The sequence below is a fragment of the Bufo gargarizans genome, chromosome 6 (assembly GCF_014858855.1).
Source record: "Bufo gargarizans isolate SCDJY-AF-19 chromosome 6, ASM1485885v1, whole genome shotgun sequence".
Lineage (NCBI taxonomy): Eukaryota > Metazoa > Chordata > Amphibia > Anura > Bufonidae > Bufo > Bufo gargarizans.
This window is the reverse complement of record NC_058085.1, coordinates 352,578,054-352,866,411: the sequence shown is the minus strand read 5'-3', so window position 1 is coordinate 352,866,411 and position 288,358 is coordinate 352,578,054. Positions and strand designations below refer to the sequence as shown.

The following is a 288,358-nucleotide window of genomic DNA, read 5'->3' as shown; positions in this document are numbered from 1 at the left end:
CTCTGCAGCCAGGAAATAGATGTTTTTTTTAAAGCAATTCATCATAAATAAATAGGGATCAAATCAATTTTTTGGGGAAATTTGGCGAACTGTTCGAATCGAATATTTGAGAAATTCGCTCATCTCTAGGGATGACGTTTACAATGCAAGGCCGTCAATCAAAGTGCAGAGGGCTCGGCAGTGTCAGAGAAAGCAGAGCCTCTAGGTGTAACGGTAACGCCCCCGTTGCTCCTAGAGGCTCATTTGCATATATTAACACATAATTTTTGTTAATGCAGACACATATGAACATAGAACCAACACAGATGCCGTCAGCTGGCAAGCGCACACATAACAGGTCAGCCAGTTGCATAGGTAAAAATCTGCTGACAGAGGATATGGACACCTTCAGGGCACTGTTTTCTATGATTGCATTTTACTCATTTTGAACCCCAAATTTTTTTTTCAACTTCATTATTAACAATTTTTTGCTGTATTTAAGTTACAGTGGTTACAAATTGTTTTGTTTGCAGAGTATCACTTCTCAGTCCCAAAAACTGATGGCTCATGTGAAGCATTATCTCTGATCTCCTGACCTCATAAACACTCATTATAGCTAAACTCTTCCTGGGCTGGAAGTGACGTCCCCATTCACAGACCAAACACCTGATAAAGGACACAATATCGACCATTGTAGGATTTTCCAAAGGGGGGCATCATATGACTGGGTTCCAGAGAGGCCGATCCAGTAAACTTTGAGACAGTATATAGTAAACTTACTTTCTTTTGCAGGCAAGATATTAATCAAGGTAGATCTTGGAAAACCCCTTTAAGGCCAGTGCCTTTTGCTTACCTGTATATATGCACAGCCTGTCCCTGTAGCTGTCAGCGTATACTCTCCAGGTATATCTGGTAATATCTCTCTTTGGGTGAGGAGGCTGTTCGATTTATCCACATGGAACTGCCTATGGAACCCAGACAGTGACTTGACCGACACCATTACATCAGGATTTTCTATGTAAGTTGCTTTTGCATATTTAGTCAATGCTTGAAGAGCAACCGCTGTATCCTGGAATACAGAGAACATCTATAGTAACCACTAGACCTACTACATACTATATAATACAAATTTATATTATAAAGGTTAAAGGTCTATGGGCACCTTCAAGTTTTATGATTGCATTTTACTAGTTTCGGGCTAAAAATAATTTTTTTAGTTGACCTTTATTAAAATTTTTATCAGTTTTTATAGTACATGCAGTTAAAAATCAGTCTATTTGTAAACTGACCCTCCTAAGTTCCATCACCTGACGGCTCATATGAAGCCTTATCTCTGATCTCCTGATCTCTGGTTTCCGATTTCTTAGATGGAAAAAAAGTTCTGTTGACAGGACCTTTTTCCCGTCCGAGATAATGGAAACCAGACCAAACATTTATCTTTTGCTATAGAATGACTGATTAAAATGGAAGTGTTCCATTTTGAATTCCGTCATTAAAGTGCATTATTTTCAGTTTTAATCCCTTTTGAACGAATGGGTAAAAGGGAAAATAGAACACTACTGGTGTGAAACCAAACTTAAATGTGTGTTTCTGAGGTCAGGAGATCAGAGATAAGGTTTCACATGAGCCATTGGCTGACGACACTCAGGGAGGAATGTCTGCAAATAGACTGACTTTAAACCGCATGTATCATAAAAAAAGCTGAAACTTAAAAAAAAAAAGACCAATTGAAAAATGATTTTTAGCCTACAATGAGTAAAATGCAATCTTAAAAAAAAATTGCCTCGACGGTTTCCATAGCCTTTAAATATTGCAATTAATGTCTTCTTGGTTCAACCTGAGTGGCATAGAAACCGCCTTGTGACCTCTGCCGCTTGATAATCCAGTTGACTACAGGAGAAGCCTCCTCAACATCTTTTTGCGAAGCTGCTTCATCTGAGAGTTTTGCAAGGAGAACATAGGAGGAAATCTCAACGTCTCCATTATCTCTTTCATCTGCTGCCCAGTGCTTGCTCCCATCTATGAAAAGGAAGAAAAAACAAACCATAGGACACCAGCCATCTAATACATTCTATAATTACAGTATATGGTGAGGCTGGCATACAATACCATTACGGTACCTTTCCTTATAGCAGCCTTGTCCCAGGATCTCCAGCATACGTTTTCTCAGATCACCGTCTCTCGACAAAGTGAATACGTAGGCGAGGAGAGCCTGAGTGTAGGTAGTTCTCACATCCTCGACTGCGTTCTTCAGACATCTCAGTGCATTCTCAACAACCGAAACCTAAAAACATTCCATATCTTTAAACAGGACCTGTCACATCTCCTAAAATGTCTTAGTAGATAATTAAATTCCCCATGTAGTAACAATTCTGGAGCATCTATTCTTATGACTTCTATGTTGCATCATTCCTTTATTATCTCCACTAAATTTTTAGGAATTATTATAAAACGTATTATGTATTCCAGGTCATTGTACAGATTAGAATGAGCAAGATGAGTTACATTTGTATTTGAATGTAATTCAAAATTTAGTGTAGCGCCACCTGCTGTTTGTTTTCCTTATTTCTCTGTGAATATCTACAGTCGTGGCCAAAAGTTTTGAGAATGACACAAATATTAGTTTTCACAAAGTTTGCTGCTAAGTAGCAGTTTCAGTTGTTTCTGTGATGTAGTGAAATATAATTACACACACTTCCTACGTTTCAAAGGCTTTTATCGACAATTACATGACATTTATGCAAAGAGTCAGTATTTGCAGTGTTGGCCCTTCTTTTTCAGGACCTCTGCAATTCGACTGGGCATGCTCTCAATCAACTTCTGGGCCAATTCCTGACTGATAGCAACCCATTCTTTCATAATCACTTCTTGGAGTTTGTCAGAATTAGTGGGTTTTTGTTTGTCCACCCACCTCTTGAAGATTGACCACAAGTTCTCAATGGGATTAAGATCTGGGGAGTTTCCAGGCCAGGGACCCAAAATGTCAATGTTTTGGTCCCCGAGTCACTTAGTTATCACTTTTGCCTTATGGCATGGTGCTCCATCGTGCTGGAAAATGCATTGTTCTTCACCAAACTGTTGTTGGATTGTTGGAAGAAGTTACTGTTGGAGGGTGTTTTGGTACCATTCTTTATTCATGGCTGTGTTTTTGAGCAAAATTGTGAGTGAGCCCACTCCCTTGTATGAGAAGAAACCCCACACATGAATGGTCTCAGGATGCTTTACTGTTGGCATGACACAGGACTGATGGTAGCGCTCACCTTTTCTTCTCCGGACAAGCCTTTTTCCTGATGCCACAAACAATCGGAAAGAGGCTTCATCGGAGAATATGACTTTGCCCCAGTCCTCAGCAGTCTATTCACCATATTTTCTGCAGAAGATCAATCTGTCCCTGATGTTTTTTTAGGAGAGAAGTGGCTTCTTTGCTGCCCTTCTTGACACCAGGCCATCTTCCAAAAGTCTTCACTGTGCGTGCAGATGCGCTCACACCTGCCTGCTGCCATTCCTGAGCAAGCTCTGCACTGGTGGCACTCCGATCCCGCAGCTGAATCCTCTTTAGGAGACGATCCTGGCGCTTGCTGGACTCTCTTGGTCGCCCTGAAGCCTTCTTAACAAGAATTGAACCTCTTTCCTTGAAGTTCTTGATGATCCTATAAATTGTTGATTGAGGTGCAATGTTAGTAGCCACAATATCCTTGCCTGTGAAGCCATTTTTATGCAATGCAATGATGGCTGCACGCGTTTCTTTGCAGGTCACCATGGTTAACAATGGAAGAACAATGATTTCAAGCTTCACTTTCCTTTTAACAGGTCAAGTCTGCCATTTTAACCCAATCAGCCTGACATAATGATCTCCAGCCTTGTGCTCATCAACATTCTCACCTGAGTTAACAAGACGATTACTGAAATGATCTCAGCAGGTCCTTTAATGACAGCAATGAAATGCAGTGGAAAGTTTTTTTTGGGGGATTAAGTTAATTTTCATGGCAAAGAAGGACTATGCAATTCATCTGATCACTCTTCATAACATTCTGGAGTATATGCAAATTGCTATTATAAAAACTTAAGCAGCAACTTTTCCAATTTCCAATATGTATGTAATTCTCAAAACTTTTGGCCACGACTGTACTGTTGGAAGCTGTGACAGTTATAGGGAGAGAGCTGCAACAGAAAGGACACACCCTAAGGCTGGGTTCACACCTGAGCGTTTTACAGCGCGTTCCTACGCGCTGTAAAACGCTCAACAAGGAGAAACCAATGATTCCCTATGGGAATGGTTCACACTTGGGCGTTTTACAGCGCGTACGATCGCGCTGTAAAACGCCCGACGCTCCAAAAAGTACATGAGCGACTTTTGGGGCGTTTGTGGCCATAGGACACTGTAGTGAATCACACAAACGCGCGTCAAACGCGCGTTTACTATTACAAAAACGCGCATAAAAATGCGCGTCAAAAACGCGCGTAAAACGCGCGTTTGCGCAACGCTCAAGTGTGAACCCAGCCTAAGCTGCGATATGGAGACATGAAGGCCATGTTCCCTTAGCTGCCAGCTTGAAATAAAACTAGCAGAGCAATTGGAGAAATTAATGGGGAGATCTCTGGATCCATGTGAGGTACAGGGCTGGTTTGCTAGAAAGAGACTATCATGTACTATATGATGTCTGATTTTCATTTTTTACATAAATCATGGGGTAACCTCCTATGGTTCAGGACGCAATAAAAAATGGTATAAAATGAAATAAGGATACAGTACTTACATTGTACACCTGGCCATGTTCCAGCAGAGCTATTGTTATGTATGCTGTAAGCGTCACATTGTTATCGGCCTCTCTCTGCAAAGAAAAAAGCACCATGGGGATTATATACCAAAGCTCTACAAACTGAAGTAGAAAAGTCTTGTCGCAAGTGCTGTTTTCCAGCAAAATTTGCAACGTTTTTGCTTTTTCTGACACTCTTGCCACATTTGCAAAAAGTGGGCGGGTGGAGGCTGACTGTAGGGAGGAGCTCCACAGCCCGATTTATTAAAAGGGCATCCGTCAGCAGATTTGTACCTATGAAACTGGCTGACCTGTTCATATGTGCCTGCATTGCTGAGAAAAATGATGTAACAGCAACAGGGGTGTTGCTGTTACACCTAGAGGCTCTGCTCTCTCTGCAACTTCCGTACCCTCTGCACTTTGACAAGGCCATACAGTGAAAACATCATTATGCCTGACCCTGTCAATTAAAGTGGAGAGAGTGCGGCAGTTGCAGAGAGAGCAGAGCCTCCAGGTGTAAAGGCAACTCCCCTGTTGCTCCTAGAGGCTCATTTGCACCTCTTAAACTGGTCAGCTCTTCCTCCGATGTGGTTTTTACTAGGACATGTGAAACTCCGATCCTTAATAAATGACCCCCCCATGTGTCAAAAAGGTATCATCAAAGATGTTCAACTTATTAACACAGTTTTCTGATTTCAGCAACGAATTAACTTCTATGTCCAAGATGAGCTAATAAAGTCCTCCAATAATGTGCCCTCCCTATCAATTAGAGCCAACAGCCGTTTCACCCATGGGTTGTGTCTGGAATTGCAGTTTCACTCAAATTATAGTTCTACGTAATTGAATGGGGTAAGCTGCAGTACCACACATACCCTATAGACAGGTGTGGTGCCTTTTGGAAGACAAAGTGTGAATAGATCCCAGGAGAATTTATTTGCATCCCTTCAGTCAGAATATATTTATTGTATGATATCCCAAAAATATCACAACACAAAATCAGTGATTATAATACCTGCATATCAAGCATTTTTTATAAAACAGTTGTAGGTACCATTAAGTAGTTGTTAAAGATTTCTCCAACTTCTTGAAAGCATCCACTGGGTAACTGCAAACTACTGAGCCATCTCACAGCATCGTCAATATGCTTCTCCTGGATGTAGATAAGGTCTTTAGCGTGACTGAAGGACCTCACTGTGAAGGCGGTGAGCCTGAAATAGGAGACAGTCTTAGGGCGGGTTCACATCACCATTATGGATTCCTTTTTTGTTTTCCGTTATAACATGGTTATAATGGAAATTAACGGAATCCGTACGACGGAAGTCAAACGGAAGCCTTTAAGAGACATTCCATTTTGATCTGTCATAATAGAAGTCTATGGGAATCATAACGGATCCGTCTGTTCCCGTTATGCAAGACGGAAAACAAAGTCCTGTCAACAGGACTTTTTTTTTCCATTTTCCATAACGGAACCCTGACGGATCCGTTATGATTCCCATAGACTTCCATTATGACGGAAAGCAAAAGGCCTTTTAAAGGCTTCCGTTTTGCATTTCATCATAATATAAGTCTATGAGCAGCATAGCGGATCCGTTCTGGTTTCTGTTATGCAGGCTGCCCATAGACTTGTATTATGAAGGATCAAAACGGAATTCCTCTTAAAGGCTTCCGTTTTGACTTCTGTCTTATGGATTCCCCTATTTTGAAAACAAAAACGGAATCTATAACGCTGATGTGAACCTGTCCTTATACAGCTACCAAGTCATAAATAAAATGGTTTGCTGTGGATTAGAGTAGAGAATCAGTACCACTGCTGGTCAAGGGATGTCTCTGGTATTGGAGCTCAGCCCCATTCATGAGAACAAATTTGAATCTATTTAACCACTTCAGCCCCGCTAGCTGAAACCCCCTTCATGACCAGAGCACTTTTTACACTTCGGCACTACACTCCTTTCACCGTTTATCGCTCGGTCATGCAACTTGCCACCCAAATGAATTTTACCTCCTTTTCTTCTCACTAATGGAGCTTTCATTTGGTGGTATTTTATTGCTGCTGACATTTTTACATTTTTTTTTATTAATCAAAATGTAACGATTTTTTTGCAAAAAAATGACATTTTTCACTTTCAGCTGTAAAATTTTGCAAAAAAACCGACATCCATATATAAATTTTTCGCCAAATTTATTGTTCTACATGTCTTTGATAAAAAAAAAATGTTTGGGCAAAAAAAAAAAATGGTTTGGGTAAAAGTTATAGCATTTACAAACTATGGTACAAAAATGTGAATTTCCGCTTTTTGAAGCAGCTCTGACTTTCTGAGCACCTGTCATGATTCCTGAGGTTCTACAATGCCCAGACAGTAGAAAACCCCCACAAATGACCCCATTTCGGAAAGTAGACACCCTAAGGTATTCGCTGATGGGCATAGTGAGTTCATAGAACTTTTTATTTTTTGTCACAAGTTAGCGGAAAATGATGATGATTTTTTTTATTTGTTTTTCTTACAAAGTCTCATATTCCACTAACTTGCGACATAAAATAAAAAATTCTAGGAACTCACCATGCCCCTCACAGAATACCTTGGGGTGTTTTCTTTCCAAAATGGGGTCACTTGTGGGGTAGTTATACTGCCCTGGCAATTTAGGGGCCCAAATGTGTGAGAAGAACTTTGCAATCAAAATGTGTAAAAAATGACCGGTGAAATCCGAAAGGTGCACTTTGGAATATGTGCCCCTTTGCCCACCTTGGCAGCAAAAAAGTGTCACACATCTGGTATTGCCGTACTCAGGAGAAGTTGGGGAATGTGTTTTGGGGTGTCATTTTACATATACCCATGCTGGGTGAGAAAAATATCTTGGTCAAATGCCAACTTTGTATAAAAAAATGGGAAAAGTTGTCTTTTGCCAAGATATTTCTCTCACCCAGCATGGGTATATGTAAAATGACACCCCAAAACACATTCCCCAACTTCTCCTGAGTACGGCGATACCAGATGTGTCACACTTTTTTGCTGCCAAGGTGGGCAAAGGGGCACATATTCCAAAGTGCACCTTTCAGATTTCACAGGCCATTTTTTACACATTTTGATTGCAAGGTACTTCTAACACATTTGGGCCCCTAAATTGCCAGGGCAGTATAACTACGCCACAAGTGACCCCATTTTGGAAAGAAGACACCCCAAGGTATTCCGTGAGGGGCATGGCGAGTTCCTAGAATTTCTTTTTTTTTTGTCACAAGTTAGCGGAAAATGATGAATTTTTTTTTTCTCTTTTTTCCTTACAAAGTCTCATATTCCACTAACTTGCGACAAAAAATAAAAAATTCTAGGAACTCGCCATGCCCCTCACGGAATACCTTGGGGTGTCTTCTTTCCAAAATGGGGTCACTTGTGGCGTAGTTATACTGCCCTGGCAATTTAGGGGCCCATATGTGTGAGAAGTACTTTGCAATCAAAATCTGTAAAAAATGACCGGTGAAATCCGAAAGGTGCACTTTGGAATATGTGCCCCTTTGCCCACCTTGGCATCAAAAAAGTGTCACACATCTGGTATCGCCGTACTCAGGAGAAGTTGGGGAATGTGTTTTGGGGTGTCATTTTACATATACCCATGCTGGGTGAGAGAAATATCTTGGCAAAAGACAACTTTTCCCATTTTTTTATACAAAGTTGGCATTTGACCAAGATATTTTTCTCACCCAGCATGGGTATATGTAAAATGACACCCCAAAACACATTCCCCAACTTCTCCTGAGTACGGCGATACCAGATGTGTCACACTTTTTTGCAGCCTAGATGCGCAAAGGTGCCCAAATTCCTTTTAGGAGGGCATTTTTAGACATTTGGGGCCCCTAAAAAGCCAGGGCAGTATAAATACCCCACATGTGACTCCACTTTGGAAAGAAGACACCCCAAGGTATCCAATGAGGGGCCTGGCAAGTTCATAGAAAAAAAATTTTTTCGCATAAGTTAGCGGAAATAGATTTTTTTTTTTGTTTTTTCTCACAAAGTCTCACTTTCCGCTAATTTAGGACAAAAATTTAAATCTTTCATGGACTCAATATGCCCCTCAGCAAATACCTTGGGGTGTCTTCTTTCCAAAATGGGGTCAGTTGTGGGGTGTTTGTACTGCCCTGGCATTTGAGGGTCTCCGCAATCATTACATGTATGGCCAGCATTAGGAGTTTCTGCTATTCTCCTTATATTGAGCATACAGGTAATGAGATTTTTTTTTCCGTTCAGCCTCTGGGCTGAAAGAAAAAAATGAACGGCACAGATTTCTTCATTCGCATCGATCAATGTGGATGAAAAAATCTCTGCCCAAAAAAAAAAATGGAGGGGAAAGGCGTCTGCCAGGACATAGGAGCTCCGCCCTACATCCATACCCACTTAGCTCGTATGCCCTGGCAAACCAGATTTCTCCATTCACATCAATCGATGTGGATGAATAAATCATTGCCGGGATTTATTATTATTATTTTTTTTATATATATATACAAAGTGTTTGCCAAAGCATAGGAACGCCGCCTCCTCCTCAGCTCGTATGCCTCGGCAAACATATCTGTTACTGCAGAGGAGAAAATCCCGTCTTGCAGCGCCGCATACACCGACTTGCGTGTAATCTGACAGCAGCGCAATGCTTCTGTCAGAAAGCACATCGGTGCTGCAGCTGGTCGATCGGTTGGTCCACCTGGAAGGTAAAAAGACAAAAAGAAAAAACCAGACCGCAACGCAATAATTTTATTAACTTTGCAACAGAACATGTAACTTTAACTTTTTGAACTGAACATTAACCTTTTTGCTTACTGGTGTTTTTTTTTTGTTTTTTTTGTTTTTTTTACCTTTATAGAACAAACCTCTCCTTCCCCATGGGTCAATGTGCAAAGCGCAAATCGCCCAAAGATGTGGCGAAGTGCGTTATGCACTTTGTCCCATGTGAAAGGAGACGTTTGCAGCAGCAGTGAGTGAATGGGCCCTAATAGCCCTGTGTGCCTATCCTGGTGAGATGATCCCTATGCTAATAGTGTACCTGTGAGTGGTACTTCCGGAAACACTCTCCAAAGCATAGGGCAGGGTGGTCAGGACAGTCAGGACAGAAATAGCGGGTGTCACGCCTTATTCCACTCCTGCTACAGACACAACATCTTTTTCGGGGTGACGGTTGGGTTGAGGTACCAGGAACGACATTGGGGAAATGTCGCTCGTGTAGACGGCTAACTACACTGGTGGATGGGGCCACGGAACCTCCTGGGTACAGGAGGTTCTCGATGATCTCTTCCTGAAATTTGAGGAAGGATCTAGTTCTCCCAGCCTTACTGTAGAGAACAAAACTATTGTACAGAGCCAATTGAATTAAATATACAGACACCTTCTTATACCAGCGTCTGGTTCTGCGGGAAACTAAATACGGAGACAACATCTGGTCATTGAAGTCCACCCCTCCCATGTGGAGGTTATAGTCATGGACTGAGAGGGGCTTTTCAATGACACGGGTTGCTCGCTCAATTTGTATTGTCGTGTCTGCGTGAATGGAGGAGAGCATGTAAACGTCACGCTTGTCTCTCCATTTCACCGCGAGCAGTTCTTCATTACACAGTGCGGCCCTCTGCCCCCTTGCAAGACGGGTGGTAACGAGCCGTTGGTGGAAGCCCGCGCGACTAGTTTGCGCGGTACCACAGGCGCCAATCCGTTCTAGAAACAAATGCCTAAAGAGGGCCACACTTGTGTAAAAATTGTCCACATAAAGATGGTACCCCTTGCCGAATAAGGGTGACACCAAGTCCCAAACTGTCTTCCCACTGCTCCCCAGGTAGTCAGGGCAACCGACCGGCTCCAGGGTCTGATCTTTTCCCTCATAGATCCGAAATTTGTGGGTATAGCCTGTGGCCCTTTCACAGAGCTTATACAATTTGACCCCATACCGGGCGCGCTTGCTTGGGATGTATTGTTTGAAGCCAAGGCGCCCGGTAAAATGTATCAGGGACTCGTCTACGCAGATGTTTTGCTCTGGGGTATAAATATCTGCAAATTTCTGGTTGAAATGGTCTATGAGGGGCCGAATTTTGTGGAGCCGGTCAAAAGCTGGGTGGCCCCTGGGACGGGAGGCGGTGTTGTCACTAAAGTGCAGGAAACGCAGGATGGCCTCAAAACGTGCCCTGGACATAGCAGCAGAGAACATGGGCATGTGATGAATCGGGTTCGTGGACCAATATGACCGCAATTCATGCTTTTTTGTCAGGCCCATGTTGAGGAGGAGGCCCAGAAAAGTTTTAATTTCGGAAACTTGGACTGGTTTCCACCGGAAAGGCTGGGCATAAATTGTGTGGCATATCTGTTTGTTTCGGCCACAACTATGTCTAAAAGCTCCGCAGTCAAGAACAGCTCAAAAAATCCCAGGGCCGAACCGATCTGAGCTGTCTCAACCCGAACTCCAGACTGGGCAGTGAAAGGGAAAACTACAGGTGCGGCTGAAGTTGGGGACTGCCAATCAGGGTTTGCCAGCACCTCTGGGATTCTAGGGGCTCTACGGGCACGTCTTTGCGGTGGCTGCGACGGGGTCACTACTGCACGTGCCACCGTACCAGCTTCAACTGCCCTTCTGGTGCTCGCTACTTCACCAGGTTGTACGGCAGTGCTGGTACTAGGTCCAGGGAGGGCTGGGCTGCTGGTGTATGCCTCACCACGTAATCCGACAGCACCAGCCCCACTCTGCTGCTCTTGAAGCGGATCCTGCGCAACCTGTGGTCTAGCGACACGGGGCCGGGTACGCCTGGTGGTATCAGGGACCTCAGCCTCCTCGTCCGAACTTTGGGTCAGAGAGCCACTGCTTTCTACAGGTTCGTATTCTGACCCGCTGGATTCATCAGATGAGGGTTCCCACTCCTCATCCGACTGGGTCAGAAGCCTGTAGGCCTCTTCAGAAGAATACCCCCTGTTAGACATGTGGGCAACTAAATTTAGGGGTATTCCCTGAGACTACCCAAGAAAAAAAAGCAAGCCTGTCTTACAAAGGGGAGACTAGCGAAGTACCGGAGGCCGCTGCGGTTGATAAAAAATATCAAAACTGATTTTTTTATCGCCACAGTGCGTGTAAAGTGATTGTGCAGTGATCCCCCAAAAAATTTTTTTGTCACTGCGGTGGGGCGGGTGTGGGCGAACGCACGTGTGGGCGACCGATCAGGCCTGATCGGGCAAACACTGCGTTTTGGGTGGAGGGCGAACTAAAGTGACACTAGTACTATTATAGATCTGACCGTGATCAGTTTTGATCACTTCCAGATACTATAAAAGTACAAATGCTGATTAGCGATACGCTAATCAGCGAATAACGGACTGCGGTGCGGTGGGCTGGGCGCTAACTGATCGCTAACTACCTAACCAAGGGGCCTAAACTATACCTAAAACCTAACGGTCAATACCAGTGAAAAAAATAAGTGAAAGTTTACACTGATCACTTTTTTCCTTTCACTAGTGATTGACAAAGGGGTGATCAAAGGGTTAATTGGGGTTCAGGGGGGTGATCTGGGGCTAAAGTGTGCTGTTTGGTGTACTCACTGTGAAGCCTGCTCCTCTGCTGGATCCAACCGACGAAAAGAACCAGCAGAGGAGCAGGCAGCCATATAACAGATCATATTTACAAATATGATCTGATATATGGCTCTGTGATTGGCTTTTTTGAAAAATCATCAGCTTGCCAGCCGCGATCATTGGCTGGCAAGCTGATGACGAAATGGTCCCTGACGAAATGCCGGCGCGAACTGCGCATGCGCGGGCCGCATAGCGCGTCATCTCGCGTCTCGCGAGATGACGCGTATATGCGTCGTTGTGCGCAGCGCTGCCGCCTCCGGACCGCACATCTGCGTTAGGCGGTCCGGAGGCGGTTAAGGACTCTAGTATTTCACAGGACAAATTCAATACATTATTGTGACATGCTAGAAAACCAATTCATCACCACTAGATGGCCACAGATGTATGGAGAAAAGTATTAGGACACCCTTCATCATTAAATTCAGGTTGTTCATTCAGCCCCATTGTCACAGGTGTATAAAGTCCAGCACACACAGTCTTCTTTTACAAACATTTGGCAAAGAATGGCTTGTTATAAAGAGCTCACGAAATTTCAAAGTGCTCCTGAAATTGGATGCCACTGCTGCAACAAGACATTTCACCATCAAGTGTCTTATCATTGCAAAATGGAAGCATCTAGGAACCACATCAACTCAGACATAGAGTGGCAGACCACGTAAAGTTACTTAGTGGGACTTACATACATTATAGCACAGAACTTTCAAATATAGGTAAGTGGTTTTTCCAGGATTAGAAAAACGTGGCTGCTTTCTTTTAAAAACAGTACTACGCCTGTCTACAGTTTGTGTGTGGTATTGCAGCTCTTCTCATTCAGGCATAACGCATATGGTGCTGATTCTGGAAAAAAGCAGCCATGCTTTTCTAGTCCTGGATGACCCCTTTAAGTGAAATAGTGGCCTGAACACCAAGTCACAAATTGGCAAGCTTGTATATAAATGTCACTTGTATAAGGCTTGTAATCCAATATCTGGCTTTAGTACCTACCAGGTGCTACCGGGGAGGCCATGGTAAACACTGTAAGAGCCATCGGCCTTTTTAAACATCAGCTGTCTAAGATAACCTGTATAACAAAATAGATTAGAAGTCAGAAAATCTGCACCGGAGGTAAAACCAAACATAAGTTACACATAAGCAGTCAGGTGATGGGATTCAAAGAGACCAGTCACATCTTGCAAGCTGACTTGCAAGCTGAAAGGTTAAGCATTTCTTTAAATAAAGACCAATTATAAATTATTATTTTTTTAGCCCAAAATGAGTAAATGCTATCATAAAAGTATCTCTTCTCTGAAACACAGCAGTATTCCAGTGTAAAACATAGCTCTATATCATGAGAAACCCTGTCGGGAATTCATGATCCGTGGTTCAGGCAGCATGAACCAGATCATGGGTTCTCTTTAAGGTTAAAAATACGAGACCAAGTCACAAAATGGTGAGCTATTTCCGACAGGTGTGACATGGGTGATGAGTGAAGCAGGTTACTGGGGTCACACCAGAGTTGTAGGACTCTCCAACCTCCATTACAATTCCAAATTTGTCACCATGCTAGAGGAATGGTCAGCATTCGTTAGGAAAATTATCCATCATATTGCCAAATTGTTGATTCATCAGACATTTGTTTCTCTCACAATTATCCATATAACTCACCTTTGGTTAGATAGGTGGTAGATCTCTCTTTTATTTTAGGTGTTAGGTTCTTGGTGGTCTCCAAATATTTTACAATGTAAGAAATTGGAATGAAATCCACCAAATTCTGCTCCCCAGATCCAAACGGAAGAGTCAGGGTCTCACCAATGTTAGATATGGAGCTTCCCATTAAGTCACCTGCCGAAACAGCATAGGAAAAACCATGGTGAACCCACTGACTTCCTAGAAATAGTGTGCAATCATTTTAGGCAAGATTTGATTGGCATGTGCTAAGGTTTACAAGACACTAAGATAGTTTATAGCTAGGAATAACCCTGGAGAGTTCTATATACTGTATGTCCAATATGTGTGGCTATTTGTTGACTTACTATACTTACAGTCATAGGTGTGCGCACCCTAATCAAGCCTGCTGGCTGGTGAATACTAATGAAGCGCTTCCATTTTGGAAGCGCTTATTAGAACCGGAGGACTAGGAAGCAGTGAACGCTCTGTACTTATCGCTTCCTGGTCCTCGGCTGTCGGCTGTGCAGGGCTGCGCACAGCGTGAGGCACTCGTGAGGCACTTTGTGACGTCACCCTGTGCCCGCCAGTTCAGAGCACGCAGCCGGGAGCCGACATCAGGAGGAAGAAAATGGCGGGCGGTAAGGAGCATCCAGGAGCAGAGAGGTGTTTTTTTTTTTTAAATGAGGCTGCTGGGGGGCATTAATGGGGGCTAATGAGAGGCATAATGGAGGCTAATAAGAGGCATAATGGGGCCTAATGAGAGGCATAATGGGGGCTAATGAGGCATATGGGGCTAATGAGGCATATGGGGGTAATGAGGCATATGGGGGTAATGAGAGGCATAATGGGGACCAATGAAGCATAAGGGCTGATAATGGGGGCTAATGAGGCATAAGGGCTGATAATGGTGGTTAATGAGGTATAAGGGCTGACAATGGGGGCTAATGAGGCATAAGAGCTGGTGATGGGGGCTAATTAGGCATAAGGGCTGATGATGGGGGCTAATACGACATAAGGGCTGTTGATTGGGGATAATGGGGTATAATTGGGGCTAATGAGGCATAATGGGAGCTAATGAGAGGCATAATAGGGGCTAATGAGGCATAAGGGCTGATAATGGGGGCTAATGGCATAAAGGTTATATATATATACAGTACAGACCAAAAGTTTGGACACACCTTCTCATTCAAAGAGTTTTCTTTATTTTCATGACTATGAAAATTGTAGATTCACACTGAAGGCATCAAAACTATGAATTAACACATGTGTAATTATATACATAACAAAAAAGTGTGAAACAACTGAAAATATGTCATATTCTAGGTTCTTCAAAGTAGCCACCTTTTGCTTTGATTACTGCTTTGCACACTCTTGGCATTCTCTTGATGAGCTTCAAGAGGTAGTCACCTGAAATGGTCTTCCAACAGTCTTGAAGGAGTTCCCAGAGATGCTTAGCACTTGTTGGCCCTTTTGCCTTCACTCTGCGGTCCAGCTCACCCCAAACCATCTCGATTGGGTTCAGGTCCGGTGACTGTGGAGGCCAGGTCATCTGGCGCAGCACCCCATCACTCTCCTTCATGGTCAAATAGCCCTTACACAGCCTGGAGGTGTGTTTGGGCTCATTGTCCTGTTGAAAAATAAATGATGGTCCAACTAAACGCAAACCGGATGGAATAGCATGCCGCTGCAAGATGCTGTGGTAGCCATGCTGATTCAGTATGCCTTTAATTTTGAATAAATCCCCAACAGTGTCACCAGCAAAGCACCCCCACACCATCACACCTCCTCCTCCATGCTTCACGGTGGGAACCAGGCATGTAGAGTCCATCCGGTCACCTTTTCTGCTTCGCACAAAGACATGGTGGTTGGAACCAAAGATCTCAAATTTGGACTCATCAGACCAAAGCACAGATTTCCACTGGTCTAATGTCCATTCCTTGTGTTCTTTAGCCCAAACAAGTCTCTTCTGCTTGTTGCCTGTCCTTAGCAGTGGTTTCTTAGCAGATATTCTACCATGAAGACCTGATTCACACAGTCTCCTCTTAACAGTTGTTCTAGAGATGTGTCTGCTGCTAGAACTCTGTGTGGCATTGACCTGGTCTCTAATCTGAGCTGCTGTTAACCTGCGATTTCTGAGGCTGGTGACTCGGGTGAACTTATCCTCCGCAGCAGAGGTGACTCTTGGTCTTCCTTTCCTGGGGCGGTCCGCATGTGAGCCAGTTTCTTTGTAGCGCTTGATGGTTTTTGTGACTGCACTTGGGGACACTTTCAAAGTTTTCCCAATTTTTCGGACTGACTGACCTTAATTTCTTAAAGTAATGATGGCCACTCATTTTTCTTTACTTAGCTGCTTTTTACTTGCCATAATACAAATTCTAACAGTCTATTCAGTAGGACTATCAGCTGTGTATCCATCTGACTTCTCCACAACCCAACTGATGGTCCCAACCCCATTTATAAGGCAAAAAACCACACTTATTAAACCTGACAGGGCACACCTGTGAAGTGAAAACCATTTCAGGTGACTACCTCTTAAAGCTCATCAAGAGAATGCCAAGAGTGTGCAAAGCAGTAATCAAAGCAAAAGGTGGCTACTTTGAAGAACCTAGAATATGACATATGTTCAGTTGTTTCACACTTTTTTGTTATGTATATAATTCCACATGTGTTAATTCATAGTTTTGATGCCTTCAGTGTGAATCTACAATTTTCATAGTCATGAAAATAAAGAAAACTCTTTGAATGAGAAGGTGTGTCCAAACTTTTGGTCTGTACTGTATATACATACATACATACATACATACATACACACGTGCCCGCAGTGTTTGTGCTTTAGGGTGCATACCCTAATGCAATAGGCTGCGCACACGCCTAGGCTTGCAATACAGAAAATTCTCACCTAAAACAGAGATAAGGGCTTGTTCTGAGCCTGGCACCACCTTCTCTGGAACGTCCAACATAACGGTTCTCCTCACACTGTCTCCTAGAAGAACAGGGAATATCACAAGATGACACCAGTGTAGACTGTGAGAGGACTAATAGACTGTCCTAATAACTTATTCTTTATTCCTATTATATCATTGTTTTAGATTTTGGTTCTTTTTAGTGTTAAAATGCAGTATAATATTGAATAATGAGAGAAAAGAAGAAATGAATCGCACATCCACTGCTAATGCTATGATCTCATCCCTGCGTTCCTGCAGGAGACAGCACTGAATCGCGCATGTGTACTACCTCCATGCTACATGCTAAATGAGGCATTTGTGTACATTTTGATCAAAAGGCATAAGCCTACTCACCACGCCAAGGTTGCCTCTATGAGTGGGTCCTAACCTAAAATTGCCGCGGCACTACACGGTGCAATGCGTTTTGATGAAAAACGCATCAAAACGCATTGCACCCGCGCGGAAAAAACTGAACAACTAAACGCAATTGCAGCCAAAACTGACTGAACTTGCTTGCAAAATGGTGCGAGTTTAACTGAACGCACCCTGAACGCATCCGGACCAAATCTGTCACGCTCGTGTGAACTCAGCCTTAGGCCTCTTTCACACGACCGTTTTTTTTTTCCGTTTTGCGGGCCGTTTTTTGCGGTCCGTATACGGTCCGTACTCAGCCTTATAGTGTTGCAGTGCCGGTCAATGGCAGATGCCCTTTCAGTTCTTAATCTATCATTATGGTGGTTGTGGCTCAGTTTTTCTCATTAACCCCATTATGCTGTAGCCAGTTCTGGCCTCCATCATGTGATTTTATTCGTTTTATTTCATCCCATCTTTCCGAGACTTCTAACATTTAATCTTTCTTTCAATATATCCATAAGTGAGCTTTTTTTTTTTTTACTGGAAGAGTTATATTTTTTATAACAACATTTTAGAGTACATAAAATAAAGTATTTAAAAACTTTTTGGGGGAAAGGGATGAAAAACAAAAACTAATTCTGCAATATTTTTTGGGTGGGTGGGGGTTTGCTGGTAGAGTTAAATTTTTACATCTTTCTCCGTTACTGCAGGTCAGTGCCCTTATGGTGATACAACATTTATATACAGTTGTTGTCCTTATGTACTACTTTTGAACAATAAAAACATCTTTTTGCTCTTTTTTACGATCATTTGCTTTTGCTGTATTCTGAGATCCCAAACTTTTTTTTCTTGTTTTTTGAGGGATCAGTGGAACACTTTTGAATTATTTTTTTTTGTAATTGGTGAAATGCCTGTAATCCGTGACAAGTTCATGTTAGGCTACTTTCACACTTGCGTCCGGGGCTCTGCTTGTAAGTTCCGTTTGAAGGCTCTCACAAGCGGGCCTGAACGGATCCGTCCAGCCCTAATGCATTCTGAGTGGATGCGGATCCGCTCAGAATGCATCAGTCTGGCTCCGTTTGTCCTCCGCTCCGCTCAGCAGGCGGACACCTGAACGCTGCTTGCAGCATTCTGGTGTCCGCCTGGCCGTGCGGAGGCAAACGGATCCGTCCAGACTTACAATGTAAGTCAATGGGGACGGATCCGTTTGAAGTTAACACAGTATGGTTCGATTTTCAAACGGATCCGTCCCCCATTGACTTTCAATGTAAAGTCAAAACGGATCCGTTTGCATTATCATGAACAAAAAAAAATATATATATATATTTTTTTTTGTTCATGGTAATGCAAACGGATCCGTTCTGAACGGATCTAAGCGTTTGCATTATAGGTGCGGATCCGTCTGTGCAGATACCAGACGGATCCGCACCGAACGCAAGTGTGAAAGTAGCCTTACACATGCAGTTATTGCAACAAAATCTCTGTGGAATACCCTGGAAAAGACACTTGCAATACAACAAAAGTACATCTCTTTTATACATAACTCCAACAATGATTTGCTACCTGATGGGCAGAGGAGAAACGTCTGAGTATTTTCTTCTAAAATTCCAGAAGGCTAGTTAGAAAAAAAAAATAAAAATATTGTAAAAACAATGTATTGATACCATGAATTAACATACACATTAATTTTATCTTATGCACTTATATAGCACTGACATATTCCGCTTACAGACATTATTATCGCTTATTGTCCGCAATGGGGCTCACAATCTAAGTTCGCTATCAGTATGTCTTTGGAGTGTGGGAGGAAACCGGAGAACCAGGAGGAAACCCCGGCAGGAGAACATTACAAACTCCACTACGTAATTCCATTACTGCATCTGTGGGCAGGTTTACAACATTGTGGTAGACAAATCGTAGCGTCCCAGAATAACACAAAAAAAAAAATCTTTTATTTTACTTTGTGTTAATGGTTAAAAATGGTTGCAGCTTTGGTTATTGAGTGCTAGGTGTTCACTACTTTTCACTACTTCAAATAATAAGTTATTTGACATTTTTGATATCTTCATATTAGCTCATAGACTGTAAGCCCTTGTGGGCAGGGTGCTCTCTCCTTCTGTACCAGTTTGTAGCTTGTCTTGTTCAAGCTGATTGACCTGATGGCTGTGTGACGCCTGATCTCTCTGTGTTTGTACAAGTACCTAGATGAGGCAAACTTCTGTATAGTTAGAGCCCAGTCAGGCAATGTATTTCATTTTCCGTTTGAGTTCCTGTGAACTGATTCCCAAAGGGAATGTTCACCTTTTGGCTGCCATGGACTGTTTGGAGAAAAATAAAGTTGTTTTGGACTTTTAACCCCAAACTGCACAAAACTGCTCAAATTGGCCGCCCCTTACTATTTACACATTGCTGTAATTTAGTTTTTACACTCAAGCACATTTTGGCCCAAAGTTCTTCATTGGTATTCATTTCTTGGCATACTGAATCCTGTTATGAACCTTGAAATAATATACCTTATCTTTCATAACTCTTCAACAGAAAAAAGTTTGTTGGGATAAAGTCTGGTGAATCGAGGTGGCCTCTTCTACCTATCCACCTACAGTATTGGGTAATTTTTTTAGTCAAGAAAATTACGCAACTCTAAAGCATAGTGAGGATGTCCTCCGTCTTGCTGAAAATAGAAGCCTTGATTTTCACAGCCCAACTGCAATTACATTTTTCTGGGGCATGTTAAGGTACAGGACTGAGTTAACCGTTGTAGAGTAAAAGATGGGTCCAATTACCCCTTTCCATGAAAGTCCTGCCCAAACTGTAACACAGGTTGATTTAATTGTTCTTCAATTGTTGCAGAGGGGGTTTCTGTCTGGTAATAAACATAGTTGTGCCTATTAACAGCACCTGAAAGTTTGGAGTTGGCATCATCAGACCGAATTATTTTTTTCCAATAATGCCATCACCTTGTTTCTTCATTCAAAATTGCCTAAAAAAAATTGTAAATGCTGATCTGGATCATCCACTAATAATCCATGAATTAATCTTGGCCAATACATTTTTAGCTCTAAGCGTTAGACAAGCCAAAGATCTACGGGAAATGTCCAACACTTTAGAACCTCACTTTTTAGGGCTTTGAGTACTTTCCAGTTCCTCTAACATATCATTTTCATCAGTAATAACACTCACAAGTCGACCATTTTCTGGTGCATTACAAATGCATCCGGTCTACTTGGTGGAGCTGTTGTAAAATCTCTCCATTCCTGTTTAATCTTTTTAGCATTCTCGGTCTTTTAATATTGTTTGATTATAAATTTTTGTTGTTCCTTTCAAAAATGAAATATTTTTAGAAAGTTTTAAAAATCTCCTCCTGTATACATTTTGTATGCACCCACTTGTATATTGACTTCTTTAGGGGAAATAATGGAAAAATACACAAGATATTCACGAGACTCTGGAATATCTTATATACTACTTACCTTTACTATGATGGTTTTCTCAATGCTGTCTTCTTTTTGATCCTTTCTGGCAGTTTGGAGCTGGTCTGTGCAGCCGCCTTCAAGCTTTAGAGAAGTACTGCTCACATGGACCTTAACGTTTCCTTACAATTGAAGAACAAATGGTTTAGATGTAAAAACAGCAAGCGGATATATATATATATATATATATATATATAAAACTTCTTTTATGTGAGTAAGGGTGCTGGGTGGTTGGAGAAGGGGGGGATGGAGAAGGGGGAGGGAGGGGTGGATGGAGGGATTAGTAGTACAGTACTATCTGCTCATTGTAAAAATAAAAAAGTAATCTGGGAAATACTATGGGCCAGATTTATCATGACTCTGACAGCTCACTCCACTTTCACATATGGCTAAAGTCAGTTTTAGCCAAGTCAGATTTATGATCGCCCCTTTAAGACTGTAATAAATGTGGTTTGACGGTAGCAGTTTATCCGTCAGTAAGCAGCTTTACAAAAGTCGCACGTTTTTATGAAAAAGTCGCATGTTCTATTAAAAAGTCTCATAAGATAAGCATGGTCCTCACTGGAGTGAAGTTGCGACTTTTTTGCGACTTTTTTGCGACTTTTTAAAAAAGTCCCAATACTAAATCTGTCTTGAGATTCATTTACATACAAAAACACGCCCACTTTCAGAAAACTGGCGAGCATAGTGCAGAGCAGAAAAAAGTCGCAAATTTGTGCGCAGTTTTAGCCTTTGGGACTTTTTTGCGACTTTTCCACTCCACAAAAGTGACTTTGCCTAATGATATATCTGGCCCATATGTATTTATGTCAGAAGTTGTGCTTTTTTTTTTTTTTTTTTTAGAATAATGATACAGCCATTTTATTTGATACTTTTGTGCTGATTCTTCCCCCCCCCCTCTATATTAAGAACACTATAGTCACCAGAACCACAACAGCTAAACGTAGTAGTTCTGGTGTCTATAGCATGTCTCTGCAAGTTTTTTAATGTAAACACTGCCTTTTCAGAAAAAAAGGCAGTATTAGCATTACTGCCAAGGAACACCTCTAGTGTAAGGCTGAGTTCATACTTTAGTTATTTGGTCAGTTTTGGCCCGTAATTTACCAAATAAGTGAAGTGTGCAGTGATTCTAAGAGCGACGCCTGTCATCTGCACGTCATACTGACTCACAGTATTGTTTCACTACCACAGCAGACTCCCTATGTGTGTTACTGCAAGGCACAGTGTTCTACACCACTATACAGGCTCTCTGCAGCCAGGAAATAGCTGTTTTTTAAAGCGATTCGTCACAAATAAATTCGGATCGAATCAAATCTTTGTGGAAAATTCGTCGAACCGACCGAATCGAATTTATGAGAGATTTGCTCATCCTTACAATGGTTTAAAATGAATCAATCAAATAAATCAAATTAATAATAACTGCCATGACAAATAATTACTCACAAACTAAACATATGTCGGCTTGCGTGTACCTACCTGGTTTTGAAGCAGACACGTTCCATGTAAAGCTGGCAGCAAGATCATCACAGATACACCGCGACTGCTCCTTGTTCTCGATTGTTGGGAAATTCATGTCAGAAAGAGACACAAATACCTGTTTCATGTGGAAAAAACAGAGAGTTTTGATCTTTTCACATTACATATGTCCTATTGCTATTATGCTAAGCCATAAGCTCAATACTTTAGTGCACATTGAAAGGTAAACTTAGTCTGTGATTTATGCAGGTGTTTACAGTTAGACTGTTTTATATTGTTGAACTTCATTTTATGTGTTTATTGTTATATATTCTGTTCATTTGCACTGTTAATGGGGTTGTCTCCTTTTTTTAATACTGATGTACATATCAGTATTAGGCTACTTTCACATCAGCGTTTTTTGCGGATCCATCATGGATCTGTCATGAACGGATCCAGTTGTATTACGGTATGTCTTCTATAGCCATGACGGATTCGTCATGAACACCATTGAAGGTCAATGGGGGAAGGATACGTTTTCTATTGTGTCAGAGACAATGGATCCGTCCCAATTGACTTACATTGTATGTCAGGACGGATCCGTCTTGCTCCGCACCACATCGCGGACAGAAAAACACTGGTTACGACGGATCTCAATAGCGGAATTGAAAAAGGCTAATGTGAAAGTAGCCTTAGCTGGCTGTGCATTAGCCCTTTCCACAAAGAAGTGCATATATAGTGCATTTAAGGGGTTTAGTGCAGTAACAAGGGGTTGCCCGCTTTGATAATATTGAGGACCTACGTCCTATTTACTTGAACAGGAAAGATCTGTACCATAGAAGTGAATGGGACAGCTAAGATGTTATTACACCTGCTCACTGCTGCAATGTTGACAGGTAAACAGTGAAGAGAAAGCAGCTCTTGTTCGAGTGCTGCTTTCTCTTCTAACAGCTGATTGGGGGGGTGCCGGGAGTCAGACCCCTGCTAATCAGATATTGATGACCTATTCTGAGGACAGGTCATCAATACTAAAATAGTGGTCAACCCTTTTAATGTTCAATATCTGCACTCGGAAAGGGTTAATGCAAAGGCAACTAATACTGAGTGACTTTCTACCTATGCACTGAGAAGTTATTATGAAAGACAATGAACAGTTTTTTTGGGGGAAAAACAGACACATTGAACTTTTGACTGTCTGATTTAGCTCTTTTCTTTATGTCCGAAGACTTGTTTATGTTTGGAAATACTCCTTAGTCATTCCCATAGACTTGTATTAAAACTCTATACAAGTATATGACAAACTGACATTGCAACATTGTTTCTGTTTAGGCCATACGCCTCAGCTCTACTCGGCTCTACTCCAGCCTCCTGCTCTAGAGTTCTACTGTAGTTACAAACTGTATATAAGAAGATCAGTCAGAGCCCTTACTTATCTGCAGATAGAGATAAATGTTTAGTAGGAGAGGCTCTGCTAGACCGCATGAGTGACCATTGAAGAAGATACTGAAGATAATGAGATGGGTTTACTCTGCCACAGACCCTGGGTCACCAGCCCTGTGACCAGGGGATCAGCTGAAAGACTGAACCACAGACCCTGGGCCACCAACCCTTTGGCCAGGGCACTATCCTTCTGAGAGAAACGGACAGATAGCTCAGACCTTTCCTCAGCACAGAACTCTGACCTGATCCTGACTCTCTAGACTTCTTTCTCATTGGGGTGCAGCACACCTTACCATCCCTTCTGGAGACCAGCAACACCTCAACAGGGTTTAGGGGACTCGGTGTAGTGTTGGGACTATCCCAGACCCTGACACTGCATATGATTATTATTTTAAAGCTCCATTCAATCCATAACACAGTATATATTTAAAAGAACTTCCATACATAAGATGCAATGCAAAAATATTTCAATAAAAATGAGCCGACACTGAGTCATCGACTACAGAGGGAAAACAGGCGAGTGGATCTTGTAGACAAGGGGTTACAACTTCTGTGTAAAATAATTAGAGATGAGAGAATTTATAGAAAATTTGATTTAGCTGCTTTGCCGAATTTTACAAAAAAATTTGTTTCGTGACGAAGTACTTCGTCACGAAGCGCATTTTTTTGTAAGTAGCAGGTGCAATGACAGGAAGCTGCGATAGCGCCGCCCCTGTCATTGTACCCCTCAGATGCCGTTTTCATACATGATCGCAGCATCTGAGTGTAAAATGAACAATAATTCAAACTTACAAACTCAAACTTGCCGCCTCCATTTGCTCGCGACGAGCTGGCCACTGCCATCTTGCTTTAAGCTCTCGAAATCCTGTGCATCGTGAGATTACCTCATCACGCCGGCTGGTCTGGTGATGTTTGGCGTCATCACGTCGGCCGGCGTGATGATGTAATCTCGCGCCGCACAGGATTTCGGCCGAGATCTTCAAGCAAGATGGAGGCTGGAGGCCCATCGCGAGCAAATGGAGGAAGTAAGTTTTAATTTTTTTGTTTTTTTATACTATTTCAGGTTAAATCGATTCGCTGACACGAAGCACGAGGAAATTCGGCTTCTAGGCAAATCGAATTTATCCTGAAATTCGGATCGAATTTCCCTTTGTGGGATTCAATTCGCTCATCTCTAAAATTAATAATTACGTTCATGGACATTTGTACTCAAAGGGGTTGTCCTATGATTAATTAAGACACTTCTCTGTTAACGAGGACCTGTTGCCTCTCCTGACATGTCTGTTTGAGTAACTACTTTCATTCCCCATGTAATACCAATTCTGGATATTCTTTTCTTATGAATCTATGTTGTGTCATTCCTTTATTATTCCTGCTCAAAATTATAATTGAATTACTAGGAGTTTGGAATGAAAGTCCAGATGGGTATTACCAGTTGGGGGTGTGTCCATGCTCATATGGACCTTCATTGCAAACTGTGAGCAATTCAGTCATCATGAAATGGCAACATACAGTCATAGGAATAGATGCCTCCAGAATTGTTATTACAAGGGAGAAGCATGTGTTGCTGTTACATACTTCTTATGGTGCTAACTGGTGTTTTTGTTCACTTTTGCTGCTAGTGAGAATTTGCTTGTAGTTAGCTCACTGATTCTTTTTGGCTAGCTTCACAATAGCAGGAATCATACTACACAAGAGGATCCAGTGGTGGGCATGTGTGACAACCTCAAATAGACACATTAGACATTGGACACTATGGGGGAGATTTACCAAGACTGGCGCTCTGTCTGGATATCATCTGTGCTTCTGGAGGATGCGCCTCATTTATGATGAGGTGCACACCTTGCCATAAATTAGGTGCATCCTCCTACAGTCCATGGACCTGTGCTCCTGTGAGGAGCTTACCTGGGACAGCACTGTATATGGTATAGCAGCTGTGCTTGGTATTGCAGCTCGGCTCACTTGACAGATGAACGTGATGTCACTAGGCTAAGCTATGAGACGGCCGCTGACTTCTCAAATAGCTGATTGGTGGGTGTCCCAGGTGTCAGACCCTCACCTATTAGATACTGATGACCTATCCAGAGGATAGATCATCAGAAAAAAAAGGCTTGGAAAACTACTTGAACATCCTCCTCTCTTTTGATACTTTATCATTTTGAAACAAAAACTTTTAAAAATATTTTCCTAAGCAATTTCCACTTTCTTTCTTTCTTCTAAAAAACCTCAGACCATAAGCGTCTCTGGATGTTAGCCAGAGCCTTCCCCCATTATTTTGTCTTCAATACAACAGTGTGATTAGTTCTGTCCCTCTTGCAACTCCCCCCCCCCCCCCCAGTTATCCACTATGTAATATGGAACAAGCAGGAGAAGGTTAACCCCATGTTTTTGCAAGGTGTCTAAAAGGATTTGTTTTAGAACCATGCAGAAAACCATTCAAACAGAGGGTGTAGGTTTATCTACTCTTTACTTTTTGCATTAATTTCTATTTTTTAAAGCAACATGACCAGCTGATCTTCCATACCATATTGCAGGATTTAAGGTGGCTGAAGACGGAGGCAGTAATGGTGAACGTCTCTCCTTGTACCACAGAGTAAGGTAAAACCAGATCAATGAAGTAAGGCTGGAAGATGGTAAGTCCCACACCACTGATTTCTGCAAAACCAGGACTTGCCCACGCAGAATGCATCAGTTTCCCAGGTAGTGATACTATGTGGAGTCGTCAAGTTTAATACAGCGCGTCCTTCTGGACTACAAAACAAAAAAAATATACCATGTTCAGATTGGTGTGAAAATTTATACATATAACCGGGACCTTAGATTGAAAACATGCAACGTTTAGAAATACAGTATCACTGAGCCTTTACAAGCACTCCGGCTAACAAATCAGCAATATTCTAGTTGTGTAATATTTGAAAGCTTTCATTATGGTTAGCTCATCACATGATACCAATCTGACCATCAGTCGAGAGCAGGAAGATCTTATTTTCTGGATAGAAGGCTTCCTGTTAACTACAGTATTATAGTAATATCCATGAAATCCCTCTCGGCAGCTCTCTGATCCCTCCCTAACAATGTCTGCCCTCTTTGTTCCTCTATATGTTCCCCATATATAGAGTGAAGATCACCTCTTCTAATGTAGCAGGAGTGCTGTGATAGAAGTTTTTTCCCCCTTTAATTATTGTATTACCTTTTATATTCCTTGTAATGTAGTGAATTAGAGATTGTTAGTTAACATATACAAAGCCATTGTCCTGTGTCAGACGACCAGCAGGCCACATTCCAGGGTGGTTAACTCACTGGACATGTATACTGTACCCTGGACATCCTTCGGAGGAGGGCTGAAAGAACTCAACTCTAATGAGAACATCATCCAGGTAGGATGTTGCAGGTCACTATCTTTTATTTGTATTACCATGGGGTGTTGGGTATGTGCTACGTTGGTAGTGTGGCGACGGGAGCTTCCCCATTGTGTTGCAGGCCATGCGATTAATTGTTGTTTACCTTTACTGCTCTGTACGTGATTTGATATTTTTTATCACATCTAGCAAATAAATGTATTCACTTAGCCTGCTTATTCTATTCTCAAAGCTTTAAATTCACAGTAAGGGCCCTTGCACACGACCGTATGCCCTTTGAGACATACGGTCCGTGAGCGGCATTGATCGTGTGCACGGGAACGCACAGCATCATAGGTTACTATGATGCTGAGCGCATCAGGCCGCCCGCGGGGCTATTGTCCTGCACTTATATGATCTTATCAGTGCGGGACAATAGCCCCGCTGGCGGCCCGACGCGCACAGCATCATAGTAACCTATGGTGCTGTGCGGTCCTGTGCGCACGATCAATGCTGCTCACGGACCGTATGTCTCGGAGGGCATACGGTCGTGTGCATGAGACCTAAGACAAGTGCAGTTATCAAATAGGTCTCTATTATATTTGTATGCCACATGTGCAGAATCTCCAGTGTACTCTATGAGAATACATTGGAGATTCTGTTCATCCCTGTCTCCTGCAGGGATGAACAGAGGCAGGAAAGACAAACTGAAGCAACATTACATAGGAATATACCAAGTCTCTGCATCTCTGGAGACTCTATAGTGTGAGTCATGGAAATGTCTAACTAAAGGACAGAAGTTACATGTCACTGAGCTGCATCAATTGCTGATAATAGCAGACCAAGTGCAGTGTGATAATGCCCAAATGTTTCAGGCTACATTAGGAGAACCACATCAAAGGGAAAGTATGATTCAAAATAGCAGATGGGCCATGTATGACACATCAACTAAAATAGGTTTACACACATACATACACAATAGACTTTGCATTAGTTCTATGATAATACCCTATGCTACACTTTTTTGCTATGGGACAAAAAAATGATAGAAGCAGTCTTTAAATTGTTTAATTGTAATTCATCCATTCGGGATCCAGGCTGGCTCTTCTCCTAAGCCTGTCTGCACCAGACTATGTTCTGTCTCTGCTTCACTGCAGTGTTGGGATACCAAGCGAGTTGGCACCCGAAGATGATATCTTGGTCGGCAAGTTTAAAACCTCTTCCTGGTCTGCAAACTTTACCTGAATATGGGGTTATTTCTAGTCTCTTTCTTTTGAGCCCACCTGTGTTCCTGACTGCCTCTTTGTTGCTGATTCTTGGACTTCCCTTTGATCTGTTAATTGTAATTTTTGGATTGCTCATGGCTTTAACTCTGGCTTGTTCAAGACTTTGTTACCCTCTCAGCCCTAGGATTTCTGACGCTTGTGATTCTATGGCTCCCGCCCCAACTTGCTTTGAATCTTTTCTTATCATCACCCCCAATACTTCTGCTGACTTTATGTTGCCAATATTTGCCTGTTACTGGACTATGTTTGTTACTGATACATCGCTGCTGTCAATCCAAGACCAGTACGAATGAGTGTAACCTGGACAATTACTATGGGAAAGTGTATCCCTCCTTTTAGAGGCATAGAGTAAATTAAAAAAGAGGAGAAGTTGTATCTGTCCTTTTATACTTTCTATCCTTTGTATGAACCACTTCTAATTTTGGCTTTCAAAACTGCATTGGGAAAGTTGACCGAGTGGTCATACCGTAAGTCCATGCCCTGGTTTAGCCCATGATAACTAGATTAGGATTTAGAGGTTCCACTGCACCAGCATTGTAAAACTAAAGTCTTATTTCCTACTGAAGTCAATGATGGTAAGCTCCTAAATTCCTCAGAATCTTATCAATTAACACAATGACTGCATGAAAGGAAGAAGGGGACCTGGAGCTCTGTAGTAGTCAAACTGAACGCGGACCCCTAAAAAATAGTGACATTTATCCGCATTCAGGGACACCAAACCGAATTACCGGAACAGTTTTTATTAGTAAGAAATTCCATGTACACAGATTTTCCTGACAGTCGGGCGACACATCACAAAAACATAACATTACAGGCGTCACATCATAGAATCCCTGGTTCCAGTAAGCCTACATTCACATTTCCATTCTGCTTGACCCTGCAGGCTGTTTTGGCAGAGAACAGCCTGCTGGGGGATATCAGATTTGGCATTGCCGGATGTTACCATTCACTGCTGGACCCCTTAGACTATAATGGGATCCAGCAGGCGAAATGCTGGAACAACCTGCTGGATCAGGCAGAACGGAGATGTGAACGAATCCTAAGTGAACATCTCTTTTAAACATCTAGATTATTGTTCATTTATATAGCACCAATCTACCAATGTATACTTCTGATGTGCGGAAGGGAATCTACATCAATATACAGACTCGATGCTGATGTTTCCTTTGGTCAAGTAGAAATCAAGGACCCCAGCTTCGCACAGCAACAGTGCTAACCACTGATCCTCCATACTTCCCATATGAATGCCATCTAATGCTGATAATTAGAGTCAACACTGATTATTTAATAACATAAAGAGCAGAAGCGTTTCTTACAAATTGGTGACTGTGGGCAAGTGTCACTATAACATTGGTGTATCATGATATCCATGAGAGTATTTAAATACGCTGATGCACTGTAATGAATTCATTAAGTACACGTATTGTAGTGACTTCTATGGTTTACTTACTGGACACATCACTAAATTCACTTTAATGTACAGAAAATATAGAAAAGTCCTCCTTACCCGACAGAAACCAAGTCGAATAGCCATGTGTCTGAGAAAAGCGTCCTTTTCAAAGGCTTCTTTGTCTTTTCTTTATTTTTTTGAATATTTTGAGAAGAAATAGAAGATAAGAACAAATAAAAATAGAGCTTCCTCAGTAGTTGATACCTTTTAATGCAGGGCTGGCCAACCCGCGGCCCTCCAGCTGTTGTAAAACTACAATTCCCACCATGCCCTGCTGTAGGCTGATAGTTGTAGTTTTGCAACAGCTGGAGAGCCGCAGGTCGGCCATCCCTGTTTTAAGGCTAACTGAAAAGACGACACAACTGCAAGCTTTTGAGGCCTCTTTGTCAGGTGTCTTTTAAGACAGTATCTGAACATTCACATATTCATACACCAAAGTAGATACAGTAGGAAGAATGAGGTAGAGGAGACAAGTGATGTAAAGCAGATCAATATGAGTGGAGGAGGAAACAAATAGTTGTAGCAGTAAATAGTTTTAGCAATTCTAGATAAGGATATAGAAAAGGAGTGTGAAAGTATTATTGTCCATTCCTTGATGTAGAAGGACATTATTTATTTTTTATTTATGATTTTTTATTTTATTTACTTTTTACTTATCTTCTATTTACTAGCTTAGGCTACTTTCACACTCACATTTGGTGCGGATCCGTCTTGTATCTGCACAGACGGATCCGCACCGATAATTCAAACGCTTGTATCCGTTCATAACGGATCCGTTTGCATTATTCATTTTAAATAAAGTATCCGTCTTGACTTACATTAAAAGTCAATGGGGGAGGGATCCGTTTTCAATTGCATATTGTGTCAGTGAAAAACGGATCCTTCCCCATTGACTTAGGCCTCCTGCACACAACGTCTTTTTCCCCCCGTTTACTGGCCGTTTTTTGCGTTCCGTATACGGTCCGTATACGGAACCATTCATTTCAACGGTTCCGTACTCCGTATGCATTCTGTTTCCGTATTTCCGTTTTTACGTTCCGTTTAAAGATAGAACATGTCCTATTATTGCCCGCAAATCACGTTCCGTGGCTCCATTCAAGCCAATGGGTCCGCAAAAAACGGAACACATACAGAAATGCATCCGTATGTCTTCCGTTTCTGTTCCGTTTTTTGCAGAACCATCTATTGAAAATGTTATGCCCAGCCCAATTTTATCTATGTAATTACTGTATCCTGTATATGCCATACGGAAAAACGGAACAGAAAAACGGAACAGAAGCGGAAACACAATGGAAACAAAAAACGGAACAACGGATCCGTGAAAAACGGACCGCAAAACACTGAAAAAGCCATACGGTCGTGTGCAGGAGGCTTAACATTGTAAGTCAGGACGGATCCGTTTGGCTCTGCATCGTCAGATGGTCACCAAAACGCTGCAAGCTGTGTTTTAGTGACTGTCTAAAAAACGCAACGGAGACCAAACGCAGCCAAATTGATGCATTCTGAACGGATTGTTATCCATTCAGAATGCATTGGGGCTGAACTGATCGGCTTTGGGCCGCTTGTGAGAGCCCTGAAATGGATCTCACAAGCGGACCCAGAAATGCCAGTGTAAAAGTAGCCTAACACAGTACAAATATATATTTTTTTATTTGGCGATTAAAGGAAAGGGGCAATACACCGACAGCAGACAGTAGTAGACAACTTGGCCTGCTAGAATTAAAGAAGCCTTCCAGCATTTTTCTTGCCTTTGCAGTGCAGTAAAGACTATTATTAACAAATCATGTAGAGGCATGTTTTACAGTATTTTTATTAGTTGATATACTATTTATGGGGTTCCGGCATTCATTCTTCCTCTCTCATATGTTCCCCTCAGATATGGTTCCCATACATTCTCCACTGCCTCTGGCTTGCTCCAGACAAATGAAGTGGAGCCTCCTCACACTGCATTTGCTCTGCTCCTATGTAAGGGCAGCAAATGAAGGAACAATCACGTAGGACTGCTGTCCCCTAACTTTAACTGCAGGGGTGCAATGTTTCCCATGTGATGCAGCTTCGGCCTTTATCACAAGCCTCCTTCTTGTGATAGGTTTCTCCCTGTCTGCTCTCACAAGCAGGATGCAGAGGACAGCATTGTGAAGCTAAGTGTTATAGCTCTACAGACAGCAGACACAGATAGTGTTCACACCAGTATCGGACTGGGCTGCTTAGGGCCAATCAGTAAAATAAATTCTGGGGGACCGTTGTAAAGTTACAAGCAAATGTTATCTGCCTGCACATGGTGGATTATGGGAGTCCCTGCAGCAACATTGAGAAGGCATATCCAAGATGAACGAGGTTACTGGCTGGTCTGCACTATACACATACGTCACCTCAGCCACCTAATGCATCCATTATAATAAACTTAGTTTTTTTAAATATAAATATATGTTGGTTGACATGCTGTATTCTACAAACCGGATTCCAAAAAAGTTGGGACACTATACAAATCGTGAATAAATACTGAATGCAATGATGTGGAGGTGCCAACTTCTAATATTTTATTCAGAATAGAACATAAATCACGGAACAAAAGTTTAAACTGAGAAAATGTACCATTTTAAGGGAAAAATATGTTGAATCAGAATTTCATGGTGTCAACAAATCCCCAAAAGTTGGGACAAGGCCATTTTCACCACTGTGTGGCATCTCCCCTTCTTCTTACAACACTCAGACGTCTGGGGACCGAGGAGACCAGTTTCTCAAGTTTAGAAATAGGAATGCTCTCCCATTCTTGTCTAATACAGGCCTCTAACTGTTCAATCGTCTTGGGCCTTCTTTGTTGCACCTTCCTCTTTATGATGCGCCAAATGTTCTCTATAGGTGAAAGATCTGGACTGCAGACTGGCCATTTCAGTACCCGGATCCTTCTCCTACGCAGCCATGATGTTGAGATTGATGCAGAATGTGGTCTGGCATTATCTTGTTGAAAAATGCAGGGTCTTCCCTGAAAGAGATGACGTCTGGATGGGAACATATGTTGTTCTAGAACCTGAATATATTTTTCTGCATTGATGGTGCCTTTCCAGACATGCAAGCTGCCCATGCCACACGCACTCATGCAACCCCATACCATCAGAGATGCAGGCTTCTGAACTGAGCGTTGATAACAACTTGGGCTGTCCTTGTCCTCTTTGGTCCGGATGACATGGCGTCCCAGATTTCCAAAAAGAACTTTGAATCGTGACTCGTCTGACCACAGAACAGTCTTCCATTTTGCCACACTCCATTTTAAATGATCCCTGGCCCAGTGAAAACGCCTGAGCTTGTGGATCTTGCTTAGAAATGGCTTCTTCTTTGCACTGTAGAGTTTCAGCTGGCAACGGCGGATGGCACGGTGGATTGTGTTCACTGACAATGGTTTCTGGAAGTATTCCTGAGCCCATTCTGTGATTTCCTTTACAGTAGCATTCCTGTTTGTGGTGCAGTGTCGTTTAAGGGCCCGGAGATCACGGGCATCCAGTATGGTTTTACGGCCTTGACCCTTACGCACAGAGATTGTTCCAGATTCTCTGAATCTTCGGATGATGTTATGCACAGTTGATGATGATAGATGCAAAGTCTTTGCAATTTTTCGCTGGGTAACACCTTTCTGATATTGCTCCACTATCTTTCTGCGCAACATTGTGGGAATTGGTGATCCTCTACCCATCTTGGCTTCTGAGAGACACTGCCACTCTGAGAAGCTCTTTTTATACCCAATCATGTTGCCAATTGACCTAATTAGTGTTAATTTGTCTTCCAGCTCTTCGTTATGCTCAAATTTACTTTTTCCAGCCTCTTATTGCTACTTTTCCCAACTTTTTGGGGATTTGTTGACACTGTGAAAATTTGAATCAATGTATTTTTCCTTTAAAATGATACATTTACTCGGATTAAACGTTTGATCTGTCATCTACGTTCTATTACAAATAAAATATTGACATTTGCCATCTCCACATCATTGCATTCAGTTTTTATTCACAATTTGTTTAGTGTCCAAACTTTTTTGGATTCCGGTTTGTACAAGTGCAATTCGTGTACTGTGCTATGTGCCACTTGTGCAGAGGTTGGGGGACTAGGGGCCACCATTCTCAGGCCCCCTCGTCAGTGGGTTCACCTGTTCCCCTGTGGGCAGTTTTATCACTCTGCAGCTAATGAATGCAGGACTCATATCTCTGCAGTCCTGGTCTCTTAGACTGGGGAGAAATGATATCTTCAACTATACTATACTATAGAAAGTAACAAGGAGGGTGGAAGGAGATATTTAATAGATGATGATACAATCCTGTAGTTCACAGGAAGTCAGTCACACAGGAGAGACCGACCTTGTTAAATTTAATCTAGTCTGGTCTCTGACTCTCTTAACACCACATGATGTTCATTGAATCTCCTACATGTGCCCTGCCTAGTACCCACTTGGACAATAACACCATGGCACCCCCGAACCACCATCGAGCATGGAGCTCACAGCTACAGGAAGTGTCCCAAGAGAACACAGGGTGCCCCTCCTTCACTGCACCCCCGAGGGAAAGATGCCCTGAGGGAGTAAACCATGATGCATCGTCAGCAGGGCCCCTACCACTACTATCTTCTACTCTGGCTCCTCAGGGGTCACGGCAGATGGTAGAGGCCTTGGGTACAATATACATACCCCTTGTGCTTTCCCTACTATCCCACCCTGTTACTTTGGTTGGGTGACAAATGATCTCAAGATTTAGTTATGTAATGGAGAAGGTGCAAATAAACAGAGGTGAAATCTGAGAAAGGCAAGAAAATAAAACACTTTACATACAAAATAACAACCCCTGCAAGCAGAGGACTTTATGGCACATGGACCTACAATCAGGATATATACATACTGGAAGAAGTCTGCAATTCTACTCTTTTATGTGTTTGCTTGGACATGCGTCTTATGATGGACGGAGCAATGCACGTCACTGGTTTTCTTATCTTAGCATTTGTAAAAATCTTCAGGTTGCTTTGCTGTGAATGATAAAGGATATGTGATGATTCCTTCTTCCAGAGTCCTTTCACCTCACTAGTGACCCTGCTCCTCCCTCCTGTCACCCCACTAGTGACCCTGCTCCTCCTCCTCCTGTCACCTCACTAGTGACCCTGCCCCCCCCTCCTGTCACCCCACTAGTGACAATGCTCCCCCCTCCTCCTGCCACCGCACTAATGACCCTGCTTCCCCTTCCTCCTGTCACCCCACTAGTGACCCTGCTCCCCCCTCCTCCTTTCACCTCACTAGTGACCCTGCTCCTCCTCCTCCTGTCACCTCACTAGTGACCCTGCTCCCCCCTCCTGTCACCTCACTAGTGACCCTGCTCCCCCCTCCTGTCACCTCACTAGTGACCCTGCTCCCCCTCCTCCTGTCACCCCACTAGTGACCCTGCTTCCCCTTCCTCCTAAGTCAGAGACAGGGAAAAGAAAAAAAGAGGGTTAGTCACTGGGCCTTTCAGAATGATGGTCCAGGGATAACTTCGCAGGGCGCCAAAGGTAGGTCAAAGAGTACGTATAGTTCGTTTGTACCAGAATTTTTGGAGAACAAGTATATGTATATATTAAAAATTTAGTGGAACAAAGGAGGGCAGGCTGCCAATGGTCTCGACCCACCCTGATGCCCTCAAGGTGGGTGATTAGGACGAAAACAGTGGGGTTGCGTAAAAAACGCTAGAAAGGACCACAAAGAGGCGCCAAGATCCCTAGTATCTAGGGTTGTGATGGTATATACCCAAAAGGTGTTAGATACACTTAAGTGGGGTGACAGTACTTTCACACTCACCAATTTATTTATTAAGATTCTCACGGTCAACTCGTATATGGTGTGCAAATAGCAAATGTAGTATTAACATGAAACCTTTGACAAATATAAAATCTAGATATAAAATCAAGATATAAAATCAAAATTTTAGTGACTCACTTCACCCAGGAGGGTAGTGTGGGATAAAGCACAAGACACCCACATCACACCTCCTGCGCCTGGATCGCCAGTAGAGTCTCACGGATGAACAAAGATCACTCAGGAGTTCTTGTTCATTCTTTATATTCTTTTATTCCAAAGCCAGGGTGGGGGAGTGAGCAGCAAGAGGCCCCGAAACGCGTTGAGCTGCTCACTCCCCCACCCTGGCTTTGGAATAAAAGAATATAAAGAATGAACAAGAACTCCTGAGTGATCTTTGTTCATCCGTGAGACTCTACTGGCGATCCAGGCGCAGGAGGTGTGATGTGGGTGTCTTGTGCTTTATCCCACACTACCCTCCTGGGTGAAGTGAGTCACTAAAATTTTTATTTTATATCTTGATTTTATATCTAGATTTTATATTTGTCAAAGGTTTCATGTTAATACTACATTTGCTATTTGCACACCATATACGAGTTGACCGTGAGAATCTTAATAAATAAATTGGTGAGTGTGAAAGTACTGTCACCCCACTTAAGTGTATCTAACACCTTTTGGGTATATACCATTACAACCCTAGATACTAGGGATCTTGGCGCCTCTTTGTGGTCCTTTCTAGCGTTTTTTACGCAACCCCACTGTTTTCGTCCCCTTCCTCCTGTCACCTCACTAGTGACAATGCTCCCCCCTCCTCCTGTCACCCCACTAGTGACCCTGCTCCCCCCTCCTGTCACCTTACTAGTGACCCTGCTCCCCCTCCTCCTGTCACCTCACTAGTGACCCTGCTCCCCCCTCCTCCTGTCACCTCACTAGTGACCCTGCTCCCCCCTCCTCCTGTCACCTCACTAGTGACTCTGCTCCCCCCTCCTCCTGTCACCCCACTAGTGACCCTGCTCCCCCCTCCTGTCACCTCACTAGTGACAATGCTCCCCCCTCCTCCTGTCACCCCACTAGTGACCCTGCTCCTCCCTCCTCCTGTCACCTCACTAGTGACCCTGCTCCCCCCTCCTGCCACCGCACTAATGACCCTGCTTCCCCTTCCTCCTGTCACCCCACTAGTGACCCTGCTCCCCCCTCCTCCTGTCACCTCACTAGTGACCCTGCTCCCCCTTCCTCCTGTTACCTCACTAGTGACCCTGCTCCCCCCTCCTGTCACCTCACTAGTGACCCTGCTTCCCCCCACCTGTCACCTCACTAATGACCCTGCTCCCCCCTCCTCCTGTCACCCCACTAGTGACCCTGCTCTCTCCTCCTCCTGTCACCCCACTAGTGACCCTGCTCTCCCCTCCTCCTGTCACCCCAGTTGTGTCCCTGCTCCCCCCTCCTCCTGTCATCTCACTGGTGACCCTGCTTCTCCTCCTCCTGTCACCTCACTAGTGACCCTGCTCCCCCTCCTCCTGTCACCCCACTAGTGACCCTGCTCCCCCTCCTCCTGTCACCTTACTAGTGACCCTGCTCCCCTTCCTCCTGTCACCTCACTAGTGAGACTGCTTCCCCCTCCTCCTGTCACCCCACTAGTGACCCTGCTTCCCATTCCTCCAGTCACCCCACTAGTGACCCTGCTCCCCCCTCTTCCTGTCACCCCACAGGGAAGAAGCTGAACAGACTCCACCGACTTTGATTGGATCCGTTTAGTTTCCGTTCGGATCCTGTCTTTTTACCGGACACAAAAGTGCTGCATATAAGGCTTTTTTGTCTGGTTTTTCGACAGAATCTGCAACAGAGGCTCCAAACGCAGCCTCCAACACAGATTTGAAGGCCTATGTATTATGTATTTTAGTAATGCTTACACTTGCCCCCTCACAGTGTTTGCAATTCTTTCAGGCAAAGCTACCTGGTTCTGGCCCACAAAATTTATGCCATGTCTAGTGCGGCCCTCAGATGAAAAATGGTTGGGCACCACTGAAATAGGGTATAGTTAACTTCTCATCTCCATCTTGTGGTGGCTGTAGGTAGCCAGAATGTTATTTTAATAATCTATGTTTATGCAGGGAATTGGTAATTTTGTATTATAAACACAGAGCACTGACTACTGTAAACATATGTTGAGAAATTATTATTCAGCACAGAATGTTGGTCAGTGATAAGATGATAAAAAATTCCCATTCACTTTAAAGGCTATGAATACCTTTTGGAGGCATTTTTTTGTACATTTGAGCTAAAACTTTTTTTTTTTAATTGGTCTTTATTACAGGTTTTCTCCTACAGGTTTAAATTTCAGTGTAACTAAAGAACATTTTAGTTTGAGTTTTACACTGAGTCGTGTCATGGTGCTGTTTTGATGGCTGGATGCATAACCTTTATCTCTGAACTCCTGACAGCTCATAAACACTCATTATAGCTAAATTATTATTAAGAATAAAACTTCAGTGAGTGTTTATGAGCTGCCAGGAGTTCAGACATAAGGTCTCTACATAGCCCTCAGAACAGCAACATGATGCAAAACTGAAACTAAGATACTCTGCAGCTAGGCTGAAACTGAATCCTGTAGTACAGAAACTGCTGAAAATGTTATCAAAGACCAATTGAAAAAACATTTAGCTCAATGAGAAAAAAATTGCCTCTGAAGGTGATCATAGCCTTGAAGGAAACCAGAACTTGTACTGGAAGCATTGAATATAGTGTTAGAAGTAGTCACTGAAGATGGATTATGTAGATGGGTTGCGGTCAGTTATCAACAGGTTGTTTCGAGGTATAGTCTGTAGATAAATAAGGAGTTTTCATAGTACCTTGAGCATCATATACACATCAGCATCACCATGGTACCACTCTGCCTCTTGCTTTCCGGCCTCTGGGTCCTCATTGTTTTTCAAACAAGGATATTTTTCGAAATCTTCAATTGAATAAGGAATGCCTCGTTTGTTCACTGAAAGTTTCTCCGATAGTATTTGAAGCTTTCGGGAAAAAAAATGTAATAACTCATAAGGTAGATTTATACATCTATAACGTGACTTGCATCAGTTTTCTGGCAGAAAAATATCCACAAATTTTGGTGCATGCTTATTTTGTCTTTTTTTTTACACAGCTCTTTCCACTTTTACAAAATATTGAGCATATACACGTATTTCAAGATTGGCCTTTTAATAAATAGGGTAAATCTTACTTAACTAGAAATATGAAACACCATATTTTGGTCTGGTGTTGGCAGGGAGCAAAAACTTGGCAAATTTCTTGGGCCCTACGTTCAAAAAGGGCCCCACCTACATTGTTCTCTTTAAGCTGTTTAGCAGCTTGGTCACACAGCTTCAAAACTCCCTCTTCCCTAATGGTAAAGCTCTCCCCAGTCATAGAGACAACTGTGGGGCTGTTCAGTTATAGCTGCACAGTCCTCTCTTTCCTATTCCTGCACTCATCTCCTATCAGTGCAAGGAGGAAACATGAAGTAGTCTTGGTGTGAGAGAATGGACACGGGGACCAGTTTATGTAGCAGAGTGGTCACTGGGAACAGTCTATAGGAGAGGGAGTCATGACAGCAGTGTTTGTAATAGACAACATAGGGAGCAGTGCATGGGAAATGAGGGCCATGTGGGAAAGTGTCAGGGAGAGAGAGATGTGGGAATGGGTAGTGTTTCAGACATTGTGGCATGGACAGTAGACTGTTTAACAGAGGCGGCATTGGGAGCAATCTGTATTGTTGAAGGGGGGCCATGCACACTATTACTGTGTGAGTGCAAAAGTTTTTTTGTTTTTTTTTGTGGAGAACAAAGGGGGTTACTTTTAGTATATGGGGTACAAAAGATGGCCGTTTTTCCTCTGTGGTGCACTATTATCAAGTGTGGCACAATTAAAGTATAACTGTCGTATTTATTTATTTTTTGGAGTATTGGATTGTGGTGATTAATATCTCCTTGGTGGCCCTATTTCAACTTTTCACTGTGTACTCAATTACCCCTTAATTCCACCGTTTTGTTCCCTGTACTGCCTACTTTTACCTGTGCTTAAAATCAGGTTGCTAGGCAGGGTCAGTCTATGTGTTGAAGGACGGAGGACGCAGAAGCACGCAGCGTGCAAGGTCAGATTACAGACATCCAGGGACTGTAAGTAAATTATTAAAGCCAGGTCCTCCCCGCAGCTGATAACAGTGCCTGGGCTGTGTGCACTTCTCCCTGTCCCTGCGCTTGGCAGATGCTCCCTCACTTAGCAGACTGGGACAATGCAGAGTTGAAGCAGTGCAGACCAGGGATGGGAGATCTGCTGTCTGCTCAGTGTATAAATGAAAGCAACATGTGGTAAGAGGACCCGTTTGTGCGGCAGGAGATTAACCCTTTAGGGGGAAAGCTGTGGTTACTGACACTTTTGGGGGGCTATTGTTACTGGCTAGTGGGGGCAGGCAGGAATAGCCTCAGGGTGAGGGCAGTGGCGGCCATCTTAACTGAATAGTGAAATTGCAGTTTTATGCAGACTGGTTGCTAAGGGCTGAATCTTATTAAATATGGGGTAAGTCAGTCTAATAGTAACTGATTCTGGAATATCATGTTATTAGTAACTACATATATGAAAATTGAGTTGAAAAAAATGCATAATGGCTGTACTTCTTTGTATAATCAGAACTGGGAAGAAACTGCTCTTTTTAGGATTCCTTAAAGTGGTATTCCGGTTACAATAAATATAACCTATGTTTCAGACTAATTCATCATCAATAATTACCTAATATAATGTACATTTTACTCATTTACCGTTCAGTAGTTATAAAAGTAGTTTTCTTCCTCTGCTACCGACTGCGTTTCCTCATAAATTACCATGGCATCGACCTGTAGTTCTGAGCCTTTGGTAGGTCGCACATGCTCAGTGTGTTGCTATCAATTCTCTAGCTAAATGTCTTGTGAAACAAAGGGCATGTTAGTTGCTAGTGATTACTGAGTAGAGGGGGTGTGACCGGACTGTACATCAGGCAGCCAATCAGTAAACATCAACACTCCCAGCAGTAAAGTTAGGGATTGTGGGGATTGTAGTCTTTGAAGTTTTGTGAGGGAAGATCAGGTGCCATGATACCTAGTGTTTTGCAGGCTCACACAGGAGCCAGACAAATGGATTGCAAGGTAAACTGAAGCTCTGGTTATATGTATAGGTATGGGTTCTGGTTAGGTCACAGCTTGCCGTCTTAATGCAGTTTTTAAACAATTAAGTTACTTTACCAAAATAATGTCTCTTTCAGCCATATTATTTACTGTTTCAGCTCCACAGCTACATGCATTTCTCTCACAAGCAGGGGTGTCTCCCTTTTGTTAAAATCGGGCAGTAATGTGCTGAATTCCTTAACCCCCTACTTCCAACTATGGTTTTTTTTCAGCTCCGAAGCTCACAGGACAGATAAGGAGGGGGAAATCACACTTACAGAAACATAGGAGGCGCCTATAATCTGAAGCAGTTGTTTTCAGACGGTTGGTATCAGACTAAGGATTTTTGCTAGCTCTGACATGCCCCCATTTTCTGTGAGCCATCTTCTGTGTCTCTGTCAATAGGGACGATTGTGACTGATAAGAGACAATGAACTGCAACTTGGGTGGAAATGAGACCCCTAGTGGCCATGACTTTTTTGAATGAAGTGATTTATAAATGTGCTAGTTACACCACTCTTTATTAAATAACATGACATTGTCTGAAAGTATAGTGACTCTTTACTGTCTGGGGCACAATGTTTAAGGCCATTGTCTGGCACTATTGTTTTCAAGAAGGATGTCTGTCGGGGGGGGTGCTAACTATAGTTATAACATTATTCTTTTTGAAGCACAGTTCTTGGGGGCACTTCTCAAAACTGCAGGTACAGCAAAAGAGCAGAGCAGAGAGGACAACAACAGGCACAGAATTTGGGGTAGCAGCTAGATGGGGAGTTTGTGTGGGATGGGAAAATGTAGGTACGTGGGGCTCTGATAAAGGAGCCAAAGATGTCTCGGTAGCAAACATTGCAAACTCCAGCTGGAACAAATATTGAAGATTACCTTGGCCAGATGAGAAATACAGGCCATTAGTGTGGTCTGCAGAGCCCTTGTGTAGAGCTGGTACCTACGTACCACTATATCGTCAATGTATGGTGGTAATTAGAGATGAGCGAATCGAAGTTGACGAAGTGGAATTCGATCCGAATTTCAGGAAAATAAATATTTGCACTGAAGGAGAATTTCCTCACGCTTCGTGGTAACGAATCACATTTTTTCCTAAAATGGCTTCTGCACGTGTGAGGACATGAAGCAAGGAACTTTGGAAATGCGGGATCACCCATAATGCCATGCATGCAGTCAGTCAGCAGCCAGCCCTGTGATGCCACAGCCCTATAAATAGTCTCAGCCATCTTGGATTCTGCCATTTTCCAGTGTACTTAGTGCAGGGAGAGACGTCAGCAGGTGCTACGGACAGTGCTAGGAAAGACATTGTGCAAACAAAACAATTTACAAGTTCAGGGAAAGATTATTCAAGGTGTAGGGAAAGGATAGGGAGGAATCATTCCACAGCATTTATGTTGAACAGGGTTCAGTAGGGGAGGTTACAGCCTGGGTAATAGGAACAATCCTATTCCACCTTGCTGCACTGACTAGGGATCCAAATTGCCAATATACAGCTCTGTAATTCCAGCAAACTGTTCTTGTTATTGGGGTGCAAATGCTGTTTGATACAGCCATTAACAGGGTTTATTACAAGGAAATATTTCTATGTCTTATTTGCCCTTGTGTGGTGCAGTTATAGGTTCTAAAGCATTTTTTGGCTTTTATTAGTGGGAAAAAAGGACTTATGTGTCCACGTTGTGTGGTGAAGATGCGAAAATTAGTGGCACAAAAAAAATGATATTTGCCGTTCAGCGGTGCAGTTATATGTTCTAAAGCCCTTTTTGTCGTGTATTAGTGGCAAAAGAAAAATACTGTATATTTGCCGTTCAGCGGTGCAGTTATATGTTCTAAAGCCCTTTTTGTCGTGTATTAGTGGCAAAAGAAAAATACTGTATATTTGCCGTTCAGCGGGGCAGTTATATGTTTTAAAGCCTTTTATGGAGTGTATAAGTGTCATGGAACCATGAACCAGACGTACAACAAGGAATAAGTGGAAAATAAGAAGGTTTTATTGAAGAGCAAGCCGTAAGCAAAGTCCGAACGGATGGCTAAACCGAAGCAGGGTCTTGCGGAGACAGAGGTCAGGAACCAGAAGGGTAGTCAGACGAAGCCAGGAACAGGAACCAACGGGGTAGTCAGACGAAGCCGGAATCAGGAACCAACGGGGTAGTCAGACGAAGCCGGAATCAGGAACCAACGGGGTAGTCAGACGAAGCCGGAATCAGGAACCAACGGGGTAGTCAGACGAGGCCAGGATCAGGAACCAGAAGCAGCAGCAGTCTTGGAAGCATGTGAACACAGGAGGACCAAGCAAGGAACTGAAGCCACAGACCTCCTATATATATGAGCTAGGCATCCAGCTCCTCCCAGTGGGAAGGAGGAGCCGCAGGGTGGGAGGCTACAAGAAAACCCAGAAACCAAGATGGCCGCCAGCACATGTCAAACGAAAGGAACAGCAAGGAGGTAAGACCATGACAGTACCTCCCCCTCAAGGGCCCCTCCTCCGCGGAGTAAGGAACGGTTTCTGAGGGAAGCGTGCGTGGAAGGCTCGGAGCAAGACAGGAGCATGGACATCTGCGGAGGGAACCCAGGAAGGCTCCTCTGGACCATAACCACGCCAATGGACCAAAAACTGCAGCCGGCCGCGGACCAGGCGTGAGTCCAGGATATTGCTCACCTCATACTCCTCACGATTGCCCACTTGGACCGGACGAGGCCGAGGAATCGAGGAAGTGAAACGATTACACACCAGTGGCTTCAACAGGGAGACATGAAACACGTTGGAGATCCGCATGCCAGGAGGAAGCGCAAGGGCATAGGCTACCGGGTTTACCCTGCGAAGCACTCGGAAGGGACCAACAAAGCGAGGCGCCAGCTTGGGAGTGGGCACTCGAAGGTTGAGGTTGCGGGTGGACAACCATACGCGGTCTCCGACCTGGTAGGAAGGAGCGGGCGCTCGTCTGCGATCAGCCTGGAGTTTCTGGCGCTGCGCAGAGACCTCAAGGGACCTCTGGATCTGTACCCAAGAAGCACGTAGGACGGAAAGGTGATCCTCCACAGCCGGAATATCCTGGGGAGAGAATACCTCCGGTAACACGGCAGGTTGGAACCCATAATTGGCCATGAAGGGAGACGTCCCAGAGGAAGAGTTCACCGCCGTGTTCCTGGCAAACTCAGCCCAAGGCAGGAGGTCAACCCAATTGTCTTGGTGATCGGAGACATAGCAACGAAGGAATTGCTCCAAGGCCTGATTGGATCGTTCTGCGGCCCCATTGGACTGAGGGTGGTAGGCCGAGGAGAAAGAGAGATGAATCCCCAACTGGAAGCAAAAGGCGCGCCAGAACCTGGACACAAACTGACTCCCCCGATCCGACACAATCTCCTTGGGCAAACCGTGCAACCGGAAGACCTTCCCTGGCAAAAATCGAGGCCAACTCTTGTGCAGAGGGTAACTTCTTGAGAGGAACACAGTGGCACATTTTGGAAAACCGATCCACAATCATGAGAATGACCGTATGGCCTCGGGATGCAGGGAGGTCCACAATGAAATCCATCCCCAGGTGTGACCATGGACGCTCCCCGGTGGCTATGGGTTGCAAAAGGCCCAACGGAAGGTGCCGAGGGGACTTACTCTGGGCACAAACGGAGCATGCCGCTACATATGCGGCGATGTCGGAACGTAGAGAAGGCCACCAGAACAGACGTGAAACCGCCCAGGACAGCTGATTCTTTCCAGGGTGCCCCGCGGCCTTGGAGTTATGGTAGGTTCGCAACAACCGAGTGCGCAACTCCTCAGGCACAAAACATCTGCCGTTGGGTCTCCCAGAGGGAGCACCAGATTGAGCCGCCAAAATCTGCTCACCCAGAGGAGAAGTCAGGCTGGTGCGAATAGCGGCCAGGATCTGATTCGGGGGTATGACCGTAGTCGGAATCGACTCCTCCCCGGACAGCTCGGAGTACTGCCGTGATAAGGCATCCGCTCTGATGTTCTTGGAGCCGGGTAGGTAGGAGACCACGTAATTAAAACGTGACAAGAACAGAGCCCATCTGGCCTGACGTGGTGTCAATCTCTTGGCCTCAGAGAGGTAGGTCAGATTCTTGTGGTCCGTCAGGATGAGAACCGGAACCACCGAGCCCTCGAGCAAGTGCCTCCATTCTTTAAGGGCCTGCACGATGGCCAATAACTCCCTGTCACCAATCTGATAGTTGCACTCCGCGGAAGACAGTTTCCGGGAGTAAAACCCACAAGGAAGCAGAGGACCCTCTGGTGTTCTACGCTGAGACAGGAGGGCGCCTACTCCCGTCTCAGACGCGTCCACCTCGAGGACAAAAGGCAACCCAGGGTTGGGATGCGACAGAATCGGAGCCGACACAAAGGCGGACTTTAGAGCCTCAAAAGCTCGGATGGCCTCGAGCGGCCAGACCTGAGGATTACTGCCCTTCCTGGTCAGATCCGTGAGAGGCTTGGCTAGCATGGAAAAGTCCCTGATGAACTTCCGATAATAATTGGCGAAGCCCAAAAAGCGCTGCAGGGCACGAAGCCCACTGGGCTGGGGCCACTGTAAGACAGCCGAAACCTTCTCAGGATCCATGGAGAACCCCTCAGCGGAAATGATGTAACCTAAGAAGGTTACCTGGGATCGGTGAAATTCGCATTTCTCAAGCTTACCGAACAGCTTGTTCTCTCGTAAGCGTTGCAACACTCGTCTGACATCCAGAATGTGGGCCTCCATGGATGCAGAATATACCAAGATGTCATCCAAATAGACCACCACACACTGCTGCAACAGGTCACGGAAAACATCGTTGATGAATTCCTGGAAGACTGCGGGCGCATTGCACAACCCAAAGGGCATAACCAAGGATTCATAATGACCGGTCCTGGTGTTAAACGCGGTCTTCCACTCATCGCCCGCCTTGATCCTTACCAGGTTATATGCCGCCCTCAGGTCGAGTTTGGTAAAGACCGTGGCCCCTTTGAGGCGATCGAACAGCTCGGAAATCAAGGGTATCGGGTAAGCGTTCTTGATCGTGATGCGATTGAGACCCCTGTAATCGATGCAAGGCCTCAACTCGCCGCCCTTCTTTTTCACAAAGAAAAATCCAGCCCCTGCCGGGGACGAGGATTTGCGAATGTGTCCGCGTGAAAGCGCCTCCCTCACGTACTCCTCCATGGCCTCATTCTCCGCTACCGACAGTGGATAGACTTTGCCACGAGGAGGAACGGCACCGGATTGTAACTCTATGGCACAATCGTATGGGCGGTGCGGAGGTAGGGCAACCGCGCGCACCTTATCGAATACATCCCGGTACTCTTCGTATTCAGGAGGCAACAGAGAGTCCGAGGAAGTACACAGCAACTTGACAGGCCCATGGATGCAACTAGCCCCACACTGCGGTGACCACGAGAGGATCTCGACCGATCTCCAATCGAAAGTCGGATTATGCTTCTGGAGCCAGGGGTACCCCAAGACCACCGAGTAGTGTGGAGACGAAATAACCTGGAGACAGACCGACTCTCTGTGAACGGCACCAATGGCTATCCCCACTGGAAGGGTCTCATGAGTCACGTGTGGCGGCAGAAGGGGTCTGCCGTCTATCGCCTCAAGAGCCAGTGGGGAACCTCGAGGCTGCAGAGGAATGGAATTGGCGGCAACGAACACTCTATCAATGAACAAACCACCAGCACCAGAGTCCACCAACGCCTGGGTCGTCACCGAGCCCCCGACCCAGGAGAGGACAACCGTGATCAGTGGTTTGTCAACACGGGAAACCGGGGACGAGGAGACTCCACCCAAGATCTGCCCCCGACAGGACCTCAGGTGCGAGCGTTCTCCCGGACGGTTCGGACATGCCAACCGAAAATGCCCACCGAGACCACAGTACATGCATCGGCCCTCGCGTCTCCGGAGTACCCTCTCCCCCTCAGACAGGCGAGCAAACCCCCGCTGCATGGGTTCACCCCCAGACAAGTCATCCCCAGGAGGCGTGGGAGGAGAGGGAGGCACGGGTGGGACAGCAAACGTAGGCGCCAATCTGTTAGGAGACCTCCGCAGGCTCTCCTTAAAGGAAGGTCTCTCCCTGAGTCTGGTGTCAATCAAAATCAGGAAAGAAATAAGAGACTCGAGCTCCACTGGTAGGTCCTTAGCTGCAACCTCATCCTTCAAGGCATCCGAGAGACCATGAGAGAAAGCAGCGACCAGAGCCTCATTATTCCAGCCCACCTCTGCTGCCAGGGTACGAAACTCAATGGCGTATTCAGCTACGGATCGTGAACCCTGTCTGATGGACATAAGGAGCTTCGCAGCAGAGGCAGCACGAGCCGGTACATCGAATACCTTCCGAAGAGAAGCAACAAAACCGGAAAACTCGGCAACCACCGGATTGTTGTTCTCCCATAAAGGGCTGGCCCAGGCCAAGGCCTTGTCCGAGAGCAGCGAGATCAAGAAGCCCACCCTTGATCTCTCAGTAGGAAAGGCATGTGGCAGCAACTCGAAGTAAATGCCCACCTGGTTAAGGAAACCTCGGCACTGAGTTGGCTCTCCCCCAAAGCGCTGTGGAAGGGGGGCAGAACCGGTCATACCCTGAAACACCACAGGCGCAGCAACAGGTGTCAGGGTAGACTCTGGCGCAACAACCGGAGCGGCAGTAGGAGCGGGCCCAGGAGCGACAACCGACCCATCGGCAACGGAAGCTAAATGAGCCGTGCGTTCAAGCAGGGTTCGCAACGCCACAGCGAACCGACCCAACAGGTGATCCTGCTGATCAAGTCTGGCAACCAGCGTAGGTAGCGAGGGTGGCCCTGTACCGTCAGAATTCATGGCTTGGTCCTAATGTCATGGAACCATGAACCAGACGTACAACAAGAGATAAGTGGAAAATAAGAAGGTTTTATTGAAGAGCAAGCCGTAAGCAAAGTCCGAACGGATGGCTAAACCGAAGCAGGGTCTTGCGGAGACAGAGGTCAGGAACCAGAAGGGTAGTCAGACGAAGCCAGGAACAGGAACCAACGGGGTAGTCAGACGAAGCCGGAATCAGGAACCAACGGGGTAGTCAGACGAAGCCGGAATCAGGAACCAACGGGGTAGTCAGACGAAGCCGGAATCAGGAACCAACGGGGTAGTCAGACGAGGCCAGGATCAGGAACCAGAAGCAGCAGCAGTCTTGGAAGCATGTGAACACAGGAGGACCAAGCAAGGAACTGAAGCCACAGACCTCCTATATATATGAGCTAGGCATCCAGCTCCTCCCAGTGGGAAGGAGGAGCCGCAGGGTGGGAGGCTACAAGAAAACCCAGAAACCAAGATGGCCGCCAGCACATGTCAAACGAAAGGAACAGCAAGGAGGTAAGACCATGACAATAAGTGGAAAAAACAAAAATATATTTGCCGTTCAGCGGTGCAGTTATATATTGTAAAGCCTTTTATGTCGTGTATAAGTGGAAAACAATAAGGACCTATTTGCCGTTCAGCAGTGCAGTTATATGTTCTAAAGCCCTTTTTGTTGTGTATTAGTGGCAAAAGAAAAATATATTTGCATTTCAGCGGTGCAATTATATTCTAAAGCCTTTTGAGTCATGTACAAGTGGAAAAAAATAAGGGCATATTTGCAGTTCAGCAGTGCAGTTATATGTTCTAAAGCCCTTTTTGTTGTGTTTTAGTGGCAAAAGAAAAATATATTTGCTGTTCAGCGGTGCAGTTATATGTTCTAAAGCTTTTTGTAGAGTGTATAAGTGGAAAAATATATATATTTGCCGTTCAGAGGATCAGTTAAATATTCTAAAGCCTTTTGTGTCGTGTATAAGTGGCAAAAAATAAGTGGAAAAATAAGTAGAAAAATATATATTCGCTGTTTAGTAGTGCAGTTATATGTTCTTCAGCCCTTTTTGTCGTGTATTAGTGGCAGAAGAAAAATATATTTGCAGTTCAAAGGTGCAGTTATATATTCTAAAGACTTTTGTAGAGTTTATAAGTGGAAACAATATATATTTGCCGTTCAGCGGTGCAGTTATATGTTCTAAAGTCCTTTTTGTTGTGTATTAGTGGCAAAAGAAAAATATAGTTGCCGTTCAGTGGTGCAGTTATATGTTCTAAAGCCCTTTTTTGCCGTTGTGTGGTGAAGAGAGAAAATACAGACTTTTTTGGGATGTTTTAATTTACTTTTTATTTACAAACCGGATTCCAAAAAAGTTGGGACACTATACAAATCGTGAATAAAAACTGAATGCAATGATGTGGAGGTGCCAACTTCTAATATTTTATTCAGAATAGAACATAAATAACGGAACAAAAGTTTAAACTGAGAAAATGTACCATTTTAAGGGAAAAATATGTTGAATCAGAATTTCATGGTGTCAACAAATCCCCAAAAAGTTGTGACAAGGCCATTTTCACCACTGTGTGGCATCTCCCCTTCTTCTTACAACACTCAACAGACATCTGGGGACCGAGGAGACCAGTTTCTCAAGTTTAGAAATAGGAATGCTCTCCCATTCTTGTCTAATACAGGCCTCTAACTGTTCAATCGTCTTGGGCCTTCTTTGTTGCACCTTCCTCTTTATGATGCGCCAAATGTTCTCTATAGGTGAAAGATCTGGACTGCAGACTGGCCATTTCAGTACCCGGATCCTTCTCCTGATGTTGTGATTGATGCAGAATGTGGTCTGGTATTATCTTGTTGAAAAATGCAGGGTCTTCCCTGAAAGAGATGATGTCTGGATGGGAGCATATGTTGTTCTAGAACCTGAATATATTTTTCTGCATTGATGGTGCCTTTCCAGACATGCAAGCTGCCCATGCCACACGCACTCATGCAACCCCATACCATCAGAGATGCAGGCTTCTGAACTGAGCGTTGATAACAACTTGGGTTGTCCTTGTCCTCTTTGGTCCGGATGATATGGCATCCCAGATTTCCAAAAAGAACTTTGAATTGTGACTCGTCTGACCACAGAACAGTCTTCCATTTTGCCACACTCCATTTTAAATGATCCCTGGCCCAGTGAAAATGCCTGAGCCTGTGGATCTTGCTTAGAAATGGCTTCTTCCTTGTACTGTAGAGTTTCATCTGGCAACGGCGGATGGCACGGTGGATTGTGTTCACTGACAATGGTTTCTGGAAGTATTCCTGAGCCCATTCTGTGATTTCCTTTACAGTAGCATTCCTGTTTGTGGTGCAGTGTCGTTTAAGGGCCCGGAGATCACGGGCATCCAGTATGGTTTTATGGCCTTGACCCTTACGCACAGAGATTGTTCCAGATTCTCTGAATCTTCGGATGATGTTATGCACAGTTGATGATGATAGATGCAAAGTCTTTGCAATTTTTCGCTGGGTAGCACCTTTCTGATATTGCTCCACTATCTTTCTGCGCAACATTGTGGGAATTGGTGATCCTCTACCCATCTTGGCTTCTGAGAGACACTGCCACTCTGAGAAGCTCTTTTTATACCCAATCATGTTGCCAATTGACCTAATTAGTGTTAATTGGTCTTCCAGCTCTTCGTCATGCTCAAATTTACTTTTTCCAGCCTCTTATTGCTACTTTTTGGGGATTTGTTGACACCGTGAAAATTTGAATCAACGTATTTTTCCTTTAAAATGATACATTTACTTGGATTAAACATTTGATCTGTCATCTACGTTCTATTACAAATAAAATATTGCCATTTGCCATCTCCACATCATTGCATTCAGTTTTTATTCACAATTTGTTTAGTGTCCCAACTTTTTTAGAATCCGGTTTGTATTTATCTGATCTAACGGTATGTCAGACAGAGAAGTGCCAGGCCCTGCACAGGGGAATGGCAGAGGCCTAAATGTTTCTGGCACAGGCACAAGTCGCAGCAGTGTAAGGGGGCGTGGCAGCAGGAGTTGCAGCAAGAGGTCTGAACTCCCGGTGTCATCTAGTGGTCGTGTCTTGACCAGCAACCCAGCTGTTCTTGAATGGTTGACGCAGTCATCCACTTCGTCCCAAGTGACATCAGACACCCCCAGCCAAGAGTCGGTGAGTTCGTCAGACACAACCCTTAGTTGGCATGGCACGGGAGCAGGCCCTGTGTCCTCATCTGTCCTCAACCTACCTCTATTCTTTTCTGTTCCTTTAGCCAGAGAAGTATTATATGCTGTGGGCTCAGCCCCACTATACAGCTAGGACAAGCTACTAGAGGACAGTCAGCAGCTACTGGGTAGTCAAGATGTAGAGCAGACATCCGCCGCTTCCTGCGCTAGGTAGGCAAGTAGTGATGAGGAAAGTGACGCGGGAACTGGTGTTGCGAGTGGTCAGGCTCCTGACCAGTGATTGTTGAGCATGACATCAGTGACGTGCAGACAGTAGTGATAAGCGGCAGGGGCAATATTCGAATTTGCGATAGATCACAAATATTTAGGCGAATATTCGCCAAATATTTGTGATTTCGTGATATTCTTTTCGATTGCGGTATTATGCGCGTGCGTACGCACGCACGCATCCACGCACACACTATTAGCTACATAAGTGATGATTGGCAGCAACTTCCGAGATAGTGAGGAAGAACTCCTGATCACGGTAAGTAATTGTACATTACAGCACTGTTTTAGATTAAAATTCCATGCATGTCATAACAATAGCTTTATATGCAGATAGAGTTTTTCAAAGTATTCGAGATCGCTCAAAACGCCACTATTGATTTGAATATTTTAGCGCAATACATACAACTTCAACTTTAATCAGGTCTGACAACATAATACTGATTGTTGAAATAACCTACACTACACCCTGCACTGGACCCTATCAGCCATTCAGCTACACAATTTCCTATTACTATCTAACACTAACTATCAGGATTATCAGGGCCGTCTTTACCAAGGGGCAAAAGGGGCAGCTGCCCCGGGCCCAGTTGCTCCTGGGGGGCCCAAGGCAGCTGCCTCTTGAGCCCTGCTACACTGCCCCGGGTGTCAGGCTGTCAGCTACACAGGGGGTGCTGCCATGCCTGCCGGCACTGAGTCCAGGCATCGTACTGTGTTAGAGCTGTGATCTAGGACCTTAGATGACATCATCATCATGTGAGTAGTAACCTAGCAATATTACTGGTCACATGGCTATGAGGTCATCACAGGTCCTACTAGGAGTGTTGTGGAGCTTTTTTTTTGTCAAGATTACATCAGAAAAAGGTCACAGGGGCTGTTATGCTAATATACTGTAAACTACTGTATAGTGGGGTGCTGTATACTGTGTGGCGGCCTGTATACTGTGGGGGCCTGTATACTGTGGGAGGCCTGTATACTGTGGGGGGCCTGTATACTGTGAGGGGGCCTGTATATTGTGGGGGTCTGTATACTGTGGGGGTCTGTATACTGTGTGGGGGGCCTGTATACTGTGTGGGGACTGTATACTGTGTGGGGGCTGTATACTGTGTGGGGGCTGTATACTGTGTGGGGGCTGTATACTGTGGGGGGGGGAATATACTGTGGGGGGGCTGTATACTGTGGGGGGCCTGTATACTGTGTGGGGGCTGTATACTGTGGGGGGGCTGTATACTGTGGGGGGCCTATATAGTGTGTGTGGGGCCTGTATAGTGTGGGGGTCTGTATAGTGTGGGGGTCTGTATACTGTGGGGGGCCTGTATAGTTTGGGGTCTGTATACTGTGTGGGGGGCCTGTATAGTGCGAGGGGGCTGTATAGTTTGGAGGACCTGTACAGTGTGGGGGGCTTTATACTGTGGGTGCTGTATATTGTGGAGTGCTATACTGCTGTACTGTATACTGTGGGGGCCTGTATACTGTATACTGTGGGTGCTGTATAGTGTGGAGTGCTATACTGCTGTACTGTATAGTGTGGGGGGCTGTATCGTGTATAGTTTGGGGTGCTGTATATGGTGAGGTGCTATACTGCTCTACTGTATACTGTGAGGTGTTGTATACTGTGTGGGGGGCTCTATACTGTGTGGGGGGCTGCATACTGTGGGGGGCCTGTGTAGTGTGGGGGGCCTGTATAGTGTGGGGGGCCTGTATAGTGTGGGGGTCTGTATAGTGTGGGGGTCTGTATACTGTGTGGGGGTATGTATACTGTGGGGGGCCTGTATAGTTTGGGGTCTGTATACTGTGTGGGGGGCCTGTATAGTGTGAGGGGGCTGTATAGTGTGGAGGACCTGTACAGTGTGGGGGGCTGTATACTGTATACTGTGGGTGCTGTATATTGTGGAGTGCTATACTGCTGTACTGTATACTGTGGGGGCCTATATACTGTATACTGTGGGTGCTGTATAGTGTGGAGTGCTATACTGCTGTACTGTATAGTGTGGGGGGCTGTATCGTGTATAGTTTGGGGTGCTGTATATGGTGAGGTGCTATACTGCTCTACTGTATACTGTGAGGTGTTGTATACTGTGTGGGGGGCTCTATACTGTGTGGGGGGCTGCATACTGTGGGGGGGCCTGTATAGTGTGGGGGGCCTGTATAGTGTGGGGGGCTGTATATTGTATACTGTGGGTGCTTTATAGTGCGGAGTGCTATACTGCTGTACTGTACACTGTGGGGGTCTGTATACTGTATACTGTGGGTGCTGTATGGTGTGGAGTACTATACTGCTGTACTGTATAGTGTGGGGGGCTGTATCATGTATAGTATGGGGTGCTGTATAAGGTGAGGTGCTATACTGCTCTACTGTATACTGTAAGGTGTTGTATATTGTGGGGTGCTGTATACTGGGGGCTGCTATACTGCTCTACTATATACTGTGGGGTACTGTATAGTGTGGGGTGCTATACTGCATGCTGTGTGGTGCTGTATACTATAGGGTGCTATACTGCATACTGTGGGGTGCTGGGGTGCACTATAACACTAGGGTGAGCCGAGCCCTGGTCTCCTTACTAAAGAGCGGTGCCCACTTCCAGCCTGAGCCCAGAGCACTGATCCTGAGCCGCTGGAGTCTTTAGAACTGGAAATATTTACAGTCATTCACTGTACTCTATCATATGTGTTTATTTTGTGTGTGTGTTGTGGTGGAGGGCGTGATTGCCTGCTAAAGTGTGGGAAGGCGGGATCCATGGGGCCCAAGTAAATTTTTGCCCAGGGTCCAATCAATATTAAAGGGAACCTGTCACCGGGTTTTTGTGTATAGAGCTGAGGACATGGGTTGCTATATGGCTGCTAGCATATCCGCAATACCCAGTCCCCATAGCTCTGTGTGCTTTTATTGTGTAAAAATAACGATTTGATACATATGCAAATTAACCTGAGATGAGTCCTGTCCCCGACTCATCTCACATACAGGACTCATCTCAGGTTAATTTGCATATGTATCAAATAGTTTTTTTTACACAATAAAAGCACACAGAGCTATGGGGACTGGGTATTGCGGATGTGCTAGCGGCCATCTAGCAACCCATTTCCCCAGCTCTATACACAAAATCCCTGTGACAGGTTCCCTTTAAAGACGGCCCTGAGGATGATTTATATGCGATTTGGAATATAATTAGAAAAAGCACAGCACAGTATTCAAGCTTCTCTCTCTCTCTCAAATGGCTGCTGGGGAGTGTCTTAATTTATATAGTGAAGGGGTAGGCAACTTTTCTATTGGTTGCTAGGGATGTTGCTATGCTGTGACAAAGCCTTTTCATTGGCCCACAAGCTAGAAGAAGGGAGGGATTATCACCTGATGTGTACTGTGTTAAAAAAACAAAACGAATATTCGTCATTACAAATATATAGCACTATGTTCTAAATATTAGCGAATTCTCGAAGTGCCGATATTCACGAAATAATTTTGTAATACGAATATTCACGCAGAAAAGTACTCGTTGATGATGATGTAGCTGATCACACTTGAGAGCTGGGTGATTTAGGGGCTTCATCATCATCGGGAGAAGAGGGTGGCAACTTGCCCGTGAGGCAGCGGCACAGCCAGCAAGTCGCTAGTGTGGTCGGGAGTCAGCAGGGTGGCAGCAGTGGGAGGTCGGTAGCCAAAAATGCCCGAGGTAGACCACCCACTTCGCAGGAGCCTACCTGGCTGGGAAGTAGCGGTGCAGGGGCTCAAGGAGGCAGCGGTGGTAGCAGTTTGTCAGTGCGTAGTGTTGGGAGTAAAATCACCTACTCGGCGGTGTGGCAGTTAATTTTTTAAAGCCGCCGGTGGAGGTAAACGTGGCCATATGAAGAATCTGTGGGAACAGGGTGAATCGTGACCGGGGTGCCAATGTTGACACTATGGCCCTGCATCAACATATGCAGCGTCGCCATAAAGTGTCCTGGGAAAACCGTGGCTTCAATGTGATGGTCCAGCCTGCCGCAGCAACCCCAGTTTCTGTCAGTCAAGGCTCCACCACCTCAGCCGAAGGGAGCTGTCTGTCCTTCCCATCATCTGCCGTCCCTGATGGTCCTCCTCCACCTACTCCTCGTCATGCATTCCGTCAGCAATCGATCACCGAAGCGATTGCCAAGAGACAACAGTATGGATGCACGCATCCAACGGCGCAGAAGTTGAACGTGCTTCTGGCCAAGTTGCTTGTGCTGCAGTCCCTCCCTTTTCAAGTGGTGGACTCTGCACCTTTCAGAGAACTGATGGCTTGTGCCGAGCCGAGGTGGAGAGTCCCAAGCCATCATTTATTTGCCAAAAAGGCAGTACCAGCCCTGCACAAATAGGTAGAACAGAAGGTGGGCCAGTCATTGAGCCTGTCGGTGTCTTCCAAAGTGCACGGCAGTGCCGACGTGTGGAGATGTAACTACGGTCAAAGACAGTACATGTCCTTTACGGCCCACTGGGTGAATGTGGTTCCTGCACAGGCACACCAGCAACTTGGTCAGGCGATGCCGCTTCCGCTTCCACGTTGCCATGCAGTTGGAACAGCGAAAATGTCCGCCTCTGCCTCCTCATCCTCCAGCGTGTCCTCAGCCTCCACTGCAGTTACAATTCACAGTGCCCCTCCAGCATACCACATGTGCAGGGCACAGCAGCGTCATGCTGTTCTGCACCTTGTTTGCCTGTGCAAAAGGAGTCACACAGGGGAGGAACTGCTCCATGTCCTTCAGCAAGAAATCGAATTCCGGCTTTCTCCGCAACAACTCAAAATTGGAACCATGGTGACCAACAACAGGAAGAACATTATGTTGGTGCTGCATCATGGAGGGCTGAGTCATGCACCCTGCATAGCACACGTGTTCAATCTGGTTGTCAAGAGGTTCCAGAAGTCTTCCACCCATCTGCAAGACATCCTAAAAATGGCCAGGAAACTTTGCATGCTCTTCAGCCACTCGTACACCGCAAAGCACACCCTCCTTGAGCTGCAGCTCCAGAACGGCGTCCCCCAACATAGGCTGATATGCGAAGTTTCCACCCGTTGGAATTCTACCCTTCATATGTTGGACTGACTATAGGAACAGAGAAAGGCCATAAACTATTTCTTGATGATCCAAGCGGACAGGAATACTCCCCTGTGTAACTTCGATGTCAGCCAGTGGCAGCTCTTGCTCAGGCTCTTTGAGGAGGCCACGTTATTTGTCAGTCGCCAGGACTACGGGATGAACAACGTCATTCCACTGCTTCATGTCTTGAAACAGATGCTGGTAAATCTGGCTGGTGAGGGGACTGGAGACTAATGTTGGACGCGGATATTCGGAACGCAAATTTTAATCGCTAATATCGCAACTTCGAGAATTCGCAAAAGGTTGAGAATTTAGTGCTACATATTCGTATTCGCAAATATTCTAGATTTTTTTTCATCAGTAACATCCCTTCTTGCTTGTGGGCCAATGAGAAGGCTGCAATGTCTTTGTCTGAGCTTAGCAACATCCCTAGCAACCAATAGGAAAGTTGCCTTCTCCTTACTATTTATAGGGCTTCTGTCACCCCACTAAACTCTTTTTTTGTTTTTTTGTTGGGTACTTATATTCCCTATACTGTGATAAATCTATACATTATGTTATTAATCATTTTCGTTCAGTAGATAATGCAAAAAACTTACTTTTATAATATGCAAATTAGCAGCCGTAAAAAAACACCCCTTCTCCTGTTGATTGACAGGGCCAGCAGCGATCTCCTCCTCCGACTGGCCCTGTCTGCATTTAAAAAATCGCGCACCTATCTTGATTCGGCGCATGCGTCACCGAAAGAGAAGACATCATCGGCACAGGCGCACTGAGGGAGTGCTGAGGAGGCGAGCCTCCTTCTCTCAGAGCGCCTGCGCCGAATCAAGACAGGTGCACGATTTTTGAAATGCAGATAGGGCCAGCCAGAGGAGGAGATCGCTGCTGGCCCTGTCAATCAACAGGAGGAGGGGGCTTTTTTTTGCGGCTGCTACCAGCAAGTAGCCGCCCTACTTGCTGGTAGACAGGTAATTTGCATATTATAAAAGTATGTTTTTTGCATTATCTACTGAACGAAAATGATTAATAACATAATGTATAGATATATTGCAGTATAGGGATTATAAGTACCCCCCAAAAAATGGGGAGTTTAGTGGGGTGACAGAAGCCCTTTAACCACCTCCGGACCGCCTAACGCACATGTGCGTTCCGGAGGTGGCAGCGCTGCGCACAGTCACGCATATACGCGTCATCTCGCGAGACGCGAGATGACGCGAATATGCGCGCGCGCATGCGCAGTTCGCGCCGGCATTTCGCACAGCAGTATTTCGTCAGCAACCTGCCAGCCAATGATCGTGGCTGGTAGGTTGCTGATTTTTAAAAAATCCAATCAAAGTGCCAGATAGCAGATCATATTTGTAAATATGATCTGTTATATGGCTGCCTGCTCCTCTGCTGGTTCTTTTCGTCGGTTGGATCCAGCAGAGGAGCAGGCTTCACAGTGAGTACACCAACACTACACTATAGCCCCTGATCACCCCCCTGAACCCCAATTAACCCTTTGATCACCCCTTTGATCACCCCTGTCAATCACAAGTGAAAAGAAAAAAGTGATCAGTGCAAACTGTCACTTTTTTTTTTCACTGTTATTGACCGTTAGGTTTTAGGTATAGTTTAGGTCCCTTGGTTAGGTAGTTAGCGATCAGTTAGCGCCCAGCCCACCGCACCGCAGTCCGTTATTCGCTGATTAGCGTATCGCTAATCAGCATTTGTACTTTTATAGTATCTGGAAGTGATCAAAACTGATCACAGTCAGATCTATAATTGTATTAGTGTCACTTTAGTTCGCCCTCCACCCAAAACGCAGTGTTTGCCCGATCAGGCCTGATCGGTCGCCCACACGTGCGTTCGCCCACACCCGCCCCACCGCAGTGACAAAAAAAAAATTTTTTTTTGATCACTGCACATTCACTTTACACGCACTGCGGCGATAAAAAAATCAGTTTTGATATTTTTTATCAACCGCAGCGGCCTCCGGTACTTCGCTAGCCTCCCCTTTGTAAGACAGGCTTGCTTTTTTTTTCTTGGGTAGTCTCAGGGAATACCCCTAAATTTAGTTGCCCACATGTCTAACAGGGGGTATTCCTCTGAAGAGGCCTACAGGCTTCTGACCCAGTCGGATGAGGAGTGGGAACCCTCATCTGATGAATCCAGCGGGTCAGAATACGAACCTGTAGAAAGCAGTGGCTCTCTGACCAAAAGTTCGGACGAGGAGGCTGAGGTCCCTGATACCACCAGGCGTACCCGGCCCCGTGTCGCTAGACCGCAGGTTGCGCAGGATCCGCTTCAAGAGCAGCAGAGTGGGGCTGGTGCTGTCGGATTACGTGGTGAGGCATACACCAGCAGCCCAGCCCTCCCTGGACCTAGTACCAGCACTGCCGTACAACCTGGTGAAGTAGCGAGCACCAGAAGGGCAGTTGAAGCTGGTACGGTGGCATGTGCAGTAGTGACCCCGTCGCAGCCAACGCAAAGACGTGCCCGTAGAGCCCCTAGAATCCCAGAGGTGCTGGCAAACCCTGATTGGCAGTCCCCAACTTCAGCCGCACCTGTAGTTTTCCCTTTCACTGCCCAGTCTGGAGTTCGGGTTGAGACGGCTCAGATCGGTTCGGCCCTGGGATTTTTTGAGCTGTTCTTGACTGCGGAGCTTTTAGACATAGTTGTGGCCGAAACAAACAGGTATGCCACACAATTTATCACCGCTAACCCGGGAAGCTTTTATGCCCAGCCTTTCCGGTGGAAACCAGTCCAAGTTTCCGAACTTAAAACTTTTCTGGGCCTCCTCCTCAACATGGGCCTGACAAAAAAGCATGAATTGCGGTCATATTGGTCCATGAACCCGATTCATCACATGCCCATGTTCTCTGCTGCCATGTCCAGGGCACGTTTTGAGGCCATCCTGCGGTTCCTGCACTTTAGTGACAACACCGCCTCCCGTCCCAGGGGCCACCCTGCTTTTGACCGGCTCCACAAAATTCGGCCCCTCATAGACCATTTCAACCAGAAATTTGCAGATATTTATACCCCAGAGCAAAACATCTGCATAGACGAGTCCCTGATACATTTTACCGGGCGCCTTGGCTTCAAACAATACATCCCAAGCAAGCGCGCCCGGTATGGGGTCAAATTGTATAAGCTCTGTGAAAGGGCCACAGGCTATACCCACAAATTTCGGGTCTATGAGGGAAAAGATCAGACCCTAGAGCCGGTCGGTTGCCCTGACTACCTGGGGAGCAGTGGGAAGACAGTTTGGGACTTGGTGTCACCCTTATTCGGCAAGGGGTACCATCTTTATGTGGACAATTTTTACACAAGTGTGGCCCTCTTTAGGCATTTGTTTCTAGAACGGATTGGCGCCTGTGGTACCGCGCAAACTAGTCGCGCGGGCTTCCCCCAACGGCTCGTTACCACCCGTCTTGCAAGGGGGCAGAGGGCCGCACTGTGTAACGAAGAACTGCTCGCGGTGAAATGGAGAGACAAGCGTGACGTTTACATGCTCTCCTCCATTCACGCAGACACGACAATACAAATTGAGCGAGCAACCCGTGTCATTGAAAAGCCCCTCTCAGTCCACGACTATAACCTCCACATGGGAGGGGTCGACTTCAATGACCAGATGTTGTCTCCGTATTTAGTTTCCCGACGCACCAGACGCTGGTATAAGAAGGTGTCTGTATATTTAATTCAATTGGCTCTGTACAATAGTTTTGTTCTCTACAGTAAGGCTGGGAGAACTGGATCCTTCCTCAAATTTCAGGAAGAGATCATCGAGAACCTCCTGTATCCAGGAGGTTCCGTGGCCCCAACCACCAGTGTAGTTAGCCGTCTACACGAGCGACATTTCCCCAATCTCGTTCCTGGTACCTCAACCCAACAGTCACCCCGAAAAAGATGTCGTGTCTGTAGCAGGAGTGGAATAAGGCGTGACACCCGCTATTTCTGTCCTGACTGTCCGGACCACCCTGCCCTATGCTTTGGAGAGTGTTTCCGGAAGTACCACTCACAGGTACACTATTAGCATAGGGATCATCTCACCAGGACAGGCACACAGGGCTATTAGGGCCCATTCACTCACTGCTGCTGCAAACGTCTCCTTTCACATGGGACAAAGTGCATAACGCACTTCGCCACATCTTTGGGCGATTTGCGCTTTGCACATTGACCCATGGGGAAGGAGAGGTTTGTTCTATAAAGGTAAAAAAACAAAACAAAAAACAGGTAAGCAAACAGGTTAATGTTTAGTTCCAAAAGTTAAAGTTACATGTTCTGTTCCAAAGTTAATAAAATTATTGCGCTGTGGCCTGGTTTTTTCTTTTTTTTTTTTTTTTTTTTTTACCTTCCAGGTGGACCAACCGATTGACCAGCTGCAGCACCGATGTGCATTCTGACAGAAGCATTGCGCTGCTGTCAGATTACACGCAAGTCGGTGTATGCGGCGCTGCAAGACGGGATTTTCTCCTCTGCAGTGACAGATACGTTTGCCGAGGCATACGAGCTGAGGAGGAGGCGGCGTTCCTATGCTTTGGCAAACACTTTGTATATATATATATATATATATATATATATAAAAAAAAATCCCGGCAATGATTTATTCATCCACATCGATTGATGCGAATGGAGAAATCTGGTTTGCCAGGGCATACGAGCTAAGTGGGTATGGATGTAGGGCGGAGCTCCTATGTCCTGGCAGACGCCTTTCCCCTCCATTTTTTTTTTGGCAGAGATTTTTTCATCCACATTGATCGATGCGAATGAAGAAATCTGTGCCGTTCATTTTTTTCTTTCAGCCCAGAGGCTGAACGGAAAAAAAAATCTCATTACCTGTATGCTCAATATAAGGAGAATAGCAGAAACTCCTAATGCTGGCCATACATGTAATGATTGCGGAGACCCTCAAATGCCAGGGCAGTACAAACACCCCACAACTGACCCCATTTTGGAAAGAAGACACCCCAAGGTATTTGCTGAGGGGCATATTGAGTCCATGAAAGATTTAAATTTTTGTCCTAAGTTAGCGGAAAGTGAGAATTTGTGAGAAAAAACAAAAAAAAAATCAATTTCCGCTAACTTATGCGAAAAAAAAAAAATTCTATGAACTTGCCAGGCCCCTCATTGGATACCTTGGGGTGTCTTCTTTCCAAAGTGGGGTCACATGTGGGGTATTTATACTGCCCTGGCTTTTTAGGGGCCCTAAAGCGTGAGAAGAAGTCTGGGATCCAAATGTCTAAAAATGCCCTCCTAAAAGGAATTTGGGCACCTTTGCGCATCTAGGCTGCAAAAAAGTGTGACACAACTGGTATCGCCGTACTCAGAAGAAGTTGGGGAATGTGTTTTAGGGTGTCATTTTACATATACCCATGCTGGGTGAGATAAATATCTTGGTCAAATGCCAACTTTGTATAAAAAAATGGGAAAAGTTGTCTTTTGCCAAGATATTTCTCTCACCCAGCATGGGTATATGTAAAATGACACCCCAAAACACATTCCCCAACTTCTCCTGAGTACGGCGATACCAGATGTGTCACACTTTTTTGCTGCCAAGGTGGGCAAAGGGGCACATATTCCAAAGTGCACCTTTCGGATTTTGCAGGCCATTTTTTACACATTTTGATTGCAAAGTACTTCTCACACATATGGGCCCCTAAACTACCCCACAAGTGACCCCATTTTGGAAAGAAGACACCCCAAGGTATTCTGTGAGGGGCATGGCGAGTTCCTAGAATTTTTTATTTTTTGTCGCAAGTTAGTGGAATATGAGACTTTGTAAGAAAAAAAAAAAAAAAAAAAAAACATCATCATTTTCCGCTAACTTGTGACAAAGAAAAAAAAATTCTAGGAACTCGCAGTGCCCCTCACGGAATACCTTAGGGTGTCTTCTTTCCAAAATGGGGTCACTTGTGGCGTAGTTATACTGCCCTGGCAATTTAGGGGCCCAAATGTGTGAGAAGTACCTTGCAATCAAAATGTGTAAAAAATGGCCTGCAAAATCCGAAAGGTGCACTTTGGAATATGTGCCCCTTTGCCCACCTTGGCAGCAAAAAAGTGTGACACATCTGGTATCGCCGTACTCAGGAGACGTTGGGGAATGTGTTTTGGGGTGTCATTTTACATATACCCATGCTGGGTGAGAAAAATATCTTGGTCAAATGCCAACTTTGTATAAAAAAATGGGAAAAGTTGTCTTTTGCCAAGATATTTCTCTCACCCAGCATGGGTATATGTAAAATGACACCCCAAAACACATTCCCCAACTTCTCCTGAGTACGGCGATACCACATGTGTGACACTTTTTTGCTGCCAAGGTGGGCAAAGGGGCGCATATTCCAAAGTGCACCTTTCGGATTTCACCGGTCATTTCTTACACATTTTGATTGCAAAGTTCTTCTCACACATTTGGGCCCCTAAATTGCCAGGGCAGTATAACTACCCCACAAGTGACCCCATTTTGGAAAGAAGACACCCCAAGGTATTCTGTGAGGGGCATGGTGAGTTCCTAGAATTTTTTATTTTTTGTCGCAAGTTAGTGCAATATGAGACTTTGTAAGAAAAAATAAAATAAAAAAAATCATCATCATTTTCCGCTAACTTGTGACAAAAAATAAAAAGTTCTATGAACTCACTATGCCCATCAGCGAATACCTTAGGGTGTCTACTTTCCGAAATGGGGTCATTTGTGGGGGTTTTCTACTGTCTGGGCATTGTAGAACCTCAGGAAACATGACAGGTGCTCAGAAAATCAGAGCCGTTTCAAAAAGCGGAAATTCACATTTTTGTACCATAGTTTGTAAATGCTATAACTTTTACCCAAACCATTTTTTTTTTTTGCCCAAACATTTTTTTTTTATCAAAGACATGTAGAACTATAAATTTAGCGAAAAATTTATATATGGATGTCGTTTTTTTTGCAAAATTTCACAGCTGAAAGTGAAAAATGTCATTTTTTTGCAAAAAAATCGTTACATTTTGATTAATAACAAAAAAAGTAAAAATGTCAGCAGCAATAAAATACCACCAAATGAAAGCTCTATTAGTGAGAAGAAAAGGAGGTAAAATTCATTTGGGTGGTAAGTTGCATGACCGAGCGATAAACGGTGAAAGGAGTGTAGTGCCGAAGTGTAAAAAGTGGCCTGGTCATGAAGGGGGTTTCACCTAGCGGGGCTGAAGTGGTTAAGAACCTCCCCAGCAGCCATTTTCTGTAGTTTTATGGAGTTCTGAGAGAGACAGCAGTGTCATTGCTGTGCTCTGTGCATTACTGTTTAATTCCATTAGTTAGTTAGTTAGTTAGCTTATATATAATACAGATAGTCAGTGTAGGTTAGATTGTGATATAGTGTAGCTGATAGGTTACAGTGCAGGGTGTTAGGTAGTGTGATAGGTTCTGCTGTCCATACATAAAGTACATGCTACAGACATAATGCTGTGATGTCACAAGTTCACAACAATACTTTGTGCCCCAATCAGTAATATGTAGTCAGACCTGCTAAAATGTGAAGTTGCACATATTGCGCAAAAATATGTGCATCATTAATTGCAGGTTTACACAATCGCAAATACAGTGGGATGCGAAAGTTTGGGCAACCTTGTTAATCGTCATGATTTTCCTGTATAAATCGTTGGTTGTTACAATAAAAAATGTCAGTTAAATATATCATATAGGAGACACACACCGTGATATTTGAGAAGTGGAATGAAGTTTATTACATTTACAGAAAGTGTGCTATAATTGTTTAAACAAAATTAGGCAGGTGCATAAATTTGGACAATGTCGTCATTTTATTGATTCCAAAACCTTTAGAACTAATTATTGAAACTCAAATTGGCTTGGTAAGCTTAGTGACCCCTGACCTACATACACAGATGAATCCAATTGTCAGAAAGAGTATTTAAGGGGGTCAATTGTAAGTTTCCCTCCTCTTTTAATTTTCTCTGAAGAGTAGCAACATGGGGGTCTCAAAACAACTCTCAAATGACCTGAAGACAAAGATTGTTCACCATCATGGTTTAGGGGAAGGATACAGAAAGCTGTCTCAGAGATTTTAGCTGTCTGTTTCCACAGTTAGGAACATATTGAGGAAATGGAAGACCACAGGCTCAGTTCAAGTTAAGGCTCGAAGTGGCAGACCAAGAAAAATCTCGGATAGACAGAAGCGACGAATGGTAAGAACAGTCAGACCAGCACCAAAGACCTACAACATCATCTTGCTGCAGATGGAGTCACTGTGCATCGTTCAACCATTCAGCGCACTTTACACAAGGAGATGCTGTATGCGAGAGTGATGCAGAGGAAGCCTTTTCTCCGCCCACAGCACAAACAGTGCCGCTTGAGGTGGGCTAAAGCACATTTGGACAAGCCAGCTTCATTTTGGAATAAGGTGCTGTGGACTGATGAAACTAAAATTGAGTTATTTGGCCATAACAAGGGGCGTTATGCATGGAGGAAAAAGAACACGGCATTCGAAGAAAAACACCTGCTACCTACAGTAAAATATGGTGGTGGTTCCATCATGCTGTGGGGCTGTGTGGCCAGTGCAGGGACTGTGAATCTTGTCAAAGTTGAGAGATGCATGGATTCCACTCAGTATCAGCAGATTCTGGAGACCAATGTCCAGGAATCAGTGACAAAGCTGAAGCTGCGCCGGGGCTGGATCTTTCAACAAGACAACGACCCTAAACACATGCTCAAAATCCACTAAGGCATTTATGCAGAGGAACAAGTACAACGTTCTGGAATGGCCATCTCAGTCCCCAGACCTGAATATAATTGAAAATCTGTGGTGTGACTTAAAGAGGGCTGTCAATGCTCGGAAGCCATCAAACCTGAATGAACTAAATATGTTTTGTAAAGAGGAATGATCCAAAATACCTTCAACCAGAATCCAGACTCTCATTGAAACCTACAGGAAGCGTTTAGAGGCTGTAATTTCTGCAAAAGGAGGATCTACTAAATATTGATTTCATTTATTTTTTTATGGTGCCCAAATTTATGCACCTGCCTAATTTTGTTTAAACAATTATAGCACACTTTCTGTAAATCCAATAAACTTCATTTCACTTCTCAAATATCACTGTGTGTGTCTCCTATATGATATATTTAACTGACATTTTTTATTGTAACAACCAACGATTTATACAGGAAAATCATGATGATTAACAAGGTTGCCCTAACTTTCGCATCCCACTGTATATTGGAGCACTCTTTCTATAAAGCTATTGTGATGTTCTTCTGTGCCAACCATTTTCTCCAGTCTCAGGAAACTTCTAGCAGCTTGAAAAATGTAGCAAAAGTGACCCACGCCTGTATTGCATGCGCAATACGCGCATATTACATTGCCGATTTTCGCAATCAAGAAAATAATCACGAATTCTTGAATTTCACGAATATATGATAAATATTTGCCCAAATGCTCGCAAAATATAGCGAATTCGAATATTGCCCCTGCCGCTCATCACTACTGGAGACGTGGCGCATAGATCTCACGGCCACATGAGCCCTGTGGGGGCTGAACTGGAGGAGGAGGACATTGCAGCACAAGCAATGTGTAGCAAAATTGCTGTTTTTTCTACACAAGTGATAGGAGAGGAGCAGCCAGAGGAGCTACAGGGCGATGAGGAAGATGAGGCAGAGGACCCAGACACACCGTGGCAGTATGCAGTGGAGATGGAGGCAGGGAGTCCCTCCGAGTCACTTGCACAAATGGCCCGATGCATGCTCATTTGCTTGACAGCCAAATTGTCACCATTTGGAGAGGAATGACTTCTGGCTCTCCACCTTGTTGGACCCTCGCTACCGATCCAAAATGGGGGCCTTTTTTACACCCGCTGAGAAAGAGGACAAACTGAACTACTATAGAGACATCCTATGTAGTCAGTTGGCAGCTGCCTATCTGCGCCATCGTCCATCCTCTTGCAGGTCTGACTGGGGGGGCCCTCTGAGCTCACGTTCCTCTGCCATGGCTGCTGTGGCAGGGTGGGGGGTAGGAGCAGTTCCAGCTCCATCAGCAGCAACTTGAGTCTAGAGTCACTGATGAGCAGCTTTCTTCACATGCCTCCTGAAGAAACTACTCACCAGCAGTAGCAGCAGCTAGACCTGGAGCAGGACCTGAATCAGCAGGTGGTGGCATACTTGGACAGTACCCTGCCAACCCACATTGAAGATCTGATGGACTACTGGGCAAGTGGGCAGCCAAACTGGATTTGTGGCAACAACTAGCAGAATTTGCCCTGGAAAAGCTGTCCTGCCCGGCCAGTAGTGTCACATTAGAGTGGGTGTTTAGTGTGTTGGGGGCCATAGTTACCCCAAGAAGAACTGACCTTTGTCAAGATGAATCAGGCATAGATCAGCCAGGATTTCCACTCACCAATGCCTGATGCATCAGACTAGACTAGATCATCCATGGTGCCACACCAACACTTTGACAAAAGAGACCGGTTTCTTTTGGCTACCTGCCTTAGCTACTATTCTGATGCTGCCACCCGCCTGATGCCACACATCTGATGCCAAGTGCTCCTTCTTTCACCCACCATCTTCAGCTGGTACTCGTATTGCCACCCTTCTCCCCACTCTGTCAACGGGTCACTCTGTAGTCTCCTGATGCTGCTGCCACCTCCTCACTATGTCATCTTGCACCTCTGTGGTCTCCTGATGCTGCTGCCACCTCCCCACTGTCACTGGGTAACTCTGTGGTCTCCTGATGCTGCTGCTACCTGTCATCTTGCCACTCTGTGATCTCCTGATGCTGCTGTCAACTCCACAGTATGTCACCTTGCCACTCTGTGGTCTCCTGATTCTGCTGTCACTTCCACACTGTCATTGTGCCACTATGTGGCCTCCTCCTGATGCTGCTGCTGCCACCACCTCCACACTCTGTCTTTGTGCCACTCTGTAGCCTCTTCCTGATGCTGCTGCTGCCACCTCCACGCTCATCATTGTGCCACCCTGTGGCCTCCTCCTGATGCTGCCACCTCCACACTGTAATTTTTCCACCCTGTGGCTTCTTCCTGATGCTGCTGCCACCTCCATGCTCTGGTATTGTGTCAATCTGTGCCCTCCTGATGCTGCCACCACCTCCACACTGTAATTGTGCTACTCTGTGGCCTCCTCCTGATGCTGCCACCTCACCACTATCATAGGGCCACTCTGTGGACTTCTCATGCCTCTCTGTGGAGTCTTGATTCTGCTGCTGCCACCTCCACACTGACATTGTGCTACTCTGTGGCCTCCTCCTGATGCTGCTGCTGCCACCTCCACACTCTGTCATTGTGCCACTCTGTGGCCTCCTGATGATGCTGCTGCTGCCACATCAATGCTCTGGTATTGTGCCACTCTGTGGCCTCCTGATGCTGCCGCCACCTCCACACTGTCATTGGGCCACTCTGTGGCCTCCTCCTGATGCTGCTGCTGGCGCCACCTCCACACTCTGTCATTGTGCCGCTCTATGGCCTCCTCATACTGCTCTGCCACCTCCACACTGTCATTGTGCTACTCTGTGGCCTCCTCCTGATGCTGCCACCTCACCACTATCATAGGGCCACTCTGTGGACTTCTCATGCCTCTCTGTGGAGTCTTGATTCTGCTGCTGCCACCTCCACACTGACATTGTGCTACTCTGTGGCCTCCTCCTGATGCTGCTGCTGCCACCTCCACACTCTGTCATTGTGCCACTCTGTGGTCTCCTAATTCTGCTGTCACCTCCATACTGTCATTGTGCCACCCTGTGGCCTCCTCCTGATGCTGCTGCTGCCACCACCTCCACACTCTGTCATTGTGCTACTCTGTGGCCTCCTGATGCTGCTGCAACCTCCACACTGTCATTGTGCTACTCTGTGGTCTCCTCCTGATGCTTCCACCTCACCACTATATAATGGGGCCACTCTGTGGACTTCTCATGCTGTTCCCACACTCCCCACTTCATGACTGGGCCACTCATTTGCCTTTTGGCCTGGCTAACATTATCATTTATTTGACCCTTCTTCTGATCTGTCAGAAGGAAGGAAAAATGAGACGCACAATGGATCCTGTCTGTGTAGCAGCTGTAAGGCCTGTATGGTCCCATCAGAATTAGGTTGTGATTTGGTAGCCAAAAGCAGAAATGGGTGCAAAACACAGAAGACACGGAAATATTTCATTCACGTGGCATCTCTGTTTTGGATCCACTCCTGTTTTTTTGGGGCATTAGCAATACTGATGGATTACTGACCAAATTCTGACTGAAGGTGGATGCTCAACAGACAGGATCTGTTTTTTGGGGGTTATTGCTCTGACAGATCAGAGCAAGGGCAAAATAATCAGTGACCTCAACACAAACTTATTACTGACACTCTCTCCACTCTGTCAGGGGGCTCTACTTGTATAAGCGTTTAATAGAACAGGTTCTGTAGATATCTATGTGGAATAGCTGATGATGGTGTAAAGGGAGTGCACTTCTTCTTGGCGCTTACATTGACCTGTAAAGCTGAGTTCATACTTGAGTTATTTGGTCAGTTTTGGCCCCGTGACTGCCCAAATAAGTGAAGTGTGCAGTGATTCTCAGAGCGACGCCTGTCATCTGCATGTCATACTGACTCACAGTATTATTTCACTACTACAGCAGACTCCCTATGCGTGTTATTGCAAGGCAGTGTTCTACACCACTATAAAGCCTCTCTGCAGCCAGGAAATATCAATTTTTTTATGCAAACCAAATTTTTTCGAAAAATTCTTCGAACTGGCCGAATCGAATCTTTGAAAAATTCGCTCATTTCTAGTGGTATGACTGGTCCTTGTATAGCTTTATTCAGTATAGTATATTTTAGTTCAGCAACTGTATGGAGGTATCATTTAGTCACTATTAAGTCAGGATATTATGGTCATAGTGTGACACCATCATCTGGACCTTGTGTTGTGATTTTATTGGTTAATATGGGTCTTTGTCTTGTGATATATACTATACTAGTATACTATAGTTACTATGACTGTATACTATATTTCATATTTGGGGACCCCCTTTTAGTTTTGCCCAGGCCCATACTGTGTCTAAAACTGTTCCTGTTGCTACCACTTGGAGCCAACATTTCCAACCAGTACATAAGGGGCTGGTATTTTATATAACTTCATAATATATTTTCTTCTAAAGCTTTGTACAGACCAGCCACAACATGTATGAGAATACATTGGTAAATTAACCTCACCCAATACTTGGCGCCCCCTAATGTGTCATATTTCCCATGTAGTCCATGTCCTTTATCCAATGAACGCACAGAACAAAATGATCCAGAATCTGCTTGAACCTCTAGACTGACTTTTTCTCCTGGATGGACTTCATCTTTGGAGAACGTAAGCTGGATCTGTGAAGAAACAACATCTTGTACAAATTCATTAGGATATGGCCTCATGTTTGACATTTTTTTTCTGCAGTTTTGAAAAGCCAAAATCAGGAATGGATCATAAAAAAGAGAAAGCATAAAGGACAGGTGCAACTTCTCTCTTTAATTTCACTCCTGTTTTTTGAAAGACAATGGTGGATAACTTATAATAGCTAACTGAAAAGATGACAACAAGGCTGCAATCCTTCGAGCAGGGGTGTAACTACCATAGCGGCAGACCATGCGACTGCTATGTGGTCCAGGGCAAAAGGGGGCCCAGTCTTATTCCCTATCATCTCCTCTTCTACTGGAGGTGAAAACTTGGTCAGGACTCTACCCTCTAAAAGAACAACTTTTAGCAAATAAAGCAGTGGAAAAATGGCCCAAGGGCCATTGAAAAGGGTTTAGGGAGGAACCCTTTTGTCCTGTGTTGGGGCCTGGTTTGATCTTTGCTATGGGGCCTTTACTTCTCTATGTATGCCACTGCTTTCGAGACCACTCATGTCTTTTCATTAGACATGGTAACTCCTGTTTTTTGGCTTCCAAAACCACCTGCTGTCACCGCCAGACATCTGAGAATCTCTGACAGACTTTCTTCAGAACCTCCTGCTTGAGGTTCTTTTGTTTTGCTTTCTTTTTGTCATCTTGTTTCCCTCTCTCAGCTGTCATCTAGTTGCACTGATTGCATCCCTTTAAATCCCCTCCCATACTGCATCACTTTGCGGTTTATACAACTTCCTGGAGTGTGTACATGCTGGATGCTACAACTGATGCTTCTACAGATAAGTCTGTGACGAACTGCGACCGCCGCGGCCACAATACGTCACAAAACCGTCACAGCGCCCCTAGTGGTCAATCCGCAAACAGGCCTCCCAGCCACTTTCAGCAAACCGACAGTCTAACTTGAGTCCGTACAGTCGATAGGCTGAAAGCGCAGGGAGTGGACCGCCGACTGACCACAAGTAAGCGTGTGACGAACTGGACCGGAACCACACACAGGGTAGTTTAACTGCCACCACCAATTTATGGGAGCAAGGAACCCACTATCTAGATAACAGAACCGAGTAGCTTTCTCTTCGGAGAGGCTAGGGTAAGTTTTTGCAGTGTTTGAAAACAGGCATATGGCTAGAGAAATGACTTGGAGGTCATTTATTATATATCTATATACAATACAAATTATCACGATGCACAGTAATTATTAACACAATAATAAAGGAAAGTATAGTCCAATAAACAAAAGGGAGAAAAGAAAGAAAATACTTAGTTTCCGCAGAAAAGATGTCCGTTGGTGAAATAGTCCGTTGCAGGGATAAAGTCCAAGAAGCCTTTGTCCAGGGTAATATGCCTACAGCCCACGGGTTCTCTGGCTGAGGCCCTCTTCAGGTGTTGTTAAAAGTGGAGAACTCCTTTAGCAGATTCTAGGTCTTTGTTATAAAGGGTCCCAGAATCAAGGCGGGGAATTGAGAGTCCGCCTGCTGGGCAGGCTGTATTCCTGAGGTGAATGTCAGTTCTGAAATATGGCATGTGCCATATCGCGGGATGTCTCCGCTGTACACAAGTAACAAGCACATATTCACATTCCCCACAAAATATGGAGTTCAGGGATACCAAATATTACTATTATAACTGGTTCTATGATGGGGTAACACCATAACTTTACCTGGACACATCTTAGAGTTATGTTTGTCCTATGTAAACGTCCAGTGAATTCTGAGTGACACGATGATGTAATTTTTACGTCCGTAAGATGCATGGGCTCTCTTAAAAAGGTAAAAATCATATCTCAGATTCATGTTGCAATCTGGGAAACCTTGGTGCCGGCCTGTCTGCAGCAAGCTAGCTTACAGACCCTTATGGCAGCAACACCAAATGGCTCCCCCCAGGTGCAGTCTTCACACCTAGCTGTGATATCTCTTCAGAAAGGGATGCTCTTTTGTCAACCTAAGGAAGCCAGCTGTAATTGCGTTATCTGCTGGGCATCTATTGACTGACTTGAACAAAAGGACTATGTTGTTTTCTGGGTACACAGAAGGAGACGCTCTGAGTAATCAAATTGTAGGTTCTGGGGCCTAGGGAAATAATTACTGTTTAATAGACCTACTGCTCAATAAGGGAGACTAATATTGATAATATTGGGAGGACAGTTCAATATTCTCGCGGATCATCCGTGACAAAGTCTGTTCATTTATTTGTGTTTTCCTGTTTGCTTGATCCTAGGTGACCCTGACTCCCTCAGTATTAAGTGTAGGGAACCGGTGGTCGTGTCCCCTTACTATTATAGGGTGTTCAGGTGTCATACAGTCGAGGCACGAGGGCATGCAATTTTCTATCATAGAGATCTTTGCATGGGCTGAGAAGACAGGGAGAGTTTCAGGGCTTAAATAGGGGTCACCCTTTTGTTCCTTAGTTTCGGATCAAGCCAGTCGGATCCCCTTTTGTAACTTCTTGTTTTCTGTTACACCATCCGTGACATTATAAACCGCCAAAACCGTCTCAAGCATGGATCTGGTTTCACTTTTGACTGAACAAATGCAGGGTCTTTCATTGGAGGTAGCAGATCTCCGTAAAAGTGTATCTCAGTTTCAGGTGACCGGTTCAGCTTGCGTTCATGGAGTTTGTTCTGAGCCTAAGATCTCGCTCCCGGATATGTTCTCCGGGGGTAGTGAGAATTTTGTTCGTTTTAAAGAGGCTTGCAAACTCCATTTTCGCCTACTTCCCCATTCCTCTGGTGATGAGTCTTGGGCCTTTTCGCTGCTGGTGGGGGCATGGCCCCTCCGTTCAGTGGATGAATTTTTTTAGCCCTGGGTCAGATATATGATGATCCGTATCGTATTGTTCTGGCTGAGTCTAGACTACGTCTTTTATGCCAGGGTAAACAGTCCGCAGAGATATACTGTTTAGAATTTCGGAGATGGGCAGCTGATACTGGTTGGAATGATGCTGCACTCCGAAGTCAATTTTGCCATGGTCTTTCAGAGGGATTGAAAGATGCATTTGCCTTTCATGAGAGACCTACCTCCTTGGACTCTGCCATGTCTCGGGCAGTTCGTATTGACAGGCGTCTTAGAGAGAGGAGAGATCACTCCTTCCTGTCATACTCAGTCCAAGGACAGTGCGGCGGTCTCATTCAGTGCGCAGGGGTCTCAGTCTCTCTCAATCCCCTCTGAGAAGGAGCCCATGCAGCTGGGTTTGCTTGCCTCTGACAATAGAAGATTCAGCTCTCAGAGGAGGGTTTGTTTCTGTTGTGGAGGTATAAATAATTTGGCAAATGTTTGTCCCTCTAGGAGATTCAGACAGGTTTTTGAGAGTAATAAAAGAAACAAAAAGAAAAAAATCCTCTAAAAACGTTCCATCTGTTACTATTGGCAAGGTTGATGTGGAAATTGAAGGTTTTCCGTTTGCTTGTAGTTCCCGTTTTGTCTTACCTGCCAGGGCGGCGCTAGAGAGCAAGAACATTTTTTGTGAGATTTTTGTAGATAGTGGAGCAGCTGTCAATCTCATTGATAATCAATTTGCTGTAACACATGGTTTCCAGGTAGGCACTTTGGGAAAGGATATACCTGTTTTTGCTATTAATTCCGCTCCACTTTCTCAGAAATCGTTAAAGGGCATAGTTCACAAGATCCATTTGATTGTGAGTGATACTCATGCTGAGGATGTGTCATGTTTCGTCCTAAGCGGGTTGCCTACTCCTCTACTGTTGGGGTTACCCTGGCTCACTAAACATAACCCCACCATTGATTGGCAAGCGAAGCAAATAAATGGTTGGAGTGACTTTTGCAGAGAGAATTGCCTCACGACACCTGTTTCAGAGGTTTCTACTAAGACTGTACCATCTTTTCTCTCTGAATTTTCGGATGTGTTTTCTGAGAGTGGTGTTCAGGAGTTGCCCCCTCACAGGTAGTACGATTGCCCTATTAATCTCATCCCAGGCGTCAAGCTGCCTAAATCTCATTTATACAATCTCTCCCAACCTGAAGGGGTCGCTATGCATGCTTATATCTCTGAGAGCCTGAGAAAGAGACACATACGACCCTCGAAGTCACCTGTTGCTGATGGTTCTTTAAGACCATGTCTGGATTTCAGGGAGCTGAACAGTATCACAATTCGTGACCCTTATCCGCTTCCTCTGATCCCGGACCTGTTTAACCAGATTGTTGGGGCTAAAGTTTTTTCCAAGTTGGATCTAAGAGGGGCATACAACCTGGTCAGGGTCAGAGAAGGAGACGAATGGAAGACGGCCTTCAATACCCCTAAGGGCCATTTTGAGAATTTGGTTATGCCTTTTGGTTTGATGAATGCTCCAGCCGTCTTTCAGCATTTTGTGAACAGCATTTTTTATCATTTAATGGGGAAAATTGTACTAGTGTATCTAGATGACATTTTTATTTTTTCTCCTGATTTCAAAACTCATAAGGACCACCTACGTCAGGTCTTGCTCATCCTGCGGGAGAATAAATTGTATGCTAAACTGGAAAAATGTGTGTTTGCGGTTCCAGAAATTCAATTTCTGGGGTTTCTTCTCTCCGCTTCTGGTTTTCGCATGGACCCCGAGAAGGTCCGCGCTGTGCTTGAGTGGCAGCTTCCTGAGAATAAGAAGGCGCTGATGCGTTTTTGGGGTTTTGCCAATTATTACAGGAAGTTTATTTTGAATTATTCCTCTGTTGTTAAACCACTCACTGATATGACTAGAAAGGGGGTAGATTTTTCCTCCTGGTTCGTAGAGGCGCGTAAGGCCTTTTCTAGTATCAAGGAGAGTTTTGCTTCCGCTCCCATCTTGGTACAACCTGATATCTCTCTGCCCTTCATAGTTGAGGTGGACTCTTCTGAGGTGGGTGTGGGTGCGGTCTTGTCTCAGGGTCCCTCTCCTGCCAAATGGCGATCTTGTGCCTTTTTTCTCGAAGAAACTCTCCTCCGCAGAGAGAAATTACGATGTGGGAGACAGGCAGTTGTTAACCATCAAGTTAGCTTTTGAGGAATGGTGCCATTGGCTATAGGGAGCCAGACACCCTATTACCGTGTTTACCGACCATAAGAATCTGGCCTACTTGGAGTCAGCCAAGCCTCTGATCCCGAGACAGGCCAGATGGTCTTTGTTCTTTTCAAGGTTTAATTTTGTTGTCACGTTCCGCCATGGGGTTAAGAATGTGAAGGCGGATGCCCTGTCACGTTGTTTTCCGGGAGGTGGGAATTTTGAAGACCCGGGTCCCATTTTGGCTGAAGGTGTGGTGGTCTCTGCTCTTTATCCTGAATTGGAGGCAGAGGTTCAGGCAGCCCAGGCAGAGGCTCCTGATCTTTGTCCTCCTGGGAGGTTGTTTGTGCCTCTCGCTTTAAGACACAAGGTTTTTAAGGAGCACCACGATACTGTCCTTGCTGGGCACCCGGGGGGTAGAGCCACAGTGGATCTCATCGCTCAGAGATTCTGGTGGCCGGCGCTTCGTAAGTCGGTTGAGGGTTTTGTCGCAGCCTGCGAGACCTGCGCTTGTGCCAAAGTCCCTCATTCACGGCCATCAGGTTCTCTTCTTCCGCTACCCATTCCTTCCCATCCTTGGACACATCTGTCCATGGACTTCATTACGGATCTGCCTCGTTCCTCAGGGAAGACTGTGATTCTGGTGGTGGTGGACCGTTTTAGCAAAATGGCGCATTTCATTTCTTTTCCTGGGTTGCCCAATGCTAAGACGCTGGCGCAGGCATTTATTGATCACATTGTCAAATTGCATGGTATTCCTTCAGACATAATCTCTGATAGGGGCACGCAGTTTGTTTCCAGATTCTGGAAGGCTTTCTGCTCTCGCTTGGGGGTTCGGTTGTCATTCTCTTCTGCTTTCCACCCGCAGTCGAATGGCCAGACAGAGCGCGTCAATCAGAATCTGGAGACATATCTGCGCTGTTTTGTGGCAGAGAATCAGGAGGATTGGTGTTCTTTTTTGTCCCTTGCTGAGTTTGCTTTAAATAACCGTCGTCAGGAGTCCTCTGATAAGTCACCATTTTTTGGTGCATATGAGTTTCATCCGCAGTTTGGGACATTTTCTGGAGAGGGGTCTTCTGGTTTACCTGATGAGGAGAGATTCTCCTCGTCTTTGTCATCTATATGGCAAAAGATTCAGGATAATCTAAAGAGCATGAGTGAGAGATATAAGCGTGTGGAGGATAAGAGACGTGTGCCTGGTCTGGACCTGAATGTTGGTGATCTGGTGTGGTTATCTACTAAGAATATCAAATTGAAGGTTCCCTCCTGGAAGTTGGGTCCTAAGTTTATTGGGCCTTACAAAATCTTGTCCGTCATCAATCCTATTGCCTACCGTCTTGATCTTCCTCAGACTTGGAAGATCCATAATGTTTTTCATAAGTCCCTATTAAAACCTTATGTCCAACCCATTGTACCCTCCTCTTTGCCTCCTCCTCTGATTGTGGTTGATGGTAATCTTGAATTTCAGGTCTCTAGGATTGTGGATTCTCATGTTGTCCGCGGTTCTCTCCAGTACCTCGTTCATTGGGAGGGTTATGGTCCTGAGGAGAGGATGTGGGTCCCAGTGACAGACATTAAGGCCATTCGTCTCATCAGGGCTTTCCATAGGTCCCATCCTGAGTAGGTGGGCTCTGAGTGTCCGGAGTCCACTCGTAGAAGGAGGGGTACAGTCACCGCCAGACATCTGAGAAGCTCTGACAGACGTTCTTCAGAACCTCCTGATTGAGGTTCTTTTGTTTTGTCATCTCATTTCCCTCTCTCAGCTCTCATCTAGTTGCACTGATTGCACCCCTTTAAATCCCCTCCCATACTGCATCACTTTGTGGTTTATACAACTTCCTGGAGTGTGTACATGCTGGATGCTACAACTGATGCTTCTACAGATAAGTCTGATCATTTATTTGTGTTTTCCTGTTTGCTTGATCCTAGGTGACCCTGACTCCCTCCGTATTAAGTGTAGGGAGCCGGTGGTCGTGTCCCCTCACTATTATAGGGTGCTCAGGTGTCATACAGTCGAGGCACGAGGGCATGCAATTTTCTATCATAGAGATCTTTGCATGGGCTGAGAAGACAGGGAGAGTTTCAGGGCTTAAATAGGGGTCACCCTTTTGTTCCTTAGTTTCGGATCAAGCCAGTTGGATCCTTATTTGTAACTTCTTGTTTTCTGTTACACCATCCGTGACACATGCAGAAACCTGACAGTGTGGTTGTATCCTTTAACTTTAAGAGATGATCATGTAGTGGAGGACCCAATTTATAATGAGCCTCAGCATAATTTTTTTGCAGAGAGAACACCACTTTATGCATTGTGTCTGGTATTGCAGCTTAGCGCCAGTCGTTTAAATAAGGGTTGAGCTGCCAGACCAGAAACAACCTATGGACAACTGCCCCCCCCCCCCATTGCTGTGCCCCTGCTTGCATATTAGAAATAATACTAGTAATAATAATATCTATAGTCAGCTAGTGGTCTCACCTTATTCTTCAGGCATAGGGGCGTGTTAAACTGTTTCGTATATGTTGGAATATCCCCATTTTTCAATATTGTATAAACAACGAAAATGAAGTCAGGATAAAACTCAGGACCTAATGTGATCATCTGATTAAAACTGCCATGAAGAACTGGAGATAAAAAAATTATAAAACAATATTTACTGATTTATCTGGATAGCACCAACCTATTTCACACTCTCGCCATTGCGGGTTACAATCTAAATTCTCTCTCTTACCATAGGAAACAAATTAAAAGGGTTTTCCAATACATTTTCAATGATAATCTATCTTCTCGATAGGCCATAAGTATCTGATCGGTGGTGGTCCAACGCCTGGGACCCCCATTGATCAGCTGTGGACTTCTCTCTGCTTAGTGTAAGCCATGTGACATCACGTTCCTCTGTCACATGGCCTAGGCACAGCTCAGCTCCATTGAAGTTAATGGGGCTGAGCTGTTATAACAAGCACAGCCGCTATACAATGTACTGCGAGCACCGGTACCTTTTCAAACAGCTGGATAGTTCAGTAGTAAAATCTTGGAAAACTCTTTTAAAATCTCAATATAACTTTGGAGCGTCAAGTAGAAATGAGCAAATCGAAGTTGACAAAGTGGAATTTAATCCGAATTTTAGGAAAAATTTGATTTACAACAAGGTCGAATTTCCTTACGCTTCGTGGTAAAGAATCACATGTTTTCCTAAAATGGCTGCTGCACATGTTAGGACATGGAGCAAAGAACTCTTGGAATGATGGATCACCCACAATGCCATGCATGCAGCCAATCAGCAGCCAGCCAGCCCTGTAATGTCACAGCCCTATAAATAGCCTCAGCCATCTTGGATTCTGCCATTTTTCAGTGTCCTTAATGCAGGGAGAGACGTCAGCAGGCGCTAGGGACAGTGGTAGAAAAGACTTATTCAAGGTTTAGGGAAAGGATAGGGAGGAATTATCCACACTATAAAAGGAGAACAGGGTGCAATTGGAGTGATTCTATTACACCTTGCTGCAGTAATTGGGGATCCAAATTGGTGTTATACTGCTGCTTTTATGTTGTTTGCACTATATGATGGCTCAGCAATTGCAGCTAACCTTGCTTGTTATTGAGGTGCAAGTGTTGTGTGATACAGCCATTTACAGGGTGTATTAATAGGAAATACGTACGTCTTATTAGCCGTTCTGCAGTGATTTTACATTTTTTTATACGTTTAATTGGTTTGTATTAATAGAAAAAAAAATACGTCTTGCTGTTCTGCGGTGAAGTTACATTGCTATACAGACATTTAGGGGGTGTATTAATAGGAAGTATATGTACATCCTATTAGCCGTTCTGCAGTGATTTTACATTGTTTTAAAATTTTTAGGCGGGTGTGTTAATAGGAAAAAAAAATAAGAAAAAGATATGTCTTATTTGCCGTTCAGCGGTGAAGTTACATTGTACTACAGCCATTTATAGGGTGTATTAATAGGAATTATTTGTATGTCTTATAAGCCATTCTGTGGTGAATTTTGATTGTTATATTTTTTTGGGGGGGTTTATTAATAGGAAACAAAATACGCGTTAATTGCTGTCCTGCGGTTTAGATACATTGCACTACAGCCATTTACAGGGTGTATTCTCTCACCCGTTCTGCGGTGAATTTTGATTGTTATACTTTTATTTGGGGGTTTATTAATAGGAAAAAGAATATGTCTTAATTGCCATTCTGCAGTGAAGTTACATTGTACTACAGACATTTACGGATTGTATTAATAGGAAATATATGTACGTCCTATTAGCCATTCTGCGTTAAATTGTGATGGCCATTTTTTTGTGTATTAATAGGAAAAAATATATCTTAATATGTCTTAATTGTCATTCTGCGGTGAATTTACATTGTACTACAGCCTTTTTTGGGGTGTATTATTTTAATTTTAATTAAATTATTTTATTATACAGTATGTCATGCAGACAAGTGACAGGCCTTTCAAAGGGAACGGGCAGTGGCCAAAATGTTTCTGTCGCAGGTAGAAGTAGCAGCAGAAGAAGGGTCGGTGGCAGCAGGAATCGTAGCAAGAGTCCTGAGCTCCCAGTGTCATCTAGCGGTCATGTCTTGACCAGCAACCCAGCTGTGCTTGAATAGTTGACTTGGTCTTCGTCGCAAGTGACATCAGACAACCCCAGCCAAGAGTCGGTGGGTTCCTCTGACTCGACGCTTAGTTGGCATGGCCTGGGAGCAGACCCTGTGCCCCCAACTGTCCTCAACCTGCCTCTGTCATTTTCTGTTCCCTCAGCGTGAGAAGTATTATATGCCGTTGGCATGGCTCCCACCTCACCACTCTGGTCTCCTCATGCTGATGCCAGCTCACCACTATGTCACTGGGCCACTCTGTGGTCTCCTCATGCTGCTGCCACCTCACCACTCTGTGGTCTCCTCATGCTGCTGCCACCTCACCCCTATGTCACTGGCCACTCTGTGGTCTCCTCATGCTGCTGCCACCTCACCACTTTGTGGTCTCCTGATGCTGCTGCCACCTCCCGACTCTGTCATTGGGCCACTCTGTGGTGTCCTCATGCTGCTGCCACCTGAGTGCATCTTTAAAGCAGAGAAAATATAAAGGACAGATACATTGTCTCCTCATTTTAGTATTCACTCCTGGTTTTGGCTTCCAAAACGGCACCAGGAAACCTGAATGTGCAGCCCTATCCTTAACACCTCTCCATAAACTGTTAGAAGGGTTGTCTCACTTCAGCAAGTGGCATTTATCATGTAGACAAAGTTAATACAAGGTGCTTACTAATATATTCTGATTGTCCATATTGCCTTCTTTGCTGGCTTGATTGATTTCTCTATAGCATTATACTTGGCTCATATTCAGGAATTATGACACCTGCTGCAGCACAGATACAAGGTGGTCAGGACTGGAACTGCTGCCCATGTGTGCAATCCCATCCACTGGAGAAGTCAATGCTTTCTCCTATAGTGTGAAAGTGTGACCACCACTGCTGGATTGTAGGGAAGCGAGCAGTGTATAATGTGATGGAAACATTTATCAAGCCAGCAAAGGAGGCAATGGACGATCACAATATATCATTTAGTCTCTTGTATTATCTTTATCTAGCTGATAAATGTGAAGTGAGATTCAGATAACCCCTTTAAGAGTCATTGCTACAATGGTGATCAGATCCCATTTAGCAGAGTTCCACTTCAAAAAAGGGTTTTATATGTATTTCCTATATGTATGCTGCTAAAAGGTCAAACATGATAATTCAGATAATTTCTGTAAACCTAACTTGCAAAAGTTTGCTATCTTTTTCTGCTATTTAAGCCAAAATCTAGGCACACACATTAGTGAATGTGAGCAAATGAATATTCTATATAGACGCTATACATCTTAATCACTAGGATGCAGCGCCATCTGGTGATCATCTGTGTTACTCTTGGTAACAAGTAGGTTTGATAACCCCATTCTGTTTAATTAAGTAAAACACAATCCATTCAGAATGGGAGGTAGGGTACTCACCAGAGCCCAGGTACTCTTCTGTAATATCCAAATCATATACGCCATTTAATAAAATGACGCCTCTAGACACGTACTGTGGAAGCACAGATAAAAGAAAATCAATCTTACTGCATTTAGGGTGAAGCACTGGACAGAAAAGGATCAAGGAAGTAACTGTGTAGTGGTACTTAGTTTTTCTCCTTAATTTTACTTTTCATACTAGAGGATTGCCACTCTCTGTTCACGCTGTGACCACTTACTGCAATGGTCATGTGTTGTACTTATGGTTTTATGATATGGATGACAATGATAGTTTCTTCTCCCATTTAAGTGAATGGATAAAAAGCCATAATTACCCTGTAGATATGTTCAGGTAAACATTAAAGATTAACCCATGTTGATTAACAGGGGTGATGGGAGTTGGACCCCCCCCCCCCACCAACCTAAGATGACCTATCCCGAGGACAGGTCATCAATATCATGAAACCAGACAACCCACTTCTAGATCCAATGATAATGTAAAATTCCTGGGCACTACTACCCATGGGCCATCTGTAACACTGAGGTCTCCTTATTAGGCAGGTGGGCCTTTGGGCTGACTCAAGTACTTATTTTTCTAGAGTGTAACTGAACACAAGTCATCACCTCTCCATCAAATGCTATGGACATCTTTGAGGGCATTTTTTAAATTAATATTATTATTGCATTTTTCTCATTTTGGGCTAAAGATCGCTGTTTTTCATTTGGTCTTTATGAAAAGTTTTTAAAAGCTTTTCCTATACAGCATTCACTTTCTATGCATTTGCAGACCAGCAGGCTCTCTACCTCACAGTGTATCCCGCCAGAGCCCTGCTCTGATGCCTGGAAGTATAAGCCTTATCTCTGAACTTCTGGCAGCTCATAATCACTCATAACTTGATTCTTACCAGTTTGATAAGGACTGAGCAATAACCAGCATATATGAGCAGTTCAGAGATAAGGGCTACACATCCAGATGTCAGAGAAGTTCTCTGAGAGGATTCAGTATAGCAGAAAGTCAGCTAGTCTACAAATGTACTTAAAGTGAAAGCTATATAAGAAATGAAAAATTGTTATGATTAGTTTTAATAAAGATTAATTGGTCTTTTTTTTTTATATTTTCAGCAGTTTTTGTCTTCCAGGGACAAATCTAGTTTCAAAGCATCTTGTTTTTAGTCTTACATTGAGTCCCGTTGTGTTGCTGTTCTTATGGCTGGATGTATAACCTTTATCTCTGTATAACCTTTATCTCTGACGGCTCATAAACACTCATTATACTTAAAATTTGTATCGAACTGATATGAATATAGCTTCAGTGAGAGTTTATGAGCTGCCAGGACTTCAGAAAAAGGGCTATATATAGTTTGCAGAACAACGTGAAGGCTGAAATTTAGTCCTGTAGGGAAAAAAATTGTGAAAATTTCTAATAAGAAAAATAATTATAATTTTTAGGCCAAAATGCGTAAAATGGAATAATAAAAGATGATCCCAAAGGTCTATCCTTTAAGGTTTTGGAGCAGGGTGAATTCACTGTTCTATGTTTTGCAGTGTTGACCCCTAAATACTCACAAGGTAGAAGAAATGGAGTTGGCTATCTGCAGGATCCAGCTCTGATGTGTTGATAAAGTACTCCACAGTCAGATAGTCATAAGAGTCACAAGACAAGTCAGTGGTCTTAGCTTCTACCTTCAGGTAACTGTTGCTTTCAGAGTAGAGAGGATGCAGCCAAACAAAAGCATGAGTAATTATGGAAATATTTTCTTCGTTATCTTCTAGTGACAAAGTTCCCTGGACAGGGGAGAAGGGAGTTTGCAATGATTTTATTAGTTATTAAGAACTTTGATAGAAAAAGTATTTATCTGTCAATACACAAAAGGAGAGAACGGACATGGACCAAGGCGATAGACTGGTTACTGTAGGGGAAAATATGATACTGAGATGATTGGAGATGGACTGCTACAGATGTAGCAGGGGTAACGCACTAAATTTTAACTCAAATTTCTTAACTCATCCCTTTATCTTGAAACAAAAACCGTTGAAAAGCAATTGCTTAACGCATTTAGTTGCATTTATTTTAAATAACATGTCTCATAAAGCATTTGTGTTAACCCTGCTATATCCGTACAAAAATGGAGCATCAGATTCTTTATAAAAAAAAGGCCACATAAAAATGTAAGAGCCATAGAAAAGTGTTGTTTCAGATAAGCATGTAGATAATCATTATTTTCCCATGTATGAGAACAGATAGACATTGCCTATATTTTATATTTCAATATTTTATGTATATGAATTTACTGCTGTGCAATTTTGATGCAGGCTTCTCTCTGGTTACCGATTTTTGCAAATGTGATGGGTGGATTAGACTACTGCTGCAGTGGATTATATAGGTTATTACAAGGGTGGGACATCTGGAAAGAGTGGTACAAAGCATAGGTTACTACAACAGTGAGGGTATAAGGACTTACCACTGTCCCTTCTACAGTTCTCTTCAGCCCCCTGTATTTGATAACTTTGTGAAAAGACCTTACCCCTCGTGACTTCCAGGGGTGTGCGCCGCAACCTCCGGGCTTTGAGCCTCAGTGGAAGCGCACTACCAGGGCACGGGTAAGATAAAATTACACGAATCGCTGACTCACGGACACCGCGCGTGCGCCGTCAGGGGTAAGGAGATCTGACGGTCTTTTCTCCTTACCCTCAACACTGCGCACTCGCGGATTGTGAAATCTCCTTTTGCTCCCAGCAATCCTGAGGGTGGGGGGTGGATGCAGCATATTGGGGGGCATAACCCTAACCCTCGTGAGGGTAAGGAGATTTCACAATCCGCGCGTGCGCAGTCTGAGGGTAAGGAGAAAAGACTGTCAGATCTCCTTACCCCTGACGGCACAGGCGCGGTGTCCGTGAGTCAGCGCTCCATGTAATTTTATCTTACCCGTGCTGTGGTAGTGCGCTTGCGCTGAGGCACACACACCCCGAAGTCACGAGGGGTAAGGTCTTTTCACGAAGTAAGGATTTTTGTTAGAACACCGGCTGCTGCCTTTTGCTCTCTCCCAGGATTCTTAACCCCTTCAGCTGCACAGACTCAGGGCTAAAGTGTTTACTGTGTAGCTGTAGGCAGTGAGGAGACAAATGCTGGGCACAGACCTGAAAGAGAAGTTCTGCAAAGCATTGCAGGTAGGGGGAAGATCCTGTGTGTATTAGCAGTGTCATTGTACAGCTAGGACTTGTAGTCCTACACATACAACATGCTGCTGAGTCTCCCAACAGGCAGACAGGTCACTCAGGGCAGCTCTTGTATTCACTCCCTTAGCAGTGTCATTGTACAGCTAGGACTTGTAGTCCTACACATACAACATGCTGCTGAGTCTCCCAACAGGCAGACAGGTCACTCAGGGCAGCTCTTGTATTCACTCCCTTAGCAGTGTCATTGTACAGCTAGGACTTGTAGTCCTACACATACAACATGCTGCTGAGTCTCCCAACAGGCAGACAGGTCACTCAGGGCAGCTCTTGTATTCACTCCCTTAGCAGTGTCATTATACAGCTGGAACTTGTAGTTCTACACATACAACATGCTGCTGAGTCTCCCAGCAGGCAGACATGTCACCCAGGGAAGCTCTTGTATTCACTGCCTTAGCAGTGTCATTATACAGCTGGAACTTGTAGTTCTACACATGCAACATGCTGCTGAGTCTCCCAGCAGGCAGACAGGTCACTCAGGGCAGCACTTGTATTCACTCCCTTAGCAGTGTCATTATACAGCTGGAACTTGTAGTTCTACACATACAACATGCTGCTGAGTCTCCCAGCAGGCAGACCTGTCACTCAGGGCAGCACTTGTATTCACTCCCTTAGCAGTGTCATTATACAGCTGGGACTTGTAGTCCTACACATACAACATGCTGCAGAGTCTCCCAGCAGGCAGACATGTCACTCAGGGCAGCTCTTGTATTCACTCCCTTAGCAGTGTCATTATACAGCTGGGACTTGTAGTCCTACACATACAACATGCTGCAGAGTCTCCCAGCAGGCAGACATGTCACTCAGGGCAGCTCTTGTATTCACTCCCTTAGCAGTGTCATTATACAGCTGGGACTTGTAGTTCTACACATACAACATGCTGCTGAGTCTCCCAGCAGGCAGACATGTCACTCAGGGCAGCTCTTGTATTCACTCCCTTAGCAGTGTCATTATACAGCTGGGACTTGTAGTTCTACACATACAACATGCTGCTGAGTCTCCCAGCAGGCAGACATGTCACTCAGGGCAGCTCTTGTATTCACTCCCTTAGCAGTGTCATTATACAGCTGGGACTTGTAGTTCTACACATACAACATGCTGCTGAGTCTCCCAGCAGGCAGACATGTCACTCAGGGCAGCTCTTGTATTCACTCCCTTAGCAGAGCAGGGGGAGGGGCAGAGATTGTTTTTATTGCAAGTAAACAAAGGGCCAGAAAAGAACCAGGGAAATGAGGAAATAGATTTTTTTTTGCCTAAAACTTGCTTAGCTTAGCTATATATATCTGACCATCAGACTTACAGTGCTATATCTTTTTTTCCATAACTCGGACAACCCCTTTAAGCCTATAACATAAGTTACAGTATATCACAGTAGGGTGGCTCACCTGTATACTGTATGGAATAGGTGCACTGATCTCAGTGACTCAACCTATCACTACGTAAATTTTTTATGAAAAAGGGAAGAGATCGGCACTCCACTATTTGAATCACTCTGAGAGACAATTTATTCATAAGCTGGGTACATATTAACACATACTGGTAAAAATATATATAAACTTAAAACGTGCTTAAAAACTAAAAGCTAAAAATAGGCACTAAATCCGCAAGAGTCGTAATAAGACGGACACAATTATTAATCAGCAAATTAAAACAGATTCCAAAATATCCCTGCAGTTCATTCAGTATTCAGGAAATATCTTGCATGATGGTAGTTCATATCTTAGGTATCTCTCAATTTATACGGTCATCAGCGGTATCTCCCACATCAAGGTATTGCCACAGCTTTATGTTGACAGGTATCACCTGTTGTATTCTTTTTATGCTGCTTAATGTCTGGTTATTGTGCACACAAATGTTGTCTTTTTGTTTTTATTTTAACGCTGGGTAGACAATAATGCGTCCTTCTATTAAATAGGAGTTAGTTGTACATTAGTTATATCCACTGAGAATATAGGGTTCCCTTATCACGTATTGTGGATTATTCCCATGTATACTCACATATAGAATTCAAATATGTGTCCATTCAAAGGTTAATGGTTACTATCCCACTTCAATAATCTGTTCAAAGATTAAAATAGGTATATTGTTTGCTTCCCTACAGTATGTGCACGAGTTCATTTACATAGTTACATAGTTAATACGGTCGAAAAAAGACAAACGTCCATCAAGTTCAACCAAGGGATAGGAGGGGACGCAAATCCCAGAAGAATTTGATGTCCTTACTCACAGTTCTGTTGTTCAGGGATCGAGGTCTAGTGCCTGCCATGGCGTCCCACATGGTCTTTGGGCACTGCGATCTTACCTCCGAGTCTCCCCACCTGTATGTGATAGACTCTGCTTGTGTTTTTAAAAGAGGCACCTTGTGTGTTTAAGAGAAGCACAGTCAGCGTGCCGCGGGGTATGTGGAAGCCAGAAGTCCGTCTTTCAGCTTCAAATCAGGACAGTCTTGGAGCGCTCCATATGTTGATAGATTTGATTATGGATAGAGATCCATCTTCTGACGTCCATATATAGGGAACAATAAAATGCCAGACGCGTTTCGGAACATTTGCACTGTTCATTCCTCAGTGGTCAAGCCCCTATGTCTTCCATGGCAGCTTTAAATACGATATGGATTCATGGGATATTGGGATTGTAGTAAAACTTGGAATGGAACCCATTCTGGTGTTCACTGTAGGCAAAGGTGTTTTATCCAAAAGTCCAGTATATCGTTCTTCTTATATATATATATATATTGCAATATTAGAGTGGTAACCCTATTTTTCTCCTTATAAGCAGGGGCGTAGCTAAAGGAGAAGCTGGGGAAGCAGCTGCTTTGGGGTCCTGACCCAGAAGGGGCCCATCCAGGAGGAGGACGACTAAAAGATTTTGTCAGGGCCCCCTCAACAGTATTACACAATGAAATGATATACAGTGACAGTATAGACAGTGTAGGAAACAAATGGAACAGCTGCCGGGCCTGGTCCGAGAGAGCGATCTTTACTAGCCACAGGAATGGGGGCGGCATGAAAATTTGCTGTGGGGCCCAGTCATTTCTAGCTACACCACTGCTTAAAAGCATATATTCTGGTACAAGGGTGCAAAAAAGGTGTGTGTGAGATATCACCTTAATGTTTCTTTGTATCCGCATATATATGACTAGCAATAAAAACATAATCCACAATACGTGATAAGGGATCCTATATTCTCAGTGGATATAACTAATGTACAACTAACTCCTATTTAATAGAAGGAATCATTGTCTACCCAGCATTAAAATAAAAACAAAAAAACAACATTTGTGTGCACAATAACGGGACATTAAGCAGCATAAAAAGAATACAACAGGTGATACCTGTCAACATAAAGCTGTGGCAATACCTTGATGTGGGAGATACCGCTGATGACCATATAAATTGAGAGATACCTAAGATATGAACTACCATCATGCAAGATATTTCCTGACTATTGAATGAACTGCAGGGATATTTTGGGATCTGTTTTAATTTACTGATTAATAATTGTGTCCCTCTTATTGCGACTCTTGCGGATTTAGTGGCTATTTTTAGCTTTTAGTTTTTAAGCATGTTTTTAGTTTATATAGATTTTTTACCAGTATGTGTTAATATGTATGCAGCTTATGAATAAATTGTCTCTCAGAGTGATTCCAATAGTGGAGTGTCGATCTATAACATAAGTTACTGATTTAATAAAGAGAGCTTTGGATACTGAAAGCAGTGGAAATCCACCCTATCCTCAGTGGGCAATGGCTTTCCAAATGTGGGGGCTAACATAGGCATTACTTTTGAAATTTGTGCGACTATTAGCAGCTGTAGGCGGGCAAAGTTTCAGTTACTAACTGGAAGCCCAACCCCTTGAATACCGGAGTTTTTTTTTTTCGTTTTTGCGTTTTCATTTTTCTTCCCTATAGTCTTTGAGTTATAACTTTTTTTTTTTTTTCCGTTCACTTATCCATAGGAGGGCTTTTGAGGGACAAGTTGTACTTTCTAATGCCACCATTTAATATGGCATACAGTGGAATTGGGAAAAAACACATTATGGGGGTCATTTATTAAGACAGGCATTTTAATAACCCCTATATCTGGTGGTGGATCCGCCGAAGTTATGAAGAGGCGCCGGCCTTCAGCGCCAGTTTAAATGTAAGCCAGCTTCCTTGCTGTCTTACATTCAGACTATTTTCTACGCCTAAAACTGGCATAGAAAATGATGAATCCGATGGGCCTGCTAGCCCCGCCCCTTCCAAGCACAAGCCATGCCCCTTTTTTTAGACCTGGCGTGAGCGAGGAAAAGTTGCAGATTGCCGCGCAATATAGAGGTGTATTTCAGGATAATAAATGACCCCCTATATCTTCAACACAAAACAAAGATATACAGAGGAACATGAAAACCAACGGACAGTCCCGGCAAATTCAGGATAGTTGGCAGCTATGGGAAGGGCAGCGCCGTAGCATTGTGTGCTGTGCGTATCTGTCTGTGCAGCCTTTGTAAAGAATAAAAAATAGAATATGCTATTCTTGTCCTTTTTGTGGACAAGGGTATGACATTTCTACAGAAAGAAAGTGGCGGGATGCACACAACCAGCATCCACAGTATTCAGGCAGCTAAAATACACATTTGTGTGCATGAGGCTAAATGGGTAAAGATCTATCACGTACGCTTCTGATAGGGAGAGGGGACACTGCATATTCTTCTTAATTTGTGACAGGTACTTTTTACTCTTAGCTGTCACAGAGCTACAGCTTGTTCCATGACAAAGGCAGACTTCCTAGCTCCCGAGGAGGTACATATTATATAGGCAGGCCATATGGCTGCTCCCAGGCACTTTCAGTGCATGAGTCCAGTCCAGTATAATGAGTAGAGATAACCTCTGCAGGAATAACCTACGGGTCCTAAAATACTGTATAGCAAACCAGGGTTTTGGAAGTCAACCCATGACCCATATAGAAAGGAATGGTGTCCTGCACAAAAAGAACGTTCTGTCAGCTTATACCGTAGCACGCCAAGAAGATAACGCAATTCATTAAGTTTCTGTATGGAGTTGTGTACATAGTGCATAGGAAGACTTACTCGCACGGACACCATGTCATCCCACGTTGAGGTGTCCACAGGGAAAACTGCAATTCCATCTTCATTTGTAACCGATGTCATGTTCAAATCTTCCTCTTCAAACCCCAATACCAAGTAGACCGTTTCATTCACCTTGGGCTGCTGTTTTTCTAAGACTTTCAGCTGTAGAAGAACAAACACATATTCTACTAATAGTTTCTTCATCTTCCAAATTAGAATTTTTTTGGATGGCTTGCCTTAAAGGGGTTTTCTGTGAATGTTGACTATTTAGTTATGCTCCGTAGCATGTATGACCTAATGAAAAAGTCATTCTGCCACTCCGGTCCTGCCCGCTGGTTCCCGTTTATCCATCTTATGCTCCCTGGATCGTTCCTTATACAAGACATACCTAAATAGTTAATATTCCCCTAAAAGCCCATTTTAGAGGCTTAATTTTATTGTTAGCAATTTACCAGACAGTAAAGGAATGAAACACCCCATTAACCCATTTCACTGTCACTTCCAGTTGTTGGAGGAAACATCCATGTATATTATGTATATCTGCTATCTCTGACAACAGAGTGAACTGTGCGGCTACTAAATCAGTACCTCGCGTCCCTTTATGTCCCTTGCCATGAACTAATCTGTAAGATTAAAGGGAACCTGTCACCAGGATTTTGTATATAGAGCTGAGGACATGGATTGCTAGATGGCCGCTAGCACATCCGCAATATCCAGTCCCCATAGCTCTGTGTGCTTTTATTGTGTAAAAAAACGATTTGATACATATGCAAATTAACCCGAGATGAGTCCTGTCCCTGACTAATCTCAGGTACAGGACTCATCTCAGGTTAATTTGCATATGTATCAAATAGTTTTTTTTTACACAATAAAAGCACACAGCGCTATGGGGACTGGGTATTGCGGATGTGCTAGCGGCCATCTAGCAAGCCATGTCCTCAGCTCTGAACCCAAAATCCCGGTGACAGGTTCCCTTTTATACATGAGGTGCAGAGTCAGACCTGTTGCTGAATAGCCACTAAAAATCAAGCATTTAATCCCTATATCACAAGACATTTTATAACGACAGTATCTCCTTCACTGCCCTAGACCACTAGGGATTTTACAGTCATCTTCTTCACTGCCCTAGACCACTAGGGATGTTACAGTTGTCTCCTTCACTGGCCTAGACCCCGAGGGATTTTACAGTCGTCTCCTTCACTGTCCTAGACTATTAGGGATTGAATCATTAACTATTTCACTGCCCTAGACCACTTTATGATTGGAGTATGAACTCATTTGCCTTTCTAGACCTCAAGGAATCGAATCTTAACATGAAACCCCTCCACTACCCTAAACAATTAAGTATTTAACTATGAACCCCTTTATTACCCTAGAAAAAAATCGTAGATGCCTCCATTAACTATTTACTATTAAATCTAAATTAAATGAATCCTGGTGTTATTTTAAAAGTTTTCAGGTATTTGCAGTTACATATTCAGCCTTTGAAGTAAGAAGGCTGAATTACTGTTCAGTTCTGTATGGAGCTATAATAGAACATGTATAAAAAAATTCATGAAACTTGTACTGTATGTCTATGATTTCATACAATCTCATACAGATCTTTTTGTTAGGTGCAAATCTGACATGAAAAAATGGTGGCGTGATTGATTGGAAGCCTTAATGTATGGAGTTTTCTCTCTTAAAGGCCATGCTCCTAGCAGAGAATAGTGCTGTATGTATATATGGTACCCAACAAGCTATTGCATGGCAGCACAGACTCCGTGTCTTGTGCATGATGCCTAATAGCGCATCACAATTTTGTATAGACAACTTTACTTTGTTTTTTGTCCAGGGCCATCTATAAAAAACAAACCAAAAACAATAAACAGTGTCGCCTATACTTATCTCATCACCTTGGCAGTGAATGGAATTCCTTTTTGGTAGAACTGAGGAATATCCTCAAACTTCATTTGTAGATTTGCTGCAATTAAGGCAAAACCTTCTGTTTTTTCAGTGTGGCCTGTGAATGGACATGTAGAGCAAATTAGGATTATTAAAATGAGATTTTGAGCAGGGCATCATGTAATTCATAATCGACTTATAGTACTTGCACTTTCATTGCACCCCAATGATGAAATTGACAGCGATACATTGTAATAATCATTTACAGAACCAATATGAGCAGTGTGAGTGTTTTTTCTTTCTTTAATTTTTATTTTTTAAGTAAAGATTCAGAAGCTGGATGAATAATGGTATGATAAATAAGGCACATGTTTATCAGAGGTGTCATCGCCTAACCTACAGAGATTGGGTAACTAAAAAAAGCAAGGGTGCAGATACATTGAAGCGTCCACAGTGGATATTCTACAGTAGATCTGGTCAAAATCTGACATCAAACACCCTTCCTGCTGGACTCATTTATGTGCCGGCATTGTTTTTGGAATTGCTGTGGGTCTTGCAATGCAATTTTTATCTTCATACAACCTTGCATTCCAACTCTGTGCTCCAACAAACCAGCAGTAAAATGCATTGGGAGGACTCCTCCTCTATGAGTCTTCTCCCTTATGTGCGTGAGCCTGGGAGTCCTCTCAGTGCATTTTAATGTTGTTTTGTCAGAGCACAGAGTCAGAATGCAAGTGAGTATGAAGATAAAAATGACATAAACAAACTCGGCGTCACTTACACTGTACACCTCTTACTCTAGCTTGGAGGATGTTTTGGAGCTGACAGATTCATTTCAAGGGGTTGGTTGCAAGTTGCTTTATATTTGGTTTAGTGCTGTGTGATGTTACCTCTGTGTTTTAAAAAATAAAAATAAATTCAAGATAAGGTAAATTATGATGAGCTTAGTACAACCATGCTTGCAAATATTAGTAATGAGAATTTCCTGCATATTAAATATGTCTGTGAAGGTTCTCATTTATCCAGGTCATGGTATATCTGTAAAGAATAAATCAAGGCAACTGGACGTACTGTAGATTTCTTGAAAACGTTTCACTCGTTCTTCCAACGAGCTTTCTCAATTCTGAGTGACTGTACAAGAATTCTTTGGGAATGAATATGTAACTGAATCAACATCTGGTAATTATACCCAGCATGGCGTCAGAGGTCATTATACCCAGCATGGGGTCAGAGGTGTTGATTCCATTATCCTAATTGGAGTCAGTAGGTGATAATGACCTCCCAGAACAGGTGTCAAGACAGCATTGTATGTGGCAGACAATAGATGTCTAACCCCCCCTGCCTCTATTCAAGCTTGGCTTCTCCATTTTTATGTAGATGGCCTCATTCACACCTCGTTTGTACCTTGTTTTGTGTAAGGGGGTACAAACGAGATGTGAAGGAGGTTATCTACGTAAAAATAGAGAAGCCAAGCTTGAATAGAAGGGGGGGGGGGGTAGACATCTATTGTCTGCCACATACAATGCTTTCTTGACACCATTTTCTGGGAGGTCATCATCACCTACTGACTCCAATTAGGATAATGGAATCAACATCTTTGACCCCATGCTGGTTATAATGACCTCTGACCCCATGCTGGGTATAATTACCAGATGTGGATTCAGTTACATATTTATTCCCAGAATTTTTGTACAATCACTCAGAATTGAGAAAGCTCGTTGGAAGAACGAGTGAAATGTTTTCAAGAAATCTACAGTACGTCCAGTTGCCTTGATTTATTCCGTACAGATATGCATATTAAATATTTATACTGCAATTCAGTCATTTTCTTCTAATATTTCTTAGCATCAATATGTGTCTTGTTTCTTCTCTGAATTTTCTGCAGCTTTATTTACACTATAGCCTAGGACTGAGTCAACAGAGTCATCTCATTAACATTAGAAGGCAGAGGATTTAATGGCAGATCACAACTCTATAGTATTACTGGAGTCCATAAGGCAGGATAGCAACCCAAAACACATAGAGAAGGCTCTTATTTCAGCATTCTCTGTTCTTTAGGGATAGTTTGCCTCTGCCTGGAGACAGTAATAGTCGACAGAAATTTCCTTCAACAATAAAAGAACACAAACTATAGAAACACATTAAAAAAAATACAAAAAATCTAATTAATTCTACCTCTGTGCTGCTTTAAAGGGGATTTTTGAGATAACTGTCACTGAACTAACACTCCAAATGCCTGTACAAATTGCAGCAGTGATGTGTCGGTATACGGCACGTGACTGCTGCAGCCAATTGATGTCCTCAGTGGTCTAACTCAGTGATTGGCTGCCTTGGCCAAGAGATGTGTATCTTCATGTCTCTGTGAATGTCACTGCATTTTTCTTCACGCAAACCTGTATCTGACTGTAAGACAACTATCAGGAGCAAGACTGATTTTTTTTTTTCAGTCCCTGTATCTAAAATTTGACATAATTTTTCTTTTTTTGTATAAAGACCACCTGAAAGAATAATGTTTAGCCCCAAATGAGTAATATAAATATAATCATAAAAACAAAATTGCCCTGAAGGTGTTCATTGCCTGAAGTTGGTGTTCGCCATGATATTTCAAAGACAGCAATTGCTTATACACAGCACAACTCACCTGAAACGTCATCTGTCAGTGAAATCATGACATGTAAAACCTCATGTGGACTTAGTTTTGAGATATTCAAAGAAGTAAGGTCAATCTCCCTTGATAAACACCCTTTGGCATCCGTCTGGCAAGGAAACAAACAAATATTAAGAAAAGGGTATACAAAGGCACAGGCCAAAATGGAGGGGTAATAGTCCTTTTTAACAGAGGGAGTAACAAGTTAAAATTGAGATTTGTTTCGAGATGAATATGGGATGCTCAAATACTAGAGTTGACTTTGTTGGAATCTTAATGTCTGATATTTTGATAGTTGGGGATAGATGAGAGGGCCCATTCACTTGTACTCACATTACTGTTCTAACTCCCATAGATGTCAAAAGAGAGAATAGAACACTTGCTTAGCCTACTTTTTCTATCTTCTCTGAGGATGGTCTTCAGCCTGTGGTGGTCTACAAAACTTGGGGAGGGGTCAGAGTGTTGAATGCATAATACAAGTATTAAAATGTTTGTCTGCCAGTGGGGTTAGATTTTATTTATTTTATTCCAACTTACATGCACTCCCATTATCTGTTGGCAATCGTTCACATCTTTAATGTCTTTGTCACGGAGATTCATATATAATGCTTCTATGCCTCTTTTACAGACAATGACTGAAATAGAACCTGAAACTGGCTTCCCATACGAATAACTGAAATACAGAGGATAACATGAAGAATATTAAGTATGTCGTTGGCTCATCTGTGATGTACCATAATGTGAAAGGAGTCGAGTGCCCTAGTTGAACTCAACAGTCCATAACTCTTATAATGCAAAAATGGCAATAAAACGGTCTCATCAGACTTCTTTAGGCTACAATCACAAGACCGCAGTGTTTTGCGGATCTGCAAAACAGAGATACCAGTCCATATGCATTCTGCAATTTGCGAACCGCATATGGCCGCCGCTACCATAGAAAATGCCTATTCTTGTCCACAATTGCGGAAAAGAATAGGACATGCTCTATCCTTTTTACGGGGCTGCGGAACAGAACTACGAATGCGGACAACACACTTTGTGCTGTCTACATCTTTTGCGCTCCCAGTGAAATGAATTGCAGAACGGATGCGGACTTGTTTATACGGTCGTGTGAATGTAGCCTTATGCTGTAAATTATGAGTTATTGATTGCCTCTCATAAATTACTATAACACGCAGATCAAAAACACAAATAAATATAAAATGTATAAATAAAAAAATACATAAATCTACATAATGCACATGATGGTTACATACAGTACAAATCTAATATATAAAGCTGAGTGTATGTGTGTATGTTTGTCCGCTAAAAGAATCTGCACCGTCGGATTTACAATCACGAAAATTGGCACACAGGTACATCAGGTGTCCGGGAGGGTTGTACGCCAGGTCTCAGCTCTCTAGCACGTATTGTTCCTGAGATATTCCCCAAAAATGCAAATATGGCACATCATATGACCTATATTAGTCAATAGAAGCCTGCAGGTCTTTCTCTTCCCCAGAGGTGCATTAGTACCTTTTACACCTCTTCACCATATCTTATGGCTAATATGATGTCATCCTATGTATTCATTCCCAGCTCCTGTATAATGTGCATGTTCTTTTCCATGCAGCAATTTATATGTAATGTGCCTGGTTCACCAGCAGATGGCAGCAACAATGTTAGAGCTATAGGGACCGAGGATGGAACCTTCTTTTCATTCTCTTCCTTCCTTCTGGGGAGGAGTTTAGTTAGTGTAAGAGTCAGTCTAGCTTACCCCTTCTAGGGGAGAGGTCATGTCTAGCTTCCCCTCTGCTGGGGGAATGCTGTGTTCCAGCCAGCAGAGCACCTTCAGCTTTGCTGGACACAGAGGCCAAAGCCTGAAGCCTAAGAAGCCAGTAGGAAAAAGCTCCCTGGATAAAAAAGCTAGAGACAGACCAGATGACAAAGTTAAGTTGCAGCATACAGCAAAGGAAAAGTTCCTATTTAATCCTGACAGCACAGCAGAGCCGGAGAGTAACTGATGTAGCAAAGCCGAGTGATTATGCCTGCCAGAATTTATGCCAAAGCATGCTGGTGACCAAGATAAAATTGGAAGATTGTTGCCTGATGAAAGTTTATTCAAGTAAAGCTGTTATCAAGTTCATCACAAGGTCTGGACTTAATTTATTTCTTCATCCCACTAACCAACTAACTACCCCTTTTTATGCAGCGGATGGACATGCTTGGACTTACCTGATATCCATGTAGGAGCACTGTGACAAGTCCTACACCACTAAGGGACATTAGGCCCCCCTACACCACTCTGGCTTTCCTACCCTGGATACCATCCACCATCATTAAAAAGGGGCCCTTCGCCCCCGTTGCTTCAATGCAACTAGCATCACAACAAAAACTTTCACTTTAAAGGACACATACACATACACATGGTCACAGCCAATAAAAGCTTGCAGGTCCTTAGTCTCCACATACACAGAGTTTTACACCAGGTTTCCATAACAACCCAGCCATTTTTCTTCACTGCTACAGGTCAGCTTTAAAGGGGCAGGGGGCTGAGGATGACACTGTTAAGGGAGTGGAGTGCTGTGGAGGTCACAGTTCAGGGGGCAGGTAGGGTGGCCAGTCAAAAGATGGACTTAAAAACTCCCGCACCCAGGTCCCTCTAAGCCACGCCCCCGATCCAACAGTGCTGCTGTCTGAGAGTGATCTGCTCAAAAGGACATCCCTGCGAGATACGGAGTCTGAAAGCTGGACTGTCCGGCCTAAAACGGAACCTCTGGCTACCCTAGGGGCAGGCTGCTGTCATGGTCACAGTTAAGGGGACGGTCCGCTATGGAGGTCAGTGTTAAGGGGCAGATTGCTGTAGAGGCCACTGTTAAGGGAGCGGGTTGTTGTGGATATCACTGTTAAAGAGATGGGGTACTGTGGAGGTCACTAATAAAGGGGTGGCCACTGTGGAGAAAACTGTTAAGGGGGCGGGATGCTGTGGAGGTCACTGTTAAAGGGCAGGGAACGGTGGAGGTCACAGTTAAGGGGACGGTCCTCTAAGGAGATGAGTGTTAAGGGGCGGGGTGCTGTAGAAGTCTCTGTTAAGGGGGTGGGGTGTTGTGGAAGTCACATTTTAAGGGAACGGAGCTCTGTGGAGGTCACTGGTAAAGGGGCAGGTTATTGTGGAAATCAATTTTAACGGGACAGGGTACTGTGGAGTTCACTAATAAAGGGGCGGCCGCTGTGGAGGTCACTGTTAAAGGGGAGGGCGCTGTGGATGTTACTGTTAAGGGGGCAGTCCGCTGTGGAGGTCACTGGTAACAGAGGAGGGGACTGTGGAGGCCACTATTAAAGCAGCGGGGTACTGTGAGGTCACTGTTAACGCAGTGGGGTACTTTGAGGTCACTGTTAAGGGAGCGGGGTATTGTGGCAGTCACTGTTAAGGGGCAGTTGCTGTGGAGGTCTCTGTTAAGAGGGCCGGGAATGGTGGAAGTCAGTTAAGGGGACTGTATCCTATGGTCAGTGTTAAGGGGAGGGTGCTGTAGAGCTCACTGTAAAAGGGTCGGGCCCCTGTGGAGGTCACTGTCAAGGGTGTGGGGTGCTGTGGAACTCTCTATTAAAGGGGCAGGCTGCTTTAAAAGTCAAAGTTAAGGGGGTGGGCTGCTGTGGAGGTCCCATTTTAAGGAGACGGGGCACTGAGGGGGGTCAGTGTTAAGGGGTGGGGGGCTGTGAAGGTCACTGTCAAGGAAGTGGGGTGCTGTAGATGTCACTGTTGTAGTGGATACTATCGATATATCTTTTAACGACACACACAAACATTAAATGAAATATATTAAATATACCCGAGCGAAGTCCTTCAGCTAGTAGTCTCATAAATACAATGTGCATGCATTCATCAATTATTGAGATATTGTTTGGATTTTTTATGCAACCATAAGACATAGCTAGATATCTATTTGTATGCTTTTTTTTATTATTCAACCTTTCAATCCATTTGTAATTTTATCTTAAAGGGGGTTTGTCACTTCAGCAAATAGCATTTATTATGTAGAGAAATTTAATACAAGGCACTTACTAATGTATTGTTATTCTCCATATTGCATCCTTTGCTGGCTGTATTAATTTTCCATCACATTATACACTGCTCATTTCCATGGTTATGACTAGAGATGAGCAAACTTCTGCTTATGAAATTCTTTTGCAAATACATTCACTAGTAAAAGCAGAATTGTGTTATGGATTTCGTTACCATTGACCATAACGCAATTCTATGATGGAATGCATAACGGAATGCCTTTAGAGGTATTCCGTTATTCATTCCATCAAAATAGAAGTCTATGGGCTGCATAACGGATCTGTCCCTTTTCCGTTATGCAGGGGAGTCTATCAGCGGTGGCCATGCTTGCATACTGTAAAAAAAGCAGTAGCCTATGTGAGCTGGTCCTGGTCACCAGAAAAAACTGCATTTTTTTCCTATAGTATGCAAGTACGACCACCACTGATGGATTACAGGGTGGTCGTAACCATGGAAATGAGCAGTGTATAATTTGATGGAAAAACTGATCCAGCCAGCAAAGCAGACAATATGGACAATCACAATATATTAGTAAGTGCCTTGTATTAACTTCCTTTAACTAATAAATTCCACTTGTTGAGGTTACAAAACCCCTTTCATTTTTCTCATATGGGCATCTGCATATCTTGGTGTCAGTAAGATTTTTTTTCCCATAAACAATTCATAGTTTTATTGTCTTTTTAATGTGAAGAGCATATTACATATTAGTGTCCTCTACAGGTTCCTCTGCAACAATTCCTTAAGAAAAGCAATATTAAAAAAAATTATAAAAAAAGTAATAGTTCCTTATGTGAACTACAAAAAAGTGTAAAAAAAAAAATAAAGTTTAAAAAAAATATATAAAAATTCTAATCACTCCCTTTTGCCCGAAATAAAAATAAAAATACATAAACAATTTAAAAAAGTACAAAAAATGCCCATACTATTAAAATATAAAAATATTTATCCTTTACGACAAACAGTGAAATGGAAAAAAATAAAAAATTTACCGGTTTTTAGTCGCTTCACCTCCCACAAAAAAATTTAATAAAAATTGATGAAAAAGTTATAAACACCAGAAAGTACAGATCATCCCACCAAAAATGAATCCTCACAGAAATCCGTACAAAAATAAATAAAAAAGATAGTTTTCCCCCCCAAAGTTTTAAAAACAAAAACAGAATTTAAACACAAGAAAAACTATACCTATGTTGCATCATTGTAATTGTACTGACCCAAGGAATGAAAGTAACAGGTCAGTTTTACCGCATAGCAAACGATGTGGAAAAAAACCCATAAAACTATGTTAGAACATTATTTAGCGATAATCTGCTGATATAAAGTGCTGCCAATTACCTGATGAATGAGCGAAATGCTCATTCATCGGGTAGTAGGATCATTGGTTCAGACACCTCATCATAGTTTGCCGGCAGCAGATTGTACTTTCTAAACCCACTCTGCTGCCGGCAAAAAATGATTCTGTATGGGGAGGAAAGATGGCTTTAGAGATCATCCCTCCCCATACTGTAGCAGTCTCCTCCACTGACTGTAGCAGTCTCCTCCACTGACAGGCAAGCAATTGACAGTAAGGAAAGCCTTCTTCCTGACATTCATCTTCTCTATTGAGGGGCCTTATGACAACTGCTTATTACCATGCAGAATCTCCACTTGGTTTTCAGATTACCGCACCCATATTTATATCGTGTTTGAGATAGCCCTCTGTCCTGGATGAGCAAAACCTGGCATCATAATAGGGGCCCCCTCTCTTCTATGTAGACCAACTTTTGGAGCTATAATTCAGATATAAGTAATAACAAAGAGAAGAAATCCAGTGGCATTATCCGATAAAGGCTTGTCTTTCATTCATTCCATCACATACAGCGCACATAGGGATGGATAGGACAGCCAACATGCGGCCTACGGCTGTTTCGCGTCTCTCAACACTTTCTCAAGGCTTCTCCTTATGGACAAGTGAGTAGTGCCGACCTGTGTGCCTTTTTTTGTTTTTTTTTTAACTATATTTCTAATATAGCTACAATAATATATGAACATTGGACAACTACCTTCCACATGCTTTCACGTTAAGGGATGTATCCATCAGAGATACACTGCCTGGAAAGTCAGTCTTAACACTGAATCTTTTAAGAGCTAAAAGAAAAAAATGGAGCATCAGAGCATATAATTTACATGCAAAGTCAAACATATCCAAATTATAAAGAGGCATAATGATCAATGTAACTGCAACTTGAGTCTGTGAGTCTTCACCTCCTTCCCACCCCAAAATGTATACTTCTAATCTAATTACATAGATATATAAGGCTATATATCTCTATTAACAGAGGAGAAGGAAATTGGGGGTGGAAAGGGGGGGGGGGTATGTACCATAATGCTATTTATTAGTAGACTCGCTGGGGCTGTGTGTGAGGGACTATTTTTTACACAGGACAGGAAGAGAGGAGAAGAGGTTATTAGGAGCTGACTGCAAAAGCACTCCTGAGGGATGCAGGTAATGGGTGGTTGCATGGGAGGAGCTGCTGCCACCCACAGAAAGTCAGGATGCTTGTCGCGTCTGCAGTTTTTACAATAGTGGATCTCAACTGCGGAGTAATAGGATCAATCAGATATGAATCTCAGGCATCACTCACAATCTCAACGGTGAGTTTGAGATTCTACCATCACGTGATCAAAGGAAAAACAACACAATTCAACACAGTACTATTGCTTCATAGACGGTGGGTTGGTAGTTGAAACACTAGAATGCAGTGGCTGCGGCAGGGTTAAGAGCAGGTACTCAGTAAGTCTAATACACAGTTATATCAGCCTGCATGCAGGCAGAGGAGAGGTGCTCTCTCACCGATAGGGTACTTGCGATTGGCAGTAGCTGTGTGATGGCTGAGACTCCCAGGTGACTCCAGTATCAGGACTGAGCGGGTCCGTCTTCCAGATGGCAGCAGGGGGATGAGAAGGGTCCGGTTGGTGATAGTCCCATACACAGGTTCGTGAGGCAGCAGGCGTTCAGACAACAATCACAGCACGCCATGCTGCCTCATCAGTGCCCTTAAATAGGGCCAGGAAGTGAGAAGGGATCGCTGATTGGTCCGGACGACTTCCGCGTTCCACCGCGGAACGCAGCCGCCGCGTCACAACCCGGAGTTCGTGCGTCTTCCGCGTTCCACGGTGGGACGCAGAGGACCGCGGCAGACAAACAAGAGGCCGCCCCGTCGGTGGCATTACAGTATCCCCCCCTCAAGGGAACATCTCCGGAGTTCCCCCTGGGAGTAGGCCGATCAGGATACCTACGATGGAACAAACGGGTCAACCTAGGAGCATGTACATCCTGTGAGTCTTCCCAAGAGTCATCCGCAGGAGCATAACCCTTCCATCGTATGAGATACTGTATAGATGATCCCCTTTTTCGGGAGTCGAGTATTTTGTCGACTTCGTACTCAACCTCACCCTGGACCTCAATTGGAGGGGCAGGGGGAGAGGCCCTAAGAGGGAGCCGGTTAGGTTTGTACGGTTTGAGCAAGGACACATGGAAGGAGGGATGGATTCTCCAGTCGGGAGGAAGAGTTAGGCGTACTGCATTTTGATTCAGGACTTTCTCGATGGGAAATGGGCCGATGTACTGGCGACAGAGTTTCCTAGCGGGCACGTTAAGGCAGAGATTTCTCGTAGACAACCACACCTTGTCTCCTACACAGTATGTAGGGGGACTAGAGTGTCGAGTGTCATAATGTCTTTTTTGTCGCTCTTTCGCTGTCTTTAGGTTGTCTTGTATTGCGAGGGAAGTTTCTTTTAGACATTCGAGGTAGTCCTGAACTGCAGGAACGTTACCGGGTAAGTAATCAGGTGGCAGGTTGGTCGGGTGAAAACCGTAGTTTGCATAGAAAGGAGAGTATTGAGTGGAGGAATTCATTGAATTGTTGTATGCAAACTCGGCTAGAGGCAGTATAATCTTCGACTGGTCGTCGGCCTTGTTTGAGTCCTCTGATGGCAGTCTCAGCGGTCAATTGTTTACTAGAGTCATCATAGAGGAGTGCCATGGCCTCCATGAATCTGGGGAAAGAATCTAGGACCTCATCCTCTTCATCAAAGTAGGTCTCGGCCCAGGCTCGGGGTTCCCCTTTAAGGTAGGAGATGAGTGTGAGTACCTTTATACGGTCATTGTAATAAGTGCGTGGGCGTAGGTCGAACATGAGTCTACACGAACTCATGAATTGGCGAAAGATTTTCCTATCCCCGGAAAAAGGTTCGGGGGCACAGACCTTAGGTTCAGGTCCCTCTCTGGGAGGTGCAGCTCCTGTGTTTTGGTTAACCAAAGTACGCAATCTTTGGTTCTCTACCTGCAGGTCCTGCATAGAGGTGGATAGGGTCTCGACTCTCTGGGATAAAGTAACCATATGTCTAGCGAGTTCCGCTGGATCCATCTTTATCGGGTGCTGTGATACTGTCGCGTCTGCAGTTTTTACAATAGTGGATCTCAACTGCGGAGTAATAGGATCAATCAGATATGAATCTCAGGCATCACTCACAATCTCAACGGTGAGTTTGAGATTCTACCATCACGTGATCAAAGGAAAAACAACACAATTCAACACAGTACTATTGCTTCATAGACGGTGGGTTGGTAGTTGAAACACTAGAATGCAGTGGCTGCGGCAGGGTTAAGAGCGGGTACTCAGTAAGTCTAATACACAGTTATATCAGCCTGCATGCAGGCAGAGGAGAGGTGCTCTCTCACCGATAGGGTACTTGCGATTGGCAGTAGCTGTGTGATGGCTGAGACTCCCAGGTGACTCCAGTATCAGGACTGAGCGGGTCCGTCTTCCAGATGGCAGCAGGGGGATGAGAAGGGTCCAGTTGGTGATAGTCCCATACACAGGTTCGTGAGGCAGCAGGCGTTCAGACAACAATCACAGCACGCCATGCTGCCTCATCAGTGCCCTTAAATAGGGCCAGGAAGTGAGAAGGGATCGCTGATTGGTCCGGACGACTTCCGCGTTCCACCGTGGAATGCAGCCGCCGCGTCACAACCCGGAGTTCGTGCGTCTTCCGCGTTCCACGGTGGGACGCAGAGGACCGCGGCAGACAAACAAGAGGCCGCCCCGTCGGTGGCATTACATTGCTAGAGCTGCAGAGATGTCAAAAAGAAGTTAAAAAGAGTGAAAAATATACTGGAGAGCAGTTCATGGGATAACCCTTTTAGCTGACAGAAAGTGAGGATGCTAGAGCTGCAGAGATGTCAAAAATAAGTTAAAAAGAGTGAAAAATATACTGGAGAGCAGTTCATGGGATAACCCTTTTTAGCTGTGCTGATAAATACCATGTACTCTAAAATTCCATAGAATTATATAGAAATAGTGGACAGGCACTCTATTTATGGGTTCATGAAAAGGCAGTTTTATTTATAAAAGCAATATATCAATAAAAAAATATATCTATAGAGTCTAAATATAGCAGCAATTAATATTAGTTAGTTAGTGAATATAGCAGCAATAAATAACAATAACAATATAGCAGCAGTTAATGGATGGCACTTGATGAATAAGAAAAATGTTCATATAGTTGCAATAAAGGTTTTTTGTATAATCTCCCCTTGTATAGACCACTGATTAGTGGAGCAATGTTGCAACAATGTTCTTAATGACAATCTTCTTAGTAGCTAAAAATGTCTTCTTATCTTTCTTTCCTATATCGTGCAGATAATCCAGTTTAGCTTATAAAGTCTCTATTATATGTATTCAATATTTCACTCACGATTAAGCTGTTTCTCTGGTGCGGCGTCCCGCTCCTGTTTTGAAAAACAGACTGACCTTTTGTGATTCGGATCCTTCAGTTTCAGCTTGTTCAGTGGTCGGCGTGCCACATGCTATGGCGGCGTATCTCTTAGTTGTTAGTTCGCCCCTTCAATGTTCAGGTCGCCTCTTGACCCCTTTGTTTCAGCTGTCAGGACTCCGCTTTGTAAGTAACAGGTCAGTTTCGTGAGTGTCTTGAATTTAGTTCTTCTTAGAGCGCTCCAGTGATGTAAATCTGTTCAAAGTATGCTGTTTCAATCAGACATGTTTCGGAGCTCAACTCGCTCCTTCCTCAATGAGATCATTGAGGAAGGAGCGAGTTGAGCTCCGAAACATGTCTGATTGAAACAGCATACTTTGAACAGATTTACATCACTGGAGCGCTCTAAGAAGAACTAAATTCAAGACACTCACGAAACTGACCTGTTACTTACAAAGCGGAGTCCTGACAGCTGAAACAAAGGGGTCAAGAGGCGACCTGAACATTGAAGGGGCGAACTAACAACTAAGAGATACGCCGCCATAGCATGTGGCACGCCGACCACTGAACAAGCTGAAACTGAAGGATCCGAATCACAAAAGGTCAGTCTGTTTTTCAAAACAGGAGCGGGACGCCGCACCAGAGAAACAGCTTAATCGTGAGTGAAATATTGAATACATATAATAGAGACTTTATAAGCTAAACTGGATTATCTGCACGATATAGGAAAGAAAGATAAGAAGACATTTTTAGCTACTAAGAAGATTGTCATTAAGAACATTGTTGCAACATTGCTCCACTAATCAGTGGTCTATACAAGGGGAGATTATATAAAAAACCTTTATTGCAACTATATGAACATTTTTCTTATTCATCAAGTGCCATCCATTAACTGCTGCTATATTGTTATTGTTATTTATTGCTGCTATATTCACTAACTAACTAATATTAATTGCTGCTATATTTAGACTCTATAGATATATTTTTTTATTGATATATTGCTTTTATAAATAAAACTGCCTTTTCATGAACCCATAAATAGAGTGCCTGTCCACTATTTCTATATAATTTTAAATCCACTTTTTATTGACGAGGGTGAGTCAATTTGGACAAGAGCACCTGCTACCAGAAAAACCAGTGGAGAGCCGCCTTTATCTGTGTTACACTCTAAAATTCCATCCTAACCAAGTGATCATTTCACAGGTGCACAACACATTACAAGACATACAATCTGTGATAACTTTGCTGTAACTATAATTCACCTGAACCTTTATACTGCATGATCTGGTTAATTATTGCCCTCTGCAGCTGCATAGCAAGATGCATTTCTCTCAGAAGCAGAGAGTTTCTCCCCTCTGTGAAATCTTCCAGCACTGTACCACAATGACATTCTTTCCCTTACTTCTGACTATGATCTCCGGAGCTCATAGAACAGATAAGGAGGGTAAAATCACACTTACAGAAATGCAGGACCCTACTATGATCTTCAGAAGCAGTGTAGAAGTAGTTATTTTATCAGACTCAAGATCTCAGCCAGCTCTGACATGCCTCACTTTCTTTTAACTGTCTACTATGTCTCTACTAGGGACAGATTTTGCCTGACAAAGGGCAGTGGACTCCAATTTAGGTGGCTATGACTTTACAGCATTTTTCTCAGGTGGATACAGACTTTGTTTTTTAAATGAAATGATTTAGAAATTAGCTAGTTACGCTATTCTCTATTCAATGAAAGTACAAACTACACTCTACACAAATTAAGCAGATACTTACCATATTCAGATACATAAAATGTAGTTGTGTGTCTGTTGGGTACATTTATGGTGTATACTCCTAGTGGTAGCTCATTTGCCAAAGGAAAAGTTAAATCTGCAATCCCTTGGTGTGGGGAGACATCCAACCATTGCCCAATCCGATTATTATTTGGATCCTGTAGTAAATGATCACATTTTGAATGAATAAAGCAATGTACAGTATTAAGACATGTTAGTGTGCTGTACTTCATGGAAAGTAAAGTGAGCTCATTTTTCAGGTTTCTCATTAATTCCAGTGCCTTACTTAGATAAATAGTGATGAAGAGTCAACTGAATGTACCACCCAGCTGAGATGTTCTGTATGCTGGAACTAAGATTTTAGATATACCTTAATCTTTCCTTACTAGGAAATCCACCCTCAACATTGTCCAGTATGTCTTCATACTTCTGGTCATGGCTGTATTTTCCATAAGGCACAACGGGCATGTACAGTACGTATGGACTAGTGATGATCGAGCACCAAAGTGCTCGTGTGCTCTGGCCGAACACATTGGGATGTTAGGGTGCTCTACCTGGCACCTGAGTATAATGGAAGTCAATGGGAGAACCCGAGCATTAAACCAGGCACCCCCTGCTCTAAAGAGGGGAGGGTGCCTGGTTCATAGGAAAAGGTCAGAAATTGATGGAAACATCACCAAAATGGTTTGGGAACAGCATGGGGAGGATGTCTGGATGCATCTTGGACTTCCAGGTCACTGCTGGGAACCATGTTGTCCGAGTAGTACGGGACTTTTACAGACTGACATAATACACACCAAACCCCCAAAAAATTAAAAAATGTTGAGAAAAAATTGTTAAGAAACATTTTTTCCTGTATATTTACTTGTATATAAAGTGCAAGTGCTGCCAAAAATTGCAAGGAAGAGGTACTCCGATACAACCTGTATATCACATAATCGAGGGCCTCATTCACATTGTGGTACAATAGTTCAGGTAGTGGGACTCCTACCCTCATAAAGCCTATGCACTAAGTGAAAGGTCTGCCAAAAATTACAAGGAACTGGCACTCCAAAACACCCTTTGTTACACATAAAGGAGGGCATCATACACAGCCTTGAAAAATTATGATTGACCCTCAAAAACATTTGGAGCAAGGGCCTGCTGGTCTGACCATCTAAAACCTTAGGGGCAAGGGCCTGCTGCTGCATTGGTGACTCTAGATAACCTCTTGGCTATTGCACGTCCCTGTGACGGCGACAATTCATTTGGATGTCTGCCCTATTAACTTTGGATGTTCTTTTCTGCGCCTACCATGGTGATCACGGGTAATGGGGAATCAGGGTTCGATGCCAGAGAGGGAGCTTGAGAAAGTGATACCACATCCAAGAGAGGTCAATGGCTGAAATATGATTGGCTGTTGTTGCCTTGCCCCTTTTTTTTCCTAATTGCGAACCACCCAGAGAGGGTGGGTCAAGTTATTAAAGCACAAGCATCCAAGGAAGGCAGCAGGCGAGCGGCAATTACCCACTCCCGACTCGGGGAGGTAACATAGTAACATAGTACATAAGGCCGAAAAAAGACATTTGTCCATCCAGTTCGGCCTGTTATCCCGCAAGTTGATCCAGAGGAAGACCCCTCTCTAGTAGCTATAGCCTGTAATATTATTAAGCTCCAGAAATACGTCCAGGGCCCTCTTGAATTCCTTTATTGTACTCACCATCACCACCTCCTCAGGCAGAGAGTTCCATAGTCTCACTGCTCTTACCGTAAAGAATCCTTTTCTATGTTTGTGTACAAACCTTCTTTCCTCCAGACGCAGAGGATGTCCCCTCGTCACAGTCACCGTCCTGGGAATGAATAGATGATGGGATAGATCTCTGTACTGACCCCTGATATATTTATACATATTAATTAGATCTCCCCTCAGTCGTCTTTTTTCTAAAGTGAATAACCCTAATTTTGATAATCTTTCAGGGTACTGTAGTTGCCCCATTCCAGTTATTACTTTAGATGCCCTCCTCTGGACCTTCTCCAGCTCTGCTATGTCTGCCTTGTTTACAGGAGCCCAGAACTGTACACAGTACTCCATGTGTGGTCTGACTAGCGATTTGTAAAGTGGTAGGACTATGTTCTTATCACGGGAATCTATGCCCCTTCTGATGCAACCCATTATCTTGTTGGCCTTGGCAGCAGCTGCCTGACACTGGTTTTTGCAGCTTAGTTGGCTGTTTATTAAAATTCCTAGATCCTTTTCCATGTCAGTGTTACCGAGTGTTTTACCATTTAGTATGTACAGTTGACTTGCATTTTTCCTTCCCATGTGCATAACTTTACATTTATCAGTGTTAAACCCCATCTGCCACTTATCTGCCCAAGCCTCCAGTCTATCCAGATCCCTCTGTAGTAGTATACTGTCCTCATCAGTGTAAATTACTTTACACAGTTTAGTGTCATCTGCGAAAATTGATACTTTACTATGCAAGCCTTCTACAAGATCATTAATAAATATATTGAAGAGAATAGGGCCCAATACTGACCCCTGAGGTACCCCACTAGTGACATTGACCCAATCTGAGTGTGTACCGTTAATAACCACCCTCTGTTTTCTATCACTGAGCCAGTTACTTACCCACATACAGATGTTTTTTCCCAGTCCGAGCATTCTCATTTTATATACTAACCTTTTATGTGGTACAGTGTCAAATGCTTTGGAGAAGTCCAGATATACGACATCCATTGATTCGCCGCTGTCAAGTCTAGAACTTACCTCCTCATAGAAACTAATTAAATTAGTCTGACATGACCGATCCCTCACGAAGCCATGCTGATATGGCGTTATTTGCTTATTTCTGTTGAGATGCTCTAATATAGCATCTCTCAGAAAACCTTCAAACAGTTTACCCACAACAGATGTTAAACTTACCGGCCTATAGTTTCCAGGCTCTGTTTTTGGCCCCTTTTTGAATATTGGCACCACATATGCCATGCGCCAATCCTGTGGGACATTCCCTGTCAGTATAGAGTCTGCAAATATCAGAAAAAAGGGTCTGGCTATGACATTACTTAATTCCTTTAGGATACGGGGGTGTATGTCATCCGGTCCTGGCGATTTGTCTATTTTAATCTTTTTAAGTCGCTGATGTACTTCTTCCTGGGTCAGACAGGACACTTTTAATGGGGAATTTATTTTTGCATTCTGCATGTCATCTGACAGTTTATTTTCCTCAGTGAATACATTGGAGAAAAAAATATTTAACAGCTTTGCTTTCTCCTCATCGCTCTCTGCGACTTCCCCGTCATTACTCTTTAAAGGGCCGACACCTTCAGATTTATACTTTTTAACATTTATATAATTGAAGAACATTTTAGGGTTAGTTTTACTCTCTTTGGCAATTAATCTCTCGGTCTCTAGTTTGGCCGCTTTTATTTGTTTTTTACATGTTCTATTTTTTTCCTTATAGTTTTTCAGTGCTTCCGTGCTCCCCTCCTGTTTCAGTGAATGATATGCTTTCTTTTTGTCATTTATTGCTTTCGTTACAGTTCTATTTATCCACATTGGTTTCTTTTTGTTCCTTAACCTTTTATTACCATACGGTATGTACCTCTCACAATGAGATTTTAGGATGTTTTTAAAGATATCCCATTTTGTGGCTGTATTTTTATTTTTGAGGACTTTGTCCCAGTTAGTTTGGCCTATGGCCTCTCTTAGATGGCTAAATTTAGCATTTTTGAAGTTTGGTATTTTTGTTCCTCCCTGTAGAAACGCTCTTTTGAATGATAATTGGAAGGTTATTACTTTGTGGTCACTATTTCCCAGGTGTCCCCCAACCTGCACGTCTGTTGTTCTGTCCGGCCTATTGGTTAATACTAAGTCCAGTATGGCCGTCCCTCTAGTCGGGTCCTGAACCAGTTGGGAGAGGTAATTGTCTTTGGTTATTGCCAAGAACCTGTTTCCTTTATGAGATATACAAGTTTCAGTTTCCCAGTCTATATCTGGGTAGTTGAAGTCCCCCATAATAACCACCTCATTATGATTTGCCGCCTCGTCTATCTCGTTTAGTAATAGATTTTCTGTGGACTCTGGTATATTAGGTGGTTTATAGTAAACTCCTATTAGTAATTTATTGTTGTTTTTAGCTCCATGTATCTCTACCCACACTGACTCCACATGTTCATGTCCCTCACTTATATCTTCGCGGATGGTGGGCTTTAGACCAGACTTTACAGGTAGTGACGATAAATAACAATACAGCACTCCTAAGCGGCCCTGTTATTGGAATGAGTATACTTTCCGTTAACGAGAATCTATTGGAGGGCAAGTCTAGTGCCAGGAGCCACTTTGCTCCCAGCCTCCACAATGTTCACCCAGTGTGCCGTCATGGTGAGGATTGTGTTGACCAGACTCTTGGCTACGGAGACTGGACTTGTAGGTGAGGGCCTGCTGCCGCTTTGATGACTCTAGATAACTTCTAGGCGATCGCACGTCCTGTGACGGCGACAATCCATTTGGATGTCTGCCCTATCAACTTTGGAACAATTTTTCAACAAGGACCTTCTGGTATATCACCTTTTTGCTTGTCCTCTCCACCAGAGGAATGAGAGATGAGAAGTTCTCTTTGTAGCAGGGGTCGAGAAGCGTAAACAACCAGTAATCTGTGTTGTCTATGCGTATAATGCACGGGTCATGGGAAAGGCAGCCTAAAATGAAGTCAGCCACGTGTGCCAGAGTACCAACAGGCAAGACTTCGCTGTAGTCATCAGAAGGTGAGTTGACCCTGTAAAAGATTGTAGGTGAGGGCCTGCAGGTGAGCTGACCCTGTAAAACATTATATGCGAGTGCCTGCAGTTAAGCAGCTGACCCTGTAAAACATTATATGCGAGGGCCTGCAGGTGAGCTGACCCTGTAAAACATTATATGCAAGAGCCTGCAGTTGAGCTGATCCTGTAAAAACATTATATACAAGGGCCTGCAGTTGAGCTGAACCTGTAAAACATTATATTCAAGGGCCTGTAGTTGAGCTGACCCTGTAAAACATTATATGTGAAGGCCTGGAGTTGAGCTGACCCTCTAAAAAAATTATATGTGAGGGCCTGCAGTTGAGCTGACCCTGTAATAAATTATATGCAAGAGCATTATATGCGACAAATTAGCATGTTGATATGATGGAAGAGGAGAAGGAGGATGAGAAAAGGAAGATTTAACCATATACCCTTTCTTGTGGTGAAGGGGTGCATGAGAATACAGTGTATTCAGTACATTGAACAACACATTTAAAGTGCCTTTGTTCATCCACTTTCCTCTGGTGGAGTCGAGGGGCAAGGCAGGCCTTGTTTATTTTTATAAGAGTCAACCTGTCAGCATTTTCAGTTGACAGGCAAATATGCTTATCTGTTATAATGCCACTAGCAGCACTAAATACCCGCTCAGACAAAACGCTGGTGGCAGGGCAGGCCAGCACCTCCAAGGTGTAGAGCGCCAGTTTGTGCCACATTTCCAGCTTGGACACCCAGTAGTTGTAAGGCACTGAGGGATCATTGAGGACGCTGACACGGTCTGCTATGTACTCCTTCACCATCTTCCAAAATTTTTACCTCCATCAGTGGGAGGGTGCTGGCGGGGTGTCATGAAACTATCCCAGGCTTTGGAGAAAGTTGCCCTGCCTCTGTTGGAACTGCTGTGTGTTCCCCTTGTCTCACCTCTTTGGTTGCCCATGAAACTACGGACTCTGCCGCCAGCATTGTCACATGGAAATTTTTGGAGCAATTTTTCAACAAGGACCTTCTGGTATTGCACCGTTTTCTCGTCCTCTCCACCTGGAGAATGAGAGATGAGAAGTTCTCATTGTAGTGGTGGTCGAGAAGGGTGAACACCCAGTAATCCGTGTTGTCTAAAATGCGTATAACGCGCATGTCGTGGGAAAGGCAGCCTAACATGAAGTCAGCCATGTGTTCCAGAGTACCAACAGGCAAGACTTCGCTGTCATCATCAGGAGGATCACTCTCAATCTCCTCATGCTCTTCCTCCTATTCGGCCCACCCATGCTGAACAGATGGATTTAAACTTTCATGGGTACTACCCTCTGTAGCGGAGGCAACCGTCTCCTGCTCCTCCTCCTCTTCCTCCTCTTCATCGTCCAATTTGCGCTGAGAAGACGGACAAAGGGTGGTCTGGCTATCACCCTGTGTAATGTCTTTTTCCCCCATTTCCACCTCTTCCACATGTAAAGCGTCTTCCTTAACTGTGAGCAGCGAGCATTTGAGTAGACAAAGAAGTGGGATGGTTACGCTGATAATACGCTGATAATAGCGTGAACCCATGATGACCTCTTGTCTGCAGTGGTGTCTGAATCAGTGTATATATACTCACAAGCACTTCCTACTTTGGTCTTGCTATATATATGCTGTGAACTGTGAATAGTAATGCCTTCTAGTGCAATGTTTTGTTTTTTTCTAGTGTAATGCTTTAGTTTAAATGTCAGTTCTTGTTCCCCTGTCCATGGCATCTAGGATTGCTCCAAACAACATTTTATTGTATTGTACATTGTATTACATTGTATTGTACAGTGACAATAAAGGCATCTTATCTTATGTGTTGATTCCTTAAAGTTTATTAAAACCTCACAGAGGTCAGACACCCATGCCCACTCCTTGCTTCTGATTACCAGAACCTGACTGGAAAGGTGACGTCCATTTTGCAGCTGGTAGTCCACTACTGCCCTCTGCTGCTCACAAAGCCTGGCCAACATGTGGAACGTGAAGTTCCAATGCATGCTCACGTCACACAACAGCCGGTGAGCTGGCAATTTCAAGCGCTGCTGCAGCATTGATAGACCAGCTGAAGCTGTCGATTGCGGAAATGTGCACACACGGGGCGCACCTTCACCAGTAGCTCAGGCAAATTGGGGTAGGTTTTGAGAAACCTCTGAACCACTAAGTTTAAGATGTGGGATAGGCATGGGATGTGTGTGTGAGCTTGCCGAGCTCCAAAGTCGCCACCAAGTTACGGCCATTATCACACACAACCATGCCTGGCGAGAGCCACAGCTCAGTCTGCAACAGTTGCAACAGCTCTGGGGCGGTGTGCTGTTTGTCCCCTAAGCTTATCAGCTTCAGCACGGCCTGTTGACGCTTCCCCACTGCAGTGCTACACTGCTTCCAGCTACTGGCTGATGGCTGACTGGTGCTGCACGCGGATAATTCAGAGGTGTAAGTGGAGGAGGAGGCGGAGGAGGAGAAGTGGGGGTTGGAGCCACTAATGTAGGTGCTGGCGGAAGCTCTGATGGAATTAGGGCCCGCAATCCTCGGCGCCGGTAGCACCTGTGCCATCCCAGGGTGCGACTCTCTGTTGGCCTCCCCAATGTTCCCCCAGTGTGCCATCAGGGAAATGTAGCATCCCTGGCCAAATGCACTTGTCCATGTGTCCGTGGTTAAGTGGACCTTCCCAGTAACTGCATTGGTCAGGACACGTGTGACATTTCGGGACACATGTTGGTGTAAGGCGGGCACGGCACACCTCGAAAAATAGTGGTGGGTGGGGACTGAGTACCGCGGGATGGCCGCCGCCATCAGGCTGTGGAAGGCCTCAGTGTCCACAAGTCTAAATGGCAACATTTCCAGGGCCAGTAATTATGAAAGGTGTGCATATAGTGCTATGGCCTGTGGGTGCCTGGCTGGGTATTTGCACTTTCGGTCAAAGGCCTGGGGTATGGACATCCATAAGCTGCGCTGGGACACAGAAGTGGATGTGCTAGCTAATGGTTCTTGTAAAGATCCAGGTGGAGGGCGGGAAGCATCCGGGCCTGCGTCTTGGACAGGGGATTGGCCAGCACGTAACACAGTGGAAGAGGAGGCAGTGGTGTGACCCGCAGACACTGATTGCGGACCCAGGCATTCAGCCTACCTATTAGGATGCTTTGATGCCATGTGGCGGATCATGCTGGTGGTGGTGAGGTTGCTAGTGTTCACGCCCTGACTCATTTTGGTGTGGCACAGGTTGCAAACTGCTATTCTTTTGTCATCCACACTTTCCTAAAAAAAAGCACTATACTGCGGAACACCTACCTCTTGGCAAGGGAGATTTACGCAAGGGGGTTCTCCGTGGAACAGTTGCGGGCCCGCCTACTCCCTTTTGCCATCCCACTGCCTCTTCCAGCCTGTTGTGGTGCAGCAGATTCTTCCCCCTCTGTACTGCTGTCCTCGCTCGGCTTTCCACCTTCCCAGGTTGGGTCAGTGACCTCATCGTCCACCACCTCCTCTTCCACTTCCTCACTATGATTATCCTCTTGATTTGTTGACCTAACCACAACCTTAGTGATTGACAACTGTGTCTCATCATCTTCATCAACCTCTTGAGACAGTAATTGCGGTTGACTCATTGGCAACTGTGTCTCATCATCATCTGGCTCATTGAACACTAATTGCTGTTCCCCACTGTCAGGTTCTTGTGACTGTGGATTCTCAAGAGTTTGGGAATCAGGGCATAAGATCTCGTGTCCCTCTTCAAGCGTGCTTGGCAAGAGGGGCAAATCAAGTAATGGCGATGAAAAGAGATCCTCGGAATTTCCGAGTGTGGGATCACTTGTTTGGCCAGACTCTCTATGGTGGAAGTTAGGAGGATTAGGGAGAGGATTCTGTTGACCAGACTCTTGGCTACTGAGATTAGACTTGGTGGAAGACAGAGTGGTTCTTAAGCATTATCTGCTGCAATCCAAACCGACCATCTGGTCGCACTGGTCTGACTTCAATAATTTTGTCCTGCGACGCCCAGCAAACTGGGACATGAAGCTAGGTATCGTGGATGATTGTTTTTCTTGTGCTCTGGCAGCAGGCACAGTTTCAACGCGCCCAGGGCCACGGCCTCTGTGTAAACAATCAACATCACGGCCACTTCCCCATCCCTTACTGCTTGCCTTGCGCATATTAAATGTTATATGCATGCTTGACACACAAGATGTGGCACGGATTTCACAGTCTACAGCAAGCACAGTATATGGAAGAAGTACGTAAAAGTACGGAAAAAGGAAAATAGATTTCACTTATATTTTTCCTATCTCTGGCCCACACACACCTAAGGTATTGTACAGATGTCTCTAGTCACTGCAGACACCCTCTATAGAAAAATTATTGAAAATTATGGAAAAAATACATTTATTTTCAGTTGTATTTCTCCAATCTCTGGCCCCGACACACAAAATGTATAATACATATGTCACTAGTCACTGCAGGCACCCTCTATATAAAAAGTATTGAAAACTACGGAAAAAATATATTAATTTTCAGTTGTATTTCTCCAATCTCTGGCCCTGACACATAGAAGGTATAATACAGATGTTACTAGTCCCTGCAGACACCCTCTATACAATAAGTATTGAAAATGCTGGAAAAAAAATATTGTACTGTAGCTATAAAATACTGCCAGCCTGCCACCACACACATTAGTCCTTAAAAGGACTTTTGGGTACGATCAGACTCCCTACACTCTCTGTCCCTTCCAAAGCGCAGCTCTCCCTTACTACAAATAAGCCGAACATGCGTCATCGGGTGCCATATAGCACCCGATGACGTGTTCCGGCCAGTCAATCACTGTAATGCCAGTAGCCAACATGGCTACTGGCATTACAGTGAGGGCAGTACTTACCTGCACGTTTATTGGCTGCATAGCATAGCTGCATACACCCATTATTGTCACATTACCTTTAAGTTTAATGCACATGAACATATTGCAGCAGGGGCATAGCTAAAGGCTCATGGGCCCTGGTGCAAGAGTTCAGCTTGAGCTCCAATTGCCTCAGTGCTTTATGGCCAGGGGCAGGGAAGCACATAGCCTTCGTGCTGCCTAAGGCAAAAATTAAAACAGCACCCACCATGCCAAATTCTTGACCTAACCGCTTCCCTCCAGCCAGAGGTGTAACTTGACCAGCATGCACTTTCTATTATACCAGTGTCTTCTTATGTGACACAAGGGCCTCCTCAGGCTCCTGGGCCCGGTAGCCACTGCTACCTCTGCACCCCCTACAGCTATGCCCCTATATTAAAGTTGTTTATAACCTCTAAGTTGTACCTAGTCATTAAACAACACCCAGTTTATGGGCATTTGCCTAATTTAGTAACGCACTCCAATTTCTCATTAAATAGATTTATTACAATTTTGGATGATGTGTAGCACATATAGACACATAGAGAACAGGCATCTTGTGATACAATCTCACAAAATCATGTTATTTTGAAATGCTGTTCATCATATCGACAAATATATCTGGATATGTACAGCTAAGACGAGAGGTAAGGAGTTAGGGAAGGACACTTTTACTTCTGTATGCCTCCGATTTCATATCTGGCCTTACCATATGATCATATAGCATCTGTAGTTTATTTTGTAAATTCCCTTTAAAGGGATATCTCATGAGGACAACCCACTTTTATTAAAAAATAAAAATGGAAATCATAGTTTATCTAACTTTTGGCGTCGGAGGAGGCTGCAGCCAGCACACATGTCTCCAGCAGCAGATGTAGCCATTACATGTTGGGTCCCTCAGGGTGGTTCTCCATTCTGGTGCATAGAGGAGGATCCTGAGTGAGGACCACCATCTATGTCTTCCTAATATCCTAATAGTGCATACAATCAGGGGTTGTTGTGGTGAAACTATCCATTTAAAACTACTAAATTATGAATTTCTAGGCAGAGCAGAAAACATTCAAAGCATTACTTTTCAAAATCCACTAAATACAGTATAAACATACATGTATCTGGCAAGGTATGTAGAAAACCAGTTATACAAAGCATATACAGTATAATACCAGAGAGCCTGAGAGGTAGAGGAGGAGCAGTTAATACTCACAATCAGTTCCACCGATGGATACTGTAAAATAAATGATTACATGGTTACAATAATACATACTTACTGCATCTCCTAAATATACAACATATTTACTGATTTACTAAACAGCAACTGTCTAATACAAACCTAGCATGTGACTATATATGACACGTGAATAGTTATTATGCCAGGTGTCTCCATTCACCCATTGGGGTCACTTGTTGAAATCATTTCTAAATGGCCACCATTGTCTGAGACTTTACAATGCAGAGCGCTGTAGGGAAGGCTAAGACATGTATTCCTCCTCCACTCTCTTCAAATGTGCTAGTGCCAATGGTTAGGTGCTGGGTCCATCCATGGGCAGTGAAAGAGTGGGAGGGTGTGCGTGGGTGGTTGGGAGGGGGTTGCATCTCTTAGATTTGTACTATAGCATTCTGCATGGGGATGACCGAGAAATAATAACCGGGTGAACATAATGAAGGAACAGTCGCAGAATGGCGAGGAGTGTAGGGCACTAGGTATGTTGATTGGAGGGTCCCTTTATCTAGGGTTGGTAGATATCTCAAATTTTCTGCATATTTCACAGGAAGCCAATTCAATTTGCAATAATGTATTTATAAAGGTGTTATGCCATGACTGGTATAAATAACAGACATTCTATAGTACATGACAAGCTCTTCCTAACGAAGCTAGAACCAGCCCTGTACCTGTCACGGACACCCTTTTATTGCTTCAGTTGTTCCAGTTGTGCGGCTAGATTGTCAAGTGGTATGCCCTTTCTTCTGCAGGTCTTTTTCTATCACAGCTCAGGAGAAATGTACTTTTTGCAGCAGCTCTCTCCCTGTAACTCTCACAGTTTCTAACAGTAGATGCGACTGGTGGCAGTTGAAGGATGGAACTCAGCATGTGCGACCACTTTGATAGATGGTCATGTACATTATTATATAGAGAAACCGCCAATGTAAATAGAAAATCTCACAATGGGAGTCATTTTTGTGACACAACTATAGAAGGAAGGAACTGTAGAGCTTGAAGAAAACCTATGCTAGTACGGGGAGAACATTTAAGTTCTAAGTTGAGGTTCCTCTTGTAAGAAACAATGCTAAGAAAAGTCAGGGCTCCAATGCTAAAAGGTCACAGTACTAACCACTGAGCCTTTGGGCTGCATGTGCTGGACAACTGGCACTTTTCCTCCCCTTCATCCATATTAAATTCAGCTCTAACTACATCTTTATTGCATTTTAAAGGGTGGTCTTATCCAAGAAAACTCATTCCTCATATGCAATATTTATTTCTCTGATATTTTCTAATTGGTGCTTCCAAGGAGTAGAGCAGATTATCATGTGTACATCACATGTGTAAGGTCAGGCTGAGGAGTTTTTGTTCCTTGCCCTCAGGAGAGAGATGGCCATGAATGAGTTGTGAAGACTGACCACTAATGTTCAGTCACCTATCTACTGATAATGGCTAATGAGATGCCTTCAATCTTAAACGGACATTACAATTCTTATGTTTTTTTAATTACTTTATAGAATAAGAAATCCCACAATGTTCTAATATACACGTATTTAAAATTCTGATGATATACGGTATCTTTATTTATCAGTGCAGTTGACCCCTATATAGAATGGTATAGCCCTTGGACCAATCAGCCCTGTAATGCATAATCCCTCACAAGGTCACATGGTGTCACTCATGGGACTCCTGACATTCAGTTAACTCACCAGATATCTAACAGGTCATTAGTAGTTTATTTAGAAACATACATATAGTGTATATACTACAACATATGCAGTATAAACACTATTACTACCTTCAGTAGTATCTGTACAATTTTTGTAAGACTCTGTATATGTGGAGATATTGACCCCTAGAAGCATTGTCTTCATAACTATGGAGTCTGATGGATTAGGCTACAATTTTATTGGGTTCTAAAAAAAAACTAAAAAGAACAAAACAAACAAGCCTCCGTATGCATCCTTATGATTTGGAGGCATATAGAGGTACTGTGGAGGGCTAATGAACCTCTGTGGAGGACATATGGTTTTGCCCAAAATATAGTCATAATATGGCAGTCATAAAGATGTATGCAAAAGATAACAATAAACATCTCACCTTGTCATTTTTAGAATTGAAATTCGTGTCCAGGGTTACAATTCGGAAATTCACTGGAACGATGAACATGTGATGAATCTGATGCAATAAGCTTTGGTAATTGGTTTAACATTTCTGATACCATCTAAGAGAGCTAAAATATGAATATAGTTACCTACCTGCCTGGCCAGGCTTATAGATGGGTTTATTAGTCTGAATGAAAGTCAAATGAGTTCCTTTCATGAGCAAGATCTTCTTGGTCTGATTGACGTTAATGTTGTCTCCATGAGCAGAAACATGAAAAAACCAGACCTCTTCTTCATCCACTACGGTGGGGAGCTGATCAAAGGAAAAGTGTTATTGGAAGACTTATAAATCTTTATTTTCAGGTTCATTTCACCTCTTTGTTTCCTACCTAGCACCAGTGTCCATAGATTTCCCATGAATGTCTACAGTATATACAATAGAACAGTTCCATAATGTACTAACCTGAAAAGAATAACAGTGAAAATACGTGGGGGTGTTGACTGTGTCCTCTGTCACCAAAATACTTTTCTGTTCTCTCTTTAACGTCATTTTGAGCTGCAGCGCCCCCTTCAGTTTCAAGATGGTAACACATGCTCTCTCCAGTGAGGGGTAGACCATCTGAGCAGGTATTGTAATTGCATAATACCTCAAAAAAAGATCAAGACACAAAATTCAATTAGTCTTTGCATGATAAAGTTATTTCTGCCATATATTTCTTTTTAATGCACATTATAGATTAAACTTTATATTTACAATTTTCAATTTATTTAATATTTTTGCTCACTTTGCATTTATAGCAATTATATTCACAGACTGTTCTAGATTCAGTAACTGCCTGCTGACATCAACATTTGCATAGAAGGCATTGTTTAAGGAGGCTAGCCACAACCCAAAACATTGGTTAGTATCTTGAATAGAGATGTGCGAAATTTAAAACAAGAACATCCTGATAAATCAGGTATACCCAGGCCACTCTGCCAAATCATATTCTTCCCAATATAGTGGCCCAATCTCAGTGTGAAGGAACTTGGAACTATGAATTTCGGTGCACTGCATAGTGATGCAAATGGAGATATATCACACCTGGCTTTAATACTGAGGCACATTAACTGTATCACTAAAATAACAGACCAACTCTGTCGGTGCACTAGAATGTGATGCACATGGCGATATACCCTCCCTGCATTCTCCCTGCATTCTCCCTGCATTCTCCCTGCATTCTCCCTGCATTCTCCCTGCATTCTCCCTGCACTCTCCCTGCACTCTCCCTGCACTCTCCCTGCATGCTCCTTGTCCAATATTCTTCTTTTTCTTCTATGCTCAGGTCACAGGACAATGGCGGAGACCGCGCAGGATGAGGGTTTTATAGGGCTGTGACATCACAGGAGATGGCTATCTGCAGATTGGCTGGCGGCACTGCATTATGGGTGACAGTATGCTTTTATTCAATAAAAAAATAAAACTATTTTAAATATATGCAAATTAGGCTAATAAGGAGCCCAAGATGGCAATGTTTCAGGTTACCAGCCACGCCCACTATGGAGGAGTCCAGCACCGCCCGTATTCTCCGAATCTCCTCCTTGCTCCCCCAACGTCACAAAGTTTAAACACTGTTATCTCGCGCATGTGCGAAGTATGCCACATGTGAGTGACAGCATGGTGTTCCTTCCTTGTGCTGACATCAGCCTCAGGGAACGAGCTGTGCATGCGATAGCTGGCACGCCGAGATTATGGCGCTTCAACTATGTGACATCAGGGGAGCAAGGAGGAGATTCAGAGGATGCGGGCGGTGCTGGGCTTCTTCACAGTGGGCGTGGCTGGGTTCCTGAAACATTGGTAACAGCCCCTTGGGCTCCTTACTAGCCTCATTTGCATATATATAAAATCCATTTTTTATTGAATAAAAGCACTCAGACCTATGGAAAATGTATATTGTGGACGTTCTAGTGGCGATCTAGCAGCACATGTCCTCTATATGATCAAACTAGGTGACAAAATCCCTTTAAGTATGAATGACACAGCAGGTGATCTAGACCAGGTGAACTAGATAAACATATTAATGACTAGGTACTTTTATACAGTATTAGACCCCTTGTAGAGACCGATGCGCAGTAAATCTATGTATAACAGAACAGATTAAATATAAATAGTGCAGCAGATGAACTAGATAAGTGCGCATACGTATTAGACCACCTTTTAACAATGAGTCTAATGCACAGTAAGGCCTCTTTTACACTTGCGGTGTCCGGATCCGGCGTGTACTCCACTTGCCGGAATTACACGCCGGATCCGGAAAAACGCAAGTGAACTGAAAGTATTTGAAGACGGATCCGTCTTCAAAATGCTTTCAGTGTTACTATGGCAGCCAGGACGCTATTAAAGTCCTGGTTATATAAAAGAGAGGAGAGAAAAGAGACAGGAGGCCGCGCCTCGTGTGTGTGGCTGTATTTACGGTCTTATTGCACTATATACAAGAAGCGCTTACCATATGTTGTTGTGTGGAGCCACAACAACTGTAAAATGCTTATGCTGGTATTCTCCCGTTCCTTTTTCTCTGCCGCAAGTGTGGCAAGAGAAATAAGTATTGAAGATAAAAAGTAGTGGTTTTTCTGAACCCTTTTTAAGGCGCTGAAAACAGGAGGCAAGTTCTCATAAAATATAGTAAAAAAGGAAAGTAGCTATTTATTCTTTTGTCAACGCGTTTCGAGGGCGCACAGCCCTCTTCATCACGACAATAAAAGCATAGTGATGGAGTGGGGGAGTGGTATACTTACAGTCCGTGCGGCTCCCGGGGCGCTCCAGAATGACGTCAGAGCGCCCCATGCGCATGGATGACGTGCCATGTGATCACGTCATCCATGCACCTGGGGCGCCCTGACGTCACTCTGGAGTGCCCCGGGAGCCGCACAGACGGTAAGTATGCTGCTCCCCACTACACTTTACCATGGCTGCCAGGACTTTAGCGTCCTGGCAGCCATGGTAACCATTCAGAAAAAGCTAAACGTCGTATCCGGCAATGCGCCGAAACAACGTTTTTTTTTTGAGATCTAGTAATGCTGATCTGACATACTCCCTGCCAGACAAGACAAGCACACCTCTACATCAGCAGAAGATGTAAGGTATACTAAAATGTTATTGTGTAAATATTATCTTTGGATTTAGGGTCCTATTCATATTTTTGGTTTGAAATCTTCTTCACCAGTTCCTTAATGACTAGTTCATGAGAAGTTATTTATTTTTTGTCATTGAGGTCAATAAAAAGACCAAAAAAAAAACATGGCAAATAGGCAATTAAAAAGAATTTAGATCAGCTGCAAATAAAATAAAAAAAAAGCATACAGAAACAAATGTATGAAAGCAGCCTGAGAACAGTGCACTGGACGCGTTGGCTCGCAGTCTTTTAACTAACAACATTATGTGGATAAATTTATGACCACCTTCACTAAGGTAGGCCAGTAAAAAATATCAATCAACTTACGGTTCTGAAGCTGAGGCTACTTCCAGGGAGACAATAGAGAGACATAAGGACCAGATGAGAAGCCGCATTTTGGATTAAGAGACCTTTTTGTGAGAATGTCTAACAAACACCAGTAACATTTGGGCTTTGGAGAATATTTTTTTGTGTGCAGTAGAGGAAATTTCATCTGGGGGAGTTTTGGCTTAACTCTTACATTGCAACACAAGTTCATGACCGTTTATCTGCTATGCTGACAGAGGAAACAAATATACCTGAACTCATCTGTATTATTTCTGTATTCCTTGTGTGACTGTGCCAGTGTGGACCTTTCATCATACTCAGATATGCATCTGTCAATAAGCAGATAACCTTCGGTAAGGCCATGTTAAAGGGTTTCCGTCACCTGAAAAATGAGTATTAAGCTGGCTGACATTAGGGCTGTGCTAGTGTCAGCTGGACAAAACTATATTAGTGCCATCTCACTGGCTGCTGCCGTTATTGAGAAAAACAAACTTGTATAATATGCTAATTAGCCTCTAGGAGCAGGGGGCGTTGCCCCTGATCCTAGAGGCTCCGTTCTCCCACCTCTGGCCACGCCCTGCTACACTAGATTGACAGGGGCAGGCATCGTTGGTCTCCTACCTCCGGCCCTGTCTGCAGTGTAAATCTCGTGCCGTTCAGTATTCTGCGCAGGCGCAGTGAGGGAGCTGGCAGCCAGTGAGCACCAAGGAATTCCGCCAGAATGCAAGGCCTTGTAAAGAATGCTATACCTTTAAAGGGGTATTTCCTTCTGGGACATTGATGGCAAATTGACAGTATATGTCATTTATGTCAGGTGCAGATCACATTGCTGGGCACCTGAAGTGAAGGAAAGTGCACTGTACATTCAATGCTTGCTCTCCATTCACTTCTGTGCGAGTTCCAAGAATAGCTGAGTGAGCACATTTGGCTATTTTTGGGAGTCCCATAGCAGTGAATGGAGCAATTAACAGAAGGTGGCTAGGCAGCTGTTCTCCCTTCACTTTGGGGTCCCTGTTCTGGAGATAGGGGTGGATCCCAGAGGTGGGACCTGCAGCTATCTGACATTGATGGCATATCCTTGCGATATGTGCAACGACCCATGGGTTCAGCGTCTGGGGTATCCCTCACCCCTTAGGAGGTTTATATGAAATATGTCCCTCTTATAGAGCAAGTAAACCTGACGCCAGCTGCGTTTAAGCAGCGGAAGCTCCAGGCTGCCTTTGTAGATGGTAATGTACCCAGGGGTAGGATTGCCAGAGTGGTGCAGGGTGGCCTACAGTCTCTGTAGATGTTATATACACGTGTCACGGTGTTCCTACCTGGATATCCATGGATCTCAGACATGATGTGGTCTGAAGCAGTGCAAAAGGGGTAGTTGAACTTGATGATGAACAAGTGGAATAAATGGAGTCCATACTTTGTAGTAACATTGAACAGTTGCTTTTACTTGCCATAAATTGGTAATCCAAACAGCTTCCTGAACGATATCTTGGTCATCAGCAGGTATTGGCTTAACTTTAGCAGGCAAATACTTCTCTGCAACAATCTCAGCTCTGCTATGCTTGGCTGGATAAATAGGAAACTCTTCCTCTTCTGCTGGAACTTAAGTTAGCTGTAGTCTGTAGTCTGTCTCTTACTTGTAATCCTAGGAACTTCTTATCCTGGCTTTAGAGTACTTCAAACTTCGGCTCAGCTTGGATGAAGGCAATGCAAGCCCAGGAGCGGACAAGCAACCATGTAGACTTCAGAGGCAGGACCTCTGGGCCTAGCAGAGCAGGCAGTGCTTTGCTAGCCAGCACACAACCTCTCCCTAAGGAGGGTGGATAGACACTCACTTCTAACTAACTAACTCCCTCTAGCTACAGAGGGCTGGAAGGAAGCAAAAAGTTCCTCTCCAGGGAAGCTAATACTGCCAATGTTGCTGCCATCTGCTGGTGGACCAGGTTATTATACTTGAACACAACAGTTTCAGGAATAAATATGCACATTATCAGGCGATGACATATAACACATTAGATATTATTTATTAGCACATAGGAAATGGTAGCAAGGCGCCAAAAGAAGTGGTAATGGCACTGCGGGTCATTACATATGCCATCAGCATCCTAGATGGCAATACCCCTTTATTATAGAATTTAATGCCCCGCTCTCCCAGTATAAATGTGTGGAGCTCAGACAGGATTACTGTTGGTGGGAACTTCATTCCATGTGTGGAACTGAGAACAGACTGCACCTCTTTTTAGCATGTATACTGTATATTGTAAAGGTGGTCATATGTATGGCTCTCTCCATGGAAATGTATGCGTGTTATGAAAACAACTGAGCCAGTGACTTGAAAGAGAGAAAACCACACATGGCTGGGGGTCCCAGAGGTGAGCAGTGTAGATACTATCCATATAAATAGTAATCAGAAGACATCACTCAGACGCTACTCTTTGCAGCATATGCTACATAGAGACCCAAAGTTAGTGACAGACTTTAATACATAATAGTAGCATGAAACTAATTATTGCATGATAGTGGCAACTGCAGCAGCCATACAGTATGGAACATAATGGCAGGCAGACAGCAGCTGTGGCATGATGGCGGCAGAAACAGCCATACAGTATGGAACATAATGGCAGGCAGGTAGACAGTGGCAGTGGCAAGATGGTTTCAGCAGCAGCCATACAGTGTGAAACATGAAGATAGGCAGGCAGACAGTGTGGAACGTGATGGTAGGCAAGGAGACAGCAGCATGATGGTGGCACCAGCATGGATCCTTGCTTCATTCATTTTGATAAAACTGATGTTTTGTATGGGGGACAGCTTTTTATTTCTGAGTGTCAGGATCCCACCTGCCTTACCAAAAATGCTCTCTGAGATGACACTGGAGGCTGGACAAGAAAGAACATAGATAGCATACTGGGCCAGTTCTGGACACTATTCCAATCTGCCTGCTCAAAAGTCCATGGGATCAGTGGACTCTGCATAAAGAGGAGAAATGCTAGAGTCCAGGTAGGACTGAACCTGGGGTTTGAAATATATTACTAGTGCCAATACTGCATTATTCCCAAAGTAAATTGTCAATAGCAGCATGCAGTGTGTCTGTAGAAGGGAAAAGAAATGTATTTGCACCTCAGTCACCTCAATTACAGAAAATGCAGTTGCAATTTCCCTATAACCATTACATACCTTGTGTTACTGGGTCTTAAACCTGTGAGTTTTCATTCAGGAAAATCTTGAGTTTTCATTAAAGCTCATAATAAAATATCTGTATGGAATACAGAAGAGTTCAAAATGAATGTCCTAGACATTCTTTTCCTAAAGTTAGAATATGGTTAGAAGCAGCAGCAGCCATCCAGGTAGTAGTAATCAATCGTGTTGGTCGAGCACCAAAGTGCTCGGTGCTCTGGTGCTCGAGTAGAACACTTTGGGATGTTAGGCTGATCTACAGAGCACCAGAGCACAATGGAAGTCAATGGGAGGAACAGATCATTAAACCAGGCACCACCTGCTCTGAAGAGGAGAGGGTATCTGGTTCACAGGAAAAGGTCAGAAATTGATGGAAACACCACTGAAATGGTTCGGGAACAGCATAGGGAGAATGTCTGGATGCATCTTGGAATACCAGGTCGCTCCTGGGAACAATGTTGTCCAAGTATTACGACACTTTTACAGACTGACAATAGTACGCACAAAACGAAATCATTCTTTCCTGTATATTTACTTACAAGGAAGAGGCACTCTGATACAACCTGTATATCACATAAAGGAGGGCCTCATTCACATAGTGGTACAATTGTTTAGTTAATGGGACTCCTACACTCTAAAACCTATGCACTAAGTGAAAGGGCTGCCAAAAATTACAAGGAACGGCACTCCAATACACCCTTTAATACACATAAAGAAGGACATCATAGATACCCTTGCAAAAATTATGATTGATGGCCTGCTGGTGACCCTCTAAAACATTAGGGGCGAAGGTCTGCTGCTGATCTGACCATCTAAAACATTAGAGGAGAGGGTCTGCTATGTGTGCCAGAGTCCCAACAGACAAGACTTCACTGTCCTCATCAGGAGGATGACTCTCAATCTCCTCATCCTCTTCCTCCTCTTTGGCCCATCCACGCTAAACAGATGGAATAAACCTGATATGGGTACTACCCTCTGTAGTGGAGGCAACCGTCTCCTGCTACTCATCATCATCATCCAATTCGCACTGAGAAGACAAACTGAGGGTGGTCTGGCTATCACCCTGTGTAATGTCGTCCCCCATTTCCACCTCTTCCACATGCAAAGCGTCCGCCCTAATTGTGAGCAGCAAGCGTTTCAGTAGACTCAGAAGTGGGATGGTTACGCTGATAATAGCGGCATTGCCGTTCACCATCTACGTTGATTCCTCAAAATTGTGGAAACCTCACAGAGGTCAGACATCCATGCCCACTCGTCGCTTCTGAAGAGTGGAAGCTGACTGGAAAGGCGAAGACCATGTTGCAGCTGCTATTCCACTACTGCCCTCTGCTGCTCACAAAGCCTGGCCAACATGTGGAATGTAGAGTTCCAGTGCATGCTCATGTCACACACAACAGTTGGTGAGCTGGCAATTGCAAGCACTGCTGCAGTGTTGCCAGACCGGCGGCAGCTTTAGATGACTTTCGGAAATGGGCACACACGCTGCGCATCTGCACCAGTAGTTCAGGCAAATTGAGGTAGGTTTTAAGAAACCGCTGAACCATTAAGTTGAACACGTGGGCTAGGCATGGTATGTGTGTGAGCTTGCCGAGCTCCAAAGCCGCCACCAAGTTACGGCCATTATCAGACACAACCATGCCTGGTTGTAGGTTGAGTGGCGAGAGCCACAGCTCAGTCTTGTCCCTAAGCAAATTCGTTTCAGCTTGGCCTGTTGCCACTTCCCCACTGCAGTGCTACTCTGCTTCGAGCTACTGACTGATGGCTGACTGGTGCTGCAAGATGAGAATTCTGAGGTGGAGGAGGATAAAGGGGGGGGGGGGGGTTTGCAGCCACTAATGTAGGTGGTGGCGGAAATCCTGATGGAAGTAGGGCCCGCAATCCTTGGTGGCGGTAGCACCTGTGTCATCCCAGGGTATGACTCGGTCCCGGCCTCCACAATGTTCACCCAGTGTGCCGTCAGGGAAATGTAGCATCCCTGGCCAAAAGCACTTGTCTATGTGTTAAACATTAAATGGACCTTCCCAATAACTGCGTTGGTCAGGGCACGGGTTATGTTAAGGGACACATTCTGGTGTATAGCGGGGACGGGACACTAGGCAAAATAGTGGCGGCTGGAGACTGAGTCACGAGGTATGGCCCCCGCCATCAGATGGCAGAAAGCCTCAGTGTCCAGAAGCCTAAATGGCAACATTACCAGGGCCAGCAATTTGGAAAGGTGCGCATTTAGTGCTATGGCCTGTGGGTGGGTGGCTGGGTATTTGCGCTTTCATTCAAAGGCCTATGGGTATGGACATCTGTATGCTGCACTGGGACACAGAAGTGGATGTGCGAGCTGATGGTGCTTGTGAAGGTCCAGGTGCAGGGCGGGAGGCATCCGGGCCTGCATCTTGGACAGGGGATTGGCCAGCACGTAACACAGGGGAAGAGGAGGCAGTGGTGTGAGCCGCAGACACTGATTGTGGACCCAGGCATTCAGCCCACCTATTAGGGTGCTTTGATGCCATGTGGCGGATCATGCTGGTGTTAGTGAGGTTGCTAGTGATTATGCCCCTGCTCATTTTGGTACTGCACAGGTGACAATTATTTTATCGTCCGCGCTTTGCTCAAAAAAGCACCAGACTGCGGAACACCTACCCCTTGGCAAGGGAGATTGCCGCAAGGGTGTGCTTTGGGGAACAGTTGTGGGCTTGTTTGGTGTGGCCTACCTTCTCCCTTTTGCCACCCCACTGCCTCTTCCAGCCTGTTGCGGTGCTGCGGATCCCTCACCCTCTGTACTGCTGTCTTCGCTCGGCTTGCCATCTTCCCAGGTTGGGTCAGTGATTTCATCGTCCTTTGCCTCCTCTTCCACTTCCTCACTCTGGAAATCCTCCTGGCTTATTGACCTAACAAGAACCTCACTTATTGACAACTGTGTCTCATCCTCATTATCAACCTCTTGAGACACTAATTGTCGTTGACTTATTGGCAACTGTGTCTCATCATCATCCACCTCGTGAAACACTAATTACCGTTCCCCACTGTCATCTTCTTCTGACTGTGGATGCTCAAGAGTTTGGGAATCAGTGCACAAGATCGCCTCATGTCCCTCTTCAAGCGGGCTCAACGAGATTCCCAAATCAAGGAATGGTGATGAAAAGAGCTCCTCGGAAGATCCGAGTGTGGGATTACTTTTTTGCCAAGACTCTCCATGGTGGGAGGATCAAGGTGAGAATTCTGTTGTCCAAACTCTTGGCTACTGAGACTGGACTTTGTGGAAGACAGGATGGTGCTTAACTAACTGGAAGCATTATCTGCTGCAATCCAACTGACCACCTGGTCGCACTGGTGTGACTTCGAGAGTGGTGTCCTGCGCCACCCTGCAAACTGGGACATGAAGCTAGGTATCGTGGATGATTGTTTTTCTTGTGCTCTGGCAGCAGGCACAGTTTCCCCGCGCCCAGGGCCATGGCCTCTGCGTGCACCATCAACAGCACAGCCACTTCCCCGTCCCTTACTGCTCGCCTTGAGCATATTAAATGGTATATATGCTTGCAAGTATGTCACACGTACAATAGCACAGGTTTTGTAAGTGTAAGCGCAAATAAATTACACTGAATGTCACAGATATTTAGGATGCGCAAACGTTATACAGGAGATGTCTACAGGTAATGTTGCGTCACCAGCGACGAAAAAATTACACTGAATGTCACAGATTAGTGTTGGTTCAGCACCAAAGTGCTCTAGTGTTCGAGTAGAACACTGCCCGATCTTTAGAGCAGCCCAGCACAATGAAAGTCAATGGGAGAACCCGAGCATTAAACCAGGCACCCCGTGCTCTGAAGAGGAGAGGGTGTCAGGACTCTAGTTTGGCTTAGGAATCCCTGCTCTGACTCCTTATATAGCTATGACCATATATGGAGTCAGTGCTTGGGGACATCCAGTGTATTTAAATCTAATTTAGCCTCTATTTCTGAAAAGTTTCTGGCAGGATTTAAACTCACAACTTTCTACATTACAGCCCAGAATGTTAAGAAATACGAGACTTCTTCAGTATAGGAATACTTACTCTCGTCTCATATACATGTACAGTATATATATATATTTTTTAAGCAACTGGAAATCCAGCTCTATAGTGTAGTGGTTAACTTTCTGTGCTGTAATGTAGAAGGTTGTGAGTTTGAATCTCGTCAGAAATAGAGGCTAAATTTAATTTAAACATACAGTTGCAAGAAAAAGTATGTGAAACCTTTGGAATGATATGGATTTCTGCACAAAAAGCAAGGCTTTTGGACATACTTTTATAACCCTTTCCAGCTTTATGCAAGTCAACAATTCTTAATCGTAGGTCTTCTGGGAGCTCTTTTGTGCGAGTCATCATTCACATCAGGCAATGCTTCCTGTGAAAAGCAAACCCAGAACTGGTGTGTGTTTTTTATAGGACAGGGCAGCTGTAACCAACACCTTCAATCTCATCTCATTGATTGGACACCAGTTGGCTGACACCTCACTCCAATTAGCTCTTGGAGATGTAATTAATCTCTATTTACATGGTGTGTTCAATAAAAACATGGTAACATTTAATTCTTTGTGTGTTATTAGTTTAAGCAGACTGTGATTGTCTATTGTTGTGACTTAGATGAAGATCAGATCATATTTTATGACCAATTTGTGGAGAAATCCATATCATTCCAAAGGGTTCACATACTTTTTCTTGCAACTGTATATGTAAAATTTTAGCCATAATATATTTACATATATTATTATATATTTAGAATTTAGAATATATTATAATATATGTAAATATATTATGGCTAAAACATCAGTAGTAGTTTCCCACATATTGTGCATTCATATATATCAGAAGCATGATTATATATATATAATTTTTTTATTTATTTTTTGTAATTACACATTTTTTTACAATTACTAAAAAAGCCTGTAATGTTAATGACTACACTATAGTGCTGCTTGGCCAGTTACTTAAAAAAAATAAAAAAAAAATAAATAAATATATATATATATATATATATATTTTTTATTTTTTTTATTTTTTTAAGTAACTGGCCATGCAGCTCTATAGTGTAGTGGTTAACATTCTTGGCTGTAATGTAGAAGGTTGGGAGTTTGAATCCTGCCAGAATCTTTTCAGAAATAGAGGCTAAGTTAGATTTAAATACACTGACTCAAGCATACGCGATATTCGGCCGAACTCTGCGATGCTCGAGCATGCTCGCCCAACACTATCACACATATTTAGGATGTGCAAACGTTATACAGGAGATGTAGCGCAGGTAATGTCGCTGTCACCAGCGGCCAAACAATTGCGCTGAATGTCAGCAACGGCCAAACAATTGTGCGCAGGTTGCGCTAATAAAATATATTTTAGGACTTTTGGGTCTCTAACACCTTTCAACACTAAACCCTGCCTAAAAAAACCTATTCCTGTCCCTACACTATCTGTCCCTTCTGCTGCAGCTCGCCCTGACTAAGACTGAGTCGAACCACGTGTCATCGGGTGCTATATAGCGTTCCGGCCAGCCAATCACTTTAATGCCAGTAACCAACATGGCTACGGCATTACAGTGAGTGCCAATACTTCCCCGCATTTTTATTGGCCGCATAGTAGCCAAAAAACGTGCGGGGAGGAAACTCGAGCATCGCGTTGCTCAAGTCAAAATGGTGTTCGGCCGAGCATGCTCACCCAACACTAGTAATCAACAGATATCCTTTACCTCCAAAAGGCGCAACATTATTATAGAGGACAAAGAGGAGGAGATTGTGGACTGGGTGGCTCACTCCACTTCTCAGTCATAGCAGGATGATGTTGAGGTCCACTCTGAGTCTGACATTTTGGCTTGGAGCCAGGCGTGACTCACTCCCCTTACTCTTTCTCCTTGCAGAGAGAGAAGCCTTTCAGTTGCATCCTCTCTATCTTCACTAAAGTGCATCAAGCAGCAAACATCCCGCTGGCTGTCTCCCTGCCAACTCCAAATGGATGATCAGCAACAATGGCCTCAACATGGTGGTCACTCTGAACCTGAGGGAAATAACACATGCTCCCTGCATAGGCGGAAATCATTAACATAGTCGTCCAATGCTTTTTAAAAAGTATACTGGCTTGCAGAAGGTACTGTCAATATCTAGGAGATGCATTTCTACAGTTACACTGTTTAAACTACAATGTTCCAACTCGCTGGAATTCCACTTTGCCCAAGCTAGAACATCTGTATGAGTGGTGTACAGCCATAAATGATTTTGCACCAGACCACCTCAGCAGGGAGCATGTTTTGTTTCGAGGTCAGGCATTGGCAGCTCATCAGAGACATCTGTTGCATGCTGAAGCTCTTTGAAGAGGCCAACTGCGACATGAACAATGTCATCTTCCTGATATATATATATATATATATATATATATATTAGAACTATGCAAATGAGTCCTTTGGGACTAAATACCAACTTTACTCAGCTAATACAGTGTTGCTAAAATATAACTTTTTATCATAACTTGTAAAACCAACCAATATTGTGAGCCAAACAAAAGACGGAATTAAGGTAGCTGGCAGTGTATCACACATTATCAGTTATGGTGCTGGTTATTGTATGGGGCTGTGTCTGCTCCCACACTCTATTATTCGATTATAACGTCACCATCACTATTAGCATTGACTGAAAAAAATGATTTTAGCACAATGAGGCAAGTGAAACTGAAAATCTAAAACCTAAGAACTGCCCCCCCGACATGTTTCACCAGCTAAACTGGCTTCATCAGGGGTTTGGGCAGCAAACACTACCAGCTACCTAGTACCTCAGCAGGGAAAGGGTCAAGAAAACAAAGTCAACACAATACAGGCACGTCAGCTATTGAGACAAGGAAAAGTTTATTTTAATTCCGTCTTTTGCTTGGCTCACAATATTGGTTGGTTTTGATTACAGGTTATATTTTAGCAACACTATATTAGCTGAGTAAAGTTGGTATTTAGTCCCAATGGAATCATTTGTATAGTTGAGTAATATGCCTACACCCAGCTAGGGTCATTTTTTGTGACTTCATATCTTAGAACTGACGCTCAAGCTCATGCAACAAGAATTATGGCGGACTAACAGATAGCAAAACTTGCTGGTTGGTGACCCACAAGGAGACATTCCCATGAAGGAGGAGGATGAGGAGCTGCCACTGGAGGGGAGGAGGAGTCAGAGATAAAGGAGCAGGAGGATGATGATGATAACACTGGCAACGACATTCAATAATTTCACTGGGGCGCAGAGCCTGAAAAAACTTGCTACTCAGACACACTGGCAAGATTGACGAACTGTATGCTTGTTTACTTATTTACTGACAGGCGTATCATTCACATGAATCTGTCTGATGACTACTGGATAGCCATGATTTTAGACCCTTGCTATCAAAGCATAATGGGAAAATGTTTTCCTCCTGCCGAAAGGGAGGCTAAATTACTTTATTACCATCAAACTGGTAACTGTGTACTCTGCTTACAGTAGCTTTTGGTGATCAGATGCCTGTCATCAGCGTGTCTGAAAGGGAGGCCCCTCTCTGACACCACAGAGTCACCTACCTTCCTCTGTCTCCTGTGACAAAAGCAGCAGAAGCCGCAGCAGGCGCCAATTCAATCTCATCGACATGTTGAAAAAATGTTTCCATGTGCTGCTCCAGGCTGAGGCAAATCAGCAAACAGAGACCTCAACGTCCAGATTCAGTCCTACCTGGACTCTGGACTTTCTCCGACGCATACCCTGTTCCCTAACTATTTGGACTTCTGAGCAGGCAAACTAGAACAGTGGTCAGAAGTGGCCCAGCATGCTCTCTCTGTTCTTTCTTGACCAGCCACCAGTGTAATTTCAGAGAGGGTTTTCAGCATCGCAGGGGAAGTGATGGCATCCAAACGGACAATGTTATCCTCTGCCAGTGTCCAAAACATAATTTTTGTCAAAATGAACAAGGTATGGATCCAGGAGGATTTTCACGCTATCATGCCATTGGCGCAATCTGCCTTCTTAACATTATGTTCCATACTGTTTGGCTAATGCTGTTGCCATAATGTCACTGCCACTGTCTACCTGCCTGACATGTTCTGCACCATATGTCTTTTGCTGCTGCATCCAGGCGACTGCTACTCCTTGCTGATAATCCCCTATTGGCACCACTATTAATGCCACACAGTTGCCACCACAGCTATTACCCCTAAAAAGCCAATCTACTGCCTACTCTGTTCCATATTATGCTGTGACCTGTGCAGCCAATCCCAGCCATCCTGTACAGCCTGTGTTCCTGCATTCCTGACCTGTGCTTGGATTCTGGACTTTGGTTCATGTTTGATCCTTATTAGAGATGAGCGAATTTCTCAAAAAATTGATTTGATCTGAATTTATACAGAGAGACTGTATAGTGGTGTAGAACACTGTGCCTTGCAGTAACACGCGTAGGGAGTCTGCTGTGGTAGTAAAACAATACTGTGAGTCAGTATGACATGCAGATGACAAGAGTCGCTCTTAGAATCACTACACACTTCACTTATTTGGGCCGTCATGGGGCCAAAACTGACCAAATAACTCAAGTGTGAACGATGTTAGCGTCAAGAAGAAGCGCACTCCTTTTACACTGTCGTCAGCTGATTCCACATAGATGTCTACAGAACCTGTTCTAGTAAACGCTTATACAAGTAGAGCCCACAGATTGGAGAGTGTGTCAGAAGTAAGTTTGAGTTGAAGTCACTGATTATTTTGTCCTTCCTCTGAACATAACCTACAAAAACAGATCCTGCCTGTTGAGCATCTGCCTTCACTCGATCAGGAGTGGACCCAAAAAAGAGACTGGAATATTTGCATGTCTTCTGTGTTTTGTACCCACTCCTGCTTTTGGCTACCAAATCATAAGCCAATTCTGATGCAAAATAGGGACCATGTCATACAGGCCTTACAGCTGCTACATAGACAGGGTTCGTTGTGTGTCTCATTTTTCCTTTCTTCTGACAGATCAGAAGACGGGTCAAATAAATGATGACGTAAACCAGGCCAAAAAGACAAAATAGTGGCCCAGTCCTTGAGTGGGGGGGGGGGGGGCAGCATGAGAAGTACACAGAGTGGTCCAATAAGAGAGTGGTGAGGTGGAAGCAGCATGAGGAGACCGCATAGTAGTGATGTGGCAGCAGCATGAGGATACCACAGAGTGCTGAAGTGGCAGCAGCATGAGGAGACTACAAAGTTGCACAGTGACATAGTGTTGAGGTAGCAGCAGCATAAGGAGACCTACCGAGTGGTGATGTGGCAGCAGCATGAGGAGGCCACAGAGTGGCGAAGTGGCAGCAGCATGAGGACACCACAAAGTGGTGAAGTGGCAGCAGCATGGGGAGACCACAGAGTGACCCAGTGACATAGTGTTGAGGTAGCAGCAGCATGAGGAGACCACATAGTAGTGATGTGGCAGCAGCATAAGGAGACCACAGAGTGCTGAAGTAGCAGCAGCATGAGGAGACTACAAAGTTGCACAGTGACATAGTGTTGAGATAACAGCAGCATGAGGAGACCTCAGAGTGGTGATGTGACAGCAGCATGAGGAGACCACAGAGTAGTGATGTGGCAGCAGCATGAGGAGACCACAGAGTGGCAGAGTGGCAAAGTGGCAGCAGCATGAGGAGACCACAAAGTGCTGAAGTGGAAGCAGCATGGGGAGACCACAGAGTGGCCCAGTAACATAGTTTTGAGGTAGCATCAGCATGAGGAGACCACAGAGTAGTAATGTGGCAGCAACATGAGGATAACACAGAGTGCTGAAGTGGCAGCAGCATGAGGAGACCACAAAGTGGCCCAGTAACATAGTGTTGAGTTAGCAGCAGCATGAGGAGACCACAGAGTGGTGAAGTGGCAGCAGCATGAGGAGACCACAAAGTGGCCCAGTGACATAGTGTTGAGGTAGCAGCAGTATGAGGAGACCACAGAGTAGTGATGTGACAGAAGCATGAGGAGACCACAGGGTGGTGAAGTGGCAGCAGCATGAGGAGACCACAGAGTGGTGATGTGGCAGTAACATGAGAAGAACACAAAGTGGCCCAGTGACATAGTGTTTAGTGTTGAGGAAGCAGTAGCATGAGGAGAGCACAGAGTGGTGATGTGAAAGTAGCATGAGAAGACCACAGAGTGGTGAAGTGGCAGAAGCATGAGTAGACTACAGAGTGGTGAAGTGGCAGCAGCATGAAAAAACCACAAAGTGGCCCAGTGACATAATGTTGAAGTGGTAGCAGCATGAGGGGACCACAGAGTGGCCCAGTGACAGAGTGGGGAGGTGGGGGGCAATACCAGTATAAGCTGAAGATGGTGGCTGTCAGTAGGAGCATCTGGAAGCAGGTGTGGCATCAGGCGGGTGGCAGCATCAGAATAGTAGCTGAAGCAGGTAGCCAGAAGAAACAGGTGTCTTTTTTCAAAGTGTTGGTAGGCATCATGGATGATCTAGTCTGATGCAACGCCTGATTCATCTTCACAAAGGTCAGTTTCTCCACATTTTGGGTGGAAAGTCGAGTTCTCCTTCGGATAACTATGGCCACTAAACACCCACTCTGATGCCACACTGTTGGAAGGGCAGGAAAGCTTGTCCAGGGCAAACTTGGCCAGTTGCGGCCACAAATCAAGTTTGGCTGCCCAGTAGTCCAGGGGATATATGATGTGGGCTGGCAGGGTGCACTCCAAGTATGCTACAACCTGCTATTTCAGGTTCTGATCTATGTCTAGCTGCTGCTGCTGGTAAGTAGTTTCTGCATTAGGTGGGTAAAGAAAACTCCTCATCAGCGACGCTAGACTTAAGTTGCTGCTGATGGAGCTGGTACCGATCCTGCATGGGGAGACCACAGAGTGGCCCAGTGACATAGTGTAGCACCTGTTCCAGGACATGAATCAGTGGAATGACGTTGTTCATTCCGTAGTCCTGGCAACTGAAAAATAAAGTGGCCTCCTCAAAGGGCCCGAGAAAATGGCAGGTGTCACGCATGAGTACTCCTGTCTGCTTTGATCATCAAGAAATCGTTTATGGCCTTTCTTTGTTCTTATAATCGGTTCAACATATGGAAGGTGGAATTCCAACTGGTGGAAACGTCGTATATCAGCCTATGTTGGGGGACGCCGTTTCTGCCTCTGCAGCTCAAGGATGGTGTGCTTTGCCGTGTAAGAGTGACTAAAGTGCATGCAAAGTTTCCTGGCCATTTTCAGGATGTCTTGTAGATGGAGTGAAGACTTCTGGAACTGCTTTACAACCAGATTGAACACGTGCACCATGCAGGGCACATAGCTCACCCCTCCTTGAGGCAGTGCCGACACCATGTTCTTCCCATTGTCGGTCACCATGGTTCCGATTTCGAGTTGTCGAGGAGAAAGCCAGGATTTGATTTCTTGATGAAGGATGCGGAGCGGTTCCTCCCCTGTGTGACTCCGTTCACCCAGGCAAACTAGGTGCAGAACAGCGTGACACCGCTGTGCCCTGCACATGTTGTATGCTGGAGGGGCACTGTGAATTGTCCTTGCATTGGAGGCTGAGGACATGGTGGAGGATGAGGAGGCAGAGGCAGACATTGTCGCAGGACCAACAGCGTGAGAACGTGGAGGCGGAAGCGGCGTTACCTGGCCAAGTTGCTTGTGTGGCTGGGCAGGAACCACATTTACCCGGTGGGCTGTAAAGGACATATATTGTCCTTGACCGTAGTTGCAGGTCCACATGTCGGCGCTGCCGTGCACTTTGGCAGACACCGACAGGCTCAAGGACTGGCCCACCTTCTTTTTTGCATACAGTATGTGTGCAGGGCTGGTACTGCCTTTTTGGCAAAGAAATGACATCTTGGGGCTCTCCACCTCGGCTCGGCACAAGCCATTAGTTCTCTGAAAGGGGCAGAGTCCACCACTTGAAAAGTGATAGACTGCAGCACCAGCAATTTGGCCTGGAGCACGTTCAGCGTCTTCGCCGTTGGATGAGTGCACGCATACTGTTGTCTCTTGGCAATCGATTCGGCGATCGATTGCTGATGGAATGACTGACTAGTAGGAGGAGGAGGAGGAGCAGGAGCATCAGGACCAGCAGATGATGGGAAGTACAGACAGCTCTCTTTGGCTTAGGTGGTGGAGCCTTGACTGCATGAAATTGGGTGTGTGCCCCTGGGTGATGCAGAGGTTGCTGCAGCAGGCTGAACCACCACATCAAAGCCACGGTTCTCCCAGGCCACCATATGTTGATACTGCATGTGTTTATGCAGGGCCATGGTTCCAACATTGGCATCCTGGCCAAGCTTTACCTTCTTCCCACAAATTCGGCAAATGACCATGTTCACCTCCTCCAGCGGCCTAAGAAAAATTTTCCACACCGCCGAGTATGGCATTTTCCCTTCAAAACCACGTGCTGCCTGCCTGCTACTGATTCCTCCTTGAACCCTTGCACTGCTACTTTTCGTGCCACTAGGCCCCTTCGTAGCGGGTGGTCTACCCCAAGTGTGTTTGGCTCCCGACATCCCACTGCTGCCACCCTTATGACTCCTGGCCACGCTACCGAAATGCTGGCTCCGCCGCTGCCTCACGTGCAAGCTGCCACCCTCTTCTCCTGATGACGATAAAGCCCCTTTGTTACCCGGCTCCCAAATGCGATTGGCTACATCATCATTGAGTACTGTCTGCACATCACTGATGTCCTCCTCAACAGTCTCTGAGCCAGGAGCTTGACCACTTGCATGACTCTCTCCTCATCACTACTTGCCCACCTACCGGAGGAAGTGGCGGATGTCTCCTCTGGATTTTGGCTGTGCAGTTGCTGCTGTCCTCTAGTAGCTTGTTCTTGCTTATAGTGGAGTTTATAGTGGAGCTGAGTGGAGTGTACTACAGGCCCCAAAAAATATGCATTCAGCATACTTAAAAGAACAAGTAAGTATGTGGATGGAGGTAGATTATATGGTTATTGGATATAAATTTTACAGCAGGCCAGTGTACTATAGGCACCAAAAATTATGCATTCAGCGTACATAAAAGAACAAGTAAGTATGTGGCTGAAGGTAGATTACACAGTCATTGGATATCAATGTTACAGCAGGCCAGTGTACTACAAGCCCCAAAAATTATGCATTTAGAGTATGTGGCTGGAAGTCTATTAGACGGTCAATGGATATAAATTTTACTGAAGGCCAGTACAAATAGAGGTCAAATACATATGTTTAAAAGAACTAAAAATATAAAATTGGATTAAAAACATGGCTATCAAAATCCCCCCTCTTGAAAAAAACCCTAATGATAATATAGGAAACACATGGTCGTCACAGGTATTGATTTCCTCCAAGGCCCAAAACATTATGCATTTAACTGACAGAAAAGGCCTTTTATGCTGCTGTATTTACCTAAGACACAGACCATTATTTGTTCTGGGTTGTGGCGTATATGTGTGGGCTGGCATGAGGAAATTCAATTAAACATGGTTGTCACAGGTGTTTAATTCCTCAGAGATCCATGCCTCATTCATTTTTAGAAACGTGAGGTAGTCAACACTGTTGTGAGCTAGGTGAGTGTGCTTATCGGTCACAATCCCCCCTGCTGTTGCGCTGAACGTCCTTTCGGACAGAACACTCGACGAGGGGCAAGCCAAGAGTTCCATGGCAAATTGTGCCAGCTCTGGCCACAGGTCAAGCCTGCACACCCAGTAGTCAAGGGGTTCCTTGCTTCTCAGAGCGTCCACATCGGCCGTTAACCAAATATAGTCGGACATTCCCTGAGGCTGGATCCGGAGGGCGGCTGTCGATGGGTTGGCTGCAAGAATGATCTCATATCCGAAGTGACCAACACATCTTCAAACTGTCCTCTTCTTGCATGCGCTGTAGGATTGGTATCCGCATATGTTTCTCTGTGGGTGGAATTTCCTCTGTCAGCGCCCGCAACAGCAGAATGCAGCCTCTCTCGAAGCAAGGCCTGGAAATGCTGCATTCTGACAGCCCTCTGTGATGCTGGTAACATGTCCGCCATTTTGTGTTTGTACCAGGGGTCTAAGTACATTGCAACCCAGTACTAATCCTTGCCCTTTATGCTTTTCATACGGGGGTCCCTCTTCAAATACTGGAGCATGAAGGCCCCCATTTGCACTAAATTGGAAGTGGTGGAGCTGCCTGGCTCCTGGTCATCGCCCAGGAGAATGTCGTCCTCGGTCTCCTTCCTCCAGCCATGGACAACACCAGGGATCCCAGAATAGTTTAAAGCCTGCTCTTCTTGCTCCTCCTCCTCCCCCCAGGCACCATCCTCCTCTGACTCCTCTTCAGACTCCTGCTGACTTGTCTCAGATGGAGTAGCCCACCCTGGAAATTCATTCAGCATTGAGACTTCCGCATCTTCCTGCTACTGCTCCGTAACGGCTTGATCAATGACACAACGCAATGCACGCTCCTGAAGGAAGGCGTAAGGTACAATGACACTGATGGCGCCCTGGCTGCGACTGACCAGTTTGGTGATCTCATCAAATGACCGCAGAAGTCTGCATGCGTCAGGCATGAGCAGCCACTGGAGCGGTGAAAAAAAAACAAGCTCCCCAGAACCTGTCCTGCTGCAGAGTTTGTACAGGTAGTCGTTAACGACACGTTTCTGCTAGAGCAACCTATCAAGCATATACAAGGTGGAGTTCCAGCGCATCGGGCAGTCACAAATCAGACTTCTGACGGGTAAGTGGTGTCGCTGCTGAACGTCTACAAGGTGAGCCATGGCAGTGTAAGATCTTCTAAAATAGCCAGAAATTTTTCTGGCCTGCTGCAAGACGTCCTGTACCCCAGGGAATTTGGCAACAAATTGCTGCACTGCTAAGTTCAGGACGTGTGCCGTGCAAATTTTGTGCTGTTTCAGCACGCTCAGCAGATTGGCACCATTGTCGCACACCACTTTGCCAACTGTTAAATTGAGCAGGGTTAGCCACTGATCGGCCTGTGACCATAGAGCTGAAAGGAGTGCAGGACCGGAGTGGCTTTTGGCTTCCAGGCACAACAGCCGCAGCACAGTATGGCAACGTCTCACATGGCACGTCGAATAGGTTCTGGGGAGTTGGGGGGGGCACAGCGGAAGAGACGGTAGCAGTGGAAAAGGAGGAGTCAGTCGAGGAGGAGACGGAGGATGGAGTATGAGGAGGAGAAGAACAATCAAACAGCCCAATTAGGCTAGTTACCACTCTTGTCCCAGACAGGTATTTTCAGTACCCCACTGTATTCAAACAGCCTGTTGTGAAGTGATTCTATGAGGCAATTCCTGTCCTCACTGAGTACATATGACCTTGAGTACTTTATTGCAACTGGAACACTACTAGCACTGTCTGTAGAGTTCAGAGTCTAAAACCTAATAACTGACCCCCCTAACATGTCTCGCCAGATAATCTGGCTTCATCAGGGGTATCGGGCAGACTTGAATGCTGGACGCTGAAGCAAAGTTTAGAAAGGCTCCCACCCCCTTGTGTGCAGAGGGGAGAGCCAATACTACAAAAGAATGAACGTAACTGAATGGAGTTACCTATGAAAATTCACGAAATAGCAGTGACGGTCCCAATCGTCATCCACAAAAGGGAGTTTTCTAGTGATCAGCTGCGCACAAAATATCGGTGCCTGAACTTACCCTCTACGAGCGCTGCTTGAATTCAATGTGCCTGCGTGTAAACTTAGAGACTGGAGACGAGCGCAGGGACGAACTACGGCTGCGCCTACGCTTAGCCTCCATCATCTGCTTCTGTTCAATCACACTGCGGCTGAGCTCAGACTTAGTCTCCAAATGAAACATGGTTAAATCTAATGCACCTGCGTCTGGACTTAAAGTGCAATGAACGTTTGCTTAAGCATACTACACTTGCCAGGCAGAGGTATTAGCCAATAGAACGGCTAGATAGTGCACTTCAAAGACTTAGTTAGTTACTAATAAGATGGTTGGTAGTGCTAATTAACATGATATTAAACGTGATATGATAATATTAATAGCTGATACATATCTGCATATCACTTCTGCTTCCTTATTGCCTTACCTACTACCTGCCCATGGTTCATATAGAACTGGAAAACAGCATATTGACATCACAAGGTCATACTTACATTTTAATTGATTGATGACACTAGGTGACAATACTGTGCTGATAATAAGGTCTCATTAATGACCAAATATTCTCTGTCATTGACAGAAAAAAACAACACATCCCATATAGATCAATAAAGCAACGTCCTAAAATGACCCCGAAGGGTAACATATAACCTAATAAGGCTGTATACAGGTAGGCCCGAGACATAATTTATAAAATAAGTAACTGAGCTGTACGGCAGTACAATCACTAGAAACGGAGCCATTGCCATTAAATTTGGAAACTCTACTCATCACAGTAATTACTTACAGCGTCTAATATGCTCACAGAATGAAATATTGTACAAATAGGAAATACGTTGTGCAAATTTGCAATTTATAAGAAAGATTAAAAAGTAAAGCCTTCATTGAGGCCTTTGGGGCTAAGGCTATCAAGGCGGTAAATCCACCTAGTCTCCTCTTGAAGGAGAACTTTGTCCGAATCACCTCTTCATGTTCCTAGGGTCTTTTTGCATGGGCCCCAAAATTTTAAGCATCTCGGATCACCATTGTGGAAAGGTCTGACATGTCTGGATATCGTAGTGTCTGATTTAGTATTGACACTACTAATGTGTTGGCAGATCTGCCGTCAGAATTCCTGTGATGTTTTGCCCACATATAATTTGAATCAAGGGCACTGCACAACATAAATAATGCCCCTTTTCTGACAATTAATAAATGGTCTGATTTCATATTTTTTGTCATCAATAGGATTAGTGAAAGTTTTTAACTTTTGAATGTATGGGCAAAAGCTGCATCTACCACAAGGGTAGCTGCCCACTCAACCACATTGTTCTAGGAGGATCTTTACTGTAAAAGCTGTGCACCAAATGGTCCTTGAGGTTTTTACCTCTACGGTAAGTAATAACAGGTTTAGATGAGAGCACCTCCCTAAAATCAGCTCGCAATATGTGCCAATGTTTTTGAAAGATTTGAAATACCTTATGATGTTGTACATCAAATGTGCCAATGCACCTTATAATAGAGGAGGTGTCAATTTGTTGTTTTTTACAAAGAAGATCAGCACGGTTGGTACATAAAGCCTTCCATAGGGCCAAGAGTAACATCTTTTTGGGATAGCCTCTTTGATTGAAACGATGGAACAAAGTTTCACATTCCCGAAGGAACCCAGAGTCATCAGAACAGTTTTAGCGTGCCAGTAAGTATTGTCCGGTAGGTATTTCCCTTCTCAATGCAAGAGGATGATGACTCTGCAAATGTAGCAGATTATTTTTGGAAGTTGGTTTATGAAAGACTTCCGTATTAATGTGGCCACCAGATTCCATGGAGATTCTAAGATCAAGAAAAGTGAGAGTATGCTGGTGTATGTTAGAGGCAAATTTCCTACCTATATCATTTTTGTTTAGGCTGTCAACAAATTTGTGAAAGAGTGCTGTAGTGCCGTCCCACAAAATTAAAACATCGTTGATAAAACATCCCCAAAATAATATGTGCTTAGTGTATTGTTCAAAAAAGTCAGTGAAGACAATGGTGTTTTCCCATCACCCTAAAAAAATTTGCCTAATTTGGTGCACACTTACTACCTATAGCTGGACCATTTAACTGTAAATAAAAATGCCCATTGAATAAAAATAATTGTGTGTAAGAAGAAAGCGCAAGAGTGTAAGTACCAATTCATTGTGAGCGTGAAATTGCGTGCCCTTAGTGAATATAAAAGAGGCTACCGCCTTGATTCCCAAGTCATGTTTAATGTTGGTATACAATGCCTCAATATCTACACTGGCAAGCTGGGTATGCTCTGTGACTTGAATCTCCTGTAATCTGGTGACCGCATCCTTGGTGTCCCTAATATAGGACGATAGAGAAAGGACAAAAAGTGAAATAAACTCATCCACATATTGACTGATATTTTCTGGCTATTATTGCCTGGAACTATTGGTCTCCCAGGGATAGGTCGTCTCTGCTTGTGGACCTTGGGGAATCGCATAAATAGTCGTAATGGTTGGTCGAGAATTAAAAAAGATATTTATATTCGTCTTTTGAAATAAGATTGTTCCTCTTAGCCGCTGCTAAGATGACTCTGAGTTCCTCCGGGTACTGCACTGTGGGATTGGAGTCCGATTTCTTATACGTCCGCGTGTCCCTCAACAAGTCCATCACATACCCTCATGCATATGTCTCTCCATGATGACAATGTTGCAGCCTTTATCTGACGGTTTTAACACCAGCTCTGAATTACCCGTTAATTCTGACAGAGCTAAACTTTCATTTGGATCAAAATTATTATTGACAAGGGATCTCGGTGTCTTGATAGATTTTAGATCACTGGTTACCAGACTAACAATTGTCTCAATATTTCCCAAGTGGGAAATAAGTGACGACAAAGGAGGATCAATATATTCAATGTCAGTTTGATTATTACAGTCAAGGGATTCCAAAATCTCCAGGGCTGCTTTCTCTTTTTCTTTTAAATCTCGACACTCTCTCTCCTGCTGCTTATGTGTTTTGTGTAAGGCAAATTTTCTAGCAAAAAGGTTAACATCCTTAACCCAGCTAAAGCATTCAAAATTCAGTGTTGGGGTAAAGAAAAGGCCTCTCCTGAGTAATTTAAAATGCCTATCTTCTAGATGGAAGCTAGAGAGATTAATGATCTTTAAACTGTCTGTTTTAGTTAAGTCCTTACACTGTAGACCCATTTGTCCCTGTCCCTCAGTTGTACACCCTGGGCTAAAAAAGAAGGAGGAATTTCCGTCACTGTGCTGGTGGTAGGAATTGTATTGATACCAAAGGCAGAAGGTATAGAGGCAAAAGGAAAGGATGATGCAGCTGGTGTTACCCCTGCAAACGTGTTGGTAAGTGGAAAAGTCATTTTTGTCCCCACTAATTGTCCTGCAGAATCTGTTTCTGCACTCCATGGTAGATTGTCCCATAGTGAATTGTCATTAGTTGATTGGGAAGATGTTTGGGGTGCAGGAGCTTTTCTTTAAAAAAAAGATGTACGATATTTATTTTTTATGTTTAGTCCCTAGCTGTTTATTGGGATATGTCCTAGATAATAAATCCTCATGGCCAGAAATATCTGATTCTGAAATATCAGTATTGGATACTTGTGAATTACCGTAGTTTGTTCTTTTTTTGTTAGATTGAAAGTTGTTACTTTTAGCAATATACACTTGACCAGTGTCAAAATCACGTCTTCCTTTCCTTTATCTCTGTCTGCAACCGTTCTATATTTGTTTGTAACTTCTGCTCAAATGTGGGAAAATCTGGTATTGTAGTAGATGCAGCTTTTGCCCATACATTCAAAAGTTAAAAACTTTCACTAATCCTATTGATGACAAAAAATATGAAATCAGACAATTTATTAATTGTCAGAAAAGGGGCATTATTTATGTTGTGCAGTGCCCTTGTTTCAAATTATATGTGGGCAAAACATCACAGGAATTCCGACGGCCGATCTGCCAACACATTAGTAGTGTCAATACTAAATCAGACACTACGATATCCAGACATGTCAGACCTTTCCACAATGGTGATCCGAGATGCTTTAAATTGTAGGGCCTTCCCGTATGTAAATAGACTCTAGGAACATGAAGAGGTGACTTGGACAAAGTTCTCCTTCAAGAGGAGACTAGGTGGATTTACCGCCTTGATAGCCTCAGGCCCAAAGACCTCAATGAAGGCTTCACTTTTTCATCTTTCTTGTAAATTGCAAATTTGCACATCATATTTCCTGTTTGTACAATATTTCATACTGTGAGCATGTTGGACGCTGGAAGCAATTAGTGCGATTAGTAGAGATTCCAAATTTAATGGCAATGGCTCCGTTTCTAGTGATTGTACTGCCGTACAGCTCAGTTACTTTTTTTTATAAATTACGTCTCGGGCCTACCTGTATACAGCCTTATTAGGTTATATGTTATCCTTCGGGGTCATTTCAGGACGTTTCTTTATTGATCTATATGGGATGTGTTTTTTTTTTCTGTCAATGACAGAGGATATTTGGTCATTAATGAGACCTTATTATCAGCACAGTATTGTCACCTAGTGTCATCAATCAATTAAAATGTAAGTATGACCTGGTGATGTCAATATGCTGTTTTCCAGTTCTATATGAACCATGGGCAGGTAGTAGGTAAGGCAATAAGGAAGCATAAGTGATATGTAGATATGTATCAGCTATTAATATTATCACATCATGTTTAATATCATGTTAATTAGTACTACCAACTATCTTATTAGTAACTAAGTCTTTGACGTGCACTACCTAGCACCTAGTTCTATTGGCGAATACCTCTGCCTGGCAAGTGTAGTATACGTTCATTGCACTATAAGTCCAGACGCAGGTGCATTAGATCTAACTATGTTTCATTTGGAGACTAAGTCCGAGCTCAGCCGCAGTGTGATTGAACAGAAGCAGATGATGGAGGCTAAGCGTAGGCGCAGCCATAGTTCGGCCATGCGTTCGTCTCCAGTCTCTAAGTTCAGACGCAGGCGCACTGAATTCAAGCAGGGCTCGTAGAGGGTAAGTTCAGGCACCGATATTTTGTGAGCAGCTGATCACTAGAACACTCCCTTTTGTGGATGACGATGGGGACCGTCACTGCTATTTCGTGAATTTTCATAGATAACTCCATTCAGTTACGTTCATTCTTTTGTAGTATTGGCTCTCCCCTCTGCACACAAGGGGCTCGGAGCCTTTATAAACTTTGCTTCAGCGTCCAGCTTTTAAGTCTGCCCGATACCCCTGATAAAGCCAGATTAGCTGGCGAAACATGTTAGGGGGGTCAGTTGTTAGGTTTTAGACTCTGAACTCTACAGACAGTGCTAGTAGTGTGCCAGTTGCAATACAGTACTCAAGGTCATATGTACTCAGTAAGGACAGGAATTGCCTCATAGAATCCCTTCACAACAGGCTGTTTGAATACAGTGGAGTACTGAAAATACATCAGCTAGTAGAGCAAGTGGTTCCAAGGAAAGGCAGCATAAGGTAGTGCACCCCCGCCTCCTGTGGTTATAACATTGAAATATAGCACCTACAGGGTTTCAGATATTTTAATCTTTCAGTTTGCTCACTTTTGCCTATTAATCTTAAACCAGTAAATTAAAAGTTATGTTTTAGTGCCTGGGACAAGAGTGGTAACTAGCCTAATTGGACTTTTTGATTGTTATATATTGTAAACCCTATCTAGACAGGGTCCTCCCCGTTTTTGGAGCTTTAGGAGGAGAAAAAGATTGCATGCAATCTGTGGCGGTAACATGAAATCCAAACGGGTGCCACGGGTTGCATGCTTGACAGCCGTCAGAAGGTCCACCCCGTCTTCAGTAAAAGTTATATACCTTCCCTGCCCTTGTTTGCTAGACCACGTGTCTGTGGTCATATGTATTTTGGCACCGACACTGTGTGCCAGAGATACATTCACTTGCCGCTGAACGTGGCCATATAGCTCTGGGATGCCCTTCTGGGAGAAAAATTTCCTTCCGGGGACCTTCCATTGCGGTGTGCCAATGGCCACAAATTTTCTAAAGGCCTCCGAGTCCACCAGTTTATATGGCAGTAGTTGGCGGGCTAGCAGTTTCGACAAGCCGGTGGTCAGCCGTTGGGCAAGAGGGTTATCCGGCATCATCAACTTTTTATGTTCGAACATTTGGGCCACGGAAGCCTACCTTTTGCCAGATGAACGCGACGACGGCACAGTGGAAGGTGGAGTGGAGGACAAATGGGAGGAGAGAGGAGAAGAGGCAGGACGTGGAGCACCAGGAGTGTGGCTTTGTGGGTTCTGACAGTGTTGCTCCCACTGGGCTCGGTGATGGGAGTCCAGGTGCCTTCTTAAGGCGGTCGTCCCTAGGTGAGTGTTGGGCTTACCGCGATTAATGCAATGACAGCACAGGCTGCAGGTGGCAACACTATTGTCAGCATCTGACATGTTAAAAAAAGCCCACACTATGGAGCCATGTGCTGGCCTTCTGGGAGCGCCAGATGTGACCGTGCATGGTGGATGGCTCGCTCTAGATACATTTGCAGTCTGCTTTTTGCCTCCTGTGCACTATAAGTTCTGCCTGCTTCTCATCCTTCTTCTCCCTATCTGCTGCTCCGTCTTTCCCTCTGAACTCCCCTCCTCTTCCTCTCTTGTGGGAACCCACGTGACGTCCATCGACACCTTATCATCATCACCTTCACCATCACTGACATTAGATATCTCGGAGTAGACAGCAACAGCGGGGACCACCCTCCTTTGGCCAATCTGGGTACTGTCGTCAGACCGCTGGATGACGGCCGTTGCTACCTCCTCTTCCTCATTTGATGCCAATAATGGCTGCGCATTGGTAAGGTCTGGGAATGGATGGGAAAATAATTCCTCTGACTTGAGTGTAGGGGCTATTGTAGTGGTGGTTTCTTTGGGGGTGCACACAGCAGAGAGTGAGGAGGGTGCTGACACAGAGGATGAGGAGGGTGCAGAAGCGGAAGGCTGAGTGAGCCACTCAACCAACTCTGGTGTGTCCTTTGACTTAATCGCATGCATCTTCTGCAACTTCTCACTTAGGCTCCGGCCTGGTGCACCTTCCTGACCCCTACCACCCCTGTGGAATGGCTTGCCTTTTCTTCTGCCTGTCATTTTCAAAATGACCCTGTGACAAAGTCTCTATAGAAGAGCAGTATTTGTGGAAGCAGGTATATTGCAGGCCTCAATCAATATTTTGTGGAAGCTGGTATATCAATCCTCTCTATCAGTATTTTGTTGAAACAGGTATATAGAACCTAATAATGAGTATTTGCTGTAAGCTGGTAAATCAAACCCCTTAATCAATATTTGGTGGAAGCCGGTATATCAATACCCTGTATCAGTATTTTGTGGAAACAGGTATATAGAAACCAATAATGAGTATTTGCTGGGAGCTGGTATATCAAATACCTTAATCAATATTTGGTGGAAGCTGGTGTATCGCAGGCCTCAATCAATATTTGGTGGAAGCCGGTGTATCACACTCCTCAATCATTATTTTGTGGAAGCAGGTATATCGCACCCCTTGACAGGTATATCACACCAGTTGCAATTAGTTATTCCAATAGAGTTTTTCCCTCTATATCGCTGCGGTATCTCAGCAGAACCGCACACACCTGCTAAACAATACAAATGCACTATAATATACTTTCTATGTTAGAAGGTATATTATAGGTATATCACACCCCTTAATCAGATTTTTTTTGGGGGGCAAACAGGTATATAACACCACGTGCAATTAGTTATTCCAATAGCGTTTGTCCCTCTATCTAGCTGCAGTATCTCAGCAGAACCACACAAAACTGCTGCACAATATAAATGCATTATAATATGCTTTCTATGTTAGAAAATATATTAAAAGTATATCACATCCCTCTATATGTCACACCTATCGATAGCACACCTATACCAGTCCTTAAAAGGACTTTTGTGGCCATATTAGCTAGCGATTTGCGTCTCTAACAGTCTGTCCCTTCTCCACACAGCAACCTCTCCCTACACTGGCAAAAAATAGAATGTAAAATGGCTGCCAGATCGGGTTTATTTATAGTGTAGGGGGTGTGTCCATGTGCTGAAACGTCTTAATTGGCTGTCCTGTCCCACCTGATGGATGTGTCATGGGTCAAAGTTTTGCACAATGCAAAGAATATGGCGCCGGCGGATATCGGCATATGTTCGCCTGTTCGGCAAACCGCGAACAAGCAAAGTTCACCACGAATCGACCGCCGGGCAATCCGCAAGGCCATCTCTAACCCTATTTGGCTGAAAGGCTTCTCTAAAATAGCATTGTGGGAAAGCCCACCAGCCTGGACCCTCTCAGGTTCATGTGACTCTACATTTTTATCCTCCTTGCCCTGTTTCCCTGTAAAAGTAAAATTGTGATCACATTTTTGCGTGATTCGTCCACACTTTGGATTAGTTTGCAAAATAATTTTTGTGAAATTCGTGACGAATCCCATTAGCTTAGAATCGATTTGCTCAATTACAGCTCCAACGTCAAATCCAAATAAGGTTGTCTTCTTTGAACTACTGTTTTGAGCCAGTCACTACAGGTACTGTACTACTGTACATGATTATCATGTTCTTAATTAATTCTTAACACAAACTTTAGATGTTGGAAGCTTTTTATTGAGTGTTCCATTAAAGGAGACAGAAGATAAAATAGAAGACTTTATATAGTTGTCATGGTCTACTCTTCCCCAGCAGAGGACACTGGTGAAATGTGCAGTTTCTGGTCCCCGAGCAGTGTCACTGTATATTATAATTCTTAGTGTTCAGTGACTTCTATCTTCTTAAATCCTATGAGAAATAGAAGACATGAAATCAATATATGTTCAAATAAATTCATTTTTGCACCAAATTAGTTATATTTATGGAGCACGTAACTAGTTGTTAGAAGCTTCATCTTAAAACTTTATAAATTCAATGCATTCTCTTTTTCTACCTCCATGAAATCAGTATGCATATATAATATCAACTAATGTCTCATCATTTTTCGATGCTTATTATTTCTGGATTTAAATGAATAGGAGTAGTTCTGCAGTTATAAGCTCATGTCTACTACAGAAATGGATGGAGCCGCACAGTCCCAGGGCTACTACATTTACTGCGGAACAGTTACTTAACAGGGGTGCTGGGAGTTGGATCCTGATTTCTCAGATATTGATGGTCTATAGGCTATCAATATTAAACTATTGGAAAAACCCTTTAACCGTGGGCTGTTAATAGACATACGTCTTCTCAAAGGTAAGTTCATAAGTGTCATAACATTATTTAAAGAATGGCAAGGACCTAGTTACAGGAATGTAATGTCCTTATAAATGATAGTGTTTTTGATTACACTAGCAAATAAACACTAAAATAAGAGGAAATGCCATAACTGTACATAGATTAGCTAGTTCTCTAAAGGAGAAATCCAAATCTAAAAAGGGATTTTCCGAGGGAGATAGTGTTACGAAAAAAGAAAAAGGGGTGGGGTGTCCAGAAATGAGTAACGAATGTTGATTCTGTGTTGAAAATCCATGTTCAGGATAAAAAAAGGGGACTTTCATTAGAAAATATCTGTTCCAACACAAGGTTAGTAAGCTTTGGTTCCAAAGAGTAACTTCAACAGGCAGCCAATGGGAGTTGCAAAGTATAGCGCACAAATGTGATCTAATACGGTAGCTAAAATTTTAAAGTATGAGCATGAGACTTCTAAAAGAGACATAGAAGGGGAAACTATGGATAGGAAAAGGGCTGTCCAGTCACAGATGTGTAATAAAATGATTTCTGTCCAGATTAAAAGTAAATCAGATATATGCTGGGACTGGAGAATGAACTGTAACAGGACTTCTGCTGTAAGATCACATCTGCCTCATCCTCTAAAACTCCCACCCTCTGAGCTTATGCTGGAGGTGATTTGTTCCATGTTTTGTGGAAGTGTGAAATATAGTTAGTTGTTTCAGGCACCAAATATTTGAATAAAAATTATAGGTTTATGGTATACCAGCATCCACTGAATTAGCTATCCTGAATATGAAAATGGAACAATTATGTATGGAAGCAAGAGGGGTGGTATGTTGTATCCTGGATGCTGCACAGGACCTGATATTAACACATTGGAAAGTGGTGACCTGTTTCAGGCCACGATTGGCTGAGCCAACATTTTAAATAAATTTTCTATGTGTTGAGCAAGGGCATGGAGACGAGCATGGAGTAGCATCAGAAAGGCAGTGACTGGGGATTAATGAGGTGAGTAATGGATATTTTTTATTTTAAAGAAAAGTATAAGTATTATAAAGATATTAAGAAGTCAAACCTTTGAAGAAACACCATTTAGATGCGTAGATGCTGGAATTGAAGCAGCAGCCTTTCCCTTCACATTCCTCCTTTGTTATACCGGGGCGTCCACAATCACCTCTCTCATCGACCTTTACATCACAGTGAGCTACGACTGAATGTAGACAAGTCATTAGGGATCATCAATATAGCCATTACTATTAGGGAGCTCTTTAAAAATGTCCCTTTAGAAGCCAAATACGTATGGGAGGAGCAGGACTGGGAACTTAAAGTGGCCCTGGAAAAAATAGTAAAAGTGGCCCTGTTTTGTAGTTGCGATCAAATTGATGGAAGGCAGGGCCAAAAATACCATATTGTGGCACATTATACCACCTAATAGAGCCAAATACCACAGACCATCACTAAATACTGCCAGCACCACAAAATACATCCCAAAAACATCCACTGGCCGGCTGCGAGGAGGGCCCAGGCAGCCCCTTGGGCATCGGCTCACTGGGAAACTTCCCTGTAAGGTCTATGGCCAGTCCGCCCCTGGGGAGAAGGGAGTCCCACTCAGTCTTTCCCATTCAGCAATAGCATGTGGCCACGTTTTATTAACAGACTGCCATATAGTGTTTATCATGCAAGAATACTCAGGAGCTGACTGTCCCTGTATCACTTTTATTTAAAAAAGTACATTTCCCTCTGGTCATTCTTCCACACATAGGCCCAAATTTACTAATCCTATAGCTGGCGTAAACTTAAAAAGTTTGTCCAGACCATTCCCCAGATTTATTACAATGGCCCAGGCTGGATGATAAATGTGGTGCAGGGATAGACACTTTTGTCAAGCTCTATACCAACTATTGGCTGGCTTATTTTGAGACAGTTGGTATTTCAGACAAGCCTACCAAGTGGCAGACACATTGGTAAATCTGGGCCAAGATGTTTTTTTTTTATTGTGTTTTTTTCTGCTCTGCTGGTGTTTTTTTGCCCCAAAATGCAGTATGGTCTAGATATCGCTGAATTTTCTGGCACTTTTCCCATAAGTTTATCTATAGGACTACAAAAATGCATTGAAAATGTATGTCTTGAACAGAAAAAAAGCCACAAAAACTTTTCAAATATATGACTTTTTTATATGCTACAAAAAAGTAGAAAAAAAAATGTGCAGAGAAGGCCTAAAAGTAGTGTTCATGTGTCTTCAAATAAAAGATAATTTTCATTAATACACAATTTAGTAGGGCTCATAAACAAACATATTTTTAGTCCGCATCCAATCCTAAATTTTTGCTGGTCAGATGAGGACCCATTAACTTTAATGGGCCTGCAAAAGATACAGACTCCTTGTGCTGTCCACATCCACATGTCTATTCTGTGGCGTCTGCAAAATGGTAGAACATATATTTTTCTTGTACACATTACAGACAAGGATAGGACTGTTCTATTAGGGGCCGGCACGGCACACGGAATGTGTGAGGGCTATATAAATAACACCCCTGTCCACGTGAAAAACCTGCTCACTGGGTGAAATCTTTAAGTGCAGACATATCTCTAGGTGGAACCCAGGGCAGGAGAAGCCAATCCAGAACAGAAGCCGCTCCCTCCGGCTGGAAATACTCTTAAGAGGTCCAGACACAAAGGGCCAATAATACAGAATAAAAACGGGAATAGGGAGCGCTAATAAAAGTGGACTTTTATTAAAAATTAACTGCTAAAAATAAACAGGGTAACATGTTTCAAAGGGGGTCTCCCTGATGAAGACAGGTTTACAGTTTTACTGATGATATAGAATGCAGGCGAAAAAATGACTACTCAGATGGAACGAATCGTTGGCTCATTCCTTACCTCCACAGCAGGGGGCGTTGTACTCGGCCACAGCATGCTCCTCTGTAATAGAGAGATAATATACAGCAGGAATGTGAGACTCACTGATAATAACATATTATTTATCATAAATTGTGTTAAAAGAAGTTTGTCAGCATAGACATAGGCGAAGGCAGGAGACAGGAGGTAATACATACCTCTGTCCTCCCTTCTAATCACTGGAGTGCTGTAAAAATAAACTTTCAATGCATTGGGGGGCGAGCCTTCAGGCCGCCTCAGGTTATAGGCTGATTCAGTCCTTCTCCTCTGCTCTAGCGGTCTCCTGGTTGGATGCTACAGCCGTTACTTATGGCAAGGAAAGGGAGCTGCTCATACAATCAGCCAGACGCACCCCTCGATGCAAGATCAGTTCATTTTTACAGTACTCCATTGATTATAATCAGTGACAGAGATACTTATTACCTCTTGTCTCCTGCCCCTACCTAGGTCTATCGGCAGTTTTTATTTCTGCCACTCCTCCAAAAAGCCCCAGTCTTTGGAGTGTATGGCTTATAGTAATCCTGTGGACAGATACAGCATTTCCAGCTCCACGGTGGATCTTTGGAGCTTCTTCTCTGTTGTCTGTTGTATCTCTGATTAATACCCTCCTTGATCTGGGAGTTTTCAGGGGTTCTCTTCTCTTGTTAGGTTTATAGTTGTGCCATATTCTTTCCATGTTTCTATAATGGATTCAATAGAGCCCTGGGTATGTTCAGCGTTTGACACTTTTTTTGTAACCAAATACGGATCTACACTTTTCCATAACGTTGTCTCTGTCCTGTTTGAAGAACTTCTTCAGAACCAATGTAGTTGTACTCACACCATGTGACATTTTTATTGCACATAGGAGGACCTTAGTAATAATGTTACTGCGGAAGTTAAAACAGTTATCCAATATTTTGATACTGATGACCTATCCTCAGGATAGGCCACCAGTATCTGATCGGTGGTTGGGTCTAACACCTGGGAGCCCCATCGTACAGCTGTTTAAGAAGACACTAGCGCCCCTGTGAGCACTGCTACCTTCTCACAGCTTACCCAGCATGAATGGGGCTGAGTGTGACACCAAGCACAACCGCTATACAATGTACGGCGCTGTGCTTGGTGAGAACAGAGAAGGCCGCAGTGCTCACAGGGGTGCTAGTGTCTTCTCAAACAGCTGTGTGCAGCACTTTGGAATATTCTGCCATTATACAGGTGAAACTCGAAAAATATTGTGCAAAGTTCATGCAACTTAAAAGGCGAAACTAACACATGAGATAGACTCATTACATGCAAAGCGAGACATTTCAAGCCTTTATTTGTTATAATTTGGATGATTATGGCTTACAGCTTATGAAACCCCAAAGTCACAATTTTGAGGTACCCTTTGCTCAGGGGGTATGGATTGATTAGCTGACTAGAGTGTGACACTTTAAGCCTAGAATATTGAACCTTTTCACAAAATTCCAATTTTAAGCTGCATTAATGCAATTCCTTTTAATTTGCATTACTGAAATAAACTGACTTTTGCACGATATTCGAATTTTTCGAGTTTTACCTGTACACTCAATGGGACAAGAAATAAACAGTAAACTAAACATATTGGATCAAGTGAAATTCATGTCCCCGTAGAATTTCACCTCACATAAATGAAGGACCTGTCCCCTCCTGCTAATATTTTTTGTGATACTTTACTAATGATTGTACAGAGTGCATTGCTTGTTTTAGATTTTAAAATAATCTTCACTTGATCCAACATATTTATTACAGCTGTATCAGGATATTATATTTTAGCTTTAGACAGCAAATTTCAGCTGGTGGCAAAGGGTTTCCCAAATACAGAATTTTACAGAATACATTACTAATATGTAAATACATGAATATTGTACTTTATCCCCTTATATTTTCTCATACCTGGAAAATAATAATCATGGACTACAACAGTGGCGGGCTGAAGATTCTCTACATTTGACTCTTGTTCCAGAGAAAGGACATAACTTTCAGTTGCATGGGTGAGCTGCGGGAGAACAGAATTGAAGGAAGTAAGGGCTGGAAGGTCAGCAATTTTCATTAAGTTTTATTTGCATTCTAGATGATGTATTCCTCACAGATCCATATACTTAAGATGGTCAAACACCTTCAAATGGTGTCGTCAGAACGATCATTCAATGAACAGCTATCTCTCCCGACTCTGCCGGACATGTATGTGTATTCAATGGAGAGAGAGGAGAAAGCCGCTGCCAGACACCTCTTATTTCACAGAAGAACAAAAGGATTGGCCGAAAATATTCCCTTTGCCCAATTCTTCTCACCCCGACAGCTGCCTACACACAATACACTGTCAGCTAAACCTGCCGTTCCCGGTGGATTTTGGGTTCGGCTAACAATGCACTAATGTGCTAATGTGTATGGTGGCCTTTACAGTCCTTTGTGAGTTTTGCAGTGTCCTCCTGTGAGGTGACTCATGTACTGTATCGGATATACAGCCACCAGGTGGCAGCAGTGCTGAGACATCCAGTCTCTGCTGCTACTACTACTACCGTACATCCTCCTGCTCCTAACAATTTCAATACAGGAAGTGGAACACAGGTGGTGAGTTTTTGCTGGGGGCAGAGGCTGCCCTTATGGCAGGGACTACTGCCTGCATTTGGGGGGCTGTAACAGGCTTTGTCTGAGGGGCTTTTCTTGCTATGATTGCATATACTGTATGGTACATGTAGTAGGCACTGACAGTTTATGTTCCTGTCTATGTATTTGTAAGGAGTTGTTTTTAGCAGATCACAATATATTTTCTAACTATTTTGGAGAACTTGTAATTTAGGGAAATTCAGAGATACTGTTAGTAATAAAGTGTGAAACATCACACGTGTTCCACCCCCCCCAAACATGAAGACCATGGGGTCTCCTTGGTGGGTTTGATATGCATTGTGCAATGGGGGTGTCTGCTTTATTATGGATGTCTGCCAAATGTTCTCCATTGTGAAACCTCAGTTCCCTAATAGTTTTGTCAATATATTGAAGACGACATTCTTCAATATATTGACAGTCGATGAAGGATATAATAAAATACTGCTCATTGGTGACAGAACATAGGAAGTTCTTGCCTATATCAATAGATCTACAGGCTATACAGCACCCACACCTATAGGTGCCCAATATTTTGGCGGGTAATCCAGCCTAATTGGCCTATGGTTGAAAAAAAACATATAAACCGGCCTATCTTTAATATTACAGCACCTTTGATATGTAATAAGTGGGTCCTGGCCCTCCAGATGGCCTAAATCAGGGTCCGTCCTCCAAATTCGCTAAAATTTTAGGATGAGATCTTTAACTTGGGTGTGATTGCTATTGCATGAGTGGTAGTATGCTTGCTTGAGAACCCTCTTGAGGTGGCCCCTACTCTCAAATCGGTCACTCAAATAAAATTTGCTGCAAGATTTAAATCTAAAAAGGTGAAACATATGTTCGAGGATCTTAAATACTGGCCTTAGGAATGCCCCTCTTAAGAGCCTCTGGGACTTTCACTGCAACAGATTTTTGGTTGCAGTACTTCATGCACATGTTCCAGAAAAGATTTTACTGTCAGTATTGTGGTAAATAGTAAGATCATGACATGTGGTGGTGTCGGCCTGTATTTCAGATGTAAAAAAACATGCCTAGTAAATAGATATTAAGGGCTACCATGAAATGTGAAAATTGTGCTGCATTGCCTTTGCAGAGAATCAACACTTCGTCAGTGTAACATAGTCACATTAAATTACAAGATTAATAGGCTTCCATGCTTTCCCCAAATACAATGTTCCTCTCCCACCAGCCAAGGTACAGGCTGGCATAGGTAGGCTGTCTTTCACCAAGTGCCTGAGATGGTGGATAACTCTCTGATGGAACGTGAAGATATTATCTGAAGATGAACTCTAGAAGGGTGGTTATAAAGCAATTGTGACCAAATATGTTCTTCTCCCCTTTGATGAAAGAAGTACTCTATTGCATGGCATCCCTGATCGTGAGGACTGTAGAGGGCCTTCACATCCATACTTCCCATAGACGTGACCTCTTCACAGTAAAGACCATCAAGTTTCTTTAGCACATCCGTATAGTCATGCACATACTGTAGGATGCCAGGGATGTAACAAAGGGTCTCATTATTAGATCAACATTGCAACTGAAATTCTGTGTGAGAGTACCCACCCCAGAGACAATAGGTCTTCCTTTGAGTGGGTTAACCCCTTTGTGGATTTTGGGCTCACAATAAAAGCAAGCAAACCATGGATGTTTAGGGAGAAGGTAGGCCATCTTGGTTTTATTAATAGGATTGCCTGCCAGGGCATCATCTAAAATCGACCCAAAAGGTGTAATTGATCTGTGACAACATCCAAAAAAGTTTCCATGACCTTCTTGTCATTAATGGGAGGATTTTTCTGGGAGGAGAGTTGCAAATCAGTTAAGGGTCCCTCACCTAGCCTGCTTCGCCCCTAATCAAACAAGTCAGTGAGGAGTTGTACATGTGATAAATCACTGGGTTTTATCTCAAACTGCAGACACAATTTTTTTTGGTCGTATGAAGCAAAAAACCCTTTTTCTATTTGTGAAAAAGACAAACCAGCGTTCAGCACTTTCATTTCGGTGTCACTGAGCTGTCAATGGGATAAATTGAGAATTTGGAGATTGTCAGTCCTAATGTTAGAGGAGCAAGTCATTGATGGTCGCTTTTCTTTTATCTTAGGAGGTACAGTCGTCAGGGATGGGGGTCCTGCCTAAAAAATCTTCTATACTGCTAACGCCCCCTGCCTCAGCACTCTCAACCTCAGAAATTGCCTCTCTTTGACTGAGGCTTGAATTGTTTACTGCCACTATTGTAGTCAGGTTCTGCTCACCGTATCCAGATAAATGGTAACCTTCTCTGCTGATACTTCTGTTCTTTGGACGCCTGGATGTTGTTTCAGCTATGAAAGTAGATTTAATTTTGTTATGAAATGATCACTTAAAGGGATTCCGTCACCAGTAAATCGTGTGTAAAACCAGACACAATGGGGGAGATTTATCAAACTGGTGTAAAGTAGAACTGGCTTAGTTGCCCATAGCAACCAATCAGATTCCACCTTTCATTTTTCACAGCTTCTTTGGAAAATGAAAGATGGTATCTGATTGGTTGCTATGGGCAACAAAGACAGTTCTACTTTACACCAGTTTGATAAATCTCCCCCAGTGCCTTGTAGGACTAGCTCGGCTGAATGTAATGATACCTTTCACTTAGCCATCAGTTACTTCATTCTGGAGAGAAAGCTCTTTTAATTCATATGCAAATGGTAAGCTGTACCCATTAAAGTCAATGAGAATCTCTGTCCACTACACAGTTGATAAAGCTGTGTATTTCCAGCCATGGAGCTACAGATGATTGCCAGGGGTGCCATCTGTCGGACCACTGCCGATAAGCTAGTCATGTCCTATGCTTAGACTTAAAGAGATTGTGCAGCAATTTATATTGAGGACCTATCCTCAGGATAGGTCATCAATATGGGATCAGTGAGGTCCCAACAACCGGCATCCCGCTGATGAGCTGTTTGAAGAGGAGGCAGCGCTGCATGCAAGCACTACTTCCTCTTCATTGCGGATCCGCAAAAAAAAGGATGACTTTCCGTATAGCGTGTGATGAAGTCAGGCGGCACAGCGTGCTGGTTAAGGGGTGCTCGGTTTGTGTGGACGTAATCCCAAAATCAGAAAAATGAAAGAAAACCGGCACTCCCAAAAATCTTTGCTGGTGATAGATTTATTGGTCAGTCATATTAGGGTGACGCGCGGCGTTTCGGCACTGACAGGGGCCTTTTTCAAACAAGAAGTGAGCAGCAATATGAGCACTCATATTACTGCTCACTTCTTGTTTGAAAAAGGCCCCTGTCAGTGCCGAAACGCAGCGTATCACCCTAATATGAGTGACCAATAAATCTATCACCAGAAAAGATTTTTTTTGGGAGTGCCGGTTTTCTTTCATTTTTCTGACTTTCCGTATAGCATCCGTTTTTTTTATGGATCCATTGCAACCATGCCTATCCTTGTCAGCAAAACAGACAAGAATAGAACAAGTTCTATCTTTTTGTGGGGCTACAGAACAGACATACCGAACGGACATGGAAACAAAATATGTTTGCGTAAATGTAGCCTTGAGTGCACATAGTCTCCGAAGTGCAGTGTAATGATGAGTACTCGCGCCCTTCACTTGAATTGGGAGAGTATTTGTAATAACACTACGCCGCTGTCTCCTCGTCAAACAGCTGATTGGCTGGGGTGCCAGGTGTTGGACCCCCGCTGATCAGATGTTGATGACCTATCCTGAAGATGGGTCATCAATATAAATGACTGCACAACCCCTTTAACATAAACTGGACAACCATTTTAATAAATATAGTTTGTTCAGAGAGTTGATTATGTGTCTTATCTGATTCTACCGAACGTTCCTCACCTTTTCAAGACTCTTTTTATCAGGAATGTATCCTGATGTAGGCTCAATTAGGATCAGTGCCATGTTGGTGTTTTCTCGCTTTCCAGTATATCTACAGATAATATAGATTTCAGATGAAGGCACTTGTGTTTCAAAAGTAAGGTATAAAAATAGGATCAAGAAACAGCATTGAATACAAATGAATCAAAAGCAGTAGTTCAAGTGGCTCTGTCAAGTCTCCTCTCTGAGAGTAGCATGGGATAGAGAATGGGATCCTGCAAGATTATATGGTTTTCTATGATTTCATACGGTATTTTAATGCTTCCAGAATGCGTAGAGAAAGCCTGTGAGTCCTTCTTGGCCCACACACATTGACAGCTATAAATGTATACAGATAATGCTGTCAATCAATGTCTGTGGACAGGGGAAGCAGGACTCACAGGCTTAATTTTGGATACGGGCTATTACACAGCTTTTAACATGAACATACTGAACAAAATCATAGAAACCTTTATATCGCCGAGCTCAGCATTTCCTCCTCTATTATATTCTGCCTGTTAGCAGATCATGCTGTGTAAACAGGGATCTGCTGCCAAGAAACAGTTAATCTGTATGGGGATGGGTGATCACAGTGGCGATCACTGGTCCCCATACAGAGGAGACAGCTGTTGCGGCTTTCTGTAGATGCAGCTATCATCTCTTCGCATGATCAGTTATCGGGAAAGTTTGATTCATTCCCGGTAATTGTCTGTTTTGTCCACGTGAAAGCATGATCTGCTGCCCAGAAACAATGATTGATGTGCTTGCACGAATGACTGGACCCCCCGATGAATGAGCGTTTCGCTTGTTCCCAATAATTCACCTGAAAATCGGGCAGTCTAAATCCACTGTCGGAATAACTGAGTCAGGTTAACATGTTAGCCCACTGCTAGATCTGTAGCTCTGGTGCTGGAAGTTGGCGCCGGAACTACTCAGGTGTGTTTACGGTGTAGTGAGCAGAGCTGGTTACTGAATGCTGCTCCCATTTCCTTCAATAGAATCAGTGTCGCAGTAACCAACTCCATCCACTACTGCACAACAGCTTACCGCAGACCCCTGATGATCAGATATTGATGGCTTATCCTGAGGATAGACCATCAATATTAAAATGTTAGAGTACCCCCTTTAAAGGGGTATTCCCATCTCAGACAATGGAGGCATATCGCTAGGATTTGCCCCCCATTGCCGCCCACCTCTGGGACCCACACCTACAACGAGAACGAAGCTGGGAGCGCTGTGGCTGGAGGACCCTGGATTTCCCGGGGTCCGTCCACCACCAAGCGCTGCTCCCATAGAAGTGAATGGGAGCACACCGCGCATGCGCGGCCCATGCTCCCATTAATTTCTATGGGGCAGACGGCAATAGCCGAGCCAGCTCTCGGCTATTTTTGGTGGCTCTATAGAAATGAATAGAGGGCGGCTGCGCATGGGCAGTGCTCCCTCCGTTCATTTCCCGACTTCGTTCTCATTGTAGGTGCGGGTCCCAGCGGTGGGACCCGCACCTATCAGACAATGGGGGCATATCCTAGCAATATGCCCCCATTGTCTGAGATGGGAAAACCCCTTTAAGGGAGATAAATAACAGTATTCTAGATCCTTCTAGCAAGGATTTTGCTAAAGATCTTGGTCGCCATAATGTAAGGTGCAAAAGGTATAAATGCTTCTATTTGGAAGTACAAATAGTATTGAGAATGTCTTAAAAAAAAAAAAAAAAACAAGGGGCATGACAGACACAATATAAAAATAAGTAACTGCATAAACCTGGCACATCAGACGTCTGGATACTACTAGAAGTGTCAAATTTGTGCACTGTGGTATTCTAAGGAATTTTCTCTCACCTGACATCCACATGAACATCAAACTTCTTCTGTGATTCATGAGTGCAGGCAGATGGCTCAGTACTTACATTGAGGGAAAAGTAATCTTTGTCAGATGCTTTAGGAAAAGCGTTATAATGTAAGTGTACCTAGAAAGAGAAGACAGAAAGTTTTAAACTAACAAACCCCGGGGAACACATATTGAATTTAATAGTTTCATACCCTTTTGTACAAATTAGTTTTACTTCAGAAGGAAGAGAACAAACTTCTACCAACCAAACCACAGACTCTTCCAAAGTGAAGCGTGACCCATCTGTAGGGGTCTTGCCCTCATCAGTGTAGAGCAGGGTATTGTTTGGCTGGATGAGATGTCTTTGATGCAACTCTAGTGCGTGTTATCAAATACTGATTAATGTCTGAAAGTATGTACTGTAAAATTTGTAGAAGCATAACCGTCCTGGTTGTGTTATAAATAACGACCATGACATTGGTGTGAGCTGTAAATTTAGTTAATGATAAATATATACTATTATATAATGGACAAAGACATCGTCTGTAAGGCTACGTTCACACTAGCGGTTTTACTGGATCTGGCAGGGTTCAGCAAAAACGCTGTTACTGATAACTATTTGCATCCGTTATGAACGTATCCGGTTTTATTATGTTTAACATAGCCAAGACGGATCCGTCATGAACTCCATTGAAAGTCAATGGAGGACGGATCAGTTTTCTATTGTGGCAGAGAAAATGGATCCGTCCCCATTGACTTGCATTGAGGGTCATGTTGCAGTTTGTTCTCCGGTATGGGAATGCAACTAAACGGAACAGAATGAATTTTGGAGCATTCCGTTCTGTTCAGTTCAGTTTTGTCCCCATTAACAATGAATGGGGACAAAACTTTTTTTTCCGGTATTGAGCCCCTATGACGGATATTAATACTGGAAAACTAAAATGCTAGTGTGAAAGTAGCCTAACGATAGCTACTGAGCCTATTTCTGAGTCATCACTCATGCCATACAAATGAACTGTATGTGTACTGACTATCACAAACACAGGGGCTCAACTCCCATAGCACGTTAAACACCTATACCATCAAGGGCACCTCAACTTCCATATGGCTGGTGTACCCTGCAACAGAGAGTGCCTGGAGGATTTGATGCTGTCTTCCCATCCACTGCACTGCCAGCACAGGGAGGCTCTGCTAACCGTGAGTAAATGAACTACTACCCCCATCGGCCTACCGTAGCCTCACATGTTTCCCCTGCGGTCCGGCTCGTTGCGCAAGCAGATGCCTGGACCCCATGTGGAACAGAAGCATGGCAGTCACAGGCAGAGCTGCACACAGACTAGATATCCAGGAGCCCTCTCATGAAGGCAGGAGATACACAGGACAGGAATAGAAGCAGAAGCACTTCCAGGATATACATGAAACAGACAGGATAAGCAATGAAGCACTACCAGGCTGTACATGGAACAGATAGGTTACAACATCAACAACACTTTACCAGGTGACACCACACAGAAGGGCAGATGGCAAAACCCCCTGGGTCAGCAGAAAGGTGCTACACCCAGCAAGACAAAGGACAGACCAACCACAAGCCCTACAGCTCACAGATAGAAATAGCTGCAATAAGGAGGGCACCTGATAAGCCACACCCAGGAACAGACCAGGGAATCTTAACCTCACCAGAACCAGGAGAAACCAGAAGCAAAAAACATACAATCAAAAGTGTCAATTCACACCAGTCACAGAATGCTGCAGCCAGCACGCCCCAAATGACAACCAGCATACACAGGATAACTGTAGCTAGTACGAGGTTACAGGCAGCCAGCCTACACAAAAACAAGGAGTGACAGAACCGCACTATGATACATTTACAGGCCATAGTTCACACACAAGGCCTCAGCCAGCACACATCACAGAACCAGCATACATGGGAACACCCACAGCCAGTACACAAAGCGCATGCAGCCCTAAGCAACCAGCATACACAGGAGTCAGCCTGCAGCCAGTATGTGAGAGAGCATGCAGCCAGCCTGCACGGCACTAGTGACAGGAGCCAGGATACAGTGACAGGATATGGATGTGTGGAGACACAAACAAAGGCAGCAGTTCACACACAACACTGCAGCCAGCACGCAGCCCTAAGCAACCAGTATACAGCGGAGTTAGCTTGCAGCCAGTATGTGAGAGAGCACGCAGCCAGCCTGCATGGCCACAACTGTCAAAGTGAACCACACTGTGTCAGTAATACAGTCTAGGACAGTGATGGCTAACCTCCGGCACTCCAGTTGTGGTGAAACTACGACTCCCAGCATGCTCCATTCATTTCTTTGGGGTTCTGAGAACAGTCAAGCAAGTGTGCATCTTGAGAGTTGTAGTTTTACCACAGCTGGAGTGCTGGAGGTTAGCCATCACAAGTCCATGATGTGCACAGCATCTGTACCCCCGTTTGGCATGTGAATCATAGGCTTGACCCCACAGTGCTGGTGTGCTCAGGGTGAACACAATGGACCTCTGACCATCCAGAAGCTATTGATCAGCTAACCGTACTGCTTCACACTGCCAACTCACCTTCCCCTGTGGAGCTAGACAACAGGCTGCTATCTAAATATTTGTATATCTTCCCTTTTTGGCTATCTTCTCCTGTTGCTCCCTCTGTTACTTGTAGGGAGCTTTCTATATCTCTCTCTCTTCTCTTTCCCTTGACTGCTGTTGTCCCCCTGTCTTGCCTCTCTGGCAGTAGTTCCCCCTTTCCTCCCCCTGTATGTATACCCCTTTCGATATAAGGGGAGAGTTAATTGTTAGGTGGGTTAAGGGGCTCTAAGTGTGTGTGTACGTTTGTACAGTATCTGCATAGTTGTGGGTGGGTTTAGCACTGCATATAGGAGTAATTTGGGGGCAGGGCTTTGTAATTAGCACTAATATATGTATAATAAACTATAGTGTGTTAGTTAAAAAAGGTTTTATTATTAACACAGAGTGTAGTTGATCATAACGTATGCCATAGGGCAACAAGGAAGAGAAGGAAGGAAAATACTGGGAAAAGGAGGGAAACTAGACATAAACTAGCACTCCTTCTTCAAACGAGTAAGTAAGGTTATGGTAAGGTAGTTTTATTATAAATGGAGGTCATGACATTGGTGTGAGCTCTATAAACATTTAGGTGATGATAAATATAGAATATTTTCAACCTCAGGCCACATACACATACCTGAAGTAAGACAAAGCCATCGCCTTTATTGCTAATTGTATATTTTTCAGGGATTTTTGGAAGGTCAACTGTTTGTACAAGAAGACTGTTGCTTTTTTCCACGTGAACTATTTTCTGGAAACCGGACTCAGAACTAATTGTCACTGTTGAATCCCTCTTCTGGTTGTTCGTGGCTTTGGCATATTTGGCCAGAGCTTCAAGGGCCACAGTTGTGTCCTAAAGGAAAGATGAGGTTGAATTCACATAGGTTACACTGGCAACTGAGAAACATAACTTACACTGTCTACAGGGGTGCACCTAGCCTTTCTGCTGCCTGAGGCAAAAACTGAAACGCCCCCCCCATGCCAATTTCTTAATCTAACTCCTTTGCCACAATGAAAGTGCTCATTGCCCATGGCCTTTTCGCTGCCCCCCTCTTTCCCCTAACTGGTGCTGCCTGGGGCGACCACCTCACCTGGCCTAATTTGTGATGCAACCCTGACTGTCTATACTGGAAAGAAAATTGCCTAACTGAAGCTGCAGTGACAAGAACATTGAGGAATTTAAGAGATCCAAAACCAAATGCAAAAACCTTTGATATCAGCTGTTGCACATTTTTATACACTTGTATGACGGTTGTATGTAAATGCAATTTTCATGTGACCCAATATTTTCTGTGTTACTCTCCATGAACTATTAGTGTTCACACGTGAAGGAATTGCTGTAAATTTATAGTACAACCCCAGTACAACTCATCCACATAATTCACATAAATCTGCCGCCTACAGTATGAATTTTTTTTTGTGGGGAAAAGCCAACACAAGGAGATTTGTTATGTGTGTGAACTTAGTCCTACTCTGGGAGATTTTCCAGGTGTTGTGGATGTCATGTGGAAGCTAGGATGTAGCAGTATCACACTTGTGTGATGCTGATCTTAGACTAAATGGTTGTGAGTTTTTTAAGAACGAGATGCAACCTGGGAAGATTGGAAGCCTCCATAAGGATTTTGTAGGGTCGTTAGCAAACCGATGATAACTAGACTTTCTCCCAGATCTTTGCTGGTTATTGTCTTGTCGGAAAGCAAGGCTAGAACAATATATGATAGCGTCTCAATATCATCAGGATCGTCAGGGTTCTGTTTCCAGTGCTTTGTTCCTTCTGTTAAGAAAATAATTAATAACATGTTCTTAGAAGATCATAGAAAGAAACACAAGATAAGCCACTACAGATGAAAGAAGGCAGATTGACCAGCACTCTCAGCAATTCTTCTATATTTAAACTGAAATAGCCAGATATGTTGTTGGAAGCCCAGTACAGTTCTTACTAAGAGTTTACATGCTATGAGTAAAAATCCTTCGGGAAGCGTAAGTAGTTTTATATTTATGTTTGGAATTACAAAAATTGCAGACTGCTGGGTACACAGTTTTATTTTGTGTACTACTGGTGCTGACCTCCTTTATATGCTAGTTTTAATAAAGGCCTTAGGCCTTATGTACACATCATTTCTTGCCTTCATAATGTGTTTAAGACCATTAGTTGGGTTATGCAGAGGTAGCATTGGTATACCACTCCATACAAAGGTTAACCCTAATCTACTACTTTTCTAATCCGCATTATGGCAAGAACTCCTTAACTAAGTAAAAACTGTCTATTTTTACTTTAAAGAGGTTCTCCTGAAATGAACAAAATACAATTACTGAAATTACCTAAATATTACTTTATTATAAACACATTCCCAACATCAGGGGGTGAACATCAGGGGAAGTAAAATGGCAGCTGCCCTATTTGCACACACAAAACCTGTCCTAATAGTCCTAGTAACACAGCTGAAGTTACTTCAAAGCAGTTAGCTAAAGAGCTGTCTCAGAACTCCTTACTACTCTTGCTGTCATGAATTGCAATCTTACATGCAGCTCATAAGATATTAGCTGTGTGTAGTAATGGAGTGAAAGTACAGAGAGGTTGGGGTATGTGGCTAATGAGCAGCAGCGCTTGTATGCACTCTGCCATATTACCACAGCCCACAACAGTCTGTTGTGCCCATCCACGCTGTACTTTCACTTCAATGAATTGTTCAGAGGAGAATCAGCTTTTTTTGATCGAATTGCCCCAAAGAACCCACTACTGAGGAACAAAAAGAAGAGAACAGCTTGTGTACTTTGGCCTGATGAGTCAAAATTTGAAATTCTTGGTTCCAAATGCCACATTTTTGTAAGACAGAGGAAAGGTGAGCAGATAATTTCTAAATGTGTGCTTCCTATCCTGAAGCAAGGACGAGGAGGTAAGATAGTGGAGGTGCTTTGCAGATGACACTGTTGGTCATTTATAAAAAATTCAAGGAAGAAAAGGGATGCGAATGAGTTCTTAAGAAGCTCTGCATCTAATGCCACCAGGTGTAAGGCAGCTATCCTATAAGTCAATGTTTGACCCTAAAAATAAGTCTTGAAACATGATTTAGATATTAAAAAAGCCAGCACCTCATCTACAGACAGCTGTTTCGGGGTGATTGACCCCATCAGTGCAGAGCAGAGAGTACTGTCTTAAGTGGGTGATAGTACCCCCAAATCCTGACTTAGGCCTATCTCTCCTTGGGGAGAGAGCGCTTTAGTCGGCGTGAGGAGACTTATAGGCCATACATGCTCCTTTGGAATTGGTATTGGCCTTTCTGGTGGCCAGTTGGATGGGAGTATGCATAGGTCAGCTTTTTTTCCTATAGTGTGCAAGCACGGCCACCACTGCTGGATTGCAGGGCGGTCGTAATCCTGGATATGAGCAGTGTAAAATGTCATGAAAAAATGAATAATGCCAGCAAAGGAGACAATATGGACAAGTACAATACATTAGTAAGTGCTTTGTCTACATGATAAATGCTATTTGCTGAGGTAAGGCAACTTCTTTAATACCATATGTGTTCCTTCATTATTTTCATGTCTTTAGTATACATCAATATGAATCTGCAATGTGTCATTGCATAACCTCCTGCTAATTAACTCTGCGGAATTTCTATTATCATCACTGCAAGTTTTATTTCATGGTGCATAATGTGTCTGTTTTCCTAATTAATCAGTTGTTTCAACTTTTGTGAAGCCTGTGATCCTTGGTGAATTTTATGGTCCATCTAGGCCTGCAACTTTGATTGTTTAGGCTACTTTCACATCTGCGTTTTCCTTTCCGGTATTGAGATCTGTCATTAATCTCAGAGGAAAACGCTTCAACATTGTCCCCATTCATTGTCGATGGTGACAAAACTGACCCAAACAGAACGTAGTGCACCAGAATGGATTCCGTTCCATTACACTGTGTTCCCATAAGGCACACAAAACCGCTGCAGGCAACGTTTTTGAGTGTGTCATGGGATATGGAGCAAGACACAGTCGGCGTGAAACACAATGTAAGTCAATGGTGCCAGATCCATTTTCTCGGACACAAAAGAAAACGGATCTGGGGCCCATTGACCCATTGATGGTTTTAGTCTTGGTCATTTTAGAGATAATACAACCGGATCTGTTCATAACGGATTCTGCAGATTGTATTATGCTAACGGAAGTGTTTTCGCTGATCCATGACGGATCCAGCAAAAATGCAAATGTGAAAGTAGCCTTACCTCTACATAACTTTTCCCCCCATATGTCAAGTTTAATTGATTAATAGGCAAATAAACTAAATTATACCTAGATCAAAACTCATACTTTCTTATAAATCTATACATAGTCCAAGAGGAAGGCACTCGTGCAGGAGCGGGCATAAGTCAAACTCCATCTTGTCAAACTGTCCAGGCAGTTAATCATGGCAGTTAGACAGGACAAGAGATGCCATGTGAGCTACACAAACAAACTTGGTCACCACTTTACAACATTGTCTCATCGTGTTCCACTTTAGTTTACCTTCAAATGTATCCACAATTTCCTCCCTCTGAGCCTTTTATTCACATCCGTCCCTTTCTCTTTCCCTCACTCCGTATAGTTCACATATACCTTTTACTTTTTTTGTTTTACATCACCTTGACCCATCTTACTCCTTACTTGTCATTAGCCCTTTCTCTGCCCTAGATCACCAGGGATGCTACAAAGGACTGAAGGGAGCTTTGCTTTTAGTTATTCACTGTATTTAAAGTGTAAGGCCCCTTTCACACGGGCGAGAATTCTGTGCGGGTGCAATGTGTGAGGTGAATGCATTGCACCCGCACTGAATCCGGACCCATTCACTCCAATTGGGCTGTGCACATGAGCAGTGATTTTCACGCATCACTTGTGCGTTGCGTAAAAAAAAAAAATCGCAGCAAGCTCTATATTGTGCATTTTTCAAGCAACGCAGGAAGTGAATGGGGCTGCGTGAAAATCGCAAGCAAGCGCGGATGCGGTGCGATTTTCACACATGGTAGCTAGGTGACGATTGGGATGGGGACCCGATTCTTATTTTATTTTTGTTTTGTATATAGGCAGTAATACTGACCATTTATATAATATAGTTTAATTACTGAAATCGTATATTTTTATTAGAAAAACTGACCATTTTTGTAATATACTTTAATTACTGAAATCGTACATTTTTATTAGAAAAATATCTCTAAAGTGACCCATTTTGAGCCTTAACAACAACCCCCTTTCTTCTGAACATAACACAGTCAATGCTGAGCAAATCTCCAAAGTTATATAAACAGAGGACAGGGGGATGTTGCTAAGGCTCAAAATGGGCCACTCGACGGGCGGATTGGCCGTAGACCCTACAGGGAAGTTTCCCGGTGGGCTGATGCCCAAGGGGCCTCCTGGGCTCTCCTTACAGCCGGCCAGTGGAAGTTTTTGGGGATGTATTTTGTGCTGCTGGCAGTGTTTTGCGATGGACTGTGGTATTTGACTCTGTTGGGGTGGTATTATGTGCCACAATATGGTATTGCTCGCCCTGCCTTCCATCAATTTGGACCTGACTACAAAATAGGGCCACTTTTCCAGGACCCCTTTAAGTTCCCAGTCCGCCCCTGGCCACTTTGGAGCTATTTTTCTAATAGAAATGTACAATTTGAGTAATGAAAGTATATTACAAAAAATGGTCAGTATCACTGCCCCTACACATTACAAAAATAAAATGAATGACAGTTACACTTTAATATTCATACTGCTATCTCAGTTATTTATTCACTACAATAGTAGCTATAAATGTGTTACCTTTTATTACAGCTTTCTCGTCCAGTTTTTTCAGCATCTGGTCTCTCAGTTCACTGTCTCCTGATAAGGTGAAGGCATATGCCATAAGAGCCAGGGTGTGCACGGGTAAATCACTGTCCAATGATTTCCTGAGACAGTGCAAGGCATTTTCCACAATAGTTCCCTAAACACAACATAAACAAGACAACAACTTCTTAGACATGATCGCTATAATATCTATATCATTCTGGAAGATCAGTCACAAAGCAGGAGGTATTATAAGGGATGATTTTTTTTTGTTAATTTTTTTAAGAATATGTACTGAAACATATGTGGTATTTTTTTTATATACTATACTATTTTATAGTATACTATTTCATACTATTTTCTTTACACCAGACTTGCTTAGTTGCTGTCCTGAAAAGGCCTGAGAAAAGCAAATAAAGACATTTGCTTTTCAGCAAGGCACAGGAACATTCACAACTTTCATGTGACATCCATTACACTTTTGTACCTTTAGATTTTTAAAAGCTCCTTCGGAGGAATTTTTTTATGATTGCATTTTACTCATTTTGGATAAAAATATATATTTTTTCAATTGGTCTTTATTAAAAATGTTCAGCTATTTCTGAGATACAAGAGTTAAAAAAATCCAGCAAGGTGTGACTTTGTTTTCTTGTCAGCTGACTGCTCTTATGTAACTCTGATTTCTGTTCTCCTGACCTTATAAGCACTTATTAAACTGATAAGAATATAACTTAAATAAGACTTGAGCTATAATGAGTTTTTAGGAGGTCAGGAGATCAGCAATGAAAACTACACATGAGCTGTCAGATGAAGGGATTCTAAGAAAACAGAATTGAAAAAATGATTTTTGAGTAAATTCCAATTAGTAAATAAAATACCCCCAAAGGTGTACATAGCCTTTAAGTTTGATGCACAACATTTTTTTTCCAATACTATATAAGGCTACTGCACTAATTCAGGGAATCTTCTAATTACTGTCAAGTTTTTCATTAATTTCAGCCAGAAGTGTTTCATATAATTCTACTTTAAACCAATTCTCAAAAAAATAAATAAAAAAATATGACAATTAAGTAGGTGTCTACTCCGCTTTCAAACACTAGATGATACAGTCTATCCTTGTACACTGTAATATTCTATGAAGCTCTGACTACACCAAACATATTGAAATTCGATGAAAAGGTAAGGGGAAGACATTTTTTCATCTCTTTTCTTCATGGGCAGTTGGGTGAATATTACATTATTATAAAGGAAAATTGCACAATAAAATGTAAAATAATGTAAATAACCTTTTTTTTCAAATCAACTGATATAAAGGTAATATGAATAAAGTGGAAGAAATTCTTCACTAAGCTGAAAAGGTGCAAGAATGTATTAGTTTTGTATGAATAATGAGATATATTTAGCATTTATATGCTTCACTGCACTTCTTGCATGCTGTACATAAACACCGATATTTTGAGCCAAAAATAAATTTGCTGCATTTTATGAAACATCATTTTTTTTCAAAATTGTGGAGGTAGGTGTGTTAAGTGTCTAAAAGACAGTATCATTTTGCATACGTTCCCCTTTTTCTTGATGCCTATTGTGCTGCTCATTCTGGGGAATTGTAGATTGATCCTCGCAACACAGGGTTGACTTTACTTTTGCTATATCTCTTTTAATAAAATGTTGATAAATCCCATTTGGATTAATCATTACTAACTGGATCTAGAATGGCAGTTCCAGAGATATGAGGGGGTACATTATATGGTGGATTAAACCGCTGACTTTTTTTCATCCTATCCTAAATCCTTTGTTTCTCTTTTCTATTTTTTTCTTCTGAATTAGATTGCAAGACAATAAGGGATTGCGACCTGGAGGATATTTTCAGAGCTTCTCTGAAAACAAGAAACACAGGTAAAGGCATCTCCACTGGACTGGAGACTGCTTTACCTGTGTTTGTTGTTTGCAGAGAAGCTTTGAAAATATCCTCCAGCCGTCTTGGATCATTGTGCGCCAAAGCAGTACCTTTCTTCTCCTCTATACCTATCCTCTGGAGGGGACTGGGCATCTCCACCAGAGGCATTGGACCTGTGGCAGCACTCCATGGCATACTGGACTTCAACTTTGACAAGTCTACAATAGAAGTGTGCCTATCCTAGCACAACTCAAAAAGGTGAGCCTCCATTTTGGAGCTCCCACCCCCTTTTTTCCTCAAAACATTATTACCCTATGTTGCGCCTTTCTTTGTAACTTCATTAACCCAGTGCCTACGATACTACAAGTCACAATAGAAATGGGTCCATTATCCTTTTTATCACTACATTCCAAATAACATTACATATATACTTCTAATGTATCACTGAGCATGACGTTAGGTCTTTAGGAAAATAAATCATCACCCACATGTCAAAATAAGATCACAACATTGATATTTCCCCATGAGAAACTCCTGTGATCATTCACAAAACAGATAAAGAATAGACACTTCCAGGTTGGGCTGTGGTCTTCCTCTGGTTTTATTATGACAAGCAGGTGACTCAAAAAGTTTGGAGATTGAGATCCATGAAACTACCTTACTCTTATGCTCTTTCAAGTTGTTTTGAGAAAAAGTGCCATAATTAACTCACTGTTCTACACCGTACGTTGGCAGACCTTTTTATAGGCTCATAAATGTAGGGACAGCAGAGGTAGTAGTTAGAAATTAGTGAAGTGCTCAAAAATTTTATTTGACTACATCACCGAATTTTACAAAAAAATTTGCTTCATGATGAATTACTTTGTCACGAAGAGCATTTCTTTGCAAATAGTGGGTACAATGACAGGAAATGGCGATTGCGCTGATCCCCGTCATTGAACCCCTCAGATGCCGAGTTCATTGCTGATCACAGCATCTGAGATTAATATTGAGGCCTTTCAGGGGTTGATCCAAAAATAATAATTTTGTTGTACTTACCTCATCCATTTGAGCATGAAGAGGCCGCCACGGCTATTGAAGATCCAGCGCAAAATCTTGCGTGGTGCGTGATGACATCATCTTGTCGGCTGGTGTCGTGATGTCATACGTCTCCGTGCATGAGATTTCATTCGGGATCTTCAAGCCAGATAGCTGTGACTGCCTCTTCATGCGCAAATGGATGAGGTAAGTATTATTTTTTTTATTTTTACCTCCATTTCAGGGAAAATCTATTCATTACCATAAAGCAAATTCCACCTTGTGGCGAATCAAATTTTTCCAGAAATTCGAATCGAAGTCCACTTCATCAACTTTGATTCACTCAACACTATTAGCAGTTGCTTCTGGTCCCGATGTCTGAAGGAACCCAACCGCACCTCTATCACATAAGATGACAAGGGTATTACAAATGACTCAAAATAGGTGTGGCCCTGTTCTGAATTTTGCATTGGGGCCCAGAAGTTTCGAAGTTACTGCTTTTAAATCAGCTAGTATCTTATTCTACATTGTATTTAATTTTGTTTAATATTAAATGCAGATAAATGCAATTAAAAAAAAAAAAATTCACTAATTAACAACATGAACATGACATATATCAAATAACTTACATTGCATGTCTTCTGTTGTTCAAAGAGAGAAATTAGGACGAATGCAGTACGACCCGCATCATTATCTGCCTAAAATAACAACAACAAGTTTCAAACTTTTTGGTCTTATTAAATTGATGCTAGTCTGGAAATAAGCTGATTACCCTGATTTGGCTGCTGAAACCTGCAGCTGATATAGTCCAGCCAGGTTTACCACAGCAAGAGCTGCTCTTTGTTAGCAGCTCTCTACTCTAGCTTATAGAAGACGGCCAAAGAGCTTATAGAGGTTGAAATGTTGCACCTGATTGCTGGATAAACAATTCATGTTTGATCTCCTGTATATTTGAAACATGGATATGGTAAGGCTAAAGTATGCCCTAACACGCATTGTCACAGGAGAGCCCTGGGTTCCTTTCTCTTGACCTGGAAACAAGCTGTGTACACCATGGTCAAACGTATGTGGACACCATGATACATATATTAATTTGTTGAATATTCTGTTCTAAAACCATGGGAGTTAATGTGCAGTTGGGCACCCTGATGTTGCCCGAGAAGTTCTGGCTTGCAATTGGTGTTCAAATTTACCCCAAAGGTGTTCAATTGGGTGAACGTCAAAAGCGCTGTGCAGGCCAATCGAGTACCTTCACATCAAACTCACCAACGCAGAGTTCTCCATCAGACTGCCAGATTTTAAAATGTGATTTAAAAATCCAGAACATTTTTTTCCACTGCTTCACTGAATTTTACACCACTCTCGCCAACGTGTAACATTGCACATGGTAATCTTAAACTTCTGTGCAGCTGCTCAACCATTGAAACCCATTACATGAAGCATCCAAAGCACATTTCTTGAGCTAGTTGTCACTTCCAAAGGCAGTTTGGAACTCTGTATTGAGTGATGAAACTGTGTACTATACAGATGATTTTTACTTTCTTCGGCAGTTCGTGGCCCAAGTGTGTAAGTTTGTGTTGTGTACTGTTTCTTGACTGTTATCACTCCTTGTCGCTTCCACGTGACAATAGCACTTACAGATTTGCCAGGGCAATCGTCTGTGTGATTGGGGTGTCTAATACACCCTTAAGAGTCAGCAAGGTCACCAATGAGATTTACTTACACAAAGCACACGCCAAGTAAAATGCAATTACAGTGCTCAGGGCCAATACACACTGGCCAGTTCAAATGAAACCCAAGCCATGAGTTCATGAGACTACTGCATTAAATTGTTTAAGGTCTATTGTCCTGTTGAAATTCTGTTAACTTTTGCTAGTGCAGTTTGTCAATCACAGCAGCCACTTAGCCACAGCTTAGACCTGTGCCACATGTTTGCTACGGGGCTCTAGGACAGAGCAAACAACCATTGGAAATTCTGCATTGGTAGAGCAAGGCCTCCCCTGTAACTCATAGAGTTACCTAGATGGCAAAAGATGGGTGTCCAGGTGCAAGGGGCCATAATACTATGTTTAGTTGGATGATGTTTAATTGATGACTAAAACTACAGTCCCTAAGAAGTGTCTAGCTCTCTGTGAGAGTCATCACACTTTGCTTTCTCCCTACAGTATTTCTAGGAACTTGGATTACCATTACTCACAGAAATTCATCTACTTACCTTTAATTTATTGTTAAAGTATTGCCCCTTCTCTTTGAAGCAGCCGTCAGGTTGTTGTAGACTCTGTATCCATTTCACAGATTCCTGGATTTGCTTCTCATCAATGTAAATCCACTTCTGAGCTTTGTTGAAAGCTTTGACCACTACAGACGTGAGCCTACAAAAGTTAGCGTTATAACACATTAATTATTTAATACATCCGACTGAAAAATATACAGAAACATCACAGTTATAAATGAAAAAATGGGGACCTCTCCTAGCTCAGTTAGAACCACTATACCAGGAATGAAGACTTCTTTGTTTACCCCTGTTCTTTTCCTAAACTTAGTAGGTCCCTTACATTGGTGGGTTCACATGGTTGTCCAGAACAGGAAGATAGGATCTGCTTTTTCCCAGAAACAGATGGGCAGGACTGGTAATATAACTTGGCCTCATTTTAGTGTCTTTGAACCACAAGCCACGTTATATCTGCCCATAGGCTGTGTCTAGTGTTTCATCTCCAGTGATTGACTTAGCAGGCATCTCTTCACCTGTCCTGTGTGTCGAGACAGGTACAGAAGGCAGGGGCTAGTGGGAACTCTCTCTAAAGCCTTTCCTAAAAATTATTCCTTTAATTTATATGAAGCTTCCCTACCACTTATTTTTCAGTAGCGAATAAGGAGTTTCCTTCCTGTAAATGTAATGGCATATCAAGAGGATATACCATCAGTTTCTAATCAGTGGAAGTCCACCAGAGATCCCCTTGATCCTCAACAATAAGGAGAAGAATCACAAACAAAGATCCTAATTTTCCATATAGTGGCTTTCCTGTTTACCCAATGTTTAAGGAACTTGCAATAGTGCCTCATTGAAGTTCATTTTCTGCAGTTTGACCCCTCCGATTGTAATGTTATGTCATATGCAAGTGATATGCCATAACATTATAACATGAGAATACTAGCAGTGCTTTCCAATGGTCAAGGAAGGCTGAGAGTTGTAGAACTGCATTTGCTGGAGGTGCATACGTTAGAGGTGACTATTGTTGTATGACACATGCAACCTTCTGAATATTATATCTCATATCTTTCTATGCAATTTTCTTCTCAATCTACAATATGCCCATTATCGACAAAGAAAATACGGTACCAGAAAAGTGATTATTGCCATATAGCTGCAGTTATTTACTAGAAAATGGATCTCACATTTATTTTACACATACCATATATTTGCTTTATCATCATCGCGAAAGAACCCATAGGAGCCACTTTCTGTTCTAAATGTCAGTTGTTTCTGGTAAGCTGAAGGGAAAGCAGAGTAATGCAAGTTATAGTAGTAAACACATGTTTTATTCTGAAGACATGATATAGCAAAACATAACTACTAATATCTATTATAATATTGTCTCGCACCACATGACACAGCCTACCACCAAGGGTAGCTCACTGCATGGACATGTATGTAGCTTCAACTAATACTAATATTGCGTATTCATATTTCATAGTTCTACTCTGTTATAGGACTAGAACAATAAAAAATACTGGATAAGTTGAAAGGACACGAACAGCACCCGAAGGACCCTTTTGACTATAATGAGGTCTACGAGGTTTCTGCCAGGAAGCCCGGCATTTAACCAGATAAAATAGCACAACATACTGGACAATTAAAGAGAGGATCCAAAAGAAGCCTCCAATGCAGATGTGAACACAGTCAAAGTTCTATACTAGCTTTAACAATTTGTACATATTTGGCTCCCCCTTGCGTTGGCAGAATGCAGCCAGAATTATTTTGCTTGGACTCCCTTATGTAGATAAATTATGAGATATCATAAAATGCTCCTACAATGCAGTTTCTAGGAACTTTTACCATTGTAGATCTTGGTGTGTGATGATTTAGAAATCTGAGGATAGTCACAAAATGGCAACGTTGTTGTACTTTGCAAATTACAAGTGTTTTGTGATGAGCCTCATGACTTCACATAAAATATTATATACTTACCAACACCATCATATAATTTAGTGACTTTTTACATTATGGTTGTTATTCCATATATAAGCAAGAAAGAGGATGTTAGTTAACCATTAAAGGGGTTATCCCATGACTAATGTAAAAAATGAAATCAGATATAAGTACAGATAACAGTTTCTTTCTAATACGTTTAGAACCAGCCCTATAATCTCACATGAATCCATAGATCTGCCCATTCATTGCTGCAATTGCTCTGATAGATTAATTTCAACCTGGCAGCTCAGGGGTGTGCACTTTCTCAGGGGGTGTGCCCTTTTTACTGCAGCTGGTGGCAGCAATTTGGAAAAGTATTCAGATCCAGGTGCTGATTTGAAAAATGTAGAATATTTTTCATGGGACAACCCCTTTATAATAAATAGTCATCATTTTATGGTATATGTGGATGACCTTAAGATCATCAGAGAGGTGGAGAAACAGCTTCAATGACATATGAAAAGTTAAGGAATATTGGAAGCTAGAGGAGGAAATTTGCATGATAAAAATACCCGACTAGATCAGAAATTTTATTTACCTTTCTCAAAATTTTCTATAATGCTGGCTTTTTTTTCAGGAGTCAGTTCATGTATGCTCTCGAGATATTCCAGTGTGTATAAAGCTCTGAGAAACTTGGCTGCGTTCTGTTCTCCACAGGCATCAGGCATATAGAGTAAATTGTTCAAGTTAACATTAATATTGGCCATGATATCACCTGGAAAACAGGTTATATATAAATCCACACATAAAACTAAAATACACTGTAATATTATATTCCAGTATAAAGTGACATTTCCCAGGTAAGATATTTATCAGTCAAGATTACTCACCCTGAACCAAGAGGTGCGCACGTTCAGAGCCGGGTACTAGTCTCTCTGGGAGTTCCAAGGTGAAATGAATGTCCTCTTTATTTTCTGTCAAGTGACAGATAACAGCAATAGAATTTAGAGACTGACAAAATTTATATAATTCTTCATGAAAGCAAACCACATGGGAAATATAAATCATGCATTCGAAAGAAGCTGATTTCAGACAGTGGATAAACCATTCATAAGCACCATTATCTCCATAGTCTCCTAGCTAGTATCCATGGAGCACCGGTATAGAATACACTAGTGTAAAAAGGTCATTTCAGAAGTTGGAACATGGGTTAAAAAAAAATATTTTTCCAGAATATTACATGTTAATGGCCTACCTTGTATTATCAGGGATCTTCTAACCAAAGGGACGCCCACTGATTAGCAGAATGAATAGGTAGTGGCCACAACTACTTCACTCCAGCGCACCACAACAACGTCCATACAGTTGTGGTTGTGTCTGTGTGTTGCTTGTGCTAGACCTAGAGGGCACTATGTGAAAGTGGTTCCCTTGGGATTAGTGAAGCAAAGGAAGTGGGCAGAGTCTGCTGTAAAGCACGATCTTGTGTGCGGAGCACGGATCAGAGTAAATGAGGGAGTGGTACAGAGCACAGAAGAGAAGCAGGACAATTACCCAAACCAGTGGGAGGTAAGGCTACTTTCACACTTGTGTTGTTAATTCCTGTATAGAGACCCGGCAGAGGATTTCAATGCCAGAATTAAACTGATTTGTTTTGATTGTGCACTTCAGGATGCAAATGTTCTGTTAGGATGCGGTTGTGTGAAATCAAAACGGAAATAAACGGATCAGTCACTAAATACATTGAAAGTCAATAGGTGACAGATCCGGATTTTTAGGCTCCTAAAAAAACAGATCTGTCACCATTGACTTACATTGTTTTCAGTGCCGGATCCATTCCCCCCCACCCCCCCCACCCTCCCGTTATGACTGGACACAAAACCGCAAGCTTGCAGTAGTTTTGTGTCCGGTTACAAAACGAAACGCTGATGGAGTGGAAAATATCATAATGCATCCTGAACCAATCTCTTTCTATTCAGAATATATGGGGACAAAATGGAAACTTTTTTTTTTGGTATCTGCTGGATCTCAATACCGGAAAACAGCAACGCAAGTGTGAAAGTAGCCTAACAGAAAAGTACAGGACCAGTGAGAGGACATTGGTGTCTATGGGTAGTGTACTAAATGTGGGTAACATTAACCCCACATCAAGTCAGATCACTAAAGCAAACCAGTGCAAGAGTCTGCAAGGAGTGTCCAGTCAGCAGGAGAAGTAGCAAAACTATCATTGACACGTGTCTTCTACAATCTTATGGACTGTGCTGGGTCACTCTTCATTCTGTTGATCATCCCAGGAGTGGAACTGATTTTATATTGATGGCTTATCTTTAGGATAGGTCATCAATGTGATTTCCAGGAAAACCCTTTAAATTTCCAGATCAGTGCTTTCTAAACTATGCTTCTTCAGATATAGTAAAACCAAAACTTCAAGCATTTTCTGCTTGTAGAAGGTTGTAGTGTATGGGGTAAGAGAGTCATGTGTTGGAGGCCACTGATCTAGACCTTGCTTGTGATCCTGATTGTAAACAAATGAAAAAAAGACTAAAATACATCACCCACGTTAAATTGCAAATTTTAGTGTTTTAAATGCAGGCCTCCATCAGAGCCGTATCCAATTGCTCCCTATAAACATCCTTTTGATTGAAAAAAAAATTGAAGATCTAATATGAAAAAAGATGTCTAAAATTGCGTCCAACTGACCATTGAAACTTCTGCACATCCATAACTTGTGTTCAACACAACCCCTCTTCCCAACCTCAAAAGTGATGCCGCGTGTAGGGCTTCTGAGTTTAAACCATCTGTGCTCTGAAATAGTGCAGCGCTGTGCATTTACTACCTTCCCACTGTGAAATTATAGTATGTAGCAGAGTGGGATGGAATTTAGACTTGGAGGAATGAGGGACAGTTGTCAGACATGTTTAACTTCAAGAAAGACAGGCTAGGAAAGGTAAGAATGTAGCATTGCACAAAAAGATTGCATTCACACAGGTTTATCCTTTTTACAGTCCGCAAATCGCAGATCCACAAGATATGGATACATGTGCTGTGTTATAAGGGTACATTCCTTAAATAAGCACTGATTGGGACTTCCCCTTAAATTATTATATTAACTTCTATATTCCTAATAATGTAGTGAATTAGGGATAGTTAATCAACATACGCAAACAAAGCCATTGTTCTGTGTCAGATAACCTCCAGACTCCACTCCTGTGTGTACATTGCACACTGGACATCCTTAGGAGTAGTAGCTGAGAGATATACATTTTTGTGCACAAAGTCAAAGAGCTCAGGGCTGCTGAGAACATCTTCTAGGTAGGATGTTGTAGGTCACTATAGCTCTCTTATATTATCATGGGGCATTGGCCATTTGCTACGTGAGTAGCACAGTAACGGGAGCTCCCCCATTGCATCGCAGGCCATGATTATTACTTACCTTTACTATTCTGTATGTGATTTGTGTTTTACCTTGTTAATCACACTTAAATAATTTTATCACTTAGCCTGTGTAAGCCTATTTATTCTCAAATCTTTAAATTCACATTAAAAAATGTGCACCCCGCACTTCCCGTGGGACCTATAAAAGACATGCCTGTTCTAGTCCACAAAACGCACCAAAATATAACATATTCTATAATTTGCGGGATGGACAGACGGATTTGGACAGCACACCGATGACATCAGTGTACTTTTCACATTTTTTGCAGAACGATAGAAGTGAATGAGTCCACGTCCGATCTGCAAAAAATGCAGATCAGATGCGGACCACAAATAGTCATGTGAATATAGGCTAATAGAAATATTTGGTTCAGGAAAGTTGTAAGATGGGAAAAACACAATAGGGGAGATCTATCAAAACTGCTGAAAAGAAAAACATGGCAACCAATTAGATTTCACCTTTCATTTTCCAGAGGCGCTAAAAAAAATGAAAGGTGGAATCTGATTGGTTGCTATGGGAAACTAAGAGAGTTTTCATTTGCACTAGTGTTGATAAGCCTCACCAATTGAGCTAGTTTTTATAGAAGTAAATAAATGACATGCTCTATATAGTTTTTTTTTACCTGGCGGGTATATAATGAACGTCTGTGTCTTTTCTTCTTCATGTCCCCTTGGCTAACAATAATAATAATTAAAAAAAATTACTGGAGTTATTGCTCTATCTCTTGGCAGTGGTATAGAGGGGCTGGCAGGTTATATACAGTTCCTTGGGGACCACACGCCTAGGCCTTGAACATAGTAATTTTGATACAGGGGTAGGCATAAAACAGAGCTGTGACCCTGTAACTCAGAATGAATGAATAAATACTGAAACAGTGGCTATTAAAGGGAACCTGTCATCAACTTTGTGCTGCCCATACTAACGGCAGAATAAAGTAGAGACAGGTGAGTTGATTTCAGCGGTCTGTCATTTATAAGTTAAAAGTAAGTGGTTGCCGAGAACCAACATCACAATCCTTGCAGACTGGGCCTGGAAAAGAGTCACGGCCACCTGAGAAGAGTCCTGGTTATTCAAGAATTCCTGCTCTCCTGCCACCTGCTGATGACTGACAGTCTAATACCTAGTTTTCTCCCTTTCTCTCTAGGAGAGAACTGCCAATCATCATCAGCTGGGCGAGAGAGCAGGAGATTATGTATAACCATGACTCTTCTCAGGTAGATTTGACTCTTTTCTAGGCCTGGGCTGCAATGATTATGATGCTGGTTCTCGGCAACCTCTTACTTTTAGCTCATGAGTGACACACGGCTGAGATCAGCATCTCTGTCACTATTTTATACTGCCCTCAGTGAGATCAGCATAAAGTTGACGACAGGTTCCCTTTAAAGGCTATTAATATGAGCACCTTGGTAAAATTCAGAAACAATTGATTTTTTTTTTACCTAATTGACATTATTTTGAAAAAAGAACAATATTTTTCAGCTTTGAGTTTGAACTAAATGTCTTAAAGGGGTTGTCCAGGAGTTTTTGTATCGCTGGGTAACAAGGAAAAAGTCTCAACATCTTAAATCACAGTAGGGCATCGCTGTCTTACAATGGAGAACTTACCTTGACCACAATGGTTTTCTCAACAGAATCTTCTCGATGATCACTGCTTATCAGTAAAGGATCCTCAGTACATTTCCCATCGACCTCTAGAGAACCACTGTCTACATGGACCTTTAGGGTCTCTGAAAATTATATTAGATATTAAATCAGGTCGTTCTTTAATGTATTACATTACAAATGAGTACAGAACATAAAGAGACTTTTTTTTTATATTATTCTTACTCCTTTACATGATCCAACACTTGTTTCTTACCTAGTGGATATTCAATAGTACATGTATGTACTAATGTGTGTATGCATGTGTTGTCACAGCTTCAGGGCCAGTGCAGTGTGACTGATGAAGAGGATTTACATTAAACAGTTATGACCTATTTAGTGGAATACTTGTACTGGAATACCCCTTTAAAGTTTAAAGGGCATCTGTCAGCAGATTTGCACCTATGAAACATGTCCACTTGGCAGCTGAAGGCATCTGTGTTGGTTCCATGTTGATATGTGCCCGCATTGCTGAGAAAAATGATGTTTTAATGTATGCTAATGAGCCTCTAGGAGCAACGGGGGCGTTACCGTTACACCTAGTGGCTCAGCTCTCTCTGCAACTGCCGCACCCTCTGGACTTGACAGGGCCAGTCAATAAGAACATAATCACAGATGGTCCTGTCAATCAAAGTACAAGGGGTGCGGGAGTTGCAGAGAGAGCAGAGATTCTAGGTGTAATGGCAACGCCCCCATTGCTCCTAGAGGCTCATTTGCATATAATAAAACATGAGTTTTCTCAGCTATTGGGCACATATGAACTTGGGACCAACACAGATGCCTTCAGCTGCCAAACACACATGCAACAGGTCATCCAGTGTCATAGGTACAAATCTGGTGACGGATGCCCTTTAAATTTAAAATATTATTTGGTGTAAATGAATACAGTACTTGGTTTCACTGCGGTAACATCCCAGGTGAAACTGTGTGCGTGCCCCTCGCAGACACATCTGGCTTGCTCCCTGTTCTTGACTGTTGCAAATTCCTCAGAATCCGGCAATGACACGACAATCTGTTTTAATAAGAATGCAAAAATGATAAGTAAAGAATTAAAAGACGTGCTGCGTGGTTGCTGCTAGATTGTATGGAATCATAATATATGCCAAACTTTCAGTTTACAAATGTCTAGATTTTTTTTTTTCTCATCAATGGAAATCCACCACCAGAAAATGGATGCCATCAATCATTTTCAGCGGTAATTTTTAGATTTATCAGCATCTTTCTTACCAGAATACATTTCTTTGCATGGCTGAAGACCACGACTTGTAGGGTAAATGTCTCTCCTTGTACTACAGAGTAGGGGGCAATCAGGTCAATGAAGTAAGGTTGGAAGGTGGTGAGCTCAACACCAGAGACACTGGCAAAACCGGTCTTGCTTACGCAAATGGCATCAGTCACCCACTTAGTGATGCTGTGTGGTGTAGCTCGATTTAGTACAGTGTGTCCGTCTGAGCTGTAGAACAAACATCACACAGGAATAAATTAAAGGAATTCTGTCATCAGGATTTTAGCAACAGAGCTTGTCACATTAACACATCAGTCTCCTCGATTTAGTTTAAAATATTCTAGTCTTACTGCCATATGTCTTGTCATTTCTGTAAAAATCGCTTTTATTCATATGCAAATTACCTCTCTAAGGAGCCCAGCCGTTGGAGCACAGCCCTGCCCATTCTCTTGGAGGCTAGCACTGCCCCACTGCAAATTATTCACTCCTTTCATCGCTGATGTAATTGTTCTGGTGCACTGTAATCTCGCGCATGCGCCCTGGATCCACTCATCATCAGTCCTGGCAGCAGGCCTCAGCGAACGAAGCGCGCATGCGCCAGCTGCCAGCATGCCTCCTCTCCTGCCCCTTCTGTCCTCTGCCTGTCATGAATCTCACGCCACTCCGCTCTTCCTTTCCAGGTCAAGCGAAGTGCGCAGACAGCTTGCGAATGCGTGCTTTGTTCGCTGAGGCTGCTGCCAGGACACCGAACCGGGGTGCAATGACGGGGGCGGCGCTATCACAGCTCCCTGTCATTCCACCCACTACTTGCAAAAAAAAATGCGCTTCATGAAGTAATCAGTCACGAAGCGCATTTTTAGGTGAAATTCGGCAAATCAGCCGAATCAAACTTTTAAGAAAATCTCTAATCACAACCAATCTCAAGGAAATTCACTTGCATGTTGCTAGAACTACATAATGATTGAAAGGCTAAGTACACCTTTAGGGGCAATTCTTTTATGATTGTATTTTACTCATTTTGGGCTAAGAATCTTTTTTTTTTCAATGAATCTTTATTAAACATATGCAGATGTTCTGTCACAAAGGGTTAACTGTCTAGCTGTGTGAATACTTTCACTTCCACTTTGTAAGCTAGAAATAGAATCTAGTAAGATAAGAATTGAGATATAATAAGTGTTTAGGAGGAGGTCAGAGATCAGAGATAAGGAGCTGTCAGCTGAGCTGCGTGATGGGACACAGTAAAGACAGAGCATGCTACTAGAGAATCTCAAAGCTGTGTAGAGAAAGAGGCTCAAAAGTTTTAATGAATACAAGTGGAAAAAGGATTTGAGCTCAAAATTAATACAATGCAGTAATAATAAAAAATTAACTCTTAAGTTAATTTGAGCAGAACTACAGGATGTCCTGTTATTACAGCTGTATTATGTACTGCTAAAATATAGCTTAGCCTACTTTCACACTAGAACTTTTTGTGGATCCGTCATGGATCTGCAAAAATGCTTCCGTTACAATAATACAACCGCATGCATCCGTCATGAATGGATCCGGTTGTATTATCTCTTCTATAGCCATGACGTTTTCTATTGTGCCAGAATGTGTCAGAGAAAACAGATCAGTCCCCATTGACTTAAATTGTGTGCTAGGACGGATCAGTTTAGCTCCACTTTGTCAGGCAGACAGCAAAATGCTGCAGGCAGCGTTTTGGTGTCCGCCTCCAGAGCGGAATGGTGACTGGTGGCAAACTAATACATTCTGAGCGGATCCTTTTCTATTCAGAATGCATAAGGGCAAAACTGATCCGTTTTGGACCGCTTTTGAGAGCCCTGAACGGATCTCGCAAACGGAAAGCCAAAACGCTAGTGTGAAAGTAGCCTTAAACTGGCTGATAGGCAGTAGCTGTCAATTTCAATTGCTATACGTTGACATTATTATTATTACTTACTCCACAGGAACGACTTCAAAAATCCAGCTGTCTGTAAAGTCCCTTCGTGTGAAATGTTCTTGTATCTCTTTATCTTTTCCAAGAAAATGTAAGATTGCATTAAAATAATGGCACTTAAAAGAGTAACAATGCAACGTGTACAGAATTCAAATATACTTTGCCACCCCCCCCCCCCAACTTAGACAGAATGGTGTAATATCAATCACTGTAAAACATGGAAATGGAAAAATGTGACAATGTTATTTCATGTGTGCATCTAGATGTGATTTTTAATATGTACAATACAAAATATCAATACAATATCTTACAAAATAAGGGTACTTTCACATTTGTGGCAGAGGATTCAGGCAGGCAGTTGCTCTCCATTCAGAATGCATTAGGATAAAACTGATCAGTTCTTTTCCAGTATTGAGCCCCTAGGATGGAACTCAATGCCGGAAAAGAATAACTGTAGTGTGAAAGTACCCTACGAGAACACCTTTGTTTTTTTACAACTTAAAACACAGTAGTCTTGTATTGTATTGTGCATAGAGATGAGCGAATCGAAGTTTACGAAGTGGAATTCGATCTGAATTTAAGGAAAAATTTGATTCGCACTGAATCCGTATTTCCTCACACTTTGTGGTAACGAATCGCATTTGTTCCTAAAATGGCTGCTGCATGTGTTAGGACATGGAGATAGGAACTCTGGGAACTAGGGATCACCCACAATGCCATGCAGCCGATCAGCAGCCATCCAGCCCTGTGATGTCACAGCCCTATAAATAGCCTCAGCCATCTTGGATTCAGCCATTTTTCAGTGTACTTAGTGCAGAGAGAGATGTCAGCAGGCGCTAGGGACAGTGGTAGAAAAAACTTTAAAACTTTTATTTAGCTGTATAGAAGTTCAGGGAAAGGATAGGGAGGAATTATTCCACAGCATTTATGTAGAACAAGGTTCAGTAGGGGAGGTTACAGCCTGGGTAATAGGAACAATCCTATGCACTGACTGGGGATCCAAATGCCATTATACAGCTCTGTAATTCCAGCAAACCATTCTTGTTATTGGGGTGCAAGTGCTGTTTCATACAGCCATTAACAGGGTTTATTACAAGGAAATATTTTTACGTCTTATTTGCCCTTGTGCGGTGCAGTTACTGTATATGTTCTAAAGCATTTTTTGGGCTTGTATTAGTGGGGAAAAAGGGTTTATTTTAGCCATTGTGTGGTGAAGTGAGAAAATTGCAGCCCTTTTTGGTATGTATTAGTGGCAAAAACATATATATTATTTGCCATTCAGCAGTGCAGTTATATGTTCTAAAGCCCTTTTTGGCGTGTATTAGTGGGGAAAAAAAGGGCTTATTAGTTGTTGTGTGGTGAAGTGAGAAAATTACAGACTTTTTTGGGGTGTTTTAATTTCCTTTTTATTTATTTGATCTAACAGTATGTAATAACAGACAGAGAAGTGACAGGCCCTGCACAGGGGAGTGGCAGAGGCCTAAATGTTTCTGGCGCAGGCACAGGTCGTAGCAGAGTAAGGGGGCGTGGAAGCAGGAGTCGCAGCGAGAGGCCTGAGCTCCCAGTGTCATCTAGCGGTCGTGTCTTGACCAGCAGCCCAGTGGTACTTGAATGGTTGACTCGGTCATCCACTTCATCCCAAGTGACATCAGCCACCCCCAGCCAACAGTCGGTGAGTTCGTCAGAAACAACCCTTAGTTGGCATGGCCCGGGAGCAGGCCCTGTGTCCTCACCTGTCCTCAACCTGCCTCTGTCCTTTTATGTTCCCTCAGCCAGAGAAGTATTATTTTCTGTGGGCTCAGCTCCACTATACAGTGAGGACAAGCTACTAGAAGACAGTCAGCAGCTACTGGCCAGCCAAGATGTGGAGGAGACATCCGCCCCTTCATCCAGTAGGTGGGCAAGTAGTGATGAGGAGAGTGGCTTGGGAGCTGGTGTTGCGAGCGGTCAGGCTCCTGACCCAGAGACCGTTGAGAAAGACATCAGTGACCTGCAGACAGAACTCGATGATGTAGCTGATCACACTTGGGAGCCACAGTGTCAATGTTGGCACCATGGCCCTGCGTCAACATATGCAGCGTCACCATAAAGTGGCCTGGGAGAACCATGGCTTCGATGTGGTGGTCTAGCCTGCCGCAACAACCACTGCATCACTAATGTTGAGCGCAAATATTCAAATTACGAATTTTGAGAATATTGCAACTTCGAGAATATTTCGAGTATAGTGCTATATATTCGTTTTTTCGAATATTCATCATTTTTTTTACTCGAAAAATCGGCAATGTAATGATCGCATAATATGCGAAAATTACGCGATCAATACAGGTGTGGGTCAAAAAGGAATATATAGCATATTCGTAATTTTTTTCCTTCTGAAGTTATGATTCTTCCCTGCTTAAGTTGCTTGTCAAGCAATTTAAGCAGGGAGGAATCTTGACTTCATATTGGAAAAAAATTGTGAAAATTCTAAAAAACAAATATATAGCACTATATTCAATATACTGCTATATATTAATTTTTTTGAATATTCGTCATTTATTTCCATCTGAAGTCATGGTTCCTCCCTGCTTAAGTTGCATGATAAGCAACTTAAGCAGTGAGAAATCATAACTTCAGATGGAAAAAATTACGAATATTCTAAAAAAATAATATATAGTACTATATTCTATAGTGCTATATATTCCTTTTAGACCCACGCCTGTATTGATCGCGTAATTTTCGCATATTACGCGATCATTACATTGCCGATTTTTCAAGTAAAATAATGTAGAATGTAACGAATATTCGAATTTGCGAATATTCGCCAAATATTCTACAAAATATTAATGAAATATTGCAAATTCGAATATGACCCCTGTCGCTCATCACTATGCATCACCCAGTGGCACGCACCCGATTTCAGGCAGTCAAGGCTCCACCACCTCAGCTGAAGGGAGCTATCTGTCCATCCCATCGTCTGCTGGTACTGATGCTCCTCCTCCTCCTCCTACTCCTCGTCAGTCATTCCGACAGAAATCAATCACCGAATCGATTGCCAAGCGACAACAGTATGCGTGCACTCATCCAACGGCGCAGAAGATGAATGTGCTCCTGGCCAAGTTGCTGGTGCTGCAGTCCCTTCCTTTCCAAGTGGTGGACTCTGCACCTTTCAGAGACATGATGGCTTGTGCCGAGCCGAGGTGGAGAGTCCCAAGCCGTCATTTCTTTGCCAAAAAGGCAGTACCAGCCCTGCACACGTATGTTGAACAGAAGATGGGCCAGTCCTTGAGCTTGTCAGTGTCTGCCAAAGTGCATGGAAGCACAGACGTGTGGACCTGTAACTACGGTCAGGGTCAATAGATGTCCTTTAAGGTCAACTGGGTGAATGTGTTCCTGCACAGCCACACCAGAAACTTGGCCAGGTGACGCCGCTCCCGCCTCCACGTTCTCACGCCGTTGGTTCTGCGAAAATGTCCACCTCTGCCTCCTTATCCTCCACCGTGTCCTCAGCCTCCACTGCAGGGACAATTCACAGTGCCCCTCCAGCATACCACATGAACAAGGCATGGCAGTGTCACACTGTTCTGCACCTCATTTGCCTGGGTGAATGCAGTCACACAGGGGAGGAACTGCTCCATGTCCTTCATCAAGAAATTGATTCCTTTCTCTGCGACAACTCAAAATCAGAACCATGGTGACCAACAATGGGAAGAGCATGGAGTCAGCGCTGAGTCAAGGAGGGCTGAGCCATGGTGCCTGCATGGCATACTTGTTCAATCTGGTTGTCAAGCATTTCCTGACATCTTCCACTCATCAGCAAGCCTATAAATGGCCAGGAAACTTTGCATGCACTTTAGCCACTCATACACTGCAAAGCACACACTCCTTGAGCTGCAGTGGCAGAACGGCATCCCCCAACATAGGCTGATATGCGACATTTCCACCCGTTAAAATTTCCACCCTCCATATGTTTGACTGACTATACGAACAGAGAAAGGCCATAAACGATTTCTTGATGATCCAAGCGGACAGGACTACTCCTTTGTGCAACTTCGATGTCAGCCAGTGGCAGCTGGCTGGTCATGGGACTGGAGACATTGCGCCTAGATTTCATGGCTACATGATCCCTGTGGGGGCTGAACTGAAGGAGGAGGAGAAGGAGAACAACCGGAGCACAAGCAATGTGTAGTGAAATGGGTGGTTTTTCTACACAGGTGACAGGTGAGGAGGAGCAGGAACAGCTAGAGGAGCTACAGCGGCGATGAGGAAGAGGGGACAGAGGACCCAGACACACTGTGGCAGTATGCAGTGGAGATGGAAGCAGGGAGTCCCTCCGAGTCACTTGTGCAAATGGCCTGATGCATGCTGACTTGCTTGTGTAGTGACAGCTGAATTGTCACCATTCAGCAGAGCGATGACTTCTGGCTCTCCACCTTGTTGGACCATCGCTACCAGTCCTAAATGGGGGCATTTTTTACACCTGCTGAGAGGGAGGACAAACTGAACTACTATAGAGGCATCCTATGTAGTCATTTGGCCGCTGCCTATCTGCACCATCGCCCATCCTCTCACATGTCTGACCGGGGGGCCCTCTGCGCTCACATTTCTCTGACATGACTGCTGTGGCAGGGTGGGGGGTAGGAGCAGCTCCAGCTCCATCAGCAGCAACTTGAGTCTAGAGTCGCTGATGAGCAGCTTTCTTCACACACCTAGTGAAGAAACTACTCATCATCTGCAGCAGCAGCTAGAACTGAAGCAGGACCTGAACCAGCAGGTGGTGGCATACTTGGACAGCACCCTGCCACCCTGCATTGAAGATCCGATGGACTACTGCACAGCAAAACTGGATTTGTGGCCGCAACTGGCAGAGCTTGCCCTGGAAAAGTTCTCCTGCCCGGCCAGTAGTTTGGCATCAGAGTGGGTGTTTAGTGCGGCAGTGGCCATAGTTACCCCAAGAAGAATTTGCCTGTCCACCCAAAATGTGGAGAGACTGACCTTTGTCAAGATGAATCAGGCATGGATCAGCTAGGATTTCCACCCACCAATGCCTGATGCATCAGACTAGATCATCCATGCTGCCACACCAACACCTTGACAAAAGAGATCAGTTTCTTCTGGCTACCTGCCTCAGCTAATATTCTGATGCTGCCACCCGCCGGGTGTCACACATCTGATGCCAAGTGCTCATTCTTTAACACACCATCTTCAACTGGTACTGGTATTGCCATCCACCTCCCCACTATGTCACCTTGCCACTGTGTGGTCCTCTGATGCTGCTGCCACCTCCACAATATGTCACCTTGCCACTCTGTGGTCTCTTGATGCTGCTGCCACCTCCACACTATGTCACCTTGCCACTCTGTGGTCTCCTGTTGCTGCTTACACCTCCACACTATGTAACCTTGCCACTCTCCTGATACTGCTGCCACCTCCATACTATGTCATCTTGCCACCCTGTGGTCTCCTGATGCTGCTTACACCTCCACACTCTGCAACCTTGCCACTCTGTGGTCTTCTGATGTTTCTGCTACCTCAACACTATGTCACCTTGCCACTCTGTGGCCTCCTGATGCTACTGCCACCTCAGTATTATGTCATCTTGCCACCCTGTGGTCTCCTGATGCTGCTTACACCTCCACACTGTCATTGTGCCACTCTGTGGTCTCCTCATGTTGCTGCTATTTTGCCTTTTGGCCTGGCTGACATGATTTATTTGACTCTTCTTCTGATCTGTCAGAAGGAAGGAAAAATGAGGTGCACCATGGATCCTGTCTATGTAACAGCTGTAAGGCCTGCATGACATGGTCCCTATTTTGCATCAGAATTGGCTTATGATTTGGTAGCCAAAAGCAGGAGTGGGTACAAAACACAGAAGACATGCAAATACTCAATTCACGTGGCATCTCTGTTTTGGATACACTCCTGTTTTTTTGGGCCTTAGCAATACTGATGTTACTGACCAAATGCTGACCGAGTGAAGGTGGATGTTCCACAGACACGATCCCTTTTTGGTGAGTTATTGTTTTAATGGATCAGAGGAAGGGTAAAATAATCAGTGAAGTAAACACAAACTTACTGCTGACACTCCACTCTGTCGGGGGCTCTTCTTGTATAAGCATTTAATAGAACAGGTTCTGTAGACATCTATGTGGAATCAGCTGACGACGGTGTAAAAGGAGTGCGCTTCTTCTTGTCGCTAACATTGACCTGTAAGGCTGAGTTCACACTTGAGTTATTTGGTCAGTTTTGACCCCGTAACTGCCCAAATAAGTGATGGTGTGCAGTGATTCTAAGAGCGACGCCTGTCATCTGCAGGTCATACTGACTCACAGTATTATTTCACTACCACAGCAGACTCCCTATGTGTGTTACTGCAAGGCACAGTGTTCTACACCACTATAAAGGCTCTCTGCAGCCAGGAAATTGTTGTTTTTAATGCAATTCACCACAAATAAATTCAGATCGAACCAAATTCTTTTGAGAAATTCGCTCATCTCTAATTGTGCACATTGTATATTCCTGAATTGGCAGAATAATTTTTTTCATTTATGTCACTCAAAAGATAGAATACAGCTACGTCAATGAAATATTAAAACAACCTCATAACTATAGGATTGGGGCTAGAATACAGGTGAAGATTTTCATGCAATTTTTAGCGTTTTTTTTACCCTTTTTTTTAGCCAAAGCCAAAACTGGAACTAGTTTATAGTATTTATCACATATATTCTATTCACAAATTTTTATTGTGAATATCAGAATTCGCGAAGATGTAGAATATAGTGCTATATATTCGTAATTGCTAATATTCTAGATTTTGTTTTTCATCAGTTACCTCCCTTCTTGCTTGTGGGCCAATGAGAAGGCTGCAATATCTTTGTCAGAGCTTAGCACCATTCCTAGCAACCAATAGGAAAGTTGCCTACCCCTTACTATATAAGAAACTCCCCAGCAGCCATTTTCAGCCGTTTTTTTTTGTTGCAGTTCTGAGAGCAGTGACATTGCTGTGCTCTGTGCTTTCATCTGGATCCTATTCCTTATCCAATTACATTAGATAGATAGTTAGCTCATATATAATACAGATAGTTAGTGGGAGATAGTCAGTGTAGGTTAGATAGTGATGTAGTGTAGCTGATAGGTTCCAGTGCAGGGTGTTAGGTAATGTGATAGGAATTACTGTTTCTCTGCTGTCCATACATACAGGTGAAATTAGAAAAATTTGAATATTGTGCAAAGTTCATTTATTTCAGTAATGCAACTTAAAAGGTAAAACTAACATATGAGACTCATTACATGCAAAGCGAGATATTTCAAGCCTTTATTTGTTATCATTTGGATGATTATGGCTTACAGCTTATGAAACCCCAAAGTCACAATTTTGAGGTACCCTTTGCTCAGGGGATATGGATTAGGCTACTTTCACACTTGCATTCGGTGTTCCGCTTGTGAGTTCCGTTTGAAGGCTCTCACAAGCGGCCCCGAACGGATACGTACATCCCCAATGCATTCTGAGTGGATGCGGATCCGCTCAGAATGCATCATTATCCACCGTTTCGCCTCCGTTCCGCTCAGGAGGCGGACACCCAAACGCTGCTTGCAGCGTTTTCGTGTCCGCCTGGCCGTGCGGAGCCAAACGGATCCGTCCAGACTTACAATGGAAGTCAATGGGGACGGATCCGTTTGACGTTGACACAATATGGTGCAATTTCAAACGGAACCGTCCCCCATTGACTTTCAATGCAAAGTCAGGACGGATCCGTCTGACTAACAATTAGACTTAGATTTGTTTCAGAAATATAATGCAGATGGATCCGTTCTGAACGGATACCATTGTTTGCATTATAGGTGCGGATCCGTCTGTGCAGATACCAGACGGATCCGCTCCTAACGCAAGTGTGAAAGTAGCCTCAATTAGCCGACTAGAGTGTGACACTTTGAGCCTAGACTATTGAACCTTTTCACATAATTCTAATTTTAAGCTGCATTAATGCAATTCCTTTTAATTTGCTTTACTGAAATAAATGGACTTTTGCACGATATTCAAATTTTTCGAGTTTTACCTGTACATGCTACAGACATAGTGCTGTGATGTCACAACAATCAGTAATATCTACTCAGACCTGATAAAATGTGAAGTTGCATGTATTGCGCCAAAAATATGCGCATAATTAGTGCTGATTTGCGTGATCGCAAAAATAATGACTGGAAATCATGAATTCTAGAATTTGCTAATTTATTGCGAATATTAAGTGAAAAATTCACAAAATATCGCAAAAACGATTATTGCCTATTAGGGATGAGCGAACTCGAACTGTATAGTTCGGGTTCGTACCGAATTTTGGGGTGTCCGTGACACGGACCCGAACCCGGACATTTTCGTAAAAGTCCGGGTTCGGGTTCGGTGTTCGTCGCTTTCTTCGCGCTTTTGTGACGCTTTCTTGGCGCTTTTTGAAAGGCTGCAAAGCAGCCAATCAACAAGCGTCATACTACTTGCCCCAAGAGGCCATCACAGCCATGCCTACTATTGGCATGGCTGTGATTGGCCAGAGCACCATGTGACCCAGCCTCTATTTAAGCTGGAGTCACATAGCGCCGCCCGTCACTCTGCTCTGATTAGCGTAGGGAGAGGTTGCGGCTGCGACAGTAGGGCGAGATTAGGCAGATTAACTCCTCCAAAGGACTTGATTAACTGATCGATCTGCAGCTGTGGATCATTGAGCTGCTGATCCTCAATTGCTCACTGTTTTTAGGCTGCACAGACCGTTTGTCAGTCTCATTTTTCTGGGGTGATCGGCGGCCATTTTGTGTCTTGTGGTGCGCCAGCACAAGCTGCGACCAAGTGCATTTAACCCTCAATGGTGTGGTTGTTTTTTGGCTAAAGCCTACATCAGGGTGAAGCTGTCACACCAAGTGCATTTAACCAGCAATAGTCTGTTCATTTTTTGGCCATATACAAAATCAGGGGCAAGCTGCGCCTGTCACCAAGTGCATTTAACCCTCAATGGTGTGGTTGTTTTTTGGCTAAAGCCTACATCAGGGTGAAGCTGTCACACCAAGTGCATTTAACCAGCAATAGTCTGTTCATTTTTTGGCCATATACTAAATCAGGGGCAAGCTGCGCCTGTCACCAAGTGCATTTAACCCTCAATGGTGTGGTTGTTTTTTGGCTAAAGCCTACATCAGGGTGAAGCTGTCACACCAAGTGCATTTAACCAGCAATAGTCTGTTTATTTTTTGGCCATATCCCAGTCTAATTCTGTCACTAAATCCATACCGGTCACCCAGCGCCTAAATACTAGGCCTCAAATTTATATCCCGCTAAATCTGTCCTTAGTGCTGTAGCTGGGCGAGTTATTTAGTGTCCGTTCAAGCACATTTCTTGTTCTGGGTTGAAATACAATTCCCAATTTAGCAATTTCATAATTTAGTGGTTTCTGCTATATCAGAGCTATTTGAAATCTATCCCTAAAAGGGTATATAATATTCAAGGTGCACATTGGGTCATTCAGAATAACTTCACACACACCCGCTACTGTGTATTTCCAAGTCTAATTCTGGCACTAAACCCATACCTGTCACCCAGCGCCTAAATACTAGGCCTCAAATTTATATCCCGCTAAATCTGTCCCTAGTGCTGTAGCTGGGCGAGTTATTTAGTGTCCGTTCAAGCACATTTCTTGTTCTGGGTTGAAATACAATTCCCAATTTAGCAATTTCATAATTTAGTGGTTTCTGCTATATCAGAGCTATTTGAAATCTATCCCTAAAAGGGTATATAATATTCAAGGTGCACATTGGGTCATTCAGAATAACTTCACACACACCCGCTACTGTGTATTTCCAAGTCTAATTCTGGCACTAAACCCATACCTGTCACCCAGCGCCTAAATACTAGGCCTCAAATTTATATCCCGCTAAATCTGTCCTTAGTGCTGTAGCTGGGCGAGTTATTTAGTGTCCGTTCAAGCACATTTCTTGTTCTGGGTTGAAATACAATTCCTAATTTAGCAATTTCATAATTTAGTGGTTTCTGCTATATCAGAGCTATTTGAAATCTATCCCTAAAAGGGTATATAATATTCAAGGTGCACATTGGGTCATTCAGAATAACTTCACACACACCCGCTACTGTGTATTTCCAAGTCTAATTCTGGCACTAAACCCATACCTGTCACCCAGCGCCTAAATACTAGGCCTCAAATTTATATCCCGCTAAATCTGTCCTTAGTGCTGTAGCTGGGCGAGTTATTTAGTGTCCGTTCAAGCACATTTCTTGTTCTGGGTTGAAATACAATTCCCAATTTAGCAATTTCATAATTTAGTGGTTTCTGCTATATCAGAGCTATTTGAAATCTATCCCTAAAAGGGTATATAATATTCAAGGTGCACATTGGGTCATTCAGAATAACTTCACACACACCCGCTACTGTGTATTTCCAAGTCTAATTCTGGCACTAAACCCATACCTGTCACCCAGCGCCTAAATACTAGGCCTCAAATTTATATCCCGCTAAATCTGTCCCTAGTGCTGTAGCTGGGCGAGTTATTTAGTGTCCGTTCAAGCACATTTCTTGTTCTGGGTTGAAATACAATTCCCAATTTAGCAATTTCATAATTTAGTGGTTTCTGCTATATCAGAGCTATTTGAAATCTATCCCTAAAAGGGTATATAATATTCAAGGTGCACATTGGGTCATTCAGAATAACTTCACACACACCCGCTACTGTGTATTTCCAAGTCTAATTCTGGCACTAAACCCATACCTGTCACCCAGCGCCTAAATACTAGGCCTCAAATTTATATCCTGCTAAATCTCTCGTTACCGCTGTCCTGTTGTGGCTGGGAAAGTTATTTAGTGTCCGTCAAAGCACATTTTTTGTTCTGGGTTGAAATACAATTCCCAATTTAGCAATTTCATAATTTAGTGGTTTCTGCTATATCAGAGCTATTTGAAATCTATCCCTAAAAGGGTATATAATATTCAAGGTGCACATTGGGTCATTCAGAATAACTTCACACACACACGCTTCTCTGCATTTCCAAGTCTAATTCTGTCACTAAATCCATACCGGTCACCCAGCGCCTAAATACTAGGCCTCAAATTTATATCCCGCTGAATTTGAATACAATACATTGGGCCAAATAATATATTTGTTGTTGTGGTGAACCATAACAATGAGAAAAACATCTAGTAAGGGACGCGGACGTGGACATGGTCGTGGACATGGTCGGACATGGTGGGTGACGTGAAGCCTCATTCTCTGCTATGACATGCAGACTGATTCTCTGCTGTCATGAAGCCAGATTGTCTGTTACGGGACCTCTCTGCTCTGCCTGTGTGCTAGGCCTAAATATATGCCAATGGACTGTTGCAGTGGTGGCTGACGTGAAGCCTCATTCTCTGCTATGACATGCAGACTAATTCTCTGCTGACATGAAGACAGATTCTCTGTTACGGGACCTCCCTCCTCTGCCTGGGTGCTGGGCCTAAATATATGCCAATGGACTGTTGCAGTGGTGGCTGACGTGAAGCCTCATTCTCTGCTATGACATGCAGACTGATTCTCTGCTGACATGAAGCCAGATCGTCTGTTACGGGACCTCTCTGCTCTGCCTGTGTGCTAGGCCTAAATATATGCCAATGGACTGTTGCAGTGGTGGGTGACGTGAAGCCTCATTCTCTGCTATGACATGCAGACTGATTCTCTGCTGTCATGAAGCCAGATTGTCTGTTACGGGACCTCTCTGCTCTGCCTGTGTGCTAGGCCTAAATATATGCCAATGGACTGTTGCAGTGGTGGGTGACGTGAAGCCTCATTCTCTGCTATGACATGCAGACTGATTCTCTGCTGACATGAAGCCAGATTGTCTGTTACGGGACCTCTCTCCTCTGCCTGTGTGCTAGGCCTAAATATATGCCAATGGACTGTTGCAGTGGTGGCTGACGTGAAGCCTCATTCTCTGCTATGACATGCAGACTAATTCTCTGCTGACATGAAGCCAGATTGTCTGTTACGGGACCTCTCTCCTCTGCCTGGGTGCTGGGCCTAAATTTATGACAATGGACTGTTGCAGTGGTGGCTGACGTGAAGCCTGATTCTCTGCTATGACATGCAGACTGATTCTCTGCTGACATGAAGCCAGATCCTCTGTTACGGGACCTCTCTCCTCTGCCTGTGTGTGTGCTGGGCCTAAATATATGCCAATGGACTGTTGCAGTGGTGGCTGACGTGAAGCCTCATTCTCTGCTATGACATGCAGACTGATTCTCTGCTGACATGAAGCCAGATTCTCTGTTACGGGACCTCTCTCCTCTGCCTGTGTGTGTGCTGGGCCTAAATATATGCCAATGGACTGTTGCAGTGGTGGCTGACGTGAAGCCTCATTCTCTGCTATGACATGCAGACTAATTCTCTGCTGACATGAAGACAGATTCTCTGTTACGGGACCTCCCTCCTCTGCCTGGGTGCTGGGCCTAAATATATGCCAATGGACTGTTGCAGTGGTGGCTGACGTGAAGCCTCATTCTCTGCTATGACATGCAGACTAATTCTCTGCTGACATGAAGACAGATTCTCTGTTACGGGACCTCTCTCCTCTGCCTGGGTGCCGGGGCCTAAATATCTGAGAATGGACTGTTCCAGTGGTGGGTGACGGGAAGCCAGATTCTCTGCTATGGAACCTCTCTCCAATTGATTTTGGTTAATTTTTATTTATTTAATTTTTATTTTAATTCATTTCCCTATCCACATTTGTTTGCAGGGGATTTACCTACATGTTGCTGCCTTTTGCAGCCCTCTAGCTCTTTCCTGGGCTGTTTTACAGCCTTTTTAGTGCCGAAAAGTTCGGGTCCCCATTGACTTCAATGGGGTTCGGGTTCGGGACGAAGTTCGGATCGGGTTCGGATCCCGAACCCGAACATTTCCGGGATGTTCGGCCGAACTTCTCGAACCCGAACATCCAGGTGTTCGCTCAACTCTATTGCCTATGCCGCTCATCACTACTATTTTAAAGGACCAGTGCCACTGCCATCTGCCATCTGCCAGTGGCAGCGTGCTAATGCTAAGCTATGCTAAGCAGTGGCAGAAGAGGAAGGGGTCACCAGGAAGCAAAATTATAGCTGGTGAGTGATATCCTACCAAATCTTGTTTTGAATTTCATTTGGGATTCTGTGGTTTAGATTAATTTGTCGGAATCTGAGTCTAGGGATCTTTATTCATTTTGGGCTATTTCATTCTGGGTCTGAATAAATTGGCTGAAAATGGGGTTTCAATTATTGTTTGGGGTTTGAGTCTAGGATCTGAATTAATTTTGGGGGTCTGAGACTTTAGGCCGGCAGCCTATCAGAGGCCGGCGAAGGTGGCGCGATCACACAATTTGTTACAAAGATTGTTTTCCTCTTTGTGTATGTTTAGGTGAACCGGGGGGGGGGGGGGGGGGGGGATACGGCGCCACAAGATTAGCTCGTACAGGGCGCCTGAACACCTAAGGCCAGCCCTGGGACCAAGAGACCAAAGCTGTATACCGCTTGGATGCAAGTTATTTCAATTCAAGAAATGTTTGAACTTCATCTAGAGGTCTGGACATCATTTCTTCTGCAAAATTCCTCTATTACTCCTACTATCACTACACTCAAATTTATTGCAAGTGAGCCAGGAGCCAGGAGTTCGGCTGTACCCAGGTAGGAGACACCGTGACACAACTACCACCAAACTATAGAGACGTTATAGGCCATTACACCACTCTGGCATTCCTAATCTGGGACGTGCACCTTGAAAGGGCCCTGGGATAGTACCCTGTGCACACTGCAATTGGCGTCACGACAAATTCAGGATATATTATCCACCTGACCCAGCCACTGCACTAAATGTGGCGTCAGCGAACCTGTTCCTGGTCACTGCACATGCTCCTCTGGAAGCAGTTCTACACAGAATACCAGTGGTGATGGGTGATGTGAGTTGGCCAGGACAAGAGTTGGTGTGCCTATGTGCACTCCCACTATCCCGGCCACTATGGAGGACGGAACTATGTCTGGCAGTGAGCAAGTGTGGCCACCGCAGCTACAGTAGATTGCGGCAGTGGCTGTAAACCCTGACAACGATCAATAAATAAAGGGGTTGAAGAATTGAGAAAACAGCCAAATGTTGGAAATTTGGTTAAATAACATATTAGGAAGTGGCTTCTATTGACAAGTTGGGCATTCTGGGAGCCATTTTATGAGGTGAGACAACCCCTTTAAATTTAGGGACCTGAGTCTGGGGTTTCAGTTAATTTTGGGAGGTCTCAATATGGAAACTGTTTAAAATTTGGCAATGTTAGTTGTGAGGGTCTGAATCTCGGGTTTGAATTAGTTTTGCTGGATTGAGCGTGGTCTGAATTCATTTTGGAGCTCTGAGTCTAGGATCTTTATGAATTTTAGTCTGCATATGGGTTATAAGTAGGGATGAGCGAACCCGAACTGTATAGTTCGGGTTCGTACCGAATTTTGGGATGTCCGTGACATGGACCCGAACCCGAACATTTTCGTAAAAGTCCGGGTTCGGTGTTCGTTGCTTTCTTGGCGCTTTTTGAAAGGCTGCAAAGCAGCCAATCAACAAGCGTCATACTACTTGCCCCAAGAGGCCGTCACAGCCATGCCTACTATTGGCATGGCTGTGATTGGCCAGTGCAGCATGTGACCCAGCCTCTATTTAAGCTGGAGTCACGTAGCGCCGCACGTCACTCTGCTCTGATCAGTATAGGGAGAGGTTGCAGCGGCGACTGTTAGGGCGAGATTAGGCAGTGATTAACTCCTCAAAAACACTTAATTCGGTGATCGATCTACAGCTCTGGATCATTGAACTGCTGCTATTTAATTGCTCACTGTTTTTAGGCTGCCCAGAGCGTTTTTCAGTCACTTTTTTCTGGGGTGATCGGCGGCCATTTTGTGTCTTGTGGTGCGCCAGCACAAGCTGCCACAAGCTGCCACCATTTAACCATCAATAGTGTGGTTATTTTTTTGCTATATCCTACATCAGGGGCTTGGCTGTGATTGCTATTTTATTGAGGGGTGAAATACAATTGCCAAAATAGCAGTACCCTAAATCTGGTGTTTCAGCTGTGGCCAGCCAATTGTAATACTGTCTGCTGTCTGGCAAAGGATATATTTTTGTTCTGGGTTGAAATACAATTCCCAACTTAGCAATTCCCTAAATCAGTGGTTTCTGCTGTATCAGGCCTACTTTAAATCTATCCATAAAAGGGTATATTAGATTGAAGGTGCGGATAGGGTCATTCTCAATAACTTCACACACACGCTACTGTGCATTTCCAAGTCTAATTCTGTCCGTAAACCTATACATGTCACCCAGCGCCTAAATAATAGGCCTCAAATTTATATTCAGCTAAATCTGTGGTTATTGCTGTAGCTGGTCAAGTTATTTAGTGTCCGTCAAAGCACAGTTTTTGTTCTGGGTTGCAATACAATTTCCAACTTAGCAATTCCCTAAATCAGTGGTTTCTGCTGTATCAGGCCTACTTTAAATCTATCCATAAAAGGGTATATTAGATTGAAGGTGCGGATAGGGTCATTCTCAATAACTTTATAACGCTATATCTCCCTAACTGCACACTGGGTAAATGTAGTGGTGGCTGGGCCCCAGGAGGAGAGCTGTTTGGCGAACGTCCTTCCGCCGCCAAGGATCGCAGGGCAACATTCTTTGCCTCCTGTTGCCTCCTCCTCCTACTCGGCTTCCTCCTCCTCTTCTTCCACCTGCTCATCCAGTCAGCCACACACCTTCACCACCAACTTCAGCACAGCACGGGGTAAATGTCAGCAGGCCATTCTGAAACTCATATGTTTGGGGGACAGGCCCCACACCGCACAGGAGTTGTGGCAGGGTATAGAAAAACAGACCGACGAGTGGTTGCTGCCGGTGAGCCTCAAGCCCGGCCTGGTGGTGTGCGATAATGGACGAAATCTCGTTGCAGCTCTGGGACTAGCCGGTTTGACGCACATCCCTTGCCTGGCGCATGTGCTGAATTTGGTGGTGCAGAAGTTCATTCACAACTACCCCGACATGTCAGAGCTGCTGCATAAAGTGCGGGCCGTCTGTTCGCGCTTCCGGCGTTCACATCCTGCCGCTGCTCGCCTGTCTGCGCTACAGCGTAACTTCGGCCTTCCCGCTCACCGCCTCATATGCGACGTGCCCACCATGTGGAACTCCACCTTGCACATGCTGGACAGACTGTGCGAGCAGCAGCAGGCCATAGTGGAGTTTCCGCTGCAGCACGCACGGGTCAGTCGCACTGCGGAACGGCACCACTTCACCACCAATGACTGGGCCTCCATGCGAGACCTGTGTGCCCTGTTGCGCTGTTTCGAGTACTCCACCAACATGGCGAGTGGCGATGATGCCGTTATCAGCGTTACAATACCACTTCTATGTCTCCTTGAGAAAACACTTAGGGCAATGATGGAAGAGGAGGTGGCCCAGGAGGAGGAGGAGGAGGAAGAGGGGTCATTTTTAGCACTTTCAGGCCAGTCTCTTAGAAGTGACTCAGAGGGAGGTTTTTTGCAACAGCAGAGGCCAGGTACATATGTGGCCAGCCAGGGCCCACTACTGGAGGACGAGGAGGACGAGGATGAGGAGGAGGTGGAGGAGGATGAGGATGAAGCATGTTCACAGCGGGGTGGCACCCAACGCAGCTCGGGCCCATCACTGGTGCGTGGCTGGGGGGAAACGCAGGACGATAACGATACGCCTCCCACAGAGGACAGCTTGTCCTTACCTCTGGGCAGCCTGGCACACATGAGCGACTACATGCTGCAGTGCCTGCGCAACAACAGCAGAGTTGCCCACATTTTAACGTGTGCGGACTACTGGGTTGCCACCCTGCTGGATCCCCGATACAAATACAATGTGCCCACCTTACTTCCTGCACTGGAGCGTGAAAGGAAGATGCGCGAGTACAAGCGCACATTGGTAGACGCGCTACTGAGAGCATTCCCAAATGTCACAGGGGAACAAGTGGAAGCCCAAGGCGAAGGCAGAGTAGGAGCAAGAGGTCGCCAACACAGCTGTGTCACGGACAGCTCCTCTGAGGGCAGGGTTAGCATGGCAGAGATGTGGAAAAGTTTTGTCAACACGCCACAGCTAACTGCACCACCACCTGATACGGAACGTGTTAGCAGGAGGCAACATTTCACTAACATGGTGGAACAGTACATGTGCACACCCCTCCACGTACTGACTGATGGTTCGGCCCCATTCAACTTCTGGGTCTCCAAATTGTCCACGTGGCCAGAGCTAGCCTTTTATGCCTTGGAGGTGCTGGCCTGCCCGGCGGCCAGCGTTTTGTCTGAACGTGTATTCAGCACGGCAGGGGGCGTCATTACAGACAAACGCAGCCGCCTGTCTACAGCCAATGTGGACAAGCTGACGTTCATAAAAATGAACCAGGCATGGATCCAACAGGACCTGTCCATCCCTTGTGCAGATTAGACATTAACTACCTCCCCTTAACCATATATTATTGTACTCCAGGGCACTTCCTCATTCAATCCTATTTTTATTTTCATTTTACCATTATATTGCGAGGCAACCCAAAGTTGAATGAACCTCTCCTCTGTCTGGGTGCCGGGGCCTAAAAATATCTGACAGTGGCCTGTTCCAGTGTTGGGTGACGTGAAGCCTGATTCTCTGCTATGACATGCAGACTGATTCTCTGCTATGACATGAAGCCTGAATCTCTGTTATGGGACCTCTCTCCTCTGTCTGGGTGCCGGGGCCTAAATATATGACAATGGACTGTTCCAGTGTTGGGTGACGTGAAGCCTGATTCTCTGCTATGACATGAAGCCTGAATCTCTGTTATGGGACCTCTCTCCTCTGTCTGGGTGCCGGGGCCTAAATATATGACAATGGACTGTTCCAGCTTTTGGGTGACGTGAAGCCTGATTCTCTGCTATTTTGGGGAGCTGAATATGGGTCTGAATTAAACTGTAGATCTGACTGGGTGACTAAGCAATTTTGGTGGTCTAAGTCTGGCCTTTGAATTAATTTTGCAGGTCTGGTCCAGGGTTCTAAATGAATTCAGGGTTTAAAGTCTAGGGTCTGAATTAATTTGGAGGCTTAAAGGGAATCTGTCACTGGGAACTTGGACTATTGTCTGCAGTAATAAATTAGCAGTATTGCAGTAAGTCAAGTTTGCTTTTTTTTATTTCCCTACTTCCCCCTGTTTTCCTGTTGTCAGGGTTTAAAGCTGTACTGAAATACATTGTAAGGACTCTTGTGCATGTGCACAGGAGTCTTCTCCATTATGTTGGCATGGCACAGTCCAAACTGTATTTTTAGTGCAGCTTTGAGTGCTGACATTGGAGAAATAAGGGGAAGTAGGACAATTAAAAATGTGGACTTTTATTCCTTATGTGCAATACCAGTTATGTATTACTGCAGATATTAGTCCAGAATCATAATGACAGATTAATTTTAAAGTGCAACTGTCAGCAGGTTTGTACCTATGAAGCTGACTGACCTGTTACATGTGCACCTGGCAGCTGAAGGCATCTGTGTTGGTTCCATGTTCATATGTACCCGTATTGCTGAGAAAAATGTTTTAATATATGCAAATGAGCCTCTAGGAGCAATGGGGTGTTGCTGTTTCTCCTAGAGGCTCTGCTATCTGTGAAACAGCCATGCCCACTGCACTTTGATTGACAAGGCCAGGCATGAGATCATCTACACCAGGGATGCCCAACATGCAGCCCTCCAGCTATTGAAAAACTACAACTCCCAGCATACCTGGACAGCCTACAGCTATTAGGGCATGCTGGGAGTTGCAATTTTGCAACAGCTGAAGGGCTGCAGGTTGAGCATCCCTGGTCTACACTGTCTGGCCCTATCAACAAAAGAGCAGGAGCATTGTCAGTTGCAGGGGGAGCAGAGCCTGATACAGTGAAATAGCTTCACCTTGCCTCTCTGCATTGCCAGTATCTTCTGGCGGTTGGCTAAGCGAGCTGGGAATACAGGAGAAGAATATATTTCATTTATAGTTATGACTGTATTGTCCCCACTACTGAGGGAGCAATGAAGGCAGATGCTCAGCAGCTTCCAGCCCAGCCCGTCTTCCTAGTGCAGCACTGAGCTGATAGAAACGCTCTCTGAAAAGATCCGTGTGATGTACTATAAAAAAAACTAGTTCCCTAAATAAAACATATAAAAAAATGTTCCCTATCTCTGTCCCTACACATTAGCAAAAACAAAACAAAAAATATGACTTTAAGAGGTCAGGCACATTGCAAATCAGCAAAAAACGGAAACCGTCTGTATGTATTCCATAACTTTTGGAATGGAATAGCTGGCCCTGTATTTTGCGGACAAGAATAGGACATGTTCTATATTTTTGTTGTGAAGTGAAGTGAATGGATAAGCATCTGACACGCACAAAATGTGTCTCGGATGCGGACCAAATACATGCATGAGCCCAATACATGTCATTTTCTCATTGTTAATATCCTGTAATTACACTGATTAGTTGTGTACATACCTTTATCACCAGGTTTTTTCAGTTTGGTTCCACTGCGGGCAGAAAACTGATTTTCCACACAAATCGGTGGACTCTTGAACTTAGTGTTTGTAAAAGTTTTTAGGCCGCTATGCTAGAAGAGAGAAAAAGAAAAGTATTGTAATGCTAATGTTATTTATATAGAAGCACTTCCATACACATACTGTACATTGTATGGCCCATTTAAGATACACCAAATTTGTCAAATATCACAAGATGTTTCATAAACAGAGCACACATTTCGTCAATTCAGGCTCAAGCAAAAAAAATAAAATTAAAATATTTCTCTTATGATAAATTCCCCCAAGTATTCTTTGACATATATACTGTAACTATAATGTTCTCAAGTATGCACTATTTTAATATTCCCATCATATATTGGCCTTAGATCAGTTCCATATAATGTCTAAATACAACTGCTTTACAGATATTATTAAAATGACTGGTCGTCCATTGGTTAATCATAATTTACCCTGTTGCTTAGGGTATTTGGTCTAGAATTTTTGAGGTCAGTGTCTGATGTTGAATATTTTAGTACAATGCCTCACAAACTGTGACGCGAGTTTCGCTGCTGAGATTCACTCCCAGTTGTTGATGAGGCTTAGCTGGGGGCACAATTTTGGCATGAGTGATCACAGACCATTCTCTAGCTGTCTTACAACATGATGACTGACTCTCATTTGTGCTTATTTTAATGCTATACTTGGTTCAGGAAACAAAATATAAGCTGAATAGGGCTGCGGAAGTAAATGAGTCATTATCATATGGTCATACACATAAGCCCTTACACAAATTTTAATTAATGCCCCTGGTATTTGGATGGGAAGTAGTTAACAAGGGCTGTTTCACACCATGTTTTTTTTCAGTATCAGTTAAACTGATCACATTTTTACTCCAAAAAAAAAACCTGATCGATTTAAGGCTAGGTTCACATTTCCATTCAGCATTCTAAAAAATGGGTTTCCAGAATAAATACCATCTTTTTGCCAGAAAAATGATTGCCCCTCATCAGTGCAGAGCAGAGAGTACTGGCTGAGAGGCCTGTCAGGGTTAGGGGGTACCCTCTACTCTCTGCATTGCACAGATGAGGGGCAATCCCCCCCCCGCCCCAAAAACAGCTGTCTGCAGATGAAGTGCTGGCTTATTTAATATCCAAGTCATGTCTCAAGGCTTAATTAAAGAGCTGAACATTGACTTATAGGATCGCTGCCTTACATCTGGTGGCATCAGAGGCAGAGCTTGTTAAGAGCTTATTTGCATCCCTTTCCTCCCAGAATTCCAGAGGAGCATGTATGGCCTATAAGTCTCCTCACGCTGATTAAGGTGTTCCCTCCCTAAGGAGAGATAGTACCCCCCTAACCCTGGCAGGCCTCTCACCCAGTTAAGCCAGTACTTTCTGCTCTGCACTGATGATGGGCAATCACCCTGAAACAGCTGTCTGCCGATGAGGTGCTGGCTTATTTAATATCCAAGTCATATCTCAAAGCTTAGTTAAAGAGCTGAACATTGACTTATAGGATCGCTGCCTTACATCTGGTGGCATCAGAGGCAGAGCTTGTTAAGAGCTTATTTGCATCCCTTTCCTCCCAGAATTCCAGAGGAGCATGTATGGCCTATAAGTCTCCTCACGCTGATTAAGGTGTTCCCTCCCTAAGGAGAGATAGTACCCCCCTAACCCTGGCAGGCCTCTCACCCAGTTAAGCCAGTACTTTCTGCTCTGCACTGATGATGGGCAATCACCCTGAAACAGCTGTCTGCCGATGAGGTGCTGGCTTATTTAATATCCAAGTCATATCTCAAAGCTTAGTTAAAAAGCTGAACATTGACTTATAGGATAGCTGCCTTTCATCTGGTGGCATTAGAGGCAGAACTTGTTAAGAGCTCATTTGCATCCCTTTCCTTCCAGAATTCCAGAGGAGCATGTATGGCCTTTTAAGTCTCCTCACGCTGATTAAGGTGCTCTCTCTTCCTAAGAAGAGATGGTACCCCCACCCTAATAATAGAGCAGAGGGAACATATTCACACAATGGTCCAATGCTGTTTTTTGCTATTCCTGTCAGTTCTATAAACATAAGTGGAGCACTACTAGGTGTGCATGACCCCTTCTTCATTCAAATTGGAGTATAGGGCCCCCATTCTTGTGACTTATTGGAATCCCAGCAGTTGAAATCTCAGTGGTTATGTATTTATCACTGATCATGTGCATTGGATTGGTGGATAGATGACAAAAACTGTTCATGGACCAATCACTTCAATGTTTAATTGATATCTGCATTGGATGCTCCATCAAATTTCATTACATTTGAACAGGAAGAACAGTGTAACGTGCAAAACTATTTTTCTTACCAAAATTACAATGGACAATGGAATTCCAATGCACCTATTATAAGCCCACAGAGTTTTTGAGTGCTGTTTTTATCTCTTTTGTGACTGATTCAGGACTGCATTGTGGTATTCATTTATAACATACAACCCTACACAGATGTCAGCAGAATTAACACTAGAGAAGTTCGAGCTTCTGTAAATTTGATTTGGCTGGTCCCAGGTCTCCGTGTCAGTGGCAGTAGAGTGACTGGTCACGTGCTGCATAAGTGATACGTCAGCGCTGTGGCCAATGATTGGCTGGAGCAGTCACATGATTCATGTCAAATCGGATGTTGACACAGGGAGACCTGCGGACCTGGACTGAGAGAGCCAGAACCCATTGATGGGCATCAGGTAAGTATGACCACCACAGCAGGTTCGACCAAACTGTGGAGTCTGATTTCTCAGAATCAAATTTAATTTGCAATAGATTCAGATTTAGCTGAATTTTTTGGAAATTTATGACAAATTCAATTTGCTTAGCATCAAACTAGCTCATGTCTACTTAAAATTGAAATTGCAAAGATGTTTTTAGAACATCTGCCTTGGAGAAAGCATTTAAATAGCCCATGCACTTTAAATTAACTACACAATGCTAGATTTACAGTACAAATGTAGTTATTAAAATCTGATGTTCTATTAGATACACTTTGCCTTACCATAAATAGTGAGTATGGATCAAATTGGAAAGCCATCATGAACATAGTATCAAGAGCGGTCTCATTCTCTGGGCATTGGTTGCTCACAGGATCCTCTGCTAAGTTTCTTACTGTGTACATAACGTAGCCTAAGTCTGAAATTTTGATCTGCAAGCAAGACCAGAATGACAACTGGTTTGTGCTGTGTAATTTCACACATGATAAACATTTCCTCAGTACAATTGTTACAATGACATATAGCTGCAAAAGAAATGATGAAACCTCCATTGCCAAATAAGTCTATTAGAAAAAATGTACAAGCTTTCAACAAAAAAATCAGTCAAACACAAAAATAATTAAATAGCTCAACACAACTAATAGAACAAGTCTCTCCAAATTCAACACAAAATGTAATTTAAAGGGATTATGCCATTGATGTGAAAAATGAAAATCAGACATTTGTCTAATCCCAACCCCTGCAGTGCCCTTAGTATACATAATGCCCCAAATGCTCCCTAATTGTCTTTTTGCAAACGTGAACATTTGAAATCTGTAATTGGATGACACTGTTCTATTAAAAACCTCTTCAATTGCACTTTAAAATTATTTTAATGCCCTAAGAAACATGATAAATCAGGTTCTACTACAGTAAAGTTATGGTTACTTTGTGGGGGGGTTCATGTATCAATATAACTAGTTCTTTTTCAGAGTAATGAACTGTAATGTTCAACTTAAAGGGGTTGTGTCATGAAACACCTTCTACATTGTTCAAACCAGCACATACTGTAATTAAAAATTTTGTATAGCCATTGAGCTTTTCAATAGAATGCATCTGCACAGCGCCACCTGCTGTTTGTTCTTTTTCTTATTTTTTCGTACTTCTCACTGAGCTGGTCGAATGTGCTCAGTTAAACTGCCACCATTTCAAACTTTGATGTTCTCCCATGCCCTGGGCTGTGTTGCGCAGGGCAAGGACTGTTTGCTTAAATTATTTACACCGCTAGGCGGAGGCTTCCACCTAGCAGTGTTGCCGGTGACGTCACTAAAGCCTGCCCATTAGTGCCAGTGACATCACCGGGCTCACTGCTAGGCGGAAGCCTCCGCCTAGCTTACCCATGAAGAGCACAGTGTGTCACTGGATCTCAAGAAAATTCCCTTGTCCAATGCGATTCAGCTCAGAGGGGCTGCCTGAGGGTTAAGCTCTGAACTTGGACAATCCCTTTAAGGTTGGTATTGAGTTACACTGTCAGGATGGCTCACTAACACATTGATTTTGGTGCTTGTTACATCTGCATTTGATGTCTGATTTTCATCAGTCATGGCATAACCCCTTTAATGTGGTTGTCTCATCTGGGAACAACTTCTTAGAGGTGTTGTAGCCCTGAATAAAAATTTATCATTTTGTGTCTGGTTCCTCTTACCCACAGTGGTCACATTGAGTCTGCCAGAACAGGAGCAACTCTATTTAAGTGGACCTATAAGGCCTCTGCATTATAGAGAGGGGGGGGGGGGGGGGGGGGTCCTGCTCTTAGAGTTACTATGAAAAAAAGGGGTTTATCAAATGGGAATATCACTTTTTAATCTTTAAAGGGGTTTTCTGATACTTTAATACTGATGACCTTTCCTCAGGACAGGTCATCAGTATCTGATAGGTGGGATTCCGACACCCGGGAATAGAGTTGAGCGAATCAAAGTTAATAAAGTGAATTTCAGGAAAAATTTGATTCACTGTGAAGTCGAATTTCCTTGTGCTTCATGGTGACATATCAATTTTCCCTGAAATGGAAGTAAAAAAAAAAAATACATACTCATCTCATCATACTCACGTATGACATGTCATTAAAGGATAGCTGTCTTATATATTTTTTTTTGGGAGTATTGGATTGTGGTGATTAATATCACCTTGGTGGCCCTATTTCAACTTTTCACTGTGTATTCAATTACCCCTTAATTCCACATTTTTGTTCCATGTACTGCCTGCTTTTACCTGTGCTTAAAATAGGGTTGCTATGCAGGGTCCGTCTATCTGTTGAAGGACGGAGGACGCAGAAGCACGCAGCGTGCAAGGTCAGATTACAGACATCCAGGGACTGTAAGTAAATGATTACAGCCAGGTCCTCCCCAGCAGCTGATAACAGTGCCTGGGCTGTGTGCACTTCTCCCTGTCCCTGCGCTTGGCAGATGCTCCCTCACTCAGCAGACTGGGACAATGCAGAGCCGAAGCAGCGCAGACCAGGGAAGGGAGATCTGCCGTCTGCTCAGTGTATAAATGAAAGCAACATGTGGTAAGAGGACCCCTTTGTGCTGCAGGAGATTAACCCTTTAGGGGGGAAGGCTCTGGTTACTGACACTTTTGGGGGGCTATTGTTACTGGCTAGTGCATGTGAGGAGCTCAATGCATTGTGGGTAGTGAGGGCAGGCGGGATTAGCCTCAGTGTGAGGGCAGTGGAGGCCATCTTAACTGAATAGTGAAATTGCAGTTTTATGCAGACTGGTTGCTAAGGGCTGAATCTTATTAAATATGGGGTAAGTCAGTCTAATAGTAACTAATTCTGGAATATCATGTTATTAGTAACTACATATATGAAAATTGAAATTAGGGTCTAAATGTGACAGTTATTCTTTAAGCAACGCGCGAGATTTCAATAAAGATGGCCGTGGTGGCCTCTTCGTGATCAAAGGGATAAGGTGAGTATTTTTATTTCAAGGATTAACCCCTGACTCAATGTTAATCTCAGATGCCTTGATCAGCGATGAAAGCAGCATCTGAAAGGTTCAATGACAAGGGGCTGTATGATTGCCGTTCCCCGTCATTGCTACGGCTACATACAAAGAAATGCACTTCGTGACAAAGTAATTTGTCAGGATGCAAATTTCTTTGTGAAATGCGGCAAAGCAGCAGAATCACATTTTTGATAACTTCACTCATCTCTACCTGGGATCCCCACCAATCAGCTGTTTGAGAAGGCAGCACCGCGTCTTTCCTTCAGCTTTTCCTAGGCCAGTAACAACATGTTTATCGGTCACATGGACTAGGTGCAGCTCAGCCCCATAGAAGTGAATGGAGCTGAGCTGCAATACCAAGCACAGCAGATATACAATGTACGTAGATGTGCTCGCAGGAGCACCGGTACCTTCTCAAACAGCTGATAGGTGGAAATCCTGGGTGACTGACCCCCACCTATTAGGATAAAAATCTTGGAAAACCCTTTTAACTATTTTGGTAAGAAGATGAGTTATACCAAAAAGATTCTTGCTTGTTACTTGGTGTGAATACATATAATAATTAGACCCCCAAAAAAATACAAAAAACAATGCACCAGCACTCTGAAAACACAAATAAAGTGTGCCAAAATAATGCCATAACTGTAGAGAATATTCTGGTGCTAATGCTACACTTATTTTATAAATTTGAGATTCTTGGCAAATACATTTTGTACAAAATTATTTGTACCCATCTGCTGGTGTCAAGGCGATCTCTATAAGAAGGGAACCTGGCCACCATAAAATACAGGGGATGCAGGTTCCACATGCATGCTGGGTCCACTCTGCCTTTAGGTTCCTGTTTCATAGAGATCGCCTTGCTGTTGGCTTTTTTTTTTTCGTGTGTGTTTCTAGCCATGGCGATTTGCTTGACTGACCCCCTTTTTCTTTGCTACATATAATACTTAATCACCTCTGTTATAACTGTGATTATTTTGCTCCAAAAAGTTCTTGCGAACATTATAATGTACAAATGGAGTAAAACTTACAAAATCTGATAGCAGTGACCTGTCATGAGGCTTCTGAAGTAAATATCCTTTATCCACAGAACGTATAGCGCAGTAGGCTCCAGCGTTGGCTGAGACTTCCAGATTTACACTTGCACCAGGACGGACCTGTTCTTCGGAGAACTTAAGTTGTACCTGTATGATAGAGGACAAAGGTGCATCATACTATAAGTACATTTATAGTTCATTGTGCTATAAGTCAGGAGTATTCCCCCAAGTAGACGTTACCTGCCATACAGTGACAAATGTCAGCCACTGGACAAACACAATCTTAAAAATAGTATACAGTGTGGTATATTTTCTGGTGATGCACTGTATAGGAAAGCAGAGTTTGATGCATACCAATTCATCGGAGGCCAAAAGGACACTTTTTTTAGTCTTCACCGAGTGATTTGGGGACTTATGGATACATTTAGAATATAATTTAAAGGGTTTTTCCAGGAGTAAAATATTGATGACTTATTCTCATTTTTGGAATTTTATTGTACTGTGCTTTTTGTACTGTAGATAGCTGAAGTAGCATAGCCAAATGTTGCATGTAAATTATTTCACAGGGGACATTACTAGAGATAAGAGAATTTCTTGAAAATTTGATTCAACTGATTTGCCGAATTTCCCCCAAAAATATATATTTTTTGTAAGTAGCAGATGCAATGACAGGAAGCGGCGATAGCGCCGCTACCATCATTGTACCCCTCAGATGCCGCGTTAATACATGATTGCGGCATCTGTGTGTAAAATTAAGAATAAAAAAAATGTATTTTAACTTACCGCATCTATTTGCTAGCGACTTGCTTGAAGAGCTCGTCCGAAAGCCCGTGCGGAGCGAGATCACATCATTATGCCGGCTGGCGCGGTGACGTAATCTTACGCCGCACGGGATTTCGTCCGAGATCTTCAAGCAAGATGGAAGCTGTCGGCCCGTCGCGAGCAAATGGAGGGGGTAAGTTTGATTTTTAAAGTTTTTTTATTCTATTTCAGGTTAAATCGATTCACTGACAAGAAGCACGAGGAAATTCGGCTTTGAGGCGAATCGTATTTATCCTGAAATTCGGATCGAATTCCATTCGGTTCGCTCATCTCTAGACATTACACTTATAAACATAATCCAGAGTAGTAATGAATATCCTGGAATAAATAGATATGTTATAAATAGATTATGTTCAACCAGTGGGATTGCATTTCTATTCACGTCGAAGGACATGAACTTGACTGGAATCCTTTGCAAAATATGGGTCGTTGTTTTTTTCTTTGCATGTTTCAATAATTCTGATTTTGGCATGTTTAGTTTAAAAATCTAAATTTTTTTTACATCTACATACCTTTTCATTTGCACATAAGGGAATACGGTATTGTTCAAAGTTTGCAATCATTTCTCCATTTGGCAGCAGTATGAAAACTAGTTGACAGAACACTGGAGACAGATCTGCGTCGACATGAAAGCTTACAGGAAATGAACCCTGTACAGCTGGAAGCAAAAAGAAAATAACATATTTCATAGATAATTTTATACCACATCAAGGAATGATACTTTATACCTGCAGATATAGGAGCGTAATGTATTCACTACATAGTAACACATAGTAATGTTGTTTGTAGTAACACATAGTAATGTTGTTTGTAGTAACACATAGTAATGTTGTTTGTAAGGCTGAAAAAAGACATCCATCCAGTTCAGCCTGCAAATTTATCCAGAGGAAGGGAAATAAAACCCAATGAGGTAAAAGACAATTTTCCTATTTTGGGGGGAAAAAATTCCTTCCTGACTCCAATCAGGCAATCAGAATAACTCCCTGGATCCAGGATCAGAGTGGCCTAATGATGGATAATAGTGTCAGGTATGCTGTGGATATTACCCTAAGCCTCTTGTATAAGAATGCCCTGGCACCTCATTGTTACCATTAGTACACTTCCTCCTGAACAGACAATAAGTAGATCGAGCACAAAAGTGATCGGGTGTTCGGGTGCTTGGGTGGAACACCTCAGGATGCTCGGGTGTTCTACCAAGCACCCGAGCACAATGGAAATCAATGGGAGAAGCCGAGCATTAAACAGGCACCCCCTGCTCTGAAGAGGGGAGGGTGTCTGGTTCATAAAAAAAGGTCAGAAATTGATGGAAACACCACCAAAATGGTTCAGGAATAGCATGGGGAGGATGCTTGGATGCATCTTGGACTCCCAGGTCGCTGCTGGGAAAGATGTTGTCCGAGTAGTACGCCACTTTTACAGACTGACAATAATACGCACAAAACCAAAGATAAAATCGATTTTAGACGGAGGAAAAATTGTTAGGAAATATTCTTCCCTATATATTTACTTGTATATAAAGTGCAAGTGCTGCCAAAAATTACAAGGAAGAGGCACTCCAATACAACCTGTATATCACATAATGGAGGGCCTCCTTCACATTGTGGTACAATTGTTCAGGTAGTGGGACTCCTACACTCATAAAGCCTATGCACTAAGTAAAAGGTCTGCCAAATATTACAAGGAACCGGCACTACAATACACCCTTTATTACACATAAAGGAGGGCATCATACACCATTGAAAAATACAGGTAAACTGACCCTATAAAAGATTGTAGGTGAGGATCTGCTGGTGAGCTGACCCTCAAAAAAACATTACAACAAGGGCCTGCAGGTGAGCTTACCCTCTAAAAGATTGTAGGTGAGGTCCTGCTGGTGAGCTGACATTGTAAAACATTATGGTTGAGGGCCTGCTTGTTAGCTTAACCTCCAAAACATTACATGCGAGTACCTGCAGGTGAGCTGGTCCTCTAAAAGATTGAAGGTAAGGGAATGCTGGTGAGCTGACCCTGTAAAACATTATGGTTGAGGGCCTGATGGTGAGCTGACCCTCTAAAACATTATATGTGAAAGCCTTGAGGTGAGCAGGCTCTCCAAAAGATTGTAGGTGAGGGCCTGCTGGTGAGCTGACCCTCTAAAAGATTGTAGGTGAGGGCTTGCTGGTGAGCTGAAACTCTAAAACATTACATGCGAGGGCCTACAGATGAGCTGGCCCTGTAAAATATTATATGCGAGGGCCTGCAGTAGAGCTGGCCCTCTAAAAGATTGTAGGTGAGGACCAGATAGTGATCTGACCCTCTAAAAAATTATATGCAAGGGCCTGCAGGTGAGCTGACATTCTAAAAGATTGTAGGTGAGGGCTTGCTGGTGAGCTGAGCCTGAAAAAAGAACATTATGGTTGAGGGCCTGCTTGTGAGCTGACCCACCAAAACATTATATGAAAGGGTCTGGGGGTAAGCTGGCCCTCTAAAATATTGTAGGTGAGGGCCTGCTGGTGAGCTGACCCTCTAAAACAATATATGCAAGGGCCTGCAGGTGAGCTGACCCTCTAAAAGTTTGTAGGTGAGGGCCTACTGGTGAGCTGACACTGTAAAACATTATGGTTGAGGGTATGATGGTGAGATGACCCTCCAAAACATTATATGCAAGGGCCTGCAGGTGAGCTGGCTTTCTAAAAGATTGTAGGTGAGGGCATGCTGGTGAGCTGACCCTCTAAAACATTATATGCAAGGGCCTACAGGTGAGCTGACCCGCTAAAAGTTTGTAGGTGAGGACCTGCTAGTGAGCTGACCCTCTAAAACATTATATGCAAGGGCCTGCAGGTGAGCTGACACTCTAAAAGATTGTAGCTGAGGGCTTTCTGGTGAGCTGACCCTGTAAAACATTATGGTTGAGGGCCTGCTTGCTAGCTGACCCTTCAAAACATTATATGAAAGGGTCTGGGGTGAGCTTGCCCTCTAAAAGATTGTAGGTGAGGGCCTGCTGGTGAGCTGACCCTCTAAAACATTATATGCACGGGCATGCAGGTAAGCTGACCCTCTAAAAGATTGAAGGAGAGGGCCTACTGATAAGCTGACCCTCTAAAACATTATATGCTAGGGCCTGCAGGTGAGCTGGCCTTCTAAAAGATTGTAGGTGAGGGCCTGCTGGTGAGCTGACGCTCTGAAACACTATATGAAAGGGCATGCAGGTGAGCTGACCCTCTAAAACATTGTAGGTAAGGATCTGCTGGTGAGCTAACCCTGTAAAACATTATGGTTGAGGGCCTGCTTGTGAGATTACCCTCCAAAACATTACATGCAAGGACATGCAGGTGAGCTGGCCCTCTAAAAGATTGTACGTGAGGGCCTGCTGGTGATCTGACCCTCTAAACCAATATATGCAAGGGCCTGCGGGTGAGCTGCTCCTATAAAAGATTGTAGGTGAGGGCCTACTGGTGAGCTTACCCTGTAAAACATTATGGTTGAGGGCCTGATGGTGAGATGACCCTCCAAAACATTATATGCAAGGGCCTGCAGGTGAGCTGGCCCTCTAAAAGATTGTAGGTGAGGGCCTGCTGTTGAGCTGACCTTCTAAAACATTACTTTTGAGTGTCTGCTTGTGAGCTGACCCTCTAAAACATTATATGTAAGGGTTTGCAGGTGAGCTGACCCCCTAAAATATTGTAGGTGAGGGCCTACTGGTGAGCTGAATCTCTAAAACATAATATGCAAGGCCCTGCAGGTGAACTGACCCTCTAAAAGATTGTAGGTGAGGGCCTGCTGGTGAGCAGACCATCTAAAACATTATATGCGAGTGCTTTCAGGTGAGCTGGCTCTCTAAAAGATTGTAGGTGAGGGCCTGCTGGCAAGCTGACCCTCTAAAAGACTATAGATGAGGGTCTGCTGGTGAGTAGACCCTCTAAAATATTACATGCGAGGGCCTACAGGTGAGTTGGTCCTATAAAATATTATACGAGAGGGCCTACAGGAGAGCTGGCCCTCTAAATGGTTGTAGGTGAGGGCCTGCATGTGAGCTGACCCTCTAAAACATGATATGCAAGGGCCTGCAGGTGAGCTGACCCTCTAAAAGATTGTAGGTGAGGGCCTGCTAGTGAGCTGACCCTCTAAAACATTATATGCAAGGGCCTGCAGGTGAGCTGACCCTCTAAGAGGTTGTAGGTGAGGGCCTGTTGGTGAGCTGACCCTCTAAAACATTATATGCGAGGGCCTGCAGGTGAGCTGGCCTTCTAAAAGATTGTAGGTGAGGGCTTTCTGGTGAGCTGACCCTGTAAAACAATATGGTTGAGGGCCTGCTTGTGAGCTGACCCTCCAAAATATTATATGAAAGGGTCTGGGGGTGAGCTGGCCCTCTAAAAGATTGTAGGTGAGGGCCTGCTGGTGAGCTGACCCTCTAAAACATTATATGCAAGGGCGTGCAGGTGAGCTGACCCTCTAAGAGGTTGTAGGTGAGGACCTGTTAGTGAGCTGACCCTCTAAAACATTATATGCGAGGGCCTGCAGGTGAGCTGGCCTTCTAAAAGATTGTAGGTGAGGGCCTGCTGGTGAGCTGACACTCTGAAACACTATATGCAAGGGAATGCAGGTGAGCTGACCCTCTAAGAGGTTGTAGGTGAGGACCTGTTGGTGAGCTGACCCTCTAAAACATTATATTCAAGGGCCTGCAGGTGAGCTAACCCTCTAAAAGATTGTAGGTGAGGGCCTACTGGTGAGCTGACCCTGTAAAACATTATGGTTGAGGGCATGATGGTGAGATGACCCTCCAAAACATTATATGCAAGGGCCTGCTGGTGAGCTTGCTCTCTAAAAGATTGTAGGTGAAGGCCTGCTGGTGAGCTGACCCTTTAAAACATTATATGCAAGGGCCTGCAGTTGAGCTGACCCTCTAAAAGATTGTAGGTGAGGACCTGCTAGTGAGCTGACCCTCTAAAACATTACATGCAAGGGCCTACAGGTGAGCTGACCCTCTAAACGATTGTAGGTGAGGGCCTGCTATTGAGCTGACCCTCTAAAACAGTATATGCAAGGGCCTGCAGGTGAGCTCTAAAAGATTGTACGTAAGGGCTTTCTGGTGAGCTGACCCTGTAAAACAATATGGTTGAGGGCTTGTTAGCTGACCCTCCAAAACATTACATGAAAGGGTCTGGGGGTGAGCGGTCCCACTAAAAGATTGTAGGTGAGGGCCTGCCAGTGAGCTGACCCTCTAAAACATTATATGCAAGGGCATGCAGGTGAGCAGACCCTCTAAAAGATTGTAGGAGAGGGCCTGCTGGTGAGCTGACCCTCTAAACCATTATATGCGAGGGCCTGCAGGTGAGCTGACCCTCTAAAAGATTGTAGGTCAGGACCTGCTGTTGAGCTAACCCTGTAAAACATTATGGTTGAGGGCCTGCTTGTGAGATTACCCTCCAAAACATTACATGCAAGGACATGAAGGTGAGCTGGCCCTCTAAAAGATTGTACGTAAGGGCCTGCTGGTGATCTGACCCTCTAAAACAATATATGCAAGGGCCTGCAGGTGAGCTGACCCTCTAAAAAATTGTAGGTGAGGGCCTTCAGGTGAGCTGACCCTGTAAAATATTATGGTTGAGCGCCTGATGGTGAGATGACCCTCCAAAACATTATATGCAAGGGCCTGCAGGTGAGCTGGCCCTCTAAAAGATTGTAGGTGAGGGCCTGCTGTTAAACTGACCCTCTAAAACATTACTGTTGAGGGTCTGCTGGTGAGCTGACCCTCTAAAACATTATATGCAAGTGTTTGCAGGTGAGCTGACCCACTAAAAGATTGTAGGTGGGGGCCTGCTGGTGAGATAACCCTCTTAAACATTATATGCAATGGCCTGCAGGTGAACTGACCCTCTAAAAGATTGTAGGTGAGGGCCTGCTGGTGAGCAGACCATCTAAAACATTATATGCGAGGGCCTACAGGTGAGCTGGCTCTCTATAAGATTGTAGGTGAGGGCCTGCTGGTAAACTGACCCTCTAAAAGACTGTAGGTGAGGGCCTGATGGTAAGCTGACCGTCTAAAACATTACGTGCGAGGGCCTACAGGTGAGCTGGTCCTATAAAACATTATATGCGAGGGCCTGCAGGAGAGCTGGCCCTCTAAAAGGTTGTAGGTGAGGGCCTGCTGGTGAGCTGACCCGCTAAAACATTATAACTAAGGGCCTGAAGGTGAGCTGACCCTCTAAAAGATTGTAGGTAAGGACCTGCTTGTGAGCTGACCCTCTATAACATTAAATGCAAGGGCCTGCAGGTGAGCTGACACTCTAAAAGATTCGGTATAAGCCTATTACTTACTCTGCTCCTGAGGAAGGGGTTTATATATCCCCGAAACGCGTTGAGCCTACCTGATTTATTTACCTATTAAAGGGATTATACCTGAAGACCCCTGGTGTGGACTGCCGTATTTTCCAACTACTCTATGTACGAACCAGGCAAGGGAGGTGGTTGTATTGGGTGTCTTGAGCTTTATCCCTCTACACCCCTCCCTGGTGAAGTGAGTTTTGGTGTTATTTCTCCTTTTATTCTATATTTTTATGTATTTTACTGATTATATACTAGCTGCTCCTTGTGACCCCATAGGGGCTTTTAACTAATATATATAACAGCTTGTATACTTTTGTTCCCTTATTTTGGGATATTTTGCACTGTAGCATCTACTACATTTTATTAGAGGTAGGCGCCATTTGGTGATTTCTTTCTTTTTATCTCTCTCCTGTTTTACTATACTGCTTTCCTGCAGATAGTTCATCACCTAGGCTGCCCTGCTTGTTGGACTTCTATCTCCGGTTTAGTAGAATCTATACTTTACTACAAATTTTTTTTTTCCCCCACTCCACCGTGTCCTTTACCTCTGGCGCCCTGTGTGTTCATCCCATATCTCCTATTTTAGGAGTACAGGATTAACCCTCTCTTTTTCCTCCCTACCTCAACTCTAAAAGATTGTAGGTGATTGCTTTCTGGTGAGCTGACCCTGTAAAACATTATGGTTGAGGGCCTGCTTGTGAGCTGACCCTCCAAAACATTATTTCAAAGGGTTTGGGGGTGATCTGGCCCTCTAAAAGATTGTAGGTGAGGGCCTGCTGGTGAACTGATCCTCTAAAACATGATATGCAAGGGCCTGCAGGTGAGCTGACCCATTAAAAGATTGTAGGCGAGTGCCTGCTATTGAGCTGACCCTCTAAAACATTATATGCAAGGGCCTGCAGGTGAGCTGACACTCTAAAAGATTGTAGGTGAGGGCTTTCTGGTGAGCTGACCCTGTAAAACATTATGGTTGAGAGCCTGCTTGTTAGCTGACCCTCCAAAACATTATATGAAAGGGTGTGGGGGTGAGCTGGCCCTCTAAAAAATTGTAGATTAGGGCCTGCTGGTGAGCTGACCCTCTAAACATTATATGCAAGGGCCTGCAGGTGATCTGACCATCTAAAAGATTGTAGGTGAGGGCCTGCTGGTAAGCTGACCCTCTAAAAGACTGTAGGTGAGGACCTGCTGGTTTGCTGACCTCTAAAACATTACATGCGAGGGCTTACAGGTGAGCTGGTCCTATAAAACTTTATATGCGAGGGTCTGCAGGAGAGCTGGCCCTCTAAAAGGTCGTAGGTGAGGGCCTGCTGGTGAGCTGACCCTCTAAAACATTATATGCAAGGGCCTGCAGGTGAACTGACCCTCTAAAAGATTGTAGGTGAGGACCTGCTAGTGAGCTGACCCTCTAAAACACTGCATGCAAGGGCCTGCAGGTGAGCTGACACTCTAAAAGATTGTAGGTGATTGCCTGCTGTTAAGCTGACCCTGTAAAACATTATGGTTGAGGGCCTGCTGGTGAGCTGACCCTCTAAATCTTTATATGCAAGGGCCTGCAGGTGAGCTGACACTCTAAAAGATTGTAGATGAGGGCCTACTGGTGAGCAGACCATCTAAAACATTATATGCGAGGGCCTTCAGGTGAGCTGGTCCTATAAAACATTATATGCGAGGGCCTGCAGGAAAGCTGGTCCTCTAAAAGGTCGTAGGTGAAGGCCTGCTGGTGAGCTGACCCTCTAAACCATTATATGCGAGGGCCTGCAGGTGAGCTGGCCTTCTAAAAGATTGTAGGTGAGGGCCTGCTGTTGAGCTGAAGCTGTGAAACACTATATGCCAGGGCCTACAGGTGAGCTGACCCTCTAAAAGATTGTAGGTGAGGACCTGCTTGTTAGCTGACCCTGTAAAACATTATATACAAGGGCGTGCAGGTAAGCGGACCCTCTAAAACATTATATGCGAGAGCCTGCAGGTGAACTGACCCTCTAAAAGATTGTAGGTGAGGGCCTGCTCGTGAGCTGACCCTGTAAAACATTACATGCAATGGCTTGCAGGTGAGCTGGCCCTCTAAAATACTGTAGGTGAGGGCCTGCTGGTGAGATGACCCTCTAAAACATTATATGCCAGGGCCTGCTGGTGAGCTGACCCTCTAAAAGATTGTAGGTGAGGACCTGCTAGTGAGCTGACCCTATAAAACACTACATGCAAGGGCCTGCAGGTGAGCTGACACTCTAAAAGATTGTAGGTGAGGGCCTGCTGGTGAGCTGACCCTCTAAAACTTTATATGCTGGGCCTGCAGGTGAGCTGACACTCTAAAAGATTGTAGGTGATTGTCTGCTGGTGAGCTGACCCTGTAAAACATTATATGCAAGTGCATGTAGGTGAGCTGACCCTCCAAAACATTATGGTTGAGGGCCTGCTTGTGAGCTGACCCTCCAAAACATTATATGAAAGGGTCTGGGGGTGATCTGGGCCTCTAAAAGATTGTAGGTGAGGGCCCGCTGGTGAGCTGACACTGTAAAACATTATATGCAAGTGCATGTAGGTGAGCTGACCCTCTAAAAGATTGTAGGAGAGGGCCTGCTGGTGAGCTGACCCTCTAAAACATTATATGCGAGGGCCTGCAGGTGAGCTGGCCATCTAAAATATTGTAGGTGAGGGCCTGCTGTTGAGCTAAAGCTGTGAAACACTATATGCAAGGGCCTACAGGTGAGCTGACCCTCTAAAAGATTGTAGATGAGGACCTGCTTGTTAGATGACCCTGTAAAACATTATATGCAAGGGCGTGCAGGTAAGCGGACCCTCTAAAACATTATATGCGAGGGCCTGCAGGTGAGCTGACCCTCTAAAAGATTGTAGGTGAGGGCCTGCTCGTGAGCTGACCCTGTAAAACATTATGGTTGAGGGACTGCTGGTGAGCTGACCCTCTAAAATATTACATGCAATGGCTTGCAGGTGAGCTGGCCCTCTAAAATACTGTAGGTGAGGGCCTGCTGGTGAGATGACCCTCTAAAACTTAACATGCAAGGGCCTGCAGGTGAACTGACCCTCTAAAAGATTGTAGGTGAGGGCTTGCTGGTGAGATGACCATGTAAAACATTATGGTTTAGGGCCTGCTGTTGAGCCGACCCTCTAGAAAATTATGGTTTAGGGCCTGCTGTTTAGCTGACCCTCTAAAACATGATATGTGAGGGCCTGCAGGTGAGCTGGCCGTCTAAAAGATTGTAGGTGAGGGCCTGCTGGTAAGCTGACCCTGTAAAACATTATGGTTGAGGGCCTGCTTGTGAGCTGACCATCCAAAATATTACATGTGAGGGCACGCAGGTGAGCTGGCCCTCTAAAAGGTTGTAGGTGAGGGCCTGCTGGTGAGCTGACCCTCTAAAACAATATATGCGAGGGCCCGAAGGTGAGCTGACCTTTTGAAAGATTGTAGGTGAGGGCCTGCTGGTGAGATGACCCTCTAAAACAATACATGCAAGGGCCTGCAGTTGAGCTGACCTAAAAGATTGTAGGTGAGAGCCTGCTGGTGAGCTGACCCTGTTAAACATTATGGTTGAGGGCCTGCTTGTAAGCTGACCCTCCATAACATTATATGTGAGGGCCTGCAGGTGAGCTAGCCCTCTAAAAGATTGAAGGTGAGGGCCTGCTGTTGAGCTGACCCTCAAAATTTTATGGTTGAGGGCCTGCTGGTGAGCTGACCCTCCAAAACATTACATGTGAGCACCTGTCATGGTCTTACCTCCTTGCTGTTCCCTTCGTTTGACATGTGCTGGCGGCCATCTTGGTTTCTGGGTTTTCTTGTAGCCTCCCACCCTGTGGCTCCTCCTTCCCACTGGGAGGAGCTGGATGCCCAGCTCATATATATAGGAGGTCTGTGGCTTCAGTTCCTTGCTTGGTCCTCCTGTGTTCACATGCTTCCAAGACTGCTGCTGCTTCTGGTTTCTGATCCTGGCCTCGTCTGACTACCCCGTTGGTTCCTGATTCCGGCCTCGTCTGACTACCCCGTTGGTTCCTGATTCCGGCTTCGTCTGACTACCCCGTTGGTTCCTGATTCCGGCTTCGTCTGACTACCCCGTTGGTTCCTGTTCCTGGCTTCGTCTGACTACCCTTCTGGTTCCTGACCTCTGTCTCCGCAAGACCCTGCTTCGGTTTAGCCATCCGTTCGGACTTTGCTTACGGCTTGCTCTTCAATAAAACCTTCTTATTTTCCACTTATCTCTTGTTGTACGTCTGGTTCATGGTTCCATGACATTAGGACCAAGCCATGAATTCTGACGGTACAGGGCCACCCTCGCTACCTACGCTGGTTGCCAGACTTGATCAGCAGGATCACCTGTTGGGTCGGTTCGCTGTGGCGTTGCAAACCCTGCTTGAACGCACGGCTCATTTAGCTTCCGTTGCCGATGGGTCGGTTGTCGCTCCTGGGCCCGCTCCTACTGCCGCTCCGGTTGTTGCGCCAGAGTCTACCCTGACACCTGTTGCTGCGCCTGTGGTGTTTCAGGGTATGACCGGTTCTGCCCCCCTTCCACAGCGCTTTGGGGGAGAGCCAACTCAGTGCCGAGGTTTCCTTAACCAGGTGGGCATTTACTTCGAGTTGCTGCCACATGCCTTTCCTACTGAGAGATCAAGGGTGGGCTTCTTGATCTCGCTGCTCTCGGACAAGGCCTTGGCCTGGGCCAGCCCTTTATGGGAGAACAACAATCCGGTGGTTGCCGAGTTTTCCGGTTTTGTTGCTTCTCTTCGGAAGGTATTCGATGTGCCGGCTCGTGCTGCCTCTGCTGCGAAGCTCCTTATGTCCATCAGACAGGGTTCACGATCCGTAGCTGAATACGCCATTGAGTTTCGTACCCTGGCAGCAGAGGTGGGCTGGAATAATGAGGCTCTGGTCGCTGCTTTCTCTCATGGTCTCTCGGATGCCTTGAAGGATGAGGTTGCAGCTAAGGACCTACCAGTGGAGCTCGAGTCTCTTATTTCTTTCCTGATTTTGATTGACACCAGACTCAGGGAGAGACCTTCCTTTAAGGAGAGCCTGCGGAGGTCTCCTAACAGATTGGCGCCTACGTTTGCTGTCCCACCCGTGCCTCCCTCTCCTCCCACGCCTCCTGGGGATGACTTGTCTGGGGGTGAACCCATGCAGCGGGGGTTTGCTCGCCTGTCTGAGGGGGAGAGGGTACTCCGGAGACGCGAGGGCCGATGCATGTACTGTGGTCTCGGTGGGCATTTTCGGTTGGCATGTCCGAACCGTCCGGGAGAACGCTCGCACCTGAGGTCCTGTCGGGGGCAGATCTTGGGTGGAGTCTCCTCGTCCCCGGTTTCCCGTGTTGACAAACCACTGATCACGGTTGTCCTCTCCTGGGTCGGGGGCTCGGTGACGACCCAGGCGTTGGTGGACTCTGGTGCTGGTGGTTTGTTCATTGATAGAGTGTTCGTTGCCGCCAATTCCATTCCTCTGCAGCCTCGAGGTTCCCCACTGGCTCTTGAGGCGATAGACGGCAGACCCCTTCTGCCGCCACACGTGACTCATGAGACCCTTCCAGTGGGGATAGCCATTGGTGCCGTTCACAGAGAGTCGGTCTGTCTCCAGGTTATTTCGTCTCCACACTACTCGGTGGTCTTGGGGTACCCCTGGCTCCAGAAGCATAATCCGACTTTCGATTGGAGATCGGTCGAGATCCTCTCGTGGTCACCGCAGTGTGGGGCTAGTTGCATCCATGGGCCTGTCAAGTTGCTGTGTACTTCCTCGGACTCTCTGTTGCCTCCTGAATACGAAGAGTACCGGGATGTATTCGATAAGGTGCGCGCGGTTGCCCTACCTCCGCACCGCCCATACGATTGTGCCATAGAGTTACAATCCGGTGCCGTTCCTCCTCGTGGCAAAGTCTATCCACTGTCGGTAGCGGAGAATGAGGCCATGGAGGAGTACGTGAGGGAGGCGCTTTCACGCGGACACATTCGCAAATCCTCGTCCCCGGCAGGGGCTGGATTTTTCTTTGTGAAAAAGAAGGGCGGCGAGTTGAGGCCTTGCATCGATTACAGGGGTCTCAATCGCATCACGATCAAGAACGCTTACCCGATACCCTTGATTTCCGAGCTGTTCGATCGCCTCAAAGGGGCCACGGTCTTTACCAAACTCGACCTGAGGGCGGCATATAACCTGGTAAGGATCAAGGCGGGCGATGAGTGGAAGACCGCGTTTAACACCAGGACCGGTCATTATGAATCCTTGGTTATGCCCTTTGGGTTGTGCAATGCGCCCGCAGTCTTCCAGGAATTCATCAACGATGTTTTCCGTGACCTGTTGCAGCAGTGTGTGGTGGTCTATTTGGATGACATCTTGGTATATTCTGCATCCATGGAGGCCCACATTCTGGATGTCAGACGAGTGTTGCAACGCTTACGAGAGAACAAGCTGTTCGGTAAGCTTGAGAAATGCGAATTTCACCGATCCCAGGTAACCTTCTTAGGTTACATCATTTCCGCTGAGGGGTTCTCCATGGATCCTGAGAAGGTTTCGGCTGTCTTACAGTGGCCCCAGCCCAGTGGGCTTCGTGCCCTGCAGCGCTTTTTGGGCTTCGCCAATTATTATCGGAAGTTCATCAGGGACTTTTCCATGCTAGCCAAGCCTCTCACGGATCTGACCAGGAAGGGCAGTAATCCTCAGGTCTGGCCGCTCAAGGCCATCCGAGCTTTTGAGGCTCTAAAGTCCGCCTTTGTGTCGGCTCCGATTCTGTCGCATCCCAACCCTGGGTTGCCTTTTGTCCTCGAGGTGGACGCGTCTGAGACGGGAGTAGGCGCCCTCCTGTCTCAGCGTAGAACACCAGAGGGTCCTCTGCTTCCTTGTGGGTTTTACTCCCGGAAACTGTCTTCCGCGGAGTGCAACTATCAGATTGGTGACAGGGAGTTATTGGCCATCGTGCAGGCCCTTAAAGAATGGAGGCACTTGCTCGAGGGCTCGGTGGTTCCGGTTCTCATCCTGACGGACCACAAGAATCTGACCTACCTCTCTGAGGCCAAGAGATTGACACCACGTCAGGCCAGATGGGCTCTGTTCTTGTCACGTTTTAATTACGTGGTCTCCTACCTACCCGGCTCCAAGAACATCAGAGCGGATGCCTTATCACGGCAGTACTCCGAGCTGTCCGGGGAGGAGTCGATTCCGACTACGGTCATACCCCCGAATCAGATCCTGGCCGCTATTCGCACCAGCCTGACTTCTCCTCTGGGTGAGCAGATTTTGGCGGCTCAATCTGGTGCTCCCTCTGGGAGACCCAACGGCAGATGTTTTGTGCCTGAGGAGTTGCGCACTCGGTTGTTGCGAACCTACCATAACTCCAAGGCCGCGGGGCACCCTGGAAAGAATCAGCTGTCCTGGGCGGTTTCACGTCTGTTCTGGTGGCCTTCTCTACGTTCCGACATCGCCGCATATGTAGCGGCATGCTCCGTTTGTGCCCAGAGTAAGTCCCCTCGGCACCTTCCGTTGGGCCTTTTGCAACCCATAGCCACCGGGGAGCGTCCATGGTCACACCTGGGGATGGATTTCATTGTGGACCTCCCTGCATCCCGAGGCCATACGGTCATTCTCATGATTGTGGATCGGTTTTCCAAAATGTGCCACTGTGTTCCTCTCAAGAAGTTACCCTCTGCACAAGAGTTGGCCTCGATTTTTGCCAGGGAGGTCTTCCGGTTGCACGGTTTGCCCAAGGAGATTGTGTCGGATCGGGGGAGTCAGTTTGTGTCCAGGTTCTGGCGCGCCTTTTGCTCCCAGTTGGGGATTCATCTCTCTTTCTCCTCGGCCTACCACCCTCAGTCCAATGGGGCCGCAGAACGATCCAATCAGGCCTTGGAGCAATTCCTTCGTTGCTATGTCTCCGATCACCAAGACAATTGGGTTGACCTCCTGCCTTGGGCTGAGTTTGCCAGGAACACGGCGGTGAACTCTTCCTCTGGGACGTCTCCCTTCATGGCCAATTATGGGTTCCAACCTGCCGTGTTACCGGAGGTATTCTCTCCCCAGGATATTCCGGCTGTGGAGGATCACCTTTCCGTCCTACGTGCTTCTTGGGTACAGATCCAGAGGTCCCTTGAGGTCTCTGCGCAGCGCCAGAAACTCCAGGCTGATCGCAGACGAGCGCCCGCTCCTTCCTACCAGGTCGGAGACCGCGTATGGTTGTCCACCCGCAACCTCAACCTTCGAGTGCCCACTCCCAAGCTGGCGCCTCGCTTTGTTGGTCCCTTTCGAGTGCTTCGCAGGGTAAACCCGGTAGCCTATGCCCTTGCGCTTCCTCCTGGCATGCGGATCTCCAACGTGTTTCATGTCTCCCTGTTGAAGCCACTGGTGTGTAATCGTTTCACTTCCTCGATTCCTCGGCCTCGTCCGGTCCAAGTGGGCAATCGTGAGGAGTATGAGGTGAGCAATATCCTGGACTCACGCCTGGTCCGCGGCCGGGTGCAGTTTTTGGTCCATTGGCGTGGTTATGGTCCAGAGGAGCGTTCCTGGGTTCCCTCCGCAGATGTCCATGCTCCTGCTTTGCTCCGAGCCTTCCACGCACGCTTCCCTCAGAAACCGTTCCTTACTCCGCGGAGGAGGGGCCCTTGAGGGGGAGGTACTGTCATGGTCTTACCTCCTTGCTGTTCCCTTCGTTTGACATGTGCTGGCGGCCATCTTGGTTTCTGGGTTTTCTTGTAGCCTCCCACCCTGTGGCTCCTCCTTCCCACTGGGAGGAGCTGGATGCCCAGCTCATATATATAGGAGGTCTGTGGCTTCAGTTCCTTGCTTGGTCCTCCTGTGTTCACATGCTTCCAAGACTGCTGCTGCTTCTGGTTTCTGATCCTGGCCTCGTCTGACTACCCCGTTGGTTCCTGATTCCGGCCTCGTCTGACTACCCCGTTGGTTCCTGATTCCGGCTTCGTCTGACTACCCCGTTGGTTCCTGATTCCGGCTTCGTCTGACTACCCCGTTGGTTCCTGTTCCTGGCTTCGTCTGACTACCCTTCTGGTTCCTGACCTCTGTCTCCGCAAGACCCTGCTTCGGTTTAGCCATCCGTTCGGACTTTGCTTACGGCTTGCTCTTCAATAAAACCTTCTTATTTTCCACTTATCTCTTGTTGTACGTCTGGTTCATGGTTCCATGACAGCACCTGCAGGTGAACTGATCCTCTAAAAGAATGTAGGTGAGGGCTTGCTGGTGAGCTAACCCTGTAAAACATTAGAATCAAGTGCAGACTAATAAGCATGTTGATATGATGGAAGAGGAGGAGGAGGGGGACGAGAAAAGGAAGATTGAACTATATACATTTTTTGTGGTGGAAGGGGTGCTTGGGAATACAGTGTATTCAGTACATTACAATAAAAAACAGATTTAAAAAGCCTTTATATGCAGCTGCTTTCCGCTGGTGGAGTAGAGAGGTCAGTGGAAATCCAGTTCATTTTGATAAGAGTCAACCTGTCAGCATTTCCAGTTGATGGGCCGATGCGCTTATCAGTTATTATGCCTCCAGCAGCACTAAATACCCGCTCAGACAAAACGCTGGAGGCAGGGAATCCCAGCAGCTCCAAGGCGTAGAGCGCCAGTTCGTGCCACGTGTCCAGCTTGGACACCCAGTAGTTGTAAGGCACAGAGGGATCATTGGGGATGCTGACACAGTCTGCTACGTACTCCTTCACCATCTTCCAAAATTTTTCCCTCCTTGTGACACTAGGCCGCGCATCAGGGTGAGGGTGCTGGCGGGGTGTCATGAAACTGTCCCAGGCTTTGGAGAGTGTTGCCCTGCCTCTGTTGGAACTGCTGTGTGTTCCCCTCGTCTCCCCTCCTCGGTTGCCCAAGGAACTACGTACTCTGCTGCCAGCGTTGTCAGCTGGAAATTTTTGGAGCAATTTTTTCACAATGACCTTCTGGTATTGCACCATTTTGCTCATCCTCTCCACCACAGGAATAAGAGATCAGAAGTTCTCTTTGTAGCTGGGGTTGAGAAGGGTGAACAACCATTAATCAGTGTTGTCCAAAATGCATAAAACGCATTGGTCACGGGAAAGGCAGCCTAACAAAATCAGCAATATGTGCCAGAGTGGGCAAGATTTCGCTGTTCTTATCAGAAGGATGACTCTCAATCTGCTCCTCCTTTTCCTCCTCTTCGGACCATCCACGCTGAATAGATTGAAACTAAACTTCCATGGGTACTACCCTCTGTAGCGGAGGCAACTGTCTCCTGCTCCTCCTCATCATCATCCAATTTGCGCTGAGAAGACGAACCCTGTGTAATTTCTTCCCCCATTTTCACCTCTTCCACATGCAAAGCGTCGGTCTTAATTGTGAGCAGCGAGCGTTTAAGTAGACACAGAAGTGGGATGGTGACACTGATAATAGCGTTATCGCCGCTCACCGTCTGTTGATTCCTCAAATTTTTTGAAAACCTCACAGAGGTCAGACATCCATGCCCACTCCTCGCTTGTGAATAGCAGAAGCTGACTGGAAAGGCGACGACCATGTTGCAGCTGGTATTCCACTACTGCCCTCTGCTGCTCACAAAGCCTGGCCAACATGTGGAACGTGGAGTTCCAGCGTGTGCTCATGTCGCACAACAGTTGGTGAGCTGGCACTTGTAAGCGCTGTGTCACGGATGGTGTTGCAGAAAACTAGAAGATACAAATAAAGATCCGACTGACTTGATCGCAACTAAGGAACGTAAGGGTGAGCCCTATAAAAGCCCTAGAGCTCTCCCTGACTGCTCAGCCCATGCAAAGATCTTTATGATAGATAATTGCATGCCCTCGTACCTAGACTGTGTGACACCTGAAAACCCTATAATAGTGAGGGGACACGACCACCGGCTCCCTACACTTAATACGGAGGGAGCCAGGGTCACCTAGGATCAAGCCAACAGGAAAACACAAATAAAGGAACAGACTTACTGAGGAATCAGCAGTTGCAGCATCTAGCAGTGAGCACAATCCAGGAAGTTGTATAAACCGCAAAGTGATGCAGTATGGGAGGGGATATAAAGGGATGCAATCAGTGCAACTAGATGACAGCTGAGAGAGGGAAACGAGATGACAAAACGAAACCAAAACAAAAGAACCTCAAGCAAGAGGTACTGAAGAACGTCTGTCAGAGCTTCTCAGAGATCTGGCAGTGACACGCTGCTGCAGTTTTGATAGACCGGCGGAAGCTGTCGATGACTTGCAGTAATGGGCACACACGCGGTGCACCTTCACCTTCTCAAGAGTTTGGGAATCAGGGCACAAGATCTCATGTCCCCTTTCAAGTGAGCCTATTGAGAGGCCCAAATGAAGGAATGGCGCTGAAAATAGCTCCTCGGAATATCCGAATGTGGGATCACTTTTTTTGCAAGACTCTCCATGGTGGGAGGAAGGAGGATCAGGGTGAGGATTCTGTTGACCAGACTCTTGGCTACTGAGACTGGACTAGGTGGAAGACATGGTGGTGCTTAACCGACTGGAAGCATTATTTGATGCAATCCAACCGACCCCCTGGTCGCACTGGTGTGACTTTGAGAGCATTGTCCAGTGCCGCCCCACAAACTGGGACATGAAGTTAGGTTTCGTGGATGATTGTTTTTCTTGTGCTCTGGCAGCAGGCACAGTTTCAACGTGCCCAGGGCCACGGCCTCTGCTTGCACCATCATCATCACGGCCACTTCCTTGTCCCTTACTGCTCGCCTTCTTCATTTTAAATGTTATATATGCTTAATAGTATGTCACATGTACAGTAGTGTACGATTTGGAAGTGTATGCGCAAAAAAATTAAACAAGCTATTTGGGATGTGGAAATGTCACACAGGAGATATACCGCAGATAATGTCGCTGATGTCAGCAGCGGCTAATATAAAATTACAGGGAATGTCACAGGTATTTTGGATGTGGAAACGTTACACAGGAGATGTACCCCAGGTAATGTCACTGTCCGCAGCAGACACCGTCTACGGAAAAAATAAACTGGATGTCACTGATATTTTTGGGACGCACACACGTTACACAGGAGATGTAGCGCAGATAATGTCGCTGTCTGCAGCGGCCTAACTATTGCTGATGTCAGTAGCAGCTAATATAAAATTTCAGTGAATGTTACAGGTATTTTGGATGTGGAAAAGTTATACAGGAGAAATACCGCAGATAATGTCGCTGATGTCAGCAGCGGCTAATATAAAATTACAGGGAATGTCACAGGTTTTTTGGATGTGGAAACGTTACACAGGAGATGTACACCAGGTAATGTCACTGTCCGCAGCGGTCACCGTCTACGGAAAAAATACACCGGATGTCACTGATATTTTTTGGATGTGCACATGTTACACCGGAGATGTAGATAATGTCGCTGTCTGCAGCGGCCTAACTATTGCACACTATTTAGCGCAGAGATGCGCGAAAAATAGATATTGCTGCCACACACGACAGTCCTTAAAAGGACTTTTGGGTCTGTAAAGTTTTAGCAATTTAGCGCAGGTTGCACTAAAAATATATATTGCTGCTGCCACACACAATAGTCCTTAAAAGGACTTTTGGGTCTCTGACAAGTTTTTGTAATGAAAAAAAGAAAATTTCAATCCCTACACTATCTTTCTCTTCTTCAGCACAGCTCTCCCTGAGTAACACTGAGCCGAACACATGTCATCGGGTGCTATATAGCACCCGATGACGCGTTCCGGCCAGTAACTAACATGGCTGCGGTATTACAGTGAAAAACAGCACTTACCTGCATGTTTATTGGCTGCGTAGCAGCCAACAAACTTGTGGGGAGGAGACTTGAGCATTGCGTTTGAGCACATGCGGTACTCGGCCAAATACCGTCATGTGCCGAGCATCGAGATGCTCGAGCCGAACTGGTGTTCGGCCGAGCATGCTCGATCAACAGTAACAATTAGTCCATTTCCTCCTGGCCAGACAATATTAGCCATATTAAAATCTTGATAGGGCATACACAGTGACTGGGTCAGTAGGTACCCTCTCTCATACATCAGCCTTGGTGACTCTTTATCTCTGCAATCAGAGACTAAGAGCTTCCAGATTTCCAAATGTGTGTGTATACATATATATATATATATATATATATCCTTACAGAATACCTCTGTATAGCATATTTAAAGAGTTCCCTGACTATTTTCTGAACTTAAAGGTGAACCACAATGTGTCTATTCTTATTTCTATACATGTTACTTACTTGGATTATTTGCTTGGTCTTTAATGTCTATTTTATGTTCCTTGTATGAAAAAATTCCATTTTTAGAACGTAGCTGGAAAAACATGAAAAGTAGCTTTTACACTGTATATTTGAGAATTGTTCATAATTTGCAATATATACATACATTCAGGCAAAAACTTTGGTTATTTTATTTTCTAAACAGAGCCAAAACCAAGTTTGTGAGGAAAGTAAAAAAAGAAGTTTTCATAAATGAAATAACTCTTGATAAACACGGTCCATCTTAGATTATCATTGCCTGTATATAGTAGTCAGCAAATGTAGAGTCTAATATCTTAGAAATATGACTCCATAGAAGGGATAGTGTAAGAACATGGCCACTGTCATCCAGTACCACTGGTTTATTTCATCATGATCAAAAAAAGACAACTTAACAATAAATTCTATTCATCCATTCTCGCCAGGCTCATCTTTCTGTCCAACTGCTACACAGTTGCCCTGGTTCAGTATAAATTAAGTTTAAACTTATCATTCTCACCTACAAGGCTTCCACACTTCTGCGCCTCCCTATATCTCCTTCCTCATCTCTGTCTACCACCCTACCAATGTTCTAGATACTGCCAATGATCTAAGGCTAGCATTGTCCATAATCACAACCTCCCATCTCCAAGACTTCTCTTCAGCTGCTCCGGTTCTCTGGAATGTGTTGCCCCAGAATCCGAAATTAGGTTCATTCCCAATATCCACATTTTCAGGTGTGCTCTAACAGACATTTTTTTATGGGCTATCACATACCCTAATTCAACTCTTCTTTGTTCACCCTTTCTATATTGTCCCTCAGAAGCCAATCCCTTTATCCAGTAGTAATCCCCACACTTCGTGTGCTCAAACTCACTTCAAAACTTTACATGCAGAGATACTGTCTGTGTTAGTGGCACATTCAGTTTATGTGCACCTAAAAGATGGCTGGACCATGGAACAAAACAAACATTTTTACCTAGTGTGTCAGCCCCTATTTCAGCACATTCTTGCAAGCAGGTTTCTCACTCTTAAGGCTGTTTTACATGGCCCGATAGAGCAGGAAGGAAGTGCTCCTTCCCCTACAGTACCACCACCTGCACATCAGAAGTGGTGAAGAGCGGCATTTACATGCAGTGATCCTCTCCACTCAATGGGAATGACCGATGGTTACTGCTATTGCTCATCCTCTGAATATCACTGAGTAATTAACCTACTTAAAACTTAACTTTTATATTGGATATTTTCTAAAATAAGTCCCACAAATAGATAAATATTGTAGATAACTGCAATTGGTTATCTGGCAAATAAACATGTGTTTATAGGTATTGTGCACCACATTTAAAATACAATAATGTTTTTTAAACACACTGAATTTGTATAACCACTCACGGTTTGATGTACATTTCATTCAGGCTCTGAGTCCTAGGCAGGGGGGCATATTCGATGAAAAAATCCTTTTGGATCCATGGACCTTGATTGCTGCTTCGTCCGCTGAAAATAGGGTCCAAAGGTTCATCAATATTCCTACCCCTCTTTTGTAAAAACGAAACAGGGTATTGGGAGATATGTCCCTAATGATCTATTAAACCCTGCCTAAAAGCGGAGAGGTCTCCCGCCTACATGCGGAAGAATCACCCCCTAAGGAGCGACCCCACTTATCGATGGCTGACCCTGGCAATCTCGCCCTATATTGGTACCTCCCAGTGCCTGTATAGCCAGATATTCCGTCTATTCCAGACGCGTTTCCTCTGTCAGGATATACTGCCAGATTCATTAGGGGATGAACAAAAGATATGGGTACAGCTTAATGGCCGTTAGCTGAATCGCTATATTTGATGCTCCAACTGATTAGATGCAGTCCAGAGTAATGTCTGAACATTGCTCCCTAATATACCCATTATAATTAAACAAATTTAGTACACATGTGTCACTTACATTTTCCATGGCGGAGCCGGAAGCTTGTCGCTCGGCTCATGCGCCGGTATCCACTGTGGAATGCACTGACGTCACTAATGTGCGTCCGGAAGAGCGTCGAGCAGAAGTACGCATGTGGATGTCCGAGGTGGAGCGCATACAAGTGCGCAGGCGCCTGAAGATATATTCAGCGATTGCTTGATAAGTTTAAATAAGGTCCTATGTGACTCTCCCGCGCATGCGCTCAGGGAGTTATTTATTCTGCCCATGATTATAATTTGATACAGGCTAGAATAATGATGATTCAACTGGATATTCACTGTCTCCTCATATATATATATCTCCTCTATAGGGTATAATCTATAATTTTCTCCACAGTGATCCACTGTAGAATGTAGTTTATAGTTTCCCCATAGTGTGATTAGTTTTATTAATTGTTGTATATATGAATATATCCGAAAAACTTTAAACCAAAGAATGTAGCCAATGTGAATTATACTAAATTAGGGTATATTAGATTAGGGTCAGCGGTTTATTTGGTGGGGACAGGTGAATAAAGAAATAAGGCTATTCTATTATTTTACACAAAATTCATAATGTTCCCTAACAAGATAACCTTTTTTCACCTAAACCTTGATAAATAATTGTTCGACCTTTCTCGGTCTGATACATTATTCTGTATTCACTCCGAGGAAGACCTAGATACAGAAGGAATAGAGGACAAAGAGGATCTTGAAATAGAAATCAAAGATGGAGAAATCAAACCAGAAACGATCAGAGAACTACATATCCGGAAGGACAATGTTCTTCTGGATCCTCTGGCTTACCATCGAGTCAGGGGGAACTCCATATCATTTGAGGGACCGCCCCAGACAAGAAAAATAGATCTAAATCAGAAAGGGCAGATCATTAATTTAACACAAAAGTTCTTTTCAGAGGCAGAGATTGCAGTTCTTACCAAGGGAACATCTTTTATACCGACTACAAAATACAGTTCTTTCCTCTGGATCAAAGATCTTTTTTGCCGCAAGTTGAAATGGCAAAAGTTATTTAAGCATATTGATCTTGAGGAGAGTATTAGGCATTCCTCTGGATGAACTTCCCTTGGTTAGAACTATGGCAGATCGCCTCTTAAAAGGGGAAAGGAGAATTGGGGAGGGACCCTTCACTAATCTAAAACCTAAAAGTACCAAATCTCCCCCTCAAATAGAAACAAATACTATAGATCTTTTTCTAAATATAGTCACCAAGGAATTGGAAAGATTGGAACAAAGACAAATAAAGGGCAGTAAGAAATCCAACTTGGAAAAAAGTGAAATAGAAGCCATGATTAGGGTAGAGGCAGATCATAACATTATAATAAAACTCTCAGATAAAGGAGGAAATGTAGTGGTCATGGATCGTCATGACCACAAACAAATGTGTAATGCTATCCTTAATGATAAAAAATGTTATAATATACTTAGAATGGATCCTACACCTAATTTTTACATTAATCTAGAAGCCCTACTTCTAGAAGCTTTTGAAGAGAAACTAGTATCCAGAGATGAAATTAGATTTATGCTAAGACCTCATCCACAGATCGCAACATTCTATACTATACCTAAAATCCACAAGGGCTTTACCCCACTAAAGGGTCACCCAATAGTAGCAGCGATTAACTTCATAACACAGAATGTAGGCATATACATTGACAGGATTTTGAGAACATTCGATCATATATTAGAGATACCTCGGATCTACTAACTAAAATTGATGGACTACATCTTGAAGAGGATATCCTACTGGCATCCATAGACGTAGAGGCGCTCTATAGCAACATTCCCCATGATTTGGGTCTATGTGCGGTGAACCATTTTTTGAAAAGTAGGGGAATTCAATTTACAGCACACAACCGATTTGTCCTTAAACTTATGGATTTCATCCTGAGACACAACTATTTCCTATTTAATTCTAAATTCTTCCACCAGCTCAGGGGCACAGCAATGGGGAGCGCATGTTCCTGGGCTGGTGGGAGGACACGGTGGTATTCACCGAGGAGAATGTCTGGACGTCGAGAATAGTTTTCTGGGGCCGCTATATCGATGACATACTGATATTTTGGGGCGGCTCCAGGGGACAGTTCTCTGACTTTCTGACTGAATTAAATAGCAATCAGATAGGTATGCATTTTACATCTGAGATAAGTGACGAAGGTCTGGCCTTCTTGGATTTGTATATTACCTTGACTAATGGCATTATCAATACAAAAACTTATAGGAAACCTACAGCAACCAATAACTTGTTAAGATGGGAAAGCCATCACCCTTTTAATCTTAAATGCGGCATTCTGAAAGGAGAGTACCTTCGAATCCACAGAAACTGAATTTTGTGTAAAATAATAGAATAGCCTTATTTCTTTATTCACCTGTCCCCACCAAATAAACCGCTGACCCTAATCTAATATACCCTAATTTTGTATAATTCACATTGGCTACATTCTTTGGTTTAAAGTTTTTTGGATATATTCATATATACAACAATTAATAAAACTAATCACACTATGGGGAAACTATAAACTACATTCTACAGTGGATCATTGTGGAGAAAATTATAGATTATACCCTATAGAGGAGATATATATATATGAGGAGACAGTGAATATCCAGTTGAATCATCACTATTCTAGCCTGTATCAAATTATAATCATGGGCAGAATAAAAACTCCCTGAGCGCATGCGCGGGAGAGTCACATAGGACCTTATTTAAACTTATCACGCAATTGCCAAATATATCTTCAGGTGCCTGTGCACTTGTATGCGCTCCACCTCGGACATCCACATGCGTACTTCTGCTCTATGCTCTTCCACTTCTGCTCTATGCTCTTCCGGACGCACATTAGTGACGTCAGTGCGTTCCACAGTGGATACCGGCGCATGCGCCGAGCGACAAGCCTCCGGCTCCGCTCTGGCAAGATGGAACGCACGCCATGAAAATGTAAGCGATACATGTGTACTAAATTTGTTTAATTATAATGGGTATATTAGGGAGCAGTATTCAGACATTACTCTGGACTGCATCTAATCAGTTGGAGCATCAAATATAGCGATTCAGCTAACGGCCATTGAGCTGTACCCATATCTTTTGTTCATCCCCTGATGAATCTGGCAGTATATCCTGACATATATAAGATTAAAGTGGGGCACACTCTTTAAAGTAAAGGGATCTTTAATGGTCTATACAATAATACACAGTAAGTTGATAATACAATGATGGATAAAAAGGATAGTGACTTTATAAGACTAAAATAAAATAAAATTAAATTGAATTACAATGAATAAAACATAAATCCCATTAAATATGCTAAAATATTCATATAATATTCAGAAAATAATCGATGTAGGATATATAATAGCAATGAAATCCTGCACTGATAATTATAAGTGCATCTGAGAAAAGTGAATCTTGATTAAAACCAGTCTTTTGTATCTCTATTGGAAATTGAGCGAAGTCTTTCCTGATATAGATAAGTTAGTAAGGTTACAACAATGTTGCGATATACTTGTATATATTTGATCAATTCGGAGCATGTAGCTTTCAACAGTTCGGATTGCAGCGTATAGCTACAAGATCATACAGCGGCGTCCCGCTGTGTTTGAAGAGAGCGATCGCTTGTGTGGGATCAATGCAGCCTTACCCGGAGGTCTTGGTACCTGACAGTGAGTCCTCGACTCGGTAAAATCAACTTGTGGTATCCCGGTCTCAAGGGCCGTTACTGAGCTGGCGTCAGTCAGGTTTTGTTCCACGCGGTCTTTGGCGTCTCCAATGACGCAGTGAGTCGGCTCTTTTTGTAACGGTGTCCAGACCTTTACCGGGGGTTGCAGTGTCCTTGCTGTCCTTTAAGGGGGATTCACACCAGACGCGTTTCGGGGCTTTGAAGTATTGACCCCTTCCTCAGTGGTTAATATCCCCCTGCTAATGGTCTTCTTTTATAGTAAGTAAGGAGTATACAAAAGACTGGTCTGGAGTTCCTATCTTCCAAGGATTGGAGTTAATATAAATTTTCAAGTACTTAAAATTCTAACTTTATTACAACAAATAAAATAACAAAACTCATATATAATAGGTCACTGGGTTACTTGGAGTCAACTATAATATAAAAATAAAAATATAATATAAAACGCACCAGTACTGCATACAATTTAAATGCACCTCTGGTGCGTTTTTTCCAAGAACTTCATTTTTCAAGGATTTTTTCAGAATTAACGACATTGTAGCTTAAATGAATCCAACATCTTAAAAACACCAAAGAAGTTTAAAATTGATAAAGCTTTCATGTATGGACACTATTATCGACGACAGCATACAGTGATAAAAGGATCTTTAATTAATTGATCAGTATATCCCTTAAAATAATGACATATAACAAACGCACTAATATCGCATATAATTTTTGGCTGCGTTACAGTATAAATCTACAAAAATTGGAGTTAAAATTTAGCATTAACAGTAACAGTTAGCCATAGATTCTTCAGGGTAATTCTGGGATACGGAGGGGTACAGGATTAGTCGAGAATTGGGGAGATGATTTTTCAACTATTGTAGAATACTAGGATGGAGGCCAGATGTGGAGGAGAAACTGGACCAAATTGACATATAGTCCAGTTAATCGTCAACAGATGGCCCCCAACCTACAGAAACCCAAACAATTCAAAATCTGCATTCAACCCTAATGGTTGTAGGGTATTTAGTTCGTAAATGCGTTTTGTTTCTAGACGAGACATTTTCTCTACATGATTCCCACCTCTCCAATCCTTCTGTACCTTATCTATCGCTACAAATTTCAACCCCGAAGGATCCTGATTGTGCGCTATCTTAAAATGAAATGACAATGAGTGGGTTTCAAAACCTTTTTTTATATTGCCAATATGTTCCGCGATGCGTTTTTTCAGCGTTCTCTTCGTTCGCCCTACATATTGGAGCCCACAGGGGCATTCAATCACGTATATTACATTTTCAGTACTACATGTAAGGAATTCCCTGATTTTATGGCAATACTTGTTAGCAGTTGATATAATCTCTATTGTTTTTTTGGGGAACGAGGTAAGTTTACAATTGTTACATTTCCCACAACGGAAAAAGCCCTGAATGTTAGCCCAAGATTGAACCGTAGGGACACATGTATTCTTTTTCAAAACAGTGGGGGCTATTTTTATATTTAGATTTGGGGCCTTCGTAAATATAATTTTTGGCTTGGATGGTATAATAGAGTTTAATATTTTATCTTTTTTCAACAGATGCCAAGTGTTTGCATATAATGGACCGGACTCTCCCAAAGTCTCCGTTAAAAGGTAAGATTAAACGTAAATTTGAATCTATGGTCTCAACTCTTGTGTTTTTTTTATCAATAAAAAATTCTTTCCTATCCATAGTTTTTACTTTATTGAGGGCAGCATCTAAAATTTCTCTAGGATATTGTTTATCAAGAAATTGGTCAGTCATGATTTTGGCTTCTTTTTCAAATTCCTCGTCCTGTGTACAGTTACGTTTCACTCTCCTCAGCTGTCCTTGTGGAATATTGATTAACCAATTAGGGAGATGACAGCTGTTAAATAGGATGTAACTATTACATGCTGTAGGTTTTATAAAAGTTGTACATTGTAGTTTACCCTCATGATTAAAAATCCTCAAATCCAAAAATTCCAATGTAGTTTTACTAATGTTCCCCGTGAAGGTCAAGTTCCACTCATTATCATTAATTTCATTTAAAAATTGCTTCAACTGATCTTCCTCTCCCTGCCATATAAAAAATATGTCATCAATATATCTTTGCCAGAGCACCAGGTTCGTCCCCAGCCTGGGTTGAATATTCTCACATTCCCATTGGGCCATAAATAAATTCGCATAGCTGGGGGCGAACCTGGTGCCCATGGCTGTGCCCTGCGTTTGTATATAAAAATCATCTAAAAAGTTAAAATAATTGTGTGTTAGAATAAAATCAATAGCTTCAACCACGTATTCGATTTGTGTATAACTCAAAACACCCTCTAATTGCAGTTGAGATTTAACTGAATTTTTGCCCTGTTCGTGTTGAATTATAGTATAAAGGGATTGAACGTCCAAAGTTCCCATAATCCAATTTTCCTTAAAATTCAGTGATTCTATAATTTTTATCATTTGGGTGGTATCCTTGACATACGAGGGTACTTTTTTTACTCTGGATTGTAGTATCACATCCACGTATTGTGATAAATTTGAAGTCAAGGAACCTATTCCCGATATAATTGGACGGCCGGGTGGGTTATTCTTATCCTTATGGACTTTGGGCAAACAATAAAAGACAGGAATACGTGGTGATCTATTGATTAAAAAATTGTACTCATCTTCATTTAAAATGCCTATTTCTTTACCTTTGCTGCAAAACTCCTTTAATTCTGATAAAAAAAAATTCTGTGGGGTCATTTAAAAGTTTTTTATAAGTATCACTATCTGAAAGCTGACGTGAACATTCAGAGTTATATTTCTCTAAATCTTGTACCACTATTGCACCACCCTTATCTGCTGGACGAATTACAATTTTTTCTTCTTTTTGTAACTCTTTTAATGCTTTCACTTCCGTATTTGTTAAATTATTACGTTTGTATCTGATTTTGTCTTTTAATTTACGTATATCGTGCTCGACACATTCTTTGAAACTAGCCATCTCTTGGCTAGTTTCATTTCTAGGATACTTTTTCGATGGTCTTTTCAAGTCAGTATGTGTAAATTTATCATTTAGTATTTCCCGATTAATAGGATTCTTGATAAAATATTTTTTTAGACAGAGACGTCTCATAAATTTCTCAACACCAATAAATGTTTCAAACTTGTTTAATCTATTAGTGGGGGCAAATTTAAGACCTTTATTTAATAAGGTGACTTGTGCATTTGTTAAGATTTTTGTGCTCAAATTTATAATAGAATCATTAGTGATAACGTTATTAATTATCTGTGTCTTTTCCCTCTTCTTTCCCCTTCCTCTACGTATCTTTCCCTTTCCCCTTGATTCCTTGTTCTCATTCGGTGTTCCTGATTGTTGTAGTGTTCCTGTGACTGTATTCTCTCTGCCCTGTAGTGATGAGGTCTGTGCATTTCGTGTGAAGTTTGTGATTTGTGTCTTAAATTGTACTGGTGATCTATTAGTGATTCTTGATTCTGTGTGCGTGCTCTTTGTGATGACTCGTGTCTCGTACGTGTCCTGTGGTGTGGTGGAGTCCTGTCTAAAAAATGTTCTCGTTCCTCCAAGATTTCAAATCTATTTTGCACCGGTATAGAGAAGTCATTTCCAAATTTTTCCCTGTTTTGTGTTTCTTCATTTTGTGTCAGATTCAATAAATTTGGTCTGACTGATATATCTCGTTGTATATCCCCAGTTTCAACCCTTCTTTTACTCATTCTATTCTCATAGTTCATTTTTTTCGTCTTTTTCTCTATAATTTCTTGTTCTATTCTGTCCAGATTGAGGCACAATCTGGACTGATAGGTCAGAAATTCTGTATTTTGAGGTAATTTATCTACCACTGGACGTAATTCATTTATTTTGTTGGTTGTCTCTGTCAGAATTTCTAGTCTTCTCTTAATAATTAGTTTAACAAGAGAGAGAGAGTACTGGTGTAGTGTTTCATCCCATTCTTTTGAAAAGGATTGGTTACAGAGGTCTTGAGCTGGATTTTTTGTTAGTGTTAGGCCTTTGGGGATGCTGTTGCATTCTATATGTCTAGTTAAAGTTTTGACCTCCCACCTTTGTTTGAGCTGTCTGACCAAAAGTTGTTCTAATTCTTTGAATGTGTCTCTCATAGATATATTGTCATTACTATTTTTGGACTCAAAAGATGCAAAGGAGAAATTGTCTACCATTTGTTTTTTCGTTTCTACATGATCCCAAATACTTTTGGACACCTCCTCATTCTGTGCAGACATAGTGGGTGAAAATATAGTTCAATAAATATAAGGTAATGTCGCACTCGAATGAGGTAGGAATCCAATAAGAGGTGCTCCCACTATCAGACAACACCCAGTCTGAAAGTATGAAATGAATAAATAAGATTAAAGTGGGGCACACTCTTTAAAGTAAAGGGATCTTTAATGGTCTATACAATAATACACAGTAAGTTGATAATACAATGATGGATAAAAAGGATAGTGACTTTATAAGACTAAAATAAAATAAAATTAAATTGAATTACAATGAATAAAACATAAATCCCATTAAATATGCTAAAATATTCATATAATATTCAGAAAATAATCGATGTAGGATATATAATAGCAATGAAATCCTGCACTGATAATTATAAGTGCATCTGAGAAAAGTGAATCTTGATTAAAACCAGTCTTTTGTATCTCTATTGGAAATTGAGCGAAGTCTTTCCTGATATAGATAAGTTAGTAAGGTTACAACAATGTTGCGATATACTTGTATATATTTGATCAATTCGGAGCATGTAGCTTTCAACAGTTCGGATTGCAGCGTATAGCTACAAGATCATACAGCGGCGTCCCGCTGTGTTTGAAGAGAGCGATCGCTTGTGTGGGATCAATGCAGCCTTACCCGGAGGTCTTGGTACCTGACAGTGAGTCCTCGACTCGGTAAAATCAACTTGTGGTATCCCGGTCTCAAGGGCCGTTACTGAGCTGGCGTCAGTCAGGTTTTGTTCCACGCGGTCTTTGGCGTCTCCAATGACGCAGTGAGTCGGCTCTTTTTGTAACGGTGTCCAGACCTTTACCGGGGGTTGCAGTGTCCTTGCTGTCCTTTAAGGGGGATTCACACCAGACGCGTTTCGGGGCTTTGAAGTATTGACCCCTTCCTCAGTGGTTAATATCCCCCTGCTAATGGTCTTCTTTTATAGTAAGTAAGGAGTATACAAAAGACTGGTCTGGAGTTCCTATCTTCCAAGGATTGGAGTTAATATAAATTTTCAAGTACTTAAAATTCTAACTTTATTACAACAAATAAAATAACAAAACTCATATATAATAGGTCACTGGGTTACTTGGAGTCAACTATAATATAAAAATAAAAATATAATATAAAATGCACCAGTACTGCATACAATTTAAATGCACCTCTGGTGCGTTTTTTCCAAGAACAATAGTTGAAAAATCATCTCCCCAATTCTCGACTAATCCTGTACCCCTCCGTATCCCAGAATTACCCTGAAGAATCTATGGCTAACTGTTACTGTTAATGCTAAATTTTAACTCCAATTTTTGTAGATTTATACTGTAACGCAGCCAAAAATTATATGCGATATTAGTGCGTTTGTTATATGTCATTATTTTAAGGGATATACTGATCAATTAATTAAAGATCCTTTTATCACTGTATGCTGTCATCGATAATAGTGTCCATACATGAAAGCTTTATCAATTTTAAAACTTCTTTGGTGTTTTTAAGATGTTGGATTCATTTAAGCTACAATGTCGTTAATTCTGAAAAAATCCTTGAAAAATGAAGTTCTTGGAAAAAACGCACCAGAGGTGCATTTAAATTGTATGCAGTACTGGTGCGTTTTATATTATATTTTTATTTTTATATTATAGTTGACTCCAAGTAACCCAGTGACCTATTATATATGAGTTTTGTTATTTTATTTGTTGTAATAAAGTTAGAATTTTAAGTACTTGAAAATTTATATTAACTCCAATCCTTGGAAGATAGGAACTCCAGACCAGTCTTTTGTATACTCCTTACTTACTATAAAAGAAGACCATTAGCAGGGGGATATTAACCACTGAGGAAGGGGTCAATACTTCAAAGCCCCGAAACGCGTCTGGTGTGAATCCCCCTTAAAGGACAGCAAGGACACTGCAACCCCCGGTAAAGGTCTGGACACCGTTACAAAAAGAGCCGACTCACTGCGTCATTGGAGACGCCAAAGACCGCGTGGAACAAAACCTGACTGACGCCAGCTCAGTAACGGCCCTTGAGACCGGGATACCACAAGTTGATTTTACCGAGTCGAGGACTCACTGTCAGGTACCAAGACCTCCGGGTAAGGCTGCATTGATCCCACACAAGCGATCGCTCTCTTCAAACACAGCGGGACGCCGCTGTATGATCTTGTAGCTATACGCTGCAATCCGAACTGTTGAAAGCTACATGCTCCGAATTGATCAAATATATACAAGTATATCGCAACATTGTTGTAACCTTACTAACTTATCTATATCAGGAAAGACTTCGCTCAATTTCCAATAGAGATACAAAAGACTGGTTTTAATCAAGATTCACTTTTCTCAGATGCACTTATAATTATCAGTGCAGGATTTCATTGCTATTATATATCCTACATCGATTATTTTCTGAATATTATATGAATATTTTAGCATATTTAATGGGATTTATGTTTTATTCATTGTAATTCAATTTAATTTTATTTTATTTTAGTCTTATAAAGTCACTATCCTTTTTATCCATCATTGTATTATCAACTTACTGTGTATTATTGTATAGACCATTAAAGATCCCTTTACTTTAAAGAGTGTGCCCCACTTTAATCTTATTTATTCATTTCATACTTTCAGACTGGGTGTTGTCTGATAGTGGGAGCACCTCTTATTGGATTCCTACCTCATTCGAGTGCGACATTACCTTATATTTATTGAACTATATTTTCACCCACTATGTCTGCACAGAATGAGGAGGTGTCCAAAAGTATTTGGGATCATGTAGAAACGAAAAAACAAATGGTAGACAATTTCTCCTTTGCATCTTTTGAGTCCAAAAATAGTAATGACAATATATCTATGAGAGACACATTCAAAGAATTAGAACAACTTTTGGTCAGACAGCTCAAACAAAGGTGGGAGGTCAAAACTTTAACTAGACATATAGAATGCAACAGCATCCCCAAAGGCCTAACACTAACAAAAAATCCAGCTCAAGACCTCTGTAACCAATCCTTTTCAAAAGAATGGGATGAAACACTACACCAGTACTCTCTCTCTCTTGTTAAACTAATTATTAAGAGAAGACTAGAAATTCTGACAGAGACAACCAACAAAATAAATGAATTACGTCCAGTGGTAGATAAATTACCTCAAAATACAGAATTTCTGACCTATCAGTCCAGATTGTGCCTCAATCTGGACAGAATAGAACAAGAAATTATAGAGAAAAAGACGAAAAAAATGAACTATGAGAATAGAATGAGTAAAAGAAGGGTTGAAACTGGGGATATACAACGAGATATATCAGTCAGACCAAATTTATTGAATCTGACACAAAATGAAGAAACACAAAACAGGGAAAAATTTGGAAATGACTTCTCTATACCGGTGCAAAATAGATTTGAAATCTTGGAGGAACGAGAACATTTTTTAGACAGGACTCCACCACACCACAGGACACGTACGAGACACGAGTCATCACAAAGAGCACGCACACAGAATCAAGAATCACTAATAGACCACCAGTACAATTTAAGACACAAATCACAAACTTCACACGAAATGCACAGACTTCATCACTACAGGGCAGAGAGAATACAGTCACAGGAACACTACAACAATCAGGAACACCGAATGAGAACAAGGAATCAAGGGGAAAGGGAAAGATACGTAGAGGAAGGGGAAAGAAGAGGGAAAAGACACAGATAATTAATAACGTTATCACTAATGATTCTATTATAAATTTGAGCACAAAAATCTTAACAAATGCACAAGTCACCTTATTAAATAAAGGTCTTAAATTTGCCCCCACTAATAGATTAAACAAGTTTGAAACATTTATTGGTGTTGAGAAATTTATGAGACGTCTCTGTCTAAAAAAATATTTTATCAAGAATCCTATTAATCGGGAAATACTAAATGATAAATTTACACACTACTGACTTGAAAAGACCATCGAAAAAGTATCCTAGAAATGAAACTAGCCAAGAGATGGCTAGTTTCAAAGAATGTGTCGAGCACGATATACGTAAATTAAAAGACAAAATCAGATACAAACGTAATAATTTAACAAATACGGAAGTGAAAGCATTAAAAGAGTTGCAAAAAGAAGAAAAAATTGTAATTCGTCCAGCAGATAAGGGTGGTGCAATAGTGGTACAAGATTTAGAGAAATATAACTCTGAATGTTCACGTCAGCTTTCAGATAGTGATACTTATAAAAAACTTTTAAATGACCCCACAGAAATTTTTTTATCAGAATTAAAGGAGTTTTGCAGCAAAGGTAAAGAAATAGGCATTTTAAATGAAGATGAGTACAATTTTTTAATCAATAGATCACCACGTATTCCTGTCTTTTATTGTTTGCCCAAAGTCCATAAGGATAAGAATAACCCACCCGGCCGTCCAATTATATCGGGAATAGGTTCCTTGACTTCAAATTTATCACAATACGTGGATGTGATACTACAATCCAGAGTAAAAAAAGTACCCTCGTATGTCAAGGATACCACCCAAATGATAAAAATTATAGAATCACAGAATTTTAAGGAAAATTGGATTATGGGAACTTTGGACGTTCAATCCCTTTATACTATAATTCAACACGAACAGGGCAAAAATTCAGTTAAATCTCAACTGCAATTAGAGGGTGTTTTGAGTTATACACAAATCGAATACGTGGTTGAAGCTATTGATTTTATTCTAACACACAATTATTTTAACTTTTTAGATGATTTTTATATACAAACGCAGGGCACAGCCATGGGCACCAGGTTCGCCCCCAGCTATGCGAATTTATTTATGGCCCAATGGGAATGTGAGAATATTCAACCCAGGCTGGGGACGAACCTGGTGCTCTGGCAAAGATATATTGATGACATATTTTTTATATGGCAGGGAGAGGAAGATCAGTTGAAGCAATTTTTAAATGAAATTAATGATAATGAGTGGAACTTGACCTTCACGGGGAACATTAGTAAAACTACATTGGAATTTTTGGATTTGAGGATTTTTAATCATGAGGGTAAACTACAATGTACAACTTTTATAAAACCTACAGCATGTAATAGTTACATCCTATTTAACAGCTGTCATCTCCCTAATTGGTTAATCAACATTCCACAAGGACAGCTGAGGAGAGTGAAACGTAACTGCACACAGGACGAGGAATTCGAAAAAGAAGCCAAAATCATGACTGACCAATTTCTTGATAAACAATATCCTAGAGAAATTTTAGATGCTGCCCTCAATAAAGTAAAAACTATGGATAGGAAAGAATTTTTTATTGATAAAAAAAACACAAGAGTTGAGACCATAGATTCAAATTTACGTTTAATCTTACCTTTTAACGGAGACTTTGGGAGAGTCCGGTCCATTATATGCAAACATTGGCATCTGTTGAAAAAAGATAAAATATTAAACTCTATTATACCATCCAAGCCAAAAATTATATTTACGAAGGCCCCAAATCTAAATATAAAAATAGCCCCCACTGTTTTGAAAAAGAATACATGTGTCCCTACGGTTCAATCTTGGGCTAACATTCAGGGCTTTTTCCGTTGTGGGAAATGTAACAATTGTAAACTTACCTCGTTCCCCAAAAAAACAATAGAGATTATATCAACTGCTAACAAGTATTGCCATAAAATCAGGGAATTCCTTACATGTAGTACTGAAAATGTAATATACGTGATTGAATGCCCCTGTGGGCTCCAATATGTAGGGCGAACGAAGAGAACGCTGAAAAAACGCATCGCGGAACATATTGGCAATATAAAAAAAGGTTTTGAAACCCACTCATTGTCATTTCATTTTAAGATAGCGCACAATCAGGATCCTTCGGGGTTGAAATTTGTAGCGATAGATAAGGTACAGAAGGATTGGAGAGGTGGGAATCATGTAGAGAAAATGTCTCGTCTAGAAACAAAACGCATTTACGAACTAAATACCCTACAACCATTAGGGTTGAATGCAGATTTTGAATTGTTTGGGTTTCTGTAGGTTGGGGGCCATCTGTTGACGATTAACTGGACTATATGTCAATTTGGTCCAGTTTCTCCTCCACATCTGGCCTCCATCCTAGTATTCTACAATAGTTGAAAAATCATCTCCCCAATTCTCGACTAATCCTGTACCCCTCCGTATCCCAGAATTACCCTGAAGAATCTATGGCTAACTGTTACTGTTAATGCTAAATTTTAACTCCAATTTTTGTAGATTTATACTGTAACGCAGCCAAAAATTATATGCGATATTAGTGCGTTTGTTATATGTCATTATTTTAAGGGATATACTGATCAATTAATTAAAGATCCTTTTATCACTGTATGCTGTCGTCGATAATAGTGTCCATACATGAAAGCTTTATCAATTTTAAAACTTCTTTGGTGTTTTTAAGATGTTGGATTCATTTAAGCTACAATGTCGTTAATTCTGAAAAAATCCTTGAAAAATGAAGTTCTTGGAAAAAACGCACCAGAGGTGCATTTAAATTGTATGCAGTACTGGTGCGTTTTATATTATATTTTTATTTTTATATTATAGTTGACTCCAAGTAACCCAGTGACCTATTATATATGAGTTTTGTTATTTTATTTGTTGTAATAAAGTTAGAATTTTAAGTACTTGAAAATTTATATTAACTCCAATCCTTGGAAGATAGGAACTCCAGACCAGTCTTTTGTATACTCCTTACTTACTATAAAAGAAGACCATTAGCAGGGGGATATTAACCACTGAGGAAGGGGTCAATACTTCAAAGCCCCGAAACGCGTCTGGTGTGAATCCCCCTTAAAGGACAGCAAGGACACTGCAACCCCCGGTAAAGGTCTGGACACCGTTACAAAAAGAGCCGACTCACTGCGTCATTGGAGACGCCAAAGACCGCGTGGAACAAAACCTGACTGACGCCAGCTCAGTAACGGCCCTTGAGACCGGGATACCACAAGTTGATTTTACCGAGTCGAGGACTCACTGTCAGGTACCAAGACCTCCGGGTAAGGCTGCATTGATCCCACACAAGCGATCGCTCTCTTCAAACACAGCGGGACGCCGCTGTATGATCTTGTAGCTATACGCTGCAATCCGAACTGTTGAAAGCTACATGCTCCGAATTGATCAAATATATACAAGTATATCGCAACATTGTTGTAACCTTACTAACTTATCTATATCAGGAAAGACTTCGCTCAATTTCCAATAGAGATACAAAAGACTGGTTTTAATCAAGATTCACTTTTCTCAGATGCACTTATAATTATCAGTGCAGGATTTCATTGCTATTATATATCCTACATCGATTATTTTCTGAATATTATATGAATATTTTAGCATATTTAATGGGATTTATGTTTTATTCATTGTAATTCAATTTAATTTTATTTTATTTTAGTCTTATAAAGTCACTATCCTTTTTATCCATCATTGTATTATCAACTTACTGTGTATTATTGTATAGACCATTAAAGATCCCTTTACTTTAAAGAGTGTGCCCCACTTTAATCTTATTTATTCATTTCATACTTTCAGACTGGGTGTTGTCTGATAGTGGGAGCACCTCTTATTGGATTCCTACCTCATTCGAGTGCGACATTACCTTATATTTATATCCTGACATATCTCCCAATACCCTGTTTCGTTTGTTCAGAAGAGGTGTAGGAATATTGATGAACCTTTGGACCCTATTTTCAGCGGACGAAGCAGCAATCAAGGTCCATGGATCCAAAAGGATTTTTTCATCGAATATGCCCCCCTGCCTAGGACTCAGAGCCACCACATCAGCCTGAATGAAATGTACATCTAACCGTGAGTGGTTATAAAAATTTAGTGTGTTTAAAAAACATTATTGTATGTTGAATGTGGTGCCCAATACCTATAAACACATGTTTATTTGCCAGATAACCAATTGCAGTTATCTACAATATTTATCTATTTGTGGGACTTATTTTAGAAAATATCCAATATAAAAGTTAAGTTTTAAGTAGGTTAATTACTCAGTGATATTCAGTTGACATATACCTACAATTCGTGTATTTCATTACCCCTGTGAATTGCTATTGCTCGTCCTCATACAGACTCGTTGGGGGGTAATTTATACAATCTGGCGCAGATTCTGTCACACACCATTGGTGCGGAAGAATCTGTGACCTCTTCCCTGTTCGTGGCAGGTCTAAAAAAGAAGCCGTGGTGAACGTGGGGAAGGGAACGGGCTGGCTGGTTTAGGCGTAGAAAATGGTTTAAATATAAGACAGCCAGGAAGCGGTCTTACATTTAGAACGGGCAGTGGATTTGCCTAAGTATGTAGAGGCCTGCACCTCTATATAACTTCAGCGAATCCACCGCCAGCTATAATGCTTATTAACATCAGTGTCTAAAACGCCGGTCTTAATAAATGTGCCCTATTGTTTCTGGGCAGCAGAGCGCTGTTTAGACACCACAATCTGCTGCCGACAAATTACGTTTTAAGTGTCTGCATGAAAGAGGGTTTCACTCGATGAACTTACACGATCATTGGCTGATCTGTGGCACCTTTATACGGACAGATTGTAGGGACCGAGAGTCCGTACAAATATTTGTCCCCAATAACCTGCCAGACAATCAGTGTAAAGCAGCCTTTCGTGTCTGAAGGGCTGACTAGCTTTGTTACTCTTTAATGTCTGATTTTGTCCATACATGTATCTTCTGATTTGTAAGGTGCAGTAGAATATTTCAGCGGTATATATATATATTTAAAGATTATTATTGCTCAAAAATGGCTTCACAGTCATTAAGATAAAGTATTTACCAGGGAGAAAAAGTGGAGATGGTCAGTGTCAGAATCGAGATTCTTCCTGTGGATGTCATATTTTACAGTCACTGTCTGATCGGAATTACATTCTGTTTCAACTGATTTCTTTTCAATGGAAAGGTGGCTTTCACTCTCAGAATAAAAGGGAAGAATCCAACATCTGGCGACTGAATGTCTATCTTCATCTTCATCAGATGACAAACTTGCCTGAGGAAGCATTATAAACCAGGTATTAAAAAGATCCAAAACAATTCGGTTCATACCATGCAGTATCATGCTCTTCCCCTCACAATATTCTTACGGCTGTAAAAGGTTGTATCATGTGGTGCAACAATATCTAAGGGTTCTTTAGTGTATGGAGGAAGAGAGAATCTGCTGCATTGAAAGGATTGAGAGAAGGAAGACATTTACTGCACAAGGGTTCAATGTCTTGAGAGAAAGTTGATTATGAATATAATACTTAAAGAGGACCTGTCACCAAAAAACATGTTACATTACTGAACAGTGCGGCCCCCAGTGATGTATTTCCGATTCTAATTTTTTCAGAGGTCCTTTTGTCAGCTGTGGTCTCCGGTAGTTCTGGCGCCTCATTTGCTAATGAGGCGATTCGGTTCGAGTAGGCGCTGACTAGAATTTGTACAGGGCGCGGTTTTCTTCTCCCTGGCTAAGAGCGCATCCAATCAGATTGCCGCGCTCTTAGCCAGGGAGAAGGAGCTCAAGTTCTCACGAGATTCACGAGAACTTGAGCTTTTGCACATCCCGAGGCGTGCGCCATCTTGGAGTCTCCGGCGGATAGGATCGCAGCGGCGGCATAGGCAGCAGCAGCATCCTGTCTGTAAGTATGAAAACTTAGTGACAGGATGCTGCTGCTGCCGCCTATGCCGCCGCTGCGATCCTCTCCGCCGGGGACTCCAAGATGGCGCATGCCTCGGGATGTGTAAAATCTCAAGTTATTGCGAATCTCATGAGAACTTGAGCTCCTTCTCCCTGGCTAAGAGCGCCGCGCTCTGATTGGATGCGCTCTTAGCCAGGGAGAAGAAAACCGCGCCCTGTACAAATTCTAGTCACCGCCTACTCAAACCGAATAGCCTCATTAGCAAATGAGGCGCCAGAACTACTGCAGACCACAGCGGACAAAAGGACCTCTGAAAAAATTATAATCGGAAATAATCACTGGGGGCCGCACTGTTCGGTAATGTGTATTCTATACATGTTTTTTGGTGAAAGGTCCTCTTTAATGTAAATGGAAGTTTTTCACTGAATTTTCCACCTTACCCGTAATGAGTCAACATTCCTCCATTTTGAGGTGTTAAGAGTAAAATGAGCAATTCCATCCTCATCCGTCACACTTGTATATGGCTCTCCAGAATGTTTGTCGTCATAGAGATATACAGCTTTATTAGGCATGGGCAGCTTCTTTTCATCAGTTACTTTCACCTGAGGATGAATAAAGATAACAGGTAATCAGGGCCTTTTCTGCAGTCAGGTTACGGTCACATATAGCGCGTTCCCTGCAGATTTTACGCAGCGAAAATCAGCAGTGTATCTCGCTGAAATCCATACAGGCAAATGGATTTTAGTGAGGTAATTTCCGAGATTTTCCCCAGCTTTCCCCCCTTCTGCCTTGCAAAGGTTCAAATCCACTGCAGAAATCTGCAGAATAAATTGATGCACTGACGATTTAAAATCCACACTGTAAATGAAGCCATGCATGGATGCTGTTTTAGAAAATGTCATCAGAGTGTGGATAAGATTTGTGAAAATCTCATCTACTTTGCTGCTATTGTAAACACTGTGGATTTTCCGCATTCAATTCTGCTGTGGAAAAACTCACACTGTTTAAAGGGGTTATCCAGTAAATGATAATGATGATCTATCCTCAGGATCACTGTTTCAGGGAGCCGGCTCTCAGCAGCATTCCAAGCACAGCGCCGTACATTGTATAGTGGCTGTGCTTGGTATTTCAGCCCAGCCCCATTTACTTCTATGGGACTGAGCTGCAACTAGGCCATGTGACCAATGTACGGTGAGGTCACATAACCTAGGAAGAAGCCGTGGCGCTTAACCTCTTCTAACTGCCAATCAGCGGGGTTACCGGGTGTCAGAACCCTGGTGATCTGATATTGATGACCCATGCTGAGGATAGGTCATCAGTATCTATTCCAAGCTAACCCTTTAAGCTACTTGTGGTGGCTGTACCCTTACTGTCGATTTACAGGTAGGTCTGGTCTCTTCTAGACTTATTCCTAGTCCCAGTTTGTGGTGTTTGGTAGGTATCATTCACAAGGCTAGGGCATGGAGCATACTACACACATTGGGAAAAAGCGTTGACCTCTCTGGTAGCCGGGTCCGTGGGAGTGTGCATAAGACATTTGTCTACAATGTGCAAGCACGCCCACCACTGATGGATTACAGGGTGGTCATAACCATGGAAACGAGCACTGTATAATGTGATGGAAAAATTCATGAAGCCACTAAAAGAAGCAATATGGACAATCACAATACATTAGTAAGTGGCTTGAATTAACTTTCTCTACATGATAAACGCCTTTTGCTGAAGTTCTCCTTTAAGTTCACCATCAATCATAGGATGACATTTATCATCCATTTATGCCAGAAAACCGGTACCAATGGTTATGAAAATTTGACATTTTGCAGTTTAGTGTTTTTCAGCCCCACTGATCACTTTTCCAAACAGTGGGTGAAGTAGGGTGAGGGTGAACTGTGGGTGGTGCAGGGTAGGGCACATTTGTTATAATTTATGCCAAGTAGCTGAATACATAGATTATACCAGAAATGTTCACCTTGTTGGTGTAAATTTTAGTTCTGGCCCACAGATCTGCACAGATTCACCGAAATTATTAAGAACCGTGTTTCTCTTATTAATTGTGGCACATCTGATGCCAGTTCACAATAAAATTAAAGGGAATATGTTATCCCAATTGTTGGACTATCTACAGTAATACATGCATAGTTCTACAGATCAAGAGTCCAGATCATTATTTTTAATTTTCCTACTGCCTCCGGTTGCCCCACTGTCAGCTTTGCCATTCTAACATAATGGAGAGGCCTCCTGTACGCATGCATGGCAGTCCTGACAATGTATTTCAATCCAGCTCTTTGCACTCAGCAGGAGAATGGGAGGCAGTAGGAAAATAAAAAATAGTGGTCTGGACTTAAGAATTACTATTAGAGATGAGCGAATTTTTCAAAAATGCGATTCGGTCGGTTTGCCAAATTTTCTAAAAAGATTTGATTCAATCCGAATTTAATCGAGGCAAATCGCATTACAAAACAGCTATTTTCTGGCTGCAGAGAGCCTGTACCATCTATATTTGTTATTTGTACTATTGCTCCAGACTTTTTAGTGATTTTTAATCTTTTACACACTGCACATATTCCACATGGAGAATAGCCTCTTAAAGGTTGTTTTTTTTCTAGGGTTATTAACCTGTATGTTTATGCATTTATTTGTTGGTGCCACCATATTTATACAAATATGGATGTATCTGAAATATATTCACCTATTATTTTACCTTCTTTCAGGATATTCCAGCTTTTTAATAATGTTCTGAAATATCTTAATCTGACAGTTATATTTCATGATAAAAGATGGTGTTTTAAATTGAATTTTTCAATTTTCTATATGTTTTGTGGTCCACCAATAATTTATATGCCTCTATATGCCTATTGATGGTATCTTGCATTGCTAGTATTGCCTGCTTCTCTGATTTGGATATATTACTCATATATTGTGATTTTTTAGTTTTATAGGGAATATTTACATTTCATATCTCTTTTGTTGCTAAATTCATAAATGTATTGAACGGCTGTGAATATTCTTGTACAGGATGATATTTAGATTTTATTTTCAAATTAGCATGTTTGTAATTATTTGGCTCCTCCTTCTTCGTGTCTTTATCATTTTTATCTTTTTTTGATAATTGTTCTTCCTGAAATATTTTTTCAATGCTAACTTTTGCATGAATTTTCTTATCCCTATGAATGCCTCGAATTTGTTGAAAAATGTGGTAGGTGCGAATTTTAAACCTTTCTCTAATATATTTTGTGAGTGCATATTTAGTCAGGTTATAATTTTTTTGTGCTGATTTTGTTACCTGTTTCTTTCTTCATTTTTTCTTTTTTGGCGAATTTCCCTCCCCTACTCCCCCTTTTATATTTTCCTTTTTTTGGCTTGAAAAAAATCCTGTCTCACTGTCTTTTTCAGTACTACTTTTTTTTATTATTATCAATATTCTCCTTCATTTTATGTATATAATCCCCCCTCTCTTTTGTCATTTATTCTTTAATTTAGTTATATTCCCTGTATTAATTTAATTTTTTTGAAAAAATGTTTGTATTATATTGCTTTTTTGTTTTTGGTCTTGCTGCTGGGTTATAGTTTCAATGCTCTACTCACTACAATCATTTAGTACATCAAAACGGTTACTTCTTAATGTGCTTAATCTGGTTTTCTTTTGAATTATAATTTCCGGAGATAATGGGACTCTGGTTTGTATTTATATGTTCATCTTCTTCGTTATGTACAGATTCTTCATTGTGTACAGTAAGAATGAATAAATCACTGCAAAAGGTGCAAAGATTACATTGACGGGGTGCACAGGCTCGATATGTTCTTGAACTAAATATATTGTCTAAACTCTCATTTTAACATCTAGCGTTTGTGATCTTACTTTAGAGGTTTGTGGAAGTTTGGCTGTGAGTCGGACATTAGTACCTATCAGACAGTGTTCACACACTATAGGTAGGTTTAGCAGTAGGTCCCCCGCTAACTGAGATACCTTGACGGGGTGCGTGAGCTTCGATATGTTCTTGAATGGAATATATTGGATAAACTCTCATTTTAACATCTAGCGTAAGAGTTTAGTCTTGTATTTTCATTTGCAAATATTGTAGTGCACCTTTTGCAATGATTTATTTATTCTTATAGTCTAATCCACACATTACTTCATCTTGTGTAGGATTTTTTTGTGGCACATGGGGTCTGCTGCCGGCATCCTCCATTGGATGCATTATTTGCTGGGGATTGCCGTTTGCAGCGGATCTCATGTGGAGGTTTTGCTCCCCCGGTTATAAATACGATACAGTATTTGGTTTTGAGAATTTCCTCCCACGTAGGCCACTTTATTCAGTGATTTGTTACAGTAAGAATGGATGACATATCTCCTATATCACTAATAACATCTTGTTTTAATTCATCTATAGTTTGAAATGAATTAGGGATTATTGACTCTTCATGCTCTATCAGATTTTATGTCTTGATAGAATTTTTCTCTATTATTTCATCTTGTTTTTGATGTATTTTTCTTTTTATATTTTCTACCAACAGTTTTATACTAATATGACAGTAAGAGAATAGAAGAAGATATAAGCGCCAGTGAATCTTAGCCACAAAAGACTGAGAGGCAGGATTTTTTTTCAAGGCAAAAAAAGGGAAATATAAAAAATATGATACATATATAAAAGGTTTTCTAGAAGAAAGTGGAGAACTACCAGGGACCAAAGTTAGTATATACGGGAGTGTACACTATTATTATTATTTTTTATTTGAGGAAAGTTTTTATTTATAGCGATGCAGTACTTTTATAGTGTGCATGATACTTCCCTATCCTTTCCCTACACCTTGAATAATCTTTCCCTGAACTTTAATTTGTTTTTTCAGCACAATAAAGTCTTTCCTACCACTGTCCCTAGCGCCTGCAGACATCTCTCCCTGCACTAAGCACAGTGGTAAATGGCTGAATCCAAGATGGCCTAATTATAGGGCTGTGACATCACAGCTGCTGATTGGCTGCTTGCATGGCATTGCGGGTGATCCCTCGTTCCCAGAGTTCTTTGCTCCATGTCCTAACGTGCAGCAGCCATTTTAGGAAAAAATGTGATTCATTACTACGAAGCGTAAGGAAATTCGGATTCAATTCCACTTCGTCAACATAGATTCGCTCATCTCTAATTACTATAGAAAATGATGCAAAATTGGGTCTTCATTAATGTTTTTCTTACTTATTAAAACAAGTCAATAAAATTAATACGATTATGTACCCTGGTATGAAATGGAAGGCCTTTCTGATAGAGTGCCATGTTCTCAAAAAATGTAATTGTCTTACGCGTGTTAATGTTAACTTCAGCAGTAGCCTTCTCAATATGACCTGAAAGAAAGAACAGACCATTCAACAGTCCCAGACTAGATTGTAACCAATATTTTCCAAAGGAATGACATTAACTATTTTTTCTTAACTATTACACCTACATTTCAGTGAAGATGCAACTGCTTTGCCACTCCTTGTAGATGAAGCATTAAGTTGTATATGTAAAGCAACCATTCAAACCCATGGGCGTCCCAGTTATACAACTGTTGTGCAAATCAACAGCTGCGCATCTAAGCTTGTGGTGTTGCCCTAACCTCATAGAAAAGATGGAAAAGAACAAATGGATCCGGTATCATCAGAAATTCTTACCTGTCAGATCTTCTGTTACTGATGATTTAATTAATAAAATCTGACGATGATCTGCCTTTGAGATGTTGAATCGTCCAAGGCTGATGTCTTTCGATAGGCATCCATTGGAATCCATCTACAAAAAATACAACAAAGTAATACTATATAGCAGCAATAGCCAACCTGAGGCTCTCCAGATGTTGCAACTACAACTCCCAGCATGCCCAGACTACCTACAGCCATAAGCCTATAGCAGGGCATGGTGGGAGTTGTAGTTTTACAACAGCTGGAAAGCCGCAGGTTGGCCATGCCTGCTATATCGCATAATGTTTAAAGCGCATTTTCTTAAGCTGGTTCTTCCTGGTTCTCTGAACATTCCCCCTAGTTTCAATTGTATCCTTGCCCTTGGAATGCGGAAACATTTCATTATAATAGGTGCTGAGTAGCAATGCTTCCCCCGCTGTTCTCTGCCTTCTGTATGATACAGGGATTAAGTGTGTACTATATAAGTGTGTAAAGTCCTAAAAAGGGTGCAATGCCTAAGCAAAGTAAGCCAGCACCATCAAAGAGGTTTTATACCTCCAAGTTGGTTGCCAGCAAAAAGTCTGTGTACTTTTAAGCCTGTTGCCTCTTTTCATAAATCATAACCACTGAGCCGGTTTCCACTCGTCTGACTGCTGTAACCACCATCCTTGTTGAAACTAAGAATCACTGTTCATCAAGTTTTAAATGTGCCTGCCTGTTTCTTTCCTTGAGTGGGTAGCCATACTTGTCACTCACTGGTTTCTTACACACCAGTATTATAAATCGCACATAGAAAGGGGGCCCATTACAGATTATGTATGTGGCCCAGGACCCTCAAGCTATAACAGCAATAGAGTAGTCTAGTATTATTTGTGGTTAACATTTTCACAGACCTTTTAGAAAACACAAAACAGTAGCCTTGATGTAGACAAAACAGTATTAATAGTACTAATTATAGTTGGACTACTACTTAGGCATATGTGTACATCCTATGTTCCCTAAAAGCTTTACACTAGAACACCCACCCACCATACATTATACTGTGTTACTATTGTCAGGCGCACAGTCGCAAGCAGGCCCTGTTACTTGAGGGTCCCAGAAGAAGATGCTATTACTATAACTGGCACATGTCAAGTGGGGGCTCTGTTGTATTAGCACCCTTAAGTTTCACATTACGCTTCTGTGTTGAAGTAAAAGTGAACAGCGGACTGACCTCTGAAGGGTGTAAATTCTAGTATTATTATTCATTTGTAAAAATGTTAGATCTACTAAATGTTTATATTATAGTTCTATATATCTACACCTTTAATGTCTAAAGGTGTAGATATAAATAGTGCAGAGGTAGCATTTGCACCAAGGGCCTACACATCATTTTTGACATTGTAGTGGAAGTAGCTTGTTCACCTTCAATAGTAGAAGCTTTGTAGATGCCACTACACCTTTGATGGTGCTGTGTACTTCCAGTGCAGACTTCCGTTGATGGAGCTAAACAAACCAACTGATCAGTGGAAGTGTGGGATGTCACACCCTGCCGATTATATGGGCATAGGCCATCACTTAAAAGCCCTGGACAACGCCTTTAAATTTTTCAGCAAACATCCTTCCACATTTTCTAAAAATGCTGAATCAGTATATTATGATGGTCATCCCATTTGATAATATCAGTGTTACAGTAATAGCTACCACCGCTCCTTCACTTATAAGTCCCAGTTTTTTTGTATTCCGGCAGCTCAGAACCAACTGCGGCTCATCCCTTTTCAGTGAGCCCGCCTGCCAGGGTTGCCAATACCACAAGGATTTGTGGGAATGAGACCTCTGGCACAAAATTCAACAAAAGATTGGTAACTGCAAAGGTATAGCTTGAAGCTTGTTGGCTCTAATTCAGGAACTGAAACAGGGCCACCAAACTACCACATATGTCATTTATAGTGATGAGCGGCAGGGGCAATATTCGAATTCGCGATATTTCGCAAATATTTTCCTGATTGCGAAAATCGGCAATGTAATATGCGCGTATTACACGCACAATACAGGCGTGGGTCACTTTTGCTACATTTTTTAAGCTGCTAGAGGTTTCCTAAGAATGGAGAAAATGGTTGGCATGGCAAAACATTAGAATAGCTTTATATGCAGAGTGCTCCAATATAATTGCGATTGCACAAATCGGCAATTAATGATGCGCATATTTTGGCACAATATGTGCAGCTTCACATTTTAGCAGGTCTGACTACATATTACTGATTGGTGCACTAAGTATTGTTGTGAACTTGTGACATCACAGCACTATGTCTGTAGCATGTATGTATGGACAGCAGCTACACTATATATCTAACTTACACTGACTTTCTCCCACTAACTATCTGTATTATATATATGAGCTAACTAACTGTCTAATGTAATGACACAGCAAAGCACAGAGCACAGCAATGACACTGCTGTCGCTCTAAGAACTGCAAAAAACTGCAAAAAATGGCTGCTGCGGAGGTTCTTATATAGTAAGGGGTAGGTAACTTTCCTATTGGTTGCTAGGGATGTTGCTAAGCTCAGACAAAGACATTGCTGCCTTCTCATTGGCCCACAAGCAAGAAGCAGAAGATTACTGATGAAAAAAAATCTAGACTATTCGCAAATACGAGAATATAGCACTATATTCTAAATCTTCCCGAATTCTCGAAGTGGCGATATTCACGATTAAATTTGTGATTCGAATATTCGCACCCAACACTAGTCATTTATTAACTTTCCTCTTCATATGGGACAGAAGGACCTGTTTTAAGGCTCCAGCTGCTGGGTGTGCCTTCAATCTCTGCATCGCTTTGAGACTCAAATTTTTTGTGAAGGTAGCCAAACTCAAAGTAAACATACAATATGATCCTGCTGATATATTAATATTTACCTATTGCAAGCACAAAGTGGCACGTATTGAAAGGCACAAAATGCAGAAAAGCAAATGGATAGTGTTGTTCCTTTAAGAAATCTCTTCTTACCTTCGCATTCTTTACGTTTATACAGTTTTCTTCTTCTTCACTTTCACCGCTGGTTTCTTGGCCAAAGCTAGAGTAAGCTTTTTGCTTAAGACAGATATTAAGGTCAATCGATCCCTGTACTGGCTTTCCATAAGTGTATCTGGAAAGTTAAGACAGAAGGCAAAATTAATGCATGGCATGTGGATACGCAATGCATGCCTCTACAGTTCTACTTTTTTTTTTTTCTTTTTTTATGGTGCCAAGTACTCCACTCATTTAACTAAGCTTGAAAAGAGTAAATGCCTGCCTGGTCCTAGTCTACTTTCTGAGACCAAGTGGAAAGATAAACTAATGCAATCTGTTCACATTGTGCAGTGCTGCATGGCGGCTGTTGTTGCTTTTAAATCGTGGCCGGGGGATTGTGTAGTCAAGGGGTGCTGTTGAGCATCTGGGTTGCCCCCTGCAGGTACTGTTTTGGGGTGGAGGTTGCGATGTGGTGTAAAGCCAAATTAGTGTAGGGGTAACGACCGTATGGCTTTTTCAGTGTTTTGCGGTCCGTTTTTCACGGATCCGTTGTTCCATTTTTATGTATCCGTTGTGTTTCCGTTTCTGTTCCATTTTTCCGTTCCATTTTTCCATATGACATATACAGTATACAGTAATTACAGCAAAAACGGAACTGATACGGAAGACATATGGATGCATTTACGTATGTGTTACGTTTTTTTTTTGCTGACTTATTGACTTGAATGGAGCCATGGAACGTGATTTGTGGGTAATAATAGGACATGTTCTATCTTTCAACGGGACGGAAAAATGGAAATGGAATGCATACGTAGTACATTCCGTGTTTTTTGCGGAACCATTGAAATGAATGGTTCCGTATACGGACCATATACAGTACAGACCAAAAGTTTGGACACACCTTCTCATTCAAAGAGTTTTCTTTATTTTCATGACTATGAAAATTGTAGATTCACACTGAAGGCATCAAAACTATGAAATAACACATGTGGAATTATATACATAACAAAAAAGTGTGAAACAACTGAAAATATGTCATATTCTAGGTTCTTCAAAGTAGTCACCTTTTGCTTTGATTACTGCTTTGCACACTCTTGGCATTCTCTTGATGAGCTTCAAGAGGTAGTCACCTGAAATGGTTTTCACTTCACAGGTGTGCCCTGTCAGGTTTAATAAGTGGGATTTCTTGCCTTATAAATGGGGTTGGGACCATCAGTTGCATTATGGAGAAGTCAGGTGGATACACAGCTGATAGTCCTACTGAATAGACTGTAAGAATTTGTATTATGGCAAGAAAAAAGCAGCTAAGTAAAGAAAAACTAGTGGCCATCATTACTTTAAGAAATGAAGGTCAGTCAATCCGAAAAATTGTGAAAACTTTGAAAGTGTCCCCAAGTGCAGTCACAAAAACCATCAAGCGCTACAAAGAAACTGGCTCACATGCGGACCGCCCCAGGAAAGGAAGACCAAGAGTCACCTCTCCTGCGGAGGATAAGTTCATCCGAGTCACCAGCCTCAGAAATCGCAGGTTAACAGCAGCTCAGATTAGAGACCAGGTCAATGCCACACAGAGTTCTAGCAGCAGACACATCTCTAGAACAACTGTTAAGAGGAGACTGTGTGAATCAGGCCTTCATGGCAGAATATCTGCTAGGAACCACTGCTAAGGACAGGCAACAAGCAGAAGAGACTTGTTTGGGCTAAAGAACACAAGGAATGGACATTAGACCAGTGGAAATCTGTGCTTTGGTCTGATGAGTCCAAATTTGAGATCTTTGGTTCCAACCACCGTGTCTTTGTGCGAGGCAGAAAAGGTGAACGGATGGACTCTACATGCCTGGTTCCCACCGTGAAGCATGGAGGAGGAGGTGTGATGGTGTGGGGGTGCTTTGCTGGTGACACTGTTGGGGATTTATTCAAAGCTGAAGGCATACTGAACCAGTATGGCTACCACAGCATCTTGCAGCGGCATGCTATTCCATCCGGTTTGCGTTTAGTTGGACCATCATTTATTTTTCAACAGGACAATGACCCCAAACACACCTCCAGGCTGTGTAAGGGCTATTTGACCATGAAGGAGAGTGATGGGGTGCTGCGCCAGATGACCGGGCCTCCACAGTCACCGGACCTGAACCCAATCGAGATGGTTTGGGGTGAGCTGGACCGCAGAGTGAAGGCAAAAGGGCCAACAAGTGCTAAGCATCTCTGGGAACTCCTTCAAGACTGTTGGAAGACCATTTCAGGTGACTACCTCTTGAAGCTCATCAAGAGAATGCCAAGAGTGTGCAAAGCAGTAATCAAAGCAAAAGGTGGCTACTTTGAAGAACCTAGAATATGACATATTTTCAGTTGTTTCACACTTTTTTGTTATGTATATAATTCCACATGTGTTATTTCATAGTTTTGATGCCTTCAGTGTGAATCTATAATTTTCATAGTCATGAAAATAAAGAAAACTCTTTAAATGAGAAGGTGTGTCCAAACTTTTGGCCTGTACTGTATATGGAACGCAAAAAACGGCCCGTAAACGGAAGAAAAAAAACGTGTGAAAGAGGCTTTAAGGTCTAAACTTTGCAACTTGACTAAGGATCCGTGGTGTACCAGGAACAGATGATGCACAAGCACAGCTGCTTTTAAACATTTTACTGGAAAATCACAATTTCTTGAAGGTGAACCGAATGGTATGGTCCTGACTTGGAGGACAGAGAGATAAGAACAGCACAGCCTGGCTTAAACTTTGTTTCATTGTCTACCTTAGTCTCTCTGTTAAATGCAACTCAAGTCCAGGTTTGGCATCCTGGTGTTCAGCTAAGCATTGGGGTTCCCTATGCCAGGCCCGCGTCAGGCAGCCAACCTGGCTCTGTTGCAACTGCTCAACGCACCTGTCGCTTCTGCTATCCGGCTAGTGCACTAACTACTTCTTCGCAGTAAAGGTAGTTTTTATATGGGATGCGCGACAGTCTCCACCTAGATGAGTGGAATGACTTGCACATCTAACACCTCTATCCCTGGGAAGTACAACCCTTTAAAGCTCAGACCATGTATTAAATTTGTGGGTAGTTATTGATGGGGGACTCTCTCTCAGGAAACAGATATCAGCCATTGTTAAATCTTCATACTTCCACCTGAGAAAAATTGCAAGAATCAAACATCTCATTCCAGTAGATAATTTATCCACACTGGTACACACCCTCATAAACTCGCGACTGGACTACTGTAATGACCTATATGTAGGCAAAGCAATACATCAGCTCCAGCTAGTTCACAATGCTGCAGCTAGATGAATAACCAATCAGCCTTGGCATACTCCCATAACACCCATCCTCGAAGACTTTTAAAGCCATGAATAACTTAGGCCCCAACTACCTAAAAGGACTACTGCAGCCCTACACTCCTTGTGGTACTCTTAGATCAGCAGGCTTGAACAAACTGTCCATACCCTTTGTCCAACACAAAACTTTTGGAGCCAGAACCTTCTTTAATGCAGCCCTCACTCTATGGAATACATTACCAGGTCAAGAAGATAGATGCCATCACTGGACTCTTAAAAAAAGACTCAAAAAGCACCTATTGAGTTTGGCATTTGAGGGCAAATAACTAATTTGCTTCATGAACTTCTTCACATTACCATGTCATGAACCAATTGTCTACTCCATTACAAATGTTTGCTCTGGTGAGCCTTGCTAACACTCTTCCTCTTCCTCTACATGGCTGATTAACCATTAAGAGGCCATAAATGTTGCCCTTCCCTCCCCCTTATACTTAGCAGCACATTTTTAAGGCATAACTTCATATTGCTTGTTTAAAATGCAAAACATGACGGCCTGTGTTTCTCGGACCCTTAAATAGGGACCCACTCAAAAAAGGTCACCAAGAAGTGCCTGTGAGTGGACCTGTGAATTATGATCACAACTTGCACAAAGAACCTCATGTTCATGTCTATAAATTGTGTTTAGCAGCAATAGATCAATGCTTACCATGCTGATGTGCAATCCATGTCTTTTTGTTTTCTACAATTGCTGTGGTGGACCAAAAGAGTGTAATCTCACAGTCTGTTTCAGTGCTATAAGCAGTATTCTAATTATTTGTATTTTATTAATGTCTTGAAAGAGATTAAATCAACAAATGGATTGTCCTAAGACTTGTCCACAGTTGGACAATTGCTTTGTATTAGAAGGGTCACCAAAGTATATACTGGCCACAGGAGACTTGGGTGCTGGGATCTCAGGAGATCATTACCAAAAGTTCCCAATAAAGAATGACATTGTGTCTACTGGATTCCATGCACTACTTGTCTAATATATAAACATAATGATGTTCTGAAGAGATAGAGAAACACTTTGTAGCCAGTCTTTGCTCCAGCTAATTAATGGAGGTCCTGAATAAGGAGCTCCTCTCTATTAACTTAGAATGCCCTAATGGGTTCCTTGACAATAGGCTTTCTAAACCAGATAACCCATTCATTGAAATATCAGGCCTTACTAGTTGTAAACAAAATGTGGTGAAAGCCATAATTTAGCATGTACATTTTCAATCATGGAACTTGCGGACAGCCTTATGCGTTAAAGCAGCATGGCCATGCATACACACTATACCAGAAGCAGTTAAGGTACAAGTTACTATGGCAGTGATCCAGTGAGTTGCTGGTTGCTGATTGACATCGCAACACTCCTAGCCATTTGCTGAGTCAGTGATTTTTCATGGACCCTTAGGCTTTAATGGGCTTATTTGGTCCCCATCATGGACCAAAGAGTTGCATGTTGCATGACTAAAATCAATGGGTGCGTATGCTGTTCGCAGAAACGGAATCAGTGAAAAACAGAAATGTGAACAAAGCCTGAGTTTACGCCATCGACAGGCTTAGCTAATCTGGGCCTTTTGTGTCTAGTCCTGTTATTGGGAGGAGTCAAGTTAAGCATTAACAAAAGGGAGGTTTGCTTGTTTGTCATCAGTCACATCTTTTATGATGGCATAAAAATTATCGTTCGCCAGTAGTGCATGTTCTCATGTTAGCACGGCACGCGCGCCCAACAATAATTGAAACTGTATGAGGGAGGGGGATGATGATTGTATGAAAAGTCTTATTTACAAGAAAGGGATCATAACTGAAATGTATGAATTAATTCCAATTGGCTTTCTATATCGTCATCTGGCACTTGTTACAGGCAATTTATCTGCCCATGTAAAAGGACCCTTACCTGCCACAGGCTTCCACATGAAATGACTTGTCTAGCAGGGTAACATCGGGTGGTGAGGTAATAATTACTTCAAACCTCTTTAGCACTGAAAGAAATACAAATGTATGATAAACACTAAATAAGAATTTTTAATAAAAGTAATATATATAAATATGACTATATTACATTGTCCCACTGGTTTTTGTTGTATTTCATGTGTGTGAGAGCAGTTGGGGCTGGATTATGCAGAGGCCACAATGAGCACTTGCCCTGTGGTCTCTACCATTTTGGGATCTAGGGAGCCTCTATCAACACTGATGGGCGTTCAGTCATGACATTCAGCCTGGAAGGGGTTGGGGCAGTGGTCATGAATGCAGGTAACTTTCTTAATTAAAGTTTAAGGCAGTGGCAAGCTGATCTGGCTGCCTGATCAGGCACAAATGAAGGCTGTCAGCAGGACCAAAACCCATTGCATGCAATGGTTTTTGTCTGGCCAAAACCTGGCTTTTATGCTGGAAAGCGGCCGAATCACTGCCAGACCTCATTAAAGTAAATGGGGATCCGGTGGTGAACTATAGAATCCGACAACGCCGGATCCGGCAAAATCAAGCATGCTGCTCTCTGCTGAAACAGCCTGCTGGATCTGCTGCCAGAAGTGTGAACGTGGCCTAAAGTAGTCATTGGTTCAGTTCTCTTCATATGGAGGCCATGTAGATGTGTGACACTACCTTTCCTATATGTGGCTGAGGACTGGTGTACAGAGATAGAATGTGGTCCATTTAAATGGGTTGTTCCATCTGGAACATTGGGGTCATATCGCTAGGATATGCGCCCAATGTCTGATAGGTGAGGGTCCCACCTCTGGGACCCACACCTACCCTTAGAACAGATCCTACAAAGTACCAGAGGGCTCACCCTCCATTCATTTCTATGGGACTGACGAAAATAGCCGAGCGGCATGGCTACCAGTTCATTCATTTCTCTGGGGTTTATCGAAATAGCTGAGACAGCACTTGGATATTATTGGCAGTCCCATAGAAATGAATGGGTGCTGCGCCCTCTGGAACTTTAAGGGCTCCGTTTCAAGGACCAGCACCTTCATTCTGGGACCCGCATCCGCAGACATTGGGGACATATCCTAGCGATATGACCTCAATGTTCCAGAAGGGACAAGCCCGTTAACAGATCCACAGGGTCTGTAAATGCCTCTACAACCTTCTGCACATAATATCTTTACTCATTTTCTCATGTTTTCACAACCTACCATATTCCTCAACGTTAAAATTCTTCGTACAAAAACCAGGTAAGTTAATTTTATAGTTTCCATGAGATATCTCATCTGCCAAATGAAAGCTAAAGCTCGCAAATCCATGTGAAGTAGACACCTTCAGCCACTGGGCTATACGATGTTTGTTTGAGTCCTATGGGAAATGAAATAAATGACAAAATTACTATGGAATAATAATCTAAAATTTACTTATGTGTGCTTGCAAGTAAAACATGAAAATATAAGAGTAAAGTAAAAGTGTATTTTATATCCAGCCAATTTTTAAAAGGAACTTGGATGTCCTCTAGTACAATGTTCCTAAGCCATAATTAGACCAAAGCAATCCAATAATCTTGCCTATGTGCTGCAAGTATCTCTTAGGGGATGTGGAATATACCCCCTGCGGTACACATACTAATACTAGTTATAATATAAACCCATAGCCACGGCTTTAGCTTTCTTCTTATATGACATATAACTATGCAAGTGTTTATTTCATACTTACTGTTATCTCAATCAAAGGAAACTGCAAAGGAAAAAATTGACTGATTAATATTTTCCTTATTTATTATAAAAATAACATTGCAGATTGGAAGCTCATTAGCTTAGCAAACATAAATACAAATACTAGCAATTACTAGGAGTAAAAATATGAATAGTTTCTCTCTTCTGCTAATTTGTCATCAGAAAATGACCTATTGTTTAAATCACATACCATAAGTTATTTTATTATTATTTTTAAATTATTTATGGTTTTTTTTATTTGTAATTAGATTAATAACAAATCCTCAAATTCTGCATGTTTAAACACTGGCCAGTAAGGTTAATAATAGGCCCTATTTGAGCTTATAGACCAGGCATCCTCAAACTGCGGCCCTCCAGCTGTTGCAAAACTCCCAGCATGCCCAAACAGCCTACAGGTATCAGCTTACAGCAGGGCATTGTGGGAGTTGTAGTTTTACAACAGCTGCAGGGCCGCAGTTTGAGGATGCCTGTTATAAACCACTTCATTTTTATCATTGTAGGCAGGATTACAATATAACAACAGATTTCACCTATATATAAGGATATAACACAAAGATATAAGGATAACACAAAATAACACAAGATACTGTACACTATTCACAGTAGATTGTCAAAGCTTATCTACTCCATCCCTGTAAAATGACCTCTGCATGGGTCACAGAGCATGCCTAGAAAATTCCCCTACAAGTTAATTACTGTGGCCCATATAAACCGCTGTAAAGTATATCAATAAAAGCTGTTAATAACACATCAGACAAGATGGCCGCCCCTATTATCATATTTAGAAAATAGAATAAATAATATACAGTCAGAAAATAAAGACAAATTAGAAAAAAGAATACGTGTCACTATCTGGTTTTAACCAACAGAGAATTTGTGGCATATTCCCCCTTAGAGAGAAAGTTTATTAAAAAGTGTGTAGTGTAACTCTAGGGGGTACAGAGTTAATAGTCACATCGGGCCTCATAAGGACGGCAAAAAATCCTCTCTGCCACAAAACACATACTAGCATTATAAATGGCACATGCTAGCTAGAGTCCTGTTACAGATTTTGCATTGTTAAGGCTACATTCTCACTACCGTAGTGTTTTGCAGATCTGCAAAACACAGATTTGCAGAACGCACATGCCGCCGCTATAATAGAAAATGCCTATTCTTGTTTGCAATTGCGGACAAGAAAAGGACATGCTCTATAATTTTTGCGGGGCAGCGGAATGGAACTATATGTGCTATCTGCATCTTTTGCAGCCCCATTGAAATCAATGGGTCTGCACCCATTCTGCAAAATTGTAGAACAGATGCGGACTCATACATACGGTCTTGTGAATGTAGCTTTACCCAGGAGTTGCAAGTTGTGGCTCTTATTGCTAAGTGATGACTCAAGTTAAGCCTGATCAGTTAAAGCACAAGTGACCTGAGAGTTTTTTTTTTGTGACACATTGTACTTTATGTTAGTGGTAACTTTTGATTAAAATATATTTGTTTTCATTTATTAGAAAAATCCTAAATTTACCAAAATGCTAAAAATGAGCAATTTTTAAAAATTTTAGTTTCTCACCTTTTAAGCTAGTAATACCTCACAAAATAGCTAATGTTGCATGACTTTATACTTCAGGTTGGCATTATTGTTCAAGCATATTTTTTTTCTTTGGTTGACAATGGTAGACTTAAAATAAGCATTTTCTTTTCAAATTTTCAAGAAAATTTCTGAAAATGTATCTTTTTAGGGACCATATAATTTCTAAAGTGGCATTAAGCGACCTAAATAGCCAGGCCACTTAAATTACCTAATTTTAAATACTGCAGCCCCAGAAGCATTTAAAACTTAATTTTCACCCACAAGTGTTTGTAGAATTTATTATAGTTCGGCTGTGAAAGTTAACAATTTAACCTTTAGGATACCAGATGTTTGTCTATTTTTGTGGTTTCATTCTTCTTCTCTATCTTCCTTGAGCCATAACTTTTTTATTTTTACATTCACACAGCTGGCTTATTTTTTGCGGGACAAGTTGTACTTTCGAATGCCCCCATTTAATATGGCAATGTAGTGGGAAGCAGGAAAAAAATTCCAAATGGGGTGGAATTGGAAAAAAAAAAAGCAATTCCTCCACCGTTTTACAGGTTTTGTTCCCACTGCATTTGTGGAAAAACTGACCTGTGCCATTCATTATCTGGGTGAGTACTATAACAACAATACCACATATGTATATATATATTTTTTTATGTCTAAATAGTGTAAAAATAAATGTAAAGTTAAAAAAAAAAAAAAAAATTTCATCACCATATTCTGACCCACATAACTTTTTTATTTATAGTTAAATCTACTGAGCTGTGTGGGGGCTATTTTTTGGTGGGACAATCTGAAGTTGTTATTGATACCATTTTGGAGTGTGTGTGACTTTTTGATCACATATTAAATTTTTGGGGTAAGAGAGGCAATGAAAAAATGGCAAATTGGCCATTTTGACCTTTTTTTTTTTTCTGTTATTCAGTCACTGTATTGGAAAAATATTTTAACATTTTAATAGTACAGGCATTTTTGAAACAACGGAGTCCCGCCGGCCATGGCGCCCGCTGCATATGCGAGCGGGCGCCATGTTTTCCCATTGGACCAGCACCGTACATGTACATGGTAGTGAAAGGGTTAAATTCCTATAATATGTAATTTTAGCTCAAAATGATTCATTTTCACAAGGGTTATTAGGAAAAAACTGAGCACGGAAATGCCCCATATTTGGTCATACACTGTCTGGGCACATGGCAGGCCTCAGAAGGGAAGGAGCTCCATTTGGCTTTGGACATGGATTTAACTTTTTTTGTCAACTGAGTTGTATTAGGGTCCATTTTATGTGGGATGAGCTTTATTTTTTATTGGTACAATTTTGGGATATATATGACATTTTGATAGCTTTTTATTACATTTTCTAGGGGATGAGTAAATGTGTTTTATAAATGTTTTATTTTTGATAGGGCTCATCATGTGAAGTGTAATGTAATTGTTTGTGTCAATAAAACACTTACTGTTTGATCCGTAGCATGAATATGATGGTCCATAGAGATCAGCTGGAACTTCACTGAAAGTAGTAATAAAAGAAGTCAGAAAAGCACCAAATTGACTCATGAGAAAGATCTTTAACCCCTGGGCATCGTAAAACAAGTTTAATTTTTCACTTATGTTTTTTCCTCTTCTTCTTCCACAGGCCTTTCCCTTAGCCATATTAGGAATTGATTTTTGCAGTACAACTTGTAAATGTTAATGGCATCATTTACACATATTTTTGGGGCTATAAGACACAATTTCCCCCTAAAAATGGGAAGAAAATGACTGTACATCATATAGTACGAATATGGCACATATTCAGCACATCGCATGTGTACATTGCAGGCCGTGCTGTTTGGTATACGGTCAGTTTTCTCTGATATACACATGATTTCCCAGCATGATGTATATTGCATGTGTATTAAACTAACCTGGCTGTCCTCCTGTCGCCCCCGAGCCACCTGTCCTCCTGTTCCCTGCACCACAGTGGGCATGAAATTCTAAAATTGTGGGCAGTTGTACTGGTGGAGACAGTAGGAGGGTGTAGGCTTTTCTTCAACCCCATGTGACTGCACCACCAGGAGTGCTCAGGTGCCAGGTTAAGGTACTGTATTAATTTTTGAGCCCTAATAAAGTGTAACCTTACAAAGTGTCCCCTATTAAAGTGTACCCCAATAAAGTGTCCTCCATAAGTATGTAATAAAGTGTTCCCATAACATGGCGTCTTCTGTAGATCCCATCATAACACTGTGTCAACATCACCTAACCCTAACAATTTTGCTACTAGTGCCATAAATGTACGGTGCTGGAGCGATGTGCGAACATGGCGCCCGCTCGCATGTGCAGCGGGCATCATGGGCGGCAGATCTCTGCTGTTTCCTACAGCAGAGACCTGCGTCTAATTACCGTGATCGGAAATAATGCCGGTCGTGGTAATTAAATACTTTAGATGCCGTGACCAAGTGAGGCCAAATGGGGCACCGGTATTTGCGCTGAACATCTTCAGCCACGCAGATGAGGCTGAAATTCTTATTTTGGCCGCCAGGTGGCAGGCCAGGATAAGAAATTAGCAAAATTGACTTTCAATAGCAAATATAAAATCCTTGAAAGAACTAAATTAAAAATTAAAAAACATAATTAATAAGCTCATATTTGAGACACAAAATGATCCAAAAAAAATAAATAAAAGATTAAATTAACTTTTCCATATAATTAAAAAATAAATACCTAAATAACAATAAATATAAACATCATGGGTATCACCGCGATTAAAAACGCCCATATTATTAAAATATAAAAAAAAAAATCCAATACAGCAAATGGCGTAACAGAAAAAAGGGTCAAAATGGCCGATTTGCCATTTTTCATTGCTTCTCTTACACAATTTTTTTTTATAAAATGTGATCAAAAGACACACACACTCCAAAATGGTACCAATAAAAAGTACAGATTGTTCCGCAAAATATAAGCCCGTAAACAGCTCAGTAGACATAAGTGTCAGAATATGGTGATGTGAATTTTTTTTTTTTTCTCAAAGTATACATTTATTTTTACACTATTTAGACATAAAAAACCTATACATTTGGGGTATTGTTGTAATTGTACTGACCCAGAGAATGAAGGGCATGGGTCATTTTTGCTATAAACAAAACGCTATGGGAACAAAACCTGTAAAACGGTGGAGGAATTGCGTTTTCTTTTCCTATTCCACCCCATTTGGAATTTTTTCACGCTTCCTGCTACATTTTATGCCATAATTAATGGTGGCATTAGAAAGTACAACTTGTCCCGCAAAAATAAACCCTCATATATCTATGTGACCAGAAATCTAAAAAAGTTATGGCTCACGGAAAATAGGGAAGAAAAATGAAAATGCAAAAACGAATAAACAACCGGTATCCAAGGGGCTAATATTAAATGGTGTCATAAGAAAGTACAACTTGCAAAAAACAAGCCCTCATATGGCTATGTGAATGGAAATATGAAAAAGTTATGGCTCTGTGAAAATGGGGAAGCAAAGTGAAAATGCAAAAATGAAAAATCCTCTGGGTCTCAAGAGGTTAATTTTTTATTTTTTATTTTTATATGTAAAGTATTTGAACTACTGATGTCACAAAATAGTTGTCCTACTCCTTTAATGAAATACCCAGGGCAAGACATAATGATTTTATGTGATTACCTGGCTGGAAACATATAGTCTCTGTATTACAGCCTCACTATTTTTGACAGCTCCGTTGGAAAGCGAAAGGTGAAATCTAATTGTTGCTATTAGCAACTAAGGGCTTATTCACATCACCGTTATGGATTCCGTTATTGTTTTCCGTTATAATGAAAAATAACGGAATCCATAAGACGGAAGTCAAAACAAAACCTTTTGGAGGCTTTCATCCATCATAATAGAAGTCTACGGGCAATAATGACGGATCCGTCTGGTTTCCGTTATGCAAGACGGAAAACAAAAATCCTGTTGACAGGACTTTTTTTCCCCGTTTGGCATAACGGAAAGCAGACGGATCCGTTATGATTGCCCATAGACTTCTATTATGATGGAAAGAAAAACGTTTACAATACAAGTCTATGGGCACTGGACTCCTGCATAATGGAAACCAGGACATAACCGTTATGCTGCCCATAGACTTGTATTATAAAGGATCAAAACGGAATGCATCTTATAGGCTTCCATTTTGACTTTCGTCATATGGGTTCCGTTATTTTCCATTATAATCATGTTTTAATGGAAAACAATAATGGAGTCCATAACGGTAATGTAAACCCGGCCTAAGCCAGTTCTACTTTACACCAGTTTGATAAATGACCCCATAATTGCCTCGCTGACTTGACTGCCCTCATACAGTGCCTTGCAAAAGTATTCACCCCATTGACTTTTTTTGTATATTGTTACATTACAGCCTTAAATTCAATGTTTTGTTAATCTGAATTTTATGTGATGGATCAGAACACAATAGTCTAAGTTGGTGAAGTGAAATGAGAAAAATATATACATAAAACTAATGTTTAGAAATAGAAAACAGAAAATTGGCATGTGTGTATGTATTCACCCCCTTTGTTAGGAAGCCCATAAAAAGCTCTGGTGCAACCAATTACCTTTAGAAGTCACATAATGACTTGAAATGATGTCCACCTGTGTGCTATATAAGTGTCACATGATCTGTCAGTACATATACACACCTTTTTTGAAAGGCCACAGAGGCTGCAACACCTAAGCAAGAGGCATCACTTACCAAACACTGCCATGAAGACCAAGGAACTCTCCAAACAAGTAAGGGACAATGTTGTTAAGAAGCACAAGTCAGGGTTAGGTTATAAAAAAATATCCAAATCTTTGATAATCCCCAGGAGCACCATCAAATCTATCATAACTAAATAGAAAGAACATGGCACAACAGCAAACCTGCCAAGAGACTGCCGCTCACCAAAACTTATGGACCGCGCAAGGAAGGCATTAATCAGAGAGGCAGCACAGAGACCTAAGGTAACCCTGGAGGAGCTGCAGAGTTCCACAGCAGAGACTGGAGTATTTGTACATAGGACGACAATAAGCCGTACACTTTATAGAGCTGGGCTTTATGGAAGAGTGGCCAGAAGAAAGCCATTACTTTCAGTTAAAACAAAAAGGCACGTTGTGAGTTTGCGAAAAAGGCATGTGGGAGACTCCCAAAATGTATGGAGGAAGGTGCTCAGGTCTGATGAGATTAAAATTGAACTTTTCAGCCATCAAAGAAAACGCTATGTCTGGCGCAAACCCATCACATCACCCAAAGAACACCACCCCCACAGTGAGACATGGTGGTGGCAGCATCATGCTGTGGGGACTGGGAAACTGGTCAGAGTTGAGGGAAAGATGGATGGTGCTAATTACAGGGATATTCTTGAGCAAAACCTGTACCACTCTGTGCATGATTTGAGGCTAGGATGGAGATTCACCTTCCAGCAGGACAATGACCCCAAACACACTGCTAAAGCACCACTGGTTTAAGGGGAAACATGTAAATGTGTTGGAATGGCCTAGTCAAAGCCCAGATCTCAATCCAATAGAAAATCTGTGGTCAGACTTAAAGATTGCTGTTCACAAGGGAAACCCATCCAACTTGAAGGAGCTGGAGCAGTTTGGCAAGGAGGAATGGGCAAAAATCCCATGTGATTGCCGCAAAAGGTGGATCTACAAAGTATTGACTTTAGGGGGGTGAATAGTTATGCACATTGACTTTTTCTGTTATTTTGTCCTATTTGTTGTTTGCTTCACAATAATAAAAAAAAAACATCTTCAAAGTTGTGGGCATGTTCTGTAACTTAAATGATGCAAATCCTCAAACAATCCATGTTAATTCCAGGTTGTGAGGCACCAAAATACGAAAAAAGTCAAGGGGGTAAATACTTTTGCTAGGCGCTGTAAGTCCCACAGACCTTACTAGAGAGAAACAAGCAGAAGTACGTCTGCCTCACAACCCTGCCACCAGACCCCGCTGAGGAAGGTCGTATTAGACCGAAACGTCCGGGAATTATGTCTCATGTGGCTATATACTAATGATGTACGAATGATTTACTCTGGATGTATACAAATGATAATCTGCAAAAATAATAAAATGTAAAAAAAAATTAGCACAAAATTTTTTGGGGAGTGCCGTGGATTAACTTTATACTGTTCAACCTCACAGGAACCCACACTGGATCCAAGGTGTGCGGAGTACATATTTATTCAATGAACAGGCGTAGTGATATCATACGTTACCACGCACAGGATTTCAGCTGAGATCTTTAATCAAGATGGCTGGCCCCTCGCAAGCAAATGGAGGAGGTAAGTATGATTTTTCTATTTATTTTTTTCACACTATTTATAATATAAGTTAAATCGATTCGCTACCACAAAGCACAAGGAAATTCGGATCATATTCCATTTAGTTGGATTCGATTCGCTCATCTCTAATCATTATATTCACACTATGAAAATCATATTATATAAAAGATTAACCCCTTACCAAACCAAATACAATTGATACTTGTTAGACCTCACCTGTATCACCCGGTTTATAGAGCACTTTATCAGTTTGTATTACGCACGATTTCATTTGCATAAGGACAACCTTCTTGCTCTCATCCACATCAATGTGATCTCCATGTGCAGTCAGATGAAGTGACCAGACTGATAGATCTTCTTCAATGACAGGAACCTAAAATGAAAAAAAAATATAGGAAATTTGTTTTTTTTCGGCATCAATTCCCTGTTCTTTAAACTTTAGAGGCTATGCACTTCTCTATGGCTAGTTAGAAAACCCACACAGATACAGTTTATATATATATATATATATATATATATATACAGGGAGTGCAGAATTATTAGGCAAATGAGTATTTTGACCACATCATCCTCTTTATGCATGTTGTCTTACTCCAAGCTGTATAGGCTCGAAAGCCTACTACCAATTAAGCATATTAGGTGATGTGCATCTCTGTAATGAGAAGGGGTGTGGTCTAATGACATCAACACCCTATATCAGGTGTGCATAATTATTAGGCAACTTCCTTTCCTTTGGCAAAATGGGTCAAAAGAAGGACTTGACAGGCTCAGAAAAGTCAAAAATAGTGAGATATCTTGCATCGAACAATCAAGCGTTTCATTCAAAATAGTCAACAGGGTCGCAAGAAGCGTGTGGAAAAACCAAGGCGCAAAATAACTGCCCATGAACTGAGAAAAGTCAAGCGTGCAGCTGCCAAGATGCCACTTGCCACCAGTTTGGCCATATTTCAGAGCTGCAACATCACTGGAGTGCCCAAAAGCACAAGGTGTGCAATACTCAGAGACATGGCCAAGGTAAGAAAGGCTGAAAGACGACCACCACTGAACAAGACACACAAGCTGAAACGTCAAGACTGGGCCAAGAAATATCTCAAGACTGATTTTTCGAAGGTTTTATGGACTGATGAAATGAGAGTGAGTCTTGATGGGCCAGATGGATGGGCCCGTGGCTGGATTGGTAAAGGGCAGAGAGCTCCAGTCCGACTCAGACGCCAGCAAGGTGGAGGTGGAGTACTGGTTTGGGCTGGTATCATCAAAGATGAGCTTGTGGGGCCTTTTCGGGTTGAGGATGGAGTCAAGCTCAACTCTCAGTCCTACTGCCAGTTTCTGGAAGACACCTTCTTCAAGCAGTGGTACAGGAAGAAGTCTGCATCCTTCAAGAAAAACATGATTTTCATGCAGGACAATGCTCCATCACACGCGTCCAAGTACTCCACAGCGTGGCTGGCAAGAAAGGGTATAAAAGAAGAAAATCTAATGACATGGCCTCCTTGTTCACCTGATCTGAACCCCATTGAGAACCTGTGGTCCATCATCAAATGTGAGATTTACAAGGAGGGAAAACAGTACACCTCTCTGAACAGTGTCTGGGAGGCTGTGGTTGCTGCTGCACGCAATGTTGATGGTGAACAGATCAAAACACTGACAGAATCCATGCATGGCAGGCTTTTGAGTGTCCTTGCAAAGAAAGGTGGCTATATTGGTCACTGATTTGTTTTTGTTTTGTTCTTGAATGTCAGAAATGTATATTTGTGAATGTTGAGATGTTATATTGGTTTCACTGGTAAAAATAAATAATTGAAATGGGTATATATTTGTTTTTTGTTAAGTTGCCTAATAATTATGCACAGTAATAGTCACCTGCACACACAGATATCCCCATAAAATACCTAAAACTAAAAACAAACTAAAAACTACTTCCAAAAATATTCAGCTTTGATATTAATGAGTTTTTTGGGTTCATTGAGAACATGGTTGTTGTTCAATAATAAAATTAATCCTCAAAAATACAACTTGCCTAATAATTCTGCACTCCCTGTATATATATATATATATATATATATATATATATATATATATATGTAGTATATATTTGTATAACTTGTTTAAGGCTCATTCTGGCTGGACTCATTTTTCCCTCACATTATACACTGCTCGTTTCCATGGTTACAGACCACCCTGCAATCCATCAGTGGTGGTCAAGCTTGAACACTATAGAAAAAAGCATCAGCCTCCCTGGTGGCCCGGACCGTGGGAACGCAGATAGATTGGTGTTTTTTTCCTATAGTGTGCAAGCATGACCACCACTGTTGGATTTCCGGGTGATCGTAACTAGAGATAAGCAAATTTTTCAAAAATTTTATTCGCTGGTTCGCCAATTTTTTTAGGAAAACTTTGTTTCGATACTAATTTATTTGCGGCGAATAGTGGCGTAGAACACTGTGCCTTGCAGTAACATGCATAGGGAGTCTGCTTTGGTAGTAAAATAATACTGTGAGTCTGTATGACATACAGATGACATAGCTCTTAGAATCACTGCACACTTCACTTATTGTCACGATCAGTGGAGGGGGAAAACTCCACACTATACACAGGAGGGAAGGGGATCAGAAACTGGGCCTGGAAACTAGGGAAGAAACAGGTCACCTCCTAAACAACCCTAATCCGGGCCCTAACTACCTATCAATATAAATAGACCATGAAGGTAGGAATATTCATATGCTGTATACCTAGGCCCTTATATCCCTATAAGGCCCTGGAATAAGGTTAGGACCAGAGACAACCCATTCCTCCCCAGATGGACGAATGGAGGTCTCTGTCTCAGGCCCAGATACAAACAATAGGCAATATAACAAACACAAAACAATAAGAACAGACAAGACTTATCTGAAAGTAGGAAACTGGCAACTCCAGAAGAACCACAGAGTACAACCAACCAGCTACTTAGAAGGCAGGAATATGCCACTGAGCGTAAACCCCTAAAATTTAACTTTTAATAATATTCAGATAAAATAATAACCAAACCCCAAAACTCTTTATTATATATATATATATATATCTTGTAGAAAATGGACTGCACTCCAATTAAAAAAAAATATATATAATAAAGATAAAATAGCCTAATATCTGATGCCTACACTCAAGATACAAAAGTCAGCGTAGTACATACATCATATTATACAGCAGCAGAGAACAGTGTTTTATGCTAGTAGGGACACCTAGGGTCTTTGAGGGTTTAGCCACCGAGAAGTGGGGTGTTCTGGGTGCTCTGCTTTTAGGCAGGGGTAGCCGGAAGGGACAACTCAGAGAGAGAACATCTTCCCAACCCCATTTCTTTGGCTGCTGGCCTACAGACCACCTGGTGACAAGTAACCGTAAGTCCTTCAATATATAGAGACCACCTGTTTACAAGTAACCATGAGTTTTTAAAACAAACAACCTCTGGTTATTTAACTGCATGTTCCAAGTTCTATCAAATGTGCAGACGTTATGCTGTACTGTTGCTGCTGCTGTATAATATGATGTATGCACTACATTGACTTTTGTATCTTGAGTGTAGGCATCATATATTAGGCTATCTATTTTATCTTTATAATATATATATATAAGAGTTTTGGGGGTTGGTTATTATTTTATCTGAATATTATTAAAAGTTAAATTTTAGGGGTTTACGCTCAGTGATATATTTCTATTCCCCCCTATGCAAGTGCATCTCGCATTCCTTTGATTAGTTAGAAGGCAGGAAGAAAATCTATAAACTGCACCTCCAAGAGTGAGAAGCTGCTACTTATGGGAAAAGGTAGTTTACCAACAAGCAACACCTGAAGCAAGAGGTGTCGCATTCACCAAAACACAAACACAATAAGATCCACAGTGAACTTGTCAATTTAACCGACGAGTTGCCAGTCTCTCCGATCTCATGGTACCTGCAATGGGAACATCCGTGACACTTATTTGGGCAGTCACGGGGCCAAAACTGACCAAATAACTCAAGTATAAACTCAGTCTTACAGATCGTTGTTAGTGCCAAGAAAAAGCGCACTCCTTTTACACAGTCGTCAGCTGATTCCACAACGATATCTACAAAACCTGTTCTATTAAACGCTTATACAAGTAGAGGTCCCCCAGACAGAGTGGAGAGGTTGTCAGCAGTAAGTTTCTGTTGACGTCACTAATTATTCTGCCCTTCCTCTGATCCGTCAGAACAATAACCCACAAAAAACGGATCCTGTCTGGGGAGCATCCGCCTTCACTCAGTCAGCATTTGGTCAGTAATCAATCAGTATTGCTAATGCCAAAAAAAACAGGAGTGGATACAAAACAGAGATGACAAGTGAATGGAATCTTTGAATGTCTTCTGTGTTTTGTACCCACTCCTGCTTTTGGCTACCAAATCACAAGCCAATTCTGATGGGACCATACCAGCCTTACAGCCTTGTGCATCTAATTTCTCCTTCTTTCTGACAAGGAGAAATTAGAAAAACGGCCCCAGAAAGCAATTTTCGTCCTCTTAAAAACTTGTGCCACTCTGTGGCCTCCTCATTACGATTAAGGACGTATTGTCTGAAAAGCGTAAATGAGCACTGCATATGAAGTGACTGTATCTGCTGTTGAATATTATGAATTAATGAAGTTTTTAAGAGGACGAAAATTGCTTTCTGGAGCCGTTTTTCTACTATTCTCTACTTTACAGTACCTGGGGACTCACCCAAAGGCTCCTGAATACGGGTATAAAGGCCAGATACAAGGTGAGCTGGAAAAAAGTGTGTTTATTGAAATCAGATCAAAAGAAGGGTCAAATAAATTATGATGTCAGCCATGCCGAAAGGCAAAATAGTGGCCCAGTCATGAAGTGGAGATGGTGGAAACAGCATGAGAAGTCCACAGAGTGGCCCCCTATGACATAGTGGTGAGGTAGAAACAGCATGAGGAGACCACAGAGTGGCCCAATGGCATAGTCTGGGGGGTGGCGGCAGCATCAGGAGGAGGCCACAGAGTGGCACAATGACAGAGTGTGGATGTGGTGGCAGCAACAGCATCATGAGGAGGCCACAGAGTGGCACAATGACAGTGTGGAGGTGGCAGCAGCACCAGGAGACCACAGAGTGGCAAGGTGACATAGTGTGGAGGTGGCAGCAGCATCAGGAGGCCACAGAGTGGCAAGGTGACATAGTGTGGAGGTGGCAACATCATGAGGAGACCACAGAGTGGCAAGATGACATAGTGTGGAGGTGGGTGGCAATACCAGTAACCGCGGAAGATGGTGGGTGAAAGAAGAATCATTTTGCATCAGATGTGTGGCATCAGGCGGGTGACAGCATCAGAATAGTAGCCGAGGCAGGTAGCTAGAAGAAACCGGTCTCTTTTGTCAAAGTGTTGGTGTGGCACCATGGATGATCTAGTCTGATGCATCAGGCATTGGTGGGTGGAAATCCTGGCTGATCTACACCTGATTCATCTTGAGAAAGGTCAGTGTATCCACATTTTGGGTGGACAGGAAAGTTCTTCTTGTGGTAACTATGGTCCCCACCGCACTAAATACCCACTCTGATACCACACTATTGGCCAAGCAGGACAGCTTTTCCAGGGCAAACTCTGCCAGTTGCGGCCACAAATCCAGTTTGGCTGCCCAGTAGTCCAGCGGATCTTCAATATGGGGTGGCAGGGTGCTGTCCAAGTATGCCACCATCTGCTGGCTCAGGTCCTGCTCCAGGTCTAGCTGCTGCTGATGAGTAGGCGGGTGAAAAAAGCTGCTTATCAGCGACTCTAGACTCAAGTTGCTGCTGATGGAGCTGGAACTGCTCCTACCCCCCACCCTGCCACAGCAGCCATGGCAGAGGAATGTGAGCGCAGAGGGCCGCCCCGGTCAGACCTGCGAGAGGATGGACGATGGCGCAGATAGGCATTCACCAACTCACTACATAGGATGTCTCTATAGTAGGTCAGTTTGTCCTCCCGCTCAGCAGGTGTAAAAAAGGCCCCCTTTTTGGACTGGTAGCGAGGGTCCAGCAAGGTGGAGAGCCACACGTCATCTCTCTGCTGAATGGTGACAATTTGGCTGTCACTATGCAAGCAAGTGAGCATGCATTGGACCATTTGTGCAAGTGACTGGGAGGGAATCCCTGCTTCCATCTCCACTGCATACTGCCATGTTGTGTCTGGGTCCTCTGCCTCGTGTTCCTCATCGCCTTATAGATCCTCTGGCTGCTTCTGCTCCTCCTCTCCTGTCACCTTAGTGGAAAAACCACCCATTTCGCTACACATTGCTTGTGCTCCGATGTCGTTGTCCTTCTCCTCCTCCAGTTCAGCCTCCACAGGGCTCATGTGGCCGTGAGATCAAGGCGCCATGTCTCCAGTCCCCTAACCAGTCAGATTTACCAGCATCTGTTCCAGGACATGACGCAGTGGAATGACGTTGTTCATCCTGTAGTCCTGGCGACTGACAAATAACGTGCCCTCCTCAAAGGGCCTAAACAATCGGCAGGTGTCACACATGAGCTGCTACTGGCTGACATCAACGTTACATATGGGAGTACTCCTGTCCGTTTTGGTCATCAAGAAATCGTTTATGGCCTTTCTCTGTTCATACAGTTGGTCCAACATATGGAGAGTGGAATTCCGGGTGGAAACGTTGCATATCAGACTATGTTGGGGGATGCCGTTCTGCGGCTGCAGCTCAAGGAGTGTGTGCTTTGTGGTGTACGAGTGGCTGAAGTGCTTGCAAAGTTTCCTTGCCATTTTTAGGATGTCTTGCAGATGGTTGGAAGACATCAGGAACCACTTGACAACCAGATTGAACACAAGTGCCATGCAGAGTGCATGGCTCAGCCCTTCTTGACGCAGTGCCGACACCATGTTCTTCCCATTGTCGGTCACCATGGTTCCTATTTTGAGTTCCCGCGGAGAAAGCCAGGATTTTGTTTCTTGATGAAGGACACAGAGCAGTTCCTCCCCTGTGTGACTCAGTTCGCCCAGGCTAACAAGGTGCAGAACAGTGTGACACTGCCATGCCCTGCACATGTGGTATGCTGGAGGGACCCTGTGACTTGTCCCTGCAGTGGAGGCTGAGAACACGGTGGAGGATGAGGAGGCAGAGGCCGACATTGTAGCAGGACCAATTTGAGAACAAGCGTGAGAACGTGGAGGCAGAAGCGGTGTCACCTGGCCAAGTTTCTGATGTGGCTGTGCAGGAACCACATTTACCCTGTGGGCAGTAAAGGACCCGTTTTGTCCCTGACCGTAGTTACAGCTCCACACTTCGGTGCTGCTGTTCACTTTGGCACACTCCAACAGGCTCAAGGACTGGCCCACCTTCTGTTCTACATAGGTGTGCAGGGCTGGTATTGCCTTTTTGGCAAAGAAATGAAAGCTTGGGACACTCCACCTTGGCTCAGTTCTCTGAAAGGTGCAGAGTCCACCACTTGGAAAGGGAGGGACTGCAGCACCAGTAACTTGGACAGGAGCACATTCAGCTTCTGCTCCATTGGATGAGTGCAAGCATACTGTTGTCTCTTGGCAATCGCTTCTGTAATCGATTGCTGACGGAATGACTGATGAAGAGTAAGAGGAGGAGCAGGACATCAGGACCAGCAGATGATGGGAAGGACAGACAGCTCCCTTCGGCTGATGTTGTGGAGCCTTGACTGCCTGAAACCGGGTGCATGCCTCTGGGTGATGCACCGTTTGCTGCGGCAGAATTGACCACCACATCTGAGCCACAGTTCTCCCAGGCCACTTTATGGTGACGCTGCATATGTTGACGCAGGGCCGTGGTGCCATCATTGGCACCCTAGCCACGCTTCACCTTCTGCCCACAGATTCTACAAATGGCCATGTTCACCTCCTCCGCCGGCTTAACAAAAAACTGCCACACCGCAGAGTAGGTGATTTTTCCCCCAACACTGTGACTGACTGACTGCTACTCCTGCTGCTTCCATGAACCCGTGCACCACTTCTTTCCGCCAGGTAGGCTCCTGCGAAGCGGGTGGTCTACCCTGGGCATGTTTCGCTACCGACCTCCTACTGCTGCCACCCTGCTGACTCCCGGCCATGCTAGCGACTTGCTGGCTCTGTTGCTGCCTCACAGGCAAGCTGCCACTCTCTTCTCCCGATGATGAAGCTCCCAAGTGCGATCTGCTACATCATCATCATCATCCAGTACTGTCTGCACATCACTGATGTCCTCCTTAACCGTCTCTAGGTCAGGAGCCTGACCGCTTGCAACACCAGCTCCGACGCCACTCTCCTCATCACTACTTGGCTGGCCAGTGGCTGCTGACTGACCTCTAGTAGCTCGTCCTGGCTGAAAAGTGGGGCTGAGCCCACAGCATATAATACTTCTGTGGCTGAGGAGACAGAAAAGTACAGAGGCAGGTTGAGGACAGGTGAGGGCAGAGGGACTGCTCCTGGGCCATGCCAACTAAGGCTGGGTTCAGACCTAAGCGTTTTACAGCGCGTTCCTACGCGCTGTAAAACGCTCAACAGGCAAGAACCAATGATTCCCTATGGGAATGGTTCTCACCTGAGCGTTTTACAGCGCGTACGATCGCGCTTTAAAACGCCCAACGTCCCAAGAAGTACAGGAGCTTCTTTGGGGAGTCTTGTCGCGAGTTCCCGTAAATGGACTTCTGGGAACGTGCAACAATGGGCGTTTGCATACAACCGGAGCCGCGTATGTGAGACGCCGGAGAATCGCGCATACACAGCGCTCAGGTCAGGACGCTCAGGTCTGAACCCAGCCTCAGGGTTGTGTCTGACAAACCCACTGACTTTTAGCTGGGGGTGTCTGATGTCAATTGGAACAAAGTGGATGACCGAGTCAACCGTTCAAGAACCGCTGGGTTGCTGGTCAAGACACGACCGCAAGCTGACACTGGGAGCTCAGGCCTCTGAAAGTGACCTCTGCTGCCACGCCCCCTTACTCTGCTGCGACCTGTGCCAGAAACATTAATGCATCTGCCACTCCCCTGAGGGCCTGGCACTTCTCTGCCTGACATACTGTTAGATCAAAAAAAGAAATTAAAAAGAAAATAAAACACCCCAAAAAAGTCTGTAATTTTCTCACTTCGCCACACAATGGCTAAAAAAAACTATTTTTTTTTCAACTAATTTATGCCAAAAAGGGCTGTAATTTTCTCACTATACCACACAACGGCAAATAATTTTTTTGTTCCACTAATAAACGCCAAAAAGCGCTTTAGACCATTTAACTACACCGTTGAACAGCAAATATATTTTTATTTTGCCACTAATACAAGGCAAAATTGGCTTTAGAACATATAACTGCAACCCTGATCGGCAAATATAGTTTTGTTTTGCCACTTATACACGCCACAAAAGGTTTTAAAACATATAACTGCACCACTGAGTGGCAAATTTCTTTTTTCTTTTTTCGCTAATACACACCACAATAGGCTTTAAAACATCATTGCATCGCTGAGCGGCAAATATATTTCTGCTTTGCCACTAATAAACAGCAAAAATGGCTTTAGAACAGATAACTGCACCGCTGAGCGGCAAATATATTTTTGTTTTTCCACTAATACACTGCAAAAATGGCTTTAGAACAGATAACTGCACCGCTGAGCGGCAAATATATTTTTGTTTTGCCACTAATACACGGCAAAAATGGCTTTAGAACAGATTACTGCACCGATGATCGGCAAATATATTTTTGTTTTGCCACTAATACACGGCAAAAATGGCTTTAGAACAGATTACTGCACCGCTGATCGGCAAATATATTTTTGTTTTGCAACTAATACACGGCAAAAATGGCTTTAGAACAGATAACTGCACCGCTGATCGGCAGATATTTTTTTTCCTTTTTTGGCTAATACACACCACAATAGGCTTTAAAACATATAACTGCACCGCTGACCGGCAAATATATTTTGGTTTTGCCACTAACACACGGCAAAAATGGCTATAGAACAGATAACTGCACCGCTGAGCGGCAGATATTTTTTTCCTTTTTTCGATAATACACGCCACAAAAGGCTTTAAAACATATAACTGCACTTCTGTGCGGCAAATATATTTTTGTTTTGCCATTAATTCACGGGAAAAATGGCTTTAGAACAGATAACTCCACCGCTGAGAGACAAATATATTTTGTTTTGCCACTAATACATGGCAACAATGGCTTTGGAACAGATAACTGCACCGCTGACCAGAAAATATATTTTTTCTTTTTTCGCTAATACTGTACACGCCACTAAAGGCTTTAAAACATATGACTGCACTGCTGTGCGGCAAATATATATATTTTTTGCACTAATACACAGCAAAAATGGCAGTAATTTTCGCACTTCACCACACAACGGCTAATAAGCCCTTTTTTCAAACCAATACAAGCCAAAAAATGCTTTACAACATATAACTGCACCGCACAAGGGCAAATAAGACATATAAATATTTCCTTGTAATAAACCCTGTTAATGGCTGTATCAAACAGCACTTGCACCTTAATAAGAACAGTTTGCTGGAATTACAGAGCTGTGTAATGGCAAATTGGATCCCCAGTCAATTGTTCCTATTACTCAGTCTATAATCTCCCCTACTGAACCCTGTTCAACATAAATGCTGTGAAATGATTCCTCCCTATCCTTGAATAATCTTTCCCTGCACTTGTAAATCGCTTTTTCAGCACTTTAAAGTCTTTTCTATCACTGTCCTAGCGCCTGCTGACGTCTCTCCCTGCACTCAGTACACTGGAAAATGGCAGAATCTATTTATAGGGCTGTGACATCACAGGGCTGGCTGGCTGCTGATTGGCTGCATGCATGCATGGCATTATGGGTGATCCCGCCTTACCAGAGTTCCTTTCTCCATGTCCTCACACATGCAGCAGCCATTTTAGGAAAAAATTTGATTCGTTACCACGAAGCGAGAGGAAATTCGGCTTCAGTGAAAATCAAATTTTTCCTGAAATTCGGATCGAATTCCACTTCATCAACTTCGATTCGCTCATCTCTAGTCGTAACCATAGAAATGAGCAGTGTATAATGTGATGGAAAAATTAATAAAGCCAGCAAAGGAAGCAAAATCGATAATAACAATACATTAGTAAGTGCCTTGTATTAACTTTCTGTACATGATAAATGCCATTTGCTGAAGTGAGACAAGTCCTTTAATTATCTTGTTGTCCTACTGTGGACACTGGACACAACAGCGAGACTCCTGCAGAAACCCATTGTTTTACAGCCAGACATGTGACTGAGGAGGAGGGGATTCATGGCTGAACATGCAGCGGCCTTCCTTTTAATAATGAAGACCGCACTGTATAGTCCTTCTTCATTGTTAATGGCCACGCGGCACCTTCGAACAGGGGCTGTTGCTGGTATGGGGTTTGGCTGGTTTGGACAATATGCATATTATTGCTGTTCTGGCCTGCAATCTCCTGCAGGTTATTTAACAGTAATCATAGAATGTTAATCGCCTCTGGCATTCCCGCTTCTCCAACCCCAGCGCTCTCCTGCCCTACAGGTGGGAGTCCTTCTTCTGCCATCTGCCTTTCCATATCATCTAATATTGAGAATATGTAATCAGGAACATCCAGCTCCCCCTCTTTCTGCATGAGGAGGATTGTGATCATCAAGACCTGGCCCCCCCAAAGGGGTGCAGACTGGAGGGCACGCTGGCTGTGGAATAATAAAGGCTTCCATCTTATTGGTATTAAATTGCATATTTTAGTTTATGGCTCATGAAGGAATAAGTAAATGCAGGAATAAATAATAAAAACTGACGCAGAATGACTCTCCCTGCACTCTCCCTGCACTCTCCCTGCACTCTCCCTGCACTCTCCCTTCTCCAATATTCTTCTATTAATCGTTTTCAGCCACACTGGCCCTAGTGCATGAGCGCTTGCCACGTCTCTCCCTATTCTCATCTCACAGGACAACACAGGACAACGCAGGATGAGGGTTTTATAGGGCTGTGACATCAAAGGGGCTGGCTATCAGTGGATTGGCTGGCTGCACGGCATTATGGGTGATTTCACGTTCTCAGGCTTCTTAATTTTGCTTTGAAACATGTGTAGCCAAAATTTTAGGAAAAATGGATTTGTTGTGTGAGGAAATTCAGATTCGTTGTGAATCGAAGTCTTCCTAAACTTCGTACCGCTTTCCGCTTCAAATTCTTCGCTTCACTGAACAATACGATACATGGTGTTTATTTCTATATTAAATGCTAGACACTGTTGTGATTACCATATTGAATACTATATATAGATCTGATTCCCATACTGAATACCATACATGTTTCTGATTTCAATATTGAAAAAATATACATAGGTCTGATTTTCATTTTTAAAACGTTATTGCTGATTACCATATTGAAAATTATACATAGATCTGATTACCATTGACTACTGTACAAGGTTCTAATTACTATACTGAATACCTCATGTGGTTCTAATTAGCATTGAATACAATATATGGCTGAGGTTCTCATATTAAACACTATATGGGAGATTTAACAAAGCTCTGTGAAATCTGATTGGTGCTTTGGGAAACTAAGACACTTTTTCTTTACACAACCTTTGATAAATCCCCACCCCTGTATATTGTTTTCCAGTCAATACTTTATGTTTTCAAATAATTGTACTCTAAACACTATTTAAAGAGATTTCCAGTCGCAACACAGTGGATGAAACGTCTACTTCCGGCGGCTGCTGATCGGGAGGTGTCAGGTGTCAGACCCCAATTGATCAGATATTGATGACCTATCATTCATTATACCATATAGATTATACAAACCTGGAAGTCATAGCACTTGGAATAGTCAGGGGCGTCTATTTTCTCTTCAGCCACAATATGAACTTGGTCATCTTTCTTCAGCTCTAATTTTAAATCAACAGCACCCGTCAGATCAAGGAAGGTGACACAGACTTTCTCCTCAATCCCCTGTGCTAGATTTACAGGGAAGGTGATGACATAATGGCTGTAAGGATACAAAAACATTGACAATGGCTATTAGAAAATTCTGTGGAAATCAGATTAACAATGGAATTGATATCTTGTTTTACATAGAATGTTACTTGAGTTGTGTCAAGTTAAAGGGAATCTGTCACCTGCTTTTACCATTTTTAGCTGGCACCATCGCTATGTTGACTAAAGTACCTTATTCTCTGCAGTCTTCTTTTTACTTATTTTTGTTTTGTAGTTTTGATATAAAAGCGATTTTTATGTTATGCTAATTAGGGTCCAAGGTGCCCAGAGGGGCGGCCTGCGCCTGCGCGATCATCAACCTCCTGAGGGCAACAGCCTCAAAAGTCTCACTGGGCATGCGCCGAGCCCAGTGATGTGACCTGAGCGCTATTGCCCTAAGGACGTTGATGAAGTAAAAAGAAGACTGCAGGGAATAAGGTACTTTAGTCAACATAGCGATGGTGCCAGCTTAAAATGGTAAAAGCAGTTGACAGATTCCCTTTAATAACTTACAGCAGTGGTCTCCATTCCACGGCTCTCGAGCTGTTGCAGAACTACAACTCTTAGCATTTCCTGACAACAAGAGAACCCCAGATTTGGAGAATACTGAGGCACAGCATACATGCATCATTGACTCAAAAATAAAACACATTGAAGGCACGTCTTAGCTATTTACTCTACTCATACAGTATACCATAACTGGAGATGGGCAAATTAATTCTAAAATTCAGAAATTTGACATCAATTTTTAAAAATTGTATGATTCTTCCAAGCCTGAATTTTTAGTGATGAGAGAGTGAGAGAGTGAGATTTGCTCATCTCTAAGCATAACTTAGACACAAATAATAATTGCTAATTTAGATTGGTCAGTATCTTACGGATCGGATGCCAATGTGAGAGATGAGCTGAAGATTGCCAGGCAAACGGATACCGAGAGAAGCCACATGTTGGACAATATGCCCCTGCCACTCAGTCTGCAAAAAATGTTCTCCCTTATAACAATGAGAGATAAAGGAGGAGCCAGAATGTGTCCTATGTCTGACAATCTGGTTGGAGAGGGGGTGAATGTTAGGAGATTTCAGCATAGCTCGTGACCTTTTATCTATTGTGAAACTTGTGTAGATGACCAGGAGCCAATTTACATTGTTTGCTTTGTGAAATTTTAAATTCATCTTGCTGTACAGTGATTTCAAACATCAAAGCTCTAGTTATACAAGATTTCTTTTTAAAGTTATATATATTCAGCAGACTGTTTGTTTCTTATTTTAACAAGTACCTTATGCACATCCTAGGGGAATAAAAACTAGGATACTCTTGGAAGAATATGTGTAACTAAGGGAGAGTTCACATCACCATTTTTTTCTGTTCTTTTGATCCATCAGAAGAACAGAAAAATAAAGGAAAAAAAATGGATCCTGTGCATCAGTCAGTGGCATACCTCCAATAGAGGCAGACCACGCAGCTGCTATGGGGCCCTAATGGGAAAAAGGGAGCCCGCAGTGGAAGATAGGCCCTGCCCACTAATTACACTGATATAGCTACTACCTGTTAAAATAGAATGCAAGAAGTGGAGAAGGACCTTTGGTAATGTCATCAACCATGTGACCAGTGCAGGAAGCCAAAAAATCTGAAGGACCTTTAGTGATGTCATCAACCATGTGACCAGTGCAGAGCCCTGGTGAAAGACCTATGTGACGTTCTGCAGATTCTGAGGTGTGTATTAGGCTTTGTTCACATCTGTGCTGGTGACATTTGCTGTTCTGCCGTCATAGGATCACAACAATGAAAATCGCCATAGTTCTGGATCTGGTGCTTCATGGACAACACCTGACGGATCCCGCTGACCATGATGAGATCTGATAGGTTTCCATCTGCCAGGCTGTAAAATTGTGTCCAGCATTTATGGCCTGATCTGCGAATGAGGCCCCAACACAGATGTAATCAAAGCCTTATATGTTCTCTAGCATCATTATGATGTTCTGCAGCAGCTGAGGTGTGTGTTTTGAGGTTCTGCAGCAACTGAGATGTATGTTATGATGCTCTGCAGTGGCTGAGATGTGTATTACAAGGTTCTGCAG

The 288,358-nt window shown here is 43.2% G+C and overlaps 2 protein-coding genes across 2 annotated transcripts in view; both read right to left on the bottom strand.

Moving 5' to 3' along the window:
• LOC122942213 (alpha-2-macroglobulin-like protein 1) overlaps positions 1-121,231 on the bottom strand; it is a 132,790-nt gene extending 11,559 nt beyond the window's left edge. Inside the window, 32 exon segments of the mRNA XM_044299713.1 lie at positions 833-1,048; positions 1,817-1,998; positions 2,089-2,263; positions 4,737-4,811; positions 5,788-5,944; positions 13,304-13,379; positions 13,964-14,140; positions 16,866-16,949; positions 18,829-18,880; positions 20,736-20,857; positions 22,212-22,329; positions 26,155-26,295; positions 26,297-26,381; positions 29,762-29,831; positions 34,585-34,708; positions 38,357-38,521; positions 69,167-69,322; positions 76,786-76,931; positions 80,304-80,376; positions 81,870-82,088; positions 88,605-88,766; positions 90,500-90,606; positions 93,130-93,244; positions 93,673-93,808; positions 99,220-99,304; positions 100,011-100,178; positions 104,705-104,861; positions 115,524-115,544; positions 117,618-117,670; positions 117,776-117,935; positions 118,086-118,269; positions 121,102-121,231. Of these exon segments, the coding sequence (XP_044155648.1) occupies positions 833-1,048; positions 1,817-1,998; positions 2,089-2,263; positions 4,737-4,811; positions 5,788-5,944; positions 13,304-13,379; positions 13,964-14,140; positions 16,866-16,949; positions 18,829-18,880; positions 20,736-20,857; positions 22,212-22,329; positions 26,155-26,295; positions 26,297-26,381; positions 29,762-29,831; positions 34,585-34,708; positions 38,357-38,521; positions 69,167-69,322; positions 76,786-76,931; positions 80,304-80,376; positions 81,870-82,088; positions 88,605-88,766; positions 90,500-90,606; positions 93,130-93,244; positions 93,673-93,808; positions 99,220-99,304; positions 100,011-100,178; positions 104,705-104,861; positions 115,524-115,544; positions 117,618-117,670; positions 117,776-117,935; positions 118,086-118,269; positions 121,102-121,169 (4,029 nt within the window). The 5' untranslated portion in view covers positions 121,170-121,231.
• A 27,195-nt stretch (positions 121,232-148,426) lies between these two features.
• LOC122939843 (alpha-2-macroglobulin-like) lies at positions 148,427-287,253 on the bottom strand. The gene is made up of 37 exons (XM_044296034.1): positions 287,159-287,253; positions 286,110-286,293; positions 273,568-273,724; positions 268,517-268,569; positions 265,476-265,496; positions 264,968-265,124; positions 263,725-263,809; positions 258,524-258,662; positions 255,534-255,648; positions 255,118-255,224; positions 250,330-250,491; positions 249,052-249,261; positions 230,445-230,517; positions 211,483-211,628; positions 210,143-210,295; positions 206,412-206,558; positions 203,371-203,482; positions 183,870-183,942; positions 181,930-182,155; positions 181,594-181,714; positions 180,667-180,788; positions 179,684-179,735; positions 176,519-176,602; positions 176,227-176,403; positions 174,910-174,988; positions 173,712-173,868; positions 172,126-172,194; positions 168,577-168,739; positions 164,391-164,572; positions 163,436-163,651; positions 160,242-160,369; positions 158,386-158,476; positions 156,803-156,871; positions 153,843-153,945; positions 151,929-151,970; positions 150,121-150,255; positions 148,427-148,619 (listed from the first exon to the last, which is right to left on the bottom strand). Exons 1-37 carry the CDS (start codon positions 287,224-287,226, stop codon positions 148,588-148,590), a joined length of 4,410 nt encoding a protein of 1,469 aa, XP_044151969.1. The 5' UTR covers positions 287,227-287,253; the 3' UTR covers positions 148,427-148,587.
• Between the last annotated feature and the right edge of the window lie 1,105 nt (positions 287,254-288,358).

Bases quoted from the DNA above. Each gene is read 5' to 3' on its own strand.
- LOC122939843 (XM_044296034.1), bottom strand. From the start codon at position 287,226: ATGTGGCTTCTCTCGGTATCCGTTTGCCTGGCAATCTTCAGCTCATCT. The intron at 258,663-263,724 runs GTAAGGGTCCTT...TTAACTTTCCAG, and splicing joins CATGTGGAAGCCTGTGGCAG to ATACACTTATGGAAAGCCAG. The intron at 158,477-160,241 runs GTGAGAGAAAAT...TATTATCTGTAG, and splicing joins GATGTTCATGTGGATGTCAG to ATATACTGGAAAGCGAGAAA.